Source organism: Stegodyphus dumicola, chromosome X1 (genome assembly GCF_044657685.1).
Source record: "Stegodyphus dumicola isolate Sdum_Otavi_A_Nest chromosome X1, ASM4465768v1".
Classification (NCBI taxonomy): domain Eukaryota; kingdom Metazoa; phylum Arthropoda; class Arachnida; order Araneae; family Eresidae; genus Stegodyphus; species Stegodyphus dumicola.
The window spans coordinates 95,682,796-95,950,102 of NC_140780.1; the positions used below are offsets into that span (position 1 = coordinate 95,682,796).

The 267,307-nt window shown below is 32.6% G+C and overlaps 1 protein-coding gene across 1 annotated transcript; it reads left to right on the forward strand.

The window, feature by feature from the left end:
• Positions 1–35,645: 35,645 nt before the first annotated feature.
• On the forward strand, positions 35,646–196,820 carry Hr3 (nuclear hormone receptor 3 ROR-beta). Its single transcript, XM_035366310.2, has 10 exons — positions 35,646–36,595; positions 165,670–165,755; positions 170,725–170,866; positions 173,074–173,275; positions 178,922–179,130; positions 180,906–181,027; positions 185,195–185,327; positions 188,792–188,899; positions 191,358–191,474; positions 193,935–196,820. The coding sequence occupies exons 1-10, from the start codon at positions 36,526–36,528 to the stop codon at positions 194,195–194,197; spliced, it is 1,452 nt and encodes a 483-aa protein (XP_035222201.1). The 5' UTR covers positions 35,646–36,525; the 3' UTR covers positions 194,198–196,820.
• The last annotated feature ends 70,487 nt before the right edge of the window (positions 196,821–267,307 follow it).

Consider the following 267,307-nt stretch of genomic DNA (forward strand, 5'->3'; position numbering starts at 1 on the left):
TGATGCAGCTAAGTTACATTTACTGTCCAAGCGGTTTGATAAATATTGCCATTCCATAAGACAAAATTATTTATTTACCCTATACTCTACCTGGCAGATTACGAGCTGTTAAATGTGTTTCAATTCCCCCTTTTTTTTAAAAAATAAAAGTTAGTACTGGAAGGAAGATGGGAAGGAGTTACCAGTTCACCCATGGTACATTGCTGGTGTCCCTCATCCCATACTTTTACCTGCACCTATACCTACTTATCGACGATCCATAAGTTTTAAATTTATTTTTCAATTTATAATAATGTATTTCTAAAACAACTAAGCAACTTAAAAGCTATATTTCCAATTTTTAGCAAATAATTGCTTTATTTTATTAAAAAAAAAATCAAATTGATTGAATAACGATGCGTCTAATTCATGTGATTTACAACGCATCTAACTGACATTTTTTTAAAATCTTTGTGTCGCTGCTGTAATTAATAAAAAATATCCTAATGCTATGTATTATTTACCTGGGTATAGAATAATCATTTGTACGTCGCCAAACGAGATCCCCCCTCCCAGAACTGGCATGTTTTATCAAAATGATGATTTTTTATATTCAAGATCGTTCTTATTTTAAAAGAATATAGATAACTCACTGTCCTAGCTCCAATGAATACTAGATAGTACTCATGTCAGAAGAGATTTCATTTTGCTTCGCGTAAAAAACATTCTTTGTCTTCGCAAGCAATTAGTTTCTTATAAGCTCAACAATTTCTTGCATTTTAATCAATAAACCCACAAAAGATATCTTATCTCATTTTAAGTCTCAACTGAAAGCACTAATTCTTTCCGAAATTTACATTTAAAGTTATTTGTTTTCATTAAGGTTATAAGGTGTAGTGGTCAGCACGCTCGGCGCGTATTCGAGAAGTCCGTGGTTCCGTCCCGGCGAGGAAATTGCTCATTTTTCATTTCTACTGTTCCAAAAAAACCCTAATGTCTCTACAGTGGCGCCCGAACTAAAAAACGTGGTGGATGATGAGTCTCCATCACCAGGATTTGATGATTGGGTGCCCTAATCTACAGTCGCCCTTTAAAAGGGGGAGTATATAAGGTACTTCTCTCGTCTCCTTAGCATGCCTTCGTAGTGTAGTGGTCAGCACTCTCGGCGCGTATTTTAGAAGCCCGCGGCTCGAGTCCTGGCGAGGGTATTGCTCATTTGTCACATTTCCTGCTTTCAAAAAATACCTAATGTCTCTATAGTAGGGCCCGAACTTAAAAAGGTGGTAGATGATGATTCTCCACCACCAGGATTTAGCGATTATTCGCCCTTTTAAAAGGGGAAGTATATAAAATATTTCTCCCGCCTTCTAAGCATGCCTTCGTGGTGTTACGGCCAGCACGCTTGACGCGTATTTGAGAGGTCCGTGGCTCGAGTCCCGGCGAGGGCGTTGCTCGTTTTTCATATCTCCTGCTTTAAAAAAATACCTAATGTCTCTACAAGGTATCTTTATATATGTTAAGTTTTGTTTAATGAACTTTGCATAATTTATATATAATACTAATCTTTGTATAAAATCTTTGCATAACTCTGTATGTACATAAACGTTTTTAACGGTAACTTTGCGACAGAAAACATTGATCTGAAATTTAGATTTTTATTTTTTCCTTCGTAGCAGTTAAATATTTTGTTTTGAAATTTTCGTAAAGTAAGATATGAAAAGTAATGCATTGAAAGAAGAAGAGTCAGAAGTGATAATTGTGGCAGAATTCTGCAACAGAGTTATGTAATACTCTGCAGGGAAGCAATTTTATTTATTCTGCTAATGATATAAAAATTCACAATGCCTTTATGATGCACATATTTTTTAACCGTTCAGCTTCCTAGAAACAATGTAGTGTTATAAATTGAAAATTAAATAAAGAAGTTGATACTGTGTGGAAGGATAACACTTCTTAGAATAAGTAGTCTGTCAATTCGCATGCAGGGCTAAAGAACTAGACTGCAACCCATTAAAGTAATGCGCAAAATGTGACACGAAAAATGTAAAGATTAAATTACAGATGTTTCTATTAACCGTTAAGATCATATGTACTATTAGACTTTAAGAAATTGCATTAACAAAATGCATTAGGCAATAGCAACAGAAGCTATCCAACAGTGGAGTTCGTTGAACTTTCACTTTGTTATAAAATAATATTTAAGAGTTGGCCGGTTATTTGTAATCGCTTGAAATCAGGAATATCTTTTGGGTTGCTATATCTAAGTAATATTTTCTCATAGTGTTTCTAGTGAATGAATAATTTTGTTTTAATCGTTACATAATTATGAACTTAAATGCAACTTAATAAAACGCTATATAAATTTTCAATTTTTTCCAAAGTAAAGCTTAATCCAAATAATCCGAAAAAACATCAAATAGCAGATATTTAATGCTTTCGATTTGGAGGAAAGGGTCATTAAACTCTTGTTCATTTTTTAATTAGAAGGGTTTGAGAAAAATTTACTTCCTTGTTCCTAATTTCACCTTAATAACTTCATGACGGATGCTTTAATACTCTTTAATGAGGGAATGGTATTACACAGTGCCCAAATCAACTTGTTAAATTCAGTCAATAACTCATTTAAGATGGTAATTAACTTTTAGAGTGAAAAGATTTTTTTGTACATTCGAAAAAAGATTTAATATCAAACTTTAGAAGTAGAAAGATTTTAATAAATCGCAGTTTGGGCAGAGTGCTTAAAGCGAAAAAATTAAATTTGATAACTTCTCGTATTATATCTTCAACCCTCTTGAAGCTCTACTGAAACGTTCGGCATCAGTGTTCTCGAAGCAATGTGAAATTTGACTAATTGACCGGCATCTCATTTCGATTAAGAGATATTGCATACTTTTATGCATACCTTTCTCTCAACTTTATATCGAAAACATTTGATGGAAACTAATTCTTATGCTGGAAACTTAATAAACTGTTAAAAATATTTGCTACGGCTCTGAACTTTTGGCTCCGATCCTAATGATTTTAGTAAACACTGGTTTCCCTTTTGCTTTACAGCAAGAATGAAACTCAACATTTTACATAATATTTCACTTCAATCCCACTAAGATCTTTTTTTAATTTTATAGAAATGGTAATGATTTTTAAATATTGGTGAATGCCGCATTCATAAAATACTATGAAATGCAACATTATCTGTCTTTATAAAACATGATTATGCATTCTTTTACAAGAAATATCGATTATTTGAAAACAGAGTTTCGTAGATAATCTTTTCCTAAAAAGCAGCGAAGGAGAAAAAAGGGGCTAGATACTTGAAGATAATTGCTTTTCAGAAATTGTTTTCAGTAATTAAAATTTATAATCATTTTCTTCAGTTCTTCAGCTGATTAGAAATTACACGTTTTCCTAAAGTTAGATTTATAGCATAAAAAAAACTTATACACATGCAAATAATATTATTAAAATTTTTTATTTTTTATCTTTATTGATTCTGTGCTTTTATGCGTATCTTTCGGTAGCAGAAAAGAAGAAAAAGAAAGTTTTCAGTAAAAATAATATTTCTAACATTTCATCGCAAAAGGCATGCTCTTCCTGACTTTCATTTTTCTTCTAATGTTGTCAAAGGACATTTTCATAATTTTATCGCTACGATTTTCAGAAAATTTATGTCCAGAGCATTTGTAGGTTCTGTTTTTAAGATGTATTGAAAATATTTACAAAGCCCACGTGACTTTAAATACGCATTTCGAGGCCTCTTAGAGAAAAATATTATCACTCTTTATTAAAACTCCCTTACCTGGCAATAATTAGCACAAAAATTTAGTATTTGAATATGTTTGTATAGTACCTACTAATATAAGCTACTTAAGCTCTATGAATTATGTATACGAGCATGATCGACAAGACGGAATTATGTCAAGTGGAAGTTCTGCGTTCAATCCCTTGATACGGCAAGTATTCATTATGTAAAAAAATAGAGTTGCTTTCATAATGCAATGAGATGAATGCTAGTTATCAGAATTGAGAAAATTAGTATTTTAACAGTGATAATGTGACTACGAACACTTCGTTATTTCAGGTTTTATAATGCGAAAGAAACACATTGAATAAATTGGAATATGGACGCAAAAAATTACTGGCCATGCTATTCATAGGCTTATGGATAACGCTGGCTGAAACGGCACACAGAACGTATAGTGAAGAGATCAACAGATTCAGGGGCATACAAAAAATAAAAGAGAAGATCTTTATAAAATCTAAAGCTTGAAATTTTAACAATTGTTCAAAGATTTTTGTGAACTCAAAAAGAGAAGCGAAAATTTTGTGTGATTTCAAATTTTGATGTTTTCTTAGCTTTTCGCAGAATAGATGTTTGGCACATTTTACTAATCTGAACATACTCTGTATTTGACATCATGGATTAGAAATTACATCGACAGTTACGATGATGACTTAGGTACAGAGAGGGGGGGAATGTCAGCCATTGCAGGAAACCAAAATTTTATGAAGCAGCACTGCGGAGCAAATTAAGCTCATAGGAAAACTATGAGACAGCCTACTTGCAAAATATGTCCAAGAGATGGTTGAGCTGAAAAAGGCCTAGTGAGACTGTTGAGAAATCGGTAGATGACCTATCAAGTATAGGGAAAGATGAAGTTCAAAGCGCACTTCACTGGACGACTACGACTACGGGCACCTGCAATTACTGCGCGAAGAAGCAGACGGAGCCTACTTCTGAAGGAAAAAACTCCAAAAATCGGCAAATGCGAAGAAAACTGAAAATTTTATAAATTCATATTTATTTAGAAATATCTCTTATAAATATTATATACTAATGGAATTAATAAAACATTCAATATCCCAGTCATAATAATTAATTCAACGCTTATTTACACCCAAATTTAAGTTCTTTAGCAATATGATGCGAAAAAGACTATCTTATTACTATTTTCACTTTGCTTGATAAAATGGAAGTTCTTCATTATTGTTTTGTGAGCTGATATTATTTTTAATGTAATGAAAGTATCAAACCGTAGGCGTAATTAGCGGGATACACGTATATACCTTAGAGTGCTAAGCAAATGCTTTTTTTACAGAATATTAGCCAACAGGAAACTGGCTAAAAGTTTTCTCCCTTTTTTTATCATTCTGATAAGCATTTTTGCCTTCTATGTAAAAAACTAGAAAACTGCATCCACAGTTTTAATCTTTTCCCAACCTCACAGTTTTTCATGCAAATAATCAATAACTAGCCATTCATTTGAAGCCTATATTGCCTTTTGTCTACACTCACTTTAAAGGATACGAATCAGTAGTGAGTAACTAATTGTAATTTCAGGACGTTTTTCTAGCCAACATTGTTTTTTTTCTCCTGTAAGTTGGAAAACGAGCATAATTACATAATTATCTCATTACATGAAGGAGAACAACCCTGGTGGCCTGTTGACAGGGTAGCCGGGAGACAAAGCTTTGCAATTGGGTACAAATCCAGAAGAATGCATAGATATTTCTATTTATATAGACTCTTTGCGGTACGGGAACACTTATTTAACGAACAAAAATCCTCTCCAAAGGTTTTTATAAAGGAAGAGGGTACAATGGCCTTGCATCCATCTCCCGGGGAGTCTCTTCATCAAAATTAGGAAGGAGCTAAACAACGGCAAGGATGATTCAGTTTATGACCTGCTAAAACCCCCAGCTGACTGGCCGCCCCATCGTCGGTGCAAAAGTACCTTGGGTGTCAAGAGTTTTTTTTTTTTTTTTTTTTTTGTGTGTGTGTGTGAAAAATTACTAACAGTGTCATTTCAGATTCTTAGATAGGGTTGCAGCATATTCGCATATTACATTACATTACCTTTCTCAGGTTAATGGGAAGGCAAAAGGAAATTGCTAGGATATTAACCTTAATGACATTCATTAAGTTATTTTAATTGTAGACTTTGACAAAACACTTAGAGTTTAAAGAAACAAATGATGTAGAGTATAATGAATTCATTGAATCTTCTGAAAAATCCCGTACGTCTTACTCAAAGCTTTTTGTCAAGCAGTTAGAGTATCAAAAAGATCAAATGCTACATACAAATCCTTCACTTAACACCAATCACCACATTTTTATTTATCATCAGCACTAAAATTTTCGCTTAGTTTACACTGTGGATTTAGAAGAGTTTAATGTAATTATTGATATTGTTGCGTTCTACTGGTTTGTGGATTTGGAGTGATTGATGACAACACTTGATGAAGAATCAAAATACAATTTAATCGCCAGTATTACACAGGAGAGTTCTAAAGACACGTTTACAGTCGTGGAGAAACTACGATCAATACGCTGAAACAATCAGCAACATAGCTTTCAGGCTACAACGGTGAAGACAGCTTCACGGCAAAGCCCTAAATACAGCTCCCGACTCGGTTCAGTCACTCTGAACTGATCTCAGTTGGGGACGTCACTAATACTGAACTCAGGATACTACTCTAGATATTCTACTCAAGCTACACTGACGATAATCTCCACGATATACTGCTACTCTGCCTACTAACAGGGTTTATATAGCTTTTGACCTGCCTTCGAAACCGCTAGCACTTATTTTATCACATTATAAGGTATTTCTCCGGCCTTCTTGGCATGCCTTCGTGGTATGGTGGTCTGTACACTGGGCGCGTATTCCAGAGGTCCGCGGTTCGATTCCCGGTGAAGGAGTTGCTAATTTGTCACCTTGCCTGCTTTCAGAAAAATCCTAATGTCTCTGCAACATATCAAGCTTTATTTTATTTCACCTAAATTTAAACATGTGAACATAAACTGGCGACCTCTTCCCTAAAATGCTAAGTTATTAAAAAATTTCTAACTGCAGCATACCTTACTCTAATCTGCTGTTCTTTATTCAAGAGAAATAGTTGAGTAAAACTATGCTTTAAAATATTGATAATATTTAAAACACGACAAACTGTTGCAGTTACATATAGGCTAACGTGATTAACAGCTAATTTAAAAGCTTGCTAAAATTTTAATTTAGGCATCCATAACTTACAATTTGGGAACAGATAACAACAAAGGATTAAACCTTTTGATTTAAAACTCCATCACTAGAAATAACTGCACGATACTAAATGAAGTTAATGATTTTTAAAAAAATGCGGAAACTTGGTAAATTACTTTAAAATTTCCCGAAGGTTTTCATTTGAAATATTGACTTCCACTTCGTGTATCTAATGCATGCTACTTGTGGGATTTATAAAGATCAAAATTCTGCAATGATTTAGTTTGACGGGAAAGAAGAAGCTGTATAAAATAAAACTCTATCAATATATGGATGTATTAATTTGAAAAAAAAACTAACATTTTGACATGATTTTTTTTTAAAAATAATTTGCATAGAATTTTCAAGAGAGAAACCAATCTTCGATTTGTTTATGTGTTTAAATCCGCCAGTGGATGACCAGATAAGACAAAAATGTAGTAATTCGACCCGTTCGAATCCTGGAGAACGGGTTGGCTGCATGAATACTTGCATTCTTCCCCCGTGCAACCTAAATGTGAGTCTTTAATAATATGTAAGCACAGCATATTATGGACATTATTAATAAACATAATAATGTTACTCGTACTAAATTTACAAAACAGGAACTATTTCAAGGCCAAATTGTGGCTCTATATAGGCCAGCGTTTCTTAAACGGTGGGTCGCGACCCCCAGGCGGGGTCATGGAACCTGCAGCCAGGGGGTCTTAAAAAATTTAGCAGTTTTGATATTTCTTTAAAGTATTATAATAATTTTACAATTACCAAATAATTTTACGCAATGTCTCTGAAAATAGATAAAGATAAGACAATACAGACAAAGAAAAAAGGAAAACGTTTCAAGGCATTCTTTTTATAATAGAAACGAATCGTTTTACTTGTTTTGCACGTGACGCTGTCATTGCTTCTGTTACTTATTTAAAATTTTCACATTGTTCTATGTCTTAAAATTAGAAATGTCCTGAAAGTGCAATAGTATATAACAGTACAAGTGAAAAAATTGACAGTTTCACGCACGCGTGTGTCGGATTTGCGAAATGTTTATGGAGTCCCACAAAATTTTCGTAAATATTATGGCGTCCTGAGGGTCGCGAAAGGGTTTAAGAAACCCTGACGTAGGCAATCAGGCAAAATATCGCCCCGTCTTAACCTTCTGGTGAAAGTAGGTTACTTTAAGTTATTTGAATACATGATAATATACAACATACATATATACTATACATATATAATGAATACTGCTTTCATGGAGAACTTTCGAGTAACACTCACATTACACATGGGTAAATCCACGGAAACCAACTGTGCAGCCAGCCAGTTCGATTGAGTTTGAACAGGCGTTAAACTACCAGTATTCGAAGATTTTAAACACTCTCTCACTGTTTGGATCTCTAGTGAAGGCAACTATGATCTCTGAAGAAGGTTTAAAATGAACCTTTTGTTGAAATAATGAACGTAACAATTTACACTGCTCGTGTATTACAACATAAATCTCCGCTACTTGAGGAATTTAAGCTATTATAAAATGCTAAAACTTAAGTAATTAAAGTTTGAAAATTCACAAGGCAAAGTCTTACTAAATAATAAAACTAAACGTACCTATGGCAGCGATGACGATTAAAGCCTAACTCTCTCTTTTCTCCTACCGAAACTCGGCTTTTAACTACTTCTTCAAAATAGAAACTTTGCATTCGTTATTTATTTACTTATTTTGCTCACAGCCTCTAATCGTGATAGCAAAACACAGCTAGCAATGGCTAAAGCCAGTTATACGTTAATAATTTGCATCTTATTGGGAGCCACCGAAAATAGAAATCACAGTAAAGATAAAAATAATAAGGTAGCTGGTTAATAAGCATAAAACATACAACTTCAATAAATTAGTTCTTTCTATAAGACTACTAGTTATTGAACTGAAATTTCCATTATTTTATTCTTATGAAAAATTAAACTGTCAAATGTTGTAAAATTTCCGTTCCCTTTATCAAATGAAATTAGGTTTCCTTAAAACTGAAAAGTTCATTCATTGTTTATTAAATTTCGCTGGGATCATCGTCAGCCATTTCAAATTTAATAACCGCTGAAAGAGTGTCATCGACATTTTGTGCTTCGAATATTTTAACCGCTGGTGTGATATAAATTTTACTTGAATCATATTTACATTACCTGCCGGTAATATCTTGCAATCAAGAAATCTGAATGTGCTCTAATTTTTATTTACATAAGTAGATTTTTAAAGCTTGTGAAAGAGAATTTTTTAAAGCAAAGAATCCCGGCTGAGGTACTTCTCAGTTTTTGAGGAAAATTAAAATTCTAGCTGTAGACCTAAATAAGATTAACTTGGGTATTTAAATTTATCATTTGACTAGTTATCATTAAGTAAATTTATTTACTTTTTACTTATTTGTTTGCATTTTTTTATTTTAATAGATAATTATTTATTAGTCCAAAGGGGTCCATTTATTAATCCTTTGACCCTGAAGGACTATTGTTTTCGTTTTGCGTTGAATCACTATAATTGTCCGTTTCACTTTTAAAACTTTTGCCACCAAATGTTAGAAACCAGCATTTAATTTGAAGAAATTAAATAATGAAAAATCTGCATAAATGTATGTATATATCTCTCGCATTGTGATAAAACAACGGTACAGAGAGCCATCGAATTTTGAATGACGTAATCCTACTGTGAATATGGGCATGTGGAAGACCAAATTTGAAATTTGGAATTTGTTTTATTATCGATTTCATATTTTGTAAAACTTTAACAAAAAATTGAGTAATCTTTGAGTAACAAACTCAACGATTTGAAAGCGAGCAATGGCAATAATCTACGGGGGGGGGGACCTTTTTATCTCCAGCGCGCGGAACTGTGTATCGGAAATTCTAAAGATAGGCGCATTTTAAAATTATTTTGCGACATTGCTATTGAACTGAAATTTATGGTTTAAGTGTGAAGAACATAATATTTAATAAATAAAGGTAACGCACAAAACGTTAAAAAAAAACGCCCCTTTGGACGGAATTTAAAATCTGAAACCTTTCATATTTTTTATTTTTTATTATTTTATTTATTAGTCCAAAGGGGTTTTGTCCCTGAAGGACTATTGTTTTCGTTTTGCAATTTTCCGTTGAATCACTATAAATAACCGTTTCACTTTTCAAACTGTTGCCACTAAATGTTAGAGTCCTGCATTATATTTAAAGAAATTAAATAATGAAAAATCTGCATAAATGTATATTTCTCGCATTGTGATAAAACAACGATACACAGAGACATCGAATTTTGAATGACGTAATCCTCCTACGAATATGGACACGTGGAAGCCCAAATATGAAATTTGGAATTTGTTTTATTATCGATTTCATATTTTGTAAAACTTTAACGAATTTTTGATTAACAGACTCAAGGATTTCAAAGCGAGCATCGGCAACACTCTACGGAGGAAAAAATCTTTTTTATTTATTTATTTTTCCCTATCCTGACGCTATTCTACGAATCTTCTAATTTTAGAAATTAAACCATGCCAGGTTATCTTGTCATTCACCCTGCACTATAGCTCAAAACACTGTCACAGAAATGCGAACAACCGAACTGTCACAGAAATGCGAACAGAATACAAGAACAGCGTTTAATTCCTTCAACATTTACAACAGACGTATTTTGCAAAAGCTCTCTAATAATATCGTATCTGGAATTTTTAATATCATCGGGGGTGGGGGGGGAGATCTTCCAGCGACAATTTATCAGCAATTTTTTTGTTGTTATTGCACACCGTGGTCATGTTAAGAGATGCCATATGAAGGGTTAACCAAAAAGGACAGTGCGTTGGAGGCTTGCTCTGAAATATGCAATTTTATGATCCCTGCACATGACATATTCCGATCGCATCGCCATTAATTTGCATATAGCAGTTTTACTCAGCAACTCTTATTTGACAACATATTCATATTTTATGCGGATTGGTATATTTTTGAACATGTTATTGCAATTTTTGTGTTTTCTCCTTAATGTTTGGAAACCAGTGCATTTTATTGTTGATCTGAGTAAAAAATACCTTGTCCTTTTCTCAGTCTTGCATACAATACAAGCAATGAAGAAAAGAGAAAAGAATAGTATGAAATTAGACTGTTTGTTTAAATATTTTGTAGAGATTCATTTAATTTATCTAACAGTTTGTAGGGATTTATATTTATTTTAACTAACAATTTGAAGTTTCAGTTTAGACCTTTCCTGTAAGCCTGCATTCCCCTAATTGTCAGTGCTAGAATAGTTAAACGTTGTAGCGCGCGTGAACGAATGCAAATTTTCTATTTTGAAGAAGTAGTTAAAAGCCGAGTTTCGGTAGGAGAAAAGAGAGAGTTAGGCTTTAATCGCCATCGCTGCCGTAGGTACGTTTAGTTATTGCTGGTTCAAGTGGCTTAAATTGCATTGCTTTGCTGCCACTAACGTGTAGAAGGGGGTTTAAGTTACGGGATCTCACTGAGCCCTGTAGGCTAGTTTTATCACTCGTTATTATTTTCATTTATCGTTTTCAGTTTCAATTATCTGACTTTCAGTTACCGCCCAAGCCGAGGTGAAGTTTGTTAGCGTCGAGTTGACGCATTGTAAATTTTAAAGAGTTAATAAAAGGGTACTTTAACCCTGCTCCTGTATAGTTTCTTGTTTACTCCAGTTTACAGACAGAAGTTCATCCACTGGACTCTACAAGTTAATTTTTTTTAAAGCAACTTTCCTTTGATTTTCATTTTCACGCACCCTTTCTTGCCAGAATGTTAACAAGCTAGCGCGTGTGTGTTCAAATGAGGTAGAAAGAAGCAATATTTAAGGAGGGGTTTTGGAAAGTGATTATAGAGCGTGTTATGCCTGCTTGAATTCTACGTTGCTATCTTGAATTACTAGCGATTAGATTTCTGACGTGTTTAGTGCTTGTACCCATTAGACTGGTTTACGCCGACTTTTACGAGTCAGAGCCTTTCTGCGCATTAAATTATCCTGTCTGCCATTAGGTTAAACTTACTACATTTAATTAAGTTCCTCGTTGCCTGTTTGAGTTAAACCAGACATGTTAACTTTTGCATACGCCCAAGTGGGACCATGTTCATATTTGAGGATAATTCTTTACACTGTCTTCTAGGTCTCGTTAGTTTACGTTACTGAAGAAAGCGAGTCTCTATAACCTTATACAGAGGAGAATTCAAACATTTGTTGAGTCCAGTGAGTGAACTCCTGTCTGTATACTGGAGTAGCAGGAAACTTCACAGGGGAAGGGTTAAAGTACCCTTTATTAATTCTTTAAAATTTACAATGCGGCAACTCGACGCTAACAAATATCGCCTCTGCTTGGGCGGTAACTGAAAATCAGATAATTGAAACTAAAAGTTTAAATATTATTAACAAGTGATAAAACTAGCCTATAGGACTCACCGAGATCCCGTAACTAAAACTCCCTTCTACGTTAGTGGCAGCAAAGGCAATGCAATTAAGCCACTTGAACCATCAATAGTAAACGTACCTACCGCAGCGATGGCGATTAAAGCCTATCTCTCCGGCTTTTCCAATTAACCTAATATCTCTACACATTTATTGACAATATTGAAACAATATAAGATATATTTAAAGTTTTTAAAATAAAATTATAGTAATTAATAATATTTAAAAAATTTAAACAAATAAGTAAATTAATGAATAATTAAGCACAAAATGATTAAAAGGGGCACATTGATTAAAAGGAGTAAATTAAGCACAAAAATGATTAAAAGGGGCATTTACAGATGATTATTCTATCCATTTGTGCTTCCTTTGGAACCCTTAGAGACTATTAAGCTTTTCTTACGCAGGAAATACCAAAAATCTGCATGCCCTCACCAGGAATCAAACCACTGATCTTCTAATTACTATGTGATTTTGCTAACCACGTACTCTACATTAGTACGCAGAGGAGAAAGCAATTCAATGAACTCCTGATTATCCCAGAATTAAAATGCGGGTAAAATACTGATAGTAATTTTCTGTTAATTGTAACATGGGTTATTATAATTTAATGCGTTCTTTTAACTGCTCTCAGATTAACAGTAACTTTCAGTTAACCGTGGACTTTGTCCCAGGTATTGCCACTGTTATTCGATAGTTGTTTCTAATTCCTTCCATCCTTAACGTTTTCTAGCGAAACAATAAGATCCCTCATTGCGAAATGTTGCGTTAAATAATACAATTCTGTAAAGGAATTATTGTTAAGGATTTGTTACATTAACTTTGATCATTTTGAGACACTTTAGTTTTCTAGAATTATAATAATTTCTAGAATTTAGTTTTTAGAATAAACCAAGACCTATTCATTTGCATACTCCGTGTGAAAGCTTTGCTGTTAGTGCTACAGCTGAAATTGATCGTGTTTTATATTTCTTTGAAAATATTACCCATACTTCTTCATCAAAACGCATTTAACTGTTTATAAAGAAATATGATTTCACCATTCCTATAACAATCTCGGGAATTCATTTTTTGGTGGATTCTGCATCAAAAAACGGTTTAAACAATGAAATAATGTTAAGTATATAAAATATTGATAATATTATATCCTTAGAGCTTTCTTCTTAGTTTGAATTTGCCTTATTTTAACGTATAATTTTTAAGGTGATGTTCCATTAGATTCTGTAGCAGGTTTAATTTAGTCTCAGAGAATGCATCTTATGTGAAACGTGTTAATATGTGACATCTTTAATTAATGGTATTCTAACAACTAAAAGTAGATTAAAAGTAACGATGACTTAAAATTTCAAGACCAGCAATTTTTTGGATTTAGGTGATAGGAAACATTTTAAAAGAGGCTACTGAACTTGAGTATAACTTTTCACATCAATAGTACATAAGCGATGTTTAGAGGACATCGACATGAAATGGGTATGTTAACACATGACAGCATGTGATTGAACGAATCCGCAAAAAATGTAGAGCAGAAGAAATGCAAATGGAAATCCTTTATAGAAGAGTTTTATCTCTTTTTTTTTATATAAAAATATGCTATAGCATTTTCAGTATTTCTGCAATGTGGTTCTCCCTCATGGCAACTACCTCATGTATTACTCAGAACCTAGATATAGAGCTAAACTTGCATAAAGTTCCCATTTCTCTCGCCTTCAGTTGATTTAAAAAAATTACTTAAAAAATAACACCCCAAATAAAATTTTGAAAAAAAGTCCTTCCTCTCTAAATATTGCTTAAAATTTTTCGAAGCGTCTATGAGAGCCCGGAAGAACATAACGGCAGGTGTGCAGTTAGGGGTCCTTGAATAAAAGAAAAAATAAATAAACGGAGGGCGAAAGAGTGTCCTCTGCACCAACATCCTGGTAGTAAAAGATGTATCAAGCCCCAACGGTGTGGCCCCTTTTCACATTTTATTCCTCTTCCTCAACTCTCGGCCTTCCATCCCGGAACAGAAGGATCAGGGGTCTTTTCCCACGGCTTTGGCCTTTACAATGCCGAGTGGTAACCCAGTCTATCCAGTCACCCCCTTTAGGGGATTTTCCCCTTCAGTTTCACCCCCCGAACCTTGTCTAAAAATTGTAGGGAAAGTCTTATATTTTTTTTTAGTTTCTTTCCTTTTTTTTTTTTTTTTTTTTTTTTCTTTTCCAGAACATATCTGAGAGATGGTAACGGTTAAAGAATCTGCCACTACTTTTCGAGACATGTAAGAGGCAGGGTGTGGTGGAGGAATAGCCTCAGTTGATTCCTTTTTTGTACGTCTTTTAACTAACATGTTTAAAAATGTTTTTTATTATAAAATAATGGTATGGTTTTAGAGATGTAAACAAAAACTTATTTTTATTTAAAATTTTTATGATAGCAATTATTTAATGACAGTATGAAAACTTCTGCTGTGTATTTTAATAAGTGCATTTTGCAGTAGGATATTATACATGTATACATATATTTTATTTCATAAGAATTTGTATATACTTGGCGCCAAGGATACACTGCAATCGTAACTTTACTTATTTATTTAAGCTAAACGTTTAATACACTTTTGTTATTAGAAAATATTTTTGAAACGACTTAAAAAAGAAGAGATGGTTTCAATGAATCAGAAAACTATTATTAAGTTTTTGAAAAAAGTTCAAGCATAAACCGAATCATTAAATTCTTTGGCTATAGAGAGTTGAAAAAACAAAAGATTTTTATCCAAAATTTCCAGATTTTTTTTGATGTGCTGTAGAAGTACAAATTAGCCAGTCTGAGCAGTCTTTCAGTCCAGTATTCAACCCATGAGTATTTTGGGTTCATTCAAACCTATACCTAGGTAAGATGGTGCAAATGAAAGTTTTCATCCAAATAAATTAGGAAGCTCATGCTTTGAATTGAAATTATTTGAGTTTTGTTTCTTGTTTATAACTAAACTGAAATTACGTTTTCTTAAAAAACATATAGAACATTTAGAAGCACTATAACAGAAATCTTAAATATATATCTGCGCATATTATTCTAGATAAGAAAAGGTGTCTTAAAGCAAAGCCTTCGGTTAAAATACTACATTTATTTTTTGCAAGCCATTGATTAAAAATTTCGTAAATTTTAGACGAAAGTACAAAGTTAAGAGATGACCTCAGAATATTTTTCGTCATTTGATATCATCAACTTTTAATTCAATACCCTTCTGTTAATAATGATAAGGTTCTTGCTGTGACACCAGAATTTTGCGTGCTTTCTTCCTAAAAAAAACCAAATTTCTAATTAATATTTTAGAGATTATAATAATTCATTTGTAAGGACTTATTCAGTTTTAAACTAATCAAGTTTTGTTCAGTTATGTGCCTTTTCTATTTTTTCTCATTTCCATTTCCTTCCAGAATGATATTTCAGTTTCGCGGGTTATGCAAATTAAGGTAGAAAGATACTATTTAAACTGGTGTCTGCGTCACTTGAGAGAGAACGTTTCCGGGTACGTTGTTTCGTTGATATTTAAAGTGTGCTGTTTTATTGCCATACATATTACGTTGGTGGTAGGGCTAAGAGCCAGCTCGCGTCAATTACCTCTGTGCGACTTCGGCTATTTATTTAACTTAGTTTTTAATTTTGTATTTCTATTTTGAATTATAACCAAAAGTACTGGCTGAGTTTCGTAAGCACCAAGAATGCCGTTTGTAAATCCTTTCTTGAGTTTGAATAAAAGGATCTTTTCACCCTTCGCTTGCCTATCATAGATACAATTGAACTTAGGGGATATTCGCTTCACAGTTCAAGAAAAGATCTAGCCAGCAAAAGTAAACTTTAATTTAGCTAGAATCTCACATTTTCTTGAAAACATTGTCATGCTTTGGTCTTTGAAACAAACTAAGCTTTATTGAATTAATATTTGAAAGCAAATATAAAATAAGATTATTTTACAAATATTCAATTTCAACATGTTTCTACCAATTTAATTCTGCTGAATTAATCTTCATATCAAAGAGTGGCATATTCAGCTTCGTGTTCGATAAAAGTTAAAGTATTATGCTTGAATTTAGTTTAAAATCATAGCTCATGCAATTATATTGGTGAGACAAAGTTACAGATATTTTTATTTCGTTAGAGTCAATATTAGGGCAATAGTTTCAGAGTTTTATTTTATATCACAGTAGTTTTACTTTATATTGCAGTTTTTTTATGTTGCTTTGTGTTTTCTGTGTAGAAACAAAGAAATGAGAAGCTATGTATATAATGAAATATTTTCTAAAATTAATATTTAATAATTAATAATTTTTAATCGACGTTTTTGGAATTTTATAAATGTATAAGTTAACTAAATTAAAATTTTAACATAAATATGTTCGAAAATTAGCACAAAAATATTGTATTTTACTACACACAAGAAAAGAGTTTGTTATTTCTAAATTAATAAGAAAAGTTGACCATATTTACCCAAATCAGTAAATAAGATTGAAAGTAAAGAAAAAAAAAAAATAAATGTCTTCAGACGTTAGCGCCTTTAACTCTCTTATGTTAATACCTGTCTGCGTTTATATATCAGTTCTAAAATCAGTTATTAATATATGATTAGAAATGTTTACCAGATACATCATGATAAATTTGGTTATACAGAAAAGTAGAGAATTTTAGGTCTTAGCACATTCTTAGAGCTGTTAGAATTTCTACCTTGATTTAATAACTTATAAAAATACACTTACTAGAAATTGCATAAATTCGTTATTCGTAAGATGATTTATTAATCTGTGGCCATTATGGGAAATTAACAGAGATACTCATAGAGAAATTGCATAAATTCGTTATTCGTAAGATGCTTTATTAATCTGTTGCCATTATAGGAAATTAACAGAGATACTCATAGAGAAATTGAAAAGAAATTTATGGAAACAGCAGAAATGAGTTTGAAAAATTAATTAAATGATGCAATAATTAAAATGAGGAAATTTTTAGCGTGATAAAACATAAAAACTTATAGCTGCAAAATAAAAAATATCAGAAAATAAACACTAATTCTGTTATTTTCCCTTTTTGGAAACAAATCTAGATCTCATTTCCAAAACATTTTTAGATATCTAAGGTAATTATTAGATGCTATGAGATGTGACTACGAAAGGCAGAAGTTTAATGTGAGTTCTCTTTTACAGCTATTCACATTTCACAATGAAACATCGATCCAGTTTACATTTTAATAATAAACTAGTACAGAGATGGGATTAAAAATTTTTAAGAACAGATTAGTTGTATAAGTAAGCTTAAATAATTTTCAATTCAATTTTAACATCGGTTTATCAAATTAAATTATTTGAACAAGCAGTCCTGTCGAACCTAGGTGAACCGGCTGAATCCCACCTAGGCAGTGTTTTATGGATATATCACCTTTATAATACTGATTTAACATAGTTTTAAAATAAGTTGAAGTGGAGTAGATGCAGACTGGTTTTTGTAAAATTGGAATTTCAATGTTCAGTCTGGTATGTAAATACTTAACGCTGTCGGTATCAAACGCTTTGTAAAGATTATTTAATTAATATTATTCAAAATTCTAAGCTTCCTTGTAAATTTTCATTTTTATAGCATATTTTACAAAATGTCACTTTCTCCCGAAAATGAGACAAAAGTGGAACTTAAAAATGCTTTGAAACCTTGTTGAACCTAGGTATAACCTTTATACTGCTCACGTTTGTTGCTAATGTTTGAGTTTATTTGTCATTTTTGTACGTTGTACACTTATACATAACATGTGCTGTACAGTCATTAGGTTACTTGGAAGCAGAAAAGATGAAAAATATGCAACCGCCTTCGCCGGGAATCGAACCACGGACCTCTGGAATACCGGCCCAGCGTGCTACCGTTATACCAAGAAGGCACGCTAGGGAAGTGGGAGAAATACCTTATATACTCCCCTTTTTAAAGCGCGACCTGGGTTTTAGGGGACCTAGTCGCCAAATCCTGGGTACGAAGAATCATCATCCACAAGCCTTTTAGTTCGGGCGCCACTTATAGAGTCATTAGGTTACTTGGAAGCAGAAAAGATGAAATATATGCAACCGCCTTCGCTGGGAATCGAACCACAGTCCTCTGGAATACAGGCCCAGTTAACGAAGGCCCTAGCGTGCCTTCGTTACACCACGAAGGCCCTAGCGTTTAACGAAGGCCCTAGCGTGCCTTCGTTACACCACGAAGGCACGCTAGGGAAGTGGGAGAAATAGTACCTTATAGTGCAACTGGGCAAGAGCAGAATTATTAACAAGCCTGTTATAAAATGCTTGGTTGATTTAAGCGAGGAAAACATTTTCATTCTTGGGCGACATCTATGTCGAATAGCTGATATTAACTTTTGGTAGATTACTACATACCAGCTAGAAAAATTTCGTTCATATTATAATAAAAATAAACGGTATAGGTACGTGCCCCGTTTACGAACTTACCCCATTCCACCTTAACATGATACGTAGATTCCGAACAAGTTCGTGTTAGAACTAGCAGTGATTACAGCCAGCTTTATTTAATTTAACTATATATTAAAAATTTTAATTAATCCAAAATTAACATTATGCCAAAACTACTCTTCATCTGAAGGGATTAAAAGATGAACAGTTTTAGAGGATTGTATGTCATTTAACTGTTTTTCATTGCTCGGAAATTTTACTTTGATAAGCAATCATTTTTACATAAACCAGTAATTTTATTCTAATTCAGCGTAAGACTTATTACTGACTGACTATTATCAGACTGAGGTTATTAGGACGAAACAAGAACAAATGATTTTTTATTCTGAGGAAATGAAATTATTGTCTTCGGTAGAAGTTAAAACCTAGTAAATAAACAAAATAGATTTTACGATTTGAATGCATCGAATTCTCTAATGCATGTATGATTACGAATGTCTTTTTACAAACATGCAGCGAACAATGCTAGAACAGAATGCTGTCATTTCACAGATATAAAAGATACAAATTTACCTTAAGGGTACTGTACTTCAATCACATGGCCACTTCATTTCGTTAAGAATCCCAAAGAGCCGTGATCGTCAGTGAATCTCTCAACCAAAGACCTCGGGTCCAAATCCTGGGTAAGGCACAGACGCTTGTGAATGTATTATCTATGAGAAGAAATGATATTTAAAATCAATCGATGTAAAATTATTTTCAACATAATACTGGACAGAGAAGCGTGATGACTGACACTCAGCTCCCATACGTGTATGAATTCTGCATGAAAACCGAAACAGAGCTAGACAGAACTCTTACTGTCACATCTGATGCCAAAGTTATAGAAAGAACAATTTTCATTATTTGAATTTATCAAACACTCTCACTCACGTTTAAACGATGATTTTAAGTGCAATTTATATTTAAATATGAAAATATGGAATATAAACAAAAAATAAATTGCACAAGAAAAAGATCAGTTAAAGAGACTATATAGCGTTACCGGGACCATCTAATTCTAGCACCTAGAGAAAATTATTACCACTTTTAGCTACTTAATGTTTAGTGAAGGATCTTAGTGAGCACTTAATAAAATTTAAAACACAAATTTATACGGTAAAAAATATCAGAAAATGACACTTGTTCTTCAGTTATGCTTTTTCTGTAAGCTGGAATTACTCATCCCATGAGAAAGCATGAAGGAAAATAGTGTGGATATAAATACTATTTATGTCTAATACAGAGTCTTCTTTGTTTATGGTTAAAAATTATAGCCGCTATCTTCAGAAATGAGTGACGCCTAAGATGTTATATATTTATCCTATGCTTCCGGAATGTTGTCAAGACTTTACTTCCATGTCCATGGATTACACTCCAAAAGAATAAATAAAAAATGTACGCAGAAATTTCCTATCTAGTGTATCAGCGATAAAATTAAAATGATTTTCTGTACCAGAATACTAATAAAATAGTAAGAAAATACTTCTTTACTCTAGTGTCTCATCGATAAATGTGAAAGCGATAGCTTTCCTGTAGTTGAATAACACTTAATTGCAATCTGTAATCTTTGAAGAAATGTAATTTTAAATATCCATCGAAATGGTTTGGGGATTCATCTAAATTTAGTCAAAAGAACTGCTCAAAAATGATATTTTATGTTCTTTAATTTAGTAAAAAAAAAAAAAAAAAAAAAAAAGGATGAAATAAAGGGGTGAGGCTACAGCTCTTAATAAATCATTTTATGACCTATATGCTCTAATTTTGCCGAGCTTTTTTATCCCACTTTGCATATATTTCGTACCACTGTCGATAACACTACCGTTTGACTAATCTACACGGTAACAAAAGCAGTAGTTTAAAGTTTACAAGACAAAGTTATTAATGATGACAACCTTAATAAGTTTCGTTATTAAGGTTTCTCCATCCAAATTTTACAAAAATATATGCAAAGTAGGCAATTATGCCTTCAGTAATACCTTAATATGGTTGAACGACAGAAATATTGTAGTAGTGAATTTCTAATATATGCGAACTCTCGAGAAATCAGGAAAGAATCAGAATGCCTGAAAATGTAAAAGAAATATTTTCAAAGGGCTGATAGTTTTTTCTAAGAAGAAAGAACGCATGGACTTAAGTGTTATGAAATGTCGACCAATATGTTCAGTAAAATAGCTAGCGATATTGCAATCTTGTGGTCAGGAATTTAATTTAAGATATGTAAATCTTCAAGGTTGCAAAAGAAAAATTAAAATTAATGAATACGAATACAGTTTACTAAGAGCTTAATGAATACGAATACAGTTTACTAAGAGCTTAATGAATACAAATACCGTGTATTAAGAGCTTAATGCCTTAAATAAAACATGCATAAATTCCTTTTTATTTCCTTTTCCCTCTCTTTGTGTTTGCATAATTATTTCTAGCAAATATCGAGTACTCAAGCAATATTACTTATTGATTTTAATGTTTTGTTTTTGTACATAAAGCACTTAATCTTCAGCATTCATTAAAATCTTTAGTATACCTAGGGTGATATTTTTTAATTTAATAAAATAACAGTGTTTATCTTTTTTAAAAAAAATATCAACTTTATTTCAATATGAGCCATTCATATAGCATAAGAAAAATCTCTTAGTCACACATTAATAAATTTCACGAAATATCAAACTTCGTAGGAGAAAGTAACTTCCGTACAAGGAAGTAAAAACGTTGTAACCTTCTTAAAAAAAGTTCTATGAAAGGGTGCATGAAAAGCAATGTAGGGAAAGGGGTGAGGGATTCAAGGATTAGGTGTTGTGTCAGGGGGTTCTCTTTGCTCCTGAAATATTTCCCCCTTCAAAGTTTTGAGAAACTTCCTGATAAGGTCAAGGTTACGTGTGAAGACCGTTGAACTTCTACAACTTTTATTTCCACTTACATGTTTTACATTTGCCGCGTTAACGAATACACTGTCAGAAAATATTGTTGATAAGAAAAGCAACTGAAGCGTAACATTAAATACAGGGAACTTAGTTAAAAAAAAGATTGAATGCTTTTACCTAAACGAATGAAATTAGTAGAATAGTTAAATTTGGCAGTCTTGAATTTCAATTTAAGTAGAATATAAAATAATAGATCAACTCAGAACGTATTTTAATCTTAAATATTAATTGAAAACCAAGCGTTGCAAAACACTTGTGCATTTTCTTCCCCATGCCATGTCATATACGTAATAGTTTGCACCGTTGCGTGACCAAAACGTAAGTCCATATATCGATACTTACAGCTCGAACTATATTTTAAAATAATTTTACGTAAAAGTATCTTTAACTATAATTTTTAAGTAGATATACTTATTTTATTCATACATAGGACATGCTGTTTCATAAACATGTTACTTAATCAGGTATAGAAATACTAGAAAGCCCGGCGGTCATACGAAATGACCGCTGTTCTAGATATTATAAATTGTAATTAAAATGATTTGTGCAAAAGTGTCTGCTACTTCAAACTGAATTACCCAGGTCAGACAGCGAGGACACCCCTTTGCTTACTGCCCCACGGGGTTCCCCCTTCTACTTGCTTAATTGCTTAAAGTAGAGTGCAATGAAGGAAACCACTGGCGGTACATTTCTTAACAGCCACCGCTAGCTCAATAAATAAAGGCGATTTAAATAATAAAATGTTAATTCACATGTCAAAGATCTCTTTGTACACAACATTTCTTGTGTAGATCTTTCGATCATTTTTTAGCTCGCCTTGCAGAGGACCATCAATTATTTTTAATTTTACGTCCTTTCTTTCACGAACTTTTGAACAGGCAACATAAAGTTGACCGTGTCCAGATGCAGGCTCAGGTAAAAAAATGCCAACACGCTTAAGCGTTTGGCCCTGAGGCTTATGGATAGTCATAGCAAAGGCAAGTTTTACAGGAAATTGTCTACGTCTCAATTGAAACGGCAACCCGGTGCCGTATCAATTTCACCCCATTGGCTATTATAGTTACTCAAGCAACCAATAAACTATCGGCAGCAAACAGACACTTAAGCTTCATATAATAAAGATATTTATTTATTCCATTTTATTTGTTTTTTCATCAATGCCGGTTTTTGCTAGTTGCATATTTCCGAATTATATTATATATAGATGTTAAATTTACTTATTAAATGTTAAATGCACATGCTCTTGTATTTTTAATTTTTCCGGCTTAGCTTTCTCATAATATTCGTCAGGCGCTGCACTGCACGGGGAATAAAACAATTTACAGTTACGCAAGACACCAATAAACTATCGGCGATAAACACTTAAGCCGCATATATATAAGAAGATATGCTGCTTAACGAATAAAAGTGTAGTTTTATATTACTCAGGATGGAATTCGAGGGAAATGAATTTACGAGCGTATAATGTATTTCACTTCTTAATAAGGGTAGCGTAATCATTTGTCACTTATAATAATGGAATCCATGATTATTCGCCATTCGATTATATGACATTAGCTATTTTTTTAATTATTACTTTAACTTCTTTGTGTTTTATTCATGATATTCTTTAATTGCCATTATTACACATTTATTTTCTACAATACTGTTGCTTATCCTCTGTATTGTGTAATGGAGATATTCTTCATTTCCAATGAAACAAAAATATTAATGTATGCTTTATAAGGAAAAAATTATGTGCTGACTTCAGGGTGAAAATAAGTATTATGTATGTCGTCTATTCCGCGAAGTTTGTTATAAAAGAGTTCGTTTTTCTTAACGAATTTATTCAATAACAGATAACTATATTTATTCAATAACAAATTCAATAACAGATAATAATAACTAATAATTCTGTGTCATCCAACAGCCCTGCTGATCTGACCACCATTTGTTCCAATTCATGATAAATAATTATGACTGTATTGTACATACAAAATTAGTTTAATTTTTCATGATCCATTATTTGTATAATTTCAATTGAGGCAATTGCTTTATTTTATGTATTTGTAAGGTATGTCCTAATTTTAGAACAGTTTATAGCACTTCGCTGTCTCTTCTAGCTTCATCTTACAATTTCTTACCAGAATGAGTTTTTAGAATCGCGTTAAATGCGAATAAGAAGCAAAGCAGTATTTAAGTCAAAGTTCCCCTGACTTCGGGATAGAGAATTAGGATTTCTGAATAGCGCGCGTTTGCCTTTTGGCTACGTCTCTCTAGCTGTTACTACGCTCGGCCGTATTATGCGCCTCTAGATAGCTTGGATAGCTAATTTAATATTACGGGCCAACTAGTTTAGAATTTGTATTAGCTTCGGCTAAATCTCTTTAGTTAGTTCTTATTTTTTACATTTTTGAGTTTAAGCCCAAGTTAAGGCTTTGTTGTACGCCCTGGGAAAGAGAACATCTGCGGTTTTTTATTTTGAGCAATAAAGGGTAATTAACCCTTCTTGAGCTTACGCTTCTATTCTTGGACTTAAACGATTACTCGCTTAGTAGTTCACTTGATTCCTCAGCATCTAGTTAATAGATAAAAGGGAGGAACATTACATATTTAGTAAATGTATTAAAACAAAAATTAATGCCAAAATCCCATGATGCGAAGCAGTTAAAACTAAAGAGAATATTACCATGTTTTGTGTGGTAGGTACGAGGGCATGTACAGATTATAAGCGTAAAAGTATTAAGTAATTATGAAATAAAATTATGGAACAAAATGTTTTCTATAACTATGACACTTAGAAGTTATTTTGTGATGTTCGATTAAAATACATAAAATGAAACTTTCATGGATTGTCTTCTCTGAAGCTTTTTGAATCTAATTGTGGATGTCGTATGCAATAGAGTCAATGAACTGTGCTTTTATTGATCCCTTGTTAGTTCGATTTTCACATAAAATGCGTAAATATGGAGCGGATTGAATTTTGGTTGGTGTCGTTCCATGAGGATAATCTCGGAAATAATAAGCTATCAAAATTATATGAATGTTCATTAAATTATCAATTTTAAACTTCAAAATGTAATGAATTTCTCATAATATTTTCAATCTCATGTTTTACGGCGATCGTTGTCAAAACATCTCAAGCGTAATATTACAAATATCTTTTAATGTTTTTTAAGTAAATTTTATTGTTAAAAATACATGGAAATCAGAAAATGTTCCAAATACCGTTTAATGTTCAGATTAAAGTAAATTTTATGATTTTAGAAATAATTAGATATCGGAAAGAATCAAGTTACTTAAATGAATTAGAGCAGAAAATTAGCATTTATTTATTTTATTATATAATATAGTGAAAATCCAAAATGATTATAAAAGTATGCTTTCAATTTTTGACTTATTTTGAATTAAATGATGAAATGGTGATATTTTTTTTAATCTAAACTTTGATATACTTGACAACAAACAAAATACGTACTTCAGATTATTTTATTCAAGACATTTAAAAATCAGACATTTTACTACTCTATAGCTGATTATCAGTAAATAGCAATTATTTAAATATTTTACTTTCATTACGTAAAGCACACTGATTTAGAAATACATATTGAAATAACAAGTAATTGATAAAACCGAATTGAAATATTTTTACTGGCTTATCTAAATGAGATCCATAAAATGAAGTTTCAAATGGTCGCCAGTATAATTTGAAAGACGACAAAATGTTTACGTTATTAACCTTTTTTTTACGATTTCTTAGAGAAAACCGTAAAGAAGATTACAGTTGATCGCCGTCTTTTACGGTTCTTACGTTTTCATACATCTTTTTAGAAAAATATTAGCTCAGATTCACATTGTACAGAAAAATATCTATAAAAGATCTCGTAGCTATCTTTCAGCACGGGGAGCATAACATGAGACAAACTACAAATGCACTTTTGCCTTATAATACTGGGCCACTGATGGGCAACTTAAAGAAAGAGAGATCAAAGCTTTATGGCGAAATGAACTGAAAAATACATGTTTGCTTTATGTCACTAATACTAACAACTCCAGTATCAACTGTCGTATGGTCATTAGGATTTCTGAAACAGGAAGCATGAAAAATGAGCAATACCCTCGCCAGGACTCGAACGTGGACCTCTAGAATTCGCTCCGAGTGTGCTAACCGTTACACCACGAAGGCATACTGGAAGGAGGAAGAAATTACCCCCTTTTAAATGACGACGGAGGATTAGGGGACCCAGTCGCCAAATCCTAGTGGTGAAGAATCATCATACACCACCTTTTACTCGTAGTTCGGACGCCACTGTAGATTTATTAGGATTTTTGATGCTGGACAAGTGAAAAATAAGCAATGCCCTCACCGGAACTCGAACCAGGACCTCTCGAATACGCTCCGAGTATGCTACCGTTACAACACGAAAGCATGCAGAAAGGAGGGAGAAAATACCTTATACTGTTACCAAATAATCTTCGCAGATATCATTTATGTTCTTCGATTACAGTTCAACTAGATATATTTGAAGACATTGCTGATACTCAGTTATAATAATTTAGAAGATAATTCTGTTAAAGCAAAAATAAGGAATAAAACTACTAAAATCGATAGTAATTTTGTTCTAGAAACTAGTTCTTTTAATGAACGAAGAAACTTAAATAAAGATTAGCTTATTTAATACACAACCACTCGATTGTCCTGTGCCTAAGAGAAATGCCTTGTTAGATCTTTTTCGGAATTACACTATTTTGAAAAAAAAAAAAAAAAATCGAAGCACCATGAGCGAAGTGGTTGTTTTTGATGAAATTGAATATGTGTATAGCTCATACACAGATAATAAAATGATTAAAAAATCAAGGTCATAGTACCTATTCACGGCTCACAATCACCAATTGAGTGTTCAAATTAGTAGTTGGACGAACCGCTCCTGGCAGCAATGCATGCCTGAATTCGTCGAGCCAAGGAGTGGTAGAGGTTCCTAATGTCATCTTGCGACACATTCTGCCAGGCATTCATCAGTTGTCGCTCCAGATGTGCGATATTTTGTGGTGCCCGAATTTGGCGGCCTACCATGGCCCAGACATGCTCGATTGGTAAAAGGTCTGGTGACCTTGCTGGCCAAGGAAGAGTATCAACCGGATGACGTGCCATGAAGAGTAATGCAACCGGCCGCAGGATGGTATCAACATATCGTTGAGTTGTTAAAGATGTATGGTGGATGACTAAAGATGGCCTGCTGTCATAAGAAAAAGCGCCCCACACCATCACACGAGGGGTTATGGCTGTATGCCTTAAACTAATTGTAAAATAAAGGCTGATTGAGACCGCTGGCCCCGTCTTCTCCAGACACGAATACGGTGGTCATCTGCTTCAAGAGTGAAGCTGGATTCATCGCTGAACACCATACGATGCCAGTTTGATGGCAACCATGGTGAATGGCTGCAACACCACTCCAGACGTCTCCGCCGATGTTGTGGGGTCAAAGCCAAACGTCTTAAAGGCCTCTGGGAGCGTAACTCCGCCTCAGACAAGCGCCGTGATATGGTGGACGGTACTACGGGAGGTATAGACGTGGCTGTAGAGCGTTGAATAGTCGACAATGATACCGTTTGGGTGGTTCGGGCTTGGCGAAAAATCATCCTATCTTGCCTCGCATTTGTGATCCTTGGCCTTCCAGAACCTTCATTTCGTCGGTAATTTCCTTGTACCAACCATTGCTGCCAACATCTTTGTACAGCAGTGTCTGTACGCTTCAGGTGGCGCCCTAATGCTCGGTATGACCGCCCAGCTTCCCGCAACCTACAATGCGACCACGTTCGAAGTCGTTTAGTTGTCTGTAAGGTCTTCGATATCGTCGCAATAGCATCTTTAGTTGCTTCTTTACAGAATTACAATGACAGCAACAAAAAAAAGAAAGATAAATTTTCTGCCTCTGTTACTGGTTTTATACTTTGAGAATTGCGCCCTAGAAATGCGCGCTATGATCGCAATTCCTGTTCATTTGCCTTGAAACTTTGATCATTTGTATGTTAGATCAAGATGTTTTTGCGTACCAAATTTCGTCACGATCGCAAAGTCCTTCTTAGTGCTTCAATGTTTTGCAAAAGAGTGTATATTGGCTTAAATTCACATTGCGCAGAACAAATACTAAGAAAGACCTTATAGCTACTTTTCAGCAGCGGGAACCGAGTACAGAAAAAATTACTAATGCTCTTTGCCTAATACACTAGGTTGCTGATCGGAAACTTTAAGAAAGAAATGTCAAAGCTTCGGAAGTTTTGTCATCTAAGTAAATAGCAAGTTGGAAGAAAGATATTGGATTCGATTCCATTTAAAGAAAAGCTTTTAAAACTTTAGGATCTTCACGAACTTAGGGAAATTTCTTTACAGCCATCAAAAGTTCCATACCTTAATTAACATATATTTTTGATCATTTTCATTAGTAATCATAATTTAGAAAAAATTTCTAACATACGATTAGATGTTACAAAAGTCACTAATAAGGGATCTCTTTGTCGCATATAATCTAGATCTACCACGAAAATTTGTAAGAATAAATAAAATACAATGATAATATCAGACTAAGCGTACCTAGAATAGAATATTCCTAGAACGTCACAAATTAGAAGAAGGTAATAGCAATAGATAAAATGAGAAAATAAACAAAGCGGAGATGTTTTTATTGAGAGCTGTAATTTCGAGAGATTTTCGTTAACGATACACATGCGTTCAACTATTTGCTCTCATGATCAACGTACATACTTTCATGAAATCCGTAACAGATGTATGTTAATTTCGTCTGAAGTAAGAAAGGTAATTTCTGAATGCATTTATAAGTCAACTTTTCGCTTTAGGACTTGTGCATTGCGTGTTTCCGAAGAAGGTGGAACTACTCATTGATATTACGTTTTCACTGTACTTTTCTTCATGTGTAACATAACACGAGCCACTTACCTTTCGGAAGTCTTCCCCGAAGGCATCTCTTTCCCTGAGTAGATAGTTCTAGTGTTTGTTCTTTATTAATTAAATAAAAAAATACCTTGATTGTAAAAAAAAAAGACGGACCATTTTTATGCAGGGCAGGTTTCCTTGAAAATGATGTGATTTACAAAAAAGCAAATATAACAAAGACCTATACAAAGGAATTTGCAGAGATTTTGTTTTAATTATTTAAGTAAATTTCTCGTTTTCAAACTCGTGATCATAATATTTAATGCTTGGAAGAATGTGCTGCAACTCAAAATCGTCTCAAAATACATTTCAAAATTCATATAGTTTTGTATGAATATGAATGAATACAGTTTTTGCTAAGTGTGACAAGACAGAAGACCTTTCCAGAAAGAAAATATTATAATAAATGTGACAGACCAAACACTGGAGCAGTTTACTTCTTTGAATGTTTCCAGGAACTTGATTATTTGATTATGTCAAAGCAGACTAGTTATCTGTCAAGGGGAAAGATGCCTTTGTGGAGGAGGCCACTCTAAGTAAGACTACCCCATACTGGTTTTACACACGAATGTTTTCAGGAAACTAACACTTATAGAATCAAAGATTTCAAATTTCGACATGTACTGCTCATGAATTTCACGGATAATCGTTTTAAATGAAACAGAGTTGAAAGTTTCATTCTTTTGTAAATGTCAGAGGTGATTCTAGCGGGGCCAGTCAGCAATATATGCATTGCCGAGAGTTAGGAAAGTTGCTGGCAGGTGTGGAAAATTAGAGGGGAGAAATTGTCCTATGGTGGCAGTCAGAAAAATTACATATTTCCTTCATACGCAACTTCTTGCATAATTTTATTATAAATAAGAAAATTTGTCGATAAGCTATCCTTATATGCATCTTCCCGTTTTTTACGAACTTCAGAAGAAGCAACTCTATTCTGCAATGCAACGCCTTATCGCAAGTAGAATGTGTTGATAAGACACCGCATTATCATTTACGGAAGTTCCGCTGCAGTGTGTGTTATCTTTATCTGCCGCACGTTTTAAGAGCGTTGAACTTAGTAATCCTTTTTACTGTTGTTTTGCTGTTTACTATGGAAAAAGGAAGGTTACATCAGAACGGACTGTATTTTAAAGCAAAATATTGTATTTTGTGTTGCGTAATGTACGTACTTCTTAAAACGAAATGAAATGAAAATAAGTATGCATTTCATGTTAAGAAACCCACAATATTTTATTTTTCGGAACGAAGTTAAGAATTAAGAAAGAAATAGCTTTTATTAATGTTCTGAATGGAAGGACAATTTTGAAAGATTTGTCATAAGAGTATGACTTCCCTTTCGTAAAATTTTATAATAACTCATGTTCTAGTCCTAAATTTCCTGGAACAATGTAGCACTTAAAATCTTTATGTACTGTCTTTTATGTAATGCTTAAACCGCTGTTTCCTGCGATGCTGCCCATTTGGTAATTTATTGAAGTAAGTCTTCATTGGAAAACTATCTGCAGATACCATATCTGGCATTTAAACTCAAAAAAGCATTAATTCAAAATCCATTAAAAAATTTTCAATAAATCAAAATTCGTAGCAACTTCATCGAACGAAACTGCAAAAAGCGTCATAAATGCAGGATGCCATAATGCTTCTTTCCATGCATACAAATAATGTAATGCACAGAAGTAAGTTGTCTTAACTTACTTTGTCCTCCTGGACTTCTTGCTATAACCTGGCTGACGTATTTTCAGCTATTGATACACATATTTGGTTTTCATCCAAAGGACAGACCCGGCGGATACCGCACGAGGGTAAATATACATCCGATAATGGGAATTTTGGTCGATGAATTAACTAGATCAAGTGGACGGTTGCCTCATTACTTGTGGAAGAGTATGTATATCATGCGAGGTATTAGGTATTTATCGGAGCACGAAACACAAAAATCATCCCGGGATGATTTGTCCTCGCGGGATTTGAGCTTTGGATTCGCGGGATTCGAGCTCTGTCCTCGCGGGATTCGAGCTTTGGACCTCCCGATTACTAGCCGGACGTAGTTCCAACTACAGCACGAAGGCACACGGATGCGAGAGAGAAACTTCCGTACATATTCAATCACAGTTTTCTATGGAATTGTTGCAAGCTGGCATTCTGAAAATATGTTTTTTTTTTCTATTGAATTAATGTATACCAATGCCTATTTCTTATCTTTGTTACAGTTCACAAAATGATTTATGCACACTAATATGTGTGACAATGACTGACATCTTGTTGGATCCTGGTGTTTTTTAGGAAAATAATTCCAGATAAATATATTTATTAGCATTTACCTGCGTTTCAGTAACTTTACTATGGTCACATTCTCAGAATATGGACATTCTTGCGTAAACTTCCATTCTAAAACTTTTAACATGAAAACTTCAGAAATTAAAAATAAGGAAATTTAAGGAAAAAAGAAATAATTCTTGGTAATTACACAATTACATTTAGAGATTAATCTTATAAATGTTCATTAAAAATAATGTATTAGGCTTTTAAGGGGTATCAGAAACCCCTATACTGACAATGTTAAATTCGCCATTTTCGATGTACCTTTTCTCAAAATCTGCTGTAGATACACGTTTGAAATTTTTTGCGTACTTAAAGTATACCTATCTGATTATACTGAAATGAGCTTTTGATACATTTTGAATTTTAGAGTAATTTACAGAATATTTTGTTAGGCATAGTAAAATTTAGCACTTTTCTCACACAAAAAACTTTTTAAAATTTTTTATTCTAAGTTTATCACAAAAAGCTCATTTCAGTAAATATTAGGAAACCTAATAAGTAAGCCATAAAAATTTTAGATACCTGTAAGCAGTAGTTCCTGAGAAAAGGTACATCGAGTATAAAAAAATCACGTTTGGAGAAAAACGCGTTTTTATGCAAAAAACATCATTGATCAAAGCAGTCGATGACATATTTAAACTAGATTTTTTACAGTTCTAATTTTAACAGAGATTAAAGAATGGTATTTTTAGAAAGATAAAAGTGTAGAGAATTTGAAAATGCAAAAATCCGAAATCACAAATTTTTGAAGATTTTGGGGTTCCAACACCCCTTAAGAATTAAATTGTTTCAACAACTTTTCGAATAACAATATTCAGAGTGAAAAGAATAATCTTTTATAAATAGATTCAAAATTTTATAATCATTTATTTCTGCCATATAAACCTTTATGACCGAAATGCACTTATTTACACATATTTTCATCATGAGGTTATGTAGCAGTCTTAACTGGAGGAATACCATTCAAGAAGTAAAGAATTATTTTAACTTAATCGATTGATCAAATTTTACATTTTATAGCAGACTAAATTATAATGGTTTAATGTTTGTAGTTACTTTTTTGTTGTAACAAAAGCTTCTACAAATAGCTGTATTTTTTATGTTTTAAAATAATTCTCTTTTCATTCTACAATATGCTACTTACGCCAAAAAGAGTATTCATATAGTTAAATAAAACGCAAGCTTGAAAAGAAGAAACCATTTTTTGAGATGCCCCAAGAATAAATCTGTGGGAAACGTTTCGTTGTACACATTTATGTAAGAACGCAAATTTATCGATTGTTAAATTTAAGAAAAATACTGGTATGAATAAAAATTGTAAAATGAAATAAAAACAACTGCATACCAAAACATACCAACTATATATAAGCAAACGTGCAATATTTCTTTCATAAAAAGAAAGGTTTATTTCTCGCTATTATGTTTTACACTTTTTATTTGTGATGTGTTTTTGTGAAGCATATAACGCTCTTTGTTCAGTATACATGCAAATAAAAATAATGTTAAGGTTATCCATAACAGCATCATAAAATTACCTCTTTTTCAGCAAATGTACATTTTAGTAAACTGTAATAGTTTAGTTCCAAATCATAAAGAAATACCACAAAAAGTGTACTGCAGCTAGCAGAAACCCTCTTGGACATGGAACAGGACAGAAGAAAATAACTGCATTTATTTTATGCATTTTAAAGTTACGAAAACATTATTAGTTCTATGTGCCTGAAAAAAAAGTGGGGAAGTTTCAGCCACCTAAAGAACAGTTTTAGATAAAATTTGGAAGCGTTAACCACTACATTCCACGAGTCTAAACTGCATTTTTTAAACACTATAAAACTCAGAGAATCTCCTTTTTATTAGCGTTTTTCCCTCTCCGTTCCCCATCTTGTTTCCATTTTTTTGCTCGTCTCATTTTAGCCCTAAAGTTTGAATGTAATTAAGAAGTGTGGTCATCAAGGCACCGAAATGAAAGTTTGAGCTTGCGGAAAATATAGATCACTGACCTTATCCCATCAGCTACCATAATTTTTTTTTATTGAAGCGGGGATTAATTTCCGAATAATGAGAAATTTAAATTTAAAAGAAATTTCTGAAGTCACTTCCTGTTTTCATCGGAAGAAGAGTATAATTAATTTTAAATTTTGAGGTGCTTCTTATGTTTTTTAAAGAGTAAAACTCCAAATAAAAGTAGCGAGACGATAGGTATATAAAAGCTGAGAATTTTCAGGGTTTATTAGAAATACCGCTTTGAGAAATAGAAAGGTAATTTTCGAAAGAGAATGTGAAAGGGAGTTACTTAGCGTAATTATGAGGTTTGCTTCTGTTTTTTTCTTTCGGGAAAGATTTTGCCTGCTATGCTGTAAAAAAAGGCTAATTATAATGGTAATGAATTTCTAGTCATGATACTAGGAATTCTGACTCTTCTGAAGCTGAAATGGGATAGACCACCTCTTAGTGCCCAGCATGCTATCAACAACCATAACATTAAAATTAAGACCTTTGAAAACTGGTCAAAGAAATAAATTACAAATAAAACAATAATAGATAAATAAAAATAAATAAAAGAAATTTCTCCGTAATCTTTAAAAACAAGAGTTCAATCACGATTACTTTTTCTAATGAGCTCTAATCACGATCTTATTCAAACATTTTCAAAGGAAATGGAAGTTTCAATAAACATTTCTGCCTACTCTCTTCAAAATAAATAACGTCAGGTTTTCAGTTAAAAGCTTCTAAAGAGAAATCAATATTTACACTAAGCCATTATCATCTATTCATGACAACTGGAAAATCTACTGTAAATACTTTTCTTTCAGACATCTTAAAGGAAACGTGCATAGTGGAATATTTTTTTTTATTTAACGAGATTTACTTCCTGTTATAATACATTTAAGGGATTTAAACTTATCAAAAGTCTGTTTAAATTTTAATACAGAACAAGGGAATGAAGATCAACGATAGGCAACCTATCCCTGCAAATTTGAATAGCTATTTAGAACCGATATTGCGAGAAGGCTAGTTGGATGCTGAAAATAACAGTTACATGGTTGTTGCCAAGCTTCTTTGGCTGTTTTCAGTATGTGCACAAAACTTCGAAGAATATCAGAATTCCTTACAGCAGCATAAATTTTCGGCGTAACGTGCAAACTTACCCAGGTTACGCCGATTCTTATTGCTAATTTTTAGTTCTTTAACAAAAGGTCTATGGCTTAATTCAAAAATCATCATTATTCATTACAAACGCATATAGTTTAAAAATCTTGATCCTTTATGTTATGTTGCATTAAAATACAGAAGTAAACTCATAATTGCGAAAATGAATAATTTTTATTTGATTAAAATTTAAAATAATTATATTAACCATGCGAATATTAGTCATTGCATTTATGCAACTTTTTTTTTTTTTTTTTTTTTTGCTTTGTTAACATCAAGATTTTTATGTTAACCTTATATAAACAAAGGTAAGTTATATGGACTCGCGTTGTGCCTTCGGAATATGTAAGCCGTTCCACGTAAATCTAGTTGGATAATGCTAATTACTAAAGAATGCTTTTGTACCCGTATATTAAAAACCCATGCATCATAATTACACTTTCGCAAACATGAAAAAGTTTAATCAGTGGTACTTACTTCTTAAATTTTACGTTCTAGCAGAATTAAATAGACTGCGTCATTGTTACGCAGATGTAGTTAATTCATTTTAAAAGTTCTAATAGATAGTCAAATTTGAGTTGGTATAGAATTATTAGTATTCTATTAAAATAATTAATTAATAACTTACAAATAATCTGCTGAAACTGCCGCCATGGGAAGAAAATATAATTTCGCAATTGTTAATGGACAGCATACTGAAAGGTCATGGAATCGTTTCGAAAGTAGAACTATGATGTACTTTAATGTTCAGATGAAAATTATTCCTATCTTCCAATATATAATCTTACTTTCGTTGATCATTGCAGTTCAGAAATGAGTATAAACTAGGGGGGGGAAGAGAGTTCACAATCCCACAACTGCTTTCCGGCTTAGAAGTTAGAAGTATTTTCCAAAACCTATTTGCTTTCTGTGCATACATTTTTGTAGGTACTTTATAACAACAACCGAAAAAAAAAAAAAAAAAAAAAAGAGTTATTTTAATGTAAAAGAAAATCCCATTGATGGTCTTGTCAGTCAAAACTCATAAAATTATGATTGTGTGCATATGACGTAAACATGTTAGGTAATTAAGAATATTTAAAAGTTACAAAATTTAAAAACCTGGGAAAACACGATTTTGTTTTCCATTAATAGGCACGTAATATACATCCTTAGTTATATAATTTAAAAAAAAAAAAAAAAAAACTTAAGAAAGAAGCCTCGCACCACTGTTGAAAACTTGTTCCATAGCATAATCCTATTTATCTTCCCGCCCACTATTAGCCCGCTGTAGCTTGGCACCCGCTTTTAATCCGAACTAAAAAGTTTTACAGCGCGAGAGATTTATCCTGTCCCATCCCAAGCAGAGAGAAGAGCGCGCGAGAGAAAGACTTCCCCTACCTCGCGTCGAGTGGAATCGTCCGATGGCCCGTACATACGAGAAGAGGCTGACGAACGGAATTCTGCCTGCATACGGAAGAAAACCGCTATTGAAAGCAGGTGGTTGAAAGGGTCCTCTCAAAAAACTCTGGAAACGTGACAGTGACTGTCGGTTTTTACTGCTTACTTATCCGGAAGAGAAAACAGCAGCCCCTTCCTTTTTTTTTTCTTCCTCTCCTTGTTTTTAAATCGTCCGGAAACTCGGCGGTGATTGCACGCTATTTATCTGCGGTATATGATTTGGTTTGTTTGTTCTCAAAAGACATCACGAACTTTTAAAATAAAACGGAAGTTTTCTTGAAGATCAAATTATTGCGCCGTTTTATTATTTATTCTTTTTTTTGTAAAAATCAAGTAAATTCCATCTCATAGTAACCGTCTTTAAATCGACATCATATTTAAATTCATGAAATCTTTAGTGTTCTCTGCAATTAAACAAGGAAGTTTTCGATTGAAATCTCAGTTGTTTTTTCTGCTTAAAGGTTCTTGAATATTTTGAGCATTTATGCTGTGAATGGACCCGTAGACACTTTAAAAATATAAAAAAGTATATTCTCATATCTACTACACTTTCGAGCACCAACATAGTTGCAAACTGCACGTGTATGCCGCGACTTCGAATACGGACCTGGATAATCCATGCCACCAAAATTTTACTCGCTGGTGTTGGATGAAAAGTTATTCATATTCGCTTCGGAAAAGAGGAAACAGTTGTATAACGACAACAGGAAGAACTATTGTGCATGCTGGACTGTTTGTGAACAGCGATTCACAGACTCACTATTTTCGGTAAAATTTTCTTGCATACTTTAAACTTGCAACTCTGTTAACTATTTTACCCACGAAAATAATTATTCCGACGGATTGTGCTGTTACATTTGAGGACAAGGAGCTGATGTCTTGGGCAACCAGCTTGGCAAAAGTGGAGGTAGCCCAACCGCAAACTTCCTCTGGATCTATCAAAGGTCAGTGACTTATATCTTGTTACTCACTTTCAGACTCTATTGGATGCCGTTTGTATTCAAAGGGGAAAACGCGCTGTTGACCGTAACTCCGCAGCTTTCAAAATTTGGAACTTATTGTATTTTTCAATAATATAAAAACATTATCCAAACTATTTTAAAAATTTCACTGAGACAGAAAACTAAGAAAGTTTGTTTTTCCTTTGGCTGAAATTTAATGTTGGCTTGCGATGTGCGGTGTGAAATATTAAATTTACAATGACAGTAGTTACTGCAACTGCATCGTTCAGAATTTATTCAGTGGAGAAATGTTCTCAAGTTTCCTCTTTGAACTGACGGTATCTCATCTTTGCCGGTTGACTGCCACTAGGAAACGGTTCCCGCGAAAATGCTAATAATTTTTTTTTAAACTTTGTTTGCGCCCGGTACATTGCTGCTGACACTGGATTTCATGGACTACCTGTATTGTAGCATTTTCCACCGTATTTAATTTTCTTTGCTTTTATGTTCAGTGTGGTTTTGATTTCATTGCTTTATAACGAATTAGTAAAAAAGCATGGACATCTACAAAACTATTTTGTTTATGTTCGATCTGTTTTTTCTCACGCATCCTTAACACTGTTCTATTGCATGATTTTATTTTATGTTTGTGTTTAACTATTTGAAATTTGCATTTAATTTAACTGTTTGATATAATTTTTACACGGATTAGTTTTTTGTTTCATGAAACATATATTTAAAATCTAAAGGAAAAGAAAAACTAGATCATGCTAGAAAGGATTATAGATATCGTATCGATTCTTTGATCTTAATATGATTGATTCTACAGTGGGTCTAAGAATAAAATATTCTCTGTTGATACATGTTCGCAATATATATAGAGTATCATTTTATATTTATTAAATTGAACGCCTTATTTTATTTGCAATTTTGATTAAATTTTGCCGTCTGTGTAATCATTATTTTATTGTTGAGTTTTTCTGATGTGGTAGGCATGATTTTGCCGATAAGATACATTGCATAGTTTAAACGCATATTCATATTAATATTATAAAAGACATTTACATATAAACTTTATGTTTCATCTGCAGGAAAAATGTAATATGTATGCCATACTTTTCTGCTATATAAACACTCTTAACTATACTTGGTGTGTAATTATGTGACTAAATGTCCTAATAGATAAGAGTAAAAAAAAAGTGATTTTTTTTTAAAAATTATATTCTTAACCATGTTTGAGCAGTCGATTGACAGTGCATTTTAATTACTATAATGAAGTACTGCTGATGAAAATATGTCCTAAATTTAATTAATGCAGTTATTTTACTTCGAAGTTTGCTTACTCTTTTACTACGACGACCTAAAGTTCAGGCCTGGCCGCTGAGACCTCTGTGAGTTTCTGTAGTTTAAATTTATGAAACACTGGATTGAACTCTTGTTATTGATTCGTTGTTATTGGCATTCTGCAAAATGCTGGGCTTATTTAATGCTTTCATATTTATGTTATTAATCTAATCATAGTATTTTCATTTCAGTTCTTTTCATAAAACTATTCGATTATAATTTTTTATGATATATGAAACACACTTTTAATGATAATCCAGTGTCAGAGCAATGTAATGCTTATTACTAATATTCTTTATATTTTTTGTTTCCGCGAACCGTTTGCGTTAAGTCGCTGGCCAGGCCTGCTCTTTACAAGTCTGGAGACGTACGATGTCGTCGTAGAAAAGGTAAGGTACAGCAAGATGTATTATTTTAGAAATCCTAATAAATGTGTTAGCTTGGAAATATGTATTACTTTTAATTTAGCTTATTTAACTTACGGTAATTTCTAATTTTAAAATGTAAACTAAAAACTATTCTGTAATTTTCCTTATTTCCTGAAAATTCATTTGAATTGACGTTGATTAACTTGTTTTAAGTCTGTAAAATCAGAGTTAATAAAATCGAAAAAACAAAGGTACCTTATTCAATAGTAGTTGACTCATAATAAACCATGTTTTAAGTTTTCTCTAAAGTATGCAAGTTATAAATTTCTCTAAACCAAGTTATAAATTTTATCTTAAATATTCAAATGTACGTAATGCTTTTAATTATTAAATAACGTTTCAAGCTAACTTTGCCGAAGATACTTTTAACTAGAAAACTAGCTGTTCTTACAAAAAAATTAATTAATTATTATTATTATTATGGAAGTTTTAAATAATTTCTTTTCTCTAAGTGAAATTGTAATGTGTTTCATTTTCTGCAGTTACTAAAACTTTAGATAAAGAGAAATTTATGAAAAATATTTTCATTTGCACTAAAAGATTTCCTTCTCGCAAAAGATTTGGAGGAAATCGCAAGTGTCTTAAAAAGTGAGGTAAGTTGATCTGAACATTTAAGTATTTCATAGTCCCTTACGCATTACATCCTACGAACCGTAAGTATAATCAGTAATGCTTGCCTTACCAAAATGGGAAGTAATGCGCATACCCGGAGCATTTTCAATAACGTAATAAAACACAATTTAAATCAGCGTTCTCAGACTATGCCAAAAATATATCACGCACACAGAGTTTAATAAAATACGATATAATACATCGTATAGAGTATCTAAAAAGCGTGAGCCTGATACACTAGGATAATATATGTCCAGAGTCATATAAGGTACTCAATTTGTACCATTAGTTATAATCAACCGTTTAAGAACGTCTGGTACTCGACAAAACGGAGTAAAATGTGCTTACAGATAAACAGTTAGCCTTTTTTGAGATCATTTAAAGAATGAACTATATGAAGAAGTTTAAATGGTGGTTTACAGGGAAGATTTTTAAATGGTGCAACTGGACGAGTGCGAGGTTACGTCGAATGCAGTTGTAGAGACATTAGGATTTTTTGAAGCAGGAAGACATGAAAAATGTGCAGAGCCCTCGCCGGGACCCGAACCTGGATCTCTCGAATACGCGCCGAGTGTGCTAATTGTTACACCACGAAGGTATGCAGAAAGCAGGGAGAAAATTGTGGATAGAGAGAACTGATGACTTCTTTCCGCTTAATACTTTTGATATGAATTTAGGGGGGTACTACGCTGAACTACGGTTATCTGGAGAGACGTGAATAAAGATCCCGTTTTAAATTCATCTAAGAAGAATGTTACCGTAAAATATCTTTCAATAGACTATGTTTTCCTAATTCGGATATGCAGTCATCCCTTGTTCGAAAACCTGCGAAACATTGGTAGGCAAACATTTATAAGCAAGCTTAGATGGTATACTTAAAACATAAATTCATTCTCAACTTCCAGCCAAATAGGCATTAATATTCTTTACTCCAGTGACTGCGTTCCTCTCTATTAACCTCCTGACGGCCCCCGTTTTTTATAGAGGCTCAACACATGGTTTCAAGTGCTCCATTCAACCCAAGGCCACCTACCAGGTTACCGCCATCTGATGAACATCTGGATAACTTCGCGTGGACACGTTTAAAGGGGGAGTGATTTGACTTCCCCGATCAGAAGTTTCGTTGAAGAATGCAATAGTGTTCTGGTTCATCCCTTAAACTTGAAGAAACTATCGCTTGAATTGTAGAAGCCGGATTCTAGCAGTCTTTTGCAGCTGCACACACACACAAATCTACCGTAGGAAAGCTTGGTTAACGCGAGTTCGATATCTGTCAATAATCAATTATCGTGATCAAGCCAAATAATGCTACTCTTATTCTTTACTTTGAGTGAATGACTAATCAGTTAAAACGATCTTTTCTTTTCGCATAGGGAAAACTTCTTGCCACATGCTTGTAACTATGAATTTCTTTTAAATCCCTCACAACTGTTAAAACAGGAAGGATAGTCTGCACTAAAGAAAAACAACGTGCAGGCATCACGTCAATATTCATGATATACCTACATTTCCGTGTACATATTTCGCCAGAATATGTTTTCCTTGCGCTTACTTCCGCGAGATAATTTTCGGGAAAAAGCAATATCCGAGTATTTTTCGCATAGAACTATACAGGAGTACAGAGTTCAGACGGAGCTGTCTAAATGAAGAAACGAATACAGTTTTTAAAAGAAAGCAAACAGTCGTTTGCCATCTCAATTAATAAATATTTCAGAGATGGAATTCCAAGAAAATGGATACGTGGAGGTATTACAGTGTGAGCCTGAATATAAAGTACAAGAGTCGAGCTAAAATATGTGTAAATGGATCATGGAAGCATACTCTAAAAAAGTTTTAAGAAAACCGAAATTTGAAGAACCATGTATGCTTCTGATTGTGATTTAATCTGGCAAGACCTTAAATTTATGACACCGAGTAAAGATAGCGAATTATGCAGCAGACCACGAAAATTGAGAATTCATTAATATTTCGAGCTGAACAACAGAGTTAATTACCATATTTATTAGTTTGGGCATTCATATGTGTACTAGTTATCAATCATTAATTTCATTGCATTTTCAAAGTGCTCCCGTGTAACAAACAATTTACATATTTTTGCTAAAAAAAATTTCAAATTGTTTGGAACATATTCGTAAATTTTTTAAATATTAAAATTGCATCATAAATTCACGATTTCTTCTGCTAAGCAAGGTAACGTGTAAAAATAAATGCTGAATACTGAGTCATACTTTTGAAAAAACAAATTACATAATTTTCGCAGGATGATCTTCGTTGAGAAAAGCAAATCCATTGAATAGTGCAAATAGCTGACAGACTTTTAATAAAATCTTAAAATATTTTTCATTTTGAATGCGAAAATATATTTTATTAGTAGAGTTTGTTAAATGTGTACCAGATTGTAATAAATACTAAATTCCTTTTATTTGCAACAATTTTAAAAATATCCAATGTCCATTCATATCTGATGTAGTTTCAAACCTCAAATTAGACCAGAGACTCAAGTAGTTATTAAAGAAAATAATTTAAGAGGTTTTTGAATCACACTGAGCATGCTATGGGAATTTTTTTCGATGCTGACACTTACATGGATCGAAGCCATGAATTCCGTCGAAATCTTGATAAGGAGATTGCTAGTATCCTAAACTGCATGACAAGAAGAAAGTATTATTCAAACAAATTTGTAACAATTTATGTTATTTTCCCGAGCGTGCTATCGTGGTGTAAGCGCTTAGAATAATGGAAGATCCCTATTTAGATCTCGGCAAGGGTACAGCTGATTTTTCATGTTTCTTGGTCCGAAATATACTATAATGGTCTTTAAAACTTGATGGATTTTTTTGTTTGTGTATGTGGGTGTGCGTGTGTTTGAGCAATAATTTTTTTATTCGTTTTGATGATTTCATGCTCGATTATAGCTGATTATTTTAGTTTTCATGTTTAGGATAACTCGAGGATGAATTACAGTTATTTTCATTGCTTACTGAATTAGCTTAATTTGAATTAGCTTATTGTACAATAATTGACTGATTAATTAATTAATCACATTTGTTTTAATTTGCATTAGTAATATTATCGTGATTATCATTTCACCCTATTATTATTGTGCGTATCTTTATTTATTTACTTAAACTGACAAAATTCAGTACAATGATAGACGTGCGTTTCAGCTGTATGGGAATAAATTTAAATTTTGATTTTTCATTTACTTCCTTTATTAAAAATTCAGGAATGTGGCTTTCTTCCAGTCACATACTGAATAATTGCTGTTATCTTAAAAGGAGATTTCGTATGCGTGTTTAGAGATTAAAGCTACGTGAAATTCCATGACATAGTTAATATGTGAAGAATAAAAGTGAAATCAGTGAAATTAAAGCGCGAAAAAGTCTAATTTAATATGCGAAGATTAAATGCGAATAAATTTTGATAGATAGCTAATCAATCGTAAGTATAAATATGTTATATATTTTGTATATGGTTTAATCTAATTTATTAAGTATTAAGCAAAATTAACTTGCTAATAAAAAATTGTATTATTTTTCTTTCGTAATTGTAAACTTTCATTTTTCATTCAAAATTTCGTATATTTATCATTTTCACTAAACAAAGTAGTATTGCTTTTTTCATCTTAACACTTATCTTTTTAAGTGTGAATTCATTATTTGCTGTTTTCAAAGACAAATTAGAATTCATTTTTTACTATTATATAAATAATAATGGGAAAAATCTTTGCAACACCCCTTCTTCAGTATATTTCTTTCTGCTTGAAGCCTAATGCTAAATAAATGCTGTTAATTAATGCTTATGGTATTTTATATTTTGATTGTTCACTGGTTAATCAACTAATTCCACCATCTATGCATATTAATAGGCACATAATAATATTTAAACTGTTACTTACAAAAAGGTTCATTTAGAATGACGGACAAATTTTTATTGATTAAGATACAATTCAGTCTCTCAGTGAAATGATTAAGTCATTTTATGTGTTGTTGTATTCATATATTTCTTGTTTTTTAATTCTGCTTTTCCAATCTGAAAATGCGAACTTATAGCATCATGAGCTTTGAATTAGAGCTTTAAATGATTGTTTTATGGATTGAATTATTTACTTAAGGCAAAGCACGCTAAAATTATCTGCTTAAGTTTCATCTCAGTTTTGACTGATAGTACTTCAGAAAACGGAATTAAATTTCTCGCTCTTTTTTTCTCTAACTGGTAAACTAGCGCGAAGGCTACCAAAACGACATATTTTAAATGCTCTGAATCTGCAAAGACAGTTTATTTATAAATGTACATTCCTTATGCAGAATTTAATATCGAGCTTTTTGATGTGGCGGATAATCAGCTTATGCCAACCATCAATGATACCTAAATTGGATATTTGTTTTACGAAGGTGCGAAAATTAAAAGTAGATTTATTACTTACACAAACCTTAAAATATCAACTTTTGTATGTAATAAATCATTTCCTAAAAATTTAAGTTATTCAAATGACTGTCTCGACCGAAGCAAATTCGAAATCTACTAATTGTTGGGTAAATTATCTAAATGCTTATTTAATGTAGAATCGTCATTTCTTCATATTTCTTCAACTTGACTAGAGTAATGGTTCTCAACTTGTTTTGCCGTATGAACCACTTTCACCTTTGCTAAAAGATCATCTCTCCACCTTTCCGAAATTCGAAAAATACATATGCATTTATTTTTTATATTTTGTAAATTTGTAGAGTCATTAGGTTATTTTTGAGGCAGGAGACATGAAAAATGTGCAATGCCCTCGCCGGGACTCGAACCGTGGAGCTCTCGAATACGAGCTGAGTGTGCTACCGTTACACCACAAAGGCATGCAGAACGGAGAGAGAAAATGCCTTATAAACTAGATAGCAAAATGCACAGAAAACATTGATAAATACTACAATTTGTATAAGAGTAGTTTTTTAATATTTTTTATAAATTCAAACAAAATACTTAATAGATAGGCTGACTGCATTCCCCATCTGAAACTATAAAATCCACTCCCAGAGAGAATTCTTCTTTGGTTCAAAACCCCTGTTCCACAGACAGGCTTATACACACTCTAGCCTCATAGCGATGTGGGGCTATATAGGCCTATATTAACTGAATGAACAACCCGCGGTGCCACGGCGCTGAATGAACAACCCCACGGTGCCACGTCGATAAGATTATTCTATACACTTTGATCGCTGACTTTTAACTGAGCAACACAGTCAACTTTAATTGAAAATCTAAACAAAGAACCGCAACTCGAGCCTTGCAATCTGAAAACGAGGAATGTGATAACTTGAGTTGCCAAAAGCATTGACCTTTCCTCTCGTTCCCAGTAGGATGAGAAGGTTTCGAACATCTGTACGTAATTTTAAATAATTTTCATTACTGACATATGCCATCATTTACTTCTTCACTTAATACTTTCTTTAAAAAATTTGCCGGAAGTATCTCATTTAGTTGAAGCAGATACCCTTCGTGTAAATAAGCGCATTGTTTTCGTAATTGTCCAGTACAGATATCTACAAACTTGTATTGAGCTTTTTAGGTCTTTTACTCTAGGACTGTGTAAATGTCTATATTTTATAAGTTGCGTGGATTTGATGTCTATTTCGTTTTGAGCGAGTCTCAACGTGCCTTCACCACAGCCTCGAAACATAGTTTAACGTTTCACTGAAGTGACTAAAGCGTAAAATAAAATAAAAAAGAAAAAAACTGCTATGCATTCAATAGTGGGTGTGTTATAAGTACGAAAATGATGTATGGCTTCCGGAATTACTCATTTTACGATTAATATAACTATGCCGAAATGAGATCCACATTTTATTCTTAAAAAAGTGTATATACACGCAACATATGTATATTTAAGTCTGCTTTCCTTTTAGTATTGTGTCTCGAAATTTCGCTGTGCCTCTTCCTTTTGGCCTACAACTTTCTTTGTTTCTTGTACGGTAAGTTAGAAACAATAGAGATTATTACGATTGTGATACATTATGCATCTAGGATAGCAATCATTTACTGGCTTGCATGAGGAAATTTCTCGGTCTAAAAGTGAAGTTCATCGCCTCAGAAAACGTTCATAGTAACTGTATTCGTGTTAATACTACTACTTTTACGTTAGATTATGAAAATCTGATGAAATTCTACCGAACATTCATATATTATGGAAAAATGAAAAGAAAAAATTAGATAAAATAAAAATCAGAATTCCTAAAACGTTTCCTTTCTCATTGCAGCTTCAGTTCGACATGGTTTCTTTTGAAATGTAAGAACAAAAATTTCTCGTTGATCATACCAGAAGGCAGAGCCAGGTCAAGGATCCGCCAAGTGAGGAACCTTGTCTCAGGTGAACAGCTAGAAGGGGTGTCAAATTAGCAATGAAAATTTCGAAATTAATTTAAAAGAAGGAAATTATGAGCATTAATTTTTTACTCTGGAACACATTGAAAAGTGCCGAAAGAATTTTGTTTTATAAACAATTCTGATGAATTAAGAGTAAAACTAATAATTTCAGATAAAAAAAATTTTAAAGGTTTCAGATTTTAAACTACGCCCAAAGGGGCGTTTTTTTAACGTTTTGTGTGTTACCTTTATTTATAAAATATCATGTTCTTTACGCTTAAACCATAAAATTCAGTTACGTAGCAATGTCGCAAAATAATTTTAAAATGAGCATATCTTTAGAATTTCCGATTCACCGTTCCGCGCCCCCGATAGATATAAAAAGGGTTTTTTTTCCCGCCGTAGAGTGTTGTCATTGTTCGCTCTTAAATCATTGAGTTTGTTACTCATAAATTCGTTAAAGTTTTACAAAATATGAAATCGATAATAAAACAAATTCCAAATTTCAAATTCGGTCTTCCACATGCCCATATTCGTAGGAGAATTACGTCATTCAAAATTCGATGGCTGTATGTACCGTTGTTTTATCACAATGCGAGAAATAGATATACATTTATGCAGATTTTTCATTATTTAATTTCTTAAAATATAATGCAAGACTCTAACATTTGGTGGCAACAGTTTGAAAAGTGAAACGGGCATTTATAGTGATTCAACGCAAAATCGCAAAACGAAAACAATAGTCCGTCAGAGACAAAACCGCTTTGGATTAATAACATTAATTTATTTTCAAAAGTGTTGAGTTTTCACAGTATACTGTTTTCTAGCACTAAAATTTAGCCGCCCAAACCGGATAGTGGTTAGTGTCAAACCGGATAGTGACCACCAGACGAAAGGGCCCGGCTTCGACCCCCTCAGTTCGACGAATTTCAGTGGAACTGGGTAAAATCTTACTGTCACCTCTATGGTGCTCAAGGGTCTTGCCAACGACCGGCGTATTCTTGTACCCGATGAATTTTGTGGGCTTGTTCTGATGAGGTCAGACACGTGAGATCGGTCATAACAGTCACACTAAAATGTATCATACTGGAAATAACCCATGAAATTAATTTACGCTTGTTTACGATAAGTATTCACCTGTATAGACTAAACGTGTCTAGTAAACATCTTGCTGCCAACATTTGTAATTCTTTACCATCTCTCTTAAATTCGAATATAGCGTTTGCTGTTTTTACTTCGCTATAACAAGCACTCTCAAGTCCACTGTCTGAATATGAATGGTTATATATGTGCTTACAATTTCTTGCGTTAGACTTAACGCATGAAAGTCTACTGGAATAGCATCGTCAGTCTACGCAATGATGCTTGAAAATGAAGCGTACGGTATCATCAGTGTTTTGCGTCATTTATTATGTAGAATTTGCCACTAAACGATGCATAGTTTAAGGTTTTATCTTATATGTATGTTTAATTTGCGCTGTATTTGTACAGTTGCTTTCATTTACGGTTTTTTTAATCAGTTTCATATTACTGTGTGGATTAAGCGAACCGGCGTATTAGTCTGCCTCGTTCTTTGTAAAGGCTGGAATGCAAACATATAAGGTAAGATATGACTTCTATTTTTTTATTTGTTTTTCCGTTTATAATGAAACAATAAATTTATTTGTTTAGTATCAAAGAAATAAAAAAAAGAAGTTTAAAATTTTGAATTTTTAAGACAGACAGTTCTATCTAATTTGACTATAACTGATAGTGATGTAAAAGAACATGTTTTAGTAAGCCTAGTTTCGTTTCGTTGACTTTAAGATAACCGATATAAAAACGTACTTAATTATAAAAGACGCGATTCCTACCAAAGAAATTTTAAGAAATACAGTTCCTGAAATATTAAAACAGAAAGGAAAAGAAACAGATGAACGTCATAAAGGTACGGATTTTAAAAATAAAAAACTGTAATCAGATCAAGAGTGGCAAACTAGTTTATTGCTGCAAAAAAAGTAGTTGCAAATACCCTATCATATGAGGGAAATTTAACACGTTGAAACCACCTAAGTTAACTGATGAGATCGAGTAAAAATAAAGCATGCCATATCATTACAACTTATTAATTTTTAAACTACAAGTATATTGTAGGGGTGCTATGAAAATGATATCCGACAGCCGATCTATTGGCCATATTTAAATTACAGTTGGCTGGTATATAAAGGTCTACTTATGCTCAAATGAGCTATTCCCGCAGTAAAAATTGGAATGACTGGTAAAAGATGTCAGAACTTAAAGACCGCTTTATCGATTAACCCGTTATAAAATAATATTATAAATTTGCTTTAGGTGGCGTTATAAATTTGCTTTAGGTGGCGTGCTTTCGTGAAGGATATTTTAAGGACATAGTTTTGTTTTCACGTTATATTACATGGAAAATGTCTAAAAATTATACGCAACCAAACCTTTCACTATGAAGCTTTCCATGACGAGCAGCCAGTGTTACCGACTTAGCTACTCGTGGATACAAATATAAACGAAAATCCAAGGAGTACAGAAATTATTTCATTGTAGCTAAGCAACGTTTTTGGAGTCAGGAGCATCTCTTATATGAAAGCTACAAGTTTTACGTAATCGTATTGAAAGTGATTTTTTTTAAATCTATATTAAGGATGAAGGAAAATGAAGCAAAGCTGTAATATTCATTGCATTTAACAGAATTCGTTTCAGCGATGGAAAATGCTTGGATAATTTTAAGAAAGTAAAACGGTTTCGTGTTCAGTTTCCGTGCAGTACTACTATTTACGTAGGATTTTAATGTAAATTAAGAACTCATACGGGTTTGGGGGCTTTAATAAAGTAATAGTAGCAGCAAATTATTGCAAACGTCACGTAACAAAACCATAGCTGGTATTAAAGTATTTTCTCTCTCCTTTTCGCATGCCTTTTTGGTCTAACTGGAAGCTTACTCGACGGGTATTCGAGAGATCGAGAGTTCGAGTCCCGTCGAGGGCATTGCGCGTTTTTCACATCTCCTGCTTTTTTTTTTTTTTTCTAAAAACTGACTCTACAAATGGCGACCGAAATGAAAAGGTGGTGGACGGTAATTCATCGCCACCAGGATTTGGCGATTGGATACCCTAATCTCTAGGCACTCTTTTAAAGGGGAAGTATATAAGATATTTCCTTCTCTTTTCCACATGCCTTCGTGGTGTAACTGGAAGCATACTCGACGCGTATTGGAGAGGTCTAGGTTTCGAGTGCCGGCGAGCGCACTGCACATTTTTCACGTCTCCTTGCTTCAAAAAAGCCAGGTGACTCTACAAAAGTACAAGATATTTTCCGTTATGGGACGATACGCCCTTAACTGTTTTCTGCATAAAGATACATCTGTCTGTTAGCCATTGATAAATTAAATGTGTTATTTTTATCTCTTATATAAGTTCTGTTTTCAAAGTGAGCATTGCCAATAAAAACATTTTTAAAAAGTGGTTCATTTTATTTCGTTCATTGTTTATTGAGATATTTAAGCTGAGATATATATTTCTGAAGTTTAGAAAATCTTATCACGATCAATATGAGGTAGCCATGTGAGATTTGAAAACAGAAAGCGAAATATTTTTCTTTCGTTTTTAATTGTACATTACATGTTTCAATTGCGAACAACTGTGTGACAAGCATAAGAAGTTATTAGATATGTGTACATAAAAACTAATCCATAATAATTGAAGGAAGCTTGATCGATTTTATAGAAGTAAATGAAATTGATAATAATTTAGTAAACGATATTGTTTATGAATTAGATGGCTTCGACTTTCAAATTCGAGATCAAAGCTATGGTAAGGGGACTAGCACGGCTGTACTCTGCAGTGTGCAATCCATTATTTTGGAAAGAAATGATCAAGCTAAATTATTAGCTATTCGATTCACCAAATTTAATTTGCAAAACTGCAGCTTCTGCAAATTCAAGCATGTTAATAATTTTTAAAACTCCGCAAAGGATCTAAATTATTATTATCATTTTTATTTATTTATTTATTTTTGTACTTTACGAGTAGATGGGATGCGTTTATGTACGTTTAAAAACAACATTAAAATGTCACAGAGATACACGATGGACATCAAGAGCAAAAACTTTTAAATAATCAGATCTGCAAATCACCGAAGAAATCAGTTATTAAAATATATGACATCAAATAATAAATCACCGCACTGGAATGAAACTAATAACATTTTGAACAAAAGCAGTTAAAACTTTTGTATATTATCTGTGTTGAACTTAATACCGCTGTTTGACAGGGAAAGTAGCCTTGTAATAAAAAAACTATACATGTATAATGCTGTATGCCTAATAGTGGGACTGTATCTTTTCTTACACCAGATGAGGGAAAATATTTATGAAAGTATTCTTGAGAAATGTAAAAATTTACTTAAAAGAAAAATAATATTAATATCTCGTAAGTTAAATATTTCACTAGAATTAGAACAGAAACGAAAGTGAAAATGGAAGGTTAGTAAAACAAATTGTGAAGAATTCATAGATAAGAAAAGTATTTTTCAGAAAACTATTATTTCATCGTCGGAATTAAAGAACTATTAGATGTTTTTATCTTACCACTGAAATGGAGCTATGAAAATCTGAACGCAGTAGTTTTCGATTTTCCGTTTCTAATAGATGAAATATGAATGTCATTGAATTTAGACAATTTAAAGGCAGCAGCAGAGCATTTAAATACTCGTGTAATTTATAATTTAACTGTTGTGGAAATTCAATCAAAAATATCTAGTTTTAAAAACACGCTATTTTTAGCAATTCCAGATACTGAAGCTTCTGCAATCTTAGATCCTTTAAAAATAATTCACGGATATAGTTTATTTCAATGTCATCGGAATTTGAAAGCAGCGGTAAAAGTACTTTTAACTTTGCCACTGCCTGTTGCTAAATTTCAGCTGATTTATAATAATATGAAATTATACAGATCTTCAGTTGGTCAATAAAAACATTAAAACAGGTCCATTCTCTCTACAGACGATGGATTTAGAGATCAAGTAAATTAAAAAAGTATATTTATGATTTTTCTTCGTTAAATGAAAAAAAAATATTAAAAAAATCTGAAGGGCTTGAAATTTTAACAATTGTTCTTGAAAGGCTGTTTTAAAATTTAACAAGGTTATCAGTAGCAATGGCCCAGGTAAATAGCGAAGCATTTTATAAGATGTTAGATGAATATGCATTTTTAATCACATTTTTAAGGAGCTTGAGACTGGCATGGGAACGTTATATAGCTTCTGTATATTTAAAAAGTGAAAAAATATGTAATGTAATTCTATAAAAATATTTAATATTTTTAATTAGATATATCACGAATCAAATGCATTTTTATTTAAATCAACCAGATTAAAAAGTAAAAAAATAATATGTTTAAGATATGCATCTATTGGTTTTAAATAGTTTAGTTTGTTAATTAATGACAGACAGATTGAATATGAAAGAATAATATCTTACGTTTTCCCGAATGCCAACAGACTCGAATAAAAAATGAAACAACGCATTTACAGTGGACTACGCAAAATTCAGTCTAATAGCCCTTTTGGACTAAAAATTCTTTGAAAATTAGTACTATGCTATTTATGTTAATTACATTACAGTTTGTAGTGTTTTAGTATTTCAATGTTAATTCCCATTTATTAAAAGGAAAGATTTTAATGCGTTGATCTAAAAATTGGAAATCATTCTGAGGATAATTTCTGCAAGTGAAATTTTGTAATGAATTTTGTTTTTGAAAAGTGTGAAATAATGATTAAATATTATTATAAGAGATATGGTATAATGATTTGAAACGGATATCTTTAAGGACAATAAAACTGTACAAGTAATTTTCATTGTAAACACACATTGTAACCACATTGTGTGTGTATAGATACAAACTTATGTATATATATATATATATATATGTACTATATATATCTTTTTTCTCTTCCACCTTCCCGCAAATGGCCAGGCACCTTGTATTGTATATAAAGGCACGAAATTACCCCTTAGGTGAAAAAATATATAGGCACAGCTCTGCCACAAGGAATAATATCCTTTACTTTTACTTATTCGTGCATGTGCAATGCATCTGTTTTAAAATATTGCTCTTGGATGCCCAGGGGTCAGAACCCGATGAATGGACTGGGTGCATGGAAGTTTTCGTGTTTTTTTTCAATCTGTAACGTGAATACCAGCGCGTTTCCCATAAAAAGTCCTCCACAGAGGCAACCTTCTCCTTTGGCATGTAGCTCTTGAGTGTTTTGCGGTAGTCTATGTAAACAAATCCAATCCAATATGCTTCATAGAAGACGGGTGAAATTTGTGAAATATGTTTCTATCACTTACTTATATTAAGGGTATACGCATGCATCATAAAATCTTTATTCTGGTATAATTGATAAATTTTGATAAATAAAAATTCAAATTTGGTTTTATTATCCATTACATTTTTTATTTCTATCATAAAACGTTTTTCTTAATTTTGTTTAACAAAATAGCTATTAACGTGAGTACTAAATAATTAAAGAGTTATTTATTTATGAGGAATGTTGTTAAAAATTTATAAGTAATTTTTCTCTCTACCAGTCAGATATATATTAAAATTATATGCTAGAAAGTACAGTCTCTTTACTTATTCCGGTGAAAATCCACCTTTATTTCCTAGAAAATTTCTGTGTTAAGGAATAATTTTAAAATACGCTATAACGATATCCTATTCATATACTTCCTGTAGATTAAGTTTTTCCTTTAAAATCGATGAAGAAATAAGGAAGAGAATAACTTTGCTTTTAAAAATCCCGTGAAAAGCTAGATATACAGATGGCTTCTTTCATCAGAGATGTCAAAGAGGGAAGTGTTTTAAATTCGACCGAAATTCTTGTCGAGGAAGTCGCGTGGCGGGAGAATCCTTCTAAATATGTGTATGTAATGTTTGAGGCTTAAGCTTTAAGCGCTGTTGCCCGTCTGCCTGCGCATTAAATACCGAGATCAGTAGCACGAAGACTAGGAACGTTATAAGAGGATTTGCTGAAGTTCTCATTCTTCTTCCTTATAAAACTGATCGACAGTGTTGAGACTTTCGTCTTTCTTCTTGGAAGCAATCGTTATTTCAACAACTTGCATTTTTCTTACTGAACCTAATTTGTGCCATTTTACTACCCTAACATTTCTTTATGACAGCAGCAAGTATGAAATATCCTAAATTGAGCTGCGCTTGAATATCAATTCACATTTTAAGGAGCTGAGAATAAAAGAAAATTTCACATCTACAGAATTTATAAAAATTGTGAGGTTTCTTTATCGATTAATATTTACTCTAATATTTAATCTGTGTACCCATAATTTAGTCTTTTTATTCACTAAGACCGTCTACTCAGCATTGAACTTCACAATCCAAAAAGACAGCAATTCTCATGAATTAGTTTCACTTTCCCATTTCGAAATTATTTATTGTCATTTTATATTTTATCACAGCTCTTTCACTTGATACAAAAATTGGCTAAATATTAACTTTCTTTATAAAGGAAAATTACTTTTGAGACCAACTGAGCATACATGAAAGGAATAGCAAACGCTGTGCAGTAAAAACCACATCTTAAATGAAATATGCTTGTGATGAGTAAGTAAATGACATAAGTGTATTTTCTCGTTTCGACCTTAAGTAGTTAAGGTTGGGCAGCTCGCCGTTCTGTTGATATACTATGTCGAGTTCACGTATTTTAATTGACTAAATGTACTGATTTGTTAAATGGTAGACAAATAAATGATTTACGAACTTTTTCTTATCTCTGGTTAGTTGTACTTAAAAATATGAAAACTATGAAAAGTGCATAATAATTAAGCAAAAATAATTATAATTTTTTTATTTTTGAGTTGGAAAAGCTTTTATATAGTAATTTCAGTCATCTGTGCTTTTAATGGGGGGGGATGGATTTTATCTGCAAATAAATCAGCCAATTCAGAAATCTATTTAAGTATTTATATAAACTATTAATAAAAGTTTGATTAATTACTTGGAAAGAGTTATCATGTCTAAATAACTGAAATCTTCGACTGATTTGAATTATATAATGAAATGTTAACTGGAATAAATTCATGTTTCCATAGCTGCTAATTTGTAATATAAGTAAGTCATTGGTTAGAAATTTGTTGTAATAAAATTTTTATTTCCACCCATTTAAATAGACAATTTTAGTTTCTTCTGCTCGATATGTATAAAATAATATGTATCTATAGTACATCTATATGTATTGTATGTATGTCTAATAATATGTATGTATGTGTTTTGTATTGATATGTTGTATATGGTACGTATACATATAAAACATCGGCATAATATATGCAAAAGTTAATCTTCATAAATTCACGGACTAAGATGAACTTGTAGAGACATTAGGCATTTTGGAAGCCGAAGAGATGAAAAATTAGCAACGCCTTCGCCGGGAATCGAGCCTCGGACCTCTGGAATACCGGCCGAGCGTGCAGAACCACTACACCATGAAGGCATGCTAGGAACGCTGGAGTAATACCTTATATACTCCCCTTTTTAAAGGACGACTGGGGTTTTTAGGGGACCCAATCGCCAAATCCTGGGTGTGGAGATTCATCATCCACAACCCTTTTAGTTCGGGCGCCACTGTAGAGACATTTTGGAAGCCGGAGAGATGAAAAATTAGCAACCGCCTTCGCCGGGAATCGAACCACGGATCTCTGAATACCGGTTCAGTGTGCTGACCCCTACACCAAGAAGGCACGCTAGGAAAGCGGGAGAAATACCTTATAAACTGAAGTTCTTGGTATAGGTGAAAAATTCAGAGTGCAGCTTGTAGATGTAGATGATAACTGTAGAAATATAAAAAAAGTCGTAAAATTATCAGTATTGTATAAAATGTGACTTAAAAAATTTGATTTCAACGCATTATAAAACTTAAGATTTCAAAGCACCAAAATAATCTAAACATTGATACTTGTTAATTATTTTGAAGATATTTGTACGCTGATAATCTTTGATTCTTTCGTGGATTGAATTGTTGATCAACTAACTGGTCGAGCGTACTATTTTAGTGAAGTACGTAGAATCAAGAATTGAACATGAAAATACTTTTAGTAGGTTTGTGTTCTAGTCTAAACGTACGAGAATGAAAATAGATTTCAAAGCATAACTCAGAATAATTAGAAGATGAATGTCCCGTTAAATTGTAACGGACTGCATTTGTCTTGTAATCGGTGAAAAAGATTTTAAAATATAATAAGAGCATATGGCACTTTTTCGAGAAATCAAAAAAATGTGCCTCATGCACTGTATTATTTTTACTTGAATTACCGAAGAGAAAAAATACTGTGTTCTGCTTTGTTTGAGAAAAAGCTCAGAACGTTTTTGTTTTAAAATTTTTATCTCATACCGTCTTAGATTTGCCATTTTTAACTGCAATTATTATGCTCCATGTATTTAAAAATCTTTTCCTATTTAAGAGAAATAAATATGAAGTTCTATCATGCATTATTTAGTTAAACTGAAAACGATATTAAAATAGTTATTTGCATCCTGTCATATCTCACTGAAAAACGTAACTATTATATGATCTAAACTAACAGCAAAAATCACGATGAACGTCTTAAGTTACATCAGTTTCTGGAATTTAACACATAAATATGATAAATGTACTGTTAAAATAATTTTGACTTCGTTTTATGTAATAGATGTTTTTGAATATTGTGGTGAACGTGACAGCCATATTTAGTCTTAGAAAGCCACTGTAATTTATGACATTCTAATTGATAGAGACTTCCTCCAATTTACCTCAAAAATTCAGTTCATTGGACCATGTACATGATTAATTAGGGAAAAAGTTTTAGCTGTTTTGGTCACGTTTAAACATCAGTATTTCAAAACAATTACGTAACTTAAATTAATTACGATTATTGAAATTCTAACAATTATTTTCACTTCAAAGCAATTGAGAGACTGAATAATTTTTTAATCTAATCAAGTAATCAAAAGAACTTGTATCTTCATTAGCGCGGAGAAATTAGAGCACATTTATAGATTATTTTGTGATTTCGTTAATGCATTTTTAAGACAAAAATCGAAACCCAATTCAGGGATGTAGCGTTATTATTAAATTAAGTTTAATAATAACCCTTTCTTTCGTTATTAAATGCACTATTCAATTCCGTTTCAGGTAAAAGCGTTTACATATACTGCATATGTTTAAAATCGTATTCAAAAGAGATTCATTCTCATTAGACGAGACTGAAGTCTTGATAACCAAATTTGTCTCTTTATTAATAAGCGAATGCTTCCTATTTTCTTCATTTACTTAAATTTATTAAAATTATTTTCTTCATTTATTTAAGTTTATTAAAAATATTTTCTTCATTCTGTACAGCTTACTAATTCTCGTGTAGTGGATTTGGCATGTAACCCTGTTAAACTCAGTTTTTTTTTTATAAATTCGTTGTTTGTTCCTAGTAAACCTTTTTGATAACCAAGTGTGCGATGGAACTGAATAATGCAGATGCAAATGATCACAATTTAGAGAAAGCGATCTGAAGGAGGTGATACATAATGTTTTGTGTTAAAAATGAAAAAAGATCAATTTTTTCATCCTTTCTTGTTTTGATCAAACATTTTCATCCGCGCAGGATAGAGTGAATATTTTGGAAAATTTCTCTCCCCTTTTAATTCAGAAACGGCCTCTGTTTCCGGTGTACATGCTTCGGCCAAAAGCGGAAAATAGAACCGTCAAATTTTATCGCCTGTCATAAACTGAAAGTGACACTTCTCTAGGAGGAGGAAAAGGATAAAAACCGGAAAGAAATATTAAAATCTTAACCGGTCAAATTATTTGGAATAATTTATGCATAACTGATGTGACATAAATTAAAAACGTAACATATGCGGCAGTAAAAGTTGTCAGCATCGTATTTCGTATAATGTAAATAGTTAAAGAGGTAATATAATTGCAATTTTTTTCTTTCATAAATAAACATTCGCATATAATTGCTTAAAATAATGAAAAATCAAAACGAGAAATTTTTAGTTAGAGGGAGTAAAAGAAAAGTAGCGCAACTGAGGGTAGGAAGTATGTGCGCCTCTTTCTCAGAATGCTGTTTTGCTATGACTTCGTCGCATGATTATTTTGTGTGTAAATAAAAGCATAATGCAAAAATATGAAGAATTGTTTGGGGGGTTATTGCTTTGCATATCATCCTTATGGTATAGGAAGGAAAGTGTTCGTATAGGATATTGAAATAAACTCAATTATTACAGCAGAAGGTGCTTCATTATATTTATAAGTAAATCTGCCGTTGTTATTTCTCATCTTCGAAATACACTAGTGTGCAAAAATTAAGGAACAAATTCACGTTTCGACATACGACCATGAAATTGTTGAAAAAGAACTTTTTGCGATCAGTAGAATTAAAAGCCAACTCAGTAGAAAGGTGATGCATAAGCAAATATCAGCACCATGAGGTCAGATGGTACGTTAGAGCACGCAGAACGCGAGGAGTCAGCACGCGCAAGTGCAAGGCAATTTAAGAAAGGAAGACACATTTCCAGGCATTCTTCTGTATTTGAAAATGAGGTTGTACATTCAATGCGGCGACAAGAAATGATTACACGTGGTCGAACAACTAACAAGCTTGATTAGGGGCTTAGTTTGACGTCTGTCGCCCAAGAGCTTGGAATGATAAAGACGTTGTGTCACGAGCTTAACCTTCCAAATGACAGTTACAGCTGTAAGAAAGGTGGTCGGCCAAGGAAAACAACGGTGATTGATGATCGATATATCATCCTGCAAGCAAAAAAAGATCGAGACAGCGGGCAACATTGCTGAGCACGGCGATCGGAAGACACGTTTCCCGGTGTACAGTGGTATAGAGAACACAAAGACTGGAGACCTTATCAATAGAGTCAAGTCTATCTTAAACGATGAGAGTCGCTTCCGTCTGACAAATTGTTCTGATCGCCAACTGATGCGGAGAGAGGTAAGGGCATGCTTTCATCCCGTTAACTTCAGCGAAGGAAACCGTTGAGGTGAACCTGGCGTGCTTGAATGGGAAGGCATTGTGCTGAACGGACGGACGGAGCTTTCACGCTTTCGACGGCGATTCACCTACTCGAAATTGTTACTGCAACAAAGATGTCCTCCCTCATATATGTCTTTTACGAGGTGCCATTGGTTTCGGCTTTGTTTTCATGAATGACAATGTACGACCACAAAGGCCTTAAGCCGTTGAGGAGATCGTGGAAAATGAAAATATCCACAGGATGGATTGCACAGTTTGGCTCCCTGATTTAAATCCCATTGAATATGTGCGGGATACTATAGGGAGAAGACTGGCGGCACGATCTTACCCTTCGCAGAATACCAGGCAGCTGAAACAGATGCTCCTTGAAGAAGAGGAACTCTTACCCCAAAAACTGCTAGAAAATCTAATCGACAGATACTGCAGTGCAAACATTGCAGTTAGGGGAGGTCATAATCCTTATTAAGACTCTTTAGTTTATTATTTTTCCTCTTGGCCGGATAGTTTTTTTCTGTACGAACGCCATCTTGTTAATAAGCCTTCTTCTATTTGTTCCGTACTGTATGCTTTTTCTTTTCTTTTTTCTTACCTAATCTTTTAACTACCATAATGATCCTCTGTAGTGTAAATTGCATGTCTCCCAGTTGATTTTGTTTGTGAAAACGGCCAGAATCAGAAAAGTTGCTTAAGTTTCGCATACTAGTATATTTATATTTCCCAGATTTTGTCTCCATGGCTTATATGCCCAGCAGTTTCAAGGTCGGTATATCCAAATATATAAGTGTTGGAATCATGTATGTGGAGAACAGAATTTAGCATATGCATTATAATCTTTATTTGGGGTTTATCTGTTGGGTATAAAAATGCATTCCATGAAACATGGCTATGATATCTATCGGCAATCAAAAGACGGAGTCACTGAACATAAACAATATCAAACTTCATTCAATGAAGCGACATTCAATAAAGTCACAATAAAGCGACCCTGAAGGTAAAATAAATTCTCATATCATAAAAAGATAATTTACAGAAGGATGCATAATAAATTTATTAGTAAATTTTAACATTTTTAACCAATCATCTCAAGTTGAAACCTAATGGAGCATCATGGTTTGAAAATGAAAATAAATCAAAATAATACTTTATGCTTCTAATAAATGTATTCAGAATATCGTTACATGTGTGCTGTTTATTACTTGATTGGAATCAATGTAAATTAAAACCATGAAACTGCTTTTTAAAATGTAGAGAAAGCTATGAAACAGAATTTACAACAAATTCTTATATGCAATAATCGTCGTCTCATATATTTTTATTATATTTACCAAGGTCATTTCCTTTGTGCCTTAATTTATTTTTCATCTATTTAGCTCATTTTCCGTATTTTTCAAAAGCTTATTGTAACTGATGCATCTGTAAAGCTGCCTTCATCAAACACGGATGTTAGACAGTGAAGCTGAACTCTGTGACAGTTCACTAGCTGATTAACGTTTGCTGTTCTAATACAGAATTACCTGACGGTTCTTTTGATGAATTTTTGATGCTCTGTTACTGAACTATTCTGCAAACTCTTGTAATAAATATTGAAATTTTTAACTTTCTTTCAGGGCTTTACGCTAAAAATTTTAAATTATTCTTTAAGCAATTCATTAAGTAGACTTCTAATTTTGTATTTCGATTGTCATTTCTCCTACCAGACGATCTGTCATTTGGCAAACGGATAAATTTTTTGGATCATTTGGGGTTTATCGCTTTTTTTATTTGTGAAAGACCTAATCAAATGACTGAAATTTATAATTGCTTTCGTCACATGTAATGTAATATTAGCTAGATATCCTTAGAAAATTTGTGAAGAAAATGTGCTTTCCTCCAAGATAAATAATTTGTTTTTTTGGACGTCATAATTAATTAAATAAAATATAAAATATCTACATTTCATACTATAATTGCGTGAAGAACTCACAACATTGATGAAAGAAAAGTTCAGTTAATTAAAAAAAATAATTTGAGTCATTTCTTGACTATTTTAAAAACAGTTCATACCCGAGTTTTTATGTTCCTTCTATATTAGATTTTGGTTTTTACCTTTTATTCAAAATGGTCTAAAATTTATAATTTATTTAACGGGCCATTTCCATGTGACCAAACGTTCTTTCACTCTTTTCACAGCACTCTAATTGTTTTAGTACAATGAACTCTACAATCATTCTGACACGTTGAATGCGTTACATTACATGAATGCTAAAGGTTTTCTACAAAAGGAATCACTCAGTTGTATAAAGTTTAACTGAAGGCAGACTGATTCATCCTTTTATCTATCTCTGCATGGTGGGTCTAATTCACTATCATTTAATGCAGTTCAGTACTGAAATTTTTCCGTAATCACTGCATTTCATTTCGCTATTGCTCAGTAAAAACTAATATATGGAACAAGCAAACTGAGAATATTCATTGACACTGTTCATCTTACAAACTTTTTGTGTGTGTTTATACTATAGATCAGTGAGTGTTATTCAAATTTCTAACGCATTCTGAACTCTAAACGCTTGAAGGCAATTTTTGGCAATTTAGAGATCCAAGATTTTTACAGTAAATATTTAGATATTTCTGATTGAATTTAGTTTCGATCAAAATTGATAATTTATAGTTGATTACATTTAATATTTTTATATTAGTATAGTTTTTTTGTAAAGATTTATTCCACTTCCCGTGCGCTATAGTGGTTAAGTAATAGAAAATCCAGCTTACAAGTGAATGATCTATGGTACTTGTTTCGTTGAGGGTGTAGCTGATGTTTTTGTGTTTATTGTTTAGAAGAAATATCTAATGACATTTCATAAGATTTTTAATAATACAATAATATAATATTAATTGTAAATTAAAAACCAAAATTGCGTCAGAACAACACGTAATGCATATCACTTAACAACATAATTCAAATTCAATAAAAAAGTAGAACTGAACAATTACAATGAGATTTCACACAGTCTTAAAGAGATATTGATTTTTAAAATATTTTTCAACTACTGTGGTACTTACCTTAGTGCCAAGCGAAAGATGAAAAAGTTCAGTTAGGATAGTGATAACTGAGAAAAACTAAATTACAATGATGTTCTGTAACTTGATAGTTTTTTGGGGAGCATGAAATACGAAAGCATTAGATATTCCCTCACCGGGGGGGGGATTCGAACCACGGCTGCTGAAGATGTTACCACGTACACCACGACAGTTATTGCCCACAGGGCGCCGCTATAGATATTTTCGAGGCTTTTGGAGGTAAGAAATATGAAAAATTAGCTTTGATATCTGCCGGGCTTTGAACCTTGGCTTTTCCGATTGCAAGCTGGAGGGGCTACCAATTACTTAAAAGGGAATGCGGTGATTACTTATAACTCCAAATTAATCTTTTTGTATAATTTGATAGAGTTTGTCTTAAAGAAAAATACTTCCCATTTTCTTACGTCTGTGGGAGTTTATTAGTTTCATGTAAGACAGCAAACCGATATTTATTTTTCTGTCATGCAGGACCATATTAACTGCAGAAGCTGTTTCAGAGCTTGACGTCCTACGATGTTCCGACTGCTCGAACTTTGCATGCTGTACTCGAATAGCGGCTTTCTTCCTCTGAACTTTCTTTTGAATTCAGATGTCTGATTTTCGTCTTTAAAAGTGCACTTGGGCCTTTTATAAAGTGCTCTTTTTCATAGATTTCGTAACCAGAATGATTGTAATAATAATCAAAATAGATTTTGAAGAGTTTGTATTCAACACAGAGAAAACTTCAGCAAAATACTTTAAAATATTAATTTTGAAACTGTAAGGAGGATTTATGGAGACTCTATCTCCCTCCCCTCAATTAAGTTTGAGGCGATGAATCTCCTTGTCCGATGCAATCATTCATAACTCTGTGAACCGCTCGTGGATATTAATTTTCTGCGTGTAATTGCTGAGGAAAGTCGATTTTGTTTCCTTTTGCAACCAGTTTTTGTTGAGCATCTAGTTAAATCAGTGCTTTATGACTATCTGTATGTTCTGCATTTTTCTACTGGATTATCTCGATCGCGTATATTTTAGAATTTTAACTCTTACGTAGTATTTGTAAGATGAAACCAAAGATATCTTGCGATCTACGTTGGTTTCCTTAATTCTATCCTCCTCCTCCACCGCAACAATTCAGATGAGAATAACCTTCTTAGATAGTCGATATTTAAGTTTTATATATACCTTTATCGGTCATCTTATTCTGAAACGTTTCCAAACAGTCGATTGAGTTAATTTTCTGAGTTGAGAATAACAATAGAACAAAGAAAGATAACTGTGTAGTGGGAATCAGTACTACAGTTCCGAAAACCAACAACCAGAAGCTGATTTTAATGACTGTATTTTCTTTCGGAAAGGTTATGCGGAAGTGTTTTGAATATAGTTTGTGGTATGTCATTAAGCGCTTCCGTGTTAAGAGGTAAGGAATTATTTTTTTTAAGAGTAAGCGCTTTCTATAACTTAAGAGACCTGGGAAAAATATCGTCAGAAAGTCTATATTTCAAATTTTTGTTAAACTGATACTAATTGAATCTTTTTATAATGAAATTCTGAAATGAAATGATATATATACGTCATTGATGGCGCAGATGTTAAAACATACTAAAACGAAGAAGCTTGCATTTATGTCGAATTAATAGCGCTTTTTATATAGTTGGCCAAACATTCCAATAAGCTAGCATAAATAATTGGGCGCTATTACGCTAGCTTTTGGAGAATTAAATCGGTACCGCTTAGTTTTAAAATATAATTTTGAAGAAAGCAATCGTTAGCAGGTGAAGCATTAGCAGTAGAAACAGAAAGCAATTTGGATGTGTTCATGACGAAATCTTAATTCAGAGTGAATTAGTTTCGACTTCGATAACATTTCGATTGGCTAATAAGTGGCTGTTTGATTTCAGCTCGCAAAACGTCACTACCGTTACGTAAAAGTCTTACGATATGGATTTATCTGGAAATGACGCAGTCCAGAGAGGTTTGTTATAAGCATTTCCTATTTTTAGAAGACAAAGGAGAAATATCCAAATTTATATGAAGAGTTAAGTGCCTACTGCATATATATGTGGGTGTATATGTATATATATTTAAAGTATTTATCTTATTAAAGTAATGTAAATATGTATATATATATATAAAGACTATTTAAAATTAAAGAATGAAGCACTAAAAGGGACTGAGATAAATTTATAAATCAAGCGCTAAAGCTGCTTAAGATTTAATTTAACGAAAAATGTATAAATTAGAAGAAAACGATTATACCATCCAGGAAAATTCTTTAAATGAAATTAAAAAAGGATATAAACTGTTAAATTTTATAACAATTAAAGATGCCAAAAGAAAGGAAAAATATTTTGCGTGAAAAAATTTTTAGAAAAAGTTTAAAAAATGTTTTGAAGAATTCTTATTAGAAAATTTTAAAAGAGTATGCAAATTAATTATTCATAATTGAAATCTTCAAAGAGATAAAAATTTAAAACATTAAAACTTGAGAAGTTAAGGAGTACTGAATTCACGTTTCGTTCTACTTGACTTTTTGAATAAAAATAATACTTAACAAAATAAATAAATAAATAAAATAAAAAGTATAAAAAACAAATTGTATACGATTACATTTACACCCAGTCTCAAAGAGTCAAGCGATAACCCCGACACGAATTTCCGTCTCGGCAACCAAAGCAGAAAACAAATTAAAATTATAAACAATGTAAAAATGAGAGATTTTTACCAAACTGCTAAAACAGATTTTATATTTTTGAACTGTTTTGCATTTTTGCATTGCTTATAATTTTAATTTGTTTGTAAATGTATTATTTTGTTTTGGCTGTCGAAACTGAAATTCGCGTTGGGTTAATCGCTTGACTCTGAGAGTAGGTTTTATACTTTTTATTCGTTTGTATTTAGTATTATTTTCTCTCTAAAAGTCAATTGGAACGAAACGTGAATTCAGTACTTCTTAATTGTTCAGGTTTTAATGTTTTAAATTATTTATCTCTTTGAAGAGTCGATTTGAAGCATTAAAATATGAATAATAATTTTGCCATTCTTTTTAAAAAATTTGGTTAAAATTCTTCACAAATGTTTTTATTTTCATTTGGCAATTTTACTTTTTATAAAATTTAATAGTTTCTCTGTTTTTTAAATTCAATTTAAATAATTTTTACAGGATGGTATAATCTTTTTCTTCTAATTTATAAATTTTAATTTTTGTTATAAAGTTGAACATGTATAAGGTAAAAATATGTAAAACAAACTTTTAATTTTAATTGCCTGTAGCTCTATATATTCTTCATTTTAATTTGGGTATTTCTCTTTTCGTAAACTATTTATAATATATCAATCTAAACTGCGTTATTTCAAATCAATACGTATCATACGATCATTTTTAACGCCGCAATGCAGATACGTTTTAACCAATCAGCGATTCAGATTTCAATTGAAATCAAAACTGTAGAAACTTTGAAAGCAAAAACTTTTGAAACTCTGCCAGCTTGACTCCGAATTTTAAAAAATAAAATAAAATGAACCTGTAGAGACATTAGGTTATTTCGATGCAGGAGACATGAAAAATTAGCAGTGCTCTTGCCGGAACTCGAAACTCTCGAATACGCGCCGAGTGTGCATACTACTACACCACGAAGGCATGCTAAGAAGGCGGGGGAATACCTTATATACTCCCCCTTTTAAAGGGCGACTGGGGATTAGGGGATCCAATCGCCAAATCCTGGTAATGAAGAAGCATTATCCACCACCTTTAATATTTCGGGCGTCATTGCAGAAACATTAGGTTATTTCGAAGAAGGAAACATGAAAGGTGAGTAATGCCTTCACCGGGACTCGAACCTCGGACCTGAGGATTTCAGTACTGACCGTAAGAAAAAGGGAAAGTAATATACCTGTAATATTCACATGCAAGCAAATGTAGAGCAATTAAAATTAAGCAGTTCAAAATGATTACTTTCTCTTGCATTTTGCATTATTTCCGAATTTCCAGGCTCATTATCTAAATTCAAAGTATGATACTACAACATTGCGATCGATTAACTGAAGTGTAAATATGGTAGAAAAATGCAAAAACACTATAATAAATCTATATTCAACAATAAATATTGTTTTGAACCAACCAAACAAAAATTAACCTAAACGTCCCCTTCTTTCAGATTCATGTTATTGATATAGTGAAATTCAGTCCTGTGTATTTTGATGTTTGCAAATTTTATTTACAATTTTTTTAAAGAATAATCCTATAATTTATGAATGGGCATGTAGTGTACATACAGTATTTCTATAGATGATGCTTAAGTAATTTACAGCAAATATAAAAGCGTATTGTCTGTGTTATGTTGAAATTAACAGTTATTCTATTTTAGTAAATTGTCCCGTTTTCTAACTTCCGGCCTTTACATGTTAACCGGAAATCTGAATTCGTAATCTGATTCACTTTCTCTGCTGAAGAGCAGTTCTTTTTTACCAGTGGCAGTTTTAAAACAGGGTTGTTTTTGTCACTGTGTTAAGATAAAGAAAACAGAGACATTTACGCAACTGATAATTTTATTCACGTTACGCTGATTCTTATTGTTCTCTTTTAGTTTATTTAAGCGATAGTTTGCTATGTACACTTTTATGTTCGCCAAAGTTTGTATCAGGTTTTAAACTGTGTATCAAGATTTCGAATGAGTGAGAATAATTTTTTAATTTTACTTTCGATTACTAAGATTTCGAATGAGTGAGAATAATTTTTTAATTTTACTTTTATCCGTGAATTCAGTTTACTAAGGAAACTAAGTCCAATTGAACATTGTTTTAACTTTGTCTGGAAATTAATTTTAATAACTAAATTAGCGTAATTCTTATCTCGCTTTGATATCTGATTCCAAAGATTATATCTGATCGCATTGATATCTAGCGCAATTGATCCGTTTTATAATTCGTATTAGTAGAAAATTCTATTATTCTGAGCTTTTAAGCGTACATTTTGCTAAAGATGATTAAAGAAAAACTGTTATAGTTTTGGTGCTTAACATTTCTTTTTATTTTGTCTTGAAGAATCAAAAACAAAATTATAACAAATCTAGCGGGAAATTACTTATGATTGAAATCGGTATTTAGTTCTGTGATCTACTGCAAAAGCTTTGCCCAGACTTTAAGATTTTAAGTTTCATAGTGAAGGTTTAAAAAAGGAAGGGACAAAGGTCGATGTTGGAAATTTTTGTGATTCTTATAAGAGTAATACTTTGAGTCAGCAAGTATTACTCTTATAAGAATACTTTTCTGAAATAAAATATCATGAATATATCTGAAGGGACATAAATAACAGAATATGTCTGCAAACTAATATCTGCCTAATGATGGAATGAATAAATCTAAAATAAAGAACATGCTCAAAACTTCACAAAAGGAAAACAAAATTCTCAATTCTTCTCAAAAATAATGTGTACATAAAATATTTTAAAATTCTCAATATATATATATATAGTTTTATGTTTCTGAATCTTCATACAACTTATGATACTCGATATGATGAAATGAGTCTTGCATTTCATTAACGTATACGATATTACTTAACTATATGACTTACATGATATTTTTCAAATATGTTTGGTGTTTGGATAGGTGGACCATATTTTACTTAATATTTTTTGAGTTTTTAAGTGGAAACAGAAAGAATTTGCTTAAACGTTGTAGTAACCTATTTCACTTAGCTCTGTAAATTCACAATACCATTACTAGCCGACCATTATCGCCCGAGCTGAATAAGTTACTGAGCACTGGTAGTTCGGTCCGGGCTTCCCGAACCTCGGTGAAGGGTCGGGCTGCATGGGGCGTTTTCCCATGACGTGTATACGAGCCAGTTTCCATTAGAAAGTTTTCTACGAAGGCTAATGTTTGTTTACTACCATTATTTACTCGTATTCTGGATGCCTTTTCTTTTTCAGAAGGCGGTATTATCGGTGATGGAAAAAATTAGTGCTTTGCAATCTCTGAAACCAAATATAGAATTAGCCAAAACGATTTGTTTAAATACGTTCATAGAAAAATTCAAAGTTGTAAACCTTCCTCTTTTTTTTTTTTTTTTTGATTTTAAACAATTCAAGAACTGAAAAAAAAATAATTCTCCTTATCCCTTTCAATTAAGTCTTGATAGTAAAACTGAAGTAAAATGCAAATTCGCGTAATCCGTGTAGCAATAATTGTAACCTATTATACGAATAAATATAAATGAAACCAACTGTATGATTCTCTTTTCATTGATTCTTGACAGAAAATTAAATTAAGCTGTAGATCCGCTTAATCTATCTGGCAATAATTGTTCCTATTCCGCGAACAAATATAAATGAAAAACATGCACACTTCTGAGGAAATTTAAATAACGCAAAAGGACAATATCTCGAAATTTTATAATGAAAAATATCGCAAAAAACTGATCATACAGTGCATTTAATTTTAAGACCATCCTTGTTTAATTTCTTGATGCCATTCCATTGAGCATTAATGTTGAGCAATCCTACTCTCCCCAAGACCAACTCATGGACTGTAAATCTTATTACGGCAAAGTTGAAAAAGTCTGAACCTAACCGGAATTCTTGCAGCAGAAACTGCAGTTAAGAGCAACAATTTACGCTAATTGGAAGACAGTACAGAATCACTGAGGCCTGTGACATAGTGTTTGCTGGACAAGTTTAGTCTACATACTTCATTACCTCACACGTAAATCGGCATCAATAGTTCCAACAATACATTTAATGTTAGAAAACAGTGTAAACAGTATTCATTGTATTCTGAAACCACAGAACTTTCGATAAATTAATTTAATTAATTCTTCTCTTAATTAAGGTAGTTAATTTGTAAAACAAATTCTTCTTAACACTTTTCTTTGGAATTAATATAAAGCATGCATTAAAAAATACATATGAAATGTATTTGATTGCTGGAAAGTAATAAAGTAAACAAGTTAGTTCAGTATTTAATTGGTTCTGCTGTCGAGCACTTACACATGATGCTGTGACAAATCTTAACTATGAGGATGATTATGAAATGAAGATAAATAGAATAGTTGGCACTATAGCAACAAGAATAAAAGAAATGTAGAGGATATGATGTTTTAAAATTATCATAAATAGTAGTAACAAAGTGTCTATAGTTTAAAAATACCTAAAGCAAAGATTTTATTATTTTCAAACTTTGAAGATATTTTAAAACTATGCGTCTTGATTCATTTCAAAGTTAACATAGATAGTTTTTCATTTGACGCAGGTGACTCTCAACCTTGTCCCGACTGTGTTGACCAGTTTATACGTGTACGATAGAAACTGTAGAAGTTTTATTTATATCGTACTTTTTTTCCTTCTTGCTTTTTCACTTGACATCTTCAAGATTTTTTTCATAGTCATCAGTTCTGTAAAATCAAAGACTCCATGATTATTTTTTTGCAACTTTCCTATTCCAGATAAGCCCAAGCTAAAGTAAAGCAAAATGCGTTTCTTTTGTCCTGATTAGCACTGAGTGTTATGATTAGTATTTGAAATAAAGGAAAATTTTCAATTAAAAAATATGAATCTGAGTTCATTTAAGAAATAAAAGATTCACTTACAACTATTTTTATCGTGAACCATACTTCATTTGATAAAATGTAATGTTAACCAAGACTAAAACTAGCCATCAGATTTGACATATTTAAGAGAACTCTCATTTCAAGAAATTTGCTGGTAAATATTTAATTCGAGACAATGTTAATGATTTAAATTGCCTCATACATTGCGATATGGCTCACTTGCATTTGAGTCTATTATGCTTTACTGTTTGGAGACGCAAACATTCTTATTCTAATGGCAAGCTGGAAAAGAATTTTGTGAAGTTACAGAATTCGAAAAATAGGTAAAGAGATAAATTGGTAAAAAATCTGAAATATGACAGGAAAGTTTTCATATACCTATTGACAGAATTATTTATTTTACAAATCTGTATGAATTTAGATTAACATAAAAACAGTTCTTTGAAAGTGAGCAACGCGTATTCATTAAGAAGTGCTTGCCTAAAGCTCTTAACTCTTAATTCGCTTTTACTGTAAAGAATAGTTGAAGTTTAAGAAAGGGGAACTTGGAAATTTTACTATGCTCTCAAACTAATTTGCTAAACGTTGTTTTTTTAAAAGCATAAAGAATGAATGCTTTTAATTCCTACGTCCCCCGAAGTAATGAACGAGTAAAGGACAAGCATCAGTCGATCAATCCTAGGGTGATGATATCTTGTAATCAGTTCGGGTGCCAGATATAAGGAACAGAGAGATTTAAGGAGCGAGAAACTTCTAAAAAATCCTCTATATTCCTCGCAGTAGTCGAAATCGGAATCTTAAATATTCTAGACCGATAAAGTAACCTTTGAATCGCAGCAGCACACGGCAGGCATACTTTTAAGTCTTTCCAGTACAAGTAAGCTTTTAATGTAACAGCAGTGAGATTACTAGTTTCAGGAATCAAGGCGACAAATAAATATTTATGTTAAAAATCGAAAGAAAAACCATTCCTAAATGATCTCATTCCCAGTAAATGAAATTAAGAGCAATTACGCGAATTAAAAATGCTGGCATTTTCTCACAAGTGATTAACAAAATAATAACGCCTTAAGTGATTAACAAAATAATGAAATAATATCGCCTTCTCTCAAGTGATTAACAAAATAATGAAAGAGCTGCGTTTTCACCCTACTTTAAAGGAAACATTAAATGAATGTGATTATTGGTTGGAGCTGTTATATTAAATTATATCACTTTAGAGGCTTTTTACTTAACTATGTACCTAAATCAGACTCTCGCCTTTCTGTGACACTTTAAGCCATGATGCGAGTTATTGTCCGAAACATAAACTAACTGTGGAAGCGCAAACACACAAGGAAGCAAACCTTTAACTTGAATTTTATTCTATGGCACAACTTGTGAATGTTAAATTAAAACAATGTTAAAAATGAAGTAAGTTTATTTGACTTTGCAGCAATTAGCTGGACGTATAGTTCATCTGGATGCAATACAATGTTTTCTACTCAAGGCCATAAAACCTCTGGTTTAGCCTACCTAATCTAAAATAAATAAACTTATTCACCTGGACTAATATCCTGCAATTTATTTCACTATAGCAGGACATTCACGATTCAAAGCAAGCGTAGTAGCTGTTGCTACAGCCGAACGTTTGTCTACTACAAGTCATACGGTTACAGGTTTTTATCTCACTTTACACTATGCCGCTTGCCTTTTATATAAATCTCTGGTTTGAGTGTGTACGCGACGAAACGAGGCATAAAGGAAAAGTACAGCATAAATTTTTAACTCTTAGTTAAACTCAAATGAAATGTCACAAAGATCATATTTGTGATAGTGGTATTGTTATTCTAAAAAAAGTGTTAAATTATTATTTGATGTGTATTGCTGAGGAAGCCAGTGACATCATGAAGAAAGGTCAATTAAACCCAGGACCAAACTGAAAACTGTATTGTACTCGAGATTGTAGAGACTTATTGGTTAAAGAAAACATGGCTAAAAGACGGATGTACTAGATCACTTTACTAATACTGTGTCTATATATCAAGGACAGTTACAACTGTCTTTTTTAGAGAAATGTAGATGAATTGATAAAAAGATGGAATTTTAAGTTCTCATTATGTCTGGTTAGCTGCAGTAGAAAAGTAAACTCGAACGAAGGGTTTTGTAGAGAAGCACACTTAACATAGTGTAGTATCTGTTTCAAGTTAGTTTACATTAGAATTAATATCCAAAATATCCATGGACAACTATGAAACAGAAGAAAAAAAGAAAATAGTTCTTTATATATTTATGTAGAGATAGTAAAAATATTAGCTACAGTATAAAATAATCATTAATTAAATTAATATTTTTTTTGTAAAGTTCAAAATGTGAATAAGGGATATTATAAAGGCACAGAAGCAAATAATAAAAATGATTTTTTGAATTGAAAAATTTGATATGAAAATGTACAGGAAAACATCTTTCGCTCAGGTTTGAATGTGCTGCTTGTAAGATATCAATATGGTATTTGAAAGAAGTGGAAATACATAAGTATAAAGTAAGAAGAATGATTGAAGTAGTTTTTTTGTCTTCTACTGCCTGTTATATTAGGTGATTATACGTTTTTAAGAAAACTGTAATCACTTTCGCTGCGTATTTAACTGCTGATGTTGTTGTTGTTACATATAGCTTTATTGGAAAGATCAATCAAAACATATAAAACAGCTCACGTATCACACAAGAACAATGATAAATGATAAAAAAGAACAAACATTTAAAGTAAGAATCAGAATAAATGAACATGGCAACAAAAGTAAAAAGTTAAAAATTTAAACAACAAGGAAAGTAACATTAGAGATGTAATATTTACAAGGTGTTCATGAACGCTCTGGCATTGCAGTATAGTTTACTTATCTCACCACATCTCACAGACGTTATCTAGTTCTGGGCATATATGAAGATGATCTGCATTCATGATGCCCGAATTGCAAATTTGCCATACACTAGATGGAAGGATGCCAATTTTATTAAGATGATGTTCCATCTAATCGTGCAAACAGGCCTAGCTTCTGATGAAGTTCCTTATATTTTACCATACACAAACTTATATTATTGAATTCCAGGTGCAAGCCAAAGATTTCTTAAATTTTATTGTCATTTTACAATCGACGTTATCTTTTAAATTTCATTTTGCTAAATATTTAATTATGTGTACTTTTTGCGCTAGAACATAGCTCTAAGCATTAATATTTCAGTTTCCTGCCTGAAACTTGAGCTGAATCAGTAATTTGAAACAAATCCATTAAATCCGAATTGAGAAAACCAGTAAACTTTACACGTTTTAGAAGTACACAAGAATATTATCCTCCTTTTTCGAATTCCGTAAATACGATGCTTTTAAGAAATTTGTATGTTAAGGTATATCCGTGTACTATGATAATACTTCTCTTTGGTAAATAATTATCATGTATATGTGTGCTTGCAGTACATGTCACTTCATTTTATTATTTTCCTCATTAATTTATTAAAAACACTTTTTGACGCGACATTTATGTGTAAATTTTAACATTCAGTTACAAGCTTCAAGCAAGATGTCTTATCTCAAATGGATGAGCAATCGAAGGAATCTGTGCTTCTTATTTCGTTTCTACTGGAGGGCAACAGAGGATATCCGAAATGAAACAGTCAACAATAACTCTACTGATACGGATTCTGGGGGGGGGGAGACAATAAAAGGAAAAAAATCAGTAAATTAAAGAAGCAGCAGAAGTTCGCGTGATACAATGAACTGGTTTCCCTCCCTTTTGAATGTTTTTCTTATAAACTTAATCGAACTAATTTGCTGACAGCAGGCGTTGGCTGAGTGCCGGAAAAAGATTTTGTCGCAAGTTTCCGGGTTTCTTCATCCACTGTGTTACACGGGAATGCCTTTTCTCTGTTTCTGTTTCATTCCTTTCTTCCCACATAATTTCGCCATCGAACGATAAAAGGCTCAGTATTATATCTTTATACACCTTACACAAGAAAGGGGATCTTCACAGCTGAATTTTGCTCGAAGAGAATAATATAGTAAGAATGATACGTGGCATAGTAGACGGAGGAGTTTAAGAAATAAAAAACTTGGATCTAAAAATAGAATTCCGCTTTTCAATAACCGTAACTGCACCTTTTCTGTTTGTATTTATAAAGCAAAAATATGTAAGGTTTTGTATACACTACAATATAAGAAAAATATAAATTGTATTGTTTGTATCGTTTCATTTAACGCGTTTAGTATAATTTGTTACTTTAGAATAAACACTCGACAGTTATTCCTCCCCCCAACCCGGCTTGCTTCGTAACCACGGTAACGACAACTGTGGCAGATGATCGAGTCTCCTAATTGTTTTTTTTCCACTATAATTTCAATTAATGCAATTCGTTTTGTGAAACTTCGCGAATGAAGGCTGATTTGAACTATTATATCAAATGTGGTAGTAAAAATAGGTACTGTGTGGTGGTCACAACACAAAATAAGATCGTAAGTAAGGGAGATTCATAACACCGTTGACGTATTTAGTTTAATGTTACAGTCTATAATAATGATTGACTGAAATCTTAATTTAGAAGAACCGTACTTTTAAGTAACTGAAGAAAGAAAATTAAAGGAAACGTCCTTTAATGGGATAAATGAAGAGGCCAAGTAATAGACGCGAAGCGAAATCGCATTAAGAGAATGTAATGAAGAAAAGATTTAACTATAATCTATCCATTGGTGAACGGAAAATTGAAGGTGGGAAAATTTTGAAGATGAAATAATTGAAGCATATAAGGTCAATCATTTGCAGTTTAATTTAACACCTTATAAGGTATTTCTCCCACCTTCTTGGCGTGTCTTCGTGGTGTGGTAGTCTACACGCTGGGTGCGTATTCCAGAGGTCCGCGGTTCGATTCCCGGCGAAGGTGCTAATTTTTCAAGTCTCCTGCTTCCAAAATACCTAATGTCTGTACAACCTAAACATTTTATTGAAGTACTTTTCGCAAAACTGAGATATATGAATAATGCTACAGTTTTTCGTCTTATTACACAATCTGCAATATCAAAAGATCACGTTTTCAAGATCTTGATTGGACTTCGTCGCTTTGTTCCACTTTAGGACTTAGAATCAAAAACATTTTCTTAACGTACTCAGTGTAACTGAATCTTGTTTCAAGTTCTTCAGCAATTAGCTCCATAGTCTCCTGTGGTAAGATCTTTCATATCACAAAACCGTTGACCCTCGTTTTTATTACACTTTTTGAAGGAAAAAGAATTTGAAGGAATATAGCATTTTATAAATCACACTGGTAAAATATATTAATTTCTGAAATTAAAATGCCAGTCAAAATAAGCCATATGTTAACATTTTATTGAAAATTCTTACATGTCATGTATTATGAATACTGTCACCTGTTAATTGTTTCTTCAACGAAATGGCTTTTTCCGAATTATTTTAACATTAGAACCGAAATGAAAAATTTATCCTTGCAAATTAGCAGCAAAAACTGCCCTTTTACGTAAAATGATAACTAAATAAAACCACGTAAAGAGATTAATTTCCGCACACAGCCGGAAGTAGTAATATTTCACTCGATCACATTAAGTGATTTTCGCTTATATCGAATTCGCTTAAAGAGGGATTTTTTCTGAAAGTTTCTAGAAACCCATATATCTATTTTGTTTTTCTGCTTACTTTCAGTTCTTCTCAGTTAATGGGAAGATTGTATAGACAATTTTTATTTTGAAGAAAACATAAATTTCGAAACTGTATTTCAGAAAATAACAGTTATTAAAGAGAAGTTTTAAGGAATAGATACGCATTGAAAGCATGTTTTGTACCTTTGTATTTCCTTACTTTAAAGTTATCTTATATATGCCTAATAATTTTCTAAAACTCTAATGCCGTGATGAAGTAAATTTTGTTACCTTGAAAATTCCAAAATCTGGAAGTGAAAGTCAGTTCATTTAAATGTATGAATAAATTTATACAGCAATGAAAATCAACTAAAATGTAAAATCACACGAGTGTATTAAAATCGTACATTGGAGATAAAAGCGTGTATATGCCCTTTTTTAGACTCACTGGCTGGAATACCAAGGTGCCACTGCGGTTACATTCATAATTACTAATGGACCCACCAGCGGCTGAGCGGTAAAGACGCTGAGGGCCCACCAGCGGCCGAACGGTAAAGTCGCTGAACACTGGTAGTTCGGTCCGAGGTTCGAATCCCGCGAACGGGCTGGCTGCATGGGTGTTTTCGTGGTTTTCCCCATGTGTAACGTGTATACGAGCCAGTTTCCCTTAGAAAGTCCTCCACGAAGGCATCCCTCCTCTTAGGCAGATAGCCGTCGAGGCTTTGCCATAATAACACACACACACACACACGTGGGTAAAGACGCTGAACACTGGTAGTTCGGTCCGAGGTTCGAATCCCGAGAACGGGCTGGCTGCATGGGAGGTTTCGTGGTTTTCCCCATGTGTAACGTGTATACGAGCTAGTTTCCCTTAGAAAGTCCTCCACGAAGGTATGCCTCCCTTTAGGCAAATAGCCCTCGTGTGCTTGGCAATAATTGAATAATCCAATCCATAATTACTAATGTACCATTTTGCTCTTGTAATATGGGAAAATGCCATGAATTTAAATGCGTACTGAGTGTGTTTGAATATTACCGGATGGAAAAATATGGCTTCTTGTGAAATATGGACAAAAAGTGGCTGTTCTTTTATAGTGATTCGTATCAAAGTCTAAAAGGTCGCCTTAAAAATCATCTAAAAATAGTCATTAAAAAGGATATCTGAAGAAAATAATTCTTACATATTTTTGTCTTCTACGAAATTTGCTTTTAACACTCGGTGTGTCTTGGTATACTCATAGAACATCTGAATATTTTGAAACACGCTAACTACTAGAAATTTGGTTTATTTTGTGATTACGTTGTTCTGAATTTCTGGAATCTGAAAATAGTTTTCTTTTACAAGAAAAAGAAGACAAATTAGCAATGCTATCCCCGAGATTTGAACTCCGGACTTTCCGATTGTCAGCCGGACGTGCTTCCAGTTACACCACAAAGGCACACGGTAGGGAAGGAGAAAATGCCTTACAGTGTAATAAAAGAATGAATGCGAGATAAATTCTTCGCTGTCAGACATTTCTGACAGATAACCGCAGCATATGAAATCTGCTTTTCCTTGCTATGTTCTTCATCACGTATAGGCATGCTGAAATAAAGTAAAAGGCGGCTAAAACATCTTCTTTAATTGCTAGAAAAATATAACATCTAATTAAAAGCAATTACTTTATCTAAATATCAGCGGCAATAACACTTCATATATTCCCTTTTAATTATTGCTTTGCGGAAAATTAGTAAATTAGATTATCAATTATACCACTGATGGTCAGCGAAGATGAAACAGAGATTATATTTGAAAAATTTACTGGTTAATACTACTACTATATCCGCTGTCTCGATCAACGTTGAAAATATCCCAAAATGGCATAGTGCATTTTTACAGCAAACCACAGTCAAATTAATTCGGTCCTATTCTTAGATCAAAAGTAACTCTTTTGACCTAACAATTCTAAGTAAACGAGGTATTAAATAATTAGTTCTGAACACATTTCGACCTTTTTAAAAACGCTTTTAGGAAAACAGTTTAACATGATTACGTGCAAGTTTTATTTGATTTTCATTAATAATTTAAATTCATTTCGAAATTTTCTCTTTGTTTTCTATATTTAACATATTGGGGAAAAACATTAAAACACGAACAAGCGAGTTTGCAAATATGAAGATCCATTTCAATTTAAAAATGCGGTATGGAAATTGAAGTTTGGGATGATTTAATGCTCAACTTTTCTGTTGTTACTTGGACTGCTACTGATACAATTTGAGAAAGATCTCAAGGCATGAAATTTTATTTCAAATTTTAGGAAAGTCTAAGTGTGGGTTAGTTCAGTTTTCGTTAAATCGTAAATATTGTTATGGCGGCTGGAAGAATCTATTGTTGTTAAATTTGGGGAAACTAAGTAACGATTTAAATAAATTTTGAGCTTTGATTTTGTTTTTAAACCCTTGCTTTAATCTGATCCGTTTTTTAGCAAAAGCATGCTACTGGAGCTGTAAAAGATATGTCTAGATGGCATGTCAGAAATTGCAGTTAAAATTAACGATATCATCCATAAGCGGGAAGTAACGATTGGGAAGTTTATGCCAGAAATTTAATCAGTGTGATCATAATTCTAGTTTACAAAAGCAACTTCAAAGGAACATCGATATGTGTTTCTTTAATTTTCTATTGAATCTTCTAAAACTACGTTTGTATAATAGTATCTTTTCTTTTGACTGCGGCCGCTAATCTCGACCAATTTCATTTTGCCAATTTGTCAAATTTTCATTTTGCCTTGTTTCCTGGCTTTGTTTTTAAATATTATTCCTAATGATTCGTTCGAAGTTTGTAACACATCTAAGAGACTAACTTAGCTAACTCAAGTTCAACTCCTAACCCTTAAATGTCACCTAAAAGCCATTCGGTGAGTTATCCCAAGAAAATTAGGTTACAAACAAATACACCAGCACAGACATCTACTGAATTTTATTATACTTCACCACTTAAGGGGGATAAGGTAAAATATTATAAACAAAATTACCGATCGCCTTGACTTGTCAGGGAAAATAGTCAGAGAAACCAATTACATTAATTACAATTTTTACAATCTTTTTATAATTACAATTTAATTACATTTAATTCCAATTTTTGTGTTAATTTACAAGTCTAAATGCTTTAGCGAGGCAACAAGCTGTGGATCGGCAATTAAAAGCTAGTTCAGAATCGTCAACTAAGTTAAACTGTATTCTAATTTCTTCTTGAGCAATGGCCTTCTCGCTAAAAGGCAAGTGTGCTGGGTGTTAGCGGAACGTTTATTTAAACACTCATAAGATTACGAGCTATTTCCTTAAGTTTACATTAAACAGCTTATCAGGTTCAATATTCCTTCTAACCTTCTTCGGGAACATACAAGGACCTGACTAGGAACAGAGATCTTACTAAAGCTATGTTCACTAATTTGTAGTAAGTAGACAGGATACAGACGAAGGGTATACAAAAACCCTTTATTTTTCTCTATATACACTAACTTCCGTACTTCGGAATACAATGACCCGCCACTCGGGGTCTAACGTAAAAGTATAAAAATAAAACTAAACTCTAATTTAACTCTAGAATAATACACGTGGAAGATTGGCCTTATAATAACAGGAAGCGTATGTAGCACAGAGACTGTGAACACTACAATACGTTTAATTTATCAAGAGGATTAAAACCTCTGGCCTGGAAGGCAAACAGCAACTGCGTAACTTCTAAGGTAAGCGGCCTGCTTCGAACTCACTTTCGCTTGGCAAAAAGGCCACACTTAAATACTTGGCGTTCGCCAGACAAACTTTGCATAAAAACCTTCACGCTTATAATTCTGGCCGGAAGTAGAAAATAAGAAGTGATAGTAAAGATTTAAAATAAAATAAACGTTAGTAAAACTTAAGATCCTTACATACTTCCCGCCAGAGTTAATTAGTTTGAAACTGAGGTCTAAAACGACCTTGTTGAAAACTTTTAGCTCTAGAATCTAACGCGAGGCCAACCTTTTACAAACACACTTCGCTAGAAACTAGAAATTTAAAAGAAAGAAATTTGTTACAATAGCAGCTCCCAGGATATACAACAATCTTTTTTTTTTCATCTGTACTGCATCTAAACAGGAGCTTTTATTCAATTCTGGTTCCTTCCAGAGATCTGGAAGGAAAACTAGTTTAATGAAATGTTACACAATGACATGGCAAGTAACATATACAATTATACTGCTCTTAACATTCTTATTTCATTCATGACTATTTTAATTATCTCTCCCCGTGCTCTCTGACATGTGTTGTAAAAGAACACCAAACACGAATGTGTTTCTGTCTACGTGTGCCACACTTCCTCCTACAATCAAAACACTAACGTGTTAAAATTCAACATAACGAGACCTCTTAACACACCCTAATTTCAACTCTAAACCCTGAGGTACTATTCTAAAAGTGGCTAACTCTAAAGTGTAGCGTCCGAGAGCCTAACTACATCATTCAACCTTTAACACATATTCGCCATGATTTAGTCTTTACAGTCACACGAATAACAAATTTTTAACATTACTTTCACTTTTACCATATCACGGTATTTCTTAACATTTAAAATAACAGTTCACATGTATATAAGCACATATCAACATGCCGTTAATTTTACACATTTGAAAACATACATTAGTAGTACATTGTTAACTTCTATTCTTTTCAAAGCAAGTGCCAATTCTTTCTACAATGAAATAATACTACATTTCAAAAAGTCTTTCAGACTAAAACTTCTTTCTTGCTAGAATGTTTTAAATAAAATTTATACAATAACTTTTTACAATATTTAAGTCTTTACACAACGCTATTATACATCAACTTTAGTTTTACGCGCGAGTAATTGAAAAACATAATAAGAAAATCGGTCACAACTCATTTCTCGCCCTTTTGGCGATAAAGATAGACCTCGCATGAGGTAAAACTTCTTGAAATCTGCCACTTGCAGTAAGAATGAAAGATTAACTTAAGTTTGCAAAGTAACATAAAATTTTACTTATCTTTGTAATATTCGGACATCCTTTTCTGGGCCCAGTCTTTAAAGGTACTGCAGATAGTAGTTTGGTTTATCCTCCTTCTTGTACGGGCTCGCCCTTCAGTGCTTTCCTCTGGAAGCTTCCTTTTTTCACCAGTACGGCCACCCTTGAATACTTTCCTTTTCTCCTCTGCTTGTGGTCTTTGCCGTTTGATGGCAGCTGGTCTTGGCGGAACCGGGAAATTTCTTCCGTGTTCTTGCTTGGACCACGTTGCTGGCCGTTCAAACTTTCCTTGTACTTTTTCCTCCGCCGCTGATGGCCCTTCCGCAGTTCGGCGACTTTTGCTGCGGAGAGTTCTGTCGGATGAGTCGATCCTCCGTTTTAAAGCCGGGTTATAGTTGCAGTCATTTCTCCTGGTCCTCTTCACATACGTCGTCCTTCTCCCTTCTTCATTCTGGGGGTGTTCGTGAACTCTGTTTTCTGGACGGTGGAACGGCTTCTTTTTCTTGTTACCTTCAATTTTTCCGCGGGGCAATTTTCTTTTCACTTGCTTCTGTCTCTCATTGGCTTGCCCTTGTACTTGTCGTTTTTCCACCTCTGGAACTTGTACCTGCGGTGTCTGCCGTGGCGGATCCTACAAAAGATCTGAAAAGATTTGCATTTTATTACGATCGAAGTAGGGCTTGGTTTGATCAATGTTTGCGGAAGAGGTTTCACCATTTCTGGCTTTTAACACTACAACAGCGTGAGTTATTTTTTCTATAACATATGGTCCTTCAAATCGTGGAAAAAATTTGGCAGTTTTATCTTCTGGTGCTGAAGAAAGTGAATGCTTAATTTTTAAAACTTCATCCCCTACTTTATAAGTTACTCCCCGTCGTTTCAAATCATAATATAGCTTCTGTTTTCTTTGTGCTACTTCCGTATTCTTTTTTGCTTCTTTTATTAGTTTTTCTATATCACCCATTTTAAATTCTGGGGCTCTTTGTTGCACATAAAATAATTTATCTAACGGTGTTATAATCTTTCTGCCTAGAAATAACTCAGCAGGAGTTTTGCCCGTTGTATCATGTTTTGCGGTCCTAAGTGCGAAAGCAAATTCATTGACATAGTTATCCCAGCTTTTATGAAAATTTTTAACATAACTACGGATAATTTTCACTATATTTCTATTGACCCGTTCCGCTATATTTGATTGCGGCCGATACGGGACCATTTTTAAATGACGTATGCCCAGTTTTTGGCACATGTCTTCAAATATGTTACTTACAAATTGAGGACCATTATCCGATATAACTTTTAGGGGCGCCCCGTATTTTAAAATATATTTATTTAAAATAGAATCAGTAACTAATTTCGCGGAGGCACATTTTAAGGGAACAATTTCGGTCCATTTACTAAAATCATCAACCATAACAAGGAGATAGCGACTTTTATTTAACTGACTTTTTGGGAAAGGGCCCAATAAATCGATGCCAATTATTTCATTTGGAAATTCGGATTTAATACTATTTAGAAACCCGGCCGGGCGGAAATTAATATAATTAACTGCTTGACATGTTGGGCAGGACTGGACATACGCCCTTGTTAACTTTTGCAGTTCAGGAAAGTAGACTGCCTCGCGTACGCGTTGGATAGTTTTTCGAATACCAGCATGAGAAGCTAAAGGGCTGTCATGGAGCTCCTGCAGGATATTTAATCTAAGACTAGCTGCGATAACAGGTCGAAATTCGTTGTTGGAATTCGTAGTTTTTGTATAAAATAATAGACCATCTATTAGTTCGTAATGGGCCGCCCTATTTCTTATCGCCACAATATCTTGGTGGCTAAAATTTTCAGGATCCTTCAAATACTCATAAATACTTCCAAACTCAGGATCCTTACCCAGTTCGGTTATTACAGTTTCTCGGGAATTTATTGTACACGCTGTAAGCATTGCCATCTTTACTGTATTGCCTTGTTCGTCTATTTTAATCCTTCATAGGGCATCTGCTACGATATTTTCCTTTCCGGGGGTATGCTTGATTACCAGATTATATTCTTGCAGCTTGAGTGCCCATCTTATTAACCTTGGGGATAAATTTTTTCCTGAGTACAATCTAGTTACCGCCGCACGATCAGAGTATACTGTTATCGGCGCCTTTCCAAAATAGACTCGGAACTTTTGCACTGCTAACAGAACTGCAAGTGCCTCTCTCTCGGTCGCGGAATAGTTTCTTTGTGTTTGATTTAAAGTTCGGCTAAAAAATGCCACGGGCTGCTGATTTTGCGAAAGTACCACTCCTACCGCATAACCCGAAGCATCCGCTGAAATTTCTAAATTTTCATCCTTTTCAGGAAATTTCAACTCAGGGGCTTGCGTTAATGCTTGTTTTAATTTTTCGAAAGCACTATTGGCTTCGGCCGTCCACGAGAATCTTGCCTTTTTCCTTTTTAATTTTAACAATGGCTCAGCGATAGCCGCAAAATCTTTTATAAAGGACCTATAATATGAACAAAGTCCTAGAAAAGAAGAGAGCTTCTTTGCCGTGTTTGGAGTCGGATACTTTTGTACAGCGATTATTTTTGATTCATCTGTCTCGATCCCTTTTTGAGATATTTTGTAACCTAAATATTTTAATTCAGGGGCTGCAAATTTGCACTTTTCGACATTAACTTTTAGACCGGCCTCATTTAATAAAGAAAACACCTGTCTTAAATCCTGTACATGTTGGTCTAGATTATCACTAGTAATAATGATATCGTCTAAATAGATAAATGTGGACTTTCCAAGAACAGGTCTTAACACAATGTCCATGCATCGCTTAAATGTTGCTGGGGCCCCTGAAAGGCCAAACGGCATACGCAAAAATGCATAAGTGCCAGACTTGGTTATAAAAGCAGTCTTAGGCACGTCTTCAGGCCTCACCCCTATTTGAAAATAACCAGTCGTTAAGTCTGAAGTCGTCATAAATTTGGTTGATTTTATGTTCCTTAAAATTTCTTCTATGATCGGTAACGGATATACCGGATATTTCGTTATGGAATTTAATTTACCGTAATCAATAGCGAATCTCTACCTTTTTGGATGCTCCAAAGGATAGTCATTATTTTTCTTACATAAAACCACCGGGCTAGCATAACTACTTGAGATGGGCGTTATGATCTTTTTACGTAGCATATCGGTAATATGCCATTCTATAATTTTTTCCTTATTCTTATCATACCGGTATGGTTTTTGACGAACTGGCAATGCATCTCCGGTGTCAATACTATGGTTAGTAACCTGAGTAAATCCTGGAATATCACTAAATAACGAAGCAAATTCACTTACCACTTGTCGGATTCTATCTTGCTCGTCATTAGGCAGGTGGTCAAGATTTACCATCGGCGGTTCAGCCTTTTCAGTACGAACTGGTCTCATTGTCAGCTTAAGGGACGCTTCATTAAAATCCACTGTTGCTTGTCCGTCTGAAAGAAAATCTATCCCTAAGATTAAATGTGCTTGCAGATTCTTTACTATAAAAAACATCACCTTTATTTGTTTGTCCTTGATACGGATATACAAAGGTACTTTACCTACGCACTTACATTTTTCTCCTTGCGCCGCTAATACTGTTGTATTATCCGCATTATATATGCGGTATTTGAGAAAATACTTTCTAAAAAACTCTTCTGCCACACAGGAAGGCTGCGCGCCGGTATCCAGGAGTGCGGTGGCTGGGATATTATTCACCAAGACTTCAATCTTCGGAAGAGTCAAATTTTTCACCATTACTGTATTTAACTTGTAGGAAGAGGGGTTTTCGTGGCCTTCGGATTTCCGCACCCTCTCGTCAGCAGAAATCCGTTTTAGTTTAAATTATTTTTCCTTTCCGTGCTTTCCTTCTTTTTCCCCTGGCCTTGAGACTTTTTTCCTGGGTTGCTATTGAACTGTCGACGTTCGCCGGCTGTTTTTGAATGCTCGGGTTCCCTTGCCCACTGATTCGCTTTTTCTCCGTAGCCGTATGCTTGAGTTTGCTGTAGTCTTGGCGTACCAAATTGGTTTCGCTGTTGATATCGGCGTCTTCTTTCGACGTCCGCCGTTCTTCTACTTTCAAACTGGATTGCTAGCTCAAATAACTTTTCCAGTGTAGTCGGATTTCTTAATTCAATAAAGTCTTGCACTTGGGGCAGTAACCTCGGCAAAATCACTTGAATTATTTCAGGATCCGGACGGTTTCCATACAAGAGCTTGAAAACGTGAATTTTTCTTAAAATAAAGCTCGAGAGGTTTTCGATTCTTTGTTGATATATGCTGAAAAGTTCCATTTCTAATTTCGCACGATCCCTTACAACAGGGAAGGCTTTTAGTAGGGCAATCTTGAAATTTTCATAAGTATAGGTGGGACTTCCTGCTTGACCCAAGAGACTTCTGCCTATACATTTGAACCAGTTAAGCGCTTGGCCCCTCAAAGCGCTGGTAGCTAAGGTAACTTTTTGAAACTCGTGCACGGGGTAGAGCATGAAGTGGTCATCCAATTTTTCCAAAACACTGGTTACCGGTGAGTTTCCGTTAAACGTTGCTTCTGGTTTCATCGAAGCGCGCATGGTCTGGACGATGTAACCGAATCCTTCCAGGGCGGCAGCTGGCATTTCTGGATTCTGAGCCGTTTCTGCAGGCAGCACAGGTTCTTCTTGAAACTCGGCCATGGTTATTCTTCTTCGTTGGGCGCCACTATCAGGTTCAATATTCCTTCTAACCTTCTTCGGGAACATACAAGGACCTGACTAGGAACAGAGAGCTTACTAAAGCTATGTTCACTAATTTGTAGTAAGTAGACAGGATACAGACGAAAGGTATACAAAAACCCTTTATTTTTCTCTATATACACTAACTTCCGTACTTCGGAATACAATGACCCGCCACTCGGGGTCTAACGTAAAAGTATAAAAATAAAACTAAACTCTAATTTAACTCTAGAATAATACACGTGGAAGATTGGCCTTATAATAACAGGAAGCGTATGTAGCACAGAGACTGTGAACACTACAATACGTTTAATTTATCAAGAGGATTAAAACCTCTGGCCTGGAAGGCAAACAGCAACTGCGTAACTTCTAAGGTAAGCGGCCTGCGTTGACTTACTGCTTCCTCTCTCTCGCTTGGCAAAAGGCCACACTTAAATACTTGGCGTTCGCCAGACAAACTTTGCATAAAAACCTTCACGCTTATAATTCTGGCCGGAAGTAGAAAATAAGAAGTGATAGTAAAGATTTAAAATAAAATAAACGTTAGTAAAACTTAAGATCCTTACAAGCTTGCCACTCAAGTCTGTATAATTATTTATAATGAGTCGGTGACAAAAAAAGAACATATAGAAAACATTCAAATTAAAATTAACTTGCTAGTGAAACTCAACTATTATGCTACAGCATCTCGGCATCAATGCTAATCTTTTTTAATGGAAGCAAAACTTTTTACGTTGAAAATTTGTAATACTGATTTTGAAAGGATCCAATCCATTGCTGTAATTTGCTTGTAACGGTTTTTAACAATATTTTGACTTTTTTCAAATAGGTAAAATTTGGCTGACCTGGGTAGATGAGAACTAAAATTTTTCTTCCTTTCCAGGAATTAAAATGTTTCTAAGAAAAGGGTAAAATTAGAAATGCTAATGGAAAATATCGTGTATTGTCATACGATTTTTCAACTTCGTTCGATTTTAGAAGATATTAAACTGCATAAAATGTGTTATGGTTAAATCGAGGAAATCCACCTCTGATTCAGAATAAGTAATTCTAACATCAGCTTTTGCGTATATTTAGGCCAAACCTAGGAAAAACAAATTAATTCGAAGATATCGTTAAATTCGGAATCGCTAAATTGGAGTTAGAGTTATATGTCATATAAGGATATATTTCGAATTTAAAGTAATCTGAATTATTTTTCGAAGTATTTCAAAAGAAATATACTTGCCGCCCTGTTGATGTAATGGTAGAGGAACCGACTGCCGTAGCCTTGGGAATGGGTTCAAATCCCGGAGAAGGAATGGGTGCTTGTAAGTATATTGTCTTTGCGACGTGGGGGCAATTAAAAGAAACTCTTGGATCCTGTCAAATTTCGGGGGGGGGAGCTAGGCAAACTTGTACTATCAACTTATAAGGTGCTTAAGACCTAAGCTGGCGACAGGCGGGCGAAACCCTTGCCTCTTGGCTACATTATGATTCGAGGACCTGATCTGGCTGTGGATATTATGAGGACTATAAACAACAACAAATATATAGTTGATTAATTTTATGATTTGTTGTTCATATTTTCAGATGTGGAAAAAATACGTAAATATCAGCAGATTAATGAAAACAAACTTTTTGAGCAAATCTGGAAGGATTTATTTTTGTGTATATTTCTTAGAAGTCAATAAATGTTTAAGAATTAAGTTGATTATATAATCATTACCACAGCATCAAAATTTTATGGTTATTTTGATTGGTTATTTGAATATGGTAAAGCGTGCGAGGGCTGTCTGCTTACGTGGAATGATGCCTCCATAGAGGACTTTTTGAGAGAAACTAACTCATATTGACGTTACATGTGGGGAAAACCAATCATGCAGCCCGCCTATTCGCCTGGGTTGTAGCTGCATGAATTTCTTACAATTATTCAACGAAATTTAGGACCTTACCGGTGGCCGAGCTGTTAAAGAGTGCTAAATACTGGTTATTAAGTATTTACCAGTCTTAAACAGCTCGATCACTGGTAAGGCCATAAATTTTGTTGAATAATTGCAAGAAATTGATGCAATTATGTATGCTGGGCTTTTTGATATTAAATAAATACACACATTTCACACCTGTCATTTGGAACTTCTCATGAAAGGCTTAGGAAGAAGGATGATAATCACGGTAATTCAAGAAGTATACTAGACGCATTTAAATAGAATTGCTGTAAATGCAATTGGCAAGGAGTGTAGCTTCAATAAGTAACTAAGACATTTCTGTAAGATCCAACTTAGTTACAGCGAATTTTGCAAAGTTTCTTCACTCTCGAAAACCTCAGTATCTTTAAAGAGACGCCCGAAATAAAAGAAATGAATTGATAGGATCTTCATCAATATGGATTAGTGGACTGGAGATAGTTTCTTGCCTTCTCCCCAGTCATTCTATAAGGAAGGAGAGGTATAAGAAAGCAAAGCATCCTTCGCTTGGTTTCTTGAAGTGCAGTGGTCAGCGTATCAGTGCGCTATACCGAAGCATATCTGAAGATAATATAGTGATTTTTTTTTCAAATCCAGTTTCCTTTTAAAAGATTTAATGTCTCAATATTTCCAATGGCATCCTCTAAAGTAAAAGCTATGTAATATTAAAATATTCTTGTTGGGAACACAAAAGACGTGTAGGGATAATAAAGCCCACTATATCAGTTAGAAAAGGCGCTGTGGTTATTAATTAAGAAAGAACAATACTTATTTGCAGAGTGCTTGCTTCAAGAATGAACTATCTCAAATTAAAAAGGCGGTCACTCAAAGTAGAAAATTTAAATTAAAAAAGTATTGGGGATAAAATAAGAAACATTATAAGTAGCTTAACTTTAAGCGTAGCTATTTCATTTGGGCCACAGTTTTGTTTGTCTTTCCATCTTTCATAAGAATGTTTTATTATTTCTGGGAGATTATCCATATTTTATTTTCTTTCTGCAGAAATGAAAATATATCATTTTTACTCCTTAGATAATTTGTTTAATTCAAGAAGAAAATTTAATCAATCTCTATTTTAAGTCGTTCTTAAAAGCTTATAATTGGTAAAATATAATGCAAAGAGTTATGTTTATATGTTTCAGCACATGTTCAAAAAAAGAAGTTAAAAAACAATTTTGTACTAGATATTTAATGTATGGCATTAGATACAATTTTACACCACAAGAGTCCTTCGCCTTGGAAAGAAGCACATGGCTCTCTGATTCAAACAATGTTATTTTGTCGAAATCGCCGATGCGATTACACGGTTCACTAATATAATGTAAACATATCCGTACTCGCTGCTATACAAGGATTAAAATTAGAATCCAGCCGCGATGCATTTGTAAAAAAGTCAAGCCTAATTTACATGCGAGTACTTTTATAATTGTTATTTGCATAGCTTCGGTTCCATTATGAGGAATGACGCTTTTCGTTTTCCTCTCTATAATGATTATCCGTGATGGCTGAACATTTTTTTTATTTAAAGATACAGATTATTTTGTATAAGATTCTAAAAAATAATTCAAATTAAAACTGCAGTTTAAAGTTAATTTTGTTCTAAAGGTATTCAAAATTAACATTATTGTGAAAAACGGTGCGTCCAGAAATTAATTTTTTATATTTTTATCTCTCTACAAGCTTGACCGTAGTTTGTCAAAAAGAAACGGTTATTCGAAATACTTTTGCTGCAATTAATTTGGATCAACACGGGGCTCTAATGTACATGGATAATGCATTTAACTTATGTCAAACATAGGATAATCACTTATGTAATATTGTATCCCTAAATATGCAATTTAAATCAAATTGATTCGCGATTACTAACATATGTTTTCGGCATCGATTTCAAAGATTGTGTTGTTACGCTGCCTCTAGTTTGAGGAAGATAATAATATTACGCTACTTTAATAAAACTTGTTATAATTTAAGATAGTTATTGAGGTATTATTTTTAATTTAGCGTTTTACGCAAATGCTCGTGTTTTTAATTTAAAACCTACCTGTAGAAATTTTTTTAATATACAGTTAAGAAGAGAAGTTACAATGTAATAAATAACAGGTAGTTATGCCTTTTGATTATGCTTAAAATTAGATCTGAGATACGAAAATAATTTATTTTCATGATTCAGTTGGTAATAACGTGTTGCGATATATGCGTCTGATTATATAAAAAACTGATAGTAAAAATAACTTTACACTACGAAATAATGCTCTTTCTTTTAGGGTAAAGCACGCATCGTTTTATCTATCACAAGTTCAGAAAATTCTTTTGTTTACTTTTGCTCTTAAAAAAAAGACTATATATGAAGTAAAGAAAATGTGAGACTTTATAAAGCTTTCACTCTTGGCTAAATATACGAAATACTTAATACTTTCGTTTAAACCATTTTCGTTCAGATAATACATTCCTAAAGTTTATCCTGATAACACTTCTTTCCTTTGAATGCTAAAGAAATCTTTCAAAATTTGATCGCAAATTCCAACGAATAGGAACTTGGAGATAACTTTCCGCAATTGTTCTCTGCGGTATTTTTATCGTATCCTCTGTGTTATCACATCTTCCTTAAATCGTTTTTTGGCTAGACGTATGGCACTGATAAGTTAGATAATTGCTGGTTCAACGACATCAGCATAGTATCAACATGAGTACCAGTACTGAAATTCTCATTTTTCAAATACGATAACTTGTCACGTTTTATTTTTCAATGTAATTGCGCTGATAAGAACATTCCGTAGAGAAAGCGAAAGCAAACAAAATAAACAGTATGAGCAGTATTTGAGCAATTTCATGTTTCAGCTTTGAAATGATTTAACAATACAAAGCTGTAATTATAAGAACCGATTTGAGGAATTTAATTTGTACTACATTCTCTTCACAGCGTTTGAAAATACTCAAATGCCACTTAAAGCTCCAAGCTGTGTTTTTATCCTACGTAAAAGGCAATTGTTTTAGGGTTAGTGGAAGAGAAGCTCTAAACCTGAGTTAAAAATGTAGATATTCTCTTCTTTCCGCTTTAAATTATGAGTCCATTCAGACCATCTGCGAATAAGTAGTTATACACATTCGAATGATGATATGTGAACAAACAAAATACTTTTGGCACTTACTTTACTTTATTCAAGTCTGCCGTCATACTGAAAGTAGCTTTATCCTGATTTTCTCATAGGTAAGGCAAACATCAGTTTTTTTTTCTACAGGAAAATCTTCTACAAAATAGTCAAAGAAGTAGCCTTTAACTAAGTGAATTCACACGTAAAGATGAATTTATACAACACTTCCACCAATAATAGTTAAAAATTGCGGACTGAACCTTAACTAATAAGAGTAAAGTGAAATTAAAATATTGTTATTCTTAGCGTAAACTTCATATTGTGAACTAAGTATTTCTTTTGAGCCACTAAAATGTCGTCCATCGCTTCTGTCACCATGTATAATTCTGTGAATATCTGAAAAAAAAACTTGTGTCTGTACTGCTTTAAGAATATTTTGTTGACAAGACAAAAATTATTAAACCAGCTATGCTTGCTGCTACATCTTTATGCGCAGTATCTGTCATCATCCGTAGTTACATCACCCGTCGAAAATAATTTTATTATGAAGTTAATTTTTTATAATATAAATGATGACGGGAGTTTGTGAAAATTATTTTACATATATGACTTAAATGCGGATGTTGCTGAAGCCTGTGCATAAAGATGTAGCAGCAATCGGGGCTGTTCAATACTATTTATTGCTTGTTGACGAAACAATCTTAGGGCACTATACATTTTCCCTTATATTCAGAGAATTAAATAAGAAGCGAAGCAACGGATGACGTTCTATCAGCACAACAAGCGGAAGAAGTGTAGATCACAAAATCAAATGCTGGATCACAAAATCAAGATTAGGTTAAAAATGACACAATTATGATTTGAGTTTACTCATCATATTTACTAATGAAGTTTTTTTCTTTGTAAATTATATTATTGGCTGAGCCATTATGTAAGTACCAGAGTCATTAACGTTATATAAGAATCATGACAAGGATAAATTTTAAAATGATACAGTTTAAAGAGATTTACTAAAAACTTCTTACTGTTTTTAGAAATGAAAGACAAGATAGTAAAATTAAATAAAAGACTTTAAGGGGTTATTAAAAACTGAAATCGCAGAATTTTGTTATACGTATTTTTTATCTTATATGAATTATAGCGACAGAAGCAAAACGGCGGGCGTCATTTTAGCAACACAGCAAGCGGGAGAAGAACTGCGTCGACCACAAAATGAAGATTAGGTTAAGAATTGTAATGATAGTGGAAACTTAGAATCATTAGGTTTATTTCGGTGCATGAAAAATCAGCAATGCCCTCACTGCGAATGGAACTCAGGATCTCCCGAATGCTTGCAGGATATGCTACCAGAAGGGCAGGCAAAGAAGGTAGGAGAACATTTTTTACATTTTCCCCGCTTGAAAGGATACTGGGCAAGAGGCAACACATTCACCAAATCCTGGTGGTGACGAATTATCGTCCCCTCACATTTAAATTCGGGTGACACTTTTAGAGTTTATCGGACTTTTTAGAAGCAAGAAACATTAGCAATACCTTCGCCGGGATTCTAAATCTGATTGCCAGCCGAATATTCTTTTTGTTACATCTCGTAGGCACGCAGTAAAGAAGGATAGAATTACTTACAAATGAATGAAATAGATATTACACAACGATTTGATTTTTACATTTTCATTTTATTTCTGAAATCTCATAAGATTTAACTGCTGTCATATCAGGATAGAAATATAAATTTAAAATTAAGGATTAAAAAATTTTAAAAAAACTATCATTTGAACTGAAGAAGTTTTAGGAAATAGAACATGAGCAAAGAATTAAACCAATGACTTAATTTCAAAATAAATTAAAAAAATAATGCATGAAAGTATAGAAAACATACGTTAAAATAGCTTAATTTTGAAGTAATTTAAATCTCATTCTAATTATATAACGGATTATTCCGTCATACACAGATCGAACGTTATATCTGTAATAGCGGAAATGGAATATGTTGTATGAAAAATAATACATGAATAAAATTTGTGAAAAGGAACTATTCAGATAAACTTTTCACTTAAAACCCGATTTCAAGGCACAATAAATCCCTCACTCGGCATATTAGCTTTCTTAAACGCTCAAGTGTTAACACGGAAACAACTATTACAGGTGAAGTAGAATTGAATTCGCTGAAAGAAGCTATAAAACAGGAAATGAAAACTTTAAATGAAATTCTAACATTCATGCTTTTTGGAACTGAATTTACTATACACAGAATCCACCTATTAGTCTAAAGTACAATCAAATTAACTAAAATGAAGCATAAGACAGAGATTTTAATTAAACTTTTGAAATGTCCATCTAAGAGGAGTGTTAGAATAATGCAATATTAAGTTTAATAATTTACAAACAATATTTGTGTTATCTTAAAATAAATAATTTATGTTTATAGCGATGTTTTGCTGGGTGATGGGAAGTAAAGTATTGAATTTTAGCAACAGTTTTGACATTTCTTTGCGTGAAAGACAAACCTGAAAGCTATAAATAAATTTTCATCAAATAAGTTTTGTTTTATGATAATTATAATAAACAATAATTATATTAAAAACAGAAATATTCTCAAAGTTTCAAGTAAATATCTTGCGTTTTTTTATGTGAATTAATGATATTTCAGTATTTTGAAAGCCGTTCGTAACCACAATCGTTTATTATCGTTTAATCCCCCCCCCATCCTAGGTCGCGCTTTCCAAATATTGCTACAGTCCATTTGTAAATAAAATGAGTGTAACAGTAGCATACTCGGCGCGTATTCGAGAGGTTCAGGTTCGAGTCTCCGCGAGGGCATTGCACATTTTTCATATTACCTGCTTCAAAATAACCTAATGACTCTACAGTAGCACCCGAAATAGAAGGTCGTGGGCGGTATTTCGTCACCACCAGGCGATTGAGACCCCTAATCCCCAATCGCCCTTTGAAAGAGGGAATATATAAGGTATTTTCTCCGTCATTTCCGTATGCCTTCGCGGTGTAATTGGAAGCATACTCGACGCGGATTTGAGAGGTCCAGGTTCGAGTTCCGGCGAGGGTATTACATATTTTTTCAAATCTTTATCTTCTTAAAAAAGGGGGGAATCTAATGACTCTAGAACTTAATTGGACAGAAAATGTTTCTTCAAGACTATGAGTTGAAAATGTTTTTTTAAGATCTTTTTAAAACATGAAATTTGTATTTAGGTGAAAGAAAAGTTTTTAGATTTTTTTTTTTTTTTTTTTTTTTTTTTGAACTGCAGTAATGTTTCGGGGAGTTGCTTCAGGAATTTAAATACTTGTTTCCAGATTCCTTAGATAAAATGGACTACTGGAAAAAAAATAAGAACGAGATGTAGGAAAAGAATTTTTATTTGCTACCCGAAGTCTTATGAAATGCGCGATTAAACTGAGAAATCTAGATATTTCTCAGTATTTCTTTATTAAGTACATCGACCTTCCTTTTTTTTTTTTTTTTTTTTTTTTTTTTTTTCATTTTCATTTTACTTTACTTTTTGGCCTTAATTTAGGTAAAGACCATGCAGTTCTTGAAAACTGCTAATAAACTTCGTACAATAATAAGAACGTTTTCACCAGTGCGGCAGGTTAGTGTGACCATTTTTAAGGCTTTATAAAATGCGCCTATTACACACATTTCGTTAATTCCTAAAAGAGAAAGAAAATGTTTCATTCTGGGGGCTTTACAAGGAAACAGATTTTTTCGCTCGAATGCGAAATCATAAATTTTCCTAATTAAAGCAATTTCCGTTTATCGATTTTGATATTTTCTATTTTAATGTTTACTTGTATGTTTTACGATAATAAATAAAAATAAGTTTTATTGGGGCTCTTCTAATGTTTTATTATTTCGTGATGATCAAATACATAGTAATAGACTGATGAGTTCCTGTCTTTGCATTTTATCCATTCTTTGTTTCAAGCAATATTTAATTCACATCTGCGTATTACAGCAGTTTAGCCGTAGCATGGCATAACGATCAAAGATCATTATGTTCCTTGGTGACTTATGTTTGAATTAACATTTTTGCCGTTACTGGGAAAGTTTGAATTTTGTGATAATAATTCAGTTTATCTGAATTTTATTTAACTTATAAAGCACAATGAACATGTTTTGCTAATTTTCGACATTACAGAAAAAGTTAAGTTTTGTATTTTCGAAACTGTTTAATTAACAGTGCCAAAATCTCGCTCATAAAATTCTCTACCTTAATTTTAAAAACTTTGTTACTGGAAGTATAAGCTGAGGATCGTTGTGTTGGAACACAAAGACTGCAGCTGCCATTTTCGGACACTGTGCACTTAGCATTCGTTGTTACTCGCAGATTATCAACGAATACTGTGTATGTACTGGTGAATATAAACAATTCCATTCGAATAAGTAAGAAAACTGAATGCAAGATTTAATCTCTAGGCAGAAAAGTAATGAAAATTTGTAAAACATAGTACAGAAAAAAAAATAATCTTTTACCGTGAAGTTGAAATTTAATTTTTATCTCGCAACTAAAATATCACTAATACGTTCGTCTAGATCTAATGTTCCTAGCTGTTGTAGCTACGTTATTTGCATGAACGTAAGATAGATAAAATTTCTAAATCTAATAAGGAATGAAACTGGATATGGACTCTAGATATGGATTATTTTCTAACATTAGTTAATTCTAAGAACTAATGTGTCGAAACCAATTTACGCTTGTTTACACTAACGTACTGAGCTGCATAATCTAAACTTTTCTAGAAAGCATAGTAGTGATGACATAAGTAATTTTTATTATCTCCATTTAATTTGAACTATAACTCTTACTTCTCTTAAACCGCCGTAACAAGCTTTCTAAAGCCCACTAACTGAGAGCGGATACAACTGCATACAGATTGTTGCAACAAATGTATTACATAAAAGCTCAATAGAAGACTCTGGAAATTTAAATAAGGTTGTTCAAAAATTAAATATACCATATTATCGGTACTTTGCTCCTTTTTTATTAAAATTTACCACTGGACGAAATGCATGGTTCGAGATTTTGTCTTCCTGTATCCATATTTAATTTGCGGGAGCTGTAGAGTTGGTTTTATTTACGGGTATATCTGTAGATGTTACAGATATTGCTGACCAGATTAAGTGAATAGGCACATACTTATTCTCATTCTTTGAAAAGGCTAGAGTGTAAACATATACGGAAAGACAAGATTTCTCTTTTTCTTGAGGTGTTGTGTTGCTTGTAATGAAACAATAAAATGATTGTTTAGTATGAGTATCAAAGAAACAAAAAAAAAAAAAAAAAAAAAAAAAGAGATTTATAATTCTGAATATTTTTGAAAGATTTAAGACAAACCGTTTTGAATAAATCTGATATAACTTATACGGATACAAATGAAAATGTTTTAAAAATAGTTTCTTTCTTTTTTTTAAAGTAACCGTCAGAAAAATATATTTAAATAAATACGTTTCTTGCCAAAGAAATTTTAAAAAACACAGATTTAGATAAAATTAAAACTTGAAGTAAGAGTACAACGAACGAGATAAAGCTGTTGATTTCAAGATTAGAAAAAATTGAAATGAGAACATAAGAACAGATTAGACCAGTGATTGTTTATTGGTGAAAAAAAATTAATTGAAACAGGGTATTCGAAAAATTTAACACATCGAAGACCGCAGAGTTAACTGATGAGGCAAAGTAAAAGTAAAAAGAAAGCATGAAGCAACATTAAACCTTAATAACTTTGAAATTGCGATTATATTGTAGGAATATAATTAGGAGAAGAGTTTCTAAAACGTTTATTTGATAGCTGATATTTAAAAGAAAGGCATATAGTGTTTCACTCAATTTCGAGTAAGTCGTTCTTACAATAAAAATTCATTAGACTAGCAAAAGATATGCGATATTACAACTTGCTTCTTTTAATAATCAATTATAATAAAGCATATGGAACTATCGTCTTTAGGAGGTATGCTTTCGTGTTGAAAGCACCAAAGGAACTGTCTTGCATTCATACACATAGGAAAAATCCGAAATTCCTTTGCAGCCAGCCCGTTCGCCCATTCAACCGTACCAGAACTAGCTGCTAGTGTTCTTCGCTTGGATATTTGTAAGCACCAACTTCAGCAGAAAAACCAGGAGCACGTTTAAAAGTGGATGAGGTTTCTAAAGATTACATCCTCGAATACGTTGGAGCATCATTACACTGGAACCTAAAATATTCGTAAATGTTTGAATGAAATGTCTAAAAAAACTATATAATTGATCATTTTAGATCTGACAACAGCTGATCTGATTTGTTTACAAATAGCCCTCATCTCCTGATTTCACCCATGTGCCATCGTTTTAGAAGCAGCTTCGCGGAAATACGGAGAACACGGTAGTCAGCTAAATTTCAAATGTTTCCGGCCTGATACATTTTAAAAGATAGTGTTTATTTTTATTTATATTATAATCTCCTTTTCCCTCAATATAGTTTTCACATCGTTTAATGAACAGCGCTTTGCTTCAGGAAAAGTAATTTGAAGATTTATTCTCAAAATATTCCATAACTGTTCTTTTCATTCCATCATTATATCTCTTTCCACGAAAGTTAGATTTCAGTTCGGAGAACAGAAAATAATTACTTGGAGCTAAATCTGGACTGTAAGGGGGTGCAGTGTTTGATACTTTCTTCCCTTCAAACGTAAAGGAAAAATGTATGCAGCTCTCTCTGCCAATGGATTGCCGCGGGAAATGATTCAGTTAGGGTTGGAATAGTAGCGAGGTAACTGCACGACAGCCGTCGGCGTGCACTTGAGTAAATTCCATATATGCAATATGTTGCAGGAGTAGATGTGCATACACACAGGTATCTAAAACTAAGTTATAGCTATAAGCTGGTAAATAACAGTTCTGTATAGCTCACGTGAACATAAATGTAGATTTATGTAAAGGAAAACAGAACGCCTCTTTCTTTCGTGAGTTGCGAAGAATAATGAACACAAACCACGACAGGGGAGTCAAGCTTCTTAAAGTCACATTGCTGAATTTGCATTACTGAAAGAAGTACTCTTGCACAGACTTTCCTAATGTGACGTGTTAATGCAGAATGGATAACACGTATATTAAGATAACACGTATAAAGATATTACTCAATATTTCCTCCTAGACAGGAGCCGTATTTTCTGATATCAATGCCTCCGATGGTCGATCTTCATGAAAATATCCTTCTACGGATTCTTGGCCCATAAGAAATTGTTTTACATATTCTTTTATTGTAGAAAAGGAAAGAGACGAATCTCTATGCATATCATACAAACGATGTTTCTGTTTCTTTGGGATTAAGTTCTTCCTTAGTCAAAAATTTAATCACAGAACGATACTCAGTTTTGAACATTTCAAAACAAATTAACATATTACTTTTTTTCTGCATTGCATATAGGGACGCGTATTTGCATTTTTACCTCAGGTGAAAAAATATGTAGGCACGGCTTTGTCCAACGATTCACGTAAGAGTAGCAAATTGAAACAAGTGGAAATGTTAACTGATTATAAATTTAACGTGTTCAACCAAACTTTACAACGAGGCCTGTGAGATGACACGGCTTGAGGCAATTATACTAATACTCCTTTTTTAACCATTGATTTAGCTGAAACGATCGCACTTGCTTATAGTAGTCTTTTCTGAGACAGAAAACTACGATGTTCGTAAAATAGATGAGGAAAAGGGGAAAATTCACCTAGTACTGGCCAGGCATACCGCTGAATATAAGAATATGTTTTAAATTAATTATGATATCAATTTTCTCCTTTCTTCCCTCCGTATGTAATTGGAAGCACGTCCGGCTAGCAGTCGAAGTTCTGGGATTCGAATCGAGGCAAGGGCATCGCTAGTTGATCGTGTTTCCTTCCCCGATAACTTGCCTTCTAACTCTACAAATGCCTAAGGAAAAATGGCTGTGAAGTTTGAATACCTTCTGATTTTTAACCTTGAAACCAAAAATCAGAGAGAGTGCTTTTTCCAGGTTGAAAGAAGTAGGCTATTCTTTTCAGACTGAAAAGGATTAGAATACTGCTTACTGATTAAAAGATACAGAAAATGTTTACAGAAACATCATAGTTTCAATATCTTCAAATGAAAGAAACGATTGTTTAATAAAACTGAACCTTTAAAATATGAAATGCGTTGTCGCCTCAATGTTGCAGATAAATGATCCGAGAGCCGTCCAGGGACTTAAATACTCGTAGGTTCTTAATATAAAAAAGGGAGAAAGCGTGTGAGGGAGAGAAGATGCAAAATTGTACTGTAGTAGTTTGTGCAGTCAATGCTTAAGTAGTTTGCACGTAGACACCCTTACCACGCAGTCCACATCATTGTGAAAACTCTTTGATCTGGTTTCTTGCTGTGCTTCCGAAGCTAGACTGTGTCGCATTAGTTTGTTTTATTTGATTTTAGATGACACTACGAATCATGCGTTAATTCTGTTTCTGAAAAATCAAAATTATACCGGATTTTATTTCACGCTAAGTATTACTGTAAATATCAAGTTAACCTTTCTGTAAATTCTGATATATTTTATATTAAAATAATTAAGTTTCTTTCTGTAACTTCTATGAATTTTCTTAATTCTATTCAGGCAGTCTAGAAGCCAAGAAAAATGCGTAGTTTCTCCTATTTTTTTCATTTTCTTTTTCATTTGCCAACAGGAATTGTAAAAGGTTTTTATTTCATATTTTGCGACTATTTTTTTATCATTGTCTTTGTTGGAACAGTTGTATTTGAAGGGAGCATCTCATTACAATGCACTAGTTTTGGTGCGTTATTAGAGAATTCTTAACTAACGGTAATAGTTTTGAAAATGGACTTTGAATCGTCAGTTGTTTCTGTCTCATTAGTAATGCGAGAAACATTCTTTTGCTCCCTGAATTATTTAAAACGTTTTCAAATTTTGCTCAGGTAATCAAACCCTTTTTTCAGTTTAAAATGATAACAGCATTTCAGTTTTTAAATTGTAAAATTATTTAGCTCGCTTTTACAATTTAAACCGATAGTTGCTGATTTTTTCAGATTTCATCTTTTGGATAGATTGAAGACGGGATTATTCAATCATTTACTTCGATTTTTTTCAACAGACTGAAGACTGAAGGCTCTTCGAAGTATTATTTTTTTCATTTTCGATAAAATCACATCTGCGATAAATGAACGTTGTAGCCAATCGACGATAGACAAGACTTTTCTTTTCCCTAAAGCATTAATAAAGTACAATACATTGTTCTATACCGTATATGCTAATCATTTAAATGCACCTTTAATGATAAATAAAATAGGATTCTGATAGCTCATGAAAGGCTGATTGCAAAAAGTCTAATTTGTGTCAGCTATCGTCTACATCTACGATACATTGTAATGTTGCCATGAAACTTTGTAGTAACGCATTCTAAGATTAATTTACAATTTTAACATTTTGATAGCTTTTTTAAATATATTTTACCTTTAAAAAATAAATACAGAAACAAACACTGCAGCTTTTTAAAACTGAATTGCTTTGTTGGCAAGGTTTAATTTTAGTCTACAATCTGCTTTGAGGATTTGGCCGCAGTAAGCACTATGTTTATTTAATAAGAGAAAAGAAATATTTGTATGTTTTTTCAAGTTTTAAATAATTTTAAAAATTCTTTTTCGAAGCGTTATAGAGTAATCTAATGTTTTCAGATTGAATTTTGTTTAATATGGAGCATATATTTTAGTTTCAAAATGATTCAGGTTTTTGCTTCTTTTAAATTTGAATATTTTTAACTTTTGGAGAGAAATCTACGTCAGTAGCCCTCGAAATCAATGAAGATAACCGTGTAGGATATAAAATCCTCACACGATTATAAGTTTTTTTTTTTTTTTTTTTTTTTTTTTTTTTTTTTTAAGAGGGGAACCTAATTTTCCAAGTATGCATAGAAAAATAACATAGAAAATGTTGAATATCACAGGACCTCGTAAGCGTCTAATCCGATTGATTAAATTTGCTTGTCGTTTTCAGCTGTCATCGTTAATGTTATTAAATGTTATTATTACTAAATAGAATTGGAGGATTAACGGTGTTAGAGAACTTGGATATAATAATTTTTTCCTTTCATAGATAAGATAATTCGTAGAACATATTAAGAGCATATTAACTGTAGAGATCAGCATTACCTACTCCAGCCTAAATTATTTATATTTACACAACTTTTAATTATATTTTATGCACTTGATGCTCAGGCATATTTTTTCAATTTCTGTATTGAGTTAACGTAGTCTATTTCTTTGAATCTACTGTAGACGTGCATGAAGAATCGGTTCTTAAAGAGACGGAAATTTAAAGATATTATTCGCTTTCAGTCATAAGATTATCAATGCCACTGGAATTCCATAGTCTTTATTTATAAACTAGGTTTATATTTTTGTAAATAGTTAAATATGCATGTCTGTATAATGATAATTGCTTAATTTTCTTTTTTTTCCTGACTGAGTATAAACAGTAACATTTTTAAAACTTTGTAGCATTTTTGCCTTTAATTTTATCTATTTGGAAAATATTTCATTGCATCATTCCCGATTATGAAGTTGAATTACAGATACAGGCAATTTATTTAATACAAAATTAGATAATTAGCATGAAAATACATGACTATCAATTTGATTAGTTGATTTAATTCCGGGGAATGTAACAAAGGAATGAAAGGAAAAGGCTATATAAAAACTCTTACCGTTTTGTAAAAATGGGAGAGTTTCACATAGAAAGTGCACATTGTCGAATGTTTTTAAGTGTATTCTTATTGTTTTTGCCCCAGTCATTAAAAGGTAATACTGCCTTTGGAAAGTACTTTAGTATTCGCACTGTAGTTCATAAATTTTTATAAACGCTGTACTTTCTTATAAACTATCATATAAATGGAAGTCCGTAATTCTTTTAAACGTTCAGATAAACGACGATCTGTATTTACTTATAAACGGTCTTCGTTTCTAACACCCATAAACACACATGCACAAAAAACCTGATATGATGCATTTTATATTACTCTTTAACTAAAGGTTAGGTTAGGTTATTTAATTACGGCAAAGCCTCGAGAGCTATCTGCCTAAGGCGAGAGATGCCTTCGTGGGGGACTTTCTAAGGGAAATTGGCTCGTATACACGTTACACATGGGGAAAACCATGAAAACACCCATGCAGCCAGCCTGTTCGCGGAATTCGAACCTCGGATCGAACTACCAGTGTTCAGCGATTTTACCGCTCGGCCGCTGGTGGGCCCTTAACTAAAGAAAAAATATACTGTAAATTAAGGCTGCAGGCATAATTTCTTCTGCTAGACCACTTAAAAGATCAAAAGGCGTATTACTTCGGAGAAAGTATTTATAAAATATTTCTCTGTCACTTCGCACGAAGGCGAACCTTGGGCTTTTCGAATTATTTATTTCCTGAATGTTACACCGTAAGAACACGTGGGGGAAGTTTCGTTTAATTCCTTACATTTATGCCCACCGGCCGAGCGGTAAAGTCGCTAGACACTGTTAGTTCGGTCCGATGTTCGAATCCTGTGAACCGGCTGGTTGCATGGGCATTTACTTGTTTTTTTTTTTTTTTTTTCCCATGAGCAGCGTATATACGAGCCAGTTTCCCTTAGAAAGTCCTCCCTCCCCTTAGGCAGCTAGCCCTCGAGGCTTTGCCGTGATCTCATAAACCAGTTAGCCCACCAGCGGCCGAGCGGTAAGACCCTCCTTTCAGGCAGATAGCCCTCGTGTGCTTTGCCATAATTAAATAATCCAATCCAATCCAATCCATAAACCAGTTAATCCTTACATTTCTTTCACACCAAGGTAGCCAGCAGATTTGGCGACGAATTATCACCCACCATTTTAATTCAGGCGTTTGGGCGAAAAATTATTGAAATGTTAGAAGTATCTCTGTGCGGAGTCGAACTCGAGATCTTCGAATTATTGAAGCTGTCTCTGCTTCTCGTTTTACGACGAGAGCTCAAGGGAGGTTTACGTCTAATTTCTTCCAAAAACTGTAAACGAAATTTGGATTGTTTCATTCACTCATGGAATCACTTAAAAATGACAGATTATTTTTTAAGTTAATTAAAATGTGATGAAACACTGCCTTTTAGTTATACATTAATCTTTGCGCATGTACGTATTAGATACTTTCCATCTTTTGCATTTCTAAGCTCAAAGCAAAAATACTTTCATGTAACTATTGTACACATTCATCTTCTAAAAACCTGCATGTTATCTGCTGTCTGCTATTAGGTAAAAGAATAGGACACAGCATGAATATAAAATGCAGAGTAAATAAATATTTTCATATCCCGAGAACGAAAATGTGTGTTTTCCAAAGTGTTTTCCTAATGCTTTCATAAAAAGTGTTCTAAACAGAAGAGTTGAAAAATTAGTTTACTTTAATGTACGTTTCGCAAACAGAAAAACTGCAAACATTACTATGCAGCAAAAAAAAAAAAAAAAAAAAAAAAAAAAAAAAAAACATATCAAAGACAATCAGTTACTGTAACATTGATAATTTAAACTCCGCAGTGTGTGTTCAAGCATAATTATAGGAAGGAAGAAAAGCAATTAAGAAATGCTTAGAAAGAGAAAATTTCAGCTGGATCAATAAATCAAGGAAAACGTTCATTAAAAAGTTTTAAATAAATTTTATATAGGGGTGATAAAGATTCCAAGATTGTTATAATAACTCATCTTTAATTCGAATGCCAAAAACTGTAGCAGTAACAAAATGAATTACTATTATGTTGATTAGATAATTAAATTTATTATTTCAAGGAGTTGTAAAATTCACACTTTTTTCCATAAATTTCAATGAAATGTACCAAAAATAAGTCATTTAAATTTGCGTGGTTGGTTACATATTTTATTAAAATATTTGGTTACATATATTCACGCATGTGATTAATAATATCCGTTTAGCTTCTTTTCCAATTTGAAAGGCGTTAATCGGGTATTAACCCACTTTTATATAATTTTGTGTTTTGAAACCAATTACTATAATTTGTCTTTTAATGAAAACATTATTTTCGAGTTTCTGCGGGAAAAATAAAACAGTTTTAAAAAACTCACATTTAATTCAAATTCTAAAGTAATCGCCCTAGAAATCATTAAAAAAATTAGTTTAAATAAAATAGAATAAAATGAAAAATACAATAAGATCCTAAATTTCAAGCATGCACTTCACTGTTGAAAACTGCTAAAACTAAAAATAAGAAAAATTCGAATTTCCCGAAGAAATTGAAACTGTTTTTGAGAGGTTTTTTTATTTCGGAAAAAATATTATAATTGGGAATGTTTAAATATAGTGACAGAAAGACCTCGATAAGTATGAATTAATTGCTATAAATATTATCAGCGAAGACTTAAATAGCGGGCAGGAAAATTAATGAGTTTTCTTCTTTTCCATTTCTATTGAAAGTTGTCTTGTTACTAAGGCGTTAAAACTTACGCTGTCTCCTTTTTATTTTTAATTAAGGCCAGTATCAGGTAAGGTATTAAAAGAAATTTATCTGAGTTTTGTGTGTAAGCTTGTATAAAACATTTCAATTTGGAGTTAAATATTTAACGCAATAAATATGAACTGATTCTTAATGGATTAGATTAAAAAATAGCAAAAGCATTACTTTTGGTACTAAATTAGAAGAATTTCTAGAATTACGGAAATATGAGAAATATTTAGAAGTATATATTCTAAATGATGCATACAAGTGTAAGGATTCTTATGAAATCAAAATATAACTATAGAAATTTCGTCTTAATTGAGTATCTATTGATAACTGTGATACAGATAAATTGATTGAGCATTCTCTTACGTTCAGTACAAGAAATTCTAACAGTCATTATAAATGTCTGAATGCTGGACAGGCCATTTTACTGCGTTAACAATTAATTCATTTCATTGTGTAAAGTCCTGTTAGAAAAATTTACTAGCCTTGCATTTGGATCAGTATATATCTTGAAAATGGACTGTTTCTGAAAATAGTTTTATTTTATGTATATATATGTTCATACAATATCTGGTGATATACTTGACATAGTAACATATATGTAAGGATGTACTTGAACTGATATTTGAATTTTTGCCCTACACCCCTACCAAACAACGAGGCAGTTATCGTTACGTCTGAAAATAGTATGATAGAAGCTTGCGAAGGTTAAAACAACCTTTTTATTTAACTGATCTTTAAACAAGAAAGGCACAACTTGTGCTACAATTCAACCACTACTTGTGGCGATGTAAATTAATCAGTAATAGGTACTTCAATTTAAACGTTGGTAAAAGCAGCTTAAAACTACACAGGCAATAAACTAAGCTATAAGCTGCTCAACTAACGTTACCGGCGCGTAATTTTAGAACACTCGGCTGAGGGAGACTACAAAAGCCGATGAGATAATTACATTTAGATACAGCTGATAAAACCTAACGGAGCTTTCCGAGTGCCAGAAGCTGTCTTTGTCTAAGATCCGAAACCCACAGCTTATACACATTTAAAGCTAATTTTCATTCTGGTGAGAAATACGGAAAGAAGAAGTAAAGATCAAAATCATAATAAGTGATTAATTAGCCCAAGAACCTTATACATACATGAAAAATATTTAAACTGGGAATAAATTTTAAGTAAGTAACAAGTTACTGATAATCGGAAAACTGAATATTGTAGACATTTTGATTTTAAAAATTTTTATTATACATTACACTATCAGCACTTATAGTAATCTTTAACATTAATTAATCATGTGAAAGAAAATAATACGAAAAAAGTCATATTTAAGAAATGATCAGTCATAATAACACATTATAACAAAATAGTTAATACAAAAGAGTATGGGCCCACCAGTGGCCGAGCGGCAAAGTCGCTGAACACTGGTAGTTCGGTCCGAGGTTCGAATCCCGCGAACGGGCTGGCTGCATGGGTGTTTTCGTGGTTTTCCCCATGTGTAACGTGTATACGAGCCAGTTTCCCCACGAAAGGCATCCCTCCTCTTAGGCAGATAGCCCTAGTGTGCTTTGCCATAATTAAATACACACAAAAGAGTATGGAACTTTCAAATAATTCTTTTTTCCTTAAAATGAAACAATATCAAAAGTGATTTTTTAATATGTTTAATCACTTAAACTGCTTTAAATAGAAAAACCAACTTTTAAAATTTTCCTTGATGAAGTGAAGATTTATGGTTTGGTTTATGTGATCACGGCGGCTATCTGTTTAAGGGGAGGAATACCTTCGTGAAGAACTTTCTAAGGGAAATTGTCTCGTATACACGTTACACATGGGGAAAACCATGAAAGCGTCAATAAAACAAGCCCGTTCGAGGAATTCGAACTACTAGTATTCAGCGACTTTACCGCTCGACCACTGGTGGGCCTGTTAAAATTTATGATTATTATAAGTTTTTTTTAAACGTTTTGTCACTTTTTTTGCCTGTAGCTTCTTTAATTAGCTACAGCTGCAGCGTTTTTGGCGCCTGAGGGAATCAGTCTGTTAGTGCCCAAATACTTATTAATATTTCAAACCAAAATAGACCTTTATTTAGTTCACTGATGCAGTATTAACACTTCCAACCTCAAGTCATTGATAAGGCTATTGTATACTGTAAGTTTTAATCAATGTCATTTTTTGTTGACTGAAATGTAAGTGAATTCAACTTTTCTTTACTTAAATATGACCTGATATACATCTTTATTAGTTTCATAGAAAACTCGTCTCCGCTGCAACTACTGTTACCAGAATTTTCTGGGTAATTTCGTATAAAAAGTTCATGGGATCAATCATCAATTTCTTTTGTTTTTTACTACTTCAGAAATGATACCTGCAAGCGGAAGAATTCTCTGGTCACCTTTTCAGCATCAGAATGGAAGAGAAGGCTACTTTAAACATCACCTACATTGTGCTTTGTTTTAAAGAAAATAAAAACTTTTTTAGGTTTCCCACTGAGGAGCTCCTACCTAATTTTTGAAGATCATGAAGGAAAGACCAGTGTACAATCACAAACTCAATAGCTCAAATTTTGGCTTCAATGAAGAAAATGTTTGATCCAGAAGTGGAATGAGGAAATATTTTGCAAGCATCTACTTTGGATCTACTGGGATTTCATCGGAATTCTTTTAGTTGAAAATTTGTTTCTTTTGACGAATATTAATAGTTTTGAATACGGATTGCAATACAGAAGCAAAATAATGCGCAAGCAAAATTAATATAAAAATATCAATGGAACGTACAATTAAAAACGTAAGTTCGATTGTAGAGTCATTAGGAAATTGAAGCAGGAGACATGAAAAGTGAGCAATGCCTTCGCCGGGACTCGAACCAGGACTATTGAATACGCGCCGAGTGTGCTACCGTTACCCTAAGAAGACATGTTGAAAGGAGGGAGAAAATACCTTATACGAGTTGTAAATAAGCGAAAAAATAATTGATTTTGGAAAAAAAATCCTTACAATGAAAATAAAATGCCTAGTTAAAAGCTAAACTCATGTAAAATTATACAGTTAAATATAAGACATAATCCCGTCTTTGTAGCAAATAAATAGTTTCAGAGTTCACTTAGCATTCACCTATCTCATTTTATGCCTTGCGCTAGACATCAAGACAATGGTTTATAAACACACTACTCTAAACTCCACTTTAATAAACGCAGTTATCTACGCTTAGAAACACAGTACTGTATTTTAATTCTAATTTACTACTATTAATTTACTATTCGAACACCAACGCTTGGCTGGGGTCCTTCATAAATCGACTGTCTATGTCGCATATGACAATAACCGGGCCTGGTTAAAAATATGTCGTAACTCAATTTCCTAATTTTAAGAGAGACTAGCACGGTATACCTTTTTTTCTAGTAGCAAAAGCATTCCAGGTTTTCTCATTAACATCTGTGAACTAAGTTTTCTGTTAAATCCTTGCATGGCCATTTTATTTTCGGCTGAAACGTCCTAGAGAGCTGCATGAATAGTCACTACCAGGAAAGTGACTACAGCAAAAGTACGATACTTTGTCACGTTGGGACTTTAGTCGCACTGGATTATCAAATGTGCCAGGTTATCGGACTAAAATTGTGTAATAGCCTAAAACGGCATTCTTTTCCGCGTTACTGAATGAATTGTGGAATGAAAAGAATTACATATAGTAATACTGAAAATATTTTTTATGAGCAAACCTTATGAATAAACAAATTTATTCAAAATTGAATTAGTTTTTGCTTTGAAGTCATCAATATAGTCAACGAATGAAGTCTTTCCAAATGTAATCCAGAGGCTTCTTAGATTCCACATGTTTTTTAATTCATTCCATAGAATGCTGTTTCTTTGTTGCTGTACATTTTAGTTTTTCCGGAAATTTCTTAATTTTAACGCTACACCAGCCTCAGAGCAAGTGATCTTCAAATTTGTATTCTTCGTCCGTCAATACGTCCGCCTTCTTCATTAAATCTTGTTCTTAGCCATTTTTTATGTGCGGATCCAACTCATTTTTAATTATGACGCTGTTACGTAATTATTCTTTCGAAGTTGGTTTATTTTTTTTTTCAATCTATTCAATAATTTCTCAAAGTGGTTGGTCATTGGATCATCAATACGTTTGCCTTCTTCGTTAGAATTTTGTTTCGGGGGCATCTAGCCACAAATTTCGCCAAGCGTTTTTTAATTTTGCATTGTTTATTTGTTTTCAAAAAATAAAAACCATGAACACTGCATCTTTTCTGTTTAACTGAATTTGGAAGTCCTTGGCTCTACAATCCGAGTTTAATAATTTTTGTACAAACTAATTCCTGTATTTACATTTAAATTTTTTAATAATTCCTTGCTTTATTTCTTGGATTAATATTATTCAACTTGTGATGAATTAAGTCATATTTATTCCCTTATCGACATTTTTATCAAGTTTGGGGAACACTCCAACTGAATAAAGGTAAAGAAAATAAACAATATATAAACACGAAGTTTTGAATAAAAGACTGACAAAAAATGAGAATGAGCCTATCTGAATACTGCCGAATGAACTACTAATAGAGCTATCTTATGACAGAAATGTCGATGAAAGGAGTTTCAGATTATATGATATGCTAATCACTAGATGCCGGTCTAATGAAGTTTCACTATATACTACGTTTCGACTGACAAGCGTGTAGCGTCTCAAGCGATGAGAGGGTAAATTTTATGTTTTGAAAGGGAATCAAGGTTACATAAAGTTTGCGGCAAAAATCATCAGAGAATGTCATCGAAAAAGGTCATATGCTAGATCACATAAAAAATCTAATTTGTTTACCATAATAAAAAACGGGAGTAGTTACATATATCCTTAACAAGCTTTACCAAATATTTAAGGATCAGCGAATATAATATTTTGAATCGTATGGCAAGTTGATTCCGGATAGCTCAATAATGAGTAATTTTCTATTGATTTTATGCGATGTGGCTTCCCAAAAATATTATTTCACCTCGAAAAGAATGTCATACTTCTAAATGTTTAAAAAAAACTGAGATATTCATAGTGCCTGTCATTCGTTAGTTATTGGTTGTCAAATCCTACTATGGATAGCCTCTACTGTTGTTTAATACCTTCCACATGCACGATTTAGTAAATACCTGCGCTTCGTTGGTGTCTTTGGATTTTGGAATTTTGCGCATAAAAGCATATGCATTTTACATTATTCTCTTCTGTCACAGGGATATCGATGTGAATGGTTCTGTTTATGATTTAGATAATTTGAGGCAGTAATTTATGCAATAAATATTTTGTGCTGTAGTCTGGTTTTGGTCAAAGGCCTCACATTTTAACGTTTACTGCTTAACAACTTCAAAAGCATTGCTATGGCATGAATCGTACAGTAAAACCATAAAAAAATTACTCCTTCTGTATGTATTTTCTTGTCTTATTTTGTGTCGGAATATCGTCAGTTTCTAAACATGTATGTTTTCCCTCCCCAAAATACTGTATCAGAAGATAATATACATTTGCTTTACAATATTTATGGTTTACTTAAAGTAAGGGAATTCTAAATGAAGGACATTTGATTAATTAAACTGAATACTATTTTGCCTGGACTATAACCTTCGCCATTTCTTTTATAAATATTTCAGATTTAAATTTAATGTTTGCTTACTTATTATATTTCATTTACCTCATTTATTATTGCCATGAATTCATTATGCGGGAACCACATATTTTTCCATGCATTCTAACATTTTCCTCTCGTGTTTCGAAGTACCACAGAAGTTTTGCTTCGACACCTTTCAGAATCAATAGCTTGTTATTTTAAAATTAGTAGAATCTGTTTTTGCAGCTTGAGGACAGCTCAGTCGAAAACTGAAAAATTGCATAAGGACAAAAAAGTGAAACTGTTTATAGTGTGTGTGAAAGTGAAATAACATTCTTAATTTGGATACCGTTAACTCCACGTGAAGTTTTGGTACCAAAAAATCTAATTTGTTTACCATAATAAAAATTTCAATCCTATTCTAGAACTGAAGCACAACTAAATTTACACTAAAATCTGTATATAAACAAACCGACATCATTTTTATAAGAAACATAAAAGTAAGTAATGAGTGTAAGTTAATTAAATCATATTTAACTTTTTATTTTAATTATTTTTTAAAATTTAATTTCCATTTTTATTAATAATTTGGAACCCGTCATATGATCGACTGAGGCATATGTCTCACGCGCTTCTGCCTGCTCCCGCCCTGTGCACCTATATTAAAATACTTTGGAACCTGACGTATCTGTCAATACCACCTTCAGAATTTTCAGCGCCATAGACAATAAGCATAGCTGATGTTCCACATAAAGTAAACATTAAAGCAAAATATGCATTTATTTAGCTGTTGCTTTTGAGAACAACTTAGCTGATGCCTTTTGAATATCGGCGCCTTCGATTGTTGTCTATTTCGCCTATGCTTGGATCCGACCCTGATGCCCTATAAAACAATTTTAGGATCTTCTTATATTTCGTCATTTTTTTATATTTCGTCAATTTTATATTTTGTCTTCTTATATTTCGTCAATTTTAGGATCTTCTTATATTCGATCTTCTTATATTTGGTCATAATTCATAACGTTTATTTTCAAGTGACGTTTTTGTTGTTGGATAATACTATACCTCTTTGTTTGTAGCTATGATAGATGAGGTACATCTTTTATATCTTGCAAGTATTTAAACCTCTGAAATGTTGAAGAGTGTGTCGGACTTGTATATGTATATTCATGAGCTAAATAATTTCTATATGAGAAGAATTTTGAAACTTGAACCGTGTTTTAGTAGGTCATAGGTGTTACAAAGAGATGATTTATCTGTATTATTTTAAATACTTTTTTCATGCACCAGATACATTACAGAAAAAGATTTAATGAGTCCTCATTGTCACGCCTCTTAAATAAAGGAATGAAAATGGTTGTGATGAACGAATAAAAGGCGGAGCCAGGAAGAGATGTCAAAATTATAGGGTCGTTTATGAAGAGACTCGCTTTCAAACGGAGTTTTTGCATTCAGTTATGGAATCCGGCTTGGAAAAGTGCATGTGGACAACTAGGAAACTTTCATACTCTCATATTCACAGACTTAGCGGTATGAGCAAGGCTGCGCGTTGTCCTTTGTGGAAGCGATTGGTGACTTAAAAATTAAATCTGCTCCCGTCAAATGCGCAAAATAAAATAAAATATGGAGAGGATTATGGCTTTGCCGTAATCACATAAATCAAATCAAACCCAACCCAATTATGGTCAAGAATAACATGTTCCCATAACTTCAAACACAAATTTGATTTTAAATATCATACAGATTTGTTCGTCCGGACAACTTTTATATCGAACTGATAAAATTATACTTTTGCGTAATTAAGTTTTCTGTATTTATATTAAGACTGATTAGAATTTGGGTAAATTTGGACAAACAGAAATGGTACTTTACTTGAAGCCCACAGCAGTTTTACATTAAAATGTAATGAAAATTCTTCAATTTTAGTATTCAAAAGTGTTATTTCGATGGGAACGACGTACTAAATTTTGGCTAAAATTGATAAACAGGAAGTGATACTTTACTTGAAGCTCGCCACAGATTTTTCACAAAAAAATATTTTATGATATAATAAAAATCTTCTCAGATTTGGTATTTAAAACTCGTATATGCATTTACCGTCATGACTAAGAAATATATATTAGATTTTTACTATACATGATAAATCGGAAATGATAATTTAATTAGAATTATTTAACAGATTTTCGTGGGAAAATATGGAATCACTCTGATAGAAGTTTATAATGCAGCACATATTAAGGCTATTTCTTTTATATCTAAACTTTATATCAAGTCGTAGAAGAGTTTGATTTTTATAACAGCGTTTCATTTGTAATATTTCAAAACTATTGTAATATAGTCATGCTACCAAAAAATTCACTTGTCTTACCATGTTGATGATTACGAATAACAAGAACAAATAGCAAATTTCAAAACACTTTTTGTTTCACTTCTTATTGATCCCGGACCCATGGCAGTCAATATTAAGCTGTAACTCCAGAAACTAACGATCATTGTTTAATGATATATAAATATCGTGGGGATATATATGTGCAGATCAGAACGAATTTATATTTGCTGATATTATAGAAATAACACATAAAAAATTATATTATCGTATTCAAAGTATTTATTTAAAATATATTAGAAAAATGTAATTTTCTTTAATTAAAAGCCAATTAAATTATGTATTATTCAACTGCCCCATAAAATAAAATTTTTAATCTAAAGCAGTAAAACGGCAAACATTTGATTATGCTAATATAAATTAAACCAATTTATACATATGTTCAATTATACCTAATAAAACATAATCCGAAATATTTTACTATAGACCTTCCTATTTATTAGTTCAATAAATTAGATTTTGTTTACAGACGACCAAATGAGAAATTGTCGGGACGTCATGTGTTGTCAACATCAGATTAATTTCTTTTTGTCTTGTCCATGTTATATGGAACAATAGTCGCCAGAGCTTACTCCGAAGAGAGGTTGGACTTCTACTTTCCTCCCCTAATTTTGAGGGAGAGCACACCGGGGATGGGTTGATCCGGGGGTCTCCATCCATCTTCTCACCCACATGAGACTATACATTTTCAAATACCACACTGACATTTACAAACATTCATGTCTAACCCGGGATTCGAACCCAGGCCTACCGGTACCATAGTAGGCTCCCCTAACCACTTTACTGTCTGGGCGACATCAGATTAATTTAAGAAAACTATATACCATGTTAAACTTATACCCGCCACAGACAAACTCAAATTACTAACGGGGGGGGGGAAGATATGTCCCAAAGAAAAAAAATGTTTAAGATGTCAAAAACCGCATAAATAGCAATAGTTAAAAAGAAAAAAAAAAAAAACTAGATAAAAGAGTTTTAATGGAAGACTCGGCCTAAATGCTGTTAAGTAAACTTATGATTCTTTACTAGAGTATGGAAAGAAATCACAGTTATGCATATTATTTGCGAAAAGTACTGCTACTTAAGATGGAAGATTTTCATATGCAATTCTATATTACTTTAGTATTTGCTTTTTCGTATTATTTAGATAAAAAAATTCGTTGAAAACTTCGTTTTAATTTACATTGAGTTGTACTGATACAGACGTCCATAAGATCTTATATAGAAAGAGTTGAGAAATTATTATACAAAACAGAGTGTCACGAATTGTATAGGAATGTACAAAAATCACCAAGCTGTCTTAGTATTAGCTCGTCTATCCCAGCATGCAGATGATAGATTTTTTTAAGACTATTAGTTTTAATTTATATAGACGTCCGTAAGATCTTAGAAAAAAGTGAGAAATTATTATAAGAAAGAACGTTTTAGAAAGTGTATAAGAATGCATGAAAATGACAAATCTGTGTTTATTATTAGCTCATTTATCACAGGCGCATAAGCCAGTCATGCGCACATGTATATAATATATACATGTAATATTTGTATCTATGTACATATTTAACTACTATGCCAGACATAAAATATTACTTATTACCAAATTAATGGAATTTCAGCTTTTCCGTTACAATGTGAAACATATTCCGTTATGAAGAATTTAACATCAAGCGCAAAAAAAACCTAGTGTTGACAATTTTAACTTTGCTTTTATTGATGTTATCATCACCTTTAATGAAAATATTCTAATATTAAAATTAAAAAATTTTAACGTATGCAAAAGGGTTTTAAGGCTTAAATATTTATTAATTTCACACGGCGCATTGTTATATGTTCGTTTATTTTGATTTATATATTTTTTATTTTCCGATTGTATATTGGCTGTGCTGTAGTGTTCTTGAGTTAGTGCTTGCTTTAATTGTGTCGGACTGAATGATGATTAACATATAATTATATCACATAAGCTAATTTTATTTACGCATTAATAACATTGTTTTGAAAATTGGATTTAAAGAAAAAGTCTAGACGTAAGGAACTAGGAAACTGTTTTAGTCGTTTTACAGGTTATCCGGGCAGCGTTGATCAAAAATATTCAATTTAGGTTGGTATGTATACTAGCAATGTCATCTTTTCCTTCCGATATGGGCCCGATTGTTGTCTAGTTATTTCTTAACAAAATGTAACTTTCTCTTTTGCTGAAAGCGCCCACGCTATCAGGATATTGAAATCGCGCCAGGCGGAAGGGTGAAGTAATTGGAAACTTTGCCAAAAAAGAAAACGGGGAAAAAGCGCCGCAGTGCCAAGTGTGGCGCACGTCACGACGCTCGTCTGAGTTGGCGGCAGGGAGGGTCATTGACCCGAGTCACATGACTTGCTAGCCACTTGTCAGTTCCACTTCCGCGTTGTACGTGTCACGCCCGTAGCTGCGCCACAGAGCAAGTAACGGGCACGCTACTCTGTCTACGAATGTACCTTAAATGCATCGCTATTTTTCATTTCCCCTATGAAAAGAGAAAATTTCCCTCTATTTTCCCCCTCAGATCTCAGCGAAGAAACAATGGAGAGAAAAGAAGAAAGAGAGAAAAAAAAAAAAAAAAGCGTAACTTTCCCACAATAAAACAGCAAAAATTACCATATTAAATGTCACACCAGCGGTTCCCCTACAATTTCAGATTCTTTTTTTTTTTTTTTTTTCTCTTTCTTCAAAAGCGGGTTTATTTGGGGAAGGGGAGCGGCTCCATGGGTAAACTTTAACGAAATTCTTGTGTAAGAACTTTCCACCGCCAGATATCTTATTGTTCCCGGATAAGTGCCAAAAATCTGAAAATTTTTATTTTTAATATTTTTTATGTTATCGCTTGAAAGTGAAAAACATCTCTCATTCATTATTTTTTTATTTTTCAGTTTTAGTTAATTTTATTTAATTATGATGATTATTCTTACATTTTTAAATTTAAATAGGTATTGTGAATGAACAATTTTGTACGGGAAAAATTCGTTAAGAAATCCATTCACTGTAACATAACTGTGGGCTTTAAGTCAAGATTGTTGATAACTGTTGGCTTTACGTCAATCTGATGTGACGAGCACATGACTCCATCAAATCTATATTTTAGATAGCAACGAACTTTCAGTAAAGTATCACTTCCGGTCGATCGTTTGTAAACAAAATCAAATTTGGTCTTCCAATAAATAGAAAAGTATGTAATACGAAATTTATGTTATATTTTATTAGATATAATTAGCCATGTGTATAAATCGGCTTTCCTAAATTTATGTCTATATAATCAAACATTTGCATTTTTATTTCTTTTTATTAATGTTTTTACCTTATAGGGCAGTTGAATAATATAATTTAATTGCTTTATACTTAAAGAAAATTAAGTCTTTAGTAATTTATTTAAAATAAATACTTTGAAATGAATACCATATCGGTGTTATTTTTATAATATTAACAAATCTAAATTCATTTTGATCAGCACATACATATTTAGCGATATTTAACTCCGCGATATTTAGGTTTCGGTAAAAAATGTTCGTTACTTTTTATAATAACAGCTGAATAGTGACACTACCGTGTGTTCCGCGATCAGCAAGAAGTAAAGCAATAGGTGTCTTTCAACTTGCTATTTGCTTTGGTGCTTGTTATTCTTTTGACTATCCTCAATAGTCAAAAGAATAACAAGCGCATATTTTGGTAACATGCATGCCGCATTCCAACAGTTCTGAAGGTCTGCAAAATAAAACGCTGTTGCAGAAATTATTCTCTTCTGCGGCTTGATATACATAAATATTATGTCTAGATGTAATAGAAATAACCTTCATATGTGGTGCATTTTTTAAATCAATCTCTTAATTATAATATATTTTCAACGAAAATCTCTTAAGAGGTCCAAGTAACATATTACTTCCAGCTTATTATATACAGTTAAAATTCTAATATGTTATTCTCAATCATGCTTGTATATGCGTCGTATGTCCATATACGAGTTTTAGATACCAAATCTGAGAAGTTTGGGATTATATCGTACTATATTTTATCACGAAAATGTGTTGAGAGAAGTATCAATTCCGGTTTATCAATTTTAGGTAAAATCTAATATGCTGTTTCTACTGATATAAAAGTCTTAAATACTAAAATTGAAATGTTTTGAATTAAATTTTAATATAGTTTTTCATTAAAATCTGTTATGGGCTTCAAGTAAAGTGCCAGTTCCGTTTGCCCAGTATCACCAAAACTCTAATCAACATTTTATATGAATGCAGAAAGCTTAAATATAGAAAGTAGAAAGTTTATGAAGTTTGATATAAAAGTTAACTCTTACAAAAGATCGTCACATGCATGTGTGCAGACAACATTATAAAAATAGTAAAAATATGTTGTGGGGCCCTAATTCGTACTTCTTCTCTGAAAATTCACTACGGAAGTTTTGGGCCGAATGCATTACCTCCCTTACCTATGTTTATAGGTTGGCGGAGGGGGTAAAAATAAAATGTATATGGTCAATTCATATGTGTTAGTAAAAATAATATATGTTTTGAAGTTTTGTGATAAATATATTCACTTTCCACTATAAAGTTTTGAATTAAAACTATGCAGTATAAAACTGCAAGCGAGGATAAAGAACCTACTTAAAAAAAAAAAAAGCAGGAAGAAAGAAAAATCACTCTGAAGCAGGGGTTCTCAACCAGTGGTACGCAAGAGAAAAATAAGTGGTACGCAAAGTAGCAAAATATTTTTAAATTCAAAAATTAAACCCCCAACATCCTTATTGAGTTTTTTTCTCCAACACTCGTAAATTTATGCGATCTGAGCTTTGTTCAAGAGTGGTGGCGGTAGTAGTACTTTGTAGTGGTGGTACCAAAGGTTTTCAATTTTTGTTTAGATGGTACGCGTTAGTCAAAAAGTTGAGAACCGCTGCCCTAAAGCATTTATCGCAGTGATTCTTCCATTTTTTGGCGGGGGGGGGGGGACGTACGTAATTCAATTATGAACAAATTAACAAATTCTCCTCTGAAGAAATTTCGTCAACAAAAAAGACAGACGAGAAAAAAGAAAAAGACAGATGAGAAAAAAGAAAAAGACAGATGAGAAAAAAAAAACGAAAAAGACAGACGAGGAATGTATCCGAAGTCTTATTAAATCTGAATCTTAAAAAGTTCCCGAATATTTTATGTAAGTATAATAGTAATTAAAAAAACTTTTAAGTTAAAGGAATTTTTTAATTGTTATTATACTTATAATAATAAATTTAAATTTTTAATTAAAGTAAAATCTAAAATGTATGTGTAGTGTAAAACAAATTTAAGAATACAGTTAAAAGCATGTTTATTTATAAATGAGTTTCAAATGCAACTTACAAATGAAGTGCATTTAAACTCTTGAATCTTTAGGTTCATTTTTTTTTCAATATACACTTTGACAAAGTATTTGAGTAACAATTTAAGTATTCATATTTTAGTTTCTTTTTAAATGTAAGCAAACATAGAAAAAGGCGAGTTATTTTAAGAGTTAACATAGATAATCATTACGCATGGAACGCTAAAATGTTTCTGGAAAATTAACGGTGTAGCCGTCAGATCACCAAAAGATGATATTTGTGATCCAGGTCCACCGAAATAGCAGGAATCGCGTACTGTTTCTAATGCACCTTTGTAATGGTCATCAAAAAAATAATCTTTCTAAGTCTTTAAAATCTTTGGATTCGAATGACTTAAAAAGAGTGAAGATTCGAGGTTTCGAATCTCGAATCTTTTTTTAAAAATTGGTGGGACTTTAGCATTCGAATGACCTATCCCTAAAATGAGGGAGGTTTAAGAAAGCTTAGTTCGGCTATAAATCATAATTTTTTAATCATATTTTTAGATTATATGTATATATTTTGAAAAGGTACAGGCGCATAGACCGCCGTTTTTTTAAAAAAATACAGAAAATTTATAGCCTTAATGTACTGACTTTAAGGCTATAAATTTTGCATAATTTTTAAAGGCCGCAGGCTCTTGCTGCATTTAATTCTCTACATCTGTATGAGAAATTTTTGCCTTTAAAGCAAAATAATAATTCAGCATGGAGTTATTACTTTAGAGTGGCGAAATATGCATTAGCAAAATAAAAGTTATCGTCTTTAATAATGAATATTTCACTAAGAGAAGAAGAAGGGAGAGAGGATAGCATTATCTAATTCATGTAACTGTCAGGTCGACGTGTTAATAAACAGTTTTAGGTTTTAATTTGGTTGTAACAATTCTAGTTAAGAGATTAAACGGGAAGAAAAGTCGTCCGATGGTCTTCTGCAGTTACTAAGCCATAACTTGGTAGTTTAAAATTAATAATGTATAAGTACACATGTGCTCTAATTTTTATATTCGGTACTTACGTATTATCCAGTCAACTGTCAAAGTATCAGGTTCCTGTTCTACATGATCGTCGAAGGAGTAGTTTAATGGCTAAAGCTGCAAAAGACTGGTAATTAGCATTGCGTTCCTATTTTTAATTGCTGAACGAGTAGCTTCTTCTTGTGTTCCCCAATTACTAAACTAGTTTCCTTTAGAAATTTCTCTAACACTGTGTTGCCACTTTCTAGTATTGTTTACTCGGCATATGGCAATGGTAAAATGTAAAAGAAGAAAACGTTTTAATATTAGTTTGTTAAATTATTAGTTGTTGTTCTTGTCGTGTCCTTATTACGTGGAGCAATGGTTGCCAGAGCCTACTCCAAAGAGAGGTGGACTTCTATTTTCCACCCCCAATTTTGAGGAAGAGCATCCCGGGGGGGAATTCAGGGGTTTCCCACTCCTCTCCACTCCCACCAATCCACACGAGAGGACTTTCGGCTCGCCGCATATTTAGAGTGCGGGCATGCCGCACCGACACTACACATTTAGAAACATCCATGTTTTCTCCAGGATTCAAACCCGGGTCCTGCGGTTAGGCTCCTGTAACCACTATACCGTCTGGGCTACATATTATTAATTAAACAAATTATAATACAAGGCAATATATTAAAATAAAATGGTTAGCTGCACTCATATAATAATAAAATGAAAATAAGATACTTCCATATTATCCCGTCGACCGCGAGAATGTCGCCAGGCAGCGCGTGGATAAGGATGAAAACGAAAAAAATTAAAATTTGGAACCTGCCTACTACACAACAGCAAGCAATGGATTGTTTTCAGAGATATGGTACCCTACCATAAAATTAAGTTTATATTAATTGACTCGATATGGTCAGCTGAATATGGCCGACAGAAAGAGTTATGGATTGAAACAGTTACCTTCGTGCGGGATGTTTGTACTCATATCGTTGAAGAGCCTAACAAAACAGTAGAAATCGATATAAAGGCCCTTTTACGAAGGGCAAAGAACAAATGGGGTCGAATACTAATTGTCTGTTAAACAAAGAGGCATCAGTTCCTCCGGAATTTCGCAAAATGATTGGGTCAGCTTTGGCGGGTTCTCCACCAACTTTCACGGTTCGATGTTAGGCAACTTTCACAGTTTACTGGATAGTACGTAAGTACCGAATATAAAAATTAGAGTACATGTGTACGGTTACATTATTAACTCTAAATTACCAATTTATGACTTAGCAACCGTAGAAGACTATCGGACGACTTTTCTTCCTTTTTTAACCTCTTAACTAGAATTATTATAACCAAGTTTAAACCTAAATAAAACTGTCTAACTCGTCAACCTGACAGTTACGTGAATTGGAAAATGAGCAAGAACAAAACTCAGTTAACTAGCTGGTAGACAAATTAGCTTTTAACACGTGTCAAGTTCAATCAAAATTCAGAATACAAAATTAACAAAGGCTTTAGTTTCTCCAACGAAACTTTAATTTCTCCGACTAATCGGTTGCCAAGAAAATTTTTGCTGGCAAGCTAATTTGCGACAGTAGGAAATATATAAAGTATAGTTATAGGCTAGCCTGAAGCTGCCAAACGGTCTGTAATAATTAAGAAAACTAGATGGTTATTTACACTTTGATTTAATTTGAATTACTTGTGGAATTTCACGAAAGTATTAAAAAAGGCAAAATAATAAGATAATTGTTAAATAAAAATAAAACCCTACAAATATAACTTCTCAAATAAAAGCTATTTCTAAGTGAAATCTAATTGACATAAAACCGCACAGTTTCAGTTAAGTTGAAGCTGTTTCTCAGTGCGCACTACTTATAGTTTTCTGTGACAAAATAGTATTAAATAGGTAAAAAACAGTAATGCAAATACTTTTAATTCACTCACTAAAAACTCACCAGCGTCTGGGCTGTAAAGTCGCCGAACATTGGTAGTTCGACCTGGGTTCGATTCCAGGGGAACGGGCTCGCTGCATGGACGCTTTCGTGGTTGTCCCCATGTGTAAAGTGGACAAAAGCTAATTTCACTTAAAAGATCCTCCACGAAGGTATTCTTCCTCTTAGCAGGTAGTCCTTGAGTGCTATGCCATAATCAAATAAACCAAAACATATGCACTTACTGTCGGCAAAATTTCAAGTTATATTGCGAAAGCGTCTGTGTTAAAATGAACGTGCCAAACGTATCACTGGTTAAGAAATGTTTTAAACATCAAATCGTGTTCTACAGATATTTTCTAATTTCCAGATTTCATTCAGAAGCTTTCGAAACCCTTCAGTCAAGCAATCAGGCAGCCAACCCAGACTTACAAATTAAGACTTTACACAAGATGATATTTAACTGAAAAATGAGATTTCTTAAATTTAAAAGTCCCAGGAAAATTACGGATGTCGTAGTAATACAACAAATTCTTCTCCTCATCAATTCAGAAAATGAATTCGATAATATAAATTTGAAAGAGATTTCACAGATGCTTTGTAAAATGAATCTGGAGGAATGAAATCAAAGACATAAACATATATTACGCGATTAAAAGGGGGAAAAAAGAAGGAGAAAATTCCGGCGTAATACAACAAAAAGAAATGTACCTTGCTTGCAGTGTGTCCAAAATAAATTTAGGCAGGTAAAATATTTGCAGTATTTTTATTATTGGGGGAAAGAGCTAAAAGGACTTGCATTTACGTTACTTATGAGGGAAACCACGAAAATGTTTTTTAAAGCAATCCATTCACCATTTTGCCTTCGGGAAGGGATGCCTTTGTGGAAAACTCTCTAAGGGAAATAGGCTCGCATACACGTTGCACATGGGGAAAAATAAGAAAATGCTCATGCAACCAGCCCGTTCTCCTGGATTCGAACCCCAGGTCGAACTACCAGTGTTCAGCGATTTTACTGCTAGGCCGCTGGTGAGCCTTTACCACCTGGACTCTGGTAGACTTGTAGTTTAATTTTTGTTCCAAGACACTATCACCTTAGGGACCTTCCAGATTTTCAATACTGAATTTTTGAAAATTTTGGACGTTTCTAAGTAGCGCTATATCTCTAAATCTCTTTGTTTTTTTATAATATTTTAACTCGTTACCTATAGAATATTAGCAGCTAATTCTTTTACTGTTATGAATTTTTCGAGTAGTAGATTCATATATATTGTTTTCAGAATAATTGAAAATTCAATATTAGAAGACCCTCTCAGATGCTGATTCGAAACATGACATTTACGAAAGAAACGTGTATAAGGAAGTGCATTTTTACTGAGTAACAACTGCATTTTATAGTTTTCCAGAAAACAAGCATGTATTTCATTATCCTCGGCAGAAGCTGTTGCACTGTCGTAATCTATATTACAGTTATTGTGGCTATTAAAACTAAGACAAGATTTTGATCTTCAAGCTTCGCCCATAAAAGTGTTCGAAGATAATTAAGTCAATAATCAAGCTTTTTGAATATGAAAAGTACAGTTCGCGAGCAAAACACATCGACACAAAATCATCCGGAGAAAGATCTCGAACGATAAAAAGTTTTTTTACTGTTGATATCCTGATTTCAATTTCACATTCAGAGTTTTGATCGCATGTTAAATGGCATCCCAGTGGGAGTCTTTGGAGCGGCAGACACACTTTTGAATGTTGGTATTAATGACTTGGATTAGTCGATGCCAATATCCTCAACAGTTAGCGATGGATTAAGTCACTAAAATTTCTCAAGAAATAAAAATGTAGTTGCTCTGCTCTGTTGATCGTGCTATATTAAAATATTCTCTTTATCTTCATATAGATATCTGTAATACAAAACATGGTTAACCTAACAATGTGAATAGCTAGATGACTAGAAAATATTGCCTAGCAGTTAGGAGTAACAGGTTGTTCGTATGTGTGTATGTGTAACAGCTGTTATATGTAGTCTTCGTATGTGTAACAACTGTTAGGTGTAACAGCTTGATTCGTATGACATATTAGTTGACTGGAATAAGTAGGAATTTTACTAAATATCGGGCAAAACTCTTATTTCTGTAAAATAATTAAGATCTAACTGTAGCTAATAGAATTTGTTGTTGTTACTTATGCTCACTTGTCTGACGTAGTCAGCCCAAGCCCACGAAATTCCTCGTGGCAAGAAGCGTAATACTACGCCTGCCGTTGGCAACAGCCTTGAGACCCAATCAAGTGACAGCGCGATTTAACTCAATTCCGCCTCCAATTTTGACGGAGTACACCCGGGGGGGGGACGAGTGCGAGGGTTTCCCACCACTCTCTCCTTCCAGCAAACCACACGAGAGGACTTTCGGCTTGCCGCATATTTAGACTGACGCCATGCTGCATTGACATTATACATTTACAAACATCCATGCCTTTTCCGGGATTCGAACCCGGACCCTTCGGCACAGCAGTTAGCGACGCTAACCTCTATATCGGTTGGGCGGCGCTAGTAGAATTTTGTGAATACAAATATCTACTAACCCTGTTCTGTTTGGGTCTATGGCTTATGAAAGTTTTTCCTGTTTCAGTAATATTTTGTATCATAGCTGAGCTCCAGTATGCTGAATATTAATTAACCTTTGAAGAGGACTCAATAATTGCATTTATACTGTACAAGCAGAAAAGAGTTTTGTTTCGATTGTCTTTTTATCAAACGCCAGATGAAATCCTAATTCAAATTAAAGGTAACAGAAAAAATTTATCCCTCCTTCTATCATGTCTTCGTGGTATAATGGTAGCGCACTCGGCGCGTATCCGAGAGGTCCAGGTTCGAGTCCCAGCGATGACGTTGGCCATTTTTCATGTCTGCTGCTTCCCCCCCCCCAAAAAAAACTAATGTCTCTACAAGGTTACTAAGACATAATTTAAAATAAAATAAAATATAAACATATTTAAGTACGGCTCACATAATGGGATATTTGTTAGTTTTTTCTTTTTTTTTTCAACTATTAGGATAAAAAAATGGGTGAGAATCAAACTTGGTCCTGCATCTGTTGTATTATTTCATTATTAAAACGTCTGACAAAAAAGAGGAAGTATTTGTGTAATTGTGTAATTAATTACTTTTTTCAGTGAAACGTGTATCAAATCATATATATTTCCATTTGCTTTTCACTAATAAGTGAAAATCAGATGGAAATATAAATCTTGGTAAGCACTATTTTTAAGAAATTACTTCCCTAAAAAGAAACTGATTTCTTAAAAAGGAAGATTCTTCGTAAATTTTTCCAAATTAGAATCCACTCAAACTGGGAAAAAAAAGCAGTGTTTAATTTATTTTATTTTATTGAATGTAGAACGTTTTTCTTTTGTCCAAAATATTAATCCAAATAATCCAAAATGGAATTTTATATGCTGTCTTGTATTTTTTCAGTGACAATAAAGATAATACGATATATTATTGTTTTCTTTCAGGTAGCTGATATATTCATTTTCCTCACAAAACTAGTTTCCGTATTTTAATAAGCAGCGAGCTGCCATTACTATGCAGAAATTTCTATCTGTTATGATGAGGCATCTGAGTTAAAGTTTTATTGCATATTTTAGGTTGAATAGGCAAAAAGGTATTATTTAATTACTCCAAGAATCCTGTATGTTCTTGGAAAAAGAGTACTGTAATATTTATACTGTTTGCTTTAATGCATTTCAGTATCCCTCAAAGCGTTTTCTGTGGTTGCTAGGTCCGGGCTGGTTGCGTGGGCATTTTCTTGTTTATTCCCATGTGCAATGTGAATGCGAGCCAGTTTCCCTTAAAATGTCCATCACGGGGGCATCTCTTCCCTTCTGTATATACCTAAAAGCTGAGCGCGTAATAATAATAATAAACCTTCACTTACGTTAAGATTTAAACTGTCCATAAAAAGAGCATTAACAACCAGATTCAGACCCTGTTATTAAAACTGAAGTCTTTTAAAAATACTAAATTATACGCACGTAACCGAAAGCTAAATTTTAAGAAAAGATAGAGTAATCATTGTTGTTTGAAAACTATATAGTATTACCTATACAGATAAAAAAAAACCTACTTACCTAATTATTCATAAAAAATACAGTTTTATAAATACTTCTGTAATTAAGAACCCAAGATTTACACCCCATTGTCTAAAAATTTTAGTTTAGTATTCTATCAGTTTCCTCTGTTTTTGTTAATCTTACTCTGTTATTGACTTATAAAGTTATACAACAGAGCGCCATGTTATAGCAATTTTTACCCACTTTTTTTATCCGATTTGACTGGATGAAAATAATAGATGATACAAATGATTTCTGTATTCACATGAAAAAGTTTTCTGTGCTTGTCCGTCGGCAGTGGAGATTGTTTATTAGATATTTTGCCAATAAAAAGTAAATTAACCTTAAAATATCTAACTTTATTGTTGAGACTATAGATTCAAACAAAATTTTTAAAATGAAATATTATAACAATCAGACTTTTCTTATTCATGTTTTATTGTCTATTTTAATAAAAATGTGAAACCTTTTTTGGTCATTAAACTTATCGATTGCAGCTTCATATCATAATTTATCACTTTTATAAATTTCCTTATGTTCACATTATATACATAGCTAAATTTGAGAGCGCCTCTTAAAATCTATAAATCTGTTTCCGAGAGTTAAATTTTTACATACTTAAAGTTATTAATCAAAGTTTTAAATGTTTGACTAAAAGATGTGTCTAGGCCATTCATTGAAGCTAAAGATAAAGGAATAATAACTATAAGCCCGTATTTGAAAAATTACTCATTATTTAGTTAAGGAGTTTTCGTAAATTTCGTATTTTAGCTCTGTATTCAAACCGAGACAACTGCAACAAGTATAAGATAGTTTAAGAACTGTGACTCTATGATTTTTATGATTTTCCACTAAAATTGCGGAAAATGACTTGAATCACACGTATATTATTTATGGGAGGCTGTCGATATAATTTATGAGATTTCTATTAAACTTCGTGTCGTTTTATTTTCCTCGTGATGTTTCTCATTCAGTTGATGATAAATTCAAAATTCTCATTCAGTTTCCTGATGATGCTTCTTATTCAATCAAAAACTTCATCAGAAATAGCATTAAACAAGAGATTTTATTGTAAATTTCTTGCTTGCCACACATGAATTAAATATTTGGCTGGAAATTTCTCATATAAATTTACCTTTGATTTGATAGTCCATTAAATAGTCTAGAATAGTTGTATATTAGTAACATATAACTGTTAGTATATACAACTTATGCAACTGCAATATACAACTTATATTAGTAATACCTGTATATAACGAAAAAACGAAATTTAATGCATCAGTTTTGCAATGCTAAATCAATTTATATTTGTTTTGCATCTCGAACTTGATGTAATGCAGTATGTATTGCATTTATTAAATTTTTTTTGACTTGGCAAGAAAAGAATATTTTTACCCGGTATAAAAGTGCATTTTTTTTTTGCCATCTTTTGCGTTATTATTTAAGGAAATTTTTTATAATGACATGCTAGTTTCTGGGAGTTATATTTCAGCTATGCAAGTGTAATCGATTCTGGTTAAATGATCAAGAAGACTGAGCATGTGCTCATCGCGAAGCATTTTCTCCCGAAATATGTCAGAGGAAGAAAAATGGTTCTTCAACTTCTTTGCCGAATACTGAATAGCTCTTGCTCTACAAAATATTTTCGGCCTACCGTAATATATTTTTTTTAAAAAGATGTCTTTGTTGATGGTATTAAACGTGTTTTTTTCAATAGATGTCTTTTGTTGTGTGCTGTGAAGTTGCTGTCAAAAAATGATAATTAGCGTATTAAATGATGATTTCTTATTGTTGTGGACAACAATGCTTTGATACTAACATCTCAGTGCCTTTATTGTTTATTACGGTAGTTAAATAATGAGGAGATCTTATTAAAACTCCAAACCAAGATGTTGAAAGATGATTTTCTTTAGGCATATTTCGAACATTTATGCAAAATAAAAATAAAAAAATCCCCATCTTGAATATTTACACTAACATGTATTTAGCGGACAAATAGGAGCTATTGTATAAACATACGGCGAGAATATTTTAATTAGCAGGATTAAATATTCCGATTCATCACGATAAAAGAACACTTCCGTTTGTTGCAAATTCCTTTTTGCAGTGAAGCTGAAATGAACACTAATGCAACAACGCATTTGCTTCTTTTTATAGTTAACGTGTGTTTTATGCCTTTACTTTTGCGTCATATTTATATTTTGTATTTTTTACTCTATTTTTAACTAATTTACAAAAAGACTTTGATTGTATAAAATTGCATATATGCAGTAATTATGGTTTAAGCAGCCATCTTTCAAAACAATAATAATGAGATAACCAGTCTATTTCTTACTGTCTGCTACTTTTTTTTTTTTTTTTTTAATTTTTCGAATTGCTTGAGCAGTAATTTTCATTTGAATTCAAATGTAATTAGGTATGCCAACTAGAAAACCTTAAACATTGTGGTACTTTTGTCTGATGTAATACTCAACACAAAATAAAACTGGCTTTTGTAGGAATTACTTTTGCAAGAGCAGTACCTAATAACTAAACATATAAAAAAATATAAAACGTATTTTTGGGAAGAAAAGCACTTAATCAATTTTGTGTATTTATCAGTATTTATGACTGTGAGACTTAGCCAGAAATGCTATCAAACGAAAATCTAAAAGTAGAAAAGCCGATACGACGTTGTCAAATATTCTGAGGCTTACAACATCAGAAATCAAAGTGGACTCTCTTCTGTTAAGAATTTTCGAGAAGACCGCCTGCTCTCGTTAAGAAAAGTCAAATCATTAAACAAAATTGCCTAGAGCTGTAATTCTTGCTGTCTAAATAAGGTATGCCAATTGTTACATCAGTAAAGTCAATTTTTAGTTTGGAAATCGGCAAAATACACATTGGGGAAAAAAAAAAAAAAAAAACTTGCCGTTTAACGGTAAACTGTAATTTGATGGCGTTTTCTAACTTCTGTGCTAACTATTCGCTTCCAGTCTGCCGCTTCTTCTGTCTTCAAATATCTACTGAAAATTTTATTCGGTACAGACTCACTTCTTCAAGTATAGGTGTGCTTATTGCACCAGTTTATTTGTGTTAGCTTGAAAATGTTTGCCATTGAGAATTAAAGGAAAAATTAAAATCGGCCACGGCTTCCAGCTTCTTTATGCATCCACATGACATCTTCAGCTTTCCACATCATTACACACACAGGTGCAGGTATAAATAGGCGGAACACCAGGATTTCATCGTAGGTTATACAGGTATAGTTCCATTGCACTAACTATGCAGCTCCCTACTAATTCTGAGGCAGAACACATTGTGGGCGGTTTGAGTGTCTCCCACCCTTCTTTTCCTACCGCTAACTTCAGTAGAGGACTTTCAGCCCATCGTGTATTTTGGAAGATCCTTGCCGCGCAGACACTATACTCTTATAAACATCAATGCCTTCTTTGGTATTCGCTATTCGCCTTTTCATCTCATCGGTATGGCATTCAGCGTCACTAAACTCTACGCCATCTGGGGGCTACACACGCACGTTCGCACGCAAAGCTCAAGTCTGGCCACTTGGCAACAAAATAAAAGCTAATCACCTTTTAAATTATCTGTACTAGCTTTTAAGGAATTTTCACGAAACTGATTTTGGCGGCAAATACATATTTATACATAAATTAATGGTATAACGTTTAAAAGCGTATTTGACAGTTAGTACACAAGTAAAATCCGTATGAAAATTTTCTTGTGCACAGAAATGAAATAATGTGAATTAAATTAAAATATGTAAATATATAAATAAATAAATGCTTAAAAATACTTAAAAAACGTGTTTCTCGAAGACGGAAAAATGACGTGAAACACGTAAACAAATGATGATCTTAGCATTATTATCTAGTCTTCACTTTCATTTGTTTCTGACAAAAGAACCACATATGAATACTATTTACCTATTCATAATATAACTGTTTCATTAGTTCGTAATATGCGCTGCAAAAAAGTGAAAGTAAATAAAGTGCGTAATATGCGCTGCAAAGAAAATAAAAGCAAATGAATGAAACACATGAATATTTTTTTTAAAAGATGTAAACAAATTATTCACCAGTTGTAGTTATATGTTATAAATTGCACGGCTCCAACGTAAAACTATGCAAGCAAGAAAAAAAAAAGTTTACTTGTTAAAATCATAATTTGTTTACCTATTTAAAGCGAGATTTTCGTCTTTGGGAAAATGTTTATGAATATTTGCTTTATGTATCATTATTGCTTTTATTTGAATGCAAGGAAAACTTTATCAACACTTCCAATTATGTTTTAATAATAATTAATAATGATGCTAATGACAGAATGTCCCTTTTAACAGTTATATCATGAAATAGTAAGTATAACTATTTCCTTTGCGAAAAAGTTTTTTTTTAAATATTTATAAGGTTATCGCTCGTCTATATGTTTTATGTGATTTTTACGCCTTTGAGATATTGTTTATGAATGCATATTTATTTATTTTATTTATTAGTTTATTTTTGTGGAAAATGAATGATGAAACAATGATTGTACTGAAGGATGAAATGTAGTTCTAAAAGAAAACATGCCTTTCATTGACCAAGAACATCAGTTTCATCACAAAATCATGAGAAGGATTATAAAAATAATTTTGAACTTCTGCAGGTTTCTTTCGGTCTAACCAGGAAGTATATGAGCAGAATGCATATTGCTAGGACAACCGCTTGAAATTTGCCAATGACAGCCTATAAGGTATTTCTCCCACTTCCCTAGCGTGCTTTCGTGGTGTAACGGTAGCACCCTGGGCCGGTATTCCAGAGATAGAGATCCGTGGTTCGATTCCCGGCGAAGGTGGTTGCACATTTTTCATCTTTTCTGCTTCCAATTAATCTAATGACTCTACAAGCCTACGTAAGCATCACCTTTAATTCCGCCCACGATGATGTCATATTGCTGGAAGTTTGTATTATTCTTATCATATGTTACGAAGAATGTCATCCACAATGTGCTAGAAACCAGCTGGCCGAAAATGTTTCGATTTCCATATGGTAGGATGTATAACACTTTCAGTCTGAGTTATTATTTTTGTCATGAACAGAACTATAGCATTTCAAAATAGTCCTAGTAACACCATAATGGAAACTTCAGGCATCGTGGCATCATCATCATAGTAGACGGAGTTAATAGTGATGTTTACCTTGGCTACCATTAAACATATTCAAGTGATTGTCCTAACAATGTACATCTTGTTTATATGAATGAAATCAGGAACTAGCCGGCTAAAGCCCAAAATAACAAACTGTGGTTACTTTAGTTGTCTGCTGCTAGAAATGACCAATTTCGGGCTTTGGCCGAAGTTGGCCACTTCGACCGTAGCAACAAACACAACTTTGGCCGTAGTACACAAATAAAATTTAAGACCGTAAAAAATAATATTATTAAGTTAAACAAAGACCGTGTAAGGATTGTGTAAGGAACCGATTATTATGATCTGAGTCCTGGAGAAGACATGGTTGAAAACAGTCCGTCTTTTCACAGGAGTCAACGCTAGCCGTCTATTAGGTGCTACCATAATAAAACGGCTACCACTTCCAGGCCTTGGTTGTGGCGCAAGGCTAATGACTATAAAAAAAAAAACCCCTTTGCGGTATTATTTTGTACTATATATCCTACAATACAGTAGTATTGTAGGATTTTTTAATATAGTTTGAACATTTAAGGAATTTTATTTTAATTAATCAATTATTAAAAGTAACTTCTTCTTTACGAATCCTCACCAGAATGCAAATTAGGTTTTGTATATTTAAGATGAATGTTTTGAATGTTTAGACGAGAGCTTCTGGCAGCTGTGTCTTGCTGTTAATTAAAACTCTCGCCAGCTCTGCTTAAAGTTATATTCTGGCTTTAACGTTTTGCTAGCCGATGCTTTAAAATACGCTTCAGTAAAATTCAGTAAAAATCTATTTTATATTTAAACTTCGACTGCGTTTCCTGAATTTGAATTCTGTTTGCTGTTATATTAGTTTAAAAACCCGCAAGGTAGCGAGGTTCGTTTTAGCATAAGCTATGCCTATTCTGTTCTGTTTAAAACTAAATAAAAAGGCTATTTTAAATTTCTTTAATATTTGTGAGTTATTTAATCCTTTATTTCCTTACGGGACTTTAAATTCCCATCAATAAAATCGTCCAATTATGTCCCAACGGTATTTCTAAGCCCGAATTTTAAATTTAAAAAAAGCAGTGAAAGACTTATAACATATTTGTGAATTTAATGTGAGAAGTTTCTCAGGCATAAAGAAATATAATAAAAACATTACAACCTCCTTTTCAAAAAATAAAGTAATTTGGGACATAAAGTGTTAAAACCTAGCGTAACTCCCTATTAGTCTACCGGAGTCTGTAGGATTTTCCAGTTACAGCAGAACCTTACAACTATAACTTCTTCCCTTCTTTCCGTAGTCCTCACCAAAATGAAATTAGTTGTCCTTGTTTTAGAGTTAGAAATTTTGGTTGGTAATTATGGTAATTTTCTTTGCTAATTGATAATTTAGGTTGGTAATTTTCTTAGTAATACGTGGTGGTAATTTTGGTTGGTAATACTTGGTTAGCAATTTTCTTTTCTGTAAATGTCGGTAATTACGTCTTATTGCCAGCTCTGTCAAAGATTATTCTGGCTTAAGCCAGCTTGCTAGCCGAAGCTAAAAGCATGCCGTTAAATATTTGAGCCAGTTTAATGCTTCTGCAGTCTCCGACTACGATGCTTCAATTCAAATTTCGACTTATGTTATATTAAACGAGTTTTGCTTTGTAAGCACAGCTTTTTGTTAACCTTAAAGAGTTAATAAAAGTGTCATTTTAACGTTCGTATGACTTGTCGTCTGAATTCTGACTGGAGAGATAAATTGCTTGTCAGTGTAGTAGAATCTGAAGGGCATTGATTTAAAATTCTACATAGTTGAAATCCTTCGATTGCGATAATTATATATAAAATTTTAAATAGTAATAAATAATATTATTTTTAAAGGAAGATAAAGCCTATAAAAATTAAATTTGAATATAATTTTTATGACGGATTTAGTTTCATCTGAGCCCATGAAATGAACGTAAATGTAGACTGTATTAATAATAAGAAAATATTAAGTACCCAAGTATTGGCGATAGTTCCAATAACTGCAGCGAACATAGTAATAAAATAATAAAGCATAAAGAAAAAAAAACCGCTGAAAATGAAAATTAAAATGAAAACATTTGTAACAGTTGACGAAAATAATCTTAAAAAATACTTAATAAAATGCTAGAAATGAAAGGAAATAAATAAATAAGAACTCGGAAATGAATTTAATATTGCTGAGAAATAGAAAGTCAGAGGATTAAGAATAAAGAAATTATTATATAAAGTAACTTTTTAAAAACGTTTTCGTGCTATATACAACTACATAAAGGTAAATAAATAGATGTGTATGAGTGTTTCTTTTCTACTATATATACATCTATGTTTATCTGTCTTCCCTCTCTGTTTTGTATGCATGTAATTATGAAAATCAAAACTGTTTGTAAGGATATTTAATTTTCTAATTTTTTAATCTTCTTGCAGTTCGCCAATTTTAGCATCATTTTGTATATATGAATTATGTTTATTTTACACCAACATTTTACTCTTTCCAGCTTGTAAAATCATGTAATATAACTAAACTGTGTTCGACGTATTTATATTTATGTACTCCGCTATATATTTCCTTTCTAATTTTTACCCACATTACGTATTTTCATACGGCGTTACTATTATAAATAGCTAAAGGATTACGAATTCATTCGCGTAAAATTGCAAAATATACATATATTATGAAGTAATGCAATTTACCACTTTAAAAATATAATTATTTTCATAATGTTAAGCATTATAAAAGAAGTCTACGACTGTAGCTCCCGGAAACGAATAGTAAAACCATTTGACTGTATTCAATAAATAAGATAGAATTACGAGGAAGAGAAATATCAGTGAGCTAACTGCCGGAAATGAAAACACACTGCTTTGGTTTCCTTCAGAAATATAAATATTTATTTCGGTACTTTAGATATCTATTTATTTATTGTTCTCGCTGAACGTTTACTTGCTTAGATTTAAATTAATTTTTTCCTTTTTAAAAAAATTGTCATACATTAAAAAATATATCTGGGCTCAGATTGTTAATTCATTTCACGTTTTTAAATATGAAGTTCTGCTTTAAATCCCATTATAATGCATTCTCACCCGTTACCATAAAATTGTTAGATAAGTTCTTTATAATTCTTTGTTTACACCAAACGCTGGTTACTAAGTGTATAATCACAATGCAATAAAATCTCTTTTTTGCATGGACATGCGAACTGTAAATGTGATAAGAGTATATCTATGTATACACCGCATGCAACGTTTGTTGTTACGAGAACGCGCAATTCGTAGAAGAACTTTTCAATTAGAAACATTTCAATTAATTGCATACATTTTTATTTAGAATTTAAGCTGACTTTGGAAATTGTTAAATGCATTTCTTCATACGTTAAATAACGTTGTCGTGTTACATAAGGAGCTTTCTGAAGCGAAACGGTGGCAGTTACTGTTTTTCTTGTTATAATATTAACGAAATTTTTATATTTCTATATTCATTCTATTGTATGTAGATTAAAGTGGGTAAATTAATAGAAGTAGTAGTTTTTTTAATAAGCTGGTGTTTTAAAATCAGCCGAATGTATGAGTAATTCGTTTTAAATTTCATTGCAGAATAGAATGATTTTTGCGAGTATCTGTAAGTTGTATATTTCCACCGAATGCTTTCTGTATGACTTGAATGCGCCACTTTTAGAGTAATTCTTCCCAACACATTGACATGTCAGTATATCACTAAAGCAGCAGTTTCAGCACATGTTCTGATTGCTTGCAAAAAAGCATAATTGTTTTCCCAAGGCTAATCTACTCTCACAAATTCAATGATAATGCTGTTTTCGATAAAAGCAATAGTATAAAAATTATTGAGGCTTTGAAACTTATTGTCGATGTAAAATTTTATTTTGAGTATTACGTAAACTACTAGCATAGTTTGATTGCTGTTTTGTGAATGCTTTTCTAAGAACAAGTTTCTTTACTGTTATTCTAGGGCAGCGATTCTCAACCGGTGGTATGCGTACCACTGATGGTACGCAAGAGAGGTGCTACGCAACGAAACAAAGTATTTTTAACTCTAAAATTAAAAAATTAAATACCCTAACATCTTGTTTAAATTTTTTTCTCTAACACTCGTAAAGTTATGTGATCTGAGCTTTGTTCAAGGTCAATAGCCTCTCATAGATTTTAGCAAAATAATCCGTTTTTATTTTCACAAATATTCTTTTAGGCACAGCCATATCAAAATTTGTCATAAATGATGTTTTTAAAAGGAGTAGTAGAAATAGATGTTATATTTAATAAGAAATAAAAATAATTTTCTATAAAAAGAGGGTTAATAGCATCTTATTAATTCTTTTAGAGTTGATAGACTACTACACTCTATGTATTTATCCAAACTTTCCGGTCTCATAGTTCTCTATTTTCAATGAGAATAATTTTTTAAGTCGATTTTCTGTTTCTAACTGCAGGTATTTTTTCTTCTTGTTGCTTTGTATTCCTTATTTTTCTACGCGGTTTGAGAATATCGTCGTTTATTTTTGAAGAACTAATATAGTGTGTATATAAGCATTTGTGAAAAAATAATAAATTAAACCTATATTTTTCAAAATGGAAAAATGGCTAAGCGGAAAAGTGATGATTCACAGGTGATAGATCCAGGACAATCTACTAGCACTAAGAATATTGAAAAGAAAAGAAAAAAATTGTTTATAGAAAATATAATGAAAGTTCTTTATCATTTGGGTTTGCTTGGAATGGAGATGAAATGGACCCAACTACCTCAATGTGTTGTTTGCGGTGAACTATTATCCAATCAAATTATGAAACCATCGTTTCTTAAAAGACATCTTAAATCTAAGCATGCTAATTTAAAGGATAAATCTGAAGAATATTTTAAGAGGAAATTATCGGGGTTCAAAGATAGTAAACAAGTAATGAAAGGTTTTGTTACTTCAAGTGAAAAGCTTTGGAAGCTAGTTAACTTGTGATTTTAAGAATTGTCAAGACTGGGCAGACTCACACTAAGAAAACCTTATAGTATAACCAGCAGGTAAAGATATTGATTTAACATGATTCAACGAAAAAGCAGCTAATGAACTTGATAAAATACTGTTATCAAATGATACAGTAAGTCAACGAATTCATGAAATGTCAAATTCCATAAAAGAGACACGTATTCCAAAAATAAAACACAGTGAGTATTTCAAATTGCAATTGGATGAAAGTACTTATATAACGAAGTTAGTTCAATTATTAGTTTACATGCGTTTCCAAGAAGTTAAACGAATTGCCAAAGACTATTTATTTTGTGAGAGAGCAACTGCAAATGAAATTTTCAAAGTAATTGACAATTTTATGTCTGAAATGATATTACTTGGAATAAGTGCATTGGGATTTGCAGCGACGGAGCTCGGGCTGTAATGGGAAAACATCCCGAGATTATTTCTCAAATAAAGAAATGCCGCAACTGTAACTAAATTTACTCATTGCTGCATTCATCGTGATGTGCTTTACTAGCCAAAACAATCCCCCCAAACCTAAGAATTGTTTTAAATCAAGCTATGAAAACTGTTAATTCTATTAAAAGCCGAGCTTTAAATTCAAAAATATTTACGATTTTATGCCAAGAGATGGGCAGTGAACACGAAACGCTTTTGTTAGATTCCGAAGTAAGGTCCAAAGGCAAAGAGTTAAATCGTCTTTTTGAACTTCGGGCAGAAATTCAAGTTTTTGCTGTGATTCAAAATTTGAATTGCAAAAAGGTTTATTTAGTGAATTGTGGTTGGCGCGTTTAGCATATTTAGTTGATATTTTTGGAAAGTTAAATGAATTAAATTTAGGAATGCAAGGGCAAAATGTTAATTTGTTTACCATTAGAGGTAAAATAAATGCAATGTTCCAAAACTCGAGCTGATAATCAAAGAATTGGATAATAATATTTTAAACGGTGTACCACTTTTAGAAAGATTTTTAACCTTTTAACTTTCGGCTAAACCGAAAAAAGAATAAAAAAGGCATTTAAAATAAAGCCATTAAATTTTTATTGGCTTTTTGCACAACCTATTGTGTGAACAAGGATTTTCTTCCGTGTTATATTTGAAAAATAAGTATACAAAAAATTAAAAGTGGATCCTAATTTACTGTTAAAACTAAGCGAAATAAGACCAGACATAAAGAAATTGATCTCTCTTAAACAGGCGCAAATTTCGCACTAAATTTTAGAATAAAGTATTATAATTTAAATTTTGATAATTAAAATGATAACCCAATTTTTAATGTATTTTTAATACGTGCATATTTAATACAAATAACCAATAGGTTGTGCAAGTGGCAAAATATATTTTTTTTATATATTTCTCTTGAGAAATTAAAAATTAATGAGGATTAATGATTAAAAATATAGTGGTGGTACTTGAATTTTTCAATTTTTTTTAGATGGTACACGTTAGTCAAAAGGTTGAGAACCGCAGTTCCAGGTTAAGTACTTACTTTTTGTAAAGTTGTAATAATTGCAACTCGAAATGCAGTGAGAACTACGGAACAAATTAAGAATTTAGTCTTCTAAATTTGACCCTGGTTACGCAAATATCAGATGTACTTGCATGTATTTTTAAAGCTTAGCACATTTCTGTGAATTTACAAAATCATTCTTAATTATTAAATAATTATCTTATTAAAGTTTAAAATTTAATTTATATGTCGCACGAGGATTTGAGGATTAAGTAACCTAGATTCGGAATTCCTTCAATCTTAAACAGGGCTGTTCGCCTTTTTAGACAAACTATTCGTAAAAGACTTCACAACAATCAGCACATGAACTGGAGATTGCTTACCTTAATGTATCCTTTTCCTTAGGAAATTGTTTTTTTACACTGCTCCTTATTACTTAATTCATCATCTACCAATAATACGTACTGCTTAAGTTTAAACGAAATTCCTACTATGCAGAGCTATCCTAAACTTAATATAACAGGTTCTAACTCTAGTTTCATTGCCCGGCTTTTATTTTCACAACCATTGGTGTTAGAGACGCATTTCTAATCCCCAAAATGTTTTTAATGATGAAAACATTCATGTTCTGGCACTAGTAGCTTTAATGAAAACTAACATTTTATATGTTCCTTTGGTCCCTGAACTTATATTTAGGAATTTTTTGCACTCTTTATAAAAATAAAATATAAAAAGTGTGTCTACTGTCGAAGAAAAATTGATCGAGACATTTGATACTAAAATCGGAGACCATATTCAGGAGCCGTGCAATAATTGAAGAGCGAAATGTTTGCACTTGTACTTAAAAATAAAATATCAGTATCGAAAAAGTTTCTGATATTAAGAAATTAAATGCAGACTATTGTGAAAAATAGTCATTAATAAAGATTTTTAAAAGGGAGATCTTATTTACAGAATCTTAACATCATCCAATTCGTCAATACTTTAAGATTATGTTAATAATTTTCGAGACTAGGTCTGCATTTCAGTAAGATTAAAAAAAAAAGACATTCATTGGAACATTCGTTCCGTAAGGCATGTGTAAAATTTTAATTTATATATTTTTACTAAACTATATTTTAAGATGACTAAGTCTCACGCTTCCAAAACTATTCACAGTCTGAGAGCCTTGTATTATTGGATGTATTTCTTAAATTGAGATCATTGGCGTAGGATCAAATATTCTTGAGGTATTTAGTGGCGCTTCCTTTTCAAACATCTGTAGATCAATGAAAGACTGCTATTTGATTCGATGAGTCTTGCTGCACACGTTTCCAATTTCTGGGCGAGATTACTTCTGGCGAACGCCGTCGCAAGCATGTGATAGAGACTGCTGCCGAGAGTGAAACATGGCGGGGGTTCAGTCATAGTTTGGGCAGCTATATCATGGTATTCCATGGGACCCATCATTACTGCGCAAGGTCGCATTACTGCCAACGATTATGTGACCATAGTGGCTGATCATGTCCATCCCATGGTAAAAATTGTGTTCCCTAATGGTGATGCCGTATTCCAAGACGACAGAACTATTGTTCATTCTGCTCACATAGTCTAAGACTGGTTTTCTGAGCATGAGGGTGAACTTTCACAGCTACCCTGACCACCACAGTCACCAGATATCAATATTATTGAACCTTCGTGGGCTATTTTGGAGAGAAATCTGCATGAGCGCTATGCACCCCCATCATCGTTCTGAACTTACCAACGTTTTACCGGAAAAATGACACAAGATTCCCTTGCAAAGCACATAAGACCTCCACTCCGAGAAGACGGCAAGCTGTTTTGAATGCCAACGGTTTTCCTACATCGTATTAGTCACAGTAATGTATTTATATATCATTGTTTCCATATTATTGTTCAACCCGTGTAAGTCATAACATAAATATCTTCCTTGTATTAAATTTGATTCTTATACTTAAGCATTTTTACTTTGTTCCAAATTCTTTACTGACTGGTGTTCTTATCGGATAACCTCTTGAACTCATTTCTTCGTCCTTATCGTGGACTGCATTCTGCAAAACACTCGCGAATATTTTCTACCCTGTTTCCAATGCTAATCTTTATTTCAGATGCCTGTGCACAAATAGAACATTTTCTCTGAGAAAGAAACCGAACATCTGTCTTGCGCTCCTGACTAAATACCTTATAGTGCAAAACGGAACATCTTGAAACGTTCATCTCTATTTTCCGAATTTGGGACGAATTTGTGTTATGAGGTATGAAGAAACAGTACTAGCGTTTTTGTGTTAAAGCAAAAAGTTAACATAAATAAAATCCTTATGAGGAGAAGAAAAATTCATTCTTTCGAATCATTTTCAACGGATAACTAGCTGTAATGTTTAAATTTGAATTTGAAAAAACACCCATAAATCTACTATAAAATTACATCCTTTTTTTTTTTTTTTTTTTCTTTTTTTTTTCAAAAACTGAATCCTGATGAATCAACTTGTATTGCATTGTCAAACTTATTGTTGATAATAGCTGACATAATATCAATTTAAAATTATTGGATTCTAATGCACTGAGCTGAAAAGAAAAAAGTGAAATTCCTACAAAATATTTCAAAAATTATGGCAGTTTATATAAGAATTAGAGTCATGTATGTAAGAATAAGAATCGTCTAGGTAAATTATCAGAAAGAATGCATTTCTTTGTGCATTGAATATCTTCGGCAAAACAGGCTTTTCGCTAATATCGCTGGACAGATTTAAACAAACTTACGCATTATTCCATCTTCTTTGTTTACCAGACTGAATAAAAACATTTAAGGTAGGACATATTTTATTTTATTTATTTATTTTTTGTGTTATTCTATAGTTTAGAATGAAACAATAAAATTAATTGTTTAGTATAAAAGAAATAAGAAAGGAAGTTTAAAATTTTTAATTTTTGAAGAGAAACTTCAGACAAGCTGTTTTAGTTAACTCAAATATAATTGATACTGATGTAAAAGAACGTGTTTTAAAAATTTTTAGTTTCATTCTGTTGATTCTAATGTAAACGAAATGAAAATAGATTTTGCGCTGCAGTTTTGAAAAAGATTGAAGTATGAAAAAAAGGAACGACATGAATACGATAATACTATTGACTTAAAGATTTAAAAAAAAAAAAAAAAAAAAAACCCTCAAGTTAAGCATTAAAACTAGTTAGACTAGGTGGCAAACTTGTTTATCTCTAAGGAATAAAAATTAAGTTATTTAAAATTATGTTTATATTGTAGGGATGTGATGATAATTCATAGTTAATGGCAGGTAAGGGCACCAGTACTTTATGATGGGGTCAACAGGTGTTGCCCTTCGACTGCAACTTTCTGTATGTTAAATACTTTTTCGAGATTCAGTACTTCTCCAGCATTAATGTTTGAGCAGATTTGTGAGAACGAATTCATAGTATATGTGAAGCTCTTATACTTGTGACAATGCAGTATTTCCTATGATGAATACCTGCTTGGAATGTAGCTTATAAGAAATCTTGTAACTGGAAGCCACTGTCTGAATGGGCGATTTATGCGTGCAAAGGAGGTGAAAGGGGGAAAAACTGTTGACGTAATGGGGTTTTCTTCAGATGGAAAAATTATTCAGGGATGACATAAATCTGTGCCTATGTGTGCTACCATGCTGATTATTTTGATAATATTTCTTCTGTGTTTTTTTCCTTTTCATAAGCATATATTTTGAATTATATATATTTTGAATATATTGGCTATATATTTTGAATTTATTTGTGATGGATGGCGAATGTAGAAATCTTTTGTTATCGAGTATTTGACTAGATAGTGCTAACCATCTCCTGACTCGCGGCAGATGCAGGTATCTGCTGACGACATGCCTCTGCAGTGGTTAAGAAATGGACTATGGCCTGATAGAATCCAGTTTAATTGTAGAGTAGCTATAAGTCTATTATTATCCCAGTTGAAAATATATTGAAAGTCGTCCTTTCCTTTTGTATGGTATCCCATTACTGTTGCCTTGCTGTCATTGCTATTTGTTGCAGATTGAAAATAACATACCATGTGTAATTACGCAACTTACATCTAAAATCGCGTACGCATTATTCTAAAACTCAATATTCAAATCAAATAATAAAGACATTTCGCTTACCTCTCAGACGCAGCATTGATTCTCACATTTTGTCATTTTATCCAAATTTTATTGACGACACAAATAAATACATTTACAATAAACACGTATAAATTTAGTTTGACTTTCGCAACTTAATGTGCTCTCGTTTTACATCTCTCACAGTCAACAATGTTCTGAACTACTCAAAAGAATTCAGGTGCACACAGCGCCATCTGGTGCAATACAGTTTCTACACCATCTTAACCAAAGTGGTAAATGGAGAATGTCGCTGTGTCTTGTGCGGCTTCTTTTGCAAGTTCGTCTGTTTGTTCGTTTCCATTATTTCATTCGTGTCTTTTGATCCATGAAATAATAATGTGCGACTGTTTTCACCTTCTTAATAATTGTCGAATTTTATTCACTATCTCTGTGGTATGTGTTTCTAATAGCATGTAATGCTGATTGGCAGTCTGATTAGATGTGCAGTTTGTTAATGTTGATTCTTCTTCGTAGCTTCTGTATTGCATTTAATTCGACTATGGATATGCTGTTTTCGCTTGTTAGATGTCCTTTCCATGTTTTAATAATTCTTTTTGTGCCTCTTGAGCACATATGCACAGTCTGTATTTCCTTCTATTTTGGAGCCATCTATGAAAGCTAAATGAAAAAAATAGACTTAGAGATACTGAAGTCTTGGTGGTTACATGAAGTGGAAATTCTTTTCGAGCTGCTGAGCAATCGATATAAAAGTCTTGGGCCGAAGCTGTTACCAGAGGCATTTGACAGGATATTAAGTTCTATGACTTGGGTTGCAGTTGCTTCGACTTGCCCTTTGATGTGCTGGGGTATTATTCCTGTTAAAATTCACAATGCGGAGGTAAAAGTAGTTCTATATGTTCTTAATGTACTGAGAAGAAAGGTCGTTCAATACTCTTAATGGGAAGTCTTTTCTTTTTTGTAATAGGAATTGCCCAAGCTGATGTTGCGTATGTGACCATTTTTTCTACTATACATAAGTTTTTTGTATTGCTGGGTTTAAGCCCAATTAGATACCTGCATTCTGTAGAATCCTATGACAATAAGGCAAGTTTTTCTTTTAAGCTCATTAAGGTGTAAAACCCATAAAAACTTTTTTCGATTATTATATCTAAGTACCAGGTGATCAAAAAGTCAGTATAAATTTGAGAACTTAATAAATCACGGAATAATGTAGATAGAGAGGTAAAAATTGACACACATACTTAGAATGACATGGGGTTTTATTAGAAAAGCTATAATCTGATCAGAAAAGCAATAATTAGCATAACAAATTAAGACAAAGCAAAGATGATGTTCTTTACAGGAAATGCTCAATATGTTCACCATCATTACTCAACAATAGCTGTAGTCGAGGAATAATGTTGTGAACAGCACTGTAAAGTATGTCCGGAGTTATGGTGAGGCATTGGCGTCGGATGTTGTCTTTCAGCATGTCGGTCGATCACGATACACTTGCGACTTCAGGTAACCCCAAAGCCAATAATCGCACGGACTGAGGTCTGGGGACCTGACACACGATCATCATGAGGCCAAGCATGACGAAAGTGGCGGCTGAGCACACGATCATCACCAAATGACGCGCGCAAGAGATCTTTCACGCGTCTAGCAATATGGGGTGGAGCTCCATCCTGCATAAAAATCGTACGTTCCAGCAGGTGTTTATCAGCCAGGCTGGGGACGATGCGATTCTGTAACATATCGGCGTACCTCTCACCCGTCACGGTAGCAGTTACAAAACCAGAATCACGCATTTCCTCGAAGAAAAAAGGCCCGATAACAGTAATCTGTCGGACATTTTTTTAACTTTTTTTTTGGTTCTAATAAAACCCCATGTCATTCTAAGTATGTGTGTCAATTTTTACCTCTCTATATACATTATTCCGTGATTTATTAAGTTTTCAAATTTATACTGACTTTTTGATCATCCGGTATTTAACTTTGTTATAAATTTGATATTTTCCTCATTTATTCTAAATCTGAATATTGGGTTACAAGTGATCTGTTTTCGCCGTTTGTCAAAGATAACTTCTTGAGATTTTTCTTCGGAAATCATTAACTTTAATTCTTTGCAGAACTAGCTGGAAATATTTATAGTTCCTTGGTTATTTTTTTGCGGAATGTCACTAGGTGCCCACTCACAACAAATGCTGTACTATCCGCGAATGCTGTTTCTGTTATTATCCATATCTGGTCGATTAAATTGTATGGCCATATGTGGGATGTAATGGAATTCAAAGTTAATTCCAAAAATCTGCCTCATACGTGAGCCTTGAAAGCATCCTTCTTGTTTTTGTCTTTTTATGAAGGTGCTACCGTATTGGATGAAGTTAACTCTGTATTTGAAGGACGGAATAAGTTGGATGGGTATTTGACTTACCTGAATGCTTCTAGAACACCCTACCATCACGAGTCAAATACATTCTGCAGATCTAAGCAGAGGACTGCGGAGGGAAGTTTATTATTTTTGTTTATTTTAATAATAACTTTGAGAAGATAAATTGCTTGCAGGATGGTGTATCTTGGGCGAAATCCGAACTGGTTCGAACTAGTAGCTTTTCCCTTGTGAATGTGATGTTATTCTCTTGTTATATAATAGAGTTATTATTTTTAGAGTAGGTTGCCTATTGACGGTAGGAAGCTAATGGGATGATAAGCTTTGGGGTTGGAAGAATGAGAGCGATAACATACAAAAGTATCTTTTGGCTCTTCTATTGCTATATTTAGATATAGCTGGCATATAATTTTAGGCAGGTATTCTGTTCACGCTCAAATAAGCCTTTGTTGCAATAAAAATTCATTTGACTGATAAAAGGAAAGCGAATTAAAATCTAGCTCATCGATTAATCGATTGCAGTAAAGGATACGAGGCTATCTGCTTTAGGAATAATACTTTCGTGAAGGAAAACTAAGGAAACTATCTCCTATTCAAGTTAAAACGCGAAAAGAAACTGAAAACTATTCTCAGTTAACCCGTTCCATGAAGTGTATCAAAACAAGCTGGCGGAGTTAAGCATTCGGCCACTTGTTGACACGAATATTAATTAGAAAACAGAAGCACAGGAGTATTATTTAGAAGTCAATTTAAGTAATTTAAAAGCAACAGCTTGTATATTAACATTTATATATCCGAATGATGTAAATAATGAAGAAATTCAGTGAAAAATATCTAGTTTTAAAAAAACACACGCTATTTCAATAAGTTTTCACTAGGTCAAGAAGCAGTTTTAAGTATGGCCATGTAAGATTCTGTACTGAGTACTTAAAAGTTCAGTTGAATGTGAAAAATCTTAAGAACTGATAAGCGAATAATCTCTTGAGTTCATGGTACAGGAAACAGCAAGTAGGAAGGGTGAAATAACCCTTTATTATTCCAATAAAGTGTAACAGAACTCCGTCTTGGAGTTGTACAATAATGCCGACACTCGGGCTTGAACTGAAGAGACTAAGAACTAAACTAAACTAATCTTAACTAAAAAGATATAGCCGAAACTGTCAAAAGTCTAACAGAGTTGGCCCTTTAAAGCTGATTAACTGCGAAGCTATGAAGGGCCTAAAGTGCAACCGAGAGTAATAATAGCTTCAGAGAGAGTAGCCTAAAACAGCGGACGTGTGCTAGCCAGAATCTCTCGTTCTCTCTAACTAAGACAGTAGAACTTTGCGTTCTAATACCGCTCTTCTTCATTTGCATTCAAACGGGATTCTAAAACTACGTTCTGGCCGGAAGTTGTAAGTTGAAATTCAGAAATGATAGGAGAGGAAGTTTAGCTCAAAATTTAACTGTTAGATAAATTAATATAAACCTTACAGCCGTTCTTTCGACCGAATATGAAGTAAGTGATAAAGTAGATTTTGAAAACAATTACCGATGCTTTTACTTCGTTATATTTTATGTCGTTAAAAGAAAGAAAATTAGGTTATTAAAATGTTTGAGAAATTAGTGCTGTGATTTTTGTATTAATTAAAAAACTATTTATATTATTTCAGTATTATATGCCATTTTTCAAAGAGGAAATTTTTAATGCTTTTCATTTCAAAACTGTAATTCGTTATATATTATATACGCCATTTTTCTGAATATGAAAAATATGATTAAATATTTATTCTAAGAGTTATGGTATTATGATTTGAAAATAGTTATCTTTAACGAAATTAAATTACACTGATGCAGTTAACTGCAGTTATTTCTATGCATAATATATTGCTTCTTCCTTCCTTTTAGGTTTTTAAAATTTTAATTAATTAATATTTTTCATCAAATAACGCAGAAATATAGTATATAAGGTGCAGATTTCCTCACATTCTCAAGCTTTGGGCATTGTATTTTAGAAAATATAATTTTAAACACATTCTCTGGTTCATTGACACCATTTTTCAACTAACAGGTTTTTAGATTAATTCATCCGGATTTTTCATTGCAAAGTGTTTTTACATAATTGTATTGCTCTATACGTCTTTCGTAAATAATTTGTTTAATAATTTAAAACAAAATTTATCTTTGCCTGGGTGTCGCTTTTGAGAACAACTTAGCTGGTGCCCTAGGTGGCGACTCGCTGATAAGGATTTTCTTAGCTCATATTTCCTATTGCTTATAAAATAACATTCATTTTTATTGAAACAATTTCAGGATTTATTAAAATCAGTATCATTACCAATATTAAGCAAATGTGGATCAATAGGCTATCGTTACATTCTTTTACTGGAAGAAAGTATGCTTAGTGAGATATTAAATGCTTTTGTTTCTCCAGTAATCAAATACATCGAATCCTCTCTTGGCGATTACCATTTTGTTTAGGGTTTCTGAGAGTATAAATAATTATCGTCGCTGAACATCACCTTTCTAAGACGACGACCTTCAGAGAAGATCAAAATTGCTTGGAACTGTGGATAATCGTTTTAAATGGGGTTCAGTGTGTTGAGTATCATTTTCAGTACTTGAAGCACATAGACGGGTGTTTGAATCAAAGATTCACAAACCATTTATGTTTACATGAGGTATATAAATAAAGCTGAAAAAAATATTTAGATTTTGAAGAGTATTAGATGTCCAACAGCCTGAAATTATTCAAAAAGTAGCCGAACTCCTCTTAGGAGTCGATGACCGTCACATTGCAAGAGTCCACTGGAGATGCCTTTAATTCTTTGCAAGATATCACCGAATAATGTAATTACCTCAGTTGATAACAAAAATTTTAAAGTTTTTAATAATTTATTAAAGCTTATTAGGGCCATTAAATAAACTCAGAATATCCATATCTTCTCGTTACACTCATGCTGTGATACCTGTATTACAGAACTTCCTAAAATACAGAAATAAGCACTTAAATATGCATTTAGTTCAGTCCAAAATGTATAGCGAAACATAGCGTTTTAATGCCATGTTTAAGAAATGTTAATTGTTTATCCGTTTTTATTAAACATTTACTTGTTACAGTTATGACAGTTTAGAAAACATTGATAATGAGCTGATGCAAAATGTAACAAAAGTTGCAGGCTGTTTATATTAAACACTAATCAAAAAGAAAATACACCAATTTTTTTATTTCGCATTTTTCATTAAAAATTTATTATTTTATTTTAATATCTTGTTTATTATGTGCGAGAAAGATTTTTTTAAAAATTACATAAAAAGTGTTGATCACCTTTTCTGCAGATTTATGATGTATGATGATTCATGACTTTCATGCTAGGTGAGCACCACATAAGGTTGATAATATCTTATCTATTATATTTATACGTGTTTCACAATTTGCGTTAGTTTTATTCCTTGTTACATATATCCTAGATCTAATCGACTCATACTTCTGAATAATTACGACGCAATTTCTTTTTATTTCATTTTTTAAAATTGGTTTTCATGTTAAAATAATTTATTATAATAATTTGAAGACTCAAATTACATTTCTGCACTACGCTTAAACTTTAGAGCTACTTAGCTTAACTACAAAATTATTTTTACTATGTTCTAACAACCTTAATGTTCGCCTGTTGCTGTGGGCTGATGGAAGCAGAAACGGGATAAGAGAAAATACCCCTGTCTACGGCCCCTGAGTGGGAACTTGAGGGGAGAGGAAATAAAAAAAATCTTTTTGAAACTTCTGAGGAACCCCAGATGGCTGAAAAGAAAAAATGTGGCTCTCGTTTGGTGAAACACTGTCTCCCAATGTGGTCTTTGTTTCCCCTTACTGTTATTTCACCCAGTTTTATTTCTTTTCTTCCTAATATGTAAGCGCAAGGGAAAACCCAAGCAGGTCATTGACCCGCCTTCCTTTCTTCAGAAGCATCTCTTGCGTTGAGATGCATGCAAAATCAGACGTGGTGTTTTTTTTGCCTTATTTTTTTATTATAATTCTTTTTTTTTATGCACCTGCTTAACTCTAATCTTTGAAGTCTTGAATATATATGTGTGTGTATGTGAGGAGGGGAATATATATATGTGTGTATGTGTAGTGTAAAGGAGCTGAAATCATGATGAGTTACGGGCATAGTGAAAATAATGCGTGATAAGAATGATTTTTGACCCAGATCAATCGCTTTGCGCTTTTAAAAGCAGAGTTATTAATACGTTTTCTTTTTTAAACGAAATGCATATTTTCGTCTTTTTTTCCCCTTCCTGAAGTTAAGAGTTATTTCTGGATATGATATTATAATTCTCTTTTTCCGTTACTTACATATCTTACTAGACTTTTATTGATAAATCTTGTTTATTTTTATATATTTGCTTTCATCTCCTCATTAATTTAGTGGTAATTAATGTTCTGTGGATAAAGCAGTAAATTAATGTATTATGGATTGGGCCTTTTTGTTATCTTTTTATTTATTCAGCCCCCCTTTTTTTTGCTTTCTTAAAGAATGTCAAGAATAATTCGAAAATTATTTTTTCAAATAACTCATGGTTTAACGTTTTTCTAAGGCAGGACAATTTGATTCAAATATGACATAATTAACTAAGATAAGCTTGGATTAAGAAAGTCTTGTATTTTTTATGTTGTTCTGATGATAAATACTGATGAAGTGTTTGAATGTCAGTTAATTTGAAACGAAATAATTATAAAGTGTGTTCGTAATAAGAAATAAAGACTTTAGACAGAAATAAAAGGAAAGAATTGAAATGACCTGTACTTCATTAAATAAGACGCACTAATCTTGCAAAAGGACATATAATAAATTAGATATATTTCATTACTTGCCTACTCTTTGCAGGCGGTGAAACAGAACAATGAATTACAAATAGTGAAATGATGTGCTTTGATATAACAGAGAGTTTGCCATCTTAAATATGGTTCGCAATCTAAAATTCTGAAATAAAGGTACATAAAAAATAAGTATTTTTATCTACCTTTATTTCAGAAACTGTAAGGATTAAAAGTATAAAATCTATATCGTAATTCGAGTAATATATTTTGTACATTCAAGTAGCTTCTTCTGCTCTAAGTTATAATAATTATTAAATTATTTTGTTATATTTATTAATAAAATAATTTAATACTTATTTCAAATTTTACTAAATTATTAAATAGTTATTTTTTACATTTTATTTTTCATCTATTTACAATCGTAAATAAATATTGCAGCGTAAATTGTTAAATTTATGCTTTATAATGTTCATATTATACATATTTTAAGTACTATTTTAGACTGATGATGAGAAATAAAAACATAAAACTTTAAAAAAATACATTTTGAGAACCTCAAATTTAGAGATTTTGTGACGATTTTAAACAAAAACTAAGAATAATAATTTAATGAGACTAAGTATTTCATGTATGTGTATGTCCTCATGTTTCCTGTGGGGAATTTTCTTCTGTTTGGATGCTTTTCGTGATGATTGTTTACGCTTCCCATCGCTTACACTTTCTTAGTCGAGTTACTGAGTTATTTTCATAGAACGGAAGCATGGATTGATTCCGATTGTAACTAAAATGTAAAAGACTTTTATATATCCTCCATCAAAGTACAAAAAGCATCACAAACTTTAAAGTTTAAGTTGCATACAAAGCGTTTCTATAACATTAGTGCAGATAATATAGTCCACAGCTTCTCTGAGATTTCGGTTTCCGTTATTTTCTTTAAACTCTTTATAAACATGAAAACAGTACCTATAATTATTAGTAAACAGAATTTCAACACAATGCACGTAATCAATCTTAATATCTTGATGGTTGTTTTTGGATATTCTAAAATCCATATCTTCTTTCTTCTTTCTTTCTTTGGTAATTATAAATGTACTAGTAAATTGAATAATTTATAAAGTACTTACGAAATCTTCATGCAGGAATTATAAACTATTCATAACATTTAAACAGAACGTATACTAATGTTACATTGTGGAGTCATTATTAGGTTCATTTCGGAGCAGAAAACTTGAAAAATTAGAAATGCCCACGCCGAGCTTCAAGCTCCGGACCTCTCGATTGCTAACCGGATGTGTTTCTAATTCCATCATGAAAGCTCGCGATTAAGGAGGGTTTGATACGGTTTATTTGATAATGGCAAATCACTCGATCTGCCTAAGAGGGGAATGTTTTCGTGGAAGATATTCTAAGGGAAACTAGGTCGTATCCTTGCTACACATGAAGAAAACCACGAAAATGCCCATTCAGCCATCCCCCGTTAGGTCTGAAATCGAACCCAGATTATAACCGCACCCGAGTCGAACTGCCATTGTTCAGCAACTTTACTACTCGGCTGCTGATTGCCCAAAAATGTACGTTGCTGTCAATGGGACTCAAAACTCCCGATCTTCCGATTCCTAGCCGGACGCTCCATCCATTTACGCCAGGAAGGCACGGTTAAGGAAGGAGGAACTTTCTTGCCATATTTAGTAAAATTACGAGCAGTGTAATAACGATCAAAACTATTAGAAAAAAAAATAAAACGGTCGCTGATTAAAACTTACTGTCTCTAGTTAGTTGAAACATACAGAAAGTAATATAAAGACTCAGAAAGTAATATCGTAAATTGTCAAACGAAGAGATATGCGAATAAAGCGATTTATATACACGAGGGCACTAGTTTTTAGGAAGAAGAATCTCTACTCTCCACACAATACAATTTTTCCTACAAATTGAGTCGAACACCTGCTGATATAGTTACTGTATTTTTTGCTGTTAAACGTAAAATAAGTACAAGCAGGCACAGGACGTAAAATTATCTTCGCATCATGGCGTCATATTTTGTTTTCGAGGTTTTCACCCATATATAACGTGAAGACGATTAGTTTTCCTTAGGAAGTTTTAGTTTTCCTTAGAAAAGCATCCTCCTCTTAGGGAGATAGCCTTCGTGTGCTTTGTCACAAATTTAACTTGTTCTTGCATCCTTGCAAATAGCTAGCTTCCAGAGTAGAATCTTTAATCTATATTTCATATAATAATTGTTATTATTTAAAAACTGCACGATTAAAAATAATATTTGGACATTTTAATAGTTTATCAAGCAGCCTCATGTTAGTGGCTATCAGAACGTAGGCAGTCGGTAACGAACACCCTCCACAGGTCACCTGCAATATACGATCTTTGTGGTCTTTCGTGGCCTGCAATTTAATTTTATTTCAGTAGCCCATCTAATGGATACAAGTTAAGATGCATTTAAATTGTACAATATCCACTAGATAATTGTATATGGGCATTTGCGACATCGTTGTAAGGTATAATAAAAAAGATTAATTTCTCCTTAAATTACATAAAGTATAGAAGCGTTTTCACTTTCCATGTTTTGGTTTTATTATTATTTCCTTCCCTCCTCTCCCTCTTTTATGAATAATCTGCTGTTTACCGAATAACTTGTATATTGTAATCTGGGTTTTCAGCTTAGATTCTACAGCAAACCTATTTAAACGTCCTCAAGTTTAACGGTTCAGCAGCAATCAAAAATTTTTCTTTCCCCGTTCTCTGATTTAGCAAGCGGTGAAGGCTATTTGTTGGTATTCTTTTCCAAATAAAGGCCTGGCAGCCGCCCAGTCGGTATAGTGGTTAGGGAAGCTGACTGCGATGCAGAAGGGCCTGGGTTCGAATTATGGAGAAGGGATGGTTGTAACTGTCCGTACCTTCATAGGAAAGGCGATGGTGGCCCAGCCATCAAGTGCCTCCCTAATAAAGAGACCACCACATCCGGCCTTGTATAGATTAATGTACTGGGTTACATTTGTAATTGTTCACAATCTGCCATTGGGGGAAAAAAACAAAGGTCTGACAGTACAAAACAATGCGTACGGTTTTTATAAACTATTTCAGTATTACTTGCAAAACTTCCACTTTGAATGATATTGTTTATTTTGGATTTAAAGTTTCTTTGCAGTAATTGCAGCCATCTTTGACTCGCAGCACAGTTTTTTTTTTTTTTTTTTTTACATGATTCTCATAATCTGAGGTTTCCTAAATGAGTTGCGTTTGCACCTGTACATACGTTTCTGAAACTTTAGGATTACTGGGTTGTTTCGTTTGATTTATTCGATTACGGCAAAGCATTCGAGGGCTATCCGTTTGAGGAGAGGGATGCTATCGTAGAGGGCTTTCTAAGGAAACTGTCTCGTATACACGTTACACATGGAAAACCACAAAAACGCACATGAAACCAGCCTGCTCATGGGATTCGAACCTCGGGCCGAACTACCAGTGGTCAGCGACTTTACCGCTCGGCTGCTGGTGGGTTCTTCGGCTTACTGCAAAAGAGAAAATGCTTTGACTACCACGTGTGTGTATTTTCAGAAGAAATCATGTAGAATGCGAATTATTGATGGTGTTTAAAAATTCCGAAAATTATTTGATAATTTAATCTGCTTTGTACACATATGCGCATTTTCACACGTACAGGTAATGTCTGATTATTTAAATTTTGTTCCTATAAATGTGACAGCAGAAAATGATCGATCAAAACTTGAGTTTAGAATTTGATGTTAGCTGTTTGTTTGTTTGCTTTAAATCTGCAATCGTTTTTTAATCAAATATTATAATATTAAACTGAATAAATACTGACTACTTTTAATCAGTTTATATTTGCCTGGAGAATGGCGAATTATTGCATTGCATGTTACTTTATAAGGTATTTCTCCTGCCGTCTTAGCGTGCCTCCGTAGTGTAGTGGTCTGCACGCTGGACGCGTACTCCAGAGGTCCATGTTTCGATTCCCTGTAAGGGCGTTGCTCATTTTTAATCATTCCTGCTTTCAGCAAATACCTAATGTCTCTACAGCGGCGCCCGAACTAAAAGGGTGGTGAATGATGATTCTCCTCACAAAGGATTTGGCGTTTGGGTTCCCTAAAAACCGCAGTCGCCCTTTAAAAGGAGGAGAATATAAGGTATTTATCCCGCCTTCTTAGCGTGCCTTCGTGGTGTAGTGGTATGCACGCTGGGCGTGTATTTCAGAGGTCCGTGGTTCGAATCCCGGCGAGAGCGTTGCTCATTTTTAATCACTTCTTCTTTCAAAAAATACGTAATGTATCTACAACTTTTCTAAAAATAAAATAAATTTCAGATTGTTTTTAATTAGAAACTTGGCGCGAAGCTACGTGTCAGGCAGATATGAAAATGATTAGAAATACACTTTGCGCACTGCGTAATGACACCAGAAAACGTGAATTTCGTTTTCCTTGGTGCTTGAAAATGATAAATAGTGGCATTTTGATTGCTCTTAATCTGTTGCAAAGACTTAATTTTTCACTAGGAATGCCATTCCACTGCAAGCAAAGACAATATAATCAGTTATTAGAGTTCGAAAGGAGAAGACTCATCGAATAATGGAAGCCGGGTGGTTAGTTTATTTTTCTGCTCTTAACCTCCCTCTATTTATTAAGTGGAATGTTTTATAACTATTACATGTCTGAGTTAAAATAATACGCTTAGTGGTATTGGTTGTGGTAAGGGAACAAGAAACAGCGTAATGTTCATTAAACTGGCTGAACTAGAATCGAAGGTTAGAACCTTTTTCTTCAGCTGGAGGAGTGCGGCGAGAAAACGACCCGTAAGTTTTTTCTTTTATCAATAAAATGCGCAGTTCCCTGCTTAAAGACTCCATTTCCAGATACGAAAGCCTGAGGTATACACAGAATTCTTTGCCATTGTGGTTTAATATACATTGATTAAACTAACAGTCTTAAAATTTCACGCTAAGGAACATGGATCACATATTAGGAAAAAAGAAGCTCATAAATCCTCTTTTGCCCAACCTTGTTGGTAAAATCACATTTTCCATTTTTCTGCAGCCAAAATTATTCAAGAAACTTCTGCCATTGGAGAATTAGATTTTCTAGAGGCGTTTTAGATTTATAAAAAAATCTTTCAGTTCTAGTTAACGATCCCATTTCCAGTCCATCTTTATCCTCAGCATTTTAGGAAATTATTTCATAGTTTTTTTCATTTTTATCAATAAATGGCATCAGTATCTTTTTTTCCTTCTTTATGTTATCGCTTGACACAGACTTCTGTTTCATCATTTTCATTCGTGTAACTTAGAAAGCAGATTCTCTGTTAAAATTCGAACCAAGTCGTATAATTTTATGAATATTATGTATTCTTGTTTTCTTCCCACCTCTAGTTAACTGCTGCATGTGTTGATGATTCAAGTTAGAGAATAATACCTAAATAGTTGGAGAACTCAAGTATTGCAACAATTATTTTATAAGCATACCAATTCATGTTTCGAAATTTCGAAGCTGTTCATTAAATTTCAAATGAATATATATTTTGCATCATAAATGTCTTTTATACAAAACTAATGCTATTTGTTATGAATAAAAGATTGTTTGTAATAGACAGTAATTTGTGTGTTATAATACATAAATTATTATGAAACTTAATATAAAAACTTCTGCACGGGATGAGAGAATAAGTTTTCCAATAACCTTTGGACCATATTTGGCTTTAGTCACCATATTTGGCTTCTACTGAAGTTACATACATTGATTGTTTTAGGCTTGTTTCGTCGATATTTATGGGACTATTTTACATTAAGATTAACTACCTTTGCTTCCCCTCCTTTTTTTTGGGGGGGGATATTACAGATTATTTCTTGCAGATTTCTTTCATGCACACTTAATGACAAAACTAAAGAATACTTTGTTATTTTAATGCAATTGTTTCCAAGCGCTTACTATCTTTCCAAGTACAACGGGTTTCACAAAATTTAAAAGATTGAATTGTGTTTATCAAAACTTGAAAAGTAATAATTAAGGCAAAAGGAAAGTGTAACTGTTTAAATAAATAAAGAACCATTAGCCAAATAAAGCCAATAGTTCAAATAAATATTTGTACAAAAATGGACTAATATATATTTCTTAGGCCAATTACCATTCTTGCAGGCATATTTTTCTTAGGGTAATTTTTATTTTAATTTCAAGGAGAAAGATTCAGAGCTTTTCTCTAATAGCGGTTTCTTCGTTATACGCTTGCTCTAAGAACCACGTGTTTTGAGTTGATGTTTAGACGCGAGAAAAATAACATTTACTCCGTTATTTGTTTATGTTCGCAATTGCTCCTGGCGCCATCTATTGCTCGCTTCTGACAACCCAAGAACAGCCGCAAAAATATAATAGTTCTTTGACCTTCATCTATCGCAATCTCCTTTTAGTGAATTATAACGTGTTTGTAGTATTAATCTTTTCATTGACTTAATAGCCTATGGGTAAGCATTTAAATGTCTAGGATACGAAGAACATTAACATTAAAATACATTTTATTAAAAGTATAACATACTAATAGGATGAAAGCTTGTTTCCATGACACTCGCAAAAAATAATGAATACCCAATCAATTGAAAACATGAGTATGGGAAAGTAATGATAAAAATAAGTTGTTTTGAGCGAGTAATAATTTCCAAACAATGTATTTTTATTTTATGTTTGTTTTTGTATGCCGCTATTTTGGTTAAAAAATTGTTTTCATATTTTTAAAAGAAAAAAATGTTAACTCAGATTCAGACGCTTATTTAAAAAGTATAAATTTTCAAAAATAGCTGAAAACATGCAAGAAAATGTTGATATTTAATATTTATGCGAAATGTTGTCCACAAAAATGACTGACAGAAAAAAAGACATATGAATAGGTAAGATTTTATATTGCCCTCCTAAATGTTTTCTTTAAACATTTGCGTAGTTAAATAAATATTCCTTTATAGGCAGGCCATTTTGAAGAAATTCAGTAGCTTTTGCTTTAATTTTCTGGTTATTACTCTATTATCACCTACACATATTACGCGTAACTACCTAAATATATTTCTACATCTTTAGGTATCGTATTCATAAATACGAAAGAAGGATCAACAGCAGTGTTAGTCTCTCATTTAAAAAGATTTCCACTGGATTTTAGTGTAATCAGCATTGCATTCTTTCGAGTAGATTTCTTCTTCTATTCCTTACTTTTTATGGACCCCGCCAGCGGCCGAGCGGTAAAGTCGCTGAACACTGGTAGTTTGGTCCAAGGTTCGAATCCCGCGAACGGGCTGGCTGCATGTGTGTTTTCGTGGTTTCTCCATGTGTAACGTGTATACGAGCCAGTTTTTCTTAGAAATTCCTCCACGAAGGCATTCCACCCTTTAGGCAGATAGCCCTAGTGTGCTTTGCCGTAAGTAAATAAACCTAACCGAAACCTTAATTTTTATGAATTATCAACACACGGCGTCCTGAAAACAGATTTTGGCTTTGTAGTTTGCTCAAATGAGTATTTCAATTCAATTCCGTCACATCCTTTGACTAAAAGCTAAACCATTGTTGAGTAATCGATTTTTATACGATCATTAAGTATGCTTTAGTTTTTGCATTTCTCATGAATTTGTGAATTTTATTAAAGTTGTTTATTTATAAAACGAGTTCTAGAAAAATTTCATGGTTACTAAGTTTTATCAAAGGACCTATAATCTGCATATATTTTCCCTTTAACTCCCATCTCTCTTTATTTTATTTCATAAATAACTTTTTAAAAAAAATTGGTGTTTCACAAAATTTTCTTAATTGCGTACAATTATACAAGCAGCAAACTCAATCTAAGACAACAAAGGTTTCAAACAATTTTAGTTGTCACAAAGATGGTCTTCTTAGAGAAGAATACTGTTGGTGATGGCGAGTTATATAATTATTGTGCCCTATTGAAAACTTCTGGAGTCTGTTCCAAAAAACATTGAAGTCGAAGAGCGGTACATCGGTTTCTTAATAATGTTATATTCGTAAAATTGCAAGTTAATCACAGACAATGTAAAGTAGTCCAGCCAAATATGTTTTAGAAAGTATTTTATTTTATCCTTAATGTGTTTTCAAATAAATTAAATAAATAATACTTCAAACTGCGGAGAACAGATCTTATGTGTAAAGAGAAGGAAGAGAAAAACTACAAAAGACTTACATTTTAAATCTTATTTAGTAAGGTCAGACATTCATTATTTAAACAATGAAATCTGACGATTTTTCTCCTTTATTAACTTCTCTTCTAAAACAGTTTGAACTTCACAAACAAATCGACTGTCTTATTGTTTCTTAAATTACAAACTAATAACTTGTCGAATAGCATTTAGAGCTTATAAAATACTACAGATATCATATATTATAATTTTAGTTCGATAGTATAAAGAAGCCACTGTTCCAACTAAAATTCCCTAAAGAGATAAACTGATATTTGCTTTTCCCGCGGCGGGGAGAAAGTATAGTTAGAACACACATGAACGATGATATGGTAAGATGTGTAGATCCGGCACTGTGCCGCGTATGATATTTCATATTTGTTTCAATCATGTTGTTATAGACAACTACTGTGAATTAAATGACTCAACACTTCAAAAAGAAGATATCACAGTCACTTTAATTATTTAATAAAATTTACTAACTTGATTTCTCTTTTTGCCAAATCATTTATTCTTTTCTAAAGCAGCTTAAACTTCATAAAATAAATCAACCATCTCATTAGTTCCTGAATTACGACCTAACTTTTCGTTTTTTTTTATGGAATTTAGGGCTTCGTTTAGAATAAAGAAACTATTTATCTACTGATGTGAATATAATATCTGTGCGGTATGGTTGGCTGTACAAATAACGTCTTTGCCCTTAGAAAGCAAATTGGGGATCTTAATGAATACCATAAAGGCGGCTGTTTTTCAGGATATAATGCAATATGAACTTATTCTACCGCTCTGTTTCCAAATATATCACTCACTACGGCATACTGTGTTAGGCTGAAAAAAAAAAAAAGTTTAATTACCTGGTGTGGAACATGAAAATTTATCCATATGTCGTCAAAAAGTCCGGGAAGTTCCTTGTTCATAATTTGTTAATAAGTTATTTAAATAAATTGTATGTGTAATATATATAAAGTATTTGTTTGTAGCGAAGTTGTACAGAAGGCATTTGAGGCACTTATGAGTAAGGCACTTGCTTAAGCGAAAAAAAAAAAAAAAAAGAAGGCACAGGAAAAGAAGAAAGGACGTAAAAAAATATATATATAAGAGATTTTTAAATGTTCATTTGAAAGTGATAAAAAGTACTTACAGGGCGCAGTTTTGAGATTTACCTCTGGTAATAAAATCTCATGGCACGGGTTTTGTGCATAATGTATGAATTTTGAAGCGAAACATATTTAGCAGATGTACCTGGGAAGGCAGTCATGTTTTATTACCTTTTGATAATACAAATTTAGTTATAAGTGACTTTTCAACCAGTAAACACTATCACGAAAACATCAACCGTTTTAAACCTGATGTACGATCAGATTTATGCCCCTTATTTTCATATATACAGTAGTCACAAAGGAAGCAAAACGTTTTTATTTCTGTACATTTTTTATCGCTTAATTCACAAATCGATCACATTTAAACACAAATCAGAAGTGCTTCCATTAGAGTATGCTACTCGGAACTGCTCCCGAAACTTCCAAAAATGGTTCTACGTGGAATTTTCATTTCCTTCCTAATACATACTTTTAATAACGTCATTTATACTCATAGATGAGTACTTCTGTTTTTTTACTTTCTTCGCAAATTGTCGACAAATGCCTAAATTTTTAATTTTTGCTGTTTGATACTTTTAAAATGAATTTAATGTGTTTTTAGATATGATTTAACTTCAGTTTTAAAATATAATGGACATCGAAATTTTACATGTGTTGCATTAAAAGTATTAACTAGCTTCTGCGAAAATGTCTTTCAGTATTTGTCAGTCCTTCACGTAATATAAAGTTTCGTAGATGCCACTAGCTTTCTCTTTTCTCCTCTCACGTTGTTGACGAATACTGGCATTTGTTCTATTGCAAGTTACGAAACTTTTTGTATAAATAGTATTAAGCTTCCGAGCGAATCAAATAACAAAAATGAAACATACTTACGCAATCGACATTTTTATTAATATCTAATCAATTCAAATGCGTATTGTCTATTGACTTCCGCCTTCCTTATTTTAAGATAATTGTACCGGCATGCGGGCGGTAGCGCGTTCGGCTTACGACGTCAAAGGAAATTTGCGCAGCTGACTATGAATACGATGAGGTCAAGAAACTTTCTCCGTCTTCGATGACACGATACGCATGCTTTTGCGTAGTAGTTAGTAGTAGTAGTAGTAGTAGCTGTAGTAACAGAGTCAGCAGCAGCGCATTGTATTCGCTATTTTAAGCTTCACTGATAGTGAGTTCGTAGTTCGTGTCGGGTGCGCCAAACGGTTTTCCTTTCATCCACTTGTTCACCTAATAATGATGCGAACCTGTTCTCTGACGCTCCAGTTATTCCGTTTCTCTTTCGTAATCAATAACTGGAATACACTTTCGTTTTTATTTAAATTCTAAGTTTCGGAGAGTTTTTTTTTTTCCCTATTATGAATACATTTAGTCTCATTTCTTACTTTCTTTGTTTTTTCTTCTTTTTTTTTTTTAATTGGCGCAAACAATTTTGATATTTTCTGAAAACGAAAGTAGTGGATGCTGTTGAATGATTTTTTTTAACTTTATTTATTTAATGTAATATTTCTATGAATTCAAAGCAGTCAAGTAAAAGTAAATTATATGGGAATACTATCTTCGCCGATATCTTCGACATATTATTAAAAAAAAATAATGTTTCCTCCGTACAATTTCGCAAAGTTTGAAATGTGAAAAAGAAAAACAATTGAATGCGATAACGTTAATGATTTAAATATAAAAAAAAAAAAAAAAAAAAAAAAAAAAGGAGAAAACTATCGAAAGGAGGAAAACTTATTTATTATGCTGATAAGAGTTGCCAACACCTATCACATTCGCGAAATAGTCCCTTGAGCTGAGCTAATGAAACGGGGTAAAAAGACGCATCTATAATAATTACGGTAATTTTAGGAAAGCCAAATAGTTTCAATATTAAAATCACGTTCAGCTTTCATCAGTGTTATTAGCTATTTAGGATTAGTGTAAATTAAGAGTTGTTATGCATTTTGAGCGTTAATAAATCAATTGTGACCAAAATTTACTTCCAACCTTTATACTGAAACTACATCTTGTATTAAAGTATGGATTTTTCCGTTGTAGGACAACACCCGCTAACAATTGTCTACACGGAATTAAATAAGTTAATGTTGTTGTTTATTACCTACCGTTAAATTGAACGCGTTACTGCTATTTCTAAAGACAATATTCTTGTTTTCAAAGTAAGTAACACTGGTATCATTGGGTAAGTAACACCATTGGGATCAAGAACGAACACTGTTAAAAAATTATACCTACAAATAACCAGAGCCATCGGTTATTAAAAGGTACAACATCAAATGATAAATCATTGCAGTGGGATGAAATTAACAGCCTTTTGAAGAAAATCAGTTTAAAAGTCTTATATACGAATATGTTATCTGCGTGGAATTTAATATTGCAAGAACCATAATAAAGCCATGCAATCAAAAACTGTAACAGTCTATAAAGCCCCACGCTTTAAAGAAAAATTTCTTTCTTTACTACAGATGAAGTGAAATATTTCGGAGAGTAGTTATGAAATGTAAAAATGTAGCTTTAGAGATAAATATATCAGCAGAGTTCGAATGGTAATGAAAACGAAAAGTTGATAAATCAGATTGTCAAGAATCAATTAATAAGAAAATATTATTTTCATCGTTAGAAATTAAGTGTTTGATGTTAATCTTTTAATCTCGCAACTGAAATGGGAATACGAAAAGTTGAACAATGTTCCGATTTTCTAGCTTCTAACTGGTGAAAAATAAATGTCATTGTATTTAAAGAATTTAAAAACAGCAGATTATATCTCAGCACTTAAATTCCAAATGGCTTTTATGATGCAAAATTCAGTCAAGAATACGTAGTTTTAAAAACCACGCTCATTCAGTAATTCTTGATACTAAAGCGGAAACTTATATTTTAAAAATAATTCACGAATATAATTCAGTCGTATCTTAATTTTGAAGCAACGTTAAGAAATATTTTTAACGTTGTCAGTTGCTGTTGCTAGTGTCAAAAGTAATTTGGGAAAGCTTAAAATAATAAAAATTATAGTCTTCACTTGCTCAAGAAAACACTATAAGTATGGTCGTTCTGTCTTCAGAACATAAACTATATTTTAAAAAAAGTTATTGGTAATTTTACATCGTTTAAAGAAAGCAGTAAGGTTATTAAAATACTTGAAAAATTAGTGCTATAATTTTTATATTAATTACAAAGCTATTTATATTATCTCAGTGTTACATGCCATTTGCCCAAATGGAAATTTTCAATGCTTTTCATTTGAAAACTGTAATTCTGTATATATTATGTGGCATTTTAGTTCCATTTATTTATTTTTTTATCGAATGGTCGACACTGTACGCAGGGGCGCTCATTTTTCTCTTTGCCTCGAGTTAAAAAATAGGTTAGCAGGACTCTGTAGGCATGTAATCAAATCTTTTAATCTTAAGCTTTTTTTTTTTTTTCCTTTTCTTCTTCTTATTTAAGCGATGGTGACGATTATAGCGTGATATTGTTAACCAGAGCCCATTTTCTTGTCATTTTATTTTATATATCCTAGGTTTTAAAGCAAATGAGTTGCTAAAATTTTGATTCACACACTCACAAAAAGAATACTCTTTACTTAAACCGCAGTTATTAATGAGATAGCTATTGTATGAGATTGCAGCTAAATTCATTAAATGTTGGATCTTATTACTTAACCCTCTTTCAAAGGAGACAGCTAATGTTCTTAACCATCATTTTCAGAACTTTATCTTCAAACGGGCAGTCAGTGCATAATTTAGCGCTTTTGACAAATGACATCTAAGATCCATAAAATTGTGTAGACGGCAATATCATTTACAATTTGAGAACAAAATTATCTAACAAAAAATAAAATTTTCATTTTGCAGAAAACTATAAATAAAGTTTTTTCATTTTTCTTCTTTTTTCCCTCTTTCCCTTGTTTATTTCGTCGTTGTTGCTTTGTTTTATTAATCTTGCTATTTGATGTAAAGGTAATGCAAATATACATCTTACAAAAATACAATCTTGATAATGCAAATGTTCATATATGCATCATCATCTAAATTCCTAAGACAAGCAATAAAGAATAATTCATTTTAGGTTGATTTTCGAAAGGTTTTTATAGATGGCAGTATGCCATAGATACTGGACATTTAGACCTGAGCATGTAACAAACAACCCTTAGAACTTATACTTCTTCCTCTTTTCGGGTGCAAAAAGCATTTCATGTCGTAGTGGAAGGTGATATATACGGGTGTTCAGTTTAAAAGTGGACCCCCCTATAAGTAAGTGTACATATATACGAGACACTTTGTCTAGCTGAACATGACGTCTCTTTAGTTCAGTGTATTGACTATCTGTTTCACTATGTTCTTAGGAACATTATTATCTGTACTGTGGATAATCGCAGTGTAATGCTCATATTCATTTTCTAAGGTGTGTGTGTTGTTTACGAACGTAGTTTGTTTTAAGCGTCCTCATAAATGCTGGAAATCTTGATAGTCATACTATTCAGATATAGATTCTAACGGATTCTCTAGTATCTTAATAGCGGAATCATGGTATGACGATTTGCAATTTCACACCATCTTGCTGTATATCCAGGACTAACGCTCACGCTAATACGATTGTGGCAATGAATTGCTAGACAGTGTTTTGTTAGAGCTCAGCGGTGATTTCAAAGAACAGAAAACTATTATTACCTTGCCTTGACATGTCACACCAGATAACGATTTTTGCAAACTGTAGAGGGAACTCGATGAAAAGAAGCAAGTTTCACGAGTCCATGTTCGGAAATTTTGGCTTCAGACTTATCCGTTTCGATTAAACTATGACTCATTTTCGTAACAAACGTGATCTAAAATGGAAATGTTTCCACAGATCAGGGTCTCAGAACAGCAGTCAGAAAACGCGGCACAAATTATTACAGTATTCAGCAAGCACCATCTCTCTAGAAATGACACATCCCTTCTTATTTCCAAAACATTCATGTTTCTCCCACCAAACCAGTTTAGTAGTGTTTTACGTATAACAGAACAATATAAGAATCGTAGAACAACTGCAAAACGAAGTGAATTCAATTTCCGATTTGTCCATGGTAACTCAAAATCAAGGGTTAATCCGAAGGCAGTTTAAAAAAAAAAAAAAAAAAAAAAAAAAAAAACACAGGAAAAATACAAATACTATTAATAATTTACCTGCATTTTCAAGTGATTATTAAATCAGTATTCAGGCGGAGGGATTGTACATAACGGAAGAATAAACATAAATAGAAATGAAGAAACTAAATTGTAAGTAGCACTGAAGAACGATATTTATAAAAGATCCTAACAATGTCATTGATTCTTCTATTTTTTACTTTGCAATATTTTTATATTCCAGGGTTTATGTAATTCAATTACGTATTTTGGGGATAAATCAATTCCAAAATACTATGAGAACATCTGTTATCACTGCTGTTACCCCACGCACGTTTCTTCCCCTTTTTTAAAGTTTCTAGTAGAAAATTTTGTTATACGTTGTTTGCGATAATATTTTTTCCATAATTTTAAAATAAAAAAACTTAACTTTTTTTATTAAGGCAGGATCTAGTTAATTAGGTCTTGCTAATCATAAGTTGACTGTAAGAATGACGTCCATCGCCGTCGGTGTCTATATGAAACCTGCAATGAATTACTGTATCTGCAAAGTAGATTCATTACCTCCAAAAATTCGATGCGCAATAGTTTTCATTTATTCGCTTATTCATTATTCATTTCAATCACACTATTATATTATTAATTTGAAAAATTTTAAAATGACATTAACTGGAACACAAAATGGAAATATTTTTTGCGAAAACGTATACACTATGGACACCCATGCAAATGCCTATATCTGCGGTCCTGATATACGTCACGCCCTCCATCATTAAATATTAGGAAGGAAAAGCATTTGCAGTAGTGGCATGCAAGATGCCACGAAGTCCAGAGTTATCTGATTTCAAGAAAAGTGTAATCGTCGGGTATCACAAAAATGGCCGATCATTAAGGGGCATAGCTACTGAGCTGAACTACCCAAATTCGACAGTAGCCTATGTGGAAGCCTAACCACCAGAGGCATAATGAAAACTTTCTTTGTTTACAGACTAGAGTGATCCGTATTAATTTTCAGTAGTATCAAGTCATAATAACTCCTAAGAATACGGTTTCATGGCATTCTAAGATAAACCATTGATTATTTCATTGCTTAAAAATCTTCTTTTTAATTAGTAAAATTTTTTTTGTGTGATAAAGACTTTAAATTATACATGATTTATGTATATATTTATGCCCAATAATGCTCTATAGCAGCGATTCTCAATCTTTTGACTGACGCGTACCATCTAAACAAAAACTGAGAGCCTTTAGTACCACCACTACAAAGTACTTCTGCCACCACCGCATTTGAACGAAGCTCAGATCGCATAAATTTACGAGTGTTAGAGAAAAAAACTCAATCAGGATGATGGGGTTTAATTTTTGAATTTATTAGTTAAAAATACTTTGATTCTTTGCGTACCACCAGTGGTACGTGTGCTACTGGTTGAGAACCCCTGCTCTATAGCAATGTAAAAATGAATATAAAATGATCTTCACTTTACCCTGACAAACATCTTGCATGTTTTAATTTTTTTCCGTGTATCCTGAGAATATTTACGCTTTATTTTAAAAGTGCTTTCTTACTTTCTCATTTTCTCATTTCGACTTTCTCACCAATAGTACACATGGAACACGAGGTAGCATATTTTTTCTTTCTTCGCTGATAACCTTGACCTTAAAATCATGTGAGGTTGAGAAGTCTTGTGCAGAATGTCCAGTGTAAGCGTACGTATCATATTGTATTCAGAAATAAATTTCACTTATATATTGATCGTGTTTAGTAAAATGAAAATAATAGTTTTCATTTCTCGATTATCTAATTCAGTATTAACAAAGTGCCCATAAAAGATAGTATGCTCATACTTTCTTAAATTTTGAAATCATAAAACACAAAAAAACCTGTTTTTCTAAATTCATTTTATATAATTGCTACTTAAAATGAAAGATTTAATACGGATTTCCCCTACTCTAAAACCTTCTTTTTTGAAACACTCTATTTTGTGAACAAACATTAATCTATTTTTTCCTTTTATTTAAAAAATTTACATTTGTTTAAAAAAAGAGCTGCTTAAACTGTTCTCTATGATACCGTATCTGCAGGAAATCATTATACTATGCTAAGGAACTGCATATGTTTCGTTCATAATCTTCTGGTAACCCAGTCAGCATTTATTTCCTTATATAAAAAATTTTCTGCGTTTCTTTCATCTCCATTGTCTTTGGCAAATACTAGCAACTCACTTTTCCTTACCATATCGATGTGCTTCTCTATAACGGAGAGTAAATACATCAGATTCCGCACCCATCAGTGTATCTAAGAAAGGTTTTCTTCGTTTCTGTTCCTGGCTTTTAAACATGTGTACATTAGTTGCAGGGCATTGTCCATAGGACTCTCACATCTATCCATAACCTGGCCGAGTTAATATAAATTAGGAGGATTCTTGAGTATCTTCCGAGAACAAAAATTTTAATTTTCGAAGTATACTGGAAGTATTAAATGGGTAGCCTTTTATTCAAGACTATGCTAGTCTAAGGTTGCTTTTATAATGAGTTTAAAATTTTGTTGGGTGCCTCAGAATTCGTGCATGTATGAAACCATGTCCAGCTATTAAATGACCTTTGGTCCTTCGATTTATGAAGAGATTTTGAATTTTTGTAAAATAAATTGCACTAAAGAATACGATCAAGATTTGTAAGTTTGACAAAACCACAGAAGCAAGTGCTAATAATTTCTTCTCTAGTGTATTAACATTTATGGAATATTATTTAAATAAAGTTAAATAAAGTAATGCACAAATCTTATTTAAAACCTTTAGTAGCTGAACTTCGGGATCACAATGCGAGCATTTTTCTTTTTTGCGGAATTTAGATGATTATACATAGAGACATACATATATTGAATAATACTTCCATTACCATTCATCGATATTAAAATGAATATCCGTTCTAAATCGAAGTGTAAACCTTTTTTTTATTGTATCACTTTGTGCCCAAGTCACTTTTCAAATTGTTGCCACAAAAAGTTATCGCGATGTATCATTATTTTTTAAATTAAATATTGAGTAACCTGTATGTATGTTTCTGGCTTTGTGACTAAACGGCGGCACATTAGAGCCATCGAATTCTTAATACATGTAGTCCTCCACCCAAATAAGGGCATCTCAAAGGCCGAGATTCAAATTTGGTTTTGACTTGTTTCTTATTTTGTTCAAATTTAACTTATTTTTGATTAAGTGAATCAGTGCTTTTGAAACGAGAAATGGAAACACTATTAGAAATAAAACATTTTTATGACCAGTTCGCCAGACTGTTGCCATTCGGCAAAATGTAAGATCTTTCAATTTTAACACACAAATTCGGCTATTTGAAAGTAATATGTTGCCACTAGCTCAAATAGTGTACTTACTATCTCTGTGCAACAACGTGTTGTTATTCAGTAAAGTGTAAGATATTTAACTTTGACATTTAATCTTTCTGTTACTAAGTAGCAAAAGAAGTGATTGAAAAGCAATAAATGCAGTTCTTAAAAATATTTCTTCTTCTTTTGAATTTGATTGATTTAAATAAAAATGCTTTTAAATCGTGGGATGCTCAGTTAGAAATATTAAATATTTTCTATGAAATGACAGTATCTAGACTCTTTAAAATCATTATATACTATTTTCTTTTTTTTTTTTATGCTAACTCTTTAGACGATTGACCATTTGATTGGCTAGTTTTCAAAGAAATAATATATTGCGAATGTAAAGAAATATATGGCAACCCCTAACACTCTGTCAGGGATTCTAAAAATTCGCTGTTTTTAAATATTTTGTGATTTTGCTTGTGAAATATATGAGGCGTAAGTTCGAAGAAAGCGATGCTGTAATAACACTTAAAAAACCGTATTAGCAAGAGTGAGTCCATGAACAGACTGGTAACCTCTGGTAGAGCCATCAAATTTTGAATAACGTCAACCTCCACCCGAACATGATCATTTGGAAGCCCGAATTTTGAATTTGTTTTATTATCTATTTCATATTTTATAGAATTTTAACGAATTTTTTTAACAAAGTCAACGATTTCAAAGCGAGCAATGGCAACATTGTACCAAACAATTCATTTTTATCTCCAGCGCGCGAGGTTGTCTATCGAAAATTCTAAAGATATTCTGTTTTTAAATAATTTGTGATATTGCTGTTAAATTGAATTTTATATGGTTTAAGTGCGCAGAACATGATATTTAATAAATAAAGGTACACACAAAACGTTAAAAAAAACTTGTTAACTTTGGGCTTAATAGGAAATCAGAAAGACATTTTTAATTATACAGTTTTAAGATTTAATTAAATATGAAGAGCTCATTGCTATCAGTAAATGGTTTTTAAACTGAAAAATTATTTGAATTAGCTTTCCGAAATGGATATTCGATGCAGTATAGTGGAAAAATAAATAAATAAATAAATAAAGGTTACTGGAAATACTTTTTTTCAAATAGGACAGAAAGTTGGATAATTCCACAGAATGAATGTTAAGCGCTCGGCATTGCTCTATATGTGCTTTCATTCATCTCTGCTGCTGCCATAATAGCATGAATTAACAATTTGCATTTTGTTGCCTTCATGCATGGTCGTATTAGCTGAAAGGGCTGCACTCCCCCTCCCGAAATTGAAGTTTTAGTTTATAAGCAGAATACAGTTACAAAAACATTGGTTTTAAATAAAAGTCACAGCCTCCCCGAAATTAAATCCTAACTACAGTGGTATCTTCCTGAGAATCCTATTTGTATTGTGACATTTTATTTCAAAAAAATATCTGAAACTGTACTACTTGAGGAACCCATTTGGCATGTAATAATTACTATTGCCTATAGTCCTTGCTGTTTAAGCCAACTGATTAATCTAAACTTCGTCAAAAACTATTAAATTTTTTTGTTATATTAACACTGAGTAAAAGTTTTTGCCTTCCTTGAACTAATGCAGTTCCACTCAAAGAGCTCCTGGGCTGTTTGTCCTATTCCTAGCGATGCCCTGAAACACTTTTTTGAATTTTAGTAGCATTTGTGAGATTGAAGAACGATAGTATATTCGAATACCCGATAAGTTTTCTGTTGAATATGTAGCCCGTAACTGCAGGCTATCGAGATCTCATTTCCCCGAAGTGCAGAGAGTGTCAGTGGTGCCATCTAATGGCACCATTGAAAACAACAATCTTAAAATCAGATTAGTTTAAGGAGTTACAAATACAGTAGATCCCTGATTAAGCGAAATAATCCTGGGGATGACGTGCACGCCTCATGCAAAATTACAGTTAATCCTAAGGCCGTTAAAAAACACAGGAAAAAAGAATAACAAATATTATAAGTGATAGAAAAAATGGTACTAAGAATTTACGTATACAATTAAGTAGTTTGATTTGGAGAATAAGTTCGTTTAGTTATGTGAGTGAAATTATATTTAAAACAAAAAGATCACACACAGAAAAAAATAAACGTCACTAGAAATGAAGAAACTAGGTTGTAAATGGAATTCAAAAATAATATTTACAACAGAACATGAACAACATCATTGAGTTCAAACTCGAGTAAAAAAAAAAAAAAAAAGTTAGAATTTTTCGTTTTTTTCTCCCCCCCCCCCAACTCCAGAGTCTTCTTTTTTTAAGATCGACGTTAACTTTTTCATCGGCCGACAATAAACAAGCTCAACTTTTTAGATGAGCCCAATTATATATATAGTAATCTGGTTAATTCGCCCGGGGAGGGGTCTTCTGTATTTTAAAAACATCATTCTTCTTGCTGTAAAAGTATTTTCAGTGAGAAAATGAAAAAAAAAAAAAAAAGAGTTTGCAACGAGATCAAAAGGAAAATACATTATTGTAAGCGTTCATTTTAAATGCATTTAAAAGTAAAACATCATTGTTTCGTTGCTCTACAGAAAATTTGATGCGTTTCTGCTGCGCGCACTTCATCCGAATGCTGTGGCTGTAAAAATATTAAGTTTGATTTTTCTTTAGTAAAAATAAAGTGAGGAATGTGGATGCTGTTGCCTAATAAATGACTCCTTTCTGGTTGTGAATTGTCTATATTTGGCTTAGAATCTCAGTGGCTTATAATCGTATTCGAGTCAGATTTTGCTTTCTAAAACATTAGGATTTACTAAACTCCTTTTTTCTATAGAAACAGAGGTAGAAATTTATGTTCATTTCATTCCTTGCAATCTGCATAATAAATAAAATTGTATTTTATGAATTTGATTGATTGGTTCTTAACTTTAGCTTTATTGTAGATTTTCTGTGAATATTATTCGATGAATATTTTTAATTGTGTTTATTCGTTATAATTTCTTTTTTTCTTTTCTTTTACAGCTCAGATTGAAATTATTCCATGCAAAGTTTGTGGGGATAAGTCATCCGGTGTACATTATGGTGTCATCACATGTGAAGGTTGTAAGGTAAGCATATGGATTCGAGGTAAGGAACGTTATTATGTCTACATTTTCTGGGAAATGTCTTGAGATTTGCACTGGTAACGGTAGAGTTACGCTGTTTAAAATCTAGATGGGATATAAACGAAAAAGCTAAAAAACAATTCAAGTTATTCATTCATTCATTTTCTTCAGGTTATTTGAGTTTATCTCAAATCAAACTTAAAGCCTAATATTTATTAAATGACAATGTATCACGCTTCTGTAGGCGTTAGTTATATATTTATGTTTATTTTAATATGATATTCTATAATTTTCAAAATGTATATATATTTAACTACGAAGACAAAAGATAAAAAGTAAAATACATGCAAAATAGGTAAAGAGTAATATTTAACCTTCTATCATCGAGGCAACACTAATTTTAACTCCGTGCTTTTTCTCATGTCATAGCATAGAAGTAATTAATTTACATATTCCGTATTCGCTTTTTAGTATTTCTGAGAATTAAAAAAGAAAAGTGATCCCTGTCTTTAGGTTGCGTGAAACTTTTAATAATTCTGTAAATCTATTTTTTTTTCAATATCAATTTTTACAAAAGTCAGTATGTGCTTAAAATCTGAGTTGAATCTGTTTGTAAAACTAGGTATAAGGAACTGATATATCTGTGCAAACTTTTATGTGAAATCTGTAAAAGAAAAAACGATTAAGAAACATTCTAGGTAAGGTCTCTAATTATAAGTCTGAAAACTGAACTTTTTTCAACATTTTAAATTCTTTGTTCTAAGTAAAGTTTAGAATGTTATTTAAATTTTTTTAAATTATAAATGCATTTCGTCAAGTTTACTTATATTTCTGAGTTTTGATCATATATGTGGCTTTAAAGAATGCAGCCTAGCATTAAGGTTTGAAATCAATTTTGTATATGAATATGAATTAATTATTTTCGGTAATATCATTGAGCGCGTTTATCATGCATAATTTTTATTCTATTCATGATGTAAAAGCTTGTTAGTTAAAGTAATTTTAAGAAAAAGTTTAATTTGATATTTAGAGTGTAGTTTAGTTGATTTGGATATTTAGAAACATTTAAAATAGAATTCAGTTTGATATTTAAAGAATAATTCTTCACACTTTTAAAAGAGTAAAATTACTGTGGTCGAATAATTTTCAAATAGAGTTCAACTCAAGTTCAAAAAGAGTTAACGGAATGCAAATTCCGAATAGAAATTAGAGATACTGATTATTTTCCCATTCTCAAAAGAAGTGTATAGCCTCGAATTTATTTCGAGGCTACACCCTTGTAAGCATTGCAAATGCATTGTTACATTGTTAATTTAAAGCTTAACAGTACTTCCTAGGAAGGAAAAAACGAGATTTAGTCGGTAATTTATATACTGTAATTCGACCATTAATTTTACGTTTTTTCTGCCTTAAATCGGAAGTTAAGTAAGCAGATAGTAGATATACATTACTGTACGTAGTTTCCAACATTTACCAGCTTCTTATACGTAGAGAAACTAAAAGAAGTACCATGTAATGTATCTTTATATGTAACTCTAGATTATAACTTTTGATTTAAAGAAATAGAGATTTCGATTTCTGTAATTTCATATACTTTTATTTTTATTTCCACAGGAATCTTTGAAAATGCTAATCTCTTCATATATAAAAGTTTATTGGAAATTTTAATTTTTATAGTTACATTTGAAATTATGGTTAATTTTGTTTCAAAAGTGTATTTTGTCACAAAATATTTATCATCTTTCTGAAACTGTATTTCTATAAACTAATAATCTTCGCGTATATTTGTTTACGCATTATGTTCTGAATTAATTACAGATGAACTAAGAACTCAACAGTTCTGAACTACCACTCTATATTAATCATACGCTCAAATTAAAAGGCTTTGCTATCAAATATATCAAGGAATTAATTGTTCAATTACCAGACTCTGTAGAAGTGTTGATATTCATTACGAAGTAGATCATACTGTTATTGTGAATGCATTTAGAAGATGTTCTAAATGTTGAGAGGAATTGCGTAAATACATATTGCAGATGTGGTGATTTTAGTTTTAAAACACTAAAAAAATTCCGTAACATAGTTGTATAAATAAAATGAAGAACTAGTTTATTGGATTCTGCAGAATATTGTCGCCGCTTTTTCTGTTTGATTGCATTTAATCAAAATTAATGATATGGTATAAAACATTTTGTAACAAAACATTTCAAAGGCTTTATTTCATTACACTCATGTAAATGTGAATTGAGGAATTTTCCCTAAATGTTGTTTTGTGTAAATAAATAAAATTTGTGTTGAATAAACTGATATTATAATTTTTAGAAAAGCTTTGGAAAAAAAACGTAAAAACATGTCACCTGATTCACCAATGTAGTGATTTCTTAATATCATTGTTTTTGGAGGGGAACCTCAAAATAATGTTTCAAGATTAAAAGAAAATTTCGCAGTTAGCTTGATTACAATTAAAACAAAATTATTGCGGCTTGAAGGAAAACAGAAAGCTTCGCAAATTGATATCAGACTTATGTACAAACTGGTGTCGTATATGTAATATAGTTTAATTCTAGATTAAGTGCGTGAGTGACAGGTGTCAACCGCGCGACTGTCAAAAATAGGCGCACAGTTAACCACGCGCCTAACTCACGGTTAACTTTTCCCTGCACCTAGAAAGACGTTACTTTAAGATGGCTTCCGCACCTAAATTAAACCTAAATTCTAAACACCTATTAATACATTCAAGTATTTACCTCAACTTGAATAAGCAAATTCAATGCTTAATTTTAAACAAACACTTTTCCTCCCAAATTTTGGATAAACGCAGCAGTTTAGTCAGAAAGCCTTTACAAATAAATACGATGCTTATTCACTTTCGGCATAATGAGATTAAATCAAGCTCTAGAAAATTTGAAGTATTTTGAGCTTTAGAGCCGGAAGTTTCTTATTAGTTTGAAGTATTTCTATACCAATGATTGAAGAATGCAGTACATGAACTTGCTTGAAAGCGTGATGGATTTTTAACTGAAACAGGACATGTGCGAAATTTAATTTCTCGAACACAGTTAAGTTTCAGACTTATGTGTATATTGGAATGGAATAAGATAAAAATATTTAAAAGTTAATTAAATGCCAGATTTAACTGACCAAAAAGAGGAAAATGCGGGACTGCATTTCGACAGCTTTTAAAGTATGAAAATCCAAGAACAAATTCACACTTATCTTGCTTTTGAAAACACAAAGATTTCTATTAATCTTTGTTGTGAGTTGAAACAAATCTCAGGACATCTAGGATTTAAGAGAACGTACTATGCATAAATGGTTCTTTCTTAACAGTTTTGTAATAATAGCAAGGTGATTCCAGGGGAGAACTGGATGGCATACTTTAGGACTTATCACATTAATAAGAGAAAAAGGGGAAGCTCCAAATTTGGACGGTATTTTCTTGCTTGCTCCACTTTGCTGTCTAAAAATTGAGAAAAGGTCTGACTATGTTTTTTTATTGTTTTCAGATAACTAGAATTTATTTCATTTTTTAAGAATTTCTTTCACTTTAAAGAACAAGATTACATTCATTAGACTATCTACCATAACTAAACAGTAATCTTATCATCATAACTTTACGTAGCATTTAAATTGATATGCATGTTATTCATGAGGAATAATAATGTTTTAGACTTGCGATATTATTTTGGAGAGTGAGGAAAGATAAATTTTACTAAATTATAAATAAACATAGATTAGATTAGAGATAAATTTTAAATTACTCTCTTTTTCTCTCATTTTTCTATTTTCTTATGAAAGTTTTTTATTATTTTACATGAAAATTTTGCGAATACATTTCGTGACAGTTAAGCAAGAATAGGCCTCATTGCATTTGAAAGAAAAATCACGAATTTTTCCGTAAGTTTTATAACTTTCGATTTATCACTGCGAAAATACATTTTGAGCCGAAACAGAAACAGGTTCTTGAATGTAGTTACAGGAACCTGGACCTACAGCCCACTTTGTCTGTACTTCTTAAACTTCCTGCAATAGTTACTGAGCATAAAATATAGTACAAGTTAATCTTTCAACAGTTCACTAAAAATGCATATAACGATCACTCTTGTCATCCATCTTCCTTAGAACTGAATATTTTATTTTTTTTTAATTTGTACTAACGTCGTAACTCCCAATAAAATGTCGATTTTATATGCAATAGAGTTTTTACAATTATTTAGCACTGAATGGCAGGAATATTGACGACACTGAAATCTGAAGGCATTTTGTTTAATGTTTTTTGATATTTTTAATTGAAAATTTTAGGTTACATTCAGTTGTTGTTAAATCGGTATTATGATTACTGGTGTATTTTTATTACATTCTGAATGTTGGTGATGTATCAATAGCTTAGCGAGTTTTAAAATATACGTTTTTCTTTGGCAACTTCATTTTGTGAGAAAGAATTCCAGTTGATTAAAGTAGCTATGAGTAATATCTATAGTAATCTATGAAAACTATAATTCCAAATATCTTCAATAAAATGGTGGACAGTTTTCGATATTATGGACAAGTAGATTTGTCCCCGTGAACAAATTATCGATGGACAAGTGTTTCTTTCTTTTTTGTCTACACTGGTAGACAAATATTTCTTTCGTTTTTATGAATATTTTCTATTCTTCTGGCCGAACTATCACATAGTTTAGGATTCACTTAATTATTTTCTGTTTCACTCACGTTTCTTGTAACTTCTCAATATTAGAGATGCAGGTTCCCACATTTCCTTGCATTTCATATGAATGTTCGTAAATAAAAACTTTCCTATGAGTCACTTCTCTGTTCACCGTCGGAAACTCCAGCATTAGTATTCCTGGCGTATTTAAAAGCAAATGTGGATATTTTAGCTCTTAAACAGCAAGCAGTCTTTAATGATGAGTGATTTTTAGGGATGATGCATCCGAGCTAAAACATGTTTGAACTAAAATCTCTTCTGCAGGGTTTTTTCAGGAGAAGTCAGTCCAGTGTTGTGAACTATCAGTGTCCAAGACAGAAGAATTGCGTCGTAGATCGAGTAAATAGGAATAGATGCCAATACTGCCGATTACAAAAATGCCTTGCTTTAGGCATGTCCAGGGATGGTAAGAAATTTTTTATATTTCTAGTAAATGCTGAATAACGATTTTTTTTATGTTTACTCTTCGTATATTCACATAGTGTATGTTAAAATTGATCGTATTGCTTGTTTAACAATTTTGTTTTCTCCTGTCTGTCCGGTTACTCAGAAAAAGTCAGAGATTTGTAAAAATTTAATTATTATATGTAAATGTTTTCATGTATGCAAATCTGAGGCGAAATAACTAATAAGTCAAAATGCAATTTTAGTAATTAGATTTAAAATCGAAGGAAGTGTGAAAATAATGAAATGTAATATCTGTATTTCAACTTAATTCGTTTTTTAAATTTTGAAGATCCTTTATGACAAGGCATTATTTATCTATTCAGGAAGCCTTTAAAAGTCTATCAACGTGTTTTGAAACTGGATCATCACAACTGATGAAGGCGTATAATTTAAATTTCTTCGCGTATTATCAGAAGCTTTTAAAGCCCATTCATAGAAATTATACTTGTGTTACCAAAAAAAGAAAGTGTTAATTCTGTAACGTTTTTATTCATAATTTTACAGCATTTTTTTTTATTAAAGTTGAGTTATCAGTAAAACTATTTGTCTATTTGTTTGTTTTCTCCTTCTTTTAAGTAAGGATCAGTAAAGGTATTACTTTTTTGCACATAAAGAGCTGCTATCAAAAATGCAGTAGCGCTTATAGAACATTGATTAAAATTTAGTAAACGTAACACAACTGTTAACAAACAATATAGGACATAAACGCTGTATTCAAAGAGACTTTTGTTTTTTCTTTTTCCCTCAGGTAAGATAACATATATACATTTCTATATAAAATACAATAAATGAATTTTCTATAGCTTACATTGAACATGTAGGTAACCAAAGAGCAAACGAAGTAACGTTTTACAGTCTGTATGTGTTTCTTCATTTAAAATACATGCAATAAGAAATAGAAGAATATTGGCTGACAAAACAGCATCTTAACACAATATATTATACCTCGCTTTCGCGTCACTAGATCTTGCTTCTGTAACTATAGGACAGTCCAGTCGAATGTTAAAAGACATCATAAGCCTTAAGGGGCAGTTCTGTTTATATTGTAAAATTAGTATTCTGATAATGAATTAATTTATTAATTTTAATGTTGTTAATTTACAGGGAATTAAAAATGCAAAATTTTATTATCTTTTGTTGTAAAAATGTGGTCAACTTTTGTAACGCAGACTTTTATCATCCCTTCTTGAAAATCATGAACTGTAACTGTAAAACTAACATAAGAAAGAAGGCTTCGGCTACGAAAATTTATAAAGGCGGAAAATAATTTATATCTTATAATTTCGATCCATTTAAAGTTAATTTCTGATTTTTTGGTCTGAAATTTGGTGCTTCTTCAATTTATTTCGCTCACTCCCTTCACCTCTTCATGGCCCTGTTGAACTGAAACACTTTCGTGATATTCTAAAATTCGAAGATCTTTTTCATTTGATATACATCAAGTTAATATAAAGTCAAGCTACACTTGATTATGCTAATTTGAAATCGAGTTAATTACTTTCATGAATTATGTATATTCTAATATTTCAGAATGCTGAATCTAAACGAATAGCTTCCAGAACTGTTACTCACGCCGCCTGTCCGAAAAGTTCCGAGAATGAATTAATGAAAACTGGAGGAAACTTAAGTTGAAACTTTTAATGCTTCAGGGTCTACCCCTAATTGAGTACAGCGTACAGAATGTTCGTACTACCATATGAAACTGTCAGAAAAGTCCTTGTTTGCGATGTTATTCAATTTGCATGCCACTTTGGCTTGAATGTCAATTACGACGTCATAACATTGACTCTTTATGTGAAATTTGATTTCGAGAATAAAAAAGTCACTCTTCGCCAAACCGGTTGTTTGTGAACTGGCACACGGTTTTTCACTGGAAATTGCACCACAACTTTAGCCGCATTGTTGTGCAGCAAGAAGAGATCGCTCTCCTTCCATCGTTCCAGAACCACTTGCACAACCGACCCATGACACCCAGATAAAACTGGAAATTCTAGGTATGATTGATTCTCAGTTATGAATATATGCTGGAAAGAAAATCTGCCTCGGAACTCTTCGGACAGACGGTGTATAATGGCAATGAATGTGTAAATATTTTTTAAGTTGTTCAGATAGTAGATGTGATGTTAATATTCCTGGAATTACCTAAAACTGACATTTGTTTTTCAGCGGTTAAATTCGGTCGCATGTCAAAGAAGCAGAGGGAAAAAGTAGAAGATGAGGTGCGCTTCCATCGAGCCCAACTAGTCCGTCCACAGCAGCCACCGCCTCTGCCGACGCCCCAAGCGACCGAAACGTCTCCCGATAGCTCGGTTTTCGATCAACAGCAACCGTCCTCCTCTAATCAGCATGTGCCGTACCTCAATAACGGGTTTGTTTATGACATTCATGACTTAAGTTTTAGTAAAAGTTAGCCATATGTTAATTTCTATTCTATGGTCTTTGTCTCGTCACGATACTCGCTGATAGACGTTAATACAAAATGGCAAGCAGTATAGTTTAAAACTAGTATGAAATCTTACTGTTAGCTTCCTGGAGCATTTTTCGTGATACTGCTGTCTTTTTATCGAAGCATGTTTATAGCATGCTTTATTAATTATTTTTTTGAGGTGTGAAAGTAAGGACATGACACGGAAGCTGAAAAATCAATATGAGAGAAAAATAAATTAAGTTATCGACACTTCTATTACTGATTATTCTATCATTAATCTATGAAGCGTTTAACAACGCGTAGCACTACTGTCATTGGTTTTCAGATAATCGAGGAAGCCTTGGTTGTAAACTAATTTAGAACTGACAGCTAGCGCAGAAAAATTTTGTGAGATGAAAATATGTCATTTGGATCGCGAAAGTTAAGTTGGCGCTTTAAATGGCAAACGAGCTCTTGATGCAAATGAATAAGGCAATCCTCCTTTATTATAAGAGTATATATATGTATATATATGTATATGTATGCGTGTGTGTGAGTGTAAGATAAAAAATATGAACTCAAAGTTATTAAATTATTAACTTTAATTTGGTTGCGTTCGCTTCGTGGAATCTAAACTCTCTTTTTTTTTTTTCTCTAATCCGGTCTCTGCTTTCTCGCTCTGCTTTGTCTCCATTGCTTGAGAATGTAAACTTTCAAAACTGTGCGGGTGCATATCGCAGCCGTCATTATACGAGAACATGCTGAATTACAAAATAAAACTGTTTATAAAGTTTTCCCCCCCTCCGTTGTGTTTTCTGATGTATCTACGCTATACTCAAGTCATCGCTACAAAATTATCACTTTAGATGCCACGAAGGGGACGTAGCAAAATTAATGTTAGAAGTTTTGAGTTTTATATTTTTTTATCTTATGCACACACACACACACACACACACACACATATATATATATATATATATATATATATAATAAATTTTGTAAATATCTTGATGACTGGCCGATAGCTCATATAGAATTAGCTTTCATATTTTATATATTGCTTAGGATATAATGAAATGGACGAAGCAGAGAGGTGAGCGACATGTACTAGCAGAGTAAAAGAAAGTAGGAAAAGAAAAGTAAGTTCGTATTCAGCAGGAGCGAAAGATACAAAATCGGCTCTTTGTTGAAATTTTGGTTTATGATTGGATAAAAGATATCCGCAATTCTACGCGTTACATAAGATGGCATCATATATGACGCACTTTAGATTCATGTATTATGAACTGTTAGTAGTTTTAGGACAGGAACGGGAAGTAGCCATGTTATAATAAGGAATAAAAGGGACTGTTGCCAAATCAAAGCTAGTAGTTTGCTTTCATATTTTATATCTTGCATTCTACTTTCATATTTTGTATATATATGTAAAATATAACAAAATACGATTTTAAAAAAATGATTGGCGACCTCAAAATTAACATTTTAGATTTGGTGATCTCCCCCTAAATTCATCTGTTTTCCCAAATTCGAGATCTTTCGACGTCACCTAACGCTTCTTGAAAAGAGTAACCAAAACTAATAACTAAAATCAGCTAGATTTTTAACTGTTAATGCTTTCTTAAAATAAATGTACCAATTGACTTTCTTGCATCTTTCACTCATTTATTGAACCAATAAAATTTTAGTGCATATTTTTCACTTGATGTTCAATTGGTTTTTTTCTCATCAAAATTTGTATATCTTTGCTTCCAATATTCTAATAAATATCTCGATAGATTTTTTTTTCATATCTTATGTAAATTGAAGTGCTGCACGTTTCTGCACCAACATTTATTTTTGACTTAACTTATTAACAATAAAATTAGTGCTTAAACAAGCTTGGTTCAAATACTCTTTCAACCACTTTAATACAGTTTGGTTTGGTTACATAATGGTTTGGTTTGATTTATTTGATTATGGCAAAGCAAACCAGGGCTGTCTGCGTAAAGGGAGGACTTCCTACGGAAAACTAGCTCGTATCCACTTTAAACACTGGAAAACTACGAAAACTCCCATGCAGCTAGCCCGTTCGCCTGAAATCAAACCCAGGTCAAACTATCAGTTCTCAGCGACTTTACCACTCGGCCGCTGGTGGGCCTGATACGGTTATATAGAAAGAAAGAATTCTGAACCTCTGTCGGGCACAATATAGATAAGTTACCAGTATTTATTTAAATTGAAAATAATGTGTATACTTATTCAGAATGAGATTTTAGATGAAACAAAATGCATTTAAATATAAGAATCAATAAAATATGAAATCATAAAACTAAAACAGAACCTGTCGTTAATAGATACAGTGAGTCTCTCAGATTAAATGCAAAATAAAATACCTAACTCATAGGTTTTTCAGTAATAAAATTATACTTTCAATTTATTTCTGGAATATTTGAAGAGGTAGCAATATAGAGAAAAAATTCTTTTGGAAAGATGAAAACAATATATTTCACATACTTTTAGATTCTTCGAAGCGAAGTCTGAGAGAAAGTTTGCTTTTGGTGAATAAAAACTTTTTTATTTCTTAATTTTTTTACATCCATGGGAAATTAACAGTTTATTTTATAGCTCTCTTTTTGAGGGTGAAGAATCACGTATAATAGGTGTAAGTGACATAAGTGAAGCCAGACTTTGCATTTTCTCAAAAAAGGGAGAAAAATTGCAAACTTCATTATTTTTATCAAAACATATGTCATTTATGTAATCTTCGGAATATTATAAGCATATATACAGAATCTTAAATTCATATCGGACTAAATAAACTTACAAAAAATTGGAACTTTTAAACCCATTAAAATGATGGACAAAAGTGAAAGCACAGTGTTGAGTTTTGTGCAAATTCAGTTACTTTGCGTCATTCTGTACGTACCAATCAGAGTGATATAAGATTTACTTATTCCCCTTCGCTTCTTCAGATAAGTTTTACTTATCCGAAGAAGCGCTGAAACCTTGGCTATATTAAATAAGTTCGATGATAGTCCGTCATTTATGAAAGAAATTCATTTAACAGACGAATACAAGTTTACTACAGCTGACTTCGAAAATTTACATAATTATCATTTCTGGACTTTTTAAAATCCACACTTTACATCACAACAAACATCAAAGTGCGTTAGAATATAAATGTTTGGTGTGTTTTATGGAATAAAACGCTGATTGCGCCATTCAGTTTTTATGATACTTTAACTGGCAAAAAATACCTAGGTATTTTAAATGGACCGTTGTCTGACTTCTAAAAAAATTATGCCTTTCTGAAAGATTTACGAAGTATGCAATTTCAGCATGACGGTGCTTTAGCATATTTAAACCGCAGTGCTATGCAATTATATGCAGGATCTGATGACAGATATTTTGAACAACTGTTACACTAAAATTTGTCAGTTAGTTGAGGCTTCGTTTCGTTTGAGAAATTATCATTCTATAAGTTCCTTTTAAATTATAAGAATATTGTTTTTCTTAATATTAGCATAAACGATTTTTCAGTTTTATGAATTATTATCTATTTTCTGTTTTTGTTATTGTGTATCACCAAACACAGAGTATTGTAAGAGTGATATTTTTTAAAATCTGATCTTGTAGCAAATAAGAGTTATTTCCATTAATTTTCGAAATACGCCGTTTTGATTATGGATTATTAAAAATAAGTTCCTTCTTTAAATTTTCTTCCTATTCAAGTAAATGTGCAGATTGGTTCTTTCCGTCGGACAGCTGTTTTGCAATGGAGTCCTGCTGTTTGCTTTCTGTGCTAAAAACTAATAGCTTTTTAAAGATAAGATGCAGATAAATTTTTAGATTGAAGATTAGATTTTTACAGAGAAGATAAAATGCATGTTGGCGAGCTGTGCTTTCGGGTAATGATGCATATCACTCAAAACCATATGGGAAGTGACAGTTCACGGTAGCAACTTTTATCTCCCTCTCAATAGCGCATTTGATCTCAATGCACCGTTTGGGCACACACATTCAATTACAAATTCGGGTACTTACGGAAAATCCCGTCGATCACAAGAGACGGCTCCATTCACGCCAAACCAAAAAACCTCATTTACTAAATACAAGAAAAAACATTCTATTCTTATTTTTCTTTCAAAATTAGTGAAAGCCTAAATATCATTTATTTACATTTAATCTTTGATTAAAAATTTCCATTATTTTTTATTAAGGAGATATACTGTAAAAGCAATTAACGTTGCTACTCCATTGCTTCTCAGTTTTAAAGTGCCATTTCGTGGCCATTAACACATTTTTTTGAAGTCGGTAAGATTCCATATTTTTGGAAATATTTAACTGCATGCTCTTCTGTAGTAGGCAGGTCCCAAATTTTAATATTTTTTTTTTCGAAAATGCGTGATAGAGGGGAAAAAAAGGAGTCTTTGCTCAAGAATAAAAACTAACATGTGTAATCAATGTTACACCAAACCCAGCATGTCTGAAGAAGACTTTTCCATTTTTGGCGAAAAATCGCGTAGTTTGGCGTCTTTTCTTTAATAGGCAAAAATGGTCGACGGGATTTTCCGTAAGTACTCAAATTCGTTTATTTTGGTTCCGTGCCTTTACATCTTTGCCAGATATTTTTAGAGCATCCTCTGTACATGAACTGCAAAAAGTTCTCGAAAGATTTGAAGTATATGCTTATTAGGTGACTGCTTATGCTGATGCTGTTTCGATGGCTTTCTGGTTATTTCGACTAATTCATTGAAAATTTTTATATAGTTGTTAGTATAGAATATTGTTCGGACATCATTTCACAACATTCTAAGATTCAGAAACTATATTACAGCACTTAGGAGAAGTTCGGATTGTAAAATGAGTATAACTTAGCGTAAATGGGTGCTTACGTATTATCGCTACCACCTTAGTAGAAATCGCCAAATTCTGGCAATGATGCGCATAATAGCTCTCTAAGCAACCAATCCATTGTAAGCTCCAGACAAAATATTCACCGAATCACTTAATATTCTGTATCTTGGTCTCATATGGCAAAGGAGTTTTACCTGTGTATAATATGTATAACATGTATTTACATCTATTACTTCCAAAAATGTGATATCCAATCCACCTACTTTGTATCATAGATTTTTTTCACTAGCTTTCGAATTTATGCAGGTTGCATATACAAACTCATATATTTATTCTTTTGAAGCCCCGTGGGATTTTCCTAACGTGTGTATCCATTCTTTATTGGGTATGCATTTTGAGCTCTGTTTCGTATTAGAAGATAAGCATAATATTAAGTTAGATAATTAAAGTAATAGATTAAAATTTAGATGTGTTTGTAAATTTTTCTATGAGCAAGAATAAATTTTTGTATTCTAATTATTCTTTAAAAAGCTATTGCAAGCCACTTAATCCTTTTTTAATAATAATCCTAATAATAAACTTTTATTTGAAAATAAATTTATATCTTTATTGGGAATAAAGAATTTATTAGATAAAATATTTAAGGATAATTATACATTGTGTCTAATTATTTTAGGAAACTAAGATCCTTTCTTGCACTCAGAGTTAAATTTTTTACAAAAGTTAATATGAAATATGACTGTGAATTTTATTCATCTTGTACTTTTTCAGATATAGCTACAACAATGACATTAATGCATACACTCCAAATGGCTATGCCTACAGCAATCAAGCCCTCACATTTGATCTCCCGAGCACAGATTTTGTAGACAGCACAACATTTGATCCCCGCCAGTTATTAGAGCCTATACCTGACACAAGCACTCTGCTGTCATCTATTATACCTTCTGGAGCGCCAGCAGCCGGTACTTCTCATATAGGTAATAAGTAAAGAATATGCTTAGAATGAGCCTGCTGGATTTTGAATGATATTTCAGTATTTAATAAAATATTATTTACAATTTTATTTCTTTCATTTTTTTCTTCTGTTAGATAAATTCATATGCGGCAAACACTGTTTGAAAAGTTTATAACGTTCATTTTGTTCAAGATATGATGATCTATATCTCAATCAATGTTTCAAATATTATTCTGAATCAAAACTTTTTTGTCCTTATGCTTAGAATATATATATTATTTAATAATTTATTTTATTTTGTTTGGAAATCTGTGTTACTGAAGGTAGTACACAGATACTGAACATAATATATTATTTTCACATCACAAGGAAGAATGTTACAGTTTTAAAACTTCGAACCAATAATTTATTGCTTTTATTTTAATTCTACACCTCCTGCATAACTTATTATACGGTCTTTGCTTATTTAATTCGATAAACTATGTAACACGTTTTACAGGCTTAATACTAATAGTACTGGATTTTTCTTTCATATAGCCCTTCCAGCGTTAGTTATTTCACTTAGTAGTAGTTTTAAGGTTTTTAAAAATGTTGTTGGCCTTTTGAGGATGAGATCTCACTACTACGATGCATAAGGTATAAGGTTTTAAGGTTTCTTTCTCATAGTATTAAGTTAATGCTGGTTTCTTAAGCTGTGTTAAATAATGGTTTACGTTCAATAATAAATATATCAGGAACTGTTATGCCGCTGTTAACCTGAATCTTGAAAATAAAATATGTGTCAGAATGATAGTTTAAAATGACGTGAACTAAGACAACTTTTAGAAGCCGGTGTGAAGGGTATTTACAATAAACATAAAGTATGTGTAAAAGCGAAATACTAGGATCATAAATTCTTTATAAATTTTGCTTTAAAACTGTGTTATTCGTGTATCATTCCAACGACTGTTTTAAAACTAATGAATATCATATTTACTCTTTTTTAATTTATATAAAATGCCATCTCTGGGAGTGGGTTATTAGTTTCACCCATTATTAGCTTACTATAAACAAGTGGATATGCTCTAGACAGGTGCAATAAGGAACTGGAACTGGAAATATGTTCTGTGATTAAATGGTAAATGATTAACGCCTAATTTGAAAGTAATTACATAATTCAATGAAAAGTCAGTGAAGTGATCGAGCATGCCAACTTTATGCAGCATATTTGTTGTAGCTGAGCAATACTGTTATAAAACACGAACTGATATTCAGATATTAATGAATTGTTTAATATACACAACATGCAAAACATTTCGAAAATTCTTCGTGGCTAAATGCGGTTCTAGCGATATTACGTATTACTCAGTTTTAGAGGTAAGCACTGTAAGTGCTTCTAATCATTTCTTTTAAAGCACCCTATACAGCAAAACATCTAACTCCCCAGTTTATGAATTTTAGTGCTAATTAATCATCGGTAAATTTAATAATGTGTGAAGTTAATGTGATAGAATCCTTCAAACAATTTGTTGATTTTAAGTTTTGGCGCTTCATATGAATAAGTGGATTAAGGGAAGATTATTTCAAAAGTTATATTTAAGTTAGACTGCTACCTGTTTTTTTTTTTTTTTTTTTTTTTTTTTTTTTTTTTTCAGAAGAGTGTGCTAAAGTATCCTTATCCAGATAAGGAAAATGTTAACTTTAGTTAACATTTCTGTTTAAAGCGTAGTTCGAAAATGGATATGTTTTTGATTTTAGTTCATGCAATATTATAAGATTTTCATTTCTTGTTTCATTTATCTTATTTATTGTAACTAGACTTACTTGCGAGAACTGTATCTGAAGCCTACACGAGAACATGTTTATATACTACCGACCAAATACAAGAAATGATTAGAAGGCCACAAGATGTTACAAGAATTTTGTATTATAAAAATTTGGTAAGATCATATTTCTGTTTAATTTGGTTTTTAGAACTATTTATTTTATAAAAGATGTGCATACATGCTCTTTTTTTTTACTTATTTTAAATTGTGTTACTAAGTATCATTCAAATGTTCCATTCTATTTTCATCAAAAAAATTTGTAAATTTTGTTCATTTAGCTTGATTTATTGTTTTAACTTTTTCTTTCAGTTATCACATAACTTCTTCTTGAAATATTTCATTTAAAAATTAATATTTCCGTAATAAATTTAATAATATTTCTTTTAAAAATGTCTGTCAATGGTTCACAAGTCATTTAAGGGACTTAATTTTTAAGTTTACGTATTTTGATAATACGCAATCTTTTCAATTCACTTGATTTCAGTATTATTTCAATATTTTAATAAGCACTTAAAATATTTTGAATGTATTGAATATGATGAAATGTTAATTGTTATTTAATTCAATAATTTATTAAGGCATTTTGTTGCATGCATGAGGAGACAAACAAATGATTACAAATTTAGAATAAAAGATAGTTTTATTAAGAAGTTATGCCATGAAAATGTTATAAATCAGTAAGTAAGCGACATCTGGTAGCTATACAAGCCGAAACGCGGCGTGGCATTTAATCAAGTAGATCACATAAAATCTCTTGTGGAAGATCATGCCATAATCTTTGCAACTGGGCAGTTAATTCACCAATATTCCGAGACGGCTGCATTTGCCTTCCAAGTATGTCTCAAATGACCTCTATTGGCGAGAGGTCTGGCAGGCCACGCGAGTACGTCATATCCTTGAAGACATTATTGGGAGAGTAGAGCAATATGCGGACAAGCGTTATCTTTCTGATAAATGGCACCTGGTCGACTTGAGAACATAGGCAGCACAACCGGCGTTAAAATGTTATCCACGTTACTGCGAGCCATCTTAATGCTTTGAAGGGCGACTAGAGGTGATTATGTGTCCCAACAAATTGCTCCGCGTACCGTTACACCTTGTGTAATCTCCATATCGACAACACATGCCGCCTCCACACGCGTGTGAGTTGGTCATCAGCACTAAGACTGAATCGAGATTCCTCGCTGAAGATCACACGCCTCCAGTCGGTCACACCTCCAGCTTGCCTGAGTTCGGCAAAAATCCAATCGACACTGTCTATGATGTGGGAGTCAGTGGTAAGCGTCGTAATGGACGTCGGCAGCATATACCAGCGTCGGCCAGTCGTCTCCGAATGGTTTCCCTTGATACTACTGGATTTCTGGAAGATGATAAATGGCGTTGAATGGAAGTTGTTGATGATCGACATTGTTGGTGCGGAAGTTGCCGCTCTTACAATTGCGCGATCCTCTCGCTCATTTATGTTCTAGGACGCCCTGACCCTCCGCGGCGGTAGACTATCCCTTCTGTAATCCATTATCGCCAACACCGAGCAACTATCATATCGCTCGAGACCGAGGTGGCGCCGATACGCCTATTCGACCAACCTGTTACTTTGAGGCCTTCTATATGTTCCTTCTCAAAGTCCGACAACTGTTCTTGATGCCGCCAGTTACGTCTCAAAGGCATCTCTAGTCACAATACCTCCATCCAAGTCTACAGATTCGTTTGAATAGCCCTACGTCACGAACAATCATGCTTTTAAACTCTCCCAGCTGCGCATCTCATATGCGCATAGTGCGCTTATCCTTGTCTCACTGGCGTCGAAATTTAAATCATTTACATATTTCTTACGAAACTACATTCCTGCCGAGTTTCGTGATTGTGGATTGATTTCTTCTGGTTGCATACATTTTTTGTGACAGATTATATTTCATGGGTGGGGGGACCTTTGATTTTCTAAAATGAATGCATGGATTTTAGCATCTATGAAATGTAAAACCTTGCGATTGCAATATTATTCACATGAAGGAATGATTTATTATAACCTTTAAACGTTTTGTACATAGTTTGAGAAAAAAAATAGCTTTTTATTAATTAATTATTATGTAATAACTGAATGTGGGGATATAACATTATTAATAGAAACACATGTTTTAAAATTCATATTGCCGAGAAATTTCTTCAGATTTTCTAACTGGAAGTTACACTATTGCACAAGACCAAAAGTTTCCTAAATGACCGTTTTTTTTTTTTTTTCATTTATTAATTTATTTCTGAGAGAGTGGAAAGGTTTCTGTCTAAAACACAGCGTTTACATTATATGGCATTTAGTTCATTTAACACTACAACCTCATCCACTAGCTGAATAAAATGTTTCTAGCACAATCCTTCTCAAGAGAAAATTACGTGTTCACTTACCTGTTATGACAGTAAGTCATGTTATTAACGCGAATTCAAGTGAAACTATCCAGGTAATGAATCACTATACTCTGTTATTCAGTGAATTTGTGCAACGAAAGGATCACTTTAATCCATTATGTACCGCGAGTTTACCCGGCCTACATTTTGCAGCTATCACCATTCAAAGAACCTCCGTACACACTATATAGGTGACTAAACATTCGAGAACCTAATTTGGATATCATTAAGCAGCCACAAATTTTCTCCAATACGTGCGATTTTTTTTCTCAAGCTAACTATAATGTTTCTCAGATTATGCAGCTGTCATCACTTTATGAATTATATCTCTGTTTTACTAAACTATCTCAGTATGCATCTCAGTATATATATATATATATATATATATGTATATATATACATAAAGATAAAAGTATGTAATATAAAATTGTAATTTTAATTCGTAATAGTCCCTTATGTCACTTTTTTAATTTGGATTTTTCTTCTTTCTATCCTAAAAATAATAACATGATTATAGTAAATGTCTCTGAACTGTATCGTTTCAGGATTAATCTCGGCAATATGATTTTCATATAACGTTCATAATACGCATGTACTTTCATAACGGCAAAAATGAAGCTATATTTATTTGGCTTTATTTTTGCCGATAGAATTTGACTTTATTTTTGCTATTATGTAAGTACATGTGTCGTAAATGGGATTTACTTATGTTAACAATAACAATTCTCTGGAGACACTGTAAATCAATGAGGCTTCCTTTTCGAATACCGGCTGAAAGAAGCGGAAAGTTATACTTCTGTGTCCCATCTTTTAAGGTTTCCACCTTCAAAAGCTTCGTCTTGGAGTAGATACAATATATTTACAGAGGTTTCCGTACGTTAAGAGTCTTTGAATGGAAAGGAAGTGGTAACTGTAGACTGAAGAAAAAACAAGGAAAGCATTGGTCATGCTTGTAATCATGAAGTCGCAGATCGACTAAAATGACAAAGGGCAATCTTTCTACAGGCTAAAAACGTAACTCACTGGAGAAAGCATTTTTTAAAAATTTGTGGAGCGCTTAACTTGTAATTTTGCCAATGCAGCCAAAGAAAAAGCTACATTTAAAATAGGGATTTCCCAAAAGCATTGTGCAATTTACTTAAATAAGGAATTATAATTACTGAAGGAAGTCTTTCGCTGCAAGCACTCGCACTTTACTGTTTTCGTCTAATGTCCATAGTCACTATCATCCTGACACTTGAAACTTTATCATTGTCTTCTGATTTCATCTGCATTATTGCATATAAAGAGATAAATATGTATGCCTTAACAGCCAATCTTTTGGTACTTTTTAAGTTATGTGGTAAAAATGCATAATTTCCCATATAATTAAAGAAGTTTAAATAATAATTTTTTATGTAAATGTAAAGAACTGTAAAGGACAATTCAAACGATCACATTTAAAGGAAACAGGATGTAAAGTATTTTCTCCCTCCCTTCGGCATGCTTTCGTGGTGTAACTGGAAATACGCTCGACGCGTATTCGGGAGGTCTGGAGTTTGAATCCCACCAAGGGGAATGCGGATTTCTTCAGTTTCCCGATTTCGAAAAATTCTGAACGACTACGAGGATAAAAATTGAAGCATTTAGGATGTAATGCAAATTATCTTTATTTTTATGTGTGAAAGAGCAATAGTTAACAAAATAACTATATTCTGATGCTAATTTTTAATATGAATATAATTTGCAATTACTTTTATACATTAAGATGGAATTTGCTAATTTATTAATTTTCTGTAAATAGTACTAGTTTTCTATTGGGAGAAGAAAGAGCGCTACATTTTTGCACAACATTTTTTACGCATACTTTTTATGCATAATATATACTTGCATTTTTTTCAGGCTCATGAACATTTATGGCTAGACTGCGCACAAAGGCTTACAAATATTATCCAGCAAATCATTGAATTTGCTAAAATGGTTCCAGGTTTCATGAAGCTTTCACAGGATGATCAAATAGTTCTGCTAAAATCAGGCGAGTGACAACCATTTTATCCAATTATTTATCACATTTTGAATATATGCATTAATTAATAGAGTAGAATTGTAATTAAGTCATTGCAAAGTATTCTCTTATAAAATGAAATTCTGCTCTTCCCTCAGAGGCTGAACAAATTCTGAATATATTAATAAAATTAACTATTCAGTCCATTTGAATTCAGTTGAGGGAAATGACAAGATCTGAAGTAGGTGCTATCATATTTATGGCTATATATGCCAGTTTCATAGAAAAGAAGTTTAGCCTGAAATCTGCAAATTAAAGGACAATGTTCTGGGTCATTTTATCTTAATTTTTTATTAAAAATTTAAAATTTGAATTTTCTTCAGGAATCTGTTATAAAAAATCTTAGTTGTAATGAACCGTTCCAGTTGTAAAGAACCTTTTCAATACTCCCTTTTCAGCATTATCTAACTTATACAGTTTTCAAAAGACTAAAGTTAAAGAAGTAAATTCCTTTGGCCCCGGAAAGACAGATCACACTTACTTAAAATAATTTTGAAATATAATTTTTAAGTTGTAAAAACTCACAATGTTCTACGTTATAATGCAGATATTCTGTCTGTCTGTCTGCAGACAGAAAAACACATATTGATGATTGACACAGCATGACTGATATGATTTGACTATAATGTCTCGTATATAGATTTGACTATAATGCCACTATCTTAGAAATGCAATGATTTAATATATATATGCACGTGTATTATAAAGTATGAATGTAACTAATGTGAAGAAGTAGAAAATTAAATAGGTTTTCTGGTTTACAGGATATCGCTAAAATATAGGACTTCGGTAGTTTATTTCATGCTATTATATATAAATTTTGGTTCAATTTGAATTCGAATTAGCAAATGGCATATTGTTAAGGAAATGCCGTCCTGCTCAAAAACATGTTGCTTTCTTGAGGAAGTATAAATTTCGAAACACCTTTTCTTTCCGAAATACTAATAGTGCAAGATACGTAATTGAGAAATATCTTGCTTTCTGTGTCTAGATGCAAATTCGAACATTCGAAGGAAACGTTAATCATAGTAACAGCTTTGAAAGCTAAACAAGATTTAATGAATCTTTAAATTGATAAAAAAAACCAAGAAATACATTTAGAAAAAGAAATTTGTAAGAAAACATTTATAATAAATCAGAAGAAAATCTGGCTTTTCATAAATTCATGACAAAATACGCTCATAATGGATTCTGTATACTCCATTACAAGCTTCGGCATATCTTCGTTAAGTACTTATCATTAAAATTTCTGTATTTCCGTTTCCCAAGTTGGGTGTAATTTATCGTCTATGTATTGCTTGCAATTTCGTTCATCAACCTTCGTTTTGCTATACACATCAGACGTTCATATATTCCTGCATAAAAAAGTAAAACATTTAGGTCTCAAAGATCGTTAAGATAAACTATTACGTCTTCTCTTATCCAGATGCTGGTGGCGGATTTATGATGCAAGAGGCCCATTTCACCTGAACTTTTAAAGAATTCAGTTCAAAGCATATTCATATTTAGTGTTTTTCAAAAAACTAATTAATTATTTGGAGGCCTCTCGCGAGTACGACATGTGCACTCCCTCGATCCGCCTTTGCCAAGAAGCTCCAATATTTTTTTATCATGATGTTCTTACACCCAATAGAAATACTAACCCTAGAAATACTAACTGCTACATATCGTTTCAGAATCGAATGGATATATATTAACCTACCTGAAAATTTGAAAAATGACAGGGCCTGTATTGTTATTGTTGTTGTCTTGTTCATGTATTTCATGAAAGAATGCTTGCGAGAGCCTCAAGGACGTCGGGCCTATTTCTCGCCTGTACAATAAGGGAATGCCCAATGATTAGCTATAACACAAAATTTCGCTATATGTTTTAACAAATGCTGATAAATGCAACTAATTGCACCTTAAAGTCCACTGAAAGTCATTTAAGACGAGCAATTGTTGTGTTTTTTTATGAAGCCTCGTGACACTACATAGTTAACTGTCACTTAGATTGTTACTTTCCTGCCGCAAAAAAATTGGGTTTGCTAAGCCTCATGCAGCATATTCTGCTAGGTAGGCGTAGGTTTTATAGCCAGAAAATAAAGCCGGCTGAAGCGTTATGGTTACAGAAAATTTTAATGAGAATATGTAGAAAATAGTTTAATTTATTGCTTTTGGGCGACAGATTTAGGACACATCTCATACACCAAAAATTTCTACTAATCTGTTTTTAGTTCTTGCATAGTTTAACTGTCATAACTGTGCTTTCAAGCTTAAGTTTTGTCAAAACGTATGTTCAACTAAATATCAGCAAATGAAATTTGTAAAGTTTAATTATCATTGCTGTCATCCGAGTTAAACTTTATGTAGACGTTAAACAACTTATCGCTAAGTACCACAGAGACTTGTGAAGAGTGTGAAAGAGTCTTCAGTTAAAACTAAATAAGATGAACAGAAGACACTCCTAGTGCTTACAACTCCGCCAGCATTAATGGCGAGAAACTGAAAGCAGTAACTCAAATATAAAGCTGGATTTAAATAAACTAGTAGCCAAGAAGGTACACAGATCAGTTTAACGCTAAGGTGGCTCAGAACTATACCGCCGTGGTTTTCAACTATCGACAGTTATAAAAGCAATGCCAAAGACAAGAATGCTTATCTAGAACAGCAACCCTAGTAAAATGGCCATGAGTAGCAGAACACGCTGTGTCTTAACAAACTCAAAACCTCACTTGAATATTCTTGAACTAATTTGCATTCTGGCGGGGAAAAGGAAACAGAGAAGTTACATTGCAGATTCACGACATAAAATTATGGATTATTCAAATTAAAGGAACTTCACAAATTTACCAGTTTTTCACAATATGTTGAAAGTTTTAAAGCGAAGTACGTTTGTTAAAGATATCATCAAACTGTAAATGGTAAAACCTCTAACTGAGTTACTAAAATACCTCTTTTTAATTTATTGAATAGTTTTTTTAAATATTGTAAAAGTAATTTTTAATAGTTAATGGTAATGCATTTTATTCAACTTTCAGTAAATGAACAAAATTTTCTATGGCGTAACTATCAGATTTATTAGATGGAATAATGTTAAAGTATCGCGCATAGCAGACCATTGGAGAGTGTCTTGTGAAGTATTTTATAAGTATATTTGATTTAATGGTTTTGGTATTTGAAATTAAGTTCCTGTTTATTTAACCATTAAGTAAGAACTGGATTTCTGAATTCTAAATAAACGTTTCGATGTTAGTTTATGAATGTATTAACTTAAATTTATACTTCTAAAGTATATTTAAATTTTTGCATGATATTTTATGTAGTTATGTATATCCTAAATTTTATTTTTAAAAAATGTAATGTAGAATGTAAATGAAATAGTTTTTGAAAATTCATGTAGTAATGTGAAAAATATTATGTCTAAAAGTTTTTACAAGTATCACATTTTACAGGTGGGTTTGAGCTGAGCATAATCCGAATGAGCAGGTATTATGATTTGTCATCAAGATCTGTATTATATGGTGAAAGTTTAATACCTCCAGAAGCCTTCATTACATCAGGTTTGAAACATTTGCTTTCTAATTCAGTGTAGCAGTACACATATTTAGAAAACACGAGTTTGTTAATAACAAAAGAAAGATTTAATTTTAATATTTTGTAACATTAAAGCTATGACTGTTTTACAAATAGTTATATTTTGAACCCTTTAATATTTCCTAGCATTCTTAACATCGTTAAATGAATGTAGTTCAGGAAAGCATTATAGTACTTTTTATTTTATTACATTTTAAATATAGTTTCATAATAATTGATACTATTTGATGTATTGGATAATTAGCTGGTAAACAAAGTTTGCAATACACCACGACAGAAATTTTTAAGCAAACTTTGGTCCCTTAGAAGCGACATAAACTTTGCTTCCTGAGAAGGAATATTATTTAAATCTTTTACACAACTGTTTGTGATTTTATTGTAAATGTAAGAAGAAGTCTTATTTTAATGTTATTGCTCATCTGTTCGTGTCTTAAAGTGCTTATGGTCATGGAATTTAGTCTTTCACATAGTAAGATTCTCATTTCAAAGCTCGAGATCTTTCTGTTTCATTCAAATATAATTGATAATTCTGTTTGTAAATGCATATGTTATAAAAAAAAAACATTGCTATTTTGTTATCTTCCTTTGCTGCCAAATATTTTAATTATGCAGAATAACTTAATAACTTAAATCTGTTAAAGCTGTCTTGACATATATAAAGTTTATAGTTCACCCATCAAATGGAATAGATATGGTCGCATGCATACATTGAATTAGCATATATTTGGTAGTTTTGTAAGAAATTATCGCGCTACTATTATGCTGTGTACTATTAACACGTCCACCTAGCAAGAGAAAGCTTCGACATTCGAATCCCGGCGAAGCCACAAAGTTTGATTTTACATGTTTTGTAGCTTCGATAAACCTAGAACTCTTTTCAGCTTAACTATGTACTGTATATCGGTGGTAACTTTAAGGAATATTTTGTTCATTTATTTCGTACGGGCTGAAGAAAAGGTCCAAAAGCTCTCCTTAATAAAGGAAAAAAACCATTTTAGTAAGGTTGATTTTATAATAATTTCTTACGTTTTAACATGAAATATTAAAGAAGTAGTTACATTAGTAAAAGATGAAAGCAGTAATTATCTGTATCTTTATTTACTTTCTGCATTAATTTCTGTGGTTAAGTCGTTAAGTAGTACCGAGAAGGAAGTTTGAAACATGTTTGGCTTGCATTTTATTCTCAAAACTTGTAGAAGTTATTGTCTTGATAAAACCATAGAATTTTATATTTACACTTCTCACAATTTGGTATTGTGAAGTTTTCTATAGAATTTGAATTCAGTTATATCTGTTTGTAATTTCTTTTACCATAAGAAGAGTATTCAGAGCTATTTGGCTGTGCTGTCATTTATTCTAGCAGTATTTTGGTAACCTGAACCTTTATGGCTTTTAAAAAGCAAGCATTTTCATCTCTAAAATTTACCTGTAGGCTTGGAGTTCCTTCAGAACGAATTTAGTGTTGCTTTGGCTGTCTGAACTTTTGCTTTTATTTAGGTTCCATATTAATGTAAATATTGAGCGTTAAATTTATTTTCTATCGTATTATTCATATTTGTGAATTTCAACGCTTCCGATTCTGTCTGTAGAACAATCATGGTAACAGACTGGAATTTTGACTTTCCCTTGCATCATCGTGCATTGGGTATAACGTTTCCGACGTTAATGCAGTGTGATGTTGCAACTGAGGTTTTGATCTAAATGTTATATTCTTTTTCTTCTTAAAACATTTCTTGTGCTCAGCAAATACGTATTAACAAAAATCAAGTTCTATGTTAAAATTCTATCAGCTAAAAATGAAGGAACTGAAGCTCTGAATATTTCAATTTCTATGTTGAAATTTCAGTTAGCTGAAAATGAAAGATACAAAAAGAATATAATTGCGTTGGCGTTGTTTGTTGCAAAAGACGGATACCAATGTTTCGAATGAATTGCATACTGATTTCTTCAAAAACGGAACACAAGAAAAAAAGCGATTAACCCTTCGCAAGCTTTGATATTTCATGCAGAAAAAGGTAGTAATGTTTCTTGTATAAATAACTTATAGCAGCAAATTCACTGAATTTATATTAGAAATTGTTTAGAAGAGATATGGTACTATGTATTGTTACATGAATGAAATACTCATTTAATCTGGTAAATAATGTAACAAATTAGGACAGGCACTTTTCCATAATACTTTAGAATGCTTATTTTCTCAGAAATGTCTTTATTGTGCTATATACTTCTGTTTGGTAAATTATATTGTTTGACTCTGAGAAGAAATGAGTCTGTGTTTATAAACTTTAATGCAGTATTTTGATTAGAGGTAATTGTTCATATTTTGTTCTTTGGTCTTTGCGGTCAAACATTTCGGGACTTATTTTGATTGAAATTTGTAAATAAATTTTGCTTTTTAATAAAGTATTTTTCCACTTCTTATAGAAACAACAGAGATGAAATTGGTCACCAATACCTTCGATTTTGCACGAAGTATAGCTGAAGCAAAACTATCCGATACAGAATTAGCCCTATATTCTGCATATATACTTCTTTCTCCAGGTAATATGATCTTTGTTTGGGATTTTTCTCTTAAGTAAATATTTTGCAATTTTTAACTTACATTAGATTCGCTAGAATTAGAACTTGAATAGCAATCCTATAAGATGAATTATTTCTGCAAACTTTTCAAATTTGTAATCAGGCCCGATGCTAGAGCCTGTGGAGTGCAGCCGCAATGAGTTGAAACATTTAGGGGCAACAAAAGTTTTAGAATTTAGAGGAGTGCAGAGCAGCAAAATGTAGGGATAACAAAATTTTTAGAATTTAAGGAAGCCACTGGGTAGCAGAAATTAAGGATGGCAAAAAATTTGACAGATATTGCACAGGCGGCAAAATACTAACCCGACTTTGGTTGAACTTAAAAATTTTAAACATATCTATTGGCATAGCAACTTTATTTATTCTAATGCTGTTAACGTTTTTTTTTAAAAATTTGTCTGTATTGTTCAAAATTAATGTGCCATGAAATTCAGTGACTAGTTTCCTCTGAAGTCCCTGAAAGCTGTTGTATTAGAACAAACATCAGTTTGTATTAAAGGTTACGTCTGTTATGAATCTCCTTACATGCAATTCATTGTTTAGTTGTTTTGCTACATGTAAATCATTTGTCACTTATGACTTTTAATTTTCAAATAATTTGTAAAAAATTGTATTACTGAATGCTAAAATAAACGCTTTTGCGTGTAACTCATGATTAGTCCCTGTTCATTATACATTTTACATTTGGTATAATGTACTTATTTAATACTACACAAAGCTGTTTTATACAAATATTAAGTCTACTTTCGTGTATTTTACATTATGCTGTTCAAAATACATCATATTTCAAATAAACGCTATATTAAACTGTCTGTTATTTCACAAACTTCAGTGAAATCCAAGTGTATGTTTTGCACTCAGCACTCATCTGTGCAGGGTTACTTATGAGTCTTCTATATTTCTCTATTCTTTCCATCTGCTCTTGAAGTAAAATATAAATCCTGCTACTTAGTGTAATGAGATTTTGTTTATAACTTGTTCATTTTTATATTAAAGGCTGAACGCTGTGAAATTGCTCCAGAATTTTTAATGATTTTTTTCACAAAAATTATAATTTAAAATACAAGTAACAAATCGTGTAATGCAATGCTTTTAGCATGAATATAAATAATACAAAATGGAAACAAAATATGTGGTAATGAGATGATTTATTGTAATGATTTTGTGCATAAATTACTGTCTGTAATTAAAGTTGTTTCACTGTCCATATCTTCAGAAAACGTTTTTGAAAGAAGTACATTTTGTGTTTATTATGTGCACGGAATTATGTGTGTTATTATGTGCATTTCCTGGAAATGATTTTACATGTTTTCGATCAAGGAAGGGACCTCGTTTGATACTTATGTAGTATATTAATTTTTGAGTTTGAACACCAATTTGGGCTATGACAATCTATCAAAAGAGTCTGCCATAAATCTAAAGGAAACAAAGGGTAACTTATAGTAAACAAATGATGACTTGTTTTTCATCGTACTAAAGCATACGATCTCTGATTTTGTCTGTTCGTGAATAAATTTTTGTATACTTTGCAGATGTTTAAGCTTCTCTTGTTTCTTAATCCAAATAAATTTAAGTATTCTTTCTTTCAATTATATGATTTATTATTTTCTTCTGCACAGTTAGCACACTGAGAAGACTATCATAAATGAGCCATACTTTAAAAATTTTTTTTGGCTGAGCAAGTAGCCAGTAAATGTGGGAAAGCATGTTTTCGGTGTGCCACAGAGTTTCCTACAGTAGCCGATTATAAAGAAATTGCATCATAATTTTAAGCAAATTACTTGAGAAATTTTCTCTTCTGTTAAATAGTGTCTTAATAAAGCTGAACTAAAATGTCTTTTCAGTAATTTTTCACATTTAATCTCTGTAATTTTTGTTATGTAAGTGTGGAATTTTGTGGTCTGTTTAATTATCTCTTTCATTTTAAAGACTGTTTCATCTGAATTTTAAGAATCATTTTTTTACTTATCTACTGGAGCAGAGAGAAAGTAGGTAAGGACATGTAAGTACAAGTCAATCAAAACAGAAAGTTCTCTGATGACACATTAAAGATAAATATTTTGATCAGTTTCTAAAAATATATTAAATTATATAAAATCTTATAAGTATCTTTTAATTATATAATATAATGTTTTGAATGCTTAAAATGTTTTTGTTCAGTTATTGCATTCTTTACATGCTTTGATTTCGTAAGTAACTAAAATTTATGCATTCTTTAACAGTCACGTTTGCAAATCATAAGTTATGTTGTTACTTTTCTTCTTTCCTAAAAATCTTCTTTTCTTAAGCTATATTAGAAATCTTTTCCATTCTTTATTTCATGTCTCAGCAATGTATATAAATACTCCTTTCTATTTAATCCTAAAATATATGCACTTGCTTTACTAATGTGTATTACTTTATCTGACATTATTTTTGAAGATCGGCCAGGATTAAAAGGTTTAGCTGACATTCAACGTTTGAGCCAAGCCACTCTCAAAGCTCTTCGGCAAGAACTTGATCGTACACACAAGCTACCATTCAAGGGTGATATTACAATATGCGAAGCTCTTTTGGCAAGAATACCATCTTTACGAGAGCTAAGTATTCTTCATATGGAAGCACTAGCCAAACTTCGTCGTACTGCCCCTCACCTTGAATTTCCAGCTCTTCATAAAGAACTTTTTTCGGGAGATAATCAGTAATAATTAACAGAGTTTATGACGTTTTATATATTCTGATACTTTCGAATATGAAGTTTTGTTATGTTCTGATACCTTCAAATGTCTGGCTATTTTTCCAGCTGTAATAGTGACGGAAAACTGTGTGTGGTCATTTCATTTGAAAAGCTTTTAAAATTTTTAATTTTCCTCATTTAAATAACTCAAAATTATCTTTACGTCCTAGTCAGAATTCATATGGGTATTCAATAATTGTTTTGCAAAATATTTGTAAGTTGTCAATGCCAAGACTAACAAGATAAAATCAATTTCTGTAGGAAATCTGGAAGTGAGATATGTTACAATGTGTGTTTGTAGTTTTCGTCATGACTCCAGGAATATTTCTTAATATAGTTTCCTTTTGATCAACCCGTAACATATGTGGAGACAAAGTAATATATATATATATATATATATATATATATATATATGATTCAGATTTTCTCATCTATATTTGTGGCAATATATGAGGCATTATTAACTACAGTGTCAATATTATTCTGATAACTTTTAATAAGATATTTTCATTGTTATCTCTACATATTATATGCAGTCACACGAAGAAGTTTTATCAGTTCACTAGACAAACTTCAAATGGATTGAGTGGAGAGGTGCATCGCATGCAGGTGTTTACATTGCCAGCATTAAATGTGATATGTGTAGAATTTTGCTACTAGAGCATTTTCTCCCTTTGTATAACATATGGTTAAGGTTGTCATTGTATAAAGAAATCATTTTGGTTAGCAGAACAACAAATGTACAAACGTTAAGACATAATGGCGGTTAAACTGCTGTATCATTAATTCTTATATCATTTAGTAAATAGGCACCATTTCATTTATTTATACAGTGAACATCTATTTTATCATAGACATAATTTTCAATGGTGCACATTTTTTAAGACATTTTATGAGCTAGCAATCTGCCATCGTTGCTGGTTGATCTCGTTGTCACCAGGGAGTATCGCTACAAGAGAGAAATAAATATTTATGAAACTTGTTCATCAAAAATAGTATGTGAGATTTAAAGTTGATTTCTTCATAATCTGTGAGTTACATATTTATTGGCATTTGATGTGGCATCATTGCTTCCTTTGAGTCATATTATTAACCTTTTAAACTTAGTGAGAAATTGTTAATATAGCTGCCAGGTACATGTTTTTAATGCTAAATAAGGATATTTTTAATGACATGCACAAGAGGACGTTCAAGATTTTAAAATTGAGTGTTGCAAATTCAATAGTGCCTCTAGAAAGTTTTCTAGCCTTTTGTAAGTTATAGTTGTGAATAAATAAATAATTAAATCTATATTGAATTTAAAAACGTGCATTCATAAATCATTATGTATACTGTGTTTTATTATATTGTCTCAAAGGATTGTTACTTAACAAATAAATCTAGATAAACCGTAGAATATTTAAAATATATTGCAGAGATGGTATGAAATTTGCCTTGTGATTTGGAAACAATAATATTTTAGAATATGTATTTCTATCTTGGCCAATGGTTACAACAATGTTTTTATGAGAAATGTAATTTTAGATAGATCACATCTGTCACAGTTTCAGAGAAATTTAGGTAGATATTTGAAAAATGTTGAAAGCCTAATTAATATGTGTAAATGAAAATTAATTACATAAACAGTGTAAGGTTACATGATCACAATTCAAAATTATTATCATGCAATGAAATTCATGTGATTCAGCAAAATTTTGGAAATATAATGTATGCAATAATTATTTTAATGCCATTCTTGTTTAATTTATGGATATTCTTAAATCAACCGTTGAATACTTGAACTGGAATTAAGAGTTTTTAATAACTTATTTCTGCTATGAAGAACATTTAAAAATTAGTAATCAGTCAAAACTGAATGATATTTTCGTACATTTTACTAAATTTTAAGTGGTCCATTATGAAATTTGTTGTTTATATGACAAATTTATTTCCTTTCGATGCATAAATCTGATATCTTAAAATTGTTCAATCTCTATATGTTAATAATTTACTGCACATGTTGCAAAGTTCAGGAGGTTTATTTCTATTGTTCCTATTTTATAGATTTGTTGATTATAATGAATTTTGCAATAATGTTCTACAGAAGTTGGTATTGTGTATGAAGAAATGAGAAAAATATTATATGTGCTATTTCTCACCTGAAAAAGAAATCTCATGGGAGTTTTCGGGTATAAAGTTGTCTTGCAGCCTATGTATGACAGTTGCTAATAATCTATATGTTTAATAAGAGTTATGAAATTTTGAAAGAATGGTGTAATTTTTTGTACATATACATTACTTTGCCTACTTAAAGTTGTGCTGTTACATTTTAATAATGTATTGTAAATTTGTAGAGAGCTAAAATTGTTAATGTTTTATGAATTCCTATTGAGTTTTGCCTGCCTTTCAGTTATGTTTTTCTGTAATTTCAAGAATACTAAGGCTGTCTTGAAGTTATTGTTCCTGGTAATATTTTGCTGTTACAGAGCAGAATATTCTGTACATAGTTGTAAGTTCTTATGGAATTAATTATGTAAAAGCTGTGAAATATGCTAAACAAGCTTCTGAATAAGTAGCACAAATTTATTGAATAAAAAATATATTTGTTTTTATATGCTGTGTTACATTATTTTTTGTATAGGAGAATGTATGATTTATTTGATATTTACTTCTCTGTTCTTCACTTTGATAGTAACATAGCAGTAGATCGTTGTTACAGTAGTTCAAGTAATAAAACATCTGAACTGTTTAATAGTTGAATTTAATAAAAAAAATATGATTTCGGAAAGGAAGAATAGTTGAGTATGTTATAGATAGTAATATGAAATTGCGGTCAGGAAGTAAAGTTTGCATTCATATATATATACACTGGTGTGCAAAAATTAAGGACGAAGTCGAAAAATTAGCATATCAGCTGAACGAAGAGGCAGAGCGGACAGAAAGACCAATCAGGAGATTAAGTAAGGTGATGTACGGTAGCACATGCGCAGATATGCAGGTAGACGTAATGGGGGCGTGTCTGAGTAGTATAAAACATGTTGTCGGTGTAAGATCAGTATTTCTGGCAAAGAGATTGCACGCCGTATAGCAGTTAAAATCACAGAAAGTTGCTGCCTCAGCGAGAAATGGCGAATAATCAGTCTTTTAGACGACATCTGGATGCTTTTACCCGAGGTCGAATCATTGGGAAGTTGGAGGAAGGCCGCAGTGTGACAAGTGTGTCTGCAGAGTTCGGAATTGCTCACAGCATCGTTTCACGACTTTGGAGACAATTTCAAACTACAGGAACAGCTATCCGGGGGTTCAGTAGTGGTCGTCCACGAGGAACCACACCCGCAGATGACCGGTATATTGCCTTACAGGCCAGAAGACACAGGCGGCAGACAGCGGGAGAAATCGCTAGACACGCGACTGGACGACCGATATCGCGTTTTACCGTGGCCAGAAGACTGCACGGTGGTGGTCTGTTTGCACGACGCCCTGTACGGTGTGTACCTCTAACGCCTGCCCATCGGAGAAGACGTTCTCTGTGGTGCCGGGAACACCGGAATTGGAGAGACAATGAATGGGGACGAGTACTCTTTACAGATGAGAGCAGATTCAGTCTTAGTAGCGATTCTCATCGCCCCTCGAACATCATTGAAAGGGACAGGTATGGAGGTGGCGGTGTTCTCGTTTGGGGAGGCATCATGCTTGGTAGTCGTACAGACCTTCACATCTTCGACGCAGGTTCAGTCAACGGGACCCGTTATTGTAACGACATTCTTCTTCCATATGTGCGTCTTTTTAGAGGCGCTATGGGTCCGCAGTTCCTTTTCATGGACGACAATGCACCATGTCATCGCACAGTAGCTGCCGAACAGCTCTTAGAGAGTGAGGATATTGAACGTATGGATTGGCCGGCGCGATCTCCGGATCTCAATCCTATCGAGCATGTATGGGATTTTCTAGGAAGACGCTTGGCAGCTCGTACCTCACCACCAGTAACGATTCCGGAGCTTCGATTGGCGCTGCAAGACGAATGGGCAGCAATGCCTCAACAACTCATTGACACCCTCATTCTCAGCATGGGCAGACGCTGTGAAACCTGCCTAGCAGTCAGGGAAGATCATATCCCATATCAAAGACCGGATGTTTCTTGCTGGACACCCATCACATGGATGTTTCGGCTTTCAGTCGCATTGCGCTCCATGCTACTTTTTCAATAAAGCTTCTTTTTATCCCTCTGATTTCTCTTTTAGTAAGTGTTGCTTACATTACTCTTGTCCTTAGGTATTGGGGATCTTACGGTATTAAATGTGTTGATTTGGAAAGCTTTTGTACAAAGTTATATTTAAAAAAACCATCTCGTCCTTAATTTTTGCACACCAGTGTATATATATATATAATTGAAACAGAAATTGTAAAGCTAACAAGTAATGAGACGTAAGACCTATTTGGTCTTAAAAATTTTTTGCGCATAATGCTGTAAAAAGATATGAAATAATAGTAGGTAGAAATATTGCAGCGATCTTGCTAAAAAGTTACCAGGAGCTGTAGCTCCACGAAATAGTTCAACGCTGTATTACTAAAATATTAACAAAGAAGAAATTTTTTTAAAAAATATTAATCTAGAAAAAACTGCTTACACGCGAAAAAAATTGTTAAAATTAATGTTGGAAGACATGCGAATGCACGAAAAAACTAATCTGACCGTTGTGATATGTGAAAAGTTAATACACATAAAAATAGATTGACGGAAAAAATATTAAAACATAAAATGCAAAAATTATAATGAAAATATAAATTGCAAAATTACAAAAATACAATAATTACAAAGCGTAAAATGGTAAATTAACCCACTCGTACCCTCAACCAGGCTTTTCAAGGGAAAAATGATTGAGTGCCGAATTAGGCTAAATACCATTACGCGTTTCGCCGAAACAGACCATTGAAGCTCTTGTTTGATGAGTAAAAATTTTTAATAAAAAACTTGAATTGTCCCTAATAAATCTTTTTTGGAGCTTCAATTCTCTGTTCCTTTTTCCCGACGCGTCCGCAGAAGAACACATTAGGGTGTTAAAAAAGGTAAATGCAACTCCGAGCAATGTAAAATTAAAATCAAAATAAAACAAATAGCGGTCTGCTATTAGTCAAAAATACAATAACGTACGGGCTGGTCCTGCATAGCTTAAAGAAGAAAGAACTTTTATAAAGATAATGGTACTGTAATCAAATTAATATGCAATTAAACTTGCAAGAAAACAAACGTCGTTGGGTCTTATTAGGACCAAAAAAACACATAAAACAAAAGAAACGAAAAAACTGACCTGGGAGGTGCCGTCCTTTGCATCGCGTAAAAGATTTGATATGTATATATGAATGCAAACTTTACTTATGAATGCAAACTTTACTTCCTGACCGAAATTTCATATTCTTACTCTTATTTCATATTCTTAACTTGATAGTAATACATAAATAAATATCTAATGCATAAAAATAAAATTCAGCTTAACTCTTTAACTAGAGCCAATCATATAATACCTTCTTTCTTACCAAGTTCATATTACAGAAACGTAGAGCCTCATTTGAAGAAAAGTCATTAAAAGTTTAAAAGTGCGAAGCGTTTCTAGTGCCTTAAATCATCGACAGTTCGTTGAATTTTTGAAAGAAATTGAAAGTGACTTTTATGAAATTCCTTATTACACTGAAGTGCGATGGCTTAGCATCGGTAACGTTTTGGACAGGTTTCAATATTTACATGATGAAATAGTATCCTACTTGTCGATTAAAAAAAAAAAAAAAAACTACATGATTTTCTTGAATTGCAAAATGAGGCATGGCTAAACGATTTCTCGTTTGCAGTAGATATTGTAAAATATTTGAATGAACTAAATATAAATCTACATGGGAAAAAACAATTCGCTTTTAATATGAACTCAAACGTCAAAGCATTTATGATAAAACTCAATTTATTTGCTGAAAACTTTAATAAGAAATTACTAAATCATTTCCATTCATTACAATCACGACGAGAATATATTGAAAAATACCGATTTTCTTAAATACAGAGCAATAACACAAGACCTGCATTCTGAAATCCAAAGATTTCAAGATTTCAAAGCTATTGAAAAACCTTTATCATTAATTAGTCAACCTTTCAATTTTGGCGTGCAAGAAGCTCCTGTTGAAGTTCAACTAGAACTAATTGAGTTAAGTCAAATAATTTACTAAAAGAAAATTTTCACTCAAACGAGTTGAGTGTTTTCTACGGTGCTTTGAATACAGAACATTTCAAACATTTTTTGAACTATGTTAAAAAATACCTAGTTTTATTTGGTTCGACATATATTTGTGAAAGAACGTTTTCGTTAATGATTTACGCGAAAAATAAATATCGATCACAAATTACTGACGAAAATCTACACTCGGTATTAAGGATTGCTACAAGTGATTTCGATCCAAATTTTGAAGAAAAAATAGCAAATGAACATTCCAGATTTCACGTTTCGCATTAACTAAAACAATTCTATTTTAACGTTTGATGTTTGTCTTTTCTTTTTATAATTCTATTTACTATTATATTTACAAAATGTAATATAAATATAAAAATGTAATAACTATGATCAAAATAAAATAATTTGTATCGTTAAGATATAAATAAATAAATATCAAAATAAAATCTTTCATTAACTGATTTATTTAATGACCATTAATTTAATATAATGGATCATATTTCTTTAAAAATTACGTGACATATTTTACTGGGCACAAATTGTTCACATATACATCTAAGTAAGACAATTTATTATTACTATTATCTTTTATTAACTGTCAAATTTCTCTGTCCAAATACTTTAAATTTTAAATTTTAAAATTTTAAAGTTTTAAATTTTAAAGTTCAAAATGATATTTATAGTGTTTTTGTCAAAAAAATTTCTTGGACAGGGGAAAAACTCCACCCAAAACATTCGCGTGTGCATTTGAAAATGCCCACGAATGAGACATTTTGAAAATTTCATTTTGGCCCACGCTTAAAAGTATTTGCCCACCCCTGGAATAAAGTGTGCCGAACTTGTGTTGAAGGTTTGCGCCTTTTGAGTAAAAGTAAGAAGAATTCAGTGCCATTTTAAAATCCAGTGGTGTGGAGAGAACAAAAGAATCATTATGATTGCTATTTTTGTGTGATAAATGTTACTGTTTATAATGCAAAAAATAAAGGATGTATTGCATATCCAAATCTACCTTCAATAAGACCTACAGCTCATAATGGAAATCTTCCTGTTCCTTATCCTCAAGCTAATATGGAAAATATAAGTGATATAGAAATTTATTCAGATTTGCAAGTAATTGAAGAAGAGGAAGATCTATATATATCTGAAACAAATAAAACTATACTAGTATAATTTAATCAAAGTGAGCTTAATGATTTAGTAAGAGAGCTAAACTTGCCAAAGGAAAGTTCTGAACTTCTTGGCTCACTCCTTAAAGGTAAAAAATTTACTACTACCACGAACACACTTTTGTTGGTATAGACACAGTGAAAAAGAATTGGTACTATATTTTTCGGAAGAAGGCTCACGTGCGTTCTGCAGTGATGTCATTGCAATAATGAATTTCTTTGGTATAAATCACAATTCTTCTGGCTGAAGACTATATACAGATTTTTTAAAAAGAAGTTCGAAGGGATTTTTACTTCATTATGGAAATCAATATGAATCGATTCCAATGGCACACTCTGTTCATTTGAAAGAAACACATGAAAACATCGCATTTTTATTAGAAAAGGTGAATTATACAATCATCAATGGCTTTTATGTGATGACTTGAAGGCAACTGGAATGTTATTTGGACTATAAGGTATTTCTACCGCCTTCTTAGCATGCCTTCGTAGTGGTCAGGACGCTAGGCGCGTATGCGAGAGGTCCGTGGTTCGAGTTCCGGCGAAGGCGGCGTTGCTCATTTTTTTATCTTTCCTGTTTTCAAAAAGTATCTGATGTCTCTACAGTGGCGCCGGAACTAAAAAATATGTGGTGAATTCTTCACCAACGGGATTTGGCGATTGAGGCCCCTAAGGCTGCGTTCAGACGGCGGCGTAAAGGGCATAGAGGCATAGTCATAAGGGCATAAATACGGGAGTTCCGTTTACACCTGTGAGAACGGAGTGTAAGCCGTGGCCAATGAGAGAAGCTAAATTTGCGCATGCGTGGATGTGTCTACAACTTTCCCGCGCTTTTCTCCTGCTCGATTGATTTCCCGTGTTCACTCTGCTTGTTTTGTGACAGCGAAATCTTCTTCAGAACGCCGCTTCTTTTCAGCTTCGCTCTGATTGGTCGACGCTTATCCCAAACTCGGCGTAAAGTTGAAAACTTTGAATCCTATGCCACGAGCCCTAAACCAGATTTTGTGACGTAGAACAGACTGGTTGCCTTGGCAACGGAGCTCGGCTTTAACCACTTATGCCGTTTACGCCCCCGTCTGAACGCAGCTTAAAACCCCAGTCTCCCTTTAAAACAGGACGTATGTAAGGTATTTCCCGCCGCCTTCTTAGCATGCCTTCGTAGTGTAGTGGTCAGCACGCTCGGCGCGTATTCGAGACGCCAGTGGCTCGAGTCCGCGCGAAGGCGTTGCTCATTTTTCATCTCTCCTGCTTTGAAATAATCTAATGCTGGATGGTTTGGAAAGAGATGTACCTAGTGAAGAAACTACAAGCACGCGAAAATTAACCAAAAGAAAATTATTGCCTTGAATTAATGTCTTGAATCGAATGCTTAGCTTTAACACATTCAGCTAATTTTATGACATGCATCGTATAAGAGCAATCTATGGAAGTATATTTTTATGTTCTTTCCATTCGATTATATGCTTTGTGTAATATACTAAATCTACTAATATACTTATAAATCGATTTATATACTTTATAAAACGTATTAGATATATTTTTGCTATTGCGCAATTTATTTATAACACCTGTATCACTAAAATAAATTCATTAACATATCGCAAAATAGAAGTATTTGTGAAAATATAAAAGCTTTCAATTTACGAAAAATCCTAACGTCGTACAGAAATTCGAATTCCATTTTTGAAATCAGCACTGAAAAAATATATTAAATTACCTATTAGATTTAAAACATAATTTTTTTTTTTTGAAATGCAGACCAGTGTTATTAGATGTTCTCATTCTCTATCTCAATGGGTTAATACCGATTTTCCTTGATTTTGGGGTTATGAACTTGTAACTCAAAGTACTGTTGTAAAGCTTATATCAAAAATCATCAGTGATCCAGGAATAAATTAATCCAGTTTGCATTAATTATTATGGGGAATATTGTTTCGGTTTATGAACATTTCGGTTGACGAAGAGCTGTCAGGAAGGAATTAAATTCGTGAACCAAGGTTTCACTGTATTTCGTGGCGCCATCTAGGACCTATTGTTAAATCTATTCTGTTTGGATGAGATTCCTGTAGTTTTCGAATTACCATTTACGAGTTAAAAGGTTCTGACATTTTTCTTTTATTTTATGTGTGAAAAATCATTTGTATGAAAAATCATTTTTACTAACTACTTAATAATTTTTTTCAATATTTTTCTTTTTTTGGGCAAATGATATTTATGAATTTATGAGTATATTGTACTGAAAAGATTATCCTTTATTATACTGCAACAGGCAAAAAAATTAGGGATCATATTTTGTTAAAATATAACAATACCTGGATATACAAAAGAGTGAGATAGTTATTTTCTCTTTATTATAGCAGATGCACATATTGTTTCCATGAAATTTTATTTCGAATTTATTTTCTATCAGGTTTTTCACATCCAGGTAATCTTTTCCTGTAGAATAATTGATAACAGTGCTGGAGGAAGGGAAAAAAATAAGATTCATTCGAAGGAGCTGTGTTTCAGTACAGGAAAAAATAATAAATCTTTAATAATATGAGTGGTTTTTATTTTTAAATAATGCAGATAAATGCCATCATAATAACTGACAAATTTAATGCAGTTTGATTCTGTGCTATATACTGTAGAATACGCGGGAGCTATGTATACATGATAATTCCAAATATGCGTACTGTACATGTATATTCACTGTTGACTGTTTTTCTGCTTATAATTACATTTACTACTGATAAATAATATGAGCTATCAACGTAAATCCGGATTTCAGAAAGTAACGAGAAGCATGGAAAAAGAGGAAGAAAGGTCAAAATAATAAGATACATTGTTTAAGTGCTTTAAAAAACGACGTAGATGTATAAACATGAGTAAATAAAGGGGAAAATGTTGAAGATCTGAGTCGAAGTATAGAAGAGGAAGTAGAGAAAGAGAAGAAACCCAAAATGAAAAAGCACAATGTAATTAATTAAATTTGGTAGAGAAACGCTGAATAACAGAATGAATTGTTCAAGTATTATGCAAAATAAAACGGTAGGAATATCAGCATCTATGACTGAAGAGGAAAAAATAGCTAAAACTCTAGACCGAAAAACAAAAGAAAAGAAAGCTCAAAATTTAGTGAAGGCAAACAGCAACATTGTTTTAAAAACATCCAAAACTCTTATACATTTATGTGACCGACATATTTTAATTCCATTATGCAGGATTTTAAAATTTAAAACAATCCGCTGGGGAAAAAAAATATCAAATACATTGTTGCAGCAAGCGAACAGACAATCACAACATTGCTAACACTATAAATTATCTTTAAAGAAAAATCTTTATTTCAAGATAATTTTCCATTGGTTTTATGCATTTCGGATTACACAAATGAAAACAATCGTTGAGTCTAGTATACCTTTAATCAAGGCTATTATTAAATAGGATATACCCTTAAATCGGAAACATGTACATGTATAATCGGAATTGGATAGTTATATGTAAGTATTAACGTGAAATTAAAATCCCATTAACAAACAACCGTTTAACATACAAATTAAAAAAAAAAAGAAGAAATAAGTAAAAGATAATTGAGAGATTTTGAGATGGATGTTTTTTCGACTTTACTTTCAAACACAAATTATTCAGATGCTATTATTTTACAAAGATCCTTAAAATTTTAAAAATAAGACTTTTAAGATTTATAGTAGACTTGTAGTCTTAAAACCTGCAGTAAAGTATCAGACTTGATTTGAGTTGAAAAATGAAGGGTTGTGAAGATATAAGGTATTTCTCCAGCACTTCCGAGCGTGCCTTCGTGGTGTAGTGGTCTGCACGCTCAGCGCGTAATTGAGAGGTCCGCGGTTCGATTCCTGGCGAAGGTGTTGCTCATTTTTCTTCTTTCCGGCTATCAAAAATTACCTAATGTCTGTACAGTGGCGCCCGGACTAAAGGTGTGGGGGATGATGATTCTCCCCACCCAGGATTTAGCGATTAGGTCCCCTAAAAACTCCAGTCGCCCTTTAAAAGGGGGAGTATATAAGGTAGTTCTCATTTTTCATCTTTCCGGCTTTCAAAAATTACCTAACGTTTCTACAAAGGGAGGAAATTGAGTACTTATTAAGTCTGGAACTTGGAACAAAAGTTGTAGCATTTAGAAGACAAATAGGCTGTTTCTGAAGTAAAAGAAAAGCAAAATTCTATACTACATGTAACTATGGTGCAATAGTCATTGCAGGTTTTTTGAAATGTTTCAACTTCTCTTCTCATCTTGGGGAAATGAGGCAAACAGGTGTGAAATTTCGAAAACTTTTCAGTTATGAATTTGGCTAGCATGTGACAGGATTGTAATAAGAAACTTTGGATCTTTATAAAGGAAAAGAAAATTATCATTCGCGCTACAAAAATCTTATTTTTGTTTAGAAACTTATTTACTTTATTTTAGAAAGGTAAAGGGAATATCTCTTTATGCCAAACGTGGGTCTTGTAGAAATTAGCCTATAATAATCTTACTATATTCTCGATTTTCCTTATAGTTTTACAGTTTGCACTGAATTGAATTTATTAAACAAATTGCTGCCTTCCGTGAACCCAGTTACGCTTTTTTAGACCGTAAGGGCTATTAGTCTCGAAAGGGGATTTCACTTTTCAAATTATTGCCACCAAGTATTATCGACCTGTATTATATTTTAAGATTTTCTTTCCAATGACGGGCACAAGTCTCATGGACGTTGGCCACTACTAAGGCCAGAAGCGGTGGTCACTTTATGGAGGCACCTGACAGGGACGAACAGTTACAACCATTCGAACCAGTGCCCTTTGGTATCGCAGTAGGCTCTCCTAACCACTATAACGTCTGAACGGCTATTTAAAGAACTTAAATAATGAAGAGTCTTGCATGCATGGACGTATGTTTCTTTCATTGTGGAAAAACAACGGTATCTAAAGCCATCATATTTTGAATAACGTACGTAATCCTCCACTCGAATAGGAGCATCTGGAAGCTCGAATCTGAAATTTGGAATTTGTTTTATTACTTATTTCATATTTTGTAAAACTTTAACGAATTTTTGAGTAACAAACTCAACGATTTCAAAGTTAGCAGTGGCAGCACTGTACTGAGAAAAAAACGTTTGTATCTTCAGCGTGTGAGACAGTCTATCGGAAATTCTAAAGATATGCTGTTCTTAAATATTTTTAGCATAAAGAGACAATAGCCGAAATGCTCATTAAACGTGTAAATGTAAAAAAAAAAAAAAAAAAAAATGAAACAAAAAGAGGTCTTTTGAGCTTAATACAAAATCTGAAAGCTTTCAGAATTTTTTACTTATTTTTTTCTCTTCATTTTAAATAAAAATTTTTCTAAGCGGTGCCTTTTTACATTAATGGTTTACTGGTATTTTTTTTGAATTTTATTGCAATTTATCGTGCGTTTGTACAGAACTAAATTTTAATTTTTTACCACCTAAGAGTTAGTAATGAATTAAGGCATTCTTTTTGTGTATGCTTTCATAGTGTGGTCGTTAGCACATCCAGCTATAACTTGGAAAACCCATGGTTTGATTCCTGGTAAGGGCACAGTTGATTTTTCCTATTTCTCACTAAAAATAACATAAATGTAATTACAATGGCACCTGAACTAAATTGTGATACACGATAAATCGTGACTACCCAAATTTGATTGCATAGACAATGCCTATTTTGGGAGACGTAACGAATTAACGCCATTTCCCTTACGTTCGTGCCTTTGTAGTACTGTCATCTTAACTAGTATTTGGGATCCGTGGTTTTCAACTAGAAGCGCAGTTGGATTTTCCATGTTTTCTTCTCCGAAAAAAATCTGACAATCTCTACGCAGTAATTACGTCTGCTTAAATTGAATGGATGTGAATTAAACTTAAACAGTGAAATCTATAAAGTGATACTGAATTCCGTTTTGTTAACTACACAGGAGCGTCTTGGCCCTTAAAATTTCCGGACTGTATTAGCGAACTTTAAAGAGCTTGTCTCTTAATATTCCCGGTTGATAAAGATTAGAAATTGGAAATTAATTACAGCGATATATACATATATCTCTGTAGAGATATATAAAATATTACATATTAAAATATTACATATTAAAATAATACATATTAAAATATTACATATTAAAATAATACATATTAAAATATTATAGAGATATATACATATTAAGAAAAGATTAGAAATTGTGAAAAATTTCTAACTAATTATGAAAAATTATTAATGTCGCACAATATGCTGCAAAATTAATTAAATAATCAAGCGCTAAATAACACAGAATTAATATCTCTGTTAATATAGCGTAATTTTTATATGAATATACTTTTGTTTCGTTTTTGATTTTAAAATATGATTTTTTCCTTTCCTGTTATTAAGTTTGCTAGTATGGAAAGATATTATTTCTCTGTTACTTATCTCTTGATTAGTATATCTATCTATCCTTTTATGTATCTATAGGTAGATACGTAAAGGTAGATGCATATACTGATAGACTCTATTATTAATTATCTGTTACTTATCTCTTGATTAGTATATCTATTTATCCTTTTATGTATCTATAGGTAGATACGTAAAGGTAGATGCATATACTGATACTCTCTCTCTGTATATGTATATATGACGAAACATGTTTTCGAAACATATTAATCGACTTTTATGAAACTTTAATTCATTTCCCCCTGATGAGCTCTGGAGTTTCAGTAAAAGGAGATGAATTTTTATACTTTTATAATTTTGTATATTTTTTCTTTTCACATTTTTATTTTTCGAGTTTGTTCTACTAATGAAGTCTTATTTTAATTTTGATATGTTTAAATTGTGTTAAACCTCTTATACACGGTTGCAATTATTAATATTGTTGAGGAATTGCCTTGTTTTGATTCCAATTTAATTTTAACTTTAGATGCTTTAAGCTTATTTTACTTCAATCTTGCAACTATAGCGAGAGACGGGTTTAAAAATTTTGTTTTTAATGTTTAGCTTATTATTATGTTTCTTTTTGTAGATATATATATATATGTATATATAGACAGATAGCTAGGTACATATGTATATAGACAAATAGACAGACAGATTTGTATTCTTTGCTAAAGGAAACTTCTGAGCAAATCTCTCACACTCTTTCATAGTATAACAATTCATTTCAGTATGAAGCAACTTTCAAGATTAGGTTATAAGCAGCTTATGATGTAGTGACTATTAGGCTTTTCAAGGCTTGAAACAGAAAACTTCATGATATTCTCACAGGGATTCGATCTGCAGATCTTGCAAATTAACTGGATGTACCAAGCATTTGCAGTACAAGAGCATGCATGTTGGAATGTGTAATTCTTTACATTCTTCGCCTAAAACGCAAGCCGAGAGAGGTACGACGCTTAGTCAACCAAATCTAGGTTCTGAAGAGTTATAAGCCACAAAATTTCATTTGCGAATATGTTGAACATTTTAGACAGAATTTAATTTTTTAAAGAGTGATATGCAAAACACCCATCGCACTCTATTCAGAGTTTGAAATGCGGATCTTCCAAACTAGCTGGATGTGATAACCACTTACAACACAAGAATTTAATTCTTTAAAGAAATTTATTCTCTCTTTAAAAAAATATACGAGCTGGTTTATTATTTTTACGCATTTATTGTAATCAATAGTGAGTATTCGAAGTATATTGAGCATTCAAGTTAAGGTAAAGAGAGCTTGTTTGCGCTTGGAAAATAATTCGATTTAGTTAAGAGACTGATTCGCATAGATGAATGATAAACCTGCAGCCATTTTATGTGATGTCTTCACTTCATCTTCGCAAGATTCAACAGGTAGATTCTTTGCTGTATTCATTAAAGATACACTTTATCTTAGCGTTCGACATCTTAGCTTATCGACAGTTCGACTTCTTATGCTATCTCAGCGTTCGACTAGGGTCAATATTTGGCTCGGTTTTTTTTAATATTTATATGAACGATATCCTTCACATTCCAAACACTACGCTTGCAATGTAGGCATATGGCACCACAATCGTCACCAAATGTGTATCTGTCACTTCAGTCGAATAAGCGCTACAAAATCACATAACACTATCAGAATCTTGGCTGAATATATGGAAAATAAAAATGAGTTCTGAGAATTCGGAAGAGATTTTCTTTGTAATCAAGGTAAGTATCAACTTTATTAGTATGATGTTTGGCACTAATTATTTTCTCGTCTCAGCACGTTAAATATTTCGACTTAAGAGGCTTTCCATGGTACACATTATTAACGAATATCAAGGGTCTAAATCTATTCTGCATCACAATATTGCTCCAAGTAGCATTTTAGCATTGGATAATATGCTACTCATCTACAAAACATGTTGAGCCGCAACATGTTATATGGATGTTCTGTCTGGGATATATACGTTCCTTCTACACATTACATAGTTACAAAATCTCAAAATAATACTCTGAGGCAATTAGCTAACATACTGTGGCAAGTTAAAAATGATCAAGTCTACGAAAAGCTTCAATTGAATAAAATCGAAATCTTCATGTCGGAATTTTGTAAGAAAGTTTACGAAAACTTATTTAAAACATACAGTAGGCGCCGCTTAATATGATGACGTTTGTCCACGGCTATTACATTAACCGAATGAAAACATTAAACGATGAAAAAAATAACCTTCAATTCAGCAGTAGAATTTAATGAATTTAACATAAATGTAAATAGAAACATATAAATACTTATTTTCACAGCATTTTAACTTCGAAAAAAGTTGTTTCTAGTTCAAAATGTTACTTTTTTACCCAATTTTAAATAGTTGACTAGAAGAAAAACTAAGCAGTTTGTTGACTTGATCACTTTTCGGTCATTTGGCAATTTTAAAAATTTATTTTGACCTTATTTGGAGAGTTTACTTAGGCTTAAAAAATTCATTTTATAATATTAATTGAATTGTTAATCACAATAAGCTATTTATTTTCCATATTTTTGTATATAAACGGGCAGGACTTCTTCAGTTCGATAACACTATTCGAATGATAACATTAACCGCAATCACATTAAACGGTGTCCTACTGTATAATGAATTAATTCTAGTCCTTGACTGAGATGCTGAGATGCCAAGCCGCGAAACAGAAAAGGCCTCAGGCCAATCATTAATATGCTTAATAACTAATTTCTTTTGATATGATTATGATGTTCTTTTATTATGTAATATTTGGTTATGCTAATATACGAGTATTTTTGTCCCACTTTCTATTACACTTTTGGTCAATCATTGTAAATTATATGTCTCTAAAAGGATAACCTTCCCAATTAACCAGTGTTCGCAAAACAAAATGCTTGCACGTAACTTGTCATATGCAGCTACACGGCAACTCAAATTTGGGGTTCGAAGTAAAAACACGTCGGCCATCTGTTGCGTGAGGTTCATCCGAAATTCTCTGAGCAGCACACGTAGGTCTCTATCTCCCAGTTTTGTGGGTCTGCCGACTCAGAGCACATTTTTAGAATCCCCGCTCATCTTCCACTTCCGAATCACATAGGCTGCTATAGATTTTGGGTAATTCAGCTCGCTAGATATGCCCTTAAAAATCGGAAATTTCTGTGATAACTGGCGATTATACCTTTCTCGAAACCAGATAACTCTGCAGTTCGTGGCATCTTGCATCTGACTAATACCAGTGTTGTTTCCTACACGATATTTCACGGCGGAGGACTTGACGTATATTAGGACCGCAGATACTGGCATATGCATGGGTGTCCAAATACTTATTGGTAGATGGTGTATAAAACTATGTTGCACTTATGTACGTGTATGTTAAGTATCATCATGCAATTTTAGTAAATCTGACATGTACTCGCAACTTTATCTTTTATTTCAATCCAGCAGCAATATATTTTCCTGTTGTTACAAAATTGCTTCAAAAGAATATAAAGTTAAATTAATTTAAATAATTCTCTTGCGCCATTGCTGCAAGGAATGAAATTTGAATATAACAAACATTCTCTATTCGTAAAAAGCAAATTTAAAGTTAATTAAATTTTAAATGAAGATGAATTACAAATAAATGATTAATTATTATTCGAACTAATCTACAATATCATTTAAATTCTGAGAGCATATGTAAATTAAGTGCAAGTATCAAAATCTATGTTATATGAATGCATAATAAATGTATATTATATAATTCCAATAAATGTTTTAATCCAAAAATTTATAAAAATGCATAGGTGAATAATTGTTGAGCAGGCAGGAGACAAACTTATCAAGGAAAAGTTGCCTCCAAACCTAACTCTTAAATTATTCAATTCGTGTTTCGTCATCCATTTAGGCAAGGGAAAAGGAAAATTCAGAACCAAAAGTAAAACCAAATGTTGTAATTTACTAAAACGAAATTTGAACAAGTGGAATTTAGAGAAATTAGCTAGTAAAGACTAGAATAATTAAAGTCAATTAAGAGTAGAAAACCAAATCTTTTTGAAAACCAAAGTAATTTAGAAACTCTTGCCTGCAAAAAACTTCCCCGATACGAATTATGCAAATAAATGAAAAAAAAAAATAAAAAAGAACAACATTACCTTAAACCTTAACTGGAGTGTAATGGAAGATATTGAAGAGTTAAGGGATTATCTTGTAAATATTTGTGAAAATGTATATAATCAATACTGGAATCTTTCCTTTTACTAATAAAGGGCCAACTCTTTTCAAAAGTCTCAATAATAGTCTCAATTTAATTCTAAATTACTTTGGTTTTCTAAAAAAAATTGGTTTTCTACTCTTAATTGACTTTAAAATTATTCTAGTCTTTACTTGCTAATTTCTCTAAATTCCACTTGTTTAAATTTCTTTTTAGTAATTTACAACATTTGGTTTTACTCTTGGTTTAAAATTTTTCTTTTACCCTTGCCTACATAAATGACGAAACACGAATTGAATAATTGAATAGTTAGGTTTGGAGGCAACTTCCCCTTGATAAGTCTGTCTCCTGGCTGCTCAACAATTTTTCACTTATGCATTTTTATAAATTTTTAGGATTAAAAAATTTATTAGAATTATATATTATACATTTATTATATATTCATAGATTTTGATACCTGCAGTTGATTTACATATGCTCTCAGAATTTAAACAATATTGCAGATTAGTTCGCAGCAATAATTAATTATTTATTTGTAATTTAATTTCATTTAAAATTTTATTAACTTTAAATTTTCTTTTTACGAATAGAGAATGTTTGTTAAATATAAAGTTTTTCATATTGTTATGTGTTCTTAATAGGCCAAACATGATTAAAGACCATGGTAACAAAGTCTAGGATAACACATGGTAATACAGTGTTTATGAGTCTGCACTTGCATGAGTGGTATCTGCATTAATTGCATAGCACCACGTTTTCCTGAGTTTCCCCTGCTCATTGTTACTGCAAGTATTCTCCACTACTATAAGTCGCTCAGTAAATAGCCTAGCATATTCTCCGCAAATACCCCCCCCCCAAATTTTTGGTTCTCTTCTTTTATATTTATATTATTTTATTTTTCTTTTTTTTTCCGTTCCTACACTATACCATTCTTTTCCGCAAAGACTATTTCGTTCAGCGCCATTCTTTTCAGCGCCAGGTTTGGTTTTACATGATTCACGAAAATGCATTCATTTTTCGAAAATTTTCACATGTTAAGCAATTCATAGCACAAAATCAGGAGTATCCCTTTTCTCAATTCCTAACTCTTGATGTTTCAACTGGTTGAATGGCTTGCCATTCAGTTTGCAGGTACTTTGTGTTGATGTTAAAGAACCAGAAAACATATGATGCAGACTCAATTGTAAAATGTAGATCTGCGAATAGGATATTTTGCTAGAGATGATAATTTATCCTACTGTATTGAAGTCCCATTATCAGAGTAAAAGTACTCATTTCAGTGTCTACGAATCCTAACGCGGTAACTAACTACAGATCCTAACATTTAATTAGACTGCTTCGAATAAAACGTATATTTTAATAAAATGTTGTTTCCTTTATGAATGAAATAATATTTTAATGAATGTTTCACAAATGTAAACTTTTTTAAGTAATAGCAAATAAACTGCGTGTAAATTGAAAGAGAAATACGCTAATGTAAAAATTTATATTAGGAAAAAGTGCAGTTTAGTTTACTATGGAATTCGATTTAAATTCCGATTTCTAGGGCATTCAGATATCGATCCCTTTTCTTCAACAGCAAAAAAAAAAAAAAAAAAAAAAAAAAATGTTTACAGAACTGACAAGTACGCCAATCATGCCATATGGAAAGCAATAGGCGGATGATAAAACAAAGCAAGCTGTTGACGAAAATAATAATGAAACTTAAAATGGTTATGATATGAATAAGAATTCTGAAAGCGTTCGGGAAAAAACTGGTTTGGAATAATGGCATTAACTTAAATTTTTGCGAATGTGAAGGGCATCAACTGAAGGAACCTTAGGAATACGTTTTGCAGAAATAACTGGGTGAAAAACTGGGATTAAGTGTCTAGCTGTTATGGATAATGTCTTTATTTGTCGTTTCCAAACTCTTGATTTGCAGTCTTTGAAGTTAAAAGTTAGCACTTGCTATTTCCTTCTACGAAGTAAAGGAAATTTTGTAATCGCGAAATATTTCGCATACCATATTTCAACAAAAATATCCATTTTGACCGTTCCCGAATCTATCTGGTTGATTTTTTTTTGGGTGACGTCTATATGTACGGACAGGTAAAAGGACTGTGTTTTTAAAACAGCTTGTGAAGCGGATTAAAAGGGGTTAAAAAGGGATTTTTTTCGTGAAGTCTGTGCGTATATACGTACGAATGTGTGTACGTATGTCTGTATCTCCCATAACTCAGAACTGATTAGCGGTAGAAAGTTGATTGTATATGATATTGCTATAGCATCTAGTTGTGAAAATACATTTTTTATTTCAATCGGCAAAACTAAACATACATGTATTCCCGGCCTTTCGGGATCATTTGTTTTAGTCATATACTTCCAATTACAGAAGTGTTTTAAGAATCACCGAAGAAAATATATCACAGAAGCGTTAATTACAGAAGTGAATAAAATATTCATGTTTTGGCAATGTCAAATTTAGAAAAAATAATTTTTGACAGATAACAAAATTTAATGTTATTTTCAGCTTGTCTTGAGAGATCGGTTAATTATGTTAGAATAGTTCGAGTAAATAAGTTTATGTAAAGTGCAGCAAAAAATGTGCATAATTTAAGAGGTCGTACAAGGAAGTCATGTGGTGTCCATATCAGATTTTTTAGTTTAGCCGATATTTGTCAAACCACACTAAAACAATACGCTGTGAATTCTCTAGGAAATGAAATCAGAGATGGCATCTTTAAGAAAGGAGCAATGAACTTTTCTCATTATTATTTGATTATATCAAACATCAAATATTTTCTGAGCAAAGAATATTTGATGTAGATGTATATGGATAAATAGACGATAAAGCTTTAAAATTAAAATTATAGCTATGTCTGCAATTTTAATTTCTTAAATAAGAAAATACTCATAAAAACCCCACCGATATTTGAACTCCCGCACCGATATTTGGTGAATCAATTGAACGTGATCCATCAGCACGTATTCTAAGCCAGTCGGATTTCGGATATCAAAGTTCTAGAGTCTCCAGAGTCATATAACGCAAGCATACAGCAGAAGTGTTTTTTTTATAGGCTGGGCAATAAAGTTCCAAACAACTTTTTATTGCTTCCTATTCACAAGGTTTAGCAGACTACACTGCATCCTGTTTTTACCATCTAAATTAAACACAAGAAACTGTTCCAAGACTCTCTGGACAAAGCCAAGCTGGGTCTATAAATTCCTGGGTCTAGATTAGTATTGTCTCCAAAAATGACCACCAGTTCATATTAACTTTGTGTATAATATAGCTACCCTCTCGTTTATCAGAATCCTAATACGTTTATTTATTCTCTGTTAAAAGGACCATTCTGCCAGTCGGCATGGTCTCAACACAGCCGTCAATTAAACAAGGTGCTCGGTTCTGCAAATACTCTAATTTTCATACGGACTGCTTAGAAATAGCAATCAGTGGTTCACAACAATACTTAAGGACTTGCAGGATAAGAGTTTCATAAGCATTGTTTAGTGTTGAGGGACACATCCCCAGGAGCAATCAGCAAGACGCTTAAGGAAAGACATTCTTCCAATCCTAAGATATATATTCAGTGTGACACTTCCAGTTCATTTTATTGTCAAGCACAATCCAAAGAAGATGAACTTGTTAGATGTATTGAAAAGATGATTTAGGAAATAAATATCAGGTTCTAATTTTGTATGTGCTAGAGAGAAGGTCTGGGCAGCAGTCGTATCAAGATTAACAAACAATACTTAACTAATTTCTTAATATTCTAAGGGCACCACCAAGGGTCTCCTCAGTTACTCTTTGCCCACTTTTTCTGCGATTCTGCTCAAAAGACCAGATCATCTTTTTAAAGGCAGCGAATTCCCTCAACCGAGTTCAGAGCGACAATCATGTCACATGTATCTATGTCGAAAAGAATGCAGGTTAGTGCAGATCCTTGAAGAAGAATAGTCTGAAAGACAAAACTTCCAGATATTTTATTTCCAATACGGACTCTACAGAAATGCTTGCCAATAAAAGAGCGAATCCAATTTAACATTTTTTCCAGGACCACGATCAATAAGCTTAAGGAATAACTTCTCCTTCCACATCCTATTCTACGTTGTGAAAAGGTAACAATTATTAGAAGGATTTAGGTGGTCGATTAATGCGAGAAATTTTAAGTAACATGATAATGTTGATTCGTCCTCAAGAACAATGTATGTTTTTATTGATATATGCTGAATAATGATTGATGTCATCCACACATAGATCAGAGGATGAAAAATTATCATTTTTCTATCCTGTATCGTAGTAGATGATAGTTGAAACGAAGAATATATTTCTGTACAAGAGCTACTGTAATGGCATTAATATGACTGAAATGTATCGTAATCCCAGTGTATATTACGGGGTTTTTGTAAGAGATTATACAGTATTAGAGATGCAACTTTTCTGCCTTCTGTAAAAACTGGATTTGGTCGTTGAATCTAAGAATTCTAGGTAGAATATCCTGAATTTAGCAACCGAAATTCTAATTTTGGAATGCATAAAATAATGTATTGCAAATGTTGCTTTTCATCTTAGACGAATCTCACGTATATGTTGTAACTTAAATGATAGACGTACTAATGCTGAACACATCCGCTCGTTATCCTAACACGAAAAACTGCTTTAGAACGCATTTCCTTGTATTGATTAAGAACTTAACAAAGCTAGAGGCTATGAATATTCTACCATATTTTCCCCCGATCCAGAAAGTTTTTCCTCCACATTCCTCAGAGTTTCTCATTTCAGAACAGTGCATGTCATTTCCTAATTCTCCTCGCGGTGCTCTATCGATCGCTGATTGTTAGAAAGGCCTGAGGAAAGGCGGATGGAAATGCTATTTTTATGGTATGCTGTATTCCTGCATCCCATGGAACTGGATATAATTGATTAAAAATAACTGCCGAAATACTTTTTGGATTAATTTCATGATCACCGCTGGAAAATTATAAAAGTCACCTTGCTTATTGATAATATTCAGTACGTTAGTGTTCAAGTACGTTTACCATTGGAATTGAAATAACTAGTATTTTTTCATACATCACTTAAATGTTTAAAGTTGAATTATACCTGAATAAAACTTTTCAAACAAATTTAGATTTTGATATCTGATTTCAGCTGTTTTGATGGGAATGTTCATTTGAAATACAGCTTTCTAAAATGTTGTGTTTTCGATCGGAATTTATTTCATCATATTACTGAAAAGCATTTCTTTTCATGTTTCTTTTTTTAATTCAACAACCAAACGCACAGCAAATCATATTATTCTCAGTTTATTTCTATTTATAAGTAACATATTTCATAACAGACGGAAAAACCCATGTATTTTATATCGAATAAAAGTATGAAATTGATTATTCCCATGACTGCAGCTCATAAAAAATGAAAACACAATTAATTCATAAAAGCTTCGAATACTTACGTAAAATAATGAATTCAGTTGTGATTTTTCTTCGTAAGTGAAGAAAATAAATTTAGCTTTATAACGTTGCTGACAGTTCATTTTGTAAGAACACAAAAACGAAATATCAGTACATACGTATATGTATATACTGTACTTCACTGTTAATTAAACTCGCTGATTAAAAAACTCAACCGCTTATTACGTTATAATTTTCAGTAACTAAAACAAACTTGTATTAATCTATAGAAAAACCGCCGTTTATACTCATCTGCCCCACTTATTAAACTCAGATTGGTAACAGACTGATTCTTCAGTATCAAAACATTTTAGTTGCTTTACTTGCTCTAAGCTTTTTGCTATTCATTCATTTATGGACACTATGCATTATTTTCATATTGTGGACCGAGGCTGTATCGCTCAGGTATATCGCTTGGAGTAATACTTCAATGAAACCGGTTTACCCGAAATTTTCTTACTCCGCTCGATTCCTGTACCTCTGACACTGTGTTTTCAGAGTTCTTTGTCCAAACTTGACTTCAGAGGAGCATAATTTCCTAATATGAAGGTTAAGAAAACTTTCTTCTAGAGAAGAGGTACCCAAATGTTTTTCTTTCACGTACCCCTTGATGAGACTTAATTGACTGTAATTATAAAGCACCTCTAACCTCCTCTTTAAGAACCCATAAGCCCCTGAAACTGAAGAAATAACTGTTTGCAAGAGATAAAATTTCATCAAGAACGTAATTATAAAAATTTTAAAAAGAATTTAAAAATTTGCTTAAGTAGTGTAATTTTGTTATTAATATCTAATTATTATTTTTGGATTAATTAATGAATTAGTTGTTAGTTATTATTTCATTTTAAAAGTTTTATAATTCATATCCCATTTTGTAATACATGATTCGCCGTCAGCCGCTTAATGAACTCAGATACGTTTGGAATGGAAGTGATTTTAATAAGCGGCGGATACTGTATATATAATGAAAAAATACACTATAAAAAAGGAGTTAAAAACCTAATTCAGTTGTGCCTCGAAAGTTGCAACAACTGGTAGTAAAAGTGAAAAGTAAAAATAAAACATTTAAATACATTACATATTCAATCAGGATCAAGCCATTAAAAGTAATTGCTTGTCTATTCAAGAAACAAAAATTAAACACTACTGAGATCTATTCCAAACATAATTACAAAACAATTTGTGTCTTTATCAGTCCAACCCCTAAAAGCCGGATTAGGGAGAGCAAAACTGCCTCATTTTCCAAGAGTGCCAAAAAACAAAATAATTGTAAAAAAACAGCAGCAAAACCGATAAATTGAATAAAACAGAAAAACATGTCGAGAAGACTGAGTCTAAACCTAAAGGAAAACAATTAAACAAACAACACATACGTAAACCACGTATGAAACATTAAACGACATAGAAGCGAGCAAGAGTTTCAGTTATAAGACTGCATGAAGAAAAATCGTACCCAAATAGGAAATCAAACCCAAAGTTTGAATGAAACCCATTGAATGAAAAGCCACATCAGGAAATATTTTAACATCAAAAGAGAAAAGCTAAATAAGATGTTTATAGCTAACGAAACTAGTACAAAACTAATACCGTAATTTTCAACATGATTTCAGAAAAAATTGATTTTGAAATTCTTTGTCGAAATTTCTCTTTCACAGGATTTGGCTATTGGGTCCTCTTATCCCTAGTCGACCTTTAAAAGGGGGTATATAAGGTATTTTCTCCCTCCTTTCTGCATGCCTTTCTGGTGTAACGGTAGCACACTCGGCGCGTATTCGAGAGGTCCAGGTTCGACTTCTCATGTCTTCTGCATCAAATAATCCTAATGACTCTATAGGCCCTACTTAAAAATGAACGGCGCTAGTGACATACGCCATCTTATCGCAGTCGGACTACACAAGTACACACAGTTAACTACAGATTACGAACACCAGAACATGCAGGAGAAATCTGAGAGGTGTTTTAAAGAGCGGGGAGTATTTACTTAAATTTCAGGTTATGAAAAATCGCTAGAGCTGGAGCACTGTAATATCCTAATTCATGTTATGCTCAATAGATGGCAACATATTATTTAATTCTATTAATTTTCAGATTATCATAATCTATACAATTAAATATTAATAAATACAAGAGCTAGCCTTAATTCAAGAGTTAGAAGCAGCACAAGAAGCTCACAGAGACCGCATGCCATCTTAAGGCCGCACGTTCTCCGCCTATAGTATAAACTCTACTTCAGTAGCTGTTAATGCTTTTAAAAATACCTCGTAATTGGTTTCCTCGAGTCACAATTTCTAGTTGCAGTGAAGATAAATGATTCTTTCCACTTTGCTTTCTGTCGAGTAATAAACAGTGAAAGAGATTGCATTTGCGAATAATCTTTTTTTCCCAATTTTTATCAAGCTTTCTACATTTTTGACAAACTAAAAGTTAATTTGAGACAGCATTAAACGACATAAAATAATAAAAATATTGTAGGCACTGAAAATAAATATGAAGAAGCTAATTAAAATAGTTCTGCAATAAAAATCAGTGCTAAATTCTGACCTGCATAAGTTAAAACTAGTAAAGTTACCAAATACAAAGTTGTAAGAAAAATAAACCGTGTCTAAGTTGTTCTTAAAAGTTTTGGAGAAACAATAGTCTACACAGCATTATGGCAACTTATTAAAGTAACTACATTTAATAAAGTTTATGAAATGTGCTGATTTTTAGAATTTTTCTGAAAATTCATGAAGCGCATTAGTTCAAGTTTGAACGATAGAATACTAAAAGTCTGAACAATAGATAAGTCAAAACTCAAACAATACATGCTTAATAAAATGCTGACTGTTTCAGGTCATCTTTTATGTTAAGTACACTACTGGCACTTAAAACTGATACACAAATGCTAAATAATTTTTTTCAGTAAACTTTAAATTTGACTGAAAGGCACGAACATGCTGAAATATGCAAATGATTATCATTTCAGACGATGCTCACATTATAGGCAAGAGTAATAATATCTCGAAGCAATATAAAAATCAAGAGCAAAATACCGGGTTTTCATTGCATTGCAAATCGCATTTGCTCGTTGGTTTTTAAGTTGCAGACCGTGTTGAAGAGACGTTAGGATAATTGGAAAAGCTGGACAGATGAAAAATTAGCAAAGCCTTCGACGGGAATCGAACCGCGGACCTCTGGAATACCGGCCCAACGTGCAGAAACACTACATCACGAAGGCACGCCAAGTAGGTGGGAGAAATACCTTATAGTGTTACTTCGAGTAAAAGGAAAAAAAGTCAAACCAGCGCCTTTCAGAATTCAGTTACCAGAGATTCATTGCCTACCGTGACTGTGGAATGTCGTGATAGGACTTTTAACTAACGTTGGGCGAGGTCCAAGACTATTATGGGAATTTGAAGTCGTTAACCTTTCCGTTACAAGGACCAATGTTTTAGGTATTAGGGCCATTTAGTCATATATTTTTACAGGAAAGAGCGGAAAAACAGGAAAAAATAATAACTGGTCTCTTACACGTCCTACTCCATGTTAAACGACACATTTTAAATCTTCATAATTTACTGAAATTTTTTAAACACATTTAAAGTAGTGAACGTGCGAGACATATATGTCCCAGACCTAGGGTAAAGGTTAAGCCCAGAAGAGTCGCACTCAGCGAAGTGGGGATCTCAACGGCCTCCACTCACCAATGCCAGAGACCGCAGGCATCTTATCCTAACATTATTATACGCAGGTACGATGAGATGACTTACGCAATGCCTCGGATTGACAACAATGTAATTGTACTTCGGCTTAATCTGACGTTTCAGTACAGGAACTAGAGACTACAGTGGTGTGTTCAGCGATACGACGTAGGAACACATCAATGGAGTGAAGTCGTCGTCTTTTAAAGAATTCCGTGTTTGCTTATCGAATAATGGCTGTATGCATGATGTGTCTACAGCATGTTTCTTTTCCTTACCCACTTAGCACTTGGATTTATGATATGGGGTGCTACTGAACACGCAGTCTGTTCACCTCTATTCCACATATCCAGTTCTTTGACCTGTCACTTTTCTGTCACTAGGATTTTAATACCCATGGAAATGTTATATCTTCATAGTCTCCATCGCGCCATCTTTCAACCGGCTACTATATTACCCAAGCTGACCTACTTTTCTTCAATACGCAAGGTGTTCGACTACTGCCTTGGTCAGCTGATTCTCCGGATCTCTCACTAACGGAATATAATCTAGTTAATGGCTTGAGAGAAAGTGGCAAACAACCAGTACAAATGATGAAATCTAGACCAGAATTCAAGCCACGTGGACTACATTATTCATAATTGCCATCCAAATTCTCTTCTGCTCCACGCTCAGTCGTATACTATAGTTGCTATTCTTGCCAGAGGCGAATGCTCGGGATACTATTTTTGCATACCTTTAGCTTAAAATTATCTGAAATTTTGACTACTGTGTAGGGTTTATATTTATTTTAACTAACATTTATTTTAAGTTTAAACTATCTTTCCTGTCAAGCCTTACTTTCCCCTGGAACTGCCAATGCCAGAGTATGTAAATTTTAGTAGAACGCGCAAGGATTCAAATTATCAGCGGAAGTATTCTGAGTTAAATAGAAAGGAAACGAGTTCGAGGTGTGCTGTTCTTACTTCACGAGCGCGGAAGTAGTTAGCCAGAAATTGAAGAACCCCGCGTTTCGGCCTGTGTACTTGCCTTGGAGAATTGTTAATCGTTCATAGTGATATTCAAAGTTTGCTGAATTAGCAGCGGTATTGTAAAACGCGGTGAGGTTAGTTACTTTTAGAGAGCCTCGTAGTTAGTCTTGATAGTATTTTCTTTTCAGGTTCTTATTTTTATTTTACCGCCGAGTCGGCGTAGTTTGTGAGCGTCAAGAGCACGCAATTGTAACTTCTTAAGTTGAATAAAAAGGGACTTAAACCTTTAGCAAGACTCTGTCATTTTTCCAGTCACCTCTTGGTTGCGTGCAAGTTGGAGGCGCGCAACTCTACAACTGTACTAATTGTCTTATTTCCCGATGTAGTAACTTTAACGGCGAGCAATGAATATTATAAAAAGGTAGTCAGGTCTTTAAAATCAGAAAGATAATCTATATCTATCTAGGTTATTTTCTTTCTGTAATATCATGAGTTTTTTTAAAGTAAGAAACCATGATACTGTAATTAATACTCGGAATTTTATTAACTAAATACTTGTGTACTAAAGAGCTTATTTTAGTTAGTGTGCAGAAAATACATATGCAGTTTCTTGTACTAAATAAACTTCTAAATTAAGCAGCATGACGAAAGGAATTAAACAGGGGATAAATTCTATTAATTTTGCTTTTTAAGAAAGATAATGGGCGGCTAACTTGGTCTGTTGAAATATTCTCTTTTCTTTCAGATTTATAGTTTTTTCCCAGGCATGATCCTGTGTGATAGCGTCGAGTATCAATATGCTTTCCTGCTAATGCAAATCAATTAAACTAGGCAATGAAAACACACTAATGGGTATTCTGGCACACTAGTGAACCAGTGCATTCTGCCAGAAGGCAATTTTAATACACATACTAGTGCATTCTACCTGAAGGCACTTTTAGCATTCTCCCTTCTTCAGACTTAATCGGATATGCTTCATTCAGAAGTTCTAAATAAATACTGCGACATTCTTTATTGGCTTAAAATCTGGGAAATTAGTTTCCAGTTTACATACTTATGCGACACTGAACTTTCCGTTCATGCATATCTGAAAGCAAACCAAGCTTAAATATTAGCCAAAATTCGGTTAATTTCTAGCAATTATTGTTATAAAACTCATAGCAATGATATATTTACAGGGTGTTTCATAGATCATGGGACAAACTTGGAGGCGTGGGGAAGCGTACTAAAACACGCATTTTTTTATAGGAATGTAGGGTCTAAAGTGACGGGTTAAGGGAGGAACGCAAAAAAATGACACGAGAGGAAACTGTGTTTATGTACAAAATCAACGCAAAGTGCTTCTTTGTAGCAATACAGTATATATAATTATAAATTTTAATCGGAATTTTTTTTTTTTTTGGCCAAGGGGATATGACCGTTGGACACTTTTAATTTCATACCGGCTCAGACAGTGGCAAAATGAGTGGGATGAACGGCCATTTTAATATTTATTCCCGTGCATTGTAAATACGAGCTAATATTTCGTAGTGACTTCTCCAAACAGACATCCTACCTTAGGTAAACAGAAAACGCCAGTTTCTTTCCTTAATCAATTAACAAACTTCTCATAACCCTGATTGATTATTAATGATACGTATTTGAAATGAGACAGAAACGTATTCTAAATGTATTAGAAATGAGAGAGAAAGTGCATTTTCACGTGCTTAACGTAATTTTCAGCTCATTATAATTGATTTAAATCTATATAAATATGTCAAATGATAAATCATAGCAACGGCATTGAAAAATGTAATAGCATTGAATAAAATAATAATAAATATAATAGCATTAAATAGCATAATCTTAGCATTGAAAACTTATAGCTTCTTGGAGAGTCTCAATTTTAAGTTTTATGAATGTTATTTTCCTGGAATTTAATAATCCAAAAGCAGGAAAAGTAAATAAAGCAGGAAAGGTAAATAATATCACAAACTGTAACAGTACATAAAGCTATGCGCTAAATAGAGGGAATTCGAACACGCCTATTTTCGAATCCCCACGAATGGAGTTGTTGCATTTCACGGTTTTCTCCATGCGAACACAAATGCAGGCACCTTTAAAAAGACTTCCCTTTAGAAAGTTCACCATTAAGGCATACCTTCCATTAGGCGGATAATCCTAATATAGTTTTGCTTTCATAAAAGCATGAAGAATTAAATTACAAAAATAAAAAAACGCAAATTAATCCAATAATTTTTATAATTGCGTTACTCTATATATTATTTCAATGTTTTAATATTTACAGTGTTCAGTCTGCTATTTATCAGAAAGATATTTTGTAACATTTTCTTTTAAACATTAATAATAAACTTTTTGAATATATTTCTGCGATATAAATATTATGCGAGTTAAGACACTATGATTTAATCTATTACCCTTTGCTGAATATAGAAAAGTACACATAGTAAATAAAGACGTACATTTACATCTTTGCCTTAGGTGAAAAAATATCTAGGCACGGCTTTGCTTATAATACATATTTCTGAAGTGCGTCATTTCGATCCAATCCTTGTTATATGTAATCTACACATTTCATCTCAGCTTCTGTACAAGTACACTGCTAATATGCAAACCGTTTTTCTGTTTATTTTATCACGTTTAATTTTATCACCTCGCCAACAAAGTATTATTATTAACAAAGTATTCCTGAAGTTTTAAATAGCAATGAAATAAAATAGCTCTGATTTTGTATAACCTTCAAACGGAAAACTTATTCATAATTAGTATCTTGAAGTGTAAATATGTAATGCTAGTTTTGTGGAAATGACATCAAATAAAGTTTTTACGTTGGTAAAAATTTATTTTTAGTATTCAGGTTAAAAAAATTGGGTAAAAAATTTTAAAATATGCCCCAATAATTTTAAACATTTTAGTTAAGGAAGTATATTAAACTGTATAATATTATATTAAGGAAGTATGCTAAAATTTATTATGATTTTGAATTATTTTGAGAATGAGACAAATACGAATCATGACTAATAAGGTAGTATACGAATCATGACTAAGCATACGAATCATGACTAATAGGTGTAGTTATCGTTTGAGAAACATTTCAACGGAAGTGTTTTAAGACTACGAACGCATGATACTACAAATTTTGGGTTATAAAATTATTTTATTCAAATTAAAACGAACCACTTAAGCACACACTCTGAAACTAGCACTTAAGCACTTGTCTCAGATGCTACGGTATTTCAAAGGTAAAAGCTCAAACAAATTGTTGTTTTGAATATTTCATGCGTACTAATAAGGCTTGTATTTTCTAACTGCTAAAAATGACCGAACATCTGCTGGGCTTAGGCAGAATGACTTCAACGAAGATATCCCTTCCCTTCAGATAGATAGACATCGTCTACTTTGCCATTACTCATTATTAAAATCCAATCCAATCTGCAATAGATATTACAAAGTAACCTAAATACGGATATTATACGGATATATATTGCAAATACGGTAGCAATATTTCCCACTGCTTCATAAAAGCACTCCCCAACTGGCGGAGAGACCTTGTCTGAAAACCTTGTACGCTTCTGTATTCCCATGAATGGTGAAATGGAGTCAGATCCCTGATGAACATGTTGTCCACTTCCCCATATGGCTCGATTTCCTGCTCCAGAAGTCAGTCTTTCCCTAAACGAGCTCTGTCGTCGAGCATTATCGGCCATAGGAGGAACATATCGATGACCGAGATATAGGGCAAAACCAAAGGGCCAAGATCTCATCCTTGTATCTTCTATCTGTCCGACTGTTAGGAACAAGTCTTTAAGTACGCCTATATTTATTCGCTCACAGAATTGGATTATTTCTTGTGTCAGGATATCTCCATATGAAGATAAGACGATCGTCTGGTTTCACGCAGCTTCTTTACTTGTCTCTGAATTACTCCACTTGTCACGTTCAACATCCTAATTTATCTTCATCCTAGGATGCCTTACAGGTTAAGAGAAATCAGTTACAGTTATACTTGAATACAAATCATAGTAATGAAGGCGATTTCATGCAATTTACGTTTACAGGTAGTTTAGAATCCATTCCAAAGTCGAGAAATTACCCTTTGAGAAACGCTTAAGAAATTTATTACGTACAATAGTAATTGGATCAACTGCTCGCCATAAAACTTGTTAATCACTGCAATGAGAAATTGATCAAATACTCTGCGAAAAACGAATGAAGTTTAAACTAAAATGTACAATGGAAATAGCATAATGCGGAACTACTAGTCCAACAATATTATTCTCGAATTCTGAATAATATGTATTTTGATAGCATTGATGCTATCAAAATGCGTATTAGTCAGAATTCGAGACCGAACAGCGATTTTCCATCGTACGGAATGAACAAAATGTCCCGCCTTCAATTACAGGAAGATATTTGGATGTTTCACTTGGTTTTCTTAACAAATATAAGCCTGTCTTTGTCGATACCGTTGATTTTGGTCGTGATGGTTTTCTGGAGGTTATGAAGGACTAGTGATTTCATTTTGTAACATTCTACAGCTTTCGTAGTTTCTTAATTGATAGTAATGAAATCGAGAATCGAGAATCGAGATTTTTAATTAAATCCGTAACATTTTAATTCAGTATTAAAGTTTTCTGCGGCTGATGTGCTGCTCCTTCTGCCGTGAAGATCTAACGCGTAAACAATCAGCCTAGGTCCCAATAATGGCTCTATAAGACACTTCGACATTTCGCTGACTGTTTGAATGCATCGTAGCTGCACATACCTCAACAGGAACAAGGTTTTAATTAAATAAAAAGTGAGACATTATGCTGAAACACTAAACAATAAGTAAAAATTATTTTAATCAAAAGTTTTTTATTTTCATTAAATTGATAATTGATTTTCTGAATTAGTAGCTAAATTTAGATACCGAAACTAAGTTAATTGCAAAGTTAAAAATGTAACTTTAAGTACCAAGGATTACTTGTCTGGAGGGTCAGGGATGTAGTTGAATAAAACTGTAACCCCAGCAGAACTCCGACAACAAAGATTTCAAATCTGAGCTGAATCCCAGTTTAGACGGTTCTAAATTAAGAACTCCCGTCATGGGTCCATGCCAAACTAACTTCGTCTCGATTGGGAAGTACAACGACATCTTTACGTCATCTACACCCTTTCGGTGCGGAATAATCATTGCGCACGGTCGAAGATGTTATGTGCATTTCCAGGTATTTGCTTACTGAATAAATGCATGCTTAAGTTCTTTACAATAAAATATACATACACAAGAAATGTTCAAGTTAAACCATAGATAAAAAAGCTTTCAATTTTACGGAGATCTCATGTCAATGGTTTGGGAACACTGAAGGTCTACGGACTTCCGCTTTTAACATTTACAGGTATTTGACAGTTTAAATTTACTTTTTTGGTCTACATTTCGAAGAAACAACAATTTACAAAAGTTTTCCTATTGACACAGTTATATTAGAATAGATTAAAAATAATTAATTCTCAATAGTCCCAAAATAAACAATAATATTCTCATTGTTTAAACGTAAAAAGATTTCATTTTTATTAATGTAATTGAAATTTAGATTTTTATGATGGACATTGATATTTAGGAGATAAAATACTAATGAATCATATATTCTCAAATATTAATAATACATTTAAAACGAGAGCTAAATACTTTTACAACTTACTGAGAGACATAGTACAAAAAACACCATAGTTTCAAGCAGACTATCGCATAGTGGAAGAATATCAGTAATACGTGTAAATAAACATTACTATTAAAAAAGGCACTGATAAACACTTAATTTTTTTTGTGTGTGTTTAAATGAGAACTGTTGCAATAAAAAGATACTGCCAAAGAATTAAATTTGGACATTATTTTATAGAAATAATCTTTCTTACATGAAGATTAATCTCGCTTACATATAATGCTGTTAAACGCATATAATTTTCTGATATAGGCGGCTAAGTATAAAACGTTTCTCTCCAGTTATTTTATCATTTTAACTTTATATACACCATTTACTCGTATATCAAAGGTAGACCTTCTTCGAAAATAGTAAGCTGTTTCGGCAAGATATTTTGTAAGTTTTTATGTTAATCGACCAATTTAGCTTTTTAATTTTCACGTACTTTCACGTCTGTTATCACGAACTCCCACCAGAGAGCAGTTATTCTGTTTTCTCCTCCGTGCTACTTGATTTGTTGCTTCCCGAATACTTTAGGATTTGAGCCAAGGCTTACGTGGGCGCTTTCCGCAAGCTGCAGAGCTAATTTCTGTTATTGTATTAGTTTGTGCGACCTTCAGGTTAACGTTTTAAAAAATGGGTTTATTTTACTCCCCCCCCTCATTGGATATGTAGTTCCTGTAGTTAGAAGGTAAGACAGGAAAATAATGCCTGACTGTTTTTACGGTTTTAGAAGGCTAGCATCTTAAAGTACTGGTATCGAATCGTACCACTTGTAAACATCTATTCCTCCCGGTGAATTAAAAACAACAGTAATATTATAATAAATAAAAACTAGCAAAAATGGTGGTTTAAATAGCTGAGCGAATAGAATTCTCGGCTTGCCAGTTTGAAAATCTTTACTAGACTCGGGGTCTAAGTCAAGAAAGACTTAACTTAGGGTTCTGATAAAAGGAAAATGACAGAATTGTGAGCAGACTTTCTGTGACTTTGGACATGCGCCAGGATACATTGTAAATCAAACTAGAACAGAGATGCTAAGGTGACAGGTGCCTCGCGAATAATAAGAAATTACGAAGTTGAGGATCAAGGTTCTGTTAGCTACAGAAGAAGCACTCGAATGGCCTGTTAAATCGAGAGTTGAGAAGATTCTAAATCTGAGTCCCGGTGGAAGTACAAATTTTTCGTCTGTGGGAATCCATTTAAACTTACAAGCCTTAAATGATGTGCATTGAAATGGATGACAGCGAGTGTTATTTGAGAACATTAGCAAGTAACAATCTAATTTTATTTCATTCAACTTAATCTATAGTAAAAATATTCGAGTATTTAATACATCAGAACACTGTCGAAGCTAACTTGAAGGAGGATTTCTGGACAATATACGTTTTCGGATAATCCTAAACCTGTTTTTCCCCTACAAAAATAGGAATGGTTTCCTTTCCCCCATAACATTTTTGAAAATAATTTAACTTTTGCATACATATTTAGGGTAAAATAATCTTCAAAATTTCGTTTTAAGCATATTTTTTATTTAAATCATTTAAAGGGAATGATGCGCATCTGCTAAAGCCATCAATACGGCAGTATGAGTAATTAACTACTATTCATTCGGAACAGCATTAATTTGAAAGTAACTGAAGAGCGTACACGGACAGAGCTAAACCCGTCGAAATGGCATTCCGAAGATATATGGACGTGAAATATCGTTCATAAGAATAAATGCCAGTCCATCTGCTGCAGCGCGCAGTCTCGCAGTGGATTCAAGGACCTCGTTCCGTCACCTTTGTGCTATCAGTGTACATCCTATGAGCGAGTCAGTGAGATAACTAAGAGAAAAGTTCAACGCTTGCCATTACACTTCCAGCGTTAAAATCGTTGTGTTTAAAGATGTTACCGTTTTTTTTTCACGTGTTTTTCGTTTCCGCTTTTGTAGTTCAATATCGGATTCCAGCGAAGATCTTTAGTTATTTGTGAACGATGCATTGGACCATTAAGCTGTTTTCAAATTCTTACGCTGACGACTCCACTTCAGCTGTGTTCTGGCTTTAACGTTTGAAGGGACACAAACACGATGCCTGCGCATAATGTGTTTTCATACGTTTTCTTCGCCACACTGTAGATGCAGACGTACCAAGCTTTAAGAATCATTGCTTTGAGAATCGACATAGCCGCTCATAGGCTCAGCTTGTCTATATGACGAAAAGGAACGAGTCGACGGACAACTGCTCTACTCGTGAAACTATTCCAAACGCGCGAAAATAGAAACAACAATATATTGTCCTCCTCCAAAGCGGCTAACGTTGAAAATCTTTCAGTTATCTTCTTTGAGCCATAATTGAACTTATTTAAACAAAAAAAGCAACCATGTTTTCTATCAGCAGCTCAACTCATCTGCTCAAAAGGAAAGACGTCCACTTCAATAATTGTCTAATTTACATATTCGCTGAGAGTGAATCCTAGCTGATTACAACATATGATATTCGAACATTTCCTACTACAACCACTATGAATTTCAGTAATGAAATTGAAGTGTAATTTGCACTACGCACTTAACTTTTGCGAAGCTAAAATAGAAAATACTAGAATGGGAAGTAGTAGAATAGGAAATCATAGTTATTGCTACCACAACACCATTGTAGAGACCATTAGATATTTCAGAAGATGAAACATGAAAACCCAACTGTCGGAGTTCGATCTATGAATCTTCTAATGGCTAGCTAGACTTTCCAGTCATCTACACGAGACATGCACAAAGAAATAAAAAAAATTACATTCTGCTCTACTAAATGGTGACTGGGAAGAAGCGCGAAACTCAGCCGTCTAAATCCAAATATCCATGAGTTATCTTCCATCACATTTGACTTCGGCCTGTACCATTAGCACTTTTGGAGCAGGAAACATAAGAAATCTCACTGCCTTTACCGGAATTTAAACCAAGAGCCTCCCAGTTCGCTAGCAGTAAGTACTAAACACGTACACAATGAAAACAAACGCAGTAAAATTAAGATAATTACTTACACATTAAATTAAAACAGTTGAAATCTACAAACCAATAAAGAAATATAAAAAATATAAATTGTATTTAGAGTTTTTAAAGAAGGAAACACGAAAAACTAGCAATGCCCTCGAGAGGATTCGAACTCCAGGCTTCTGATTCAAGCTGGATGTGCCTTAAAATTCCCCCACGAAATGAGAAAAAAGAACATTCCTTAGAATAACTTCTTTTTATTCTTATCTTAAGAAAAAGGGCAAAGAAATATTTTTACTTCAAATTTGCTGCCCAAGTTGATATAGTAAAATCCGTTAACACAGTCAGTCGGTTCAAGTCACATTAACCGAAAAAGTGGGGAAAAAATAGCATTGAATCAGTTAATCTCAAAATCTAGCATTTAACGAAATTTTTAGCTCCAGATTATTTTCATTGCGTCCTCATTTGGAGATAATTATCTATTTTATAACGGAAAATGTTGTCTTAATATACCATATGCAAAAATAATTCATTGTAAAATAAATCTCGGTTCAGGAGATGATTTTAAATAAGCAAGCTCGGTGATTGATTATGTCAATAAAACTTCTAAGTACTAAAAACTTTACTTCATAGCTACCAAAACATAAGTACCAAAAATGTTTAAAAAATATAAAAATTTGAAGTGCATTTATATGCGAAGAATAATTTTTTAATAGCTAAAAACTGATGGTGTGATTTAACCAAAAAAAGGAAATCTTGAAACGCAAATTTATGTTTATTTATGAGACCGTAAGAGTTCTTTTTTACATTTCAAATATTCTATGAACACTTTTTTTTGGTAAAAACACATGAATTTAAACTACACTACTCTCAATGAATTTTCATCATGAATATTTAAACGTCATTATAAAACACTTTTTTAGCAATTCAAATGAAAAAAAAAACCTTCAACAAAAAGAAAGATTTATTAATATTTGTTTTTAACTGTTGATCTGCATCATGTGTTTCTTTCGTGTGATTCAAACTGATGTAAAATTTTCAGAAGAGAAAAGTTGAAAATAAAATTTGAGCAAGATATTCAAAAATAACATAATTGTGAAAAATGCGTCATTTCCCATTCTTATGGCCCATCAGCGGCCGAGCGGTGAAATTCTGGAATACTGATAATTCCGACCTGGGTTTCCGGGGCTGACTGCATGAGCGTTTTCATGGTTTTGCCCATGTGTAACGCGTGTACAAGTCAGGTTCCCCTAGAAGTTCTGCACGTAAACATCCGTCCCCTTAGGCAGATAGCCCTAATGTGCTTTACCGTTGTAGAGTCATTAGGTTAAATGTAAGCAGAAAAGATGAAAAATATGCAACCGCTTTCGCCGGGAATCGAACCACGGACCTCTGGAATACCGGCCCAGCGTGCTACCGTTACACCACGAAGGCACGCTAGGGAAGTGGGAGAAATACCTTATACCGTAATCAATTAAACCAAACTAACCATTTCTTATGAAAACTAGCTTGACTATAGTAGATGTTGCGCTACAGTCTTTAGATGAAACAGAAACTAAAAATCTCATTAGATGATCACTTTTTTGTTTTTATAATAACCTCATTAACCAATATTCCAATACAGGGACTTATTTTCAGAAATGTTGTAGTATGGGAAAATAAGTATGTTGCAATGCACATTTTATTTAACAGTGTTATGGATATTTATTTCTCCGTCTAATAGCGTAAAATATTTGAAAGGGATTATCCAAAAATGTGTTATCGGAAAAGACTCCCTCTAAATGATTCGGACAAGCTTAGTTGTACTATATTCCCTTTCAGATGTTAGATCGAGAACTTAAGAAGATCGGACAGTTATTTCCCTAACATAATAAATCAAGAGAATGTTTTTAAGGTCAGAATAACGATGCAACCTTAAGTGATAACGGTTTAAGAACTCTCCAGCTGTTTCTTTTCTTTCCGCAGCCAAATATAGATCAAGAAAATTTGTATAGGAGACCTCATTAATTAAAGAGCAGATGGTTCCAGTTGTGTTTTTCTCAACATATTCCAGACATATTTGAAAGCAACTATTTGCTGTATAAATAAAGCAAATTTAATATTGTATAATTTTTTTACCTATTACAGTTTTTGAAGCGGCTAACATCTAGACGTTTAAATATAGCTTTTTTTAAAAAAACTAAGTTTAAGAAACAACTCTACGCATTTTTTCGCTTAATAATTCAATTTCCTGATATTTCGTACCTACTATGGTAACACATTACAACCGCTTCTCATGAATGATATTTAAATATGACTGTATTAGCCTACGTTCACAAATTTATATCTTATACTGCAATATTTACAAAAGTAACAAAAACAGTTAGTACGAGTATTGCCTTCTCGCATCACATCCTGAATCCCTAACTATTTTCATCCCCAAATATGTGCTCAGATGTGAAAATTTTACTTGTGAAAGAAGTTTTCAATCGGCCTTTATAATGAGCTGCTCTGCAAAGAATATCTTCAGGTTCTCTGCAAAATAGATGGTTTCCGTTTCTGGATAGAATCTGATAAATACAACATATTATTGGAAAGCATCATTTCAAACTTAATTCTTCCTCAAATAATTTTAAAGAAAATTTATTGCAAGAGTATCTTTAAATTACTGAGCGGAGTTTTTACATATGTAGTAGATCACGAACGTTTTTCTTAAAGCCAAGAGAGTCAAATGCTGACACATATCTGAGACTGAAGATGCTTGTTGCAGTGTCTTATCCTCCCACCTGAGCTGGTTCCAGTGTCTTTCAATATAATTGAATAGTATGCTAAAATATTATCTGTTCATTTTGGAAGAAATATTTTGCCTTAAAAATCTCCGTTAAAAAATCTTAATTTCTTTTTCCGAGCCGCCAGGATAAGTTCCAACAGCAAAAGGATGCTTTGTATTTATTTAGTTAAGGAAAAATATACTAATTAAAATTTTCCTATCGCAAAAGCTACTGACTGACATTCCGATTGAAATGTATCTTCTTCCTGAGACAAGCATCATTCTCCTACAGAGTTAACAAAACAGACATCTCTATCTCACGTTTTTAAAAACCTGTTTTACTGAGAAGTTTACTATAATGTTTTGTGGTTTACAATATATCTTACAATCGTTTATTATCACAGCAAGACTTATAAATCATAGCAGCTTCTTCCCTACTTTAAAACATATTTACACCTCAGTTACTAATTGAAATGTTATAATATTTATATTAGTGTCAAGCTTAGTTTGAGTGTATAGATGACATTCCATGGCCATCGTGATTTTAAGACCTTAACCTTCCTCCTCCACACCAAAAGAAATTATAATGCGATACAGAATAAAATCGTGCTTCATACGATCTCTCACTATAATAATTACGACTTTCAAACGATGTCAAAATGTGATTGAAAGGACAATTATAACGTTTGCCTTTTCACTCTTACGTATTTCTTCTCCTTGTGACAACTTCAACTGCACGATAGAAAATTTGTTTCTTTTTTTAAGCAATTATGCCAAAGCACATGAGAGTATCTCTTGAAAGGAAATGTTTCTGTAGAAGACTTTCTAAGAAAAATATTTAGTCAGACTGGGAATAACCATGCATCCAGCCACTTCTGGATCGAGCTACCATTTGAACACAGGTGGATTTTATGGCGACGAGCAAGCAGTTTTGTAATTGAAGTCATGATACAGATGTTCAGTATTATGACCATTCAAATCTAAAAATCCAGCCATTGTTAACAAATCTCAAAAGAAATATAACTGTTTTTCCAATAAAGAATAATTTCGAAGTATTCGGCAGAAAAGTGTAAAATTGCTTCTTAAATAATCAGCTTGTAACAGAAAAGAAAATTGTCTTCTACATTTTTGTGTATGTTTGTTTGTAATAATTTCCATATAACAAAAGACCATCCTTTGAGAGTCTTTGGGCTCACCCATACATTCTGAAATTAACTACTTCAGATAATTAGTCTTTCCTCTTCTGACAGACTCTAGAGTCTTTCTAGTGGATTGTTTCAAGAGGATCTCTTCACACTCAGAGTTTACTGCCTTATTTTGATTATCGTTTATATTATTAGCATTAAAAATCTTTTTTATGAATTGACAAAATTTGATACCGAATTAGTTAATAAACTTAATGCTGGCACTTAAATTTACTCTTTCTATCACATATTTTACTGTTTTACAATTTAAATAATCTCCATCTTATCATTTAGGAAAAGATAGTATATCTTTGTAGAGAATATTTTTTATTTTCTTCATCACAAGTTTTACCGTGATACCGTGTAAGGTATATCCTAATTTCATAGCAGTTATTTTAAGTTAAAGCTCCTTTCCTTTCTCTTCTAGCTTCAGTTTACAATTCCTTATCAGAATGAGTTTTTAGAATCGCGGTAAATGCAAATGAGAAGTACAGAATATTTAAGCTCACTGACTTCGACAAAGAGAGTTAGACTTTAATTAGAGTTAGACAAAGAGAGTTAGACTTTAATTAGAGTTAGACAAAGAGAGTTAGACTCTGAATAGCGCGCGTTTGCCTTTTGTTTCCCTAAGCTGTTACTACGCTCGGCCGTATTACGTGCTCTTGATAGTATTGCCGGCTAATTTAATATTAGAGGCCAACTAACTAGTGTAGAAATTGTTAGCTTCGGCTAAATCACTTTAGTTAGTCATTAGTTAAGTTCTTATTTCTTGCGTTTTTGAGTTCAAGCCCAAGTGGAGGCTTTGTTGTACGTCCTGAGAAAGGGACTGTCCACACAAATTTCTATTTTGAGCAATAAAGGGTAATTAACCCTTATTGAATCTACATTTCTGTTTTTGGACTTAAACAATTATTCTCATAATAGTTCTCTAAATTCATCAACACTTTGTTAATAGAGATAAAAGTGAGGATCCCTACAACCGTTTTTTAAAACAATTCACGAAATTTAACTTCTGCATCTTCATCGCTTTATCATCTTGGTGGCGTGATATTTTATATTATAAACTAAACTCAATGGCGCAACAGACCTAGTGGGCCACGGTCTGCAGTGCCCCTTTTCTGCTTTCTTGACCTTTGAGCCCCAGAGTGCATCAGCATATGCCCTGGACAAGTGGTCAGCTTGTCGCAGGGCCCCCGGTGTTTAGTCCCCGAGCGAACTTGGTACTCATTTTATCGACCTACCAAGGGATGAAAGGCTGAGTCAACCTTGCCCAGCCCGGGGATTGAACCCCGGACTTGTGGTGCAGCTGCGCAACGCGCTAGCCACTTCGGCACCGGGCAGTGCATTTTATTTTATACCCTTTTAAATAAACTACAGTTCGTGAGAATGACTCAAAAATTCTTAAACAAAACGAGAGAGTTAAATGTTTAACAGAACAAGATAATAACTATAAAGTATACAGAGACCATCTGATAGAATAGAATACCGGACGGCAGAATTTAAAGGTGGTAATATTTTTACAATCTCGAGAAGCATTGGGTAAGAAAATTTAGTAATGGCAAATTTTTTAGAATTTAGGGAGGCTCTGGTGAGCAGAATTTAAGACACGCAGATATTGCCCCGGGCCGCAAAATATCTAGCCCCGGCCTTGCATGTTCCTAAGCCATGCAAAAAACATCAAAAAGTCATAGTAATAACTAGGAAAGCAGAAATTTTCCGACGAATAACTGAAAGCCATAGTATTGACAGTGGTATCTTAGAATATATCGATAGTGATAAAGATGTCATTACTGCCAGTCTTCAAAACGTGTTTGGAGTGTGACCAATGCTATTGTGACACCCACGTGTTGCCATCCCCACCGCATCCCCACTTAGTTGATACTGGAGGATGCATTTCCGCTCGATTTTTCGGAGCCAAGTGCTCTTTCCCCCTGACAGCTCGTTCTTCAGCGCGCGCACATAGAATACTAACTTATTGCCAAGTTGGCGCATTTATCGCTCTTCACATGAGGAAGGTAAATTCAAAATGACTTACGATTATTATTTTTTTTTTAAACCAAGCATTTATTTCTTTTTACAACTCGTTGTCTGCTCTCTTTAACCCTCAGAGGTTAAGTGGATGGGCCAAGTTCCAGGGATGATGTTTGATATTTCAAAAGAGCCCATTCACTTCTTTTATGCTGTAGGGAGAGAACACTCACTGCGAAGGTGCTCTCTAATGAGTAATGTATGAGTTCAAGAAATCATCTGCGAGAAGTCAACGCCGAGAATAAATGAATTCAGCAATGTAATATAAGAAGCAATATCCTTTCAACCAACACTTCCATTTCCGGATTCTATTCTTTTACTATAACAAAGCAAATAACGCATGAATAAATTTTATTCTAGCATATATGAATATGCGAATTACTGCTTCATGTAACTCAAAAACTAAAAACGATCTCTAGAGATGAGAAACCAGATCTTACGAAATATGAAAAAAGTACGAAATATGCGAACTATTTTACAACACCAAATGTCCATTACATTTCTGGAATGAAATGTCTAATCAGAGCAGGTAATAATCTTTTTGAGCAGTTCTTCAGATTGATTTGGAATGTGTATTGATTGAATGAAGTTAAAAATGGAAAGCAAAGTATTAAAAAAAGAAAGGAAAGCGATTTATTTAAATTTACATGCAAAACTTTAAAGTGTCAGTTGTTTTAAAGTGGTAATACACCCTCAAGTAAAAACAATTCCATTTAATTATTTTCATTTAATTGTTCAATTGAAATGCAAATATTCATTGGCTTTGCATTATATTCGATTTCTGAATGAATTATTTAGATTCTTATATATGTTTTTTCCTATTAACTCTGATATAGGTAAATTATCAAATAAAAGAATAGATGCTTTGATTTATGAGGAGGTAAAAATTAGAGTCAAAAGTATTAGGTAGCAGAAATAAAACTGGATGCAGTTATTAATTCTTTCTTACAGTTCATGATTTAAAAGCCTTTAATAAAAACTGTAAAAGTACTCACATTTTTAAGTTTAGGTTATTCATATTATCATCGTTTACATAATTAGCACAAGTTTGCAGAAAAAAATTAAATCATTTAATATGTTCTAAATGAAATCTTTTGCAGTAAGTTATCATTTTGAAGCTTAATGCATAGTGTTGTTTTGTAACACCCACCTTAAAATAGGCTCGTGTAAATGGAAGGTTTCTGTTAAGTTAGTTTCTGTTTTTCAAAAAGGAATGTTCTTACTTTATAGTTAGAAAACGTTATGAAAATGTTGGAATTAACCTTTATTAATGTCAGATAAATAATACTATCCATATAAAAGAATTAAGCTGCCAGTAATTGTTTTTAGATCGAAGAAAACGGAACAAATGATTAATTGAAGAAAATATATCTTTTACATCTATTTTGAATGGAAAATCTTTGGTCTCAAAAGAAAACCCACAAAGCAATAACAATTGTAAAGTCATCAAACATCTCCATGTTCTTAATATATAAAATTTTATGTCCATAATATATAATCTTCATAATGTATAAAATATTATGTACACTGGAAACAATAATTTATATCCGAAAAATGTAAATAACCACGATGCTTAATGCCTTCTGCTCAAGTATGTGGTTGAAAGGCCTGATACGTTGTTAACCATATAAAAATCATTTAGCTGAATAACTATGTTGTGATTTATGCTGAAGTATGTTTTTCTCATAATGTCTGAAAGAAAAAAAGATCGATATCGAAAACGTGGAGTAAAAGTGTCATAAATTTCAAGATTAGTTCAAGAATAGTTTCAAGAATTCTGAGAAAGTTTCAATAAAAAATTTATAACCGTTACGAATTTCTATTATAACGGGAAATTAACGCCACAAAAGAGAAAAACCATTTTAAATCATCTTTTCAGCTTATCGTAGTAATGTTTTAGTTTTTGTACACAAAGGAGAAATTTAAGAAAAAGACATGTACTCTTGTGCTCTTGGTGACAGAAATGTTCACCGTTTAAATTCAGGCACAAAATTCTGGGCTTACTGTGACAGTAACTGAAGAAGGATAAAGCGAAATACCACTGCAAATTGTTAAGAAATACCCTTTTAAATCAAAATTTGGATAGTCAAAAGAAAGAGTCATCAGACAGAACACTTAAGAAATGAATATTTTAAAATTTAGCTGCAAGGAAGAAAATGAGTTCTAAAAAATGAGTAAATGTCTTTTTTATTTTCATCGAAGAAATTCTTACATTACAAACATTAAAGAGATTTTGAGCGTAATACCAGACAATAATGTCAGGGTGTGGAGGCTTGCAATTATTGTATTAATAATATGACAATATGTAAATACTATATTAACATTATCTAAATATTATCAAAATATAGTATTTTAACACTTGGACGTTCCGAGGATGTATATAATGAAAACACTGTGGAATTATATTTGAGTTTCAATAACATATTTAAATTTAATTGACATCTTTCCAGTATGAATTGTTTAGTCACTGTCTCGCTCATTCCACAAAATTATGAAGATCTGAGTGGCAAGAAGTTTAGTATAGAGCTAGAGAAATATCGCCTAACCGTATGAATATTTAGGTGAAACGCCCATCACGCTTACTCCTTAGCAAAAGCAGCAACTCGAGAAAAAATTAAAACATCAAGATAGTTTAGATTGGTTGGTAAGTTTAGATTTTTAACTAATTTTTAGTGATTTACTAAATAACTTTCTAAATTTGAAAAGTATTTAGAATTGTAAATGTAATGACAGTTAAAGAATATTTTGTTTTACTGACAAGTCAGGGGACTTGTGATTTTGTTTTGCAATATTTTACTTTATCCTCCACAAGTGGTGAAGTAGAATTAATTTGAGTTAGATATTTGTGTTTGTGTGATTTTAGCCTTTAGTTAAGCTATCAGCGATAATTCACTCATTAGCTTCTAAATAACAGTTGGGGAGTGAGAGTTGACTTAGACAATAAACAGAAACAATACCACAAACCATGTAACAGAAATTACATAGAAAGTTCAAGCTACAAAGTCGAATTTCCAAAGCATTTAATAGCAAATCATTTTCCTCGTATTCTAGAAGCAGTCATTCATCTCCTGAGAAAAACTGATATACTTCATTAAAGCCATATTTGGATCTGTTCCAAAGGAGAAGATGTCTATATTCCATTCAGTGCTTTTCAGCACTGAAAATACGATACAACAACATTGAGGGACTACCATTTCATTGTAGACTCTGTTAATAGTATGTGCTAAGGAATTTCAGTAGTAAATTTGAAGTAAGTTATTCAATATTACTATTATTTATTACATGTTTATTATGTGAAGGTATAGTTTTTATTATTGTTATATTTAAATGTTATTTTAAAATTTATAGTTGACGTTATTAATTAATTTTCAATGAGATGTATAAATCTATTAACATATTCTATTTACAATATTTAAAAAGTATTCTTTTGCTTATGTTGATAAATTGAAGAGAAATATGGATTTCACTTTGGAATTGCAAAAAGACAATTCTTAAAATACTATGTAATATGGTTATCTACAAAAGAAATGCATACATTCAATTTTAATAAATACGTGTAAAAATGTACTCTTATTATTTGACTAAATTCGAACAAGTCGCACTTGCTCCAAAAAACATGATAATCTCTACAAACTTTTGTCACTATTATTTAAGGATTTCATAATTTCTTAACAAGATATCACTGCAGAATATAGAGTTAACAAATTCAAAACAGAAAATTTAAAAACGAAAGCCCAATTATAAAGATAAAATAATAAAATTTTACATGTTATTTAACATAGTTTTTTTTAAAAAACTTGATATGCTCTCGATCGCAAGAATTAAGCTTATTTGTACACTGATGCTCACTGTAGCGATTTATCTTTTACATCTTCAGTGCGATTGTCCTGAAAACAAAACCCCATTTTTAAAGAATGCAAATCTTTTAATGCTGTTTTCATGCAACTGCTTCATCATATGTGATTTCTTAAGGGAATCTTCCGTTTCAAAACCTGAGATTGTCTCTGAGCTTCCAACAGGAGCTGCCATATTTGTCCTCAAAGTGCTGCATCACACTCATTTTTTAGCATCATTTTATTAGAAATTGTTTTAAATTTAATTAACTTTAGAATTTTCATAATATTTTGTTTATGCACGAGTAATCATACAATGGTGAGTCATAAATGTCATTTGATAATACGGATACGTTAGGTACTACTTCCTAAAAGTAGAAAATGTTGTAGTTTTTGGATCTATTCATGTTCGGTTTTAAAACATCAGCAATAATTTTCGTCAAACGAATTCTGAAACTCAGCTTCAGAAACTTTATATGAATTATCTTTCTTTCAGTCATATTACATCGAAATGTCTTGCATTTACATATTCATTCTGAAATATGCCTTCCAAAGTTGTAAAGTATCATAAGCTTATGAAGAGCTTTGAGTTGACTAACTGATTCCCCTGGCGATTTAACGCAACATTTTTGCACATTTTGTCAACACATCCCAACCAAACTACTTATGATTTTATGAAAATAAGTAATCGCACCTTGGATGGAGAGGTATGGATTAGATATGGAGCATATTTCGCTAGCATACTCTCATAAAATATATAAAAATTCTTCAACATTCTTACAATTTGTTCATTTCACTTTAATACGCAGTTAGAAAATTCATTATTCAGCAGTCACATTCAACCTGAGTTATCCTTTTCCTGTGTATACTATTTAAATATAGTATATCGACTATCAGAACTGCATTTATGAAGGGTTGTGCAAGCTATATAGATTCTCAATTTGATTTTTTTATCCCGGCTTTTAATATTTAAATCTTATTGCAAACTGTCAAAATAATTTCGCTTAGAAATTTAGTTTTACATCCGCTTTCTTGAAACTTCAGAAACATATCGTTCAATGAAAAATTACGCACAATACAAGGCGTTTAATTTGCAGACATTCCTTAAATTTAAAATGCGACATGAGGCTTTTTATTTAGCGTAGCATTCATTTTATTATCAGAAAACTTCGAAAAATATACAAATCTAAAAAAGGGCATGAGTTCAAATATATGTGTATAATTACTCTTTAAATAATGATTTTATAAAGAATTAGGAATATAACTATAATATAACTTTATTCATGTATTATTTTGTGCAGCTTAATGATAGCTTCAATCACAGATGTATTTAATTAGTAAGAAGAACAAACTTCCTAATTTTTACAAGCAATAATAGGCAGGAAGAAGTGATCGTGCAGGTCATGAACTAAGATATACCATTGGTTGTAATCTTTCACTCGGTTAACAAACGATAAGTTTATCATTATTGAAAGTGATTTTACTCTTATCTGCAAACGGTACCTTACTCTACTAATGCAATTCTCTTGTTCTTTGTACAACTGTAGACGATACCGCCGATGAAGGGCTATTAAAGACACATAGTGTAATAGTAGCCAGACAAAATGTTCACATTTAATGGATTACGAAGCCTTCTGGGCCTAAAATACTATGATTTTGGGTGCTCAGCACTTGTATTTATTTAGTTTGCAATTTCTTTCCCTCTCTGGTGTGAGTTTCTCTTGGGCTGCAAGACAATAAAATTGCCATCTTAGGTATTTTATCTGTAATCCCCCACCAAGCTTCTGAAATGTCCTGTAGCTATCCTCCTATAAACCATTCGTACAGGCGATATGATGATATAGTCTATTTTTAAAATAGGTACTTCAAGGTTGTAGCGAACTTTCCCTTATTTACAGTCATAATGTATGTCTTCATTACCGCACAGCGGAATTTAGATTTTAGTTAAATTAGAGAATTGACCTTTTTTACACAGCTTACATACCATGGTTATGAGTCATGGTTTAGGGAGGGGAAATGATACTGAAGTGATTATTCTAGAGTAACAAACTATTGGAACAATATCGACCACACATCTCAGATTGCGTGTAATTTCCAGTTTCATAGTCATTTTAACTAGATGTAAGTTAGTTATAAAAAGTTATAAGAACTATCGCAGCCCCCTGTGTGTATTTTTGTTATGTAAGTGGTTATTAGCAGGCCCGCCTGGAAGATTCGTGGTTCTAATCTCAGGAGAGCAGAGTTGATTTTTCCCTTTTCTCGCTTCAAAAGTCTTGATAATCTCTACAACTATCTAAATACTCTACTCGATAAAATTAGGGACGTGGGAATAGAGTTGCAACAAGCAACTGGTAGATAATATGCAGTACATTATAAAAATATATTCTTGAATGGGACAAGAAAGTAAAGAATTGAAGAGATGAAAAATCATGTTTAATATAAACAAAAATTATTTTCCATCACACTCATCAGACGCCATAAAATCATTAATTTCCATACATTTCAGAGAAAAGAAAACAAAGATTGACGAATTTGGGAAACTGTCTAATAAGACGTGAGAGCACCTCGAACGTGTAAGACAGATTCACACCTGCGAGACATTGAGTTAATGTGAATGTTGACGCTTTGAAGTATTCTTCTGTACTTTTCTAGAACATGGTCCAGTGGTCCGCGGTTCGATTCAAGGCGATGGCGTTCCAAATTTTTCATCTTTCCTGTTTCCAATTAACCTAATGTCTCTATAGTGGCGCCCGAACTAAAAGGGTGTTGGATGATGAATCTTGACACCCAGGATTTGGCGACTGAATCCACTAAAAACCCCAGTCGCCCTTTAAAAGGAGGAGTATATAAGCTATTTCTCCCACCTTTTCCTCATGCCTTCGTGGTGTGGTGGTCTGCACACTGGGCACATATTCCAGATGTCCGTGGTTCGATTCCCAGCGAAGGCGTTGCAAATTTTTCACCGTTCCTGTAGCAAGTTAACCTAATGTTTCTACAGTTTATCCTCCGAAAATTATATAATGTGTTGCTTTATTTGCTATTGCATTTTCTATTTCAACTGAATGAAGTTATATAACCATTAAGTGCAACCTACCTTGTTGTAATATGATTAAGCCGCAGCTTTAAATTATAAATATATTCTGTATATAAATTTTAAAACGCTATATTTTTTAATACCTATTAAAAGTCTGAAAACAGCATTTCTCCAGGAGCAATTATATTACATCTGTTAATATTAATTTGAACTTAAGAATTCACCTGCTCAAAATTTTTGTTAATAAACCGAAATGTTTCTAGTTTAAAATTTTTACTCAATAGGTTTGCTGTTTTCATATGTATTGAGTAAAATGCTTTCAGATTATTTAACTTAAAGAAGTGAGAATAAGGAAAGGAAAAACTTCGTTATTTCTTATTTTTTTTATTTTCTACGTCCTTCGTAGAATTTAGAAATTATTTTTATTATTATTTTTTTAAAGTTTAAACATCACCATTACACAAAACTTCATCTGCTTACTTTAAGTAAAATTTCGATTGGAGAAAGGACTATAAGACTTGGACAATATTAGCTGAAGTGTACTATACACCGCGAAGATGACATCCGTCCTAGTTCGTGCCGTACGAAGGGGCCCACTAGAGGCCGAGCAGTAAAGACGCTGAACACTCGTAGTTCGGTCCGAGGTTAGAATCCCGCGAACGGGCTGGCTGCATGGGCGCTTTCCTGGTTTTCCCTATGTGTAACGTGTATGCGAACCAGTTTCCCTTAGAAAGTCCTCCACGAAGGCATTCCTCCCTTTAGGCAGATAGCACTCGTGTGCTTTGCCATAATTTAATAATCCTAATCCTAATCCTAATCCGTGCCGTACGGAACTGAACGTCATTTCAAGTTGAAATGTACTTTAACGCAGCTGTTTGTACGTCATTCAGCTCAAATGTACTTTAAAGATACAAACTAACTTGTAGTTTTTTTACTACAGCAGCAAAAATGGGTACATAAAATATATATTTCCCGTACCATATATCCGTGACAGCCAATTTCTATAACCTTGAGAGCTAATTTAAATCATTTCTTGTGGCTGTGGGTCGCACAATATGTTGCGCTTAACATATATTTTGAAAATGTAACGAAATAAAACGCCGATCATTTCAAGATTCTTGTAGTATTAATTTCAAATAATTTTTGTATGAAGGCCCTCACTGCTGTACGTAACCTGCATATCAGAATCAGAAGGACGGTAATAAATTGCGCTTTAGGGAACTGAAGATGTAATAAGTTTTTTAAATCGCAGGTCATACAAATCTAAAATGTATATTTTCAGATTATTGTGCTGTATGAACAAAAGATTTGTCTTTATTTATTAATATTTATTATTTTATTTATATTCGTTTATTTACTTTTGTTTTTATACTATTTATTTATTTACCCATTTATTATTATTATTATTATTTGAAACAGAATTGAACTCATTATCCATCTTATTAAATTGACGAGCAGCAAATTTACGAAAGAAATACTCAAAATATTCTGTAAATCAAGAAGGTAAGTTTGGATAAGCAAAAAAAAAAAAAAAAAAAAAAAAAAAAAAAAAAAATATCTCATTGCGTTCTGTTCGAATACTTTCACGAACGATTTTTTATCAATTTGTAACAGGGCGCTTTCTCATCGCAGTACTTTACAGGTATTAAACAAAAATCTTGGCAACGAGGGATCACGTTTTTTAATTTATATGCTTAACTGTCGGAAGGAACTTCGTATTTAGAGTGTTAGTCAGTCACTTCCCTGCACCCACAGTTGATGGACTTGCTCGGAAGAGAACGAACGCGTGGGATCTGATGAAGAAAACGGGACGAGGCCACTGCTCGTGATTCTCACTCATACTGACTGTCATTACTACGATCGATGCGTGAGCATGGAGCAGAATGCATCCAAAAACATGGCGGGTGGTAGAGAGTTTGGCGCAGGTTTTGGCGTCTTAACATGATGACTGAAAATCGGCAACCCACCGTAGAGCTAGCTGCTCGCAACTCGAAGGCGACGGTCAAAACTCTATTTTGGAGTTTTTCTTTTTAATGCCGTGTTTTCCATATCGGATATCGACAAATATACAACAAGAATTACCTGTCTATTTCTTTGCTTAGCTCCCGCTGCCCTGGCCCCTGAGTAAAGAAGAAAAGTGACGTCACGACGGTCACTTTCAGGCGAGTCATGGCCGAAGCAGTAGCTCAAGCTGTCCATCATAACTCAGCACCTAATACTCGAGGTAAAACTGATATTTATTTGTTAGTTTTACTTTCATTATAGACTGAATAATGTCAACTGATATTTAAAGCACTTACTCATATGATTTCAAAACTCTACGCGCTCTCGCGGAGTGTCTCTTAAACAACTTGCAGCAAATCAACTAATCAGTTATGAAAACTACTTCCTTTTTAGATATTATTAATTTTCTCCTTTCGTATGAGGATTTTGAACAGAAGAAGAATAAACGATGAACCCTTAAGAGCTGATGAAAAGAAATCTGAATATAATTCTTAAATTCATATATAATTTAAAAGTAATTAATTCCCTGTACGTAGCTTTGGCTGTAAAGGAAATGATGCATAATACTTTCACATAAATGTTGCTTATATTAATATTCAAATATCTTATCGTTTAATTTTTTTAACTAAAAAACGCGCATTATTCAGCGTGGATCTGAAACTGATTGCAAGATTTTTGAAGGGATAATTTTACTGGTCATAAAACGAAATATGTCTTAGAAATTTTAGTATTATATTTAACTGAATATCTTTGATGCGTATTGCGAAATTCTTTTACATCAAATGGTTATGGGAAGGAATTTAAAGTTTGATAATGTTGCAGTTTTAATATTATAATCTAATACAAGAAATGTGAAAAACTTTTGTTCTTTCCCAGATCGAATTTTCAGCTTCATATGGACTAGACACATGCATAATATTTAGTGATATGCATATTCTTATAAAATTAGTTACCAATTTTAAAGCCTAGAAATACGATTTGAATCGATTCATTTGCTTACGCTCTATAGACTAAAATATAATATTACATGAATGCAAATGCGAGTTATAAATATATATGCATATATATGGAACCTTATTAATTTGTCATTTATACTTTTATTTCGGTTTGCAACTTAATAGTAACTTAAATCTTTTAAATCTTCTTTTTTAAGACTTCACTTCGGTGATTTTGAAAGAATATTGACAGCAGAATTCATGTCCTTTGTTTTTGAAAATGATCCTTTTAGGACGAATATGCGGAAACCATACATTAATTCATCTCGCAGCTACTTGGATTTGGCTTTTACATAAAGAGTATATGAGAAACAAAACTATTCAATTTATTACCTATTAAACTGCAATATATTGGTAAACCTTCAGCGTTTTAATCTGCAGCGCACTTAAAGAAGACGCTTTTTTAATAAGAAATTTATTAAATCCACTTACTTCTATCGCATCTTCTTCTCACTTCAAAAGTTTCTGTAAATAATATTACTGCCAATATATATAAAATTTTAAAATCTATAAATCTTTACTTTATCTATTGTTTTCCGTTTCAGTTCTCTTCGTTTCTCTCTTTTATAATATCTTTCAACATTGAGAAAATAAACTGTAGGTTGAAAAAACTATTGAAGAATTTTGAATCGATATTTCGCAAATTGCAGTAATGGTATGTTCAATCCACCAAAATGTAACAAAATATTATTAATTCAGTTATATACTAGCTTTATATTAAGAGTATCCTAATTTTCTTTTAGTAGTAATTTTGATTTCTGTTTTATGTAACTTAAGTGAAATATATTTAAAAACAAACTATACTGTGTATGAGAAATTTTGGCTAGTAGCCATTATTATTATTATTGCTCTATTCTTTCACTTTTTAGAAGACTATACTCAGGTTTAAGAAACATTACATTTTGCTACATTAAACAAATTAAAAATAAAGCTAAATATTTAAGTTCAGCCTACCTATTATTTAAAGCCTTTCGAGTGTCCAATTGATGAAAGTAATACAGTTCTGCATACTTCTGGAAATGGAATTTACATGTATGTACTTCCATTGTCCACACCTTGTCATTCCTCTTTGTATCATAATTAGTTACTCCTAGGAAACCAGTGGTGTGTATATATTTATAAGTGAGTGTATATATATTGCATGATGCATGAGTGTTTTGTAAAAATAGTAATAGACCCACATTTAGTTAGGAATGATATTTTTCTGGTGCTATGACATATACTGATTCATAAATATAAGTTGGAAGGCTGAAAAACAAGCTTCTCAATTTATTATATATTGATCAAAGCCTACAATATATTATTACATTTTAAGCAGAGTCAGAAAGCATCAGCATTTTAGTCTGTGGAGCACTTAGAACGCGAGGAAACTCTTCAAAGACCAAATAATGTGTAAGCTCGCAGCCCCAATTGTTAAAAACTGAGATGCACTAAAACATCATCTTACCGAAGAAGGCTAACTCTTAAAAATTGAGATGAAATCTGAAAACTGAGATTTAATAAAAGAACCATCACAAGGAATGCTCACTTAATAAATTTTATTTATTGCTGATGTCTATGAAAAATTCGAGTCTGGTTTGAAGCGCGATGAACGAACAGGTGTTCTCAATTTCAGGTCGTCACGTTCGACCTTGGTTACTTGCAGCGTCTGAACACTCCTTACACTTTTGCAACTTTAACCTGAATTTATGTTAAAGATGTTAAGGGACTTACTCGTATTCGCAAATTGAAGTAATGTATAATCAGAAAAACAGGTGTAGTTTTTAATAATCTGAGTTAGCCTTTTTATAATTATACTCGTCTCTGCTTTATTATTTGCTTAGAGACAAACGCACACTACGAAAAAAAAATCGAAAAGCTGAGTAGGAAACACAAACATGTTGTAAACATTAATATTTTTGAGAGAGAAATTGATTTAAACGTATAATTTAAAACTGGGCAGCTGGTAATCGTAAGTGATAGAAACGGAATGAAAGACAATTCATTCCATATTTCTAATGAAGTAGAAATGCCCATAGTGAGCTTGGAAACAATACTGAGTGTATTACAGAAAATTCTTAAAATATTTATAATTCTTACAAGCATGAGAAATTTAAGCTTTGATTTATGTATTCTACGAAATATTGGAAATTCGCAATATTTGAGAAGCAACACTTTAGGAACATTGTCTAAACATATTTAATAATTAAATTCTTAAAATTAAAGAAAAAAGAAAATTAATTATTTTTGAAATATGTAGATCGTCTTAAATTTAGAAAACAAAAAACATTCTGTCTTTATTTGACTTAACTGCAATGAAAATGAAACTCTTTGTGTTTTAATAGATAAAGTGCACTTCCCTTTATAAAAAGACAAATTATTCGCCGAAAGCGTAAATAATTGAATTCTTCAAAATGATTTACGTAATCAAATAAACTGGGCGTGCATGTCTTACGTTTATTAAAATTTAGTGTCAGACATGTTTCCTGAGGTTTATCTTTATTGACAGAAAATGAATAAATACCGCGCTTCAGTTTTCCATTTTAATATTTTTGGGGAATAATAAATCATTTTGTCTAAATTCGACAGTATGCTGCTCGATAAAGGGCATTAAGGTTAAATACCTATAATTTACAATTATTTTTAATTTAAAAGAATTTATTTTTACGTATTTATGAAGATCACCCTGAAGTAGTCAAGAGATGCTCTCTTCAATTAGAAGAATTTAAATAGGAAAGCAGGATAAATTTTTTTGCTATGCAGAATCTCCAATTCATGGAGCTGGAATTTTTGTAAAGAACACTATCTAAACCTCTTATTTTTCAGTTATTGATAGAACGGTGTAAAATTAACTAAAATAGCACCCTGAGGAACAAATGTTATTTTCATTAAGACCATATAATCCCGAAAGACAAATAAATCTAAAACCAATTTTATTGCTTCCATTTATATATGCTCTTTCCAGTTAATATATTTATTTCTCTAGATATAGCAATAAATTCTTAAGAAATTCTGTATGAAATGTTGAATATAAAATATGAATTTTTCGCTATTTTACTTATAAATGACATTTACTCAGTATTAAAGCCAAATTAAGTTTCAGGCTATTGACTATTGGACTTTTTTTATATTCAGGTTCTCTTTTTTAATAAAACCAAAGTAAAATTATCATTGTTAAGTGAAACAAAAAAATTAATGTATAGCAAAAAGAAAAAAAAATACCCTCAGTCGCACGCATAACGAGTATCGAATGCCGGAGAAACTCCTCTTGGGAAAAGTACTTTCTCACTGAAACGCAAATTTGACTCAATTCCATATTAAAAAAACATTCACTTCGCAATTTTCAAATGGTGTAAACACATAAAACAAAACGAAATGTGTATAAGTATCGAGAAGCAGTCACATGAGGGAAGATTTAGAGCGTAGATTATTTAAAATTTATCCTTTTCTGGGTGTGGCTAAAGCATCCATTCTCATCATATGTTCCGGGAAAAGAAGTAACTCGGACACGATTGCAATTTTAGTCACGTAAAATGAATTGTTTTTTCTTTACTCGACTATACTCTCAATAGAGAAACTGGTCACTCAGTGCTAACTTTACTATGCTTATTGTGACGATAAAATGCAACTTGTATTTTATTATTTTCATCACTTAATTTCACTAAGTAATCTTCCATGATGAATAAACCATTTTATTACGAATTTTATCTTCATATTTGTACGTCCACTGAATAAAGACCCTTTCTAAATGCAATGAATGACAGCTGGTAAACGCATTTAAAAGTGTTGATTTAGCTTCGTCTGTGCAATTGCTGCTTGACATTTCGGAATTTCTAATTATATGGAAAGTTCTAAAACGTTATAATGTAAATAGCATCATATTTTCTAGTCATTTTAATGCTTCCGATATGGATTTAGTTGCATAATTGTTTTCTTAATTCTGATATGAGTGCTTGGTCTTATGTTAACTGCATCTCTCTGTTTTCATCTTCTTCTCTTACACATCTCCTATCTTATACAGTTAGTAACGGTTACATTCAGTTATACCACAGTCAGATCAATCAGTTTAGATCAATTAATTTTAAATAGAAACTATTTATTGTTGACCTTCGTTTGCAGATACCTCTTCAGGTAGAGTTTCTGTCCGAGGAGATATAATCTTGAGTCGCAGTTTCAGCCCGAGTTGAAACTGCTGCAGCAAAATTACAGCTTTCTTTAAGAAATCAAACAAAGTTTCAGCGCATCGATCTAGAACATATGATAAGTACTCTTTTAGGGAATCTCTTCAGTAATAATTTGCTTATAATACTTATATACAAATTATCAACGAAGAGTATTTCATAAAAGAAGCTGTAGTTTAATCTTTGATACTATGATCTTGATCTTGTAGTTATAATCTTTAATAGTTACTGTTAAAGAATGTAACGGAAAACTTATTTAATAACAAAACGTGCACTCTCCTTAATATAAGACAATGAAGAATGCTATAAAATGTGTATAATCAAAAGCAAGAAATGGGCTTTCTGTTTAATAAAGACATGCTACCCACTAGAGTAATTAGTAATTAGTTGCCTGCAGGGGTTATGATAACGTAATGCGTTGCGCTCTGCAGGTGGTCGGAAACGGAGATTGCTAGACGAAATATTCTCATTTTCGATTTTACTGGTAGATGCAAAATGAAATTACTCAAGTAAAACCTCAACTTTCAGCTGTTAAAAAAAAGCAATTTAAAAACTAAGTTTGCATCAATATCAGTTTTATCTGCTGAACTGCAAATTTAAAGTGGCAAAATGGTATTGATAATTTAACATGAAATACACAAAATATTTATGAAAAATTATGGCCGAGGAATGCTTGTTTTATGCCTTAATATGTATGAATAATAAAATGACTGTTCTCCATGATTATGTATCGTACTTATTAAAGCAAGATGTTCAAAAAGGGATCAAGAAGTAAAGCAGATGTGGTAACGAGTGTGATCGCCCTTAACTGCTATGTAACTTTTATGATAAACATTCATATTAGTTGAAAGAGTATTAAGAAACTTTAAGGACAGTAAATTTAATTTTTCGAGTTCCAGAGTTTTTCTGTATTCTCTGTACAGCTCTTTCTGAAATATTCAGGATTTAAGAACGCAGACATTTCTTATCACTCCACTTTTTGAATAATCTGAATTTTAATTTGTTACCGATTACCTTAGTCCCATTTAGACGGACATCATCGTCCATATATCAAAATGGAAGTCAAAATCTCTAAAGAAAGGTTTTATACAGTCCTCTGAAATCTTATTCCGGTAATTCGGAGAGATCAACGAACCTCTTTAAATCTGTATGTAGATTTATCTATAACGTTACCCCACGATTTCGAGTCTCTGTGTGAATGCGTCGAAAAATCAATGTTTTTACTGGATGTCGATTTACCACAGAATGGCACACAAATGCCACTGACTGTGCGTTAAAGCTAGATGCTCTTCGCACCGGTTTAGAGTAGCGCGCTCTATCGGAAGATGTGAGTGCAATGCAGATGCAGATTCTGAAACAGTCACAGCTCTTTAAGACTTTTGTTAACCTCGTAGAATTTGAGGTTCTTTTAAGGAGTGAATACTCTAAAGGGAGTTAATTTGGCTACCGATTCCTTATTACACATAGCACTTAGGGCTCGATAAGCGTCTTTTCAACTTCAGCTTGAGATGTGTGGCTACATTCTTCAACTTTGCAGAGCTTTTAAATAAATGATTTCCGATCTCTTCTGGAGCACAATATACTTATTTGATGCCAATAACTTTATTTGATACTTTTACATAATGTTTCAAAATTTCATAGTGTCTTATGACTGTCAAAATGTTTCGAAATTTCATAGTATCTTATGACTGTCAAACTAACATGCAAATCATTTAAAAAATTAAGCAATCTCTTTCTCTATTTAGATTCGATTTGCCTTTTAGAAAATATTGTTTCTTTCAGATGACGTTGAGCAAATGTAAAATTAAAAAAACACTATATTTAAAATTAAAATCTTCGCTGCTTGAGAGAAGTTTGAAGCGGTCATCACATGTGTCTTTGGGGTGCACTGATTTGCACATATAGGTAGTAACTGGAAGATTTGTGTTTGGTTTGCGCCCGGCGAAGGTATTACTGAATTTTTTCCAAACTTTTGTTCACGAAAAATCTGATGACTATACAAATTGTTTTAAAGTATTGTTTTAAAGATAGGGTAGAGCATTATTATAAGTGAAATTTAAGCTTCATATATATATTTATTTCAAGAATAAGCATTTATAAAATCTTTTAAATTTTAAGTTGATGACATAACACCTTAATTTATGCATTTAATTAAGAACATGCACAATTTTCTTTGAGTACTAAAAATGAAAGTCACCAGTTTCCCATTTTCCTGAAAATATTCTTAAAAATTCGTTTTACATTCGCTGAGAAAGTCTTAATTTTCTTTTTACTTTAGCTTCCAGTGCGCAATAAAAAATACTTTTTATCAACACGTTTTTTTCTTTTTTTTATTTGGAACGTGTTAAGATATTGTTTGAATGTTGATTTAAAAAAACGGTGATAGGGCAGCTAGAGGTATGTGTCCGAAGTTTTTATAATATTCGAATCAATTAAACAATATTTGATACATGAAAAAAGTGTTATAAGACTTAAAAGTGAAAAAGTTTCCATTTTCCAAGAAAATGAAATATGACATTTTAGATTTTAGGTTACACAGTTGGCAGGTATCAAAAATTGGCATCTACGGACTTTTAAACCTGTAAATCTGTTAAAAATTTGAAATAGATTTTTATAATGAATAATAAGTGTTTGTAGATATGTATGATTAATAAATAAGATGGGACATGTACAGATTCTAAATTGAATAAAACGTAATAATGCAAAATTAGTAAGCACAAGAAAAACGTTACAAATATTTCTCTTCTCTGAAACTTTCAGAAAGTTCCTGCAATTCATTTAAAATTTTAAAACGTTTGTTAAATCTAAAAATACTTTGCAGTTTGACGCAATCTTCGTGTTGCAACAAAATGTTGTTATCTTTAAGCTCCACTTTTCATGAAAATAATGATGAACAGATAAGGCAGTTAAAGAAATTCTGCAATCGAACTATCAAAAAATATGCTGCAAACGCTTCTTTTCTGAAATAAAATATGATTTCTCCTAAAATAAGACACTCTCCACATGATGCCAGCAGTCTGTTGGAAGATAACAATGAAATCACTGCATGGAAACCCTAGTTCAAGCAAGCAAATATTTTATTGATAATCTTTCATGCACGAAATTTTTAAGAGCATTATTAAGGAGCATAAAGTGTTTCAATATAATGTGCGCATAAAAGAGCACTTTTAAAATTTAAAAGAACTAAAATTCTTTTGCCCCAAAAGTTATTGATAGCTTTTCCTACCTCTTTCAAATGCATTTAAAATATCTTTAATTTGATAATTAATTATATCAGTGTGAAAGCAAGACAGTCGATAAAGGAAAACCTTAAAAAAGTCTATGAAGAACTTGAAATTTTAAATATATGAAGAAACATGTGTACTAACACTTTTTTCTTTACGACGAATTGTAGTAAATATTGTAGTCATAACTGCATATAGTTTTAGATTTTTGACTAAACGTACGTATCTCTTTTACTTAATTTACATTTAAGCAATTTACTCATTCATGATACCGACATGTCATAAAATATTTTGCTCATAATGGTTTTTATCGTTGCCAAGATCAAAATTTCTATAAAACACCTGTAACCTGTAATCAATATTAGTGACAACTCCTAGCTCATTGCATGCATAAGACTCTACAAAACATATGACGAAAATGTCATTAAGATTCACGTCTATCTGTGACTGACAATAATTGAAAAAGGTACATTTTCTAGGACATGGATTTAAAGTTTTCACCAAAAAAAAAAAAAAAAAAAAAAAAAAATTCAGAATAATAAACATCTTTCTCTTATTTAAAATTCTTCTCTTTTGAAATTTACACTTTATTATCATGTGGCATTAACATCATGCTTGTTTCGTTCGAACAGATCGTAATTTTGTTATTCAGAGTTTTACAAGTTTTATGGAATGTCATCGAGGGCTACGATTTCTCACGATATCTGGTTTCTTAAATCCGAGCTCAATATAACAACCAGGATGTGCACCCCGTTGCCTCCCAGCAAACTTGTAAGGTAAATGATAAGACACTTACCTTCGCTCCAAATATTAATGTTAAGTGATTTACAAATATTTCTTTTGAGATAACTTGATACGGAATGCAGTTAAATATAAATTCTGTTGCGAAACCAGAGTGGCTGATGAACAATTTAAACAGAAAATAAAATTAAATAACATTCTCTAAAATTGAAATGTCATTGTTCTGCTGACTGTAAAATATTAATTCTTCGTTATACCAAATGTTAGAAAAGTAATAATTCTGGAGTGATTATTTTTACATTATACATGTTATTTATTTCGAGTAGGTCTGTGTTACTATAAACGTTTTCCTTGAAACTGATTAGCTCTTCATCTCACCATTGAAGTAGTTACATAAGAAAGGAAACAGAGCTTAGTTTTTTACGAATTTTGAAAACCCAAATCACTTACGCAAATATATGTACAAACAAACGCATACACAACACAAAGAAAAACAAGCAATAAAATGTCAATAAGAATCAAAATTGCAAAAAGAATTCCGGTCTTAGTTTTTTAGAAAACTTACTATTAATTTACTGCTGAAAAACTGCAGCCACTTTGTTAAAATAAAGTTTAGAATAAAATAAGCATAAATAATAAGCTAAAATGTTTTTTGGCGAAAACGACATGTTTTAATAATATTTTGGCTATATATCTACCTATCTATAGATATATATAAATTCGAACTTTAGAGATACTCGAATTTTAGCTTTGTACGGTAACATAAAAATTTCTATAGCTTTGCTTCTAATTAACTATCAAAGAACCAGAATACTTATTTGATAGCTAAAGCTAGCCGCTAAAATAAAACCATAAAAATGTTCGGAAGTTTGACCGGAAATAGCCATTTGTAAGAGGTGGGATTCCTTAGAAGTCTAAGTTTAAGAAAACTGGAAGAAGGAAAAAAAATTGTTAGAATGAAAATCCGTGTATCAGCTTATGAAAATGATTAACAGAACTGATAATGTGAAACACTGTAAACTAATATTACTCTCTTCCTTTTAATAGGAATGCAGAGCAGATGCCAAGTTTCAATTCAAGGCTCAAGCAGCAGGGAATATAATATATCTTAATTGGTTTCGAGCATTGTAAATGTAATTTGATGTACCATGTCAATTTATCTTGAAGTTTACTCCTGAATTGCGGTTTCGCAATAAAATACAGTTAACTTCTTGATTTTAGTCATGTAATATATTTTAAATCTCAAATATTTCTTTTCCCTAAAAAATTGTGAAGGAAATTTATGAAGGAATATGAAGGAAAAACATACAAATATTTCTCTCCCCTAAAACTTTAAGAAAGTTCCTCCAGATAAATAACGTAACTGCACGTATGTGAAATTGAGAGCATATTTTTCTACTTCATTCTTAATTTCTGTGATCACAGGTCTGTCTTATCTTAAAACTGTTGAAGAAAGATAAAGCAATTTATTCTATTTCTAAACAGAACTGCTCACCTACTTGTACATAGCTTATAGTAAGAAAATTTTATCTTTTAGTATATCTAAATAAGCAAAAATAACATCATTAATAAACTTAAGTCTATGAAATGCTGTTCGAAGTAGTAAACATAAATATGGCAATACGCATTTATATGCCGAGAGAAAGATATAAAATCGAATCCCTTAGTACCTCCGTTGACTACTTTTAATATTTTTCTGTTTTTTTTAATTTTTATAATTTTTACTTAACAGATACGAGTTTATGTTAATAATTTAATGAACATTTCATGTAGAATTTACTAAACATATAATTCAAATGTATCCTCTATTTAACACGCACTGATATAACAGAAAAACTATGTACGTGATTTAATTTATTTATACACATGCAGTATTTCACAAGGAATTAAAAAACGAGAAGGAAAGAAACAGAGTGAACTGAATTCCTCGCTTTATTCCTTTCCTCTGCGTTAGTTTCAAATGAGTTGCCTTTCAGAGTATCAAGACTTTATGCTTAACATTTCTCAACATTTGATGATTTTGGTTTATTTAAAAATAAAACTGAGGAACACATATTTATGCAATTTTTACATTGCCTTCGAAAAGTACATAGAGATTCCGAGTAATTACTTGAGAGCAGACATCACTTTAATGCTTTTTAAAAAGGTATTTTTTTTCTTTCCTTCTTTTTTTTTTTCATTATAAGTTCGCAGCATGGTAATTGATAAGGCACCTGGATACGTGCAACTTTAAGTGAAACAAGATTTCATGTTAACTTAAATACCCAGAAGAACAAATACTGAAGATACTATATAAGGTATTCTTCGCATGTCTTCGTGGTGTAGTGGTCAGCACGCTCGATGCGAAGTCCGTGGTTCGAGTCCCGGCGAAGGCGTTGCTCATTTTTCATCTCTCCTGCTTTGAAAAAAACAAAAACCTGATGTCTCTACAACTAAAATCAGCGTAAGTTGGATGAATTTGTAGGACCGGTTTCGGAGTTTAATATAATCATTGAAACAAGTTCAGCCTACCCATTATTTAAAGCCTTTCGAGTGTCTAATTGATAAAATAACAAGAACGCAGATTCTTGCTGCTTTATCACCTTCAATAAGATTTCATATAGATTTAAGAAAAATGAAATGAAAATCATACCAACGTTTAATGCAATTTCGAAAAAGGTGTTTTCAAAGAAAAGTACATCGAATGATTTATGAAAAAACTAAGTTTTTTTGCAGTATAAGTTATGCACTTAACATAATTTAAACAGTTCCTTTGCGAAGAGCTTTTCGGTGCATAGCAAATAAAAAACATAATACTATCTGTATAACTAAATCAGTAAATATACGTACCTCTCAGAAAAAAATTATCTTTGCGTGATTATTAAAGATTGAGGATCACGCAACCAAATTATGTCGTGACAGTTGTTCGCCACGTTTCGTATTGCAGTAGTTTCTGATTCGCACACGATGAGCGACCGCGAAACAGCGCAACTTTTAGACTATACCAAATCATTTACCAGACACTTGTATGATATTCGTTCCATAATTAAAAAATGGTGCATTTTGAAACCTTTGAGCCAAATAATAGAACGAAATAATAGTTTTTGTTTTAAAGTGCTTTCAGGTTTGTGAACTAAGCTGCGTTCTACGTGGGAAATAGGATATACCTGCAGGGAAAGAGAGCCTATTTCAATATAACTCATTAAACTATTTGAACTTAGGCAACTGGTGCAATTTTCAGATTGTTGCACCAAACAGCCAAAAAAAAAATAATGATAATAATAGAAGTAATGAAGAACAGTGCTTATTGGAAAACTGCCCATTCGTAACTCAGACAGCAGAGTATCTCTTTTTAACGGCAACGTGTGAAAAATATTGATAAGTGACATATCTTTGTAACAGCTTCATTAGAAAAGAAGGAAAAAGCAATGGAGTCCCAATCATCTGATACGAAACCAACCTGGATGGTGACAAGTTTACTTGCGATGTAACCGATAACACGGAACTACCAAAGCTCGTTTAATAAAATGAAACGTCTAAGCAAAGTTTTTTATTAAAAAAGAGGGTAATAATTATCTCATATTGAAATCAGTACCTAATTTTTTATACAGGTAATAGTAAAATTATTTCGATGGAAAATAAAATTAGGTCTTTAAAATATACTTCTGTTTTATAATACAATTTTATACAATACACTAAGTAACATTTATCTGTAAAAACGCATTTTAACTACATAGTAGAACCATTGTATAAACATTGCACTGTATGATAGATATATATGCATATTTTGATGGATACTGAAAGAAGTTAATCTACTCCATAAAGTTTATGAGTTGAGTTGAATTGAGTTGAGAGCAGAATTTGGACACCCGTGCGGCTTACTAAGACTATTCGGGTCTAGTCCAGGTTCCGCAACTATCCGGGGCAACACCTCATGGGGCCTATAAGGGCATACATTGGTCCTGTATACATGCTTACATAGTTCATAATATATGCTTACATAGTTACATAGTTCATAGTACATGCTTATATACAAGTAGTTCATAATACATAGATCTTTCATAATACTTGCTTACATAGTTCATACATATACATGCTTACATACGTAGTTCATACATATACATGCTTACATAGTACATAATATATTGAGCCTGTTACATAATACATACATATAGTTCATAATAATTTTCATTGGCCATAGTACATACATGTTTCATAATATATTGAGCCTGTTACATAATACATACATAGTAGTTCATAATAATTTTCATTGGTCATAGTACATACATGTTTCAGAATATATACAGTGGGCCGTAATACATACATGTTTCATAACATATACAATAAAAATAAAAAAAATAATAATAATAAATAAATAAATAAATAAAAAGATAGAAGAGAGAGAGAGAGAAGAGAGATTGACAGGGAACTACTCCACACTGCACAAATCTGTTCCAATTCCTCCAGTTTCTGCATTATCTTGCATATTTTGATGCGAAATGCTGGCTGTTTCATCAGATAACGCTTATGAGAAGTTTCCTGTTCCGGAAGCTGCACATGCCACTGTGCGGTTAGAGGGCATTGGGTCAAGTAATGGTCTGGTTTACCAATGCCTCCACAGACACAACTTTCGGTATTTGCAATTCCTCTCTCATAGTAATAGGAGGGGAAAGGCCCATGGCCCGTCACAAATCTCGTTATTTGTGGGGATGACTCGAGACGATCGAGCGAAACTTTGTGGTAATATTCATAGGTCTTCCTGCTTTGTTCGGTAGAGTCCCATTCCCATTGCCACTGGTGCTGAGCTGCTGTCCTTGTCACTTTTTTAAGGTGAGACCACGGGAGTTTGGTAATTACGCATTGTGCATCTATATTGTGAGCTGCTTCTTTTGCTAGCCTGTCGGCTTCCTCATTACCTTGAATGCCGGCATGTGCCTTTATCCAAGATATGAGGATATTCATTGTCGACGAACGCTCCTTCAGCGTGTCCTGAATCTCCGCTATCATAAAGTTTATGAATAATATTACAAAAAATGTTAATGAGAGGTCAGTTAATGAGATTTGTTTTCTGGCCTTACTCTTGTTAGATGTAGTTCAGTCATGGCGACTTAACAGTTAGCTGCGAATTGAATAATTGATAAATGTGGATTGTTATAATGAACTGTTATGAACTCGACTAAGACGTGAAAATTGCTGTCCTCAAAGCACTCTGTTGGTAGAAGCACAGACAACATGTCTTTAATTAAACACAATGTATAATAATAATAATAATAATAATAATAATAATAGTAACAATGATAGCAAAAATAATGCTTTCAATAATTTTATAATGAATTAGAATTCGTGGTATATTAGATAGAAGGGAATGTCGTTTTATCAAAGGTCTCTTAAAAAGCGTGCTGTGTTGTGTGCAGCTCACAGATGTGACATATTAGTACGGGAATGGTACTTTTTGATTTTAAGTGATTATCAGCAGATGAAATGAGGAATAAAATATATGAAATTTGGACGAGTTCAAAAGAAATGTAGATCATAGCTTATGATTACTGCAGCAGTTGTGTAGATGTCTCTTTCACTGTATCATATGTGAGCGCTTCTTGCTTAGTTGCAGTTAACCGATGAGTTATTTTTAAAAGTATGTAATATATGGTTCCTGAAGCCCAAACAGTTCAGAACGTCAGCCACAAATATATAATGTTAGTTCAACTCAGGAAGCGCGAAAGGTTACAGAAAGCAGTATTTCATTGAATTACTAATGGAGAATTTTTTAGAATTTCCTTCTTTCAGAATTACTGTTCAATTAAATTTTAGATTCTTATAATTAACCCTTCGGTAGCTGTGAGATTAAGTTAATTCTTTCTTCCCAAATACGGGCGATATCTGTCAGTCGTTGATTTGTAATGCGAGTTCTGTTCATTTGCTCCTACTGCGTTTGCGTATTTGGAATTCTTTGGCTATTCCAGATTTGCAAGTACTGTATTGTTTGCTTCGTTTGAGTATCTGGAAAGCAAGCTGAGCTCGTTGATGTCCATCAAAAGTTTAATGTTAAATATACAGGGATACATATTACAGGGATATGAAGTAGATCACACTTAATCCCACTATTTTGAACTTTTTAGTCTTTGCTCTCCTACAGTTTCGTGCTTTCTATAACTCTTTTAACCCTTTGTTGCATCATGTCCACTCTAGTAGACAAAAGTTTAAATTTGTTTATTCTTCTGTTAATGCCTTAACATATTCCATTCCTGTGTTCATTCATTCTATATTATTAGAACTTTCAACTTTCGATCATAGATGGCTGTATAGCATCACTAAGTAAAGCATTACTATTTGGAAAATGGCTGCTGCTTCTGTTTCCAAGTTTCCAATTTCTCATAGTAAACATTATATAATATTGCTTACATTTTCTTATACTGCCATTTTTTATTCATAATGAGTAATTTTAGACATTTTATTTTAAATGTCAGTTTGAGAAAATTGTGGAGTGGGTAGATAAAGATCTACCGAAAAGAGTGAATTGGAACCCAAATGTACTGCTTATCAAGCCAAAACACCACTGGAAATGTTTATGTTTGGCAAGAAATTTCTAGAACATTTGACATTTGAATCCAATAGGTACAGGTTACAAAACTGTAGCAAAATGAATTCAGTCACAAGGTATTTTGGGTGATCTGTACGTACAAGTCAGTTGTAGATTTACCATTTAGAAGATGTTAATGATCACTGCAAACAAGGCAGGAAATGATTTCAAATGCAATGACCGTAAATCGTTGGGAAGAGATTTGTATGCATGTACGTATATGCATGCTGTCCACTGTAATGAACAAACTGTAGCAATTATTTAAAATAAAATTTGAATAAAATTAATTTTTTTATTATTACTAAGGTTATTTTAAGTAGAAAAATACAAACATTTTCGTTTAAATTTTCGTTATTTCGTTTAACATTTCGTCTAGATTATTTGTATGCAACAAAGGGTTACGCTGTTTGTTTTCATATCCCTGTAAGCCCAGTTGTATTTTCTCACAGCATTGTAGCCGCAACCGCAGGTAAAATCTCGTTTTAATCCAACGGACGACATCCCCAGACGATCGTTAAAGAGGCTAACTCCACTGTGTATCGCTGTTAAAAAGAGCTTGAATCCACGTTGTTAGATTTGAGTTCACGTTCCAGATAAGGCACGGACTCTTGGAACTGTAGTGTCTCTGCGAAAGGAAGCACTTGAAATTTGTCTATCCGAAAGTTCTTTGGAGTGGTTGACGAGAGAAGAAAATAGTTGGAAACTTTCGAATCCCATCCCCTGAGGTGATGTTGGTCAAAACTGGGAGACTGCCTAAGCAGATAGCTATTGTGTGTTTAACAAAATAATCCAGTTTTTTTCGTGGTTTCAAATTTAACAAAAATTACAGAAATGAAATAAACTTTAAATAATTAACTTTAACAATTCGTGACGAGATTTTGTAACAACGTCTGACTTCCTATGAGTTAAATATTCATTCAATTTTTGTACAAAATGGGACCAAGAAGAGGTACGCTTTACGTACAAACATGTTGAGAATATTTCGATTGTTTAATTTTTTGTTTTAAGGAGTTGATGCTTATTACTCAGGATAGGCGCAGAATAATATATTGTTAAAATCCTCAAAGGACAAGTAAGTCATATAGTAATTTTGAAGGAGAAATTGCTCGAATCTTCTAATAAGTCTCCATTTCGAGGATGCAAATCACGAGTATTCCCGGCAGAAGAGTTAAATATATAGGCAATTCCCGTCAAAAGAGTTAAAAGAAATATGCTCAAGTTAGGATTAATATTGGAAAAACAAGCTACTGACAGTAAGATTCATTCTTCATTGCGAATATTTCAGAGCGCTGAATGGTTCATTTTATTAATATATCATTTCACAGAAATATAGACACACATTTAAATATGAATTCATAAAACATATACTGGCATTTTCAGATATTCCTACTTTCTCTCTAAAATGATTACTTATTTGTCTCTAAAATGCTTACTTATTTGTCTCTAAAATGCTTACTTATTTGTATACAGCATAATCAAAATATAAGCTCACGTTTACAGATTACAACTTGTAAATCCTTAATATTAGTGATTTTTGGTAACCGGCGAATAATTATTCACACATTTTAAGATGTCTTATTTATATAAAAATGCATTACTTTCCTTACTTCAAGATTTTGGGAATTTAGATTCGTGAATTTTTTATTTCATGCGTTTAGACTTGGTGTTACAAACTTGGTGTTACCTTACGTATAAACTTGGCATAATTTATTTCTTCTCGGATCTTCTTGCTATTTATGCAATTAATATGCTTGGATTACAACGTAATCTTGCTTAGAGATTTTGCCGCAGTTTCTTTCACCAAGTTTGGTTTAACAATATGGCTCTCGAATAGCGCTCGTGTTTCAGAAAATTGAAAGTTTATAGTCTTCTGTTAATTTTTTAACATTTTTTTATTACGGGTCGCACACAATGATATTCGCCAAAGGGAGGGTTACTCTGTGGAGGAACTTTAAACAGTACCAGGCTCATACTCACGTGACACATAGGGAAGGGAAACCCACGAAAACGCCCATACAGCCAGCCCATTCACCGGGATTCGAACCCCGGCCCGAGCTAACAGTGTTAAGTGACTTTAGCTTTCCGCAGTTGGTGAGTCAGTTTAACATATTTGAAAGGAGAAAAGTCTAATATGGGCAAGAGAATAAATTATCCTTTCTACATAGCTCATCGAAGAAAGCAAAAGTGTATCATAAACTTTAAATAGACAAAGTAGCATTGTCTGAGAGCTGAATAAGGAATACGGGTTGAGGAATAAAGGCTGAGAGCTGAATTATTTATTTCTCGTCCTTCTCACTGCAGCTGTATTCTTTATTCAACGATGCCGGTGTTAGGGAATTTTAATTAGCATCCTGCTGGCTCACCATTTTGTTTTATACCCACCACTGACTTACTGTGAGTTATTATGTCGTCATTTGCCATCCGATAAGTATAATGCTTAAAGGTTATAATTATTTAATTTAATTTGGGGAAATACGTTTTAAAACTAAGGCAACTGGGTCTTACTTTCCAGTTATACTAAATTAAAAGGTTTATTCCTCATGTTTTTCCTTAACAACTCTTTGGCATATTTCAATGCTTTTTAAAAATAATTGCCTATGATCCAAACTAAATATCGTGTATTTAACTTACCATGCTTTCCCCCTTCACTATGTATGCGTGTTTTATATATAAATATATAATATCTTATGCATTCTAGATTGTATAATATTATCTAAAATCCAGCCTGCACATTCTCAAATGGAAAAAAAGCACAGACCATTTTACTGAATAATTTTATATCTACGATAAGAGAATTGTGTACATTAATTACACTTTTTTAAAAAACTTCACTTTATCTCTAGATTTTTCTAATGCTCCTTGTAACTAAATGTTTGTCCTTTAATTTCATAACCATGTGTTTATCTTCTAATATAAAAACGCTTAATGGGGAAATTCAGTGTGAAGGCAGTAAAAGGTGTTTGAGATTTCACTAAAATAAGACAACTTGAAAATTAAAATAAATTATTAAATGTAAAATAATGTGATGTAATGAATAAATGCACTGATTAATAATGATGTTTTTTCCATGGCGAAATATAGCCATTAGAGGCGCTGACCACTACTAAAGCCGGAAGCGGTGTCACTTTATTATGGATGCCCCGAATAGGAGAGTCATCATTACCTCCTATGAGGGGGACAAACAATTTACATCCATGCCTTCTTCGGGATTCGAAACCGGGACCTTCGGTCCTGCAGTTAGAGTCACTAACTACTTTTGGCAACATAAGCGATAATGTAATAAGGATCGTTTCTTGAATATCTCAGACAAAATTAAAAGCAATCTGTGAATGTTAGTCAAAACGCAAAATTTATTTTATTTTTAAGACAGAAAAACGATGAAGGAATAAACTACTTAACTAGTCATAAATACCATGCAATTTTTATGTACTTTTATGCATAGACTGTAAGAACAGTTTTTAATACAGAACGTATTAACACTATCGAGGTAGCAATGAATAATGGCTTTCAACAATGCGCAAATATTATATTTTTATTTATTTTTGCTCTCTCCTATGTGATTATACCATGCTTATTATGTATGGAAGCAGACAAGATTAATTAAATTAAATTTCTATCGTTCAGATCATGCGTTTGAAACTGCTTAATGGTCTAAATTAATATTAATTACTCTTTTTGTGTTTACATATGTAATTAGAATGAGCATAATCAATGGCAGATGACTGCCTGTCTCAACGTACGTTTTAAGTCAAAGATGTAATTGAATGTAAGTATCACATGTAGAAGTGAATTTATCTTGCAAGCACAGGTAAAAAATTTATCCTTGAAACTGTTTACTTAACAAACTGATCGTTCACAGAAAATGCAGTAAAATAATATTGGAAAGCATAAATACATTTTCAAACCACAAAATGCTGTAACAAATCCATACTTCTAGATTTCATGTCAAAATACTAAGCATAATCTCAAAGATTTCCGCAAAAACAAAAATTGCAGATGCTGAATATAATAAATCTTTTCAGCATATTTAATATTTTTACACCAATTTAATTACATTAGTATTTAATCAATTAATTATTATCATTATTACTGTCATTTTATTAACAACAGAGAGGAGGAAGAATAACAGGCATATAAACGCGCATGAAATCTAAATTTTTCCTAAAATTAGCATCCATTAATATAAAAATATCTTTGCAATTGATTTGCATTTTTGATCTTATTAATCGAAGTTATTTTCGCCATTCTCCGCTGCTTTATGTTTTTGAAATAAGTATTCTCTTCAACATTAAAAATGTTGGCTAACTCTATACATTTTCGAAAAGGCGTAGACCTTATTAGAAGGGAAAGGATCATTTTTCAAACAAAAGGAAGATCTTGATGGTAAACGTTAGGTTTAAAAATGTGACATTTTCAGTAAAGGTCTGATTAATTTATTTGTTATGATAGAATTTCTCTCTCTGAGCAATATTAAAAAAATAAAATTAATTTAGTATAAATAAATTGAACTAAACTATGACTAAAAATGATATGGAATGGGAATTATATGCTTCAAAACATGGTTAGCATTTTTACCAGTGCAATGTTTAAAACTTGCCGCCCAGACGATTTAGTTGTTAGGGAAGCCTGACTGCGATACCGAAGGGCCTGGGTTCGAATCCCGGAGAAGGCATGAATGTAAAATTGTTTGTTCCTTCATAAGAGGAAATATGGTTTTCTCCATGTGGGACGTGTATACCAGACAGTTCCCTTAGAAAGTCCTCCACGAAGGCATCCCTCCTCTTATGCAGATAGCCCTCGAAGCTTTGTCATCACACACACACACACACATAGGAGGCAATAGTGGCCCACCTGTTAGGTGCCTTCATAATAAAGAGACCACCGATCTAGCCTTAGGAGAGGAAGATGTCAACATAGAAGATATTTAAAATTTAAGAAGGACGCGGGTGCAGTGCTTGTTCATACCATCAAGAGCAGCTTCAAAATGCGTCAGTGAAAAGATGCTATATTCAGCAGTTAGGTTACAAACGATTTTCAATTGGACCACATAGGAATATGCAAGTTGCTCTCTATTTTGAATCATTTCATATTTAGCACATATATAAGGCTTACTATTTCCCCCCTATATTCGTAACTAATGGAAATTATGCGTCTATATAAAATGCCAAATTCAAATATTTATTTTGATATATTTTAAATCTCATTTTATTTTATTTCAACTGTTTATTTTTTCTTTTTATATATGAATTAGCTTGCAGAGTCTCTCCGTGATGAAATGTTATTATCTGAAGAAAAGGTACTGATAATTTATAAAAATTCAATTAAAAATTAACATCATATTTATTTTATTATTCTACCAAGATTTATACATGTAGTTACATTTTTGTGAGTTAGATTTTATCATACGTTTCATAGCTGATAAAATTATGATCTCATAGCATACGTTATCAAGCTGAATAATCGAAACCTTAATTCTTTTCTGAAATAAAAAGAATTATTGTGCAAAATTTTAAACTATCAGTTCTTCTATTAACGGTTAAACAAGAATGGATAGCTTAAAAATATTTTTCCTTCTATAATTAAGAACACAACTATCTTTGCTTTAATTTGCTTACTAAAATATATCAAAATGAGAAGTCGGTAATATATTTTTTTATCTTAAATTTACTGTAAGATAAAACAGTGTTATCTAAACGATTGGTTTTCAAATCGGCTTCAAAGTTCCGCAACTTCCAATAATTAATTTTCAGCATTATTTCTTCTTGGCAAATTTCTTGCTAATGTGATAAAATTTACCCTTGAATTATGGCATTTTTTGAATTGATAGAAAACTGTTCATATACTACAAATAGAAGCA

Bases quoted from the DNA above. Each gene is read 5' to 3' on its own strand.
- Hr3 (XM_035366310.2), top strand. From the start codon at position 36,526: ATGTCTTGGGCAACCAGCTTGGCAAAAGTGGAGGTAGCCCAACCGCAA. The intron at 165,756-170,724 runs GTAAGCATATGG...TCTCTTCTGCAG, and splicing joins TCACATGTGAAGGTTGTAAG to GGTTTTTTCAGGAGAAGTCA. The intron at 191,475-193,934 runs GTAATATGATCT...TTATTTTTGAAG, and splicing joins ATATATACTTCTTTCTCCAG to ATCGGCCAGGATTAAAAGGT.